The sequence below is a fragment of the Oncorhynchus clarkii genome, chromosome 19 (assembly GCF_045791955.1).
Source record: "Oncorhynchus clarkii lewisi isolate Uvic-CL-2024 chromosome 19, UVic_Ocla_1.0, whole genome shotgun sequence".
In the NCBI taxonomy this organism is placed as follows: domain Eukaryota; kingdom Metazoa; phylum Chordata; class Actinopteri; order Salmoniformes; family Salmonidae; genus Oncorhynchus; species Oncorhynchus clarkii.
In genome coordinates, this window is record NC_092165.1 from 10202458 (window position 1) to 10466458 (window position 264001).

General features: G+C 45.2%; 5 protein-coding genes across 11 annotated transcripts; 4 read left to right on the plus strand and 1 right to left on the minus strand.

The window, feature by feature from the left end:
- Positions 1-28717: 28717 nt before the first annotated feature.
- LOC139374706 (ATP-binding cassette sub-family E member 1-like) lies at positions 28718-37682 on the plus strand. Its single transcript, XM_071115804.1, has 19 exons — positions 28718-28890; positions 29759-29912; positions 30133-30218; positions 30339-30436; positions 30557-30674; positions 30925-31062; positions 31198-31267; positions 32880-32976; positions 33068-33157; positions 33439-33560; positions 34130-34203; positions 34463-34610; positions 34694-34753; positions 35145-35203; positions 35514-35624; positions 35901-36043; positions 36251-36373; positions 36753-36864; positions 37006-37682. The coding sequence occupies exons 2-19, from the start codon at positions 29810-29812 to the stop codon at positions 37051-37053; spliced, it is 1800 nt and encodes a 599-aa protein (XP_070971905.1). The 5' UTR covers positions 28718-28890; positions 29759-29809; the 3' UTR covers positions 37054-37682.
- Positions 37683-62566: 24884 nt separating this feature from the next.
- LOC139374707 (mothers against decapentaplegic homolog 1) lies at positions 62567-90235 on the plus strand. 5 transcript variants are annotated; one of them, XR_011627724.1, is made up of 8 exons: positions 62603-62694; positions 79623-80238; positions 82787-83092; positions 84186-84302; positions 86456-86677; positions 87334-87590; positions 87773-89101; positions 89847-90235. XR_011627724.1 is itself a non-coding variant. In XM_071115805.1 (7 exons), exons 2-7 carry the CDS (start codon positions 79839-79841, stop codon positions 87914-87916), a joined length of 1446 nt encoding a protein of 481 aa, XP_070971906.1. In that variant the 5' UTR covers positions 62567-62694; positions 79623-79838; the 3' UTR covers positions 87917-90235. The 5 variants fall into 5 exon arrangements, 3 of the variants coding, with proteins under 3 accessions (XP_070971906.1, XP_070971907.1, XP_070971908.1); XR_011627726.1 differs by having other exon boundaries at positions 82787-83068; XM_071115805.1 differs by having other exon boundaries at positions 62567-62694; positions 87773-90235.
- A 3255-nt stretch (positions 90236-93490) lies between these two features.
- On the plus strand, positions 93491-105307 carry LOC139374122 (methylmalonic aciduria type A homolog, mitochondrial-like). Its single transcript, XM_071115120.1, has 7 exons — positions 93491-93899; positions 94180-94629; positions 94902-95024; positions 97220-97390; positions 97668-97753; positions 101848-101997; positions 104688-105307. The coding sequence occupies exons 2-7, from the start codon at positions 94218-94220 to the stop codon at positions 104991-104993; spliced, it is 1248 nt and encodes a 415-aa protein (XP_070971221.1). The 5' UTR covers positions 93491-93899; positions 94180-94217; the 3' UTR covers positions 104994-105307.
- Positions 105308-121531: 16224 nt separating this feature from the next.
- LOC139374708 (zinc finger protein 827-like) lies at positions 121532-225264 on the minus strand. Of its 3 annotated transcripts, XM_071115810.1 has the most exons (15): positions 225018-225264; positions 190445-191770; positions 185420-185595; positions 184401-184920; positions 160983-161279; positions 147536-147781; positions 145517-145571; positions 145005-145105; positions 136777-136920; positions 132934-133108; positions 132262-132428; positions 129354-129563; positions 128294-128471; positions 125825-125875; positions 125216-125413 (listed from the first exon to the last, which is right to left on the minus strand). In XM_071115810.1, the coding sequence occupies exons 1-14, from the start codon at positions 225058-225060 to the stop codon at positions 125827-125829; spliced, it is 3687 nt and encodes a 1228-aa protein (XP_070971911.1). In that variant the 5' UTR covers positions 225061-225264; the 3' UTR covers positions 125216-125413; positions 125825-125826. The 3 variants fall into 3 exon arrangements, with proteins under 3 accessions (XP_070971910.1, XP_070971909.1, XP_070971911.1); XM_071115809.1 differs by lacking the exon at positions 125825-125875 and having other exon boundaries at positions 121532-125413; positions 184401-184911; XM_071115808.1 differs by lacking the exon at positions 125825-125875 and having other exon boundaries at positions 121532-125413.
- A 13543-nt stretch (positions 225265-238807) lies between these two features.
- Positions 238808-240756, plus strand: LOC139374123 (U6 snRNA-associated Sm-like protein LSm6). Its single transcript, XM_071115121.1, has 4 exons — positions 238808-238871; positions 239313-239414; positions 239881-239994; positions 240551-240756. The coding sequence occupies exons 2-4, from the start codon at positions 239321-239323 to the stop codon at positions 240583-240585; spliced, it is 243 nt and encodes an 80-aa protein (XP_070971222.1). The 5' UTR covers positions 238808-238871; positions 239313-239320; the 3' UTR covers positions 240586-240756.
- Positions 240757-264001: the final 23245 nt, after the last annotated feature.

Consider the following 264001-nt stretch of genomic DNA (forward strand, 5'->3'; position numbering starts at 1 on the left):
GGCCTAATATAGTGTATAAGAGGTCATACAAGAAGTTTTGAAGTGATTCCTATTTTATTGATGTAAAGAATATATGTTGGTCCGTGGTGGATAACGAGGAGCAAAGAGACGTGAAATTGCTTATTCTAGTTGCTAATAAGCATGCACCCATTAAGGAAATGGCTGTAAAACTGTTCAATCCCTGTGGATTGATAAGGAATTGAAAAATTGTATGGTTGAGAGGGATGAGGCAAATGGAATGGCAAATAAGTCTGGCTGCACAACCGATTGGCAAACTTATTGCAAATTGACAAATCAAGTGATTAAACTGAATCAAAAGAAGAAGAAACTACACTATGAAACCAACTCCAAGCTTTGGAGTGCCTTAAATGAAATTCTGGGGGGAAAAGTCAAACTCAGCTCCATCATTCATTGAAACAGATGGCTCATTCATCACAAAACCAACTGAACCACTTTAATGATTTTTTCATTGGCAAGATTAGAAATTTTAGGCATAACATGCCAGCAAAAGATGCTGACACAACACATCCAAGTATATCTGACCAAATTATGAAAGACAAGCATTGTCATTTTAAATTCCATAAAGTTATTGTGGAAGAGGTGAGTAAATGATTGTTGTCTATCAACAATGACAAGCCACCAGGGTCTGACAACTTGGATGGAAAATTACTGAGGATAAAAGCGGACAATATTGCCACTCCTATTTACCATATCTTAAATTGAAGCCTACTAGAAAGTTTGTGGCCTCAGGATTGGAGGGAAGCAAAAATAATTCCGCTGCCTAAGAATAGTACAGCCCCCTTTACTGGCTCAAATAGTCAACCAATCAGCCTGTTACCAACCCCTAGTAAACTTTTGGAAGAAATGGTGTTTGACCAGATACAATGCTATTTTACAGTAAACAAATTGACAACAAGGTGTCACGCCCTGGCCATAGAGAGGCTTTTTATTCTCTATTTTGGTTAGGCCAGGGTGTGACTAGGGTGGGCGTTCTATGTTCTTTTTTCTATGTTTTTGAATTTCTTTGTTTTTGGCTGTCCCAATCTCTGATTGAGAACCATACTTAGGCAGCCTGTTTTCCCATTATGGTTTGTGGGTAGTTGTTTTCTGTGTCTGTGTTTTCACCATACAGAACTGTTTCGATTTTCGTTGTTTCAAGTTTGTTATTTTGTGACCAGTTGTAATAAATGTAAAATGAACACTTACCACACTGCGTTTTGGTCCGATCTTTCATACTCCTCATCAGATGAAGAGGAGGAAAACCGTTATAGAACCACCCACCACCAACGGACCAAGCAGCGTGGTAACAAGGAGCAGAGGGTTCTGGACTCCTGGACTTGGGAGGAGATACTAGACGGTAAGGGACCCTGAGGTCAGGCTGGGGAATATCGCCGCCCCAAAGAAGAACTGGAGGCAGCGAAACCTGAGCGGCGGCGATATGAGGTAAGGCAGTGCAACAGGCACGAGACGCAGGTCAGTCAGGAGCGGCCAGAGCCGCCCGTCAGTCAGGAGCGGCCAGAGCCGCCCGTCAGTCAGGAGCTGCCAGATAATTTTTTGGGGGGGGCTGCGTCTCGTGCCTGTTGCGCTGCCTTACCTCATATCGCCGCCGCTCAGCTTTCGCTGCCTCCGGCGCCGTCAGAGTCGCCCTTCACTCCGGCGCCGTCAGAGTCGCCCTTCACTCCGGAGCCGCCAGAATCGCAGCCCCTCAGTCCAGAGGCTCCGCCTAAGTGTGACTAGGATGGGCGTTCTATGTTATTTTTTCTATGTTTTTGTAATAAATTTAAAATGGACACACCACGCTGCGTTTTGGTCCAATCTTTCATACTCCTCATCAGATGAAGAAGATCGTTACACAAGGATATTCAACAAGCACAGCACTTACACAAATGACTGATGATGATTGGCTGAGAGAAATTGATGATAAAAAGATTGTGGGGCTGTTTTGTTAGACTTCAGTGCGGCCTTTGACATTCTCGATCATTGTCTGCTGCTGCTAAATTGTGGATAAAGAGTTACCTGTCTAACAGAACACAGAGGGTGTTCTTTAATGGAAGCCTCTCCAACATAATCCAGGTAGGATCGGAATTCCCCAAGGCAGCTGTCTAGGCCCATTTACTTATTTCAATCTTTACTAATGAATTACCACTGGCTTTGAAGAAAGCCTATGTATGCGGATGACTCAACACTATACATGTCAGCTACTACAGCGACTGAAATGACTGCAACACTTACCAAAGAGTTGCAGTTAGATTTAGAGTGGGTTGCAAGGAATAAATTGGTCCTAAATATTTCGAAAATTAAAAGCATTGCATTTGGGACAAATCATTCACTAAACCCTAAAACTCAACTAAATCTTGTAATAAATAATGTGGAAATGAAGCAAGTTGAGGTGACTAAACTGCTTGGAGTTACCCTGGATTGTAAACTGTCATGGTCAGAACATGTTGATACAACAGTAGCTAAGATGGGGAGAAGTATTAAGTACCTTCTTGAGCACTGTCAACAAGGCAGGTCCTACAGGCTCTAGTTTTGTCGCACCAGGACTACTGTTCAGTCGTGTGGTCAGGTGCCACAAAAAGGGACTTAGGAAAATTGCAATTGGTTCAGAACAGGGCAGCACGGCTGGCCCTTGAATGTACACAGAGAGGTAATATTAACAATATGCATGTCAATCTCTCTTGGCTCATAAGTGGAGGAGAGATTGACTTCATCACTGCTTGTATTTATGAGGTATTGACATGTTGAATGCACCGAGCTGTCTGTTTGAACTACTGGTGCGCAGCTCGGACACCCATGCCAAGACATGCCACAAGAGGTCTCTTCACAGTCCCCGAGTCCAGAACAGACTATGGAAGGCGCACAGTACTAAATAGAGCCATGACTACATGGAACTCTATTCCACATCAAGTAACTCATGCAAGCAGTAAAATTTGATTTAAAAAAACAGATTAAAAAACACCTTATGGAACAGCGGGGACTGTGAAGAAACACGAACATAGGTGCATACACACACACACAATTGCATACGCACTATACACACACATACACATGGATTTTGTACTGTATATACAGTGCTTTGCCAAAGAATTTACCCCCTTGGCATTTTTCCTATTTTGTTGCCTTATAACCTGGAATTAAAATAGATTTTTGGGGGGTTTGTATCATTTGATTTACACAACATGCCTTCCACTTTGAAGATGCAAAATATATTTTTATTGTGAAATAAATGAAAAAAAACTGAAAACTTGAGCGTGCATTGCTATTCATCCCCCCCAAAGTAAATACTTTGTAGAGCCGCCTTTTGCAGAAATTACAGCTGCAAGTCTCTTGGGATATGTCTCTATAAGCTTGGCACATCTAGCCACTGGGATTTTTGCCCATTCTTAAAGGCAAAACTGCTCCAGCTCCTTCACGTTAGATGGGTTCCTGCTGGTGTAGAGCAATCTTGAAGTCATACCACAGGTTCTCAATTGGATTGAGGTCTGGGCTTTGACTAGGCCATTCCAAGACATTTCAATGTTTTCTCTTAAACCACTCGAGTGTTGCTTTAGCAGTATGCTTAGGGTCATTGTCCTGCTGGAAGGTGAACCTCCGTCCCAGTCTCAAATCTCTGGAAGACTGAAACAGATTTCCCTGAAGAATTTCCTGGTATTTAGCGCCACCCATTATTCCTTCGATTCTGACCAGTTTCTCAGTCCCTATCGATTAAAAATATCCCCACAGCATGATGCTGCCACTGGGGTGATGGTATTCTTGGGGTGATGAGAGGTGTTGGTTTGTGCCAGACATAGCATTTTCCTTGATAACCAAAAAGCTAAATTTTAGTCTCATCTGACCAGAGTACCTTCTTCCATACTGTATGTTTGTGGAGTCTCCCACATGCCTTTTGGCGAACACCAAATGTGTTTGCTTATTTCTTTCTTTAAGCAATGGCTTTTTTTCTGGTCACTCTTCCGTAAATCCCAGCTCAGTGGAGTGTATGGCTTAATGTGGTCCTATGGACACTTGCTTCGTGGTGCCCCTTGCTTAGTGGTGTTGCAGACTCTGGGGACTTTCAGAACAGGTGTATATATACTGAAATCATGGGACAGATCATGTGACACTTAGATTGCACACGGGTGGACTTTGCTACTTATGTGACTTCTGGAGGTAATTGGCTGCACCAGATCTTATTTAGGGGCTTCATAGCGAAGGTGGTGAATACATATGAACGCACCACTTTTCTTTTCTTTTTTTAACAAGGTTTTTTTTTTCATTTCACTTCATTGATTCATTTCATTTCACACTATTTTGTGTATGTCCATTACATAAAATTAAAATAAAACTATATTTAAATAACAGGTCGTAATGCAACAAAATAGGAAAAACGCCAAGGGGGGTGAATACTTTTGCAAGGCACTGTATGTGGTATTGGGGGTGTAGGGGCCTGAGGGCACACAGTCTGAAGGTATTATAATTTTTTTTTAACTGTATAAACTGCTTTAATTTTGCTGGACCCCAGGAAGAGTAGCTGCTGCCTTGGGATCCATAATAAATACCAATACAAATATATTTACCCACTGTGTCGCTCACGGTCATACGTGCAGTAAACCAGACCCTCAGCGCCACTTCTAACCAGCTAAAGTGCTGCTGAAGGCTGCTGGGCCTAATGACCTGGATGGGTCATGTCATGTGTTACAGTAAACAGCAATGAAGTCATTCCCCCTGTAGTACTCTATGTGGCCCACACACACAGACGCTCCTCTCCAGCCCTCCAGACACACACACGCACGCAGGCACGAACACACACACACACACGTCACACACGCATATGCACACACAAGTCACACACACAGACAAACACACACACGTCTCTCGGAGGTAGTCTGTATTTTCTCTGGGCTTACAGGAAAAGGCCACGTGGAGTTGTAGTCCTATAGAGTCATGCTGCCTCCAGGCCTACAGGACCCCAGAATAATGTGATGAACACCCAAGGCTGTATTGTTCATAAACACACATGGGAACGTTACATAGGCGGCTGCATCACAGACATCTCAGTGTGCAGCCAGTGGGGACCCATAGAAGAGGAACTACTTTGAAGTCTATTTGGATCATTGGCCATTTTGTATGAGAAGAGCAGCAGAGATCCCACCCTAATGCATCATGTGTACTCTCTGTCTGTAACAGTGATGTATAGAGACTAGTCTACTAGTACAATGAAGGAAGTGAATGTTTTATTTGACCTAGGAAAGAAGCTGTGCAAGTTGCCTCCTCCAACCAAAGATATGTGCAGGAGATTAGAACGGACAGAGTCGCTCCTTGCATCTCTAGAGTATGTCATTGACACTACAACACCAGTTGGATATGCTTTCTCTTTCTCTGTGTCTCCTAGGAAACGGGTGTGAAAAGCTGAAGCATGTGTATGAACTATATCACTGGTTGAAATGCCAAAGTTCTTCAGATTTAGTCAGAGAAAGCTTAGTGGTTGAGTTATGGTACCGCAGCAGATGTGTGCTGCGTGCATGTGTATGTGTGTGTTTAAACAGTACCAGTCAAAAGTTTGGACACACCTACTCATTCCAGGGTTTTTCTTTATTTGGACAATTTTCTACATTGTAGAATAATAGTGAAGACATCAAAACTATGAAATAACACATATGGAATCATGTAGTAACCAAAAAAGTGTTAAACAAATCAGAATACATTATAGCCAATCAGTTGTGTTGTTACAAGGTAGGGGTGGTATACAGAAGATAGCCCTATTTGGCAAAAGACCAAGTCCATATTTTGGCAAGAACAGCTCAAATAAGCAAAGAGAAATGACAGTCCATCATTACTTTAAGACATGAAGGACAGTCAATCCGGAAAACTTCAAGAACTTTGAAAGTTTCCTCAAGTGCACTCGCAAAAACCATCAAGCGCTATGATGAAACTGGCTCTCACAAGGACCGCCACAGGAAAGAAAGACCCAGAGTTACCTCTGCTGCAGAGAATAAGTTCATTAGAGTTGCCAGCCTCATAAATTGCAGCCCAAATAAAGTAACAGACACATCTCAACATCAACTGTTCAGAGGAGACTGCATGAATCATATGTGGGAAATCCTTCAAGACTGTTGGAAAAGCATTCCAGGTGAAGCTGGTTGAGAGAATGCCAAGAGTGTGCAAAGCTGTCATCAAGGCAAAGGGTGGCTACTTTGAAGAATAAAAAAGAATGACAAATATTTTATTTATTTGTTTAACACTTTTTTGGTTACTACATGATTCCATATGTGTTATTTCATAGTTTTGATGTCTTCACTATTATTTTACAATGTAGAAAAAAGTACAAATAAAGAAAAAACATACATTTTGACTGGTACTGTATGTCTGTCTGTGTGTGTTTATGTGCGCTGCCACCCAGCACACTGTTTGTCAATCCTTCGTCAAAAGCTCAGAGCAGCTGAACTTGTTCAACAGTCTCACATCGTTCTCATTCTCATGCCCATATGTACATACAATCCATCTCGCTCTCTCTCTCTCTCTCTACTTTCTCTCGTTCTCTATCTATCTATCTAAATATATATAGATCTTTCTCTCTCCTTCCTCTTTCCTGTCTCTCTCCTTCCTATTTCTTTCTCTTTTTCTCTCTCTTTCGCTCTCTAGCTCTCTCTGTCTCGCTCTGTCTCTCTCTCTTGCTTTCGTGTCGCTCTCTCTCTCTCGCACCTTCCTCTATCCACTTTCCCTCGCAGCAGTAATCACTAATGAATGTCATGGTGGTCCCTGAAGCGAGGCTGTCCGACCATGTGGAGATACTGCTAGGTGTTATCTGCTGGGTAGAATGGGATGGCGCATGGTGGCGGCTGTGTGTGTGTGTGTGTGTGTGTGTGATGGTGGATCACGTCAGTGTAAGTGAATTTAAACACAGCTGTCCATTATCTACATGGATACACAGACAGTGGTTGGTCCCCAAGGCCAGGGACAGAGACAGAGACTATCACCAGGCAGCACAGTTTTCTCCAAGGGAACTTGCTCTCAGTGGATCTATGTAGCTATAGTGATCTCAACATATCACTGCCATTTGTATCATAATATTATTGCCAAATGGAGTGGACAATAACATTTTCCTATTCTACTGTTTTCTATTCCATTGTTTTATATTATATTGTTTCATATTCTATTGTTTTATATTCTATTGTTTCATATTATATTGTTTAATATTCTATTGTTTCTTATTCTATTATTTTCTATTCTATTGTTTCCTAATATAGTATTTTCTATTCTATTGTTTCATATTCTATTGTTTCATATTCTATTGTTTCATATTCTATTGTTTCATATTATATTGTTTCATATTCTATTGTTTCATATTATATTGATTCATATGATATTGTTTTCTATTCTATTATTTTCTATTCTATTGTTTCATATTATATTGTTTCATATTATATTGATTCATATGATATTGTTTTCTATTCTATTATTTTCTATTCTATTGTTTCATATTCTATTGTTTCATATTATATTATTTTATATTCTATTGTTTCATATTATATTATTTTATATTCTATTGTTTCATATTCTATTATTTTATATTCTATTGTTTCATATTCTATTATTTTCTATTTTATTGTTTCCTATTTTATATATGTTTTATTCTATTGTTTCATATTCTATTCTATTATCATAAAAAATAAAAAAAATGCTCAACTTTGTCTTTCCGCCACTCCGATTATAATACTTGTTGACATCACCTTTCCTCTCTTCCAATAGTTTATTATTTTTAGGTGGGTGTATGTGATGTTTCACTTCCCTGTCTGAACGAGGCAACGATGCCAATATTGAAAGCAGCAGGTTTCTCTTATCAACTACACCAACAGGACTGTGTGTGTGTGTGTGTGTGTGTGTCCATTCACTAGTATGTGGGTGGTATAGGGCTCATATCTTTTCTCTGGGTGGTCATATTTGGAGAACATGAAGTCCAAAAAAGGAAAGTGCATTTGCTGGGCGATGTGAGTATTTTCGTCTGTATCTAAACTCTTGCAGGCTGCATAAATCTTCTTAATTCCTATTAACAATTTAATGAATCTTTCTCAGAATTTCTGTTTCTCAGAATGTCTATTTTGCTTTCATAGAAAAAGGAAGTAGAGGATTTTTGCAGGGTAATTTAGTGTTTAGTGTTGGGAATACCATCATGTCAAGAAAACAGCAGAGAAAGTAGAGAGGTCCTGAAAGAACCGAGTTACGGAGGGCAGCCAGGCGGGGGGTGAGGGTGGGAGGTATGAATGCTCTAGCTTCTTGACCTCTTAGCATTAGAAGTGTTGTAAGGTCAAACCCCAGTGATGACAAGCTGAGCTGGTATTTAAAGTGGTCTCGCAGCAGCCCCTCCATTCTCCCCATCCCGGGTGTCTGTGTCGTATTATGTGTGACTTATGTGTGTGTGTGTTTGGGGGAGTCCTGCTCCTTGTGCGGAGTAGGTGGGCAGGGGTTACCCTGTGGGGTTCTGGAGCCAGTAGGGCTTTCTTTCTCCATTGTTTAGAAGGCTGAGGAGCCGAAGGGTCGGTGGGCCAGCCAGTATTGATGCTGAAGGTATTGGTGGGCACAGCAGGGTCCACAGTGTGTGGAGGCTTATACCCCTGGAGGAACTGAGGTGACAGGGTGGGTGAGGTGAAAGTAATTACAGATGATATAAGGACCAAAAGAGAGTAAATTGATTAAAGAAAATGGGTGACCAGGAAGTAGACAGGGGTCTTTGTTTTCTCTTCAATTAAATCAAATGTCTTGGTGGTCCCTGTCTCTCTCTAATTTCTCTCTCTCTCTCTCTCTCTCTCTCTCTCTCTTTCTCTTTCCTTCTCAGTCCTGATCCGTGGGGGTGAGACTCTGTCATCATATCCCAGCAGGACAGGGAGTATGGAACAGGGAGTATGGCTGAGGTAGAGGTACTGGGTTTGGGTGGGTGAGGTGAGGTGGTGTGGAGTGGAGGTTGGCGAATGGTGTGTGATTTCTTGGAAGGTGGTCAGGTTTGGAGAGGTGATGTGATGATGATTGATTGCTGGACTACAAGCTCTCCTAAGAGGCAGATTGTGATCATGTGAGTTTATGCTACTGTACACTACAGATGTAGGATCTTAATTTGAGCCAGTAAGAAAATAATCCTGCAGCAACAGGAAATGTGAATTATTGTGTGGATTATAATGAATATATTTAACATTTTAAAGTGGAAATTACACACTTTAAAAGCCTTTTTAAACCGCGAATGCACTGCCAGTTTGCATTTCCTGTTATACAGGAAAACTCTCAGCAACAAGAGAGTGATCAAATTAAGATCCTACATCTGTAGAGAGACATGTTGAAAGGACACCAGCAGGCTCCAACATACAGGAATGGTGCTAGAGTGAATATATAGAGTAGTGTCAGTGCATACACAGTACATATGATGGGGGAAAACTGTACACAATGTATTCTTGGTTGTTTTATTGTAAGGCATTTGCATTTCAAGCATTTAAAACATGTTTACTTTGAATGCTGCATTCAGTGTGGTCTCCAGAATTTCTCTCTCAAAGGAATGTCCACCCAAAATATACATGAAAACTTTCCTGTAAAGCCAGTAAAACCGTACATGAGTTTCTAATATGTGTGAATTTATACGCATGTGGAAAAAATATGTATCCACCCGCCAACTAGTCCTGCGTCCCTCAACAAAACATTTTAAATCATGTCCCTCCCTCTCTCTGCCCCGTAAAACTATTCATATTGTATGCTCGCTCGCGTATGCCAAGCAAGAAACGGAACGAAAGAAGAGAGGGGGGGAAGAGAAAAGGGAACAACAGGTTGTCAGTGTGGCTCACAACAAAATAGCATTTCCCCCCTCCAGCATAGCCTCCACAGATGTTTCATTCAGCCTGATGGCAGCCAGGCAGGCCACTCTAAGAAGTGCTCCAGCCCCTGACGGAATTCAGCCCCATTGTGCCGCTTAAGGAGGGCAGCCCGGCCCGCTGTTTACTGCTAGTCCCCCCTCCTCTCCCTCGTACCCCCTCCCTCTGCCCCTCTGCGTGTTAGCAGGGGGAACAATTGGGGAGGGCCCTGCCTTAGAGCGGGGCGGTGCGGCGGGTCACAGAATGGGCTGTGAATCTGTGTGCCTCTGAATCCTCCGGGTGGGTGGTCCGGCCGGCTCTCTCCCCATCCCTCCTCCTCCCCTCCTCCTATGCTCCCCTCCCCAACACCTCCGAGGAGAGCGATTAGCTCATCCACTCGGCCCAGGCCAGCCCCACCAGCTACAGAGCTCCAGATCCCCAGCCACACAGCCTGGGCTTGTGATGTGACGATAAGTGGCCCGGGGACCTGGCCATGGTGGGGTCTCTATTCAGGCCTAGATTAGCAGTCCCCAGTCGGCCCCCGTGCAGGCCGGGCCCCAATAGTCTGCTGCTGGAGGGCCGCCGGTGGCTCTCTGAACCAGGCTGGAGACTGGGTGGCAGTTAACACTAATCCGGGCTGCTGCTTACCTCTGGCATGGGGAAATAAACAGTCATAAATTAACCTTCACCCCTATGCTTCTGACACACACACGCAGGGACATACACACACGCACAGACACGTGTGCACAGGCACGCATGCGTGCACACATTAATGCACGCATATGTGCACGCACACACACACACACATTCTCTGTCCCATGAGAATAGAATATCCATTCCTACTGTAGTAGAGGCCTAGAGAGAAAAGGGTTTCTCCAGTATAGAATTTCTAATTATTAGAAATTAGAAAAGAAATGTCTGCATTATTCTTTATCTAGAAGTATTAATCTTATTTCAGTCTTGAGTGTTCTTCATTTATATTTGTCAAAATGAAGCTAAAAAGAGAGCTTACACAATAAGCACAAACCTCACTCCACAAAGACCTCCCAAACACCACTACAATTTAAGAAAACCACATATGGTTTATTTCCATTTCAACTGTTTTTCTGCCTGTTGTTTTTACATAGAAATCTGCTAAACAGATCTTGACTCTCTGGGTTTGGAATTTCCCCTCAGTCTGATATATACTTTTAGATACAATATAGCAACTGAGTCATTTCAATGGACAATATAGAGACCCTTAGTTTGCAATGTCTCAACTAGAACACACAAGGGACATGGGATATTCAACAACAATTTGCAGTACTTAATAATAATTGAATAATAATTGAATAATAATAATAATAATAATTGAATGAATAATAATTGAACTTCACCACCATAAAGAGCGTACCTGTAATGTATAATTAATTTTTGCCAAACTTATAGGAAAGACTATTCATCCTATCCAGTACCAAGCTGGCTGGTTTCCTTAGTGAACGCTGACACCTAGAGAGAGGAAAGTAGTACTGCACTGTCCGTGACTTGCGCAAACATTGGCAGTTTAGAGTTGGGGTCCTACAGGAAGTAAACTGTCAATGCTCAGCCTCTAATAACATTCCTAGTTTCATCTAATATCATCATTACAAGGTTAGTCCAAAAAGTAATCAAGTACAGCTCTACTATTGTTTAGCTTGTAGCTCTACTGCTGACAGTGTCATGATGTCACACATAGACTTGAGAGCATTCGGTTCAGGGGACCCGTTGCCTAGCTCCCAGTACTGTGTGCTGGTGTGTTTATTGTGTAGCACTTTGCTCTAAACACCAGGGATACAAGGGAGTGGCTGTCACTCTCAATGTCAACGTGCCACATCTGGATGACTGAGGGCTAAATCATATTAGCTCAATACTGTAGGCTACACAGTTCTCTATGCTCAGTATAGATCCATAGATAGATCCACGGATGATACAATCGCCATCGTACTGCACACTGCCATATCCCATCTGGACAAGAGGAGGTGAAAAGCTTCAAGTTCCTCGGCGTACACATCACTGACAATCTGAAATGGTCAACCCACACAGACAGTGTGGTGAAGAAGGTGCAACAGAGCCTCTTCAACCTCTGGACAGCCTGGTACGGCAACTGCACCATCCGCAACCTCAGGGCTCTCCATTATTTGGTATTTTATTAGGATCCCCATTAGCTGTTGCAAAAGCAGCAGCTACTCTTCCTGGGGTCCACACAAAACATGAAACATGACATAACACAGAGCATTAATAGACAAGAACAGCTCAAGGGCAGAACTACATAAAACATTGTTATAAAGGCACACGTAGCCTACATATCATCACATAGACACAAACTATCTATGTCAAATAGGGGAGAGGCGTTGTCCTGTGAGGTGTTGCTTTATCTGTTTTTTGACACCAGGTTTGCTGTTTATTTGGCTCTATATAATACTGTTCGCTGTCTTGAATTTGGGGACTGTGAAAAGACCCCTGGTGGCATGTCTGACGGGGTAAGTGTGTGTGTCAGAGCTGTGTGTAAGTTGACTATGCAAAACAAGTTGGGATTTTCGACACATTAATGTTTGTTATAAAAAGAAGAAGTGATGCAGTCAGTCTCTCCTAAACTCTTAGCCAAGAGAGACTGGCCTGCATAGTATTTATATCAGCCCCTCTGATTACAATGAAGAGCAAGATGTGAGGCTCTGTTCTGGACCAGCTGCAATTTAACTAGGTCTTTCCTTGCAGCACTCGGCCACACGACAATAATCAAGATAACACAAAACTGGAGCCTGCAGAACTTGCTTTTAGGAGTGTGGTGTCAAAAAAGCAGATCTCTTTACTACAGACAGACCTCTCCCCATCTTTACAATTATTAAATCTATATGTTTTGACCATGACAGTTTACAATCTAAGGTAACGCCAAGAAATTTAGTCTCCTCAACTTGTTCAACAGCCACACCATTCATTATCATATTCAGCTGAGGTGTAGAACTGAGGGAATGATTTGTACCAAATACATTGCTCTTAGTTTTGGAGATGTTCAGGACCAGTTTATTACTGGCCACCCATTTCAAAACAGACTGTTTGTTAAGGGTTTCAGTGACTTCATTAGCTGTGTTTGCTGATGCGTATATGGTTGAATCATTAGCATATATGGACACACATGCTTTGTTAAATGCCAGTGGCAGGTCATTGGTAAAAATATAAATGCTATTTCACCACACTTTACATGTTTGATGTTAGAGAAGCTTCCATTGAAGAAAACCCTTTGAGTTCTAGTCGATAGATAGCTCTGAATCCACTACATGGAAAAAGCCATAACACATTCGTTTTTACAACAACAGGTTATGGTCAATAATATCAAAGGCTGCACTGAAATGTAACAGTACAGCTCCCATAATATTCTTATTATCAATTTTTTTCAACCAAACAACAGTCATTTGTGTCAGTGCAGTACATGTTGAGTGCCCTTCTCTATAAGCATGCTGAAAGTCTGTTCTTAATTTGTTTACAGAGAAATAGCATTGTATTTGGTCAAACACAATATTTTCCAACAGTTTGCTAAGTGCTGGCAGCAGGCTGATTGGTCTGCTGTTAGAACCAGAAAGGACACTTTACCACTCTTGGGTAGCGGAATTGCTTTGGCTTCCCTCCAGGCCTGAGGACAAACACTTTCCTCCAGGCTCAGATTAAAGATATGACAGATAGGAGTGGCTGTAGAGTCAGCTACCATCCTCGGTAGCTTTCCATCTAAGTTGTCAATGCCAGGAGGTTTGTCATTATTGATTTTACCACCTCTCCCACACTAACTTTTTATGCAAGAATACTGTTCGTTATTGGCATTTCCTGCCTAAGTTTGCCCACTTTGACAATGAAGTAATGATTAAAGTAATTGGCAACATCAAATGGTTTCGTGATAAATAAGCCATCTGATTCGATGAAAGATGGAGTTGAATTTGTCTTTCTGCCCATAATTTAATGTAAAGTACCCCAAAGTTTTTTTTCCATCATTCTTTATATATTTATTTATTTAACGAGTTCGACGAAGGGATATACTGCTTTCCCGGGAACAGGCCCAAATCCCCGTCATTTGCGTGAAGAAAAGACGGAGAAAAGGGGGGCGGAGGTTGGGCTGCCTCCTGAGAATTCATAGGCGAGCGGGTAAACTCTCACTACCATACGTTCTATTGGTCGACATGCAATCATTCGAAAATAAAATTGATGATCTACGATCAAGATTATCCGACCAACGGGACATTAAGAACTGTAATATCTTATGTTTCACCGAGTCGTGGTTGAGGCGACACGGATAATATAGAGCTGGCGGGATTTTCCATGCACTGGCAGAACAGAGAAGCTACGTCTGGTAAGACGAGGGGTGGGGGTGTGTGTCTATTTGCCAATAACAGCTGGTGAGCGATGTCTAATGTTAAAGAAGTCTCGAGGTATTGCTCACCTGAGGTAGAGTACCTTTTGATAAATTGTAGACCACACTATCTACCAAGAGAGTTCTCATCTATATTATTCATAGCCGTCTAATTACCACCACAGACCGATGCTGGCACTAAGACTGCACTCAACCAACTCTATAAGGCCATAAGCAAACAAGAAAATGGCCATCCAGAAGTGGCGCTCCTAGTGGCCGGGGACTATAATGCAGGCAAACTTAAATCAATTTTACCTAATTTCTACCAGCATGTCACATGTGTAACCAGAGGGAAAAAACTCTAGACTACCTTTATTCCACACCCAGAGATGCATACAAAGTTCTACCCCGCCCTTCAATTGGCAAATCTGATCATAATTCTATCCTCCTGATTCCTGCTTACAAGCAAAAACTAGAGCAGGAAGTACAAGTGACTCGCTCAATACGGATGTGGACAGATACAGCTACAGGACTGTTTTGCTAGCACAGACTGGAATATGTTCCAGGATTTTTCCAATGGCATTGAGGAGTATACAAATCAAATCAAATCAAATGTATTTATATAGCCCTTCGTACATCAGCTGATATCTCAAAGTGCTGTACAGAAACCCAGCCTAAAACCCCAAACAGCAAGCAATGCAGGTGTAGAATCACGGTGGCTAGGAAAAACTCCCTAGAAAGGCCAAAACCTAGGAAGAAACCTAGAGAGGAACCAGGCTGTGCCGGGTGGAGATTATAACAGAACATGGCCAAGATGTTCAAATGTTCATAAATGACCAGCATGGTCGAATAATAATAAGGCAGAACAGTTGAAACTGGAGCAGCAGCATGGTCAGGTGGAAATTGAAACTGGAGCAGCAGCACGGCCAAGTGGACTAGGGACAGCAAGGAGTCATCATGTCAGGTAGTCCTGGTGCATGGTCCTAGGGCTCAGGTCCTCCGAGAGAGAGAAAGAAAGAGAGAAGGAGAGAATTAGAGAATGCACACTTAGATTCACACAGGACACCGAATAGGACAGGAGAAGTACTCCAGATATAACAAACTGACCCTAGCCCCCGACACATAAACTACTGCAGCATAAATACTGGAGGCTGAGACCACCTCAGTCTTCGGCTTCATCAATAAGTGCATCGATGACGTCGTCCCCACAGTGACTGTACGTACATATCCCAACCAGACGCCATGGATTACAGGCAACATTCACATCGAGCTAAAGGCTAGAGCTGCGTCTTTCAAGGAGCGGACACTGATCTGGACTCCTTACAAGATATCCCGCTATGCTCTCAGACGAACCATCAAACAAGCAAAGCATCAATATAGGATTAAGATTGAATCCTACTGCACCGGCTCTGATGCTCGTCGGATCTGTCAGGGCTTGGAAACTATTACGGTCTACAAAGGGAAACCCAGATGTGAGCTGCCCAGTGACGCAAGCCTACCAGACGAGCTAAATGCCTTTTATGCTCGCTTCGAGGCAAGCAACACCGAGGCATGCACGAGAGCACCAGTTGTTCTGGACGACTGTGTGATAACGCTCTCAGTAGCCAATGTGAGCAAGACCTTTAAACAGGTCAACATTCCCAACGCCACAGGGCCAGACGGATTACCAGGACGTGTACTCAAAGCATGCGCGGACCAAATGGCAACTGGCTTCATTGACATTTTCACCTCTCCCTGACCGAGTCTGTAATGCCTACATGTTTCAAGCAGACCTCCATAGTCCCTGTGCCCAAGGAAGCGAAGGTAACCTGCCTAAATGATTACCGCCCCGTAGCACTCATGTCTGTAGCCATGAAGTGCTTTGAAAGGCTGGTCATGGCTCACATCAACAGCATCCTCCCGGGTACCCTAGACCCACTCCAATTCGCATACCGCCCCAACAGATCCACATATGACGCAATCTCAATCGCACTCCACACCGCCCTTTCCCACCTGGACAATAGGAATGTGAGAATGCTGTTCATTGACTACAGCTCAGCGTTCAACACCATAGTGCCCACGAAGCTCATCACTAAGCTAAGGACCCTGGGACTAAACACCTCCCTCTGCAACTGGAGCCTGGACTTCCTGACGGGCCTCCCCCAGGTGGTAAGGGTAGGCAACAACACATCTGCCACGCTGATCCTCAACACTGGGGCCCAGCAGGGGTGTGTACTTAGTCCTCTACTGTACTCCCTGTTCACCCACAACTGCGTGGCCAAACACAACTCCAACACCATCATTAAGTTTGCTGACGACACAACAGTGGAATGCCTGATCACCGACAACCATGAGACAGCCTATAGAGAGGAAGTCAGAGACCTGGCAGTGTGGTGCCAGGACAACAACCTCTCGCTCAATGTGAGCAAGACAAAGGAGATGATAGTGGATTACAGGAAAAGGTGGGCCGATCATGATCCAAACACATCAAGACAGTCGTGAAGAGGGCACGACAACACCTTTTCCCCCAAAGGAGACTGAAAAGATTTGCATGCATCCCCAGATCCTCAACATTTCTACAGCTGCACCATTGAGAGCATCCTGACCGGTTAAGTCACGTCCTGGTATGACAACTGCTCGGCATCTGATCGTAAGGCGCTATAGAGGGTAGAGGTTGACCGATTATTATTTTTAAATAATGCAAAAAGTGTTGGAGAAGTTAAAGTGCAATATGTGCCATGTAAAAAAGCTAACGTTTAAGTTCGTTTTAACACGAGTCTTTAATATTCCCAGGTAAGAAGTACTTATTATAGGACTATTTCTCTCTATACCATTTGTATTTCATATACTTTTGACTATTGGATGTTCTTATAGACACTATAGTATTGCTAGTGTAACAGTATAGTTTCCGTCCCTCTCCTCGCCCCTACCTGGGATCGAACCAGGAACACATCGACAACAGCCACACTCGAAGCAGCGTTACCCATCGCTCCACAAAAGCCGTGGCCCTTGCAGCGCAAGGGGAATAACTACTCCAAATCTAAAAGTGAGTGACGTTTGAAACGGTATTAGCGCACACCCAGCTAACTAGCTAGCCATTTCACATTGGTTACACCAGCCATTAGGCTGATAGGCTTGAAGTCATTAACAGCACTGTGCTTGTGAAGAGCTGGTGGCAAAACGCACGAAAGTGCTGTTTGAATGAATGTTTACGGGACTGCTGCTGCTCAGTCAGACTTCTCTATCAAATCAGACTTAATTATAACACAATAACACACAGAAATACAAGCCTTTGGTCCTTAATCACATCAGACCAACAAATATATTTAACAGCATCCACATAAGAGTCACAGTAAAATCTTTTGTATGATCTCTTTACACTATTTTAGGTCCAGCTTTCGGAACTTTGGCTTTCCTGGATATAGTCACTATATTGTGATCACTGCATCCAATGGGTACGGTTTTAGATTAACTAACTTCTTAGTAATGACTCGGGACGTCGGGTTTGATACGAAAGCTTATTTTAGTAAGAATACTTGTTTACGTTACATTTAACAACAATTGTTTTGGTACAGAGCAATGCAGGTAAGATGCTGTTGGAAAGTCAGCCACAATCAACTCGCACCTGCACATAATTGGCGCGTTATCACTCATTCCTCTCCCAAGGCATTCTGGGACTTGCAGTCAAAAAGCGTAATTCAACACAACCCAATACAATTACATATGCAAATAAATCTAAAGAAATATCTTTAGATACAGTTCAAAGAATAAACTTAAACATTAACTCTGTAACACATTAAAGTTACAACATCCTCCCCCCCCGATGAACAATTGTGTTCATCTAGATCTCTAGGCAGTATATCAACTGAATAGGTCTCCTCAACAAAGTCCCTGAAGCAGTACGAACTGAACATGATCTAACTAAGCCATCTCGGCCTGGAAACAGTTCCTCAATATTTCCTAGTTTCCAGGTTTGTCTGGGTGTGTTATCTTCTCCAATGAGTACAACGTCACCCGCCTTCAGTGGGGTGGGCTGTGGTGTGTCACAGCGGTGTGCTGACTTTAGATCCAGCAAGTAGTCTCTTCGCCAACTGTTCCAGAAACTGGTCACAAGTCTCTGCCTGTACTTCCATCTGCGTGTCATTTCCCGCTTGTGTAACGTTGGGTGCTGAGTGTCACTTGCTCCAGAATGCATCACCTTCTCATGTTGGTACTGTATCAGCATTTCTGAGTATCTGGACTTATTGGGCAGAACCCATGGGTGCTGCTCTCTGAATGTGAAGTTGGACTGTTGCAGTCTTCCTCCTACACTGAGCAGTTCGTGTTCGTCCAGGAAAGGTTTCAGTTCTCTGATTTTACAGTCATTGTTTAGGCTTTTTCCTGCCTTCAGTAGTTTGATCTCCTGTCCGAAACTCTGTTGTTGTGTTACCTTAATCCAGTACTTTTCTGCATCGAACAGTTCGTCAGCAGTCAGTTCACCTTGCATCTTTATGGTTGTACGAGCATTGGCTATGAATCTCTTTATCCAGGCGGTGACTCTGAACACTCTTTTCAGTTTGCTGTACCTTTCAAGCTCCAACACAGGTTCAGTGCTGTCTGTGCTGTTTGCTGCGAGTTGTACAGTAGCCTGGCAACTGGACTTGAGTTCTATATTCACCTCATCCGGAACCTTGTTATCATCAGTCTCTTCGGACTGATTGGGTGATGTCAGAATTCTGGGTCCATTCGACCATAGCTCGCTCTGTGTCAAGTTTCTAACAGTTTGTCCTCTTGTAGGGAGGTCAGCTGGATTCGTTTTCCCTTCAATATGTGACCATGACTCTGGATTGGTCAAGGACTGGATCTCCGTCACTCTGTTCGCAACAAACTGTTTCCATTTCTGAGCTGAGCTGCAAATCCAATGCAGCACGGTCATCGAGTCTGTCCACATGTTAATCTGTTTTTCTTCCATTTTCAGTGTGGTCATCAAGTTGTTTGCTAGTCTCGCTCCAATCACAGCTCCCATGAGCTCCAGGCGTGGCAGCGTCATTTTCTTAAGTGGGGCTACCCTGGACTTGGATGCGACTAGACTTGTTGTTTCCCTGTCTTGTGACTCACCTTGCAAGTAAGCTACTGCACTGTAAGCCCTTTCACTTGCATCACAGAACACGTGTAGTTTCAGGGTGTGGTTATTCTGTGGCCGCATGTCTGTTCTGTACCACCTTGGTATGGTGAGCTGGTGTAACTGGGGTAGTTCTGAACACCACTGTTGCCATTCTCGTGTCAGATCAGGTGGTAATTCTTCGTCCCAGCTGAGTCCCCTCTCCCACATTTCCTGGAACATGCACTTGATCCTGATGGTGAAGGGAGTTAAGAAACCAAGAGGGTCGAAGATACGTGCAGACGACTGCAGAACACTTCTCTTCGTGTTTTCCTTTTGCTTTAGAATGCTCAGTAGTGGCCTGAGGTCAAACACAAAGTCATCCGTTTCCGGCCTCCATACTAAACCTAAAACCTTCAGCGCTAATCCTTGTGTTTCTAGCGTCAATGTGTGGTCAGTTGTCGTACTCTCCTCCCATTTTGTTTTCAATTCAGGAGAATTTGTCATCCACTTGCAGAGGTCCATGCCTGCATTCGACAGCATTCGCTTTGCAGTTGTTGTCACAAGGTAAGCCTCTTCAACATTGCGTGAACTTGCAATGAAGTCATCTACGTAGAGTGACTCTCTCAGTATCTCTACAACTTCTGGTTGTTCTGTTTCATATTGTTTCAGGTGCTTCCTGATTGTAGCTGCCAGCAAAAATGGACTTGGGGAAGCTCCAAATACCACTCTTTTCATCCTCAGCACACGCAGCTCCTCTTCATTTTCTCCTCTTGGTGGGCCAGTGAGCCATAGAAATCTCACGGCGTCTCTATCTCTCTCTGCTAGGGATATCTGCAGGAAAGCTTTCTTGATGTCTGCCATGAATGCGATCTCATGTAGTCTGAACTTTATCAGAACGCTGAGCAGATCCGGATTCAGGTTCGGTCCTGTGAGTAGACAGTCATTGAGAGATGGACAGCCATCTTCATGGGACGAGGCATCAAACACCACTCTCAGTTTTGTTGTCACCTTATCTTCTCGGAGTACTGCATGGTGAGGTAAGTAGTATTTTACGTTGTCTGCACTTGATGCGTTGTCCTTGGGCACGTCCTCTGCCATATCTTGTTGTAAGTAGTCTTCTACTACTTCATTGTATCTGCTGTACAACGTCACATCCTTCTTCAGCCTTTTCTTCAGACATTCAAACCGTTTCTTGGCGATTCTATAGTTGTCTTGGAGTTCTGGCATTTCTCGTTTCCATGGCAACTCCACATGGTATCGCCCATCTTTGAAGGTGGTTGTTTCCTCAAACCTTTGTAGAGCCTCGGTTTCCTCTGGGTTCTGTGTTTTCTCTCTTAGAATACCCAGAGACTCAAGCTCCCAGAATGCATGCAATTGCTTGGAGACTAGTGTGTCTTCATCAAGTGGGATGAACATGCAAGTTGCCTCGGCGACACTTGACATGGACACGGGTCCCTGCACCGACCATCCAAAGGTGCTCTCTAAAGCAACTAGCGTCTCCGTCAGTCGCTCCACTCTGCCTGATACTATCTGCCAGTAGTAGTCTGCTCCTATCAGGACAGAGAGTTCAGGATCATTGTCATCTCCTGGAAAGTCTGCGAGCTGCAGTCCCCTTTTACTGAGCTCATACTGAATCCGTTCACCAGGAACCTTCATCACAGCTGTGCACACTTGTGGGGTTTCAATTGCCTCTATCTCTATTCTCTGCTGTTTGTCCCAGACATTCTCCAAGATGACTTTCACTGTGTTGCGTTGGGATGTTGCTGGGGCAGAGGAGCCAAACGTGTGAAGAGTGAGTGCCTCTTGTCTGATTACTGGTAGCTCCAAGCCCTTCACAAGGTTTTCATGTATGAAGCTTCTCTGACTGCCTCCATCTAGTAAGCAACGAGCTATCTTCCTGCCCGATGGGCCTTCTACCCATGCCTTTGCCGTTTGTAGCAACACAGTGTTCTGTCCATCTGGTTTCATCTTCACTGAATGGGGAATAACTGAGGAAACAACAGCATCTACAGAAACAGTAGGGGGTTGCACCTCCCTCCTCTTACTGGTACAAACCGCAATGTGATGTCTGCTTCCACATGTTGCACATGACACATCTTTGACTTTACAGAATTTTGCTATGTGTCTCTGTCCTAAACATACAAAGCATCTTCCCATGTTCTTTAGTTTCTCTTTGCGTGTAGCAATATTGTAGTCAGTGCAGTTTTCTGATTTGTGATCTGCACTGTCACAAAATAGACACGTTTGTTGTTCCTTCTGGCTGGTTGTATGCAGTGCTGCAGCAGAGGGCATGTTGGGTCTTTTTGTTTTCATTTCATTGGAGAAGCATGACTTGTTCCATAGTTTGCTCTCTTTCTGTTGGTTGTATGATCTTGTCATTTGTAGCGCTCTCTCCCTGCTCTGAACCTCTTTCTGTAGGAAACTGATAATCTCAGACACTTTCCATTCATCATCTACTCCCCTCTGACGACTATAGTCAAGAGCTATGTCCTCTGGAATCATCTGCAGTAAGATTGGGAATAGTAGGCTTCCATAGGTTTCTGACATTACACCCAGTGATTCCAGGCTCCTAATCTGAATTTCACATTCATCATATAGCTGCCTCAATGCATTTAGATCAGAGGATTTCTTCACAGGTGTGAGATTCAGCAGCTTTGACATATGAGCACTAATCACAAGATCTTTCCTTCCAAATCTGCTCTTGAGTAGAGTGATTGCATTATCATAGTTACTGTCTGTTAACATCAGTCCTGCTACTGCCTTTGCAGCTGGTCCAGTGAGATATGTTTTCAGATAGGTAAACTTCTCTTTTTTACACAGGGAATCATTGTTGTGAATAGCAGTCTCATATTGGCTCCAAAACTCCTGCCACATACTGACATCTCCATAGAATTTCTCAATAATCAACTTCGGTAGCCTTACTGATTGTCTCTGTGATATGTTTGAGTTAGCGTCACTCACCCGGGCTGGTAGTGGATTGACGTCCTGTTTCTTCGTTATCACTCTTTGTGCACGGCTCTTCAGCATGATAATGCGTTCTTTGTAATCCTCCGTGCATGCAATCTCTGCCTCCAATCCGTCCAATGGCGTTAACTGTTCAATTCCACGATCGAGCTCAAACAAACTGTCCTCCTTAGCGGATAGCAATTCCAACAATGTACTCAAGTGATCGGTATCCGGATTTGACTGGGATATTTCCACGTCAATCTGATTCAAAATCCGCGTTGTTGCGCCTCGAATGGTACCCCGCTTTCGTCTCATTCTTTCTGCTTCATGCCGACGTTCCTCCTCAGCCATTTCAGCCACTTCTTCGTCGCAGCTCATATCCCGGGTTTCGGCACCAAATTTTAGATTAACTAACTTCTTAGTAATGACTCGGGACGTCGGGTTTGATACGAAAGCTTATTTTAGTAAGAATACTTGTTTACGTTACATTTAACAACAATTGTTTTGGTACAGAGCAATGCAGGTAAGATGCTGTTGGAAAGTCAGCCACAATCAACTCGCACCTGCACATAATTGGCGCGTTATCACTCATTCCTCTCCCAAGGCATTCTGGGACTTGCAGTCAAAAAGCGTAATTCAACACAACCCAATACAATTACATATGCAAATAAATCTAAAGAAATATCTTTAGATACAGTTCAAAGAATAAACTTAAACATTAACTCTGTAACACATTAAAGTTACAACATACGGATACAGCATTAGAACAAAGTTTTACAGTATTAGTACGTGTCACGTTCTGACCTTAGTTTATTTTTATGTCTTTGTGTTAGGTTGGTCAGGGCGTGAGTTGTGGTGGGTAGTCTATGTTCTTTTTTCTATGTCATATTTCTATATCTTGTCCTGGTATGGTTCTCAATCAGGGACAGCTGTCTTATCGTGTCTCTGATTGAGAACCATACTTAGGTACCCTTTTCCCCCAACTGTTTTGTGGGAAGTTAAGTTGTCTTTGTTCAGGGCACATAGCCCAAAGCTTCATGGTTTGGTTTTTGTTCTTTGTTTTGTCGGCGTAATTTTTGAATAAAGAGAAAATGTACGCTTACCATGCTGCACCTTGGTCCAGTCCTTCCAACAGCCGTGACAGAACTTCCCACCACCAATGGACCAAGCTGCATGGTAAGGTGGACTCCTGGACATGGGAGGACGTTCTGGATGGCAAGAGAGTCTACACATGGGAGGAGATCCTGGCGGGAAGGGATCGCCTTCCATGGGAACAGGTGGAGGCAGCTAGGAGAGCAGAGGCAGCCAGAGAAAGGAACCAGCGGTATGTGGGAACACGGCTGGCAAGGAAGCCCGAGAGACATCCCCCCCAAAAAAGTCAGGCCCCGTGCGATGGGGTGATGCGCACGGTACCGAGGCTGAGTATTCACAGGCCGGTATGCTTGGTGCCAGCGTCCCCAATTTGCCGGGGGGAAGCTGGCATCCAGCCAGAACGGGTGGGGCCAGCTCTGCGACCGAGACCGCTAGTGTGCCTCCACGGCCCAGTGTATCCTGTGCCTCCTCCCCGCACTCGCCCTGAGGTGCGTGTCCCCAGCCCGGTGCCACCAGTGCCGGCACCACGCACCAGGCCTACAGTGCGCCTCGGCAGGCCAGAGCCGCCCGTCTGTCCTGAGCTGTCAGAGCCGCCCGTCTGTCCTGAGCGGCCAGAGCCGCTCGTCTGTCCTGAGCGGCCAGAGCCGCCCGTCTGTCCTGAGCGGCCAGAGCCGCCCATCTGTCCTGAGCTGCCAGAGCCGCCCGTCTGTCCTAAGCTGCCAGAGCCGCCCGTCTGTCCTGAGCTGCCAGAGCCGCCCGTCTGTCCTGAGCGGCCAGAGCCTGTCAGGTGCTACCAGAGCCCCCCGTCAGTCAGGAGCCGCCCTTCACTCCGGCGCTGCCGGAATCGCCCTTCACTCCGGTGCTGCCGGAATCTCCCGTCCATTCGGGGCCTGCTTTAGGGGTCCCCAGTCCGAGGTCGGCGGCGAGGGTCGCCGCACCAAGGGCACCACTTAAGTGGGCCAAGATAATGGTGGAGTGGGGTCCACGTCACGCTCCAGAGCCGCCACCGCGGACAGACGCCCACCCAGACCGTCCCCTATAGGTTCAGGTTTTGCGGCCGGAGTCTGCACCTTTGGGGGGAGGGTACTGTCACGTTCTGACCTTAGTTTCTTTTTATGTCTTTGTGTTAGGTTGGTCAGGGCGTGAGTTGTGGTGTGTAGTCTATGTTCTTTTTTCTATGTTATATTTCCATGTCTTGGCCTGGTATAGTTCTCAATCAGGGACAGCTGTCTTATCGTTGTCTCTGATTGAGAACCATACTTACAGTGGGGCAAAAAAGTATTTAGTCAGCCACCAATTGTGCAAGTTCTCCCACTTAAAAAGATGAGAGAGGCCTGTAATTTTCATCATAGGTACACTTCAACTATCACAGACAAAATGAGAAAAATAAATCACATTGTAGGATTTTTTATGCATTTATTTGCAAATTATGGTGGAAAATAAGTATTTGTGCAAATAGCCCAAAGCTTCACGGTTTGGTTTTTGTTCTTCGTTTTGTCTGCATCATTTTTGAATAAAGAGAAAATGTATGCTTACCATGCTGCACCTTGGTCTAGTCCTTCCAACAGCCGTGACAGTACACATGTGATACATGATGTTGTTCCTGTAGTGTTTGTAAACACCCTGGTAGGTTGATTAATAACCTGAACCAGATTACAGGCACTGGTTACAGTGAGAAGCTTCCTCTTGAGTGGACAGCTTGATGAAAACCTGTCAATATTCAGGTCCCCAAGAAAGTATATCTTTCTGTTTACATCACATACACTATCAAGCATTTCACACATATTATTTAGTTACTGACTGTTAGCACTTGGTGGCCTAAAGCAACACCCCAAAAGAAAAGTCTTTAGATGTGCCATGTGAACCTGCAACCACAACACTTCAATAACACTTGACATAAGATCTTCTCTAAGCACTACAGGGATATGGCTCTGAATATATACAGCAACACCTCCCCCATGAGCATTCCTGTCTCTTCTATAGATGTTATATCCTTGTATTGCAACTGCTGTATCATCAAATGAATTATCTGAGTCTCAGAAACGGCTAATATAATAATGTTATCTGATGTTAGCAAGTTATTGATTTCCTTAACCTTATTTCTAAGGCCACGTATATTAATATGGGCTATTTTCAGCCCTTTCCTGTGTAGCTTATTAGAGATAGACATAATATGGAAAAGAGCAAACAAAGCAAGAGGAAAGAATATACATTCAACGGTCCATTAATCAATTGGTGTGTGTGTGCTGTGTGTGTGCTGTGGGGTTGAAACTACGAACCCATAGGCTTGGCTCTCTCATCCCTTCCAGACTTCTGGGAGGGAGGGTGGACAATGAGCCTGTCATAGCAGATGTAAGCAATGTCCTCACGCGCTCTGGCATCTTTCATGACTGGGAAAAGTTATTTCCTCTTCTGATGCACAGCTTCAGGATAGTCCTCGTTGAGGAAGATACAGTATATGTTCCTCCCAAATTCTTGGCACTTTCCAGAACAGTTACCTTCTCCTTGAACCTCAGGAACTTGACCACTATTGGCCTGGGCCTGTCACTTACGCTGGTAGTGGGTTTTCCAGTCCTGTGGGCGCACTCCACTTCAATCTTCCTGTGGTCCATCTTCAATTTCTCAGAGATCATTTCCCTCACTTTGTCCTCAGACTCCGTCCAGGTCTCATGTGGAGATTCTGCAATTGCGTCCACAACCATGTTATTCCGCATTGATTGTCCCTTGAGATTTATCCGTCAATGTTTTCATGGATTCAAGGATTCACATACAGAACTGATGTCCTCTCTCGATGACTTACAGATTGCTGTCATCTTGCCGTTCTCCTGTTTCAACTCATCGAGCTGACCCTGGGAGAACTGCAAGCTGTTCTTCAGGTCCTGGACCTCTCTGGTCAGATCGTCCAGTCTTTTATTAGTTGAATAAGGCTGGTGCGGTCTTCCCAATGCATCACTGGAGGCACACTGTCTGCCCTCCAGGACCCGGTGTCAGGAAGGCCAAGAAGATCATCAATGACCTCAGCCACCCGAGCCACTGACTGTTAACCCCGCTATCATCCAGAAGGCGAGGTTAGTAAAGGTGCATCAAAACTAGGACGAAGAGACTGAAAAACATATTTTATCTCAAGGCCATTAGACTGTTATTTAACAGCCATCACTATCCGGCCTCCCCACAGTACCCTTCCCTGAACTTAGTCACTGTCACTAGCCGGCTACCACCCGGTAACTCAGTCCTGCACCTTAGAGGCTGCTGCCCTATGTACATAGACATGGTCACACTGGTCACTTATATGGGTACTGGGTATTTATATACCCATTTCATAGGTATATACTGTATTCTAGTCAAGGCCATCCTATTGAACTATTGCTTTACATATAGTATTCTCAGATTTACTAAATATTCTATCCACATACTGTCCAAAATGTATATTATTTCAGCCAAACCCGTTGCTGACAGGTGTATAAAATCAAGCTCACAGCCATGCAATCTCCATAGACACAAGTTGGCAGTAAAATGGCCTTACTGAAGAGCTCAGTGACTTTCACCATCATAGGATGCCACCTTTCCAACAAGTCAGTCAAATGTCTGCCTTGCTTTAGCTGCCCTGTTCAACTCTAAGTGCTGTTATTGTGAAGTGGAAATGTCTATGAGCAACACTGGCTCAGCCGCAAAGTGGTAGCCCACACAAGCTCACAGAACGGGACCGCCGAGTGCTGAAGAGCGTAGCGCGTCAAAATCATCTGTCCTCATTTGCAACACTCACTACAGAGTTCCAAACTTCCCCTGGAAGCAACGTCAGCACAATAACTGTTCATCTGGAGTTTCATGAAATGGATTTCCATGGCCGAGCAGCCGCACACAAGCCTAAGATCACCATGCCCAATGCCAAGCGTTGGCTGGAGTGGTTTAACATTCGCCACCATTGGACTCTGGAGAAGTGGAAACACGTCTCTAGAGTTATAAAAATATACGCTTCAACATCTGGCATTCCGACGGACAAATCTGTATTTGGCGGATGCCAGGAGAACGCTACCTGCCCCAATGCATAGTGCCAACTGTAAAGTTTGGTGGAGAAGGAATAATGGTCTGGGGCTCTTTTTCATGTTTTGGGCTAGGCCCCATTAGATCCAGTGAATGGAAATCTTAATGCTACATCATACAATGGCATTCTAGACCATGCTGTGCTTCCAACTTTGTGGTAACAGTTTGGATAAGGCCCTTTCCTGTTTCAGCATGACAATGCCCCTGTGCACGAAGCAAGGTTCATACAGAAATCGTTTGTCAAGATTTGCATGGAATAACTTGACTGGCCTGCACAGAGCCCTGACCTAAACCCCATCGAACAACTTTGGGATGAATTGGAATGCCTATTGCGAGCTAGGCCTAATTGCTCAACATCAGTGCCGACCTCACTAATGCTCTTGTGGTTGAATGGAGGCAAGTCCCCCGCAGAAATGTTCCAACATCTAGCAGCAGGTAGCCTAGTGGTTAGAGCATTGGGCCAGTAACCGAAAGATTGCTGAATTGAATCCCCGAACTGACAAGGTAAAAAATATGTTGTTCTGCCCCTGTTCCCCGGGTGCTGAAGACATGGATGTCTATTAAGGCAGCCCCCCGCACCTCTCTGATTCAGAGAGGTCTGGTTAAATGCGGAAGACACATTTCAGTTGAAAGAATTCAGTTGTACAACTGACTTGGTATCCACTTTCCTTCCCAGAAGAGTGAAGGCTGTTATAGCAGCAAAGAGGGGACCATCTCATTCCATGATTTTGGAATGAGATGTTTGACTAGCAGGTGTCCACATACTTTTGGTCATATACTCAGGATTCTGACATTGCTCATCCTAATATTTCAATATTTCTTAATTCCATTCATTTAGTTTTAGATGTGTGTAGTGTTGTGTATTTTTTAGATATTCTGCACTGTTGGAGCTAAGAACACAAACGTTTCACTAGACTCGCAATAACATCTGCTAAATATATGTATGTGACCAATTAAATTAAATTTGGTCTGATTTGAGTAGGCCTATGGTGGTTTAAGGATACTCACTTTGTCTCATTCTGCATTCTGATACAGTATGTGCCACGACATTGAAGACACCAGTTGCACTGCAGCCAGAGATGCCTTAAATGATGATTCATATTTCTAAACATCTTAGCATCAATGGGCCTATGTAGTTAAAATAACTTGTTTTCGATAAGTAACATATTTCCCTTTTATTAATTTGATGGCATGGTGAACCCATTGGCACACTTTTATTTATTAAATTAAGCCATTGTATTTTACAGAGGTAAAATTATACATCAGCTTGAGTTTACCTTGAAGGCCTCACAAATTCAATTAAACATTTCTGATCATACACTTCAATTTCTTTTTATGAATGTCTAATAGTTCTGCGTTGCCATCAACTCAAATAACCTATTCCCACTTTTTATTCTCGTAGATACCTACGTCACAGCGACGCATGGCTGGACGTCGCTAAACTTTACGCATGGGAGCGCCATTTTTCTCCCGGCGTTCTGTCCCTGTTGAGAACACGTTGTTTAATAAAACACCGTAGTAAAACGACACTTTAAAACCAAAAATATCATACCTGGAGGCCGAGAACACTCTTCTGGTGTTTCTGGGTGAGTTGGATTGATATATAAATTATATTAATGACAAACTTGTCAAATAACATTTTAATGGGCTGCTTGTCCAGCTGGCTAGCTAACAGACCTAGCTTAAACGTCAGCACTGTTCGTTAGCCAATTAGCTAGCTAACGTTAGCTTGCTAGCTAGTGTATCATAGCCGCATCTGTTTTCACATGACAGCTGTTCGTTCATTTGATAGTTTATAACTGACACTTAAATTACCACGTGTTTAATTATAGGTCACTGATACTAGTACGCTGGCTAGCTAGTTTGTATAGCCAACAGTGTCGCCTGCCAGCTGATTTGGATGAAGTGACCGTTAGGGTAACGTAGCTAGCTAGGGTAAACTAAGTGTTAGTTGACAAACTTGCTAATGTAGCTAGCTAAACCGTCAGTGGCATACGCACTGCTCAGCTAGTCTCTGTCTCTTTGCTAATCGCTATCATTGTTTCATATTTCAGTGTTACTCGTTATCTAGTTGTACCTACTAAGTTATAACGTTATCCATCTTGCTTTCTTGTCTCGAAGTGGGAGATGGATACGAGAGAGAAATAACTAGATACATTCTTCTTTCTTGCCTCACCCAGATTTGGGGCACACACTTAATGTGTTGTGAAATCTGTTGTGAATGTATTGTAATGTTTTTAAAATTGTATAACTGCCTTAATTTTGCTTGACCCCAGGATGAGTAGTTACTGCCTTGGCAGCAGCTAATGGAAATCCATAATAAATACAAATAGTAATTTACAGGCCATTTCTGTATTCATTCATCCAAACTGTTATTAATCTGACTCACTGTCTCTGCAGACGCTACAGGCCTAACCCTTGTCTGATCTAAACTCTCATATCTCTGTATCGCAGTACTCTGGGGAGGGATTCTGCGCCGCCAATAATTGACAAGAGGCAGGCAGAATGTCGGAGAAAAACACCAGAATCGCCATTGTGAATCATGACAAATGCAAGCCAAAGAAATGCAGGCAAGAGTGCAAGAAGAGCTGCCCTGTGGTTCGGATGGGTAAGACTTGTGTTGCATCCTTTCCTACTGTGCTGAACCTTGTACTTGAGAATCTAGGCCTATTATAATATCACTGACACATACACTATAACTAATTCCTCCGGTCTTGAGGCAGTAGCCTAAATGATAATACCTCAAGTTATGTACAGTTGAAATGGTCCATGTTGACGTTTTTCAAGACTCAATTGTCATTCGTCTTTGTAATCGTTTTGTCTTGCAGGCAAACTGTGCATAGAAGTCACAGCTCAGAGCAAAATTGTGTGGATTTCCGAATCGCTCTGTATCGGTTGTGGCATCTGTGTCAAGGTAAAATCGTAACAAAATGACTGACACGCTATTGATAGGAGATGTGGACGAGTAGTTTTTTCTTTATGCATTTTCCTTCAGTCCTGATTACTTAGCACTGACTTATTTTTTTTATTCCAGAAATGTCCATTTGGGGCCTTGTCTATTGTCAACTTGCCAAGCAACCTCGAGAAAGAGACAACTCACAGATACTGTGCCAACTCCTTCAAGTTGCATAGGTGGGTTACTTTTCAAGGTAAAGAGAGCTGTGTTTGTCTCATAGACCTGTAGGCCTAATCTCAATGAGTGTTTGTTTCTCTTGAATCCATGGACTGTACTTGTGCCATATTCCATTCCAGATTACCCATTCCCAGACCTGGAGAGGTTCTGGGACTTGTGGGCACCAACGGAATCGGGAAATCTACGGCGCTGAAAATTCTGGCTGGAAAACAGAAGCCTAACTTGGGGAAGTTCGATGTAAGTGTGTAACTATTAGTTTTATGACACAGCCTTGTAGAGAATGTAGCCAGATGTCTAATACATTATTATCTAGCTTTACAATGTTTAAAGGGTCACTTAAGTCCCTCTGCATAATTACGTCAGCAGAATGACCTTACAATGTCAGCTAAATGACTGAAATGCAACTAGTTACTAAAAGACTGTGCTGTGTTACCATCGCTCTTACCCCTAGTTTCAAAAGCTCAATTCTCTCCCGTTCCTCCACCAGGCTCCACCAGACTGGCAGGAGATCCTGACCTACTTCCGTGGCTCTGAGCTCCAGAACTACTTTACCAAGATCCTGGAGGATGACCTGAAAGCCATCGTCAAGCCCCAGTACGTTGACCAGATCCCCAAGACTGTCAAGGTCAGTCAAGCCTGTGGGTGTGGGTTCAGACCTGTAGAAATGAATGCGGGGATAGAATTGGTGCGTTCCAGATACACAGATCTGTACAGAATTGTTGTCTGACGGGCTAACAGTAGTGCTGTGTTCTGCCACTAGGGGACTGTGGGCTCTATTCTGAGCAGGAAAGACGACTCCAAGACTGAGACCATCGTCTGTGAGCAGCTTGGTAAGTTTAGATTGGTTTCTCACCTTGTCTTTTCTCTTCTTGTCTATAATTAGTGTATATGTAATCCCAACTCTTTCCATTTATGTTTTTTTTTTTAAATCCTTTTGAGAGGTCGACCGATTATGATTTTTCAACGCCAATACCGATTATTGGAGGACCAAAAAAAGCCGATCCCGATTACTCGTCCGTTTTTTAAAATTATATATATATATTTTTATTATTACATTTTTATTATTTTATTATTACATTACAGCATTACTGAATGAACACTATTTTAACATAATATAATACATCAATAAAATCAATTTAGTCTCAAATAAATAATGAACCCTGTTCAATTTGGTTTAAATAATGCAAAAATGTGTTGGAGAAGTAAAAGTGCAATATGTGCCATGTAAAAAAGCTAACGTTTAAGTTCCTTTTAACACAAGTCTTCAGTATTCCCAGGTAAGAAGTACTTATAGGACTCTTTCGCTCTATACCATTTGTATTTCATATACCTTTGACTATTGGATGTTTAGTATTGCCAGCCTAATCTCTGGAGTTGATAGGCTTGAAGTCATAAAAAGCGCAATGCTTGAAACACAGCGAAGAGCTGCTGGCAAATGCAGGAATGTGCTGTTTGAATGAATGCTTACGAGCCTTCTGCTGCCTACCACCGCTCAGTCAGACTGCTCTATCAAATCATTGACTTAATTATAATGTAATAACACACAGAAATACGAGCTTTAGGTCATTAATGTGGTCAAATCCGTAAACTATAATTTCAAAAACAAAATGTTTATTCTTTCAGTGAAATACGGAACCGTTAAGCATTTTATCTAACGGGTGGCATCCCTAAGTCTAAATATTGCTGTTACATTACACAACCTTCAATGTTATGTCATATTCATGTACAATTCTGGCAAATTAATTACGGTATTTGTTAGGAAGAAATGGTCTTCACACAGTTCGCAACGAGCCAGGCAGCCCAAACTGCTGCATATACCCTGACTCTGCTTGCACAGAACGCAAGAGAAGTGACACAATTTCCCTAGTTAAAAATAAATTCATGTTAGCAGGAAATGTTAACTAAATATGCAGGTTTAAAAAAATACACTGATTTTAAGAAAGGCGATTATGTTTAGGTACACATTGGTGCAACGACAGTGCTTTTTTCGCGAATGCGCTTGTTAAATCACCCATTGGGGAAATAGGCTGTAATTTATCATTGAATCAACAGGCACCATATCGATTATATGCAACGCAGGACAAACTAGATACACTAGTAATGTCATCAACCATGTGTAGTTAACTAGTGACTATATTAAGATTGATTGTTCTTTTTAATAAGATAACTTTAATGCTAGCTAGCAACTTACCGTGGCTCCTTGCTGCACTCGCGTAACAGGTAGTCGGCCTGCCACGCAGTCTCCTCGTGGAGTGCAATGTAATTGGCCATAATCGGTGTCCAAAAATGCCGATTACCGATTGTTATGAAAACTTGAAATCAGCCCTAATTAATCACCCATTCCGATTAATCGGTCGACCTCTACTTGACCCACTTCTACAGTCAAGTTGTCAGTAAAATATACAATTTGGCCAGCTGTTTATTTAATGTCTCCTGTCCCAGATCTGACTCATCTCAGGGAGAGGAATGTGGAGGACCTATCAGGAGGAGAGCTGCAGCGCTTTGCCATCGCTGTGGTCTGCATCCAGAGAGCAGACATGTAAGTCAACAGCACCAGCTTCAGCGGAAGCCATCCAAGACTGAATATGTTGTGGTTCTTAACACGGCTCTCTTTATGTGGTTCCTTCCAGCTTCATGTTTGACGAGCCGTCCAGTTACCTGGATGTTAAGCAACGTCTAAGAGCTGCCGTCACCATCCGCTCCCTCATCTCCCCAGACAGGTCTGTTACATTACATGATGCTCTCACTAGAGACCTGGGTCCTGTTCAAAAGGGCATACAGTAGCAAAGCGTTTTACAACGGAAAAAGAAAAAACATAGTTTCTCATTGGACAAATTCAGGCAGTACTGCTATATTCCTAGTAAACACCAACCTGGTTGTTCCGCCCTATTTCACTTGGTTTACTTTTGGTTTTATGCCTACTTGAACATTATCCACTGTTCTTCCATCAGCTTTTTCTTGTCTTGTAGACTCTTGACTCTTATTTTGTCCGCTCTCCCAGATACATCATAGTGGTGGAACACGACCTGAGTGTGCTGGACTACCTGTCTGACTTTATCTGCTGTCTGTACGGAGTGCCCAGCGCCTATGGAGTGGTCACTATGCCCTTTGGAGTTAGAGAAGGTAGGACCCTAAACACTTCATACTACACCATAAACACCACGCTGTCTGTACGGAGTGTCCAGTGCTTATGGAGCGGTCACTATGGCCTTTGGAGTCAGGGAAGGCGAGACTACCTCTACCACCTTCTTACTTCATTCACAATGACACCCTGGCTATTGGTATGTGTACTTTATTATTATTATTATTATTATTTGCATTCATATCAATGGATAAAGTATATCCTCAGTACATGGCAGGCTACAGTCTAGTCTGTGAAGACAAATGAAGATCTGTCTCAACTTGATCTCTGCTACAGTAAACCCCCACTCTGACCCCACTAGGGACTAACTCTAATGGGTCTGCTGCAGAGCCAACTGGTACAGACATTTCAAAGCCTTAAGGCCGTAGCCTAGCGCAGCACCCCATAGACCACCCCTCTGTCACTTACCCTCCAAATGGTAACACAGCTTTTCACAATCTGTCAGTGGAGCATATCACCACAACCAATGGATATCTTCCCAATGCACATCTGTCCTGTTCACTTGACTACTTCACCTCTAACCCCAGGCCTCCTCCGCTCCTTTCTCCAGGCATCAACATCTTCCTGGACGGCTATGTGCCCACGGAGAATCTGCGCTTCAGGGAGATATCGCTTGTGTTCAAGGTAATGTGATACAATTAAGCCTGATGATATGTGGCATATGGCCAATATACCACGGCAAAGGGCTGTTCTTATGCACGACGCAACGCAGTGCCACAAACCCCAGAGGTGCCTTATTTGGTATTATAAACTGGTTACCAACGTAGTTAGAGTAGTAAAAAGTATATATTTGTTGTCTTACTTGTGGAATGTGGTCTTTCAGCCAATCAGCATTCAGGGCTCGAACCGTCCAGTTCATAATAATGTAGTAATACAACACTAGGTGGCGGAGACGGCCAACGAGGAGGAGATCAAGAGGATGTGCCACTACCAGTACCCCCACATGAAGAAGAACATGGGGGACTTTGCCCTGGAGATCCTGGAAGGAGAGTTCACTGACTCTGAGATCATGGTCATGCTGGGAGAGAATGGTGAGGAGGCAGGGGAGGAGTGTGTGTGTGTCTTTCTCAACCAAGTTCCATATAATGTGTTATTTCTAAATCCTCTCTTTCAGGGACGGGCAAAACCACGTTCATCAGAATGCTGGCTGGCCGTCTGAAACCAGATGAAGGGGGTAAATAACATTTGACAAATTTTAGTTCCTCTTCACATCGTCTAATTGCTGGAACCATGTACTCTAATATACAAAACATTAGGAACACCTGCTCTTTCCATGACATAGACTGACCAGGTGAAAGCTATGATCCCTTATTGATGTCACTTGTTAAATCCACTTCAATCAGTGTAAATGAAGGGGAGGAGACGGGTTAATTAAGGATTTTTAAGCCTTGAGACAATTGAGACATGGATTGTGTATGTGTGCCGTTCAGAGGGTGAATGGGCAAGACAAAATATTTAAGTGGGACTGTTTTGAAGGCTAAAGGGGGTGGTGCAACACAATATTAGGTATTGTTTTGTACACTCTCGGTCCATTTTTTTCTAAACATTTTCTATTACTTCCAAAGGGGAAGTGCCTATCCTGAACGTCAGCTACAAACCCCAAAAGATCAGCCCCAAATTCAAAGTAGGTACCAACCAGTCACTGCCTTGACAACTACACACCTCTAACAGGCACCTGCCCCTCATCTCATGAGGACATCCTCATGTCCTCTGTCTGTAGGGTAGTGGTGCCTCTCAGCCCCTGACTAACTTCCTCATGTCCTCTGTCTCTGTAGGATAGTGGTGCCTCTCAGCCCCTGACTAACTTCCTCGTGTCCTCTGTCTCTGTAGGGTAGTGTGCCCCTCAGCCCCTGACTAACTTCCTCATGTCCTCTGTCTGTAGGGTAGTGTGCCCCTCAGCCCCTGACTAACTTCCTCATGTCCTCTGTCTGTAGGGTAGTGTGCGGGCTCTGCTCCATGAGAAGATCCGAGACGCCTACACTCACCCCCAGTTTGTGACTGACGTCATGAAGCCTATGCAGATTGAGAGCATCATCGACCAGGACGTAAGTTGTGCTTTCTGGGTTGTGTTCAGTTCTCATTTAATGTTTTTGCAACGGTGCGAAATGGGGCGTTACTACTATCTGAACTTGTCCATTTAAGAACAGAATAAAACATGTCTGATGCAAATCACTTTGCTACACGGTGCCCCAATGGACCATACAGACTGGACCAGAGAATGAAAGCAAGCATTTCTTATTGGACATGTCCAGGTACTCCCTGTTTCAGTCTGTTTTCCTCCGTTTGGTGTCTAATGAGCACCCCCCTGCTTGTATCTGTAGGTCCAGAACCTGTCTGGAGGAGAGTTGCAGAGGGTGGCCATGGCCCTGTGTCTGGGGAAACCAGCTGATGTCTACCTGATAGACGAGCCCTCCGCCTACCTGGACTCTGAGCAGCGTCTCGTGTGTGCCAAGGTCATCAAAAGGTAACCACACACACTCTGATCCTAGATCTGTGGTTAGGGTGGGGTGAACTTCTACCTCCAGCAAAGCGATCCACCTCGTGCTGTACATTGCTCACAGCAGTACCATTCACAAACCCTGAATATGTTGTTTGACAGGAAATACAGAAACCCTACAACCTCTCAAACCTTAATGGACGCCATTGATTTTGAAACATTCATTGTTTGTAGATTCATCCTCCACGCCAAGAAGACTGCGTTTGTGGTGGAGCATGACTTCATCATGGCCACCTACCTGGCTGACCGCGTCATTGTGTTTGACGGTATTCCCTCGCGAAGCACCGCTGCCAACACGTATGTTAACCCTCCCCATCCATTTGGCATGAGTCTCATCCACTGATTTACCCAGCAGCATGATGTCTGCTGTTCTTATCTGTGGTGGCTATTAATATCTGATGTTCTTATCTGTGGTGGATATTAATATCTGATGGTCTTATCTGTGGTGGCTATTGTTTTCTTCCTCTAACTTGATGGAACTCTTAGCTCCTTCAAACTGCTTATTGGGTGATTTTTAAGCAAACTGTCAAATCCTGACTGAAATTGATGTTCCAGTCTGACGAAGTGGTATTTTCATGACAAGACAGACTGAAATCATGCTAAGATATGGGTTGTTAGGAACCCATGTTTAGCTCTTAAACAACTAACACGGGCCCGTCATCTTTTGACCTCTCAGGCCACAGACCTTACTCGCAGGGATGAACAAGTTCCTATCACAGCTGGAGATAACGTTCAGGAGAGACCCCAACAACTTCCGACCAAGGATCAACAAGATGAATTCCATAAAGGTACAGGGAAATACTGTGTTTAAAACCTACATTTTTATTTACATCCCTTTTGTGCCTTTAGTAAACGTATTGACTTTCAGTAATTTCATTCAGCATCACTCCATTTTATTTCATTTGCTCTCTAATCTGTTGTTTATCTAGGATTGTGAACAGAAGAAGAGTGGGAACTACTTCTTCCTGGACGACTAAAGGACCAAACCCTCCCGCCATCAGAGAGACCTCCATGCCCATCCTCCTCAAGCCCTGACACCTGTATAGCTGCTCCAATACCCACACTAGCATTCCATGCTACATTGCTCCGTTCTAAGTGATGTTAGTGTAGGTATTTGGAACGTAGCCCTACCCTACTGGCCCCCCTTGGGCTGACGGCTTAGAGACCCAACCTGGGTGGACCACCAGAGTCATACGTGCGCGTGCACACACAGGGTGAGTTTGTTTTGCATTGCCTGGTGCACTGGGGTTTACATATTAGACCATTGGTTCTATAGTGAAATCTTCAACCACCCGTGTGCACAGGGCTATGCAAAACAAACTCGCCCACACACACCTTTGGGAGCCAAAGGAGTGTTTTATTAAAGAGTCATTCAATTCATGTAATTTTAAAATAGTATCTTATGAATAAACACCATTTCTTGAGTATGGTGGAGTTTTTTAAAAGTGAAATTGTGGGTTGTCCACAAGCGAGCAGCAGACTACTGCGGTTCTTTGGTTCTCCATCAGAAAATGCACATCTGAAGTAATACATTATCTATTTACTGGAATTAAAGGCAATGTACCTTCATATTCTGCAGTTCAACAATTAAAAGTGTCTCTATACAGTTCTTGTCAATGTGTTATAGTTAATGACAATTGTTATTCCACAATTCTATTTGTCCTCCAGACTAAGAATCAAGTTTATAGCATTTACAGAGCAATTGTTACGTTGCCATACAGCTTTAAAGGAAAAATCCACCCAAGAACACAATTCCTTTTATTTACAATGTTAAACAACACTGTTGGAATGTTTTTTTTTGTGAACAAGTATTTATTTTGTCATTACAAGGTTGGTAGCAACATGTGGAAATCTGTTGCAGCTCAAGTCAACTACAAAACATGCAACGCTCTATGAGCTGGCTGGCGAGCTAGGTAGCAAACTAGTAAACGTAGCTACATACAATAATACCAAAGTTAATATTAGCATGTGAAGTAGCTAGCTAGCTGTAAAATCGCCTAAACCAACTATCAATGTAGGAGTCTTGAAATCTCACCAGGGGCTCGCAGTGTGACATTCGCAACGACACGCTGGACTAAAGAGGCAGACAAATAGAGACCCTCTGTTAAATTACACATTTCTCGGTTTCTTGACACACCAAATGTGTTTGATGGATCGTGGGAAAAGAAGGAATAGCTTGGACTGTAGCCTAGAAAAGCCTGTCTTCCAATTGTGCGACTGCTGTCGGCAACCAATTTGAATAAACGCTTGGAGGCAAGGATGACAGCAGTGGTGTAGTATCCGTATCGCCGTAGATCACTTATTATTGATAGCTACATAACACATTGATGTGAATCACACTGCTGCTCTCATTTAGTGATTTTCGCCTTAGGGGTTGTGGATGACGGTTCAATAATCTAAATATTTTAACCCAATAATGGTTGATTTCAATACATTTAAGCTGCCTATCAATCATTGCTTTTAAAACCAGTGGACAGCCAATTAAACATGTGCTCTTGCAACAACTGCATAGTGCTCATCCAAGCCTATGGAATAAAAGGGGCTTTTATTGCTCAATGTAATTCATGCTGATAATTTAAAATATCCATTGTCCTAATGGACACATGCTTGAACTTGTACACCGTTGATAGACTTAAAGGGGCAATCTGTAGTGGCTACATCCATTTTGGGATTTATAAATTAGAATTATATATCCATTGATTTTTGAAGAATATAATTTATAAAGGCCTCATGAGCTTAGAACCCAACATATTAGCTTGTTTTATTCCAATGTTTATGAACGTTGTAAATGTAAACAAACATATAGCCTCATAACATGGTTAAAACCATTTTTATATCATGGATGGTCAGTCGTGAGGGCGATGCCATTTTCTACCACACGGTGGCGACAACTATTTATGAAGGCGTTTCTTGTTACTTTTCAATGTTGATTCTTGGTCTTATTAGACTACTACTGAACTTATTTTCAATGCATTATGTTGAAGCTGATTTTATAGAAGTGTTCATATTCATTGTGATACTTTTTTTGACTTAATATTTAAATAAATAACATGTATATATATATATATTTTTTAAATGGAACGTTTTGACAGAGGTAGGGGAGTTCTCATGTTTAACCCTTCACTGCCAGTGGGTAGGGGGGGCAGCTATTTCTCCAGTTACTTCCACACCTCTGGCCAGGCCAATTACACAGGCAAGTGTTGCGCTTTCCACATGATTTAGAGCTACCTCAACTCAGTGCATTCGAGCCAGTTTCACCTAGTCTTAGGAAGGAGGATGTGTCTGTGGATTTCCTGGCGGACATTGTTGATGCACTCGCCAGAGTTGTCAGGGGCCGTAGACCTTCTAGGAGGGAATGTGGCCATGAACCACTCGAGGCTCTGTGGATTCTGAAGACCTGGGAGAAGCTCACTCTGAAAATGGGTGTACTATATCGCGTTACCAAATGTTTGCTGTCAAAGAAGACGTACCAGTATGTAGTACCCACCTCAATGAGGGCGACAGTTTTGAAGGGTGTCCAAGATGAAGCCGGTCATCAGGGGCAACAGTGGACGTTGTACTTGACGAGACAGAGGTTCTTCTGGCATGGTCTGGAGTCGGATGTGAGAGAGTATGTCAAGACCTGCAAAAGGTGTGTGTTCAGTAAGACCCCCGAGCCAAAGGCCAGAGCTCCATTGGAGAAAATCATCACGACTGAGCCTTCAGCTGTGGAACAACATCTTATGTGTCTATGGTTTTCCTCGTCGTATCCACTCTGACCAAGGGGCCAATTGACTTTGAAAGTCAATTGATTTCTGAGTTGTTGAGTGCTTCAGGAGTCCAAAAGTCGCACACAACTCCCTACCATCCGATGGGGAACGGGGGAGTCGAAAGGTTCAATAGAACGCTGAGAAACATGACCAGGGCTTTACCTACAAGAGCGAAGCACAGGTGGCCCCAGAAGCGGAAGTCATTGATCTTTGCCTACAACTGTACAGTCCATGAAACCACGGGCCACACCCCTTTCCAGTTGATGTTTGGGAGAACCCCACGTCTGCCTGTCGACATGATGTTTGGTACTGTGCTGCAAGACTCAGGGGTTGTAGACTATGACGAGTACATCAAGTCCCTGACGAGAGACTTGAGGGAGGCCATGGAGACGGTACAGGTGTCAGCAACCAAACAGCTGAAGAGGCATGCGGGCCTCTACAACAGGAAGATCAGAGGAGCTCCAGTGGAGGTCGGTGATTCGGTGCTGCTGGCGAATAAGGGTGAACGTGGAAAGAGGAAGCTGGCGGATCGTTGGGAGAACATCCTCTAAATTGTTACGGAGAAGAATAGTGACATCCACATCTTCAAGATACAGAACATGTCGACTGGCCAGGAGAAAACGGTCCACCGTAATCTGATAATGCCTGTAAACTTCTTGCCTCTCCCTGACACAGCCTTGGAGACACCTAATACGGGAGGACTCATCCATGAACGATATACCAGAAATGGACATCGGTGAGAGGACTAGTGTGTGGGTATCAGAACAGACCTCGGAGCCCTCTGAAAAAGAGACCCCACGTGCTGGAAGTTGGGCCACTGGCGAGGGACCCTCAGAACTCACTGGTGGCACAAGCATGTCAGAGCTAACCTTTGGAGAAGAAATGTCCGAACCCTCTGAGGAAGAAAGGCATTCTGAAGATGCCGCTGGTGGCACAAGTTCCAGCAACAGTCGCAGAACCCTTGACCTTGACTACCCACCGACTGTGGACAGTGACCCACCAATGGTGGTTGTAGTTGAACAGGTTAAAAGTAGTGATAACTCTGCCAGGTCAGTTGCTGGTCGGGTTAGGAAACGCCCAGTGAGACTCAGAGACTATGCAGACACAGAGGGTTTTTCATACAGAATTCATTAGAATACCTGTGTGGGTGTAGGATTATAATCCAAGTCTCTTGTCCATTTTTATTTAATTTGTTTTACTTTCAAGGAGGTAATGAGTCAGAGAGAGGTCAAGTAGGCTAAGGTTTTTCTGTCTGAGGTTCTTATTGTCACTGAGTGTACTGAACGTGTAACAGGGATGTTTTCTCTCTCTCTTTTGATGACTTCTGTAACCGTAATAGCCTTGGTTTCATGCATGTTAACATTAGAAGCCACCTCCCTAAGTTTGTTTTATTCAATGCTTTAGCACACTCTGCCAACCCGGATAGTCTGCCGTGTTTGAATCCTTGCTTAGGAAGACCACCAAAAACTCTGAAATCTCCATCCTAACTACAACATTTTCAGACAAGATAGAACGGCCAAAGGGGGCGGTGTTGCAATCTACTGCAGAGTTCTGTCCTACTATCCAGGTCTGTACCCAAACAATTTGAACTTCTACTTTTAAAAATCCACCTCTCTAAAAACAAGTTTCTCACAGTTTCCTCCTGCTATAGACAACCCTCTGACCCCAGCTGTGCTCTGGACACCATATGTGAACTGATTGCCCCCCATCTATCTTCAGAGCTCTTGCTGCTAGGTGACCTAAACTGGAACATGTTTAACACCCCAGCCATCCTACAATCAACGCTTGATGCCCTCAATCTCACACAAATTATCAATGAACCTACCAGATACCACCCCAAAGCTGTAAACACGGGCACCCTCATAGATATCATCCTAACCAACTTGCCCTCTAAATACACCTCTGCTGTTTTCAACTAAGATCTCAGCGATCACTGCCTCATTGCCTGCATCCACAATGGGTCTGCGGTCAAACGACCTCCACTCATCACTGTCAAACGCTCCCTGAAACACTTCAGCGAGCAGGCCTTTCTAATCGACCTGGCCCGGGTATCCTGGAAGGATATTGACCTCCTCCCGTCAGTCTAGGATGCCTGGTTATTTATTTTTTAAATGCCTTCCTCACCATCTTAAATAAGCATGCCCCATTCAAGAAATGTAGAACCAGGAACAGATATAGCCCTTGGTTCTCTCCTGACCTGACTGCCCTTAACCAACACAAAAATATCCTGTGGTGTTCTGCATTAGCATCGAACAGCCCCCGTGATATGCAACTTTTCAGGGAAGTTAGAAACCAATATACACAGGCAGTTAGTAAAGCCAAGGCTAAAAAAGCCAAAGCAGAAATTTGCTTCCTGCAACACAAACTCAAAAAAGTTCTGGGACACTGTAAAGTCCATGGAGAATAAGAACCCCTCCTCCCAGCTGCCCACTGCACTGAGGATAGGAAACTCTGTCACCACCGATAAAGCTACTATAACTGAGAATTTCAATAAGCATTTTTCTACGGCTGGCCATGCTCTCCACCTGGCTACCCCTACCCCGGTCAACAGCACTGCACCCCCCACAGTAACTCACCCAAGCCTTCCCCATTTCTCCTCCCAAATCCAGTCAGCTGATGTTCTGAAAGAGATGCAAAATCTGGACCCCTACAAATCATCCGGGCTAGACAATCTGGACCCTTTCTTTCTAAAATGATCTGCAGAAATTGTTGCAACACCTATTACTAGCTTGTTCAACCTCTCTTTCGTGTCGTCTGAGATTCGCAAAGATTGGAAAGCAGCTGCGGTCATCCCCCTCTTCAAATGGGGGGATACTCTTGACCCAAACTGCTACAGACCTATCTATCCTACCCTGCCTTTCTAAGGTCTTCGAAAGACAAGTCAACAAACAGATTACCGACCATTTCCAATCCCACCGCACCTTCTCCACCATTGCAAACTGGTTTCAGAGCTGGTTATGGGTGCACCTCAGCCATGCTCAAAGTCCTAAATGATATCTTAACCAGCATCAATAAGAAACAATACTGTGCAGCCGTATTCATTGACCTGGCCAAGGCTTTAGATTCTGTCAATCATCACATCCTCATCGGCAGACTCAATAGCCTTGGTTTCTCAAATGATTGCCTCGCCTGGTTCACCAACTACTTCTCTGAAAGAGTTCAGTGTGTCAAATCGGAGGGCCTGTTGTCCGGGCCTCTGGCAGTCTCGATGGGGGTGCCACAGGGTTCAATTCTTGGGCCGACTCTCTTCTCTGTATACATCAATGATGTCGCTCTTGCTGCTGGTGAGTCTTTGATCCACCTCTACGCAGACGACACCCTTCTGTATACTTCTGGCCCTTCTTTGGACACTGTGTTAGCAACCCTCCAGATGAGCTTCAATTCCATACAACTCTCCTTCCGTGGCCTCCAACTGCTCTTAAATACAAGTAAATCTAAATGCATGCTCTTCAACCGATCGCTACCTGCCCACCCATCCAGCATCACTACTCTAGATGGTTCTGACTTAGAATATGTGGACAACTACAAATACCTAGGTGTCTGGTTAGACTGTAAACTCTCCTTCCAGACTCAGAGTTAAATCCAGAATTGGCTTCCTATTTCGCAAACAAAGTATCCTTCACTCATGTGCCAAACATACCCTCGTAAAACTGACCATCCTACTGATCCTTGACATACAGTGCCTTGCGAAAGTATTCGGCCCCCTTGAACTTTGCAACCTTTTGCCACATTTCAGGCTTCAAACATAAAGATATAAAACTGTATTTTTTTGTGAAGAATCAACAACAAGTGGGACACAATCATGAAGTGGAACGACATTTATTGGATATTTCAAACTTTTTTAACAAATCAAAAACTGAAAAATTGGGCGTGCAAAATTATTCAGCCCCTTTACTTTCAGTGCAGCAAACTCTCTCCAGAAGTTCAGTGAGGATCTCTGAATGATCCAATGTTGACCTAAATGACTAATGATGATAAATACAATCCACCTGTGTGTAATCAAGTCTCCGTATAAATGCACCTGCACTGTGATAGTCTCAGAGGTCCGTTAAAAGCGCAGAGAGCATCATGAAGAACAAGGAACACACCAGGCAGGTCCGAGATACTGTTGTGAAGAAGTTTAAAGCCGGATTTGGATACAAAAAGATTTCCCAAGCTTTAAACATCCCAAGTGCATCCACTGTGCAAGCGATAATATTGAAATGGAAGGAGTATCAGACCACTGCAAATCTACCAAGACCTGGCCGTCCCTCTAAACTTTCAGCTCATACAAGGAGAAGACTGATCAGAGATGCAGCCAAGAGGCCCATGATCACTCTGGATGAACTGCAGAGATCTACATCTGAGGTGGGAGACTCTGTCCATAGGACAACAATCAGTCGTATATTGCACAAATCTGGCCTTTATGGAAGAGTGGCAAGAAGAAAGCCATTTCTTAAAGATATCCATAAAAAGTGTCGTTTAAAGTTTGCCACAAGCCACCTGGGAGACACACCAATCACTCTGGTCAGGTGAAACCAAAATTGAACTTTTTGGCAACAATGCAAAACGTTATGTTTGGCGTAAAAGCAACACAGCCCATCACCCTGAACACACCACCCCCACTGTCAAACATGGTGGTGGCAGCATCATGGTTTGGGCCTGCTTTTCTTCAGCAGGGACAGGGAAGATGGTTAAAATTGATGGGATGATGGATGGAGCCAAATACAGGACCATTCTGGAAGAAAACCTGATGGAGTCTGCAAAAGACCTGAGACTGGGACGGAGATTTGTCTTCCAACAAGACAATGATCCAAAACATAAAGCAAAATCTACAATGGAATGGTTCAAAAATAAACATATCCAGGTGTTAGAATGGCCAAGTCAAAGTCCAGACCTGAATCCAATCGAGAATCTGTGGAAAGAACTGAAAACTGATGTTCACAAATGCTCTCCATCCAACCTCACTGAGCTCAAGCTGTTTTGCAAGGAGGAATGGGAAAAAATGTCAGTCTCTCGATGTGCAAAACTGATAGAGACATACCCCAAGCGACTTACAGCTGTAATCGCACCAAAAGGAGGCGCTTCAAAGTATTAACTTAAGGGGGCTGAATAATTTGCAAGCCCAATTTTTCAGTTTTTGATTTGTTAAAAAAGTTTGAAATATCCAATAAATGTCGTTCCACTTCATGATTGTGTCCCACTTGTTGTTGATTCTTCACAAAAAAATACAGTTTTATATCTTTATGTTTGAAGCCTGAAATGTGGCAAAAGGTCGCAAAGTTCAAGGGGGCCGAATACTTTCGCAAGGCACTGTATGTGATGTCATTTACAAAATAGCCTCCAATACCCTACTCAATAAATTGGATGCAGTCTATCACAGTGCCATCCGTTTTGTCACCAAAGCCCCATATACTACCCACCACTGCGACCTGTACGCTCTCGTTGGCTGGCCCTCGCTTCATACTCGTCGCCAAACCCACTGGCTCCAGGTAATCTACAAGAACCTTCTAGGTAAATCCCCCAAAGCCAATTACTCCTTTGGCCGCCTCTCCTTCCAGTTCTCTGCTGCCAATGACTGGAACGAACTACAAAAATCTCTGAAACTGGAAACACTTATCTCCCTCACTAGCTTTAAGCACCAGCTGTCAGAGCAGCTCACATATTACTGCACCTGTACATAGCCCATCTATTTATTTATTTATTTATTTATTTATTTAGCTCCTTTGCACCCCATTATTTATATCTCTACTTTGCACATTCTTCCACTGCAAATCTACCAGTGTTTTACTTGCTATATTGTATTTACTTTGCCACCATGGCCTTTTTTTTTGCCTTTACCTTCCTTATCTCACCTCATTTGCTCACATTGTATATAGACTTATTTTTCTACTGTATTATTGACTGTATGTTTGTTTTACTCCATGTGTAACTCTGTGTTGTTGTATGTGTCAAACTGCTTTGCTTTATCTTGGCCAGGTCGCAATTGTAAATGAGAACTTGTTCTCAACTTGCCTACCTGGTTAAATAAAGGTGAAATAAAATAAATAGATGTTTTCCTACGTGGTCTTTGAATTCACCTAATTATCTTTAGAGAATAGTCTTTGCACTTGAATGTTTGGTGACATATGTATTGCAAGATATTGCACACCTCATTTTGTTTCTTTATAGTATGCAAGTGTAATTCAGCAGGGGAGAATGTAACAGGGTTGGTTATGTTTCCACTTGCCTCTAAAGAAATGTGTATTTAATGTTCAAGCCTTCTTATTGGTTGGTTCAACTCTGATGACAATAAGGTGTGTTGTGATTGGCCCCGGTTGCAGATAGGGGGAGATCGCGAACATCAGGTCTTCCCAGTATGAAAATGTGATGCAAGGGGTAGGTCACGTTCTGAATACTGTTTTCTATTTTACAATGTGTACAAGTTTGCTGTACATTACTGATTTATACATGTGTGGGTATATGGTACCTGTTAGGGATTGAGGGGCTTTCTGGGATGTGCTTTGGCATATGATTGCCATAAATACACCGATGTAATGGTCACATAAGCCCACTGCTAACACAGTTGTCTTCATGCTACAGATTTTGCCATCGACAGCCATCAATATTGTTAAGCCCTGCACAACTAACGTGCTGTTTCCCATTTAACAACAGCATCATAAATAAATTATGTTCAAATGGGACCACTGGCTGATGTGATTTATTTGGAGAAAACACAACGCAAGGAGAGTACGATTTACATCTGTTACACTTGCATCCAAAGCTCTGTCTATTAATCTGAGAGTGGTTACATTTCTCCAGGCCCATCCCTCAGCCTTTTACCAAAACAGAGGCAGGGTGTCAATTTTGTTTCTTCTGAGTATTTGCCCTTTAAACAGCTGCATATTATCAAAGTGTCACAAACAAAAAGGTCAACAATAGGCCTATAGCAAATGCAGCATATGGCATTCATTTTTCACATGTAAATGGAACTTTTCAGTAGTGCTCAAAGCATGCCATTCCATGAGCTCAACTCAAATCAATGAGCCAAATCTGTCCTCCTTGACAACAAAATCATAAACAGACTAGGGTTGGCTAATAAGTCCGTAGTTCAGTTAAAACAATTTACCTAATCTATACTTCCATATTTCCGACTGGAATTCTGATAGACTTTGGTTTTTAATGTAAAGATATAATTTAATCATATTATATGTAGTAGAAAGCGATGGGTTAGAAGAAGCCTACACAACCAATCCCTTAAGTAACATTTTACATCCATATATGGCCAGCTATGTAAACTTTAACGTTGAACGACATCTATTGAAGGATAAATCAATTAGTAGCATTCAGTGTTGTCTTCTTCTAATGCCTCTTAAGGGGAAAGTAAACTAAAAGTAACAGAATGTAATCAGATTGTTACTAATCCAAAATGACGTTACTGATTACAATTTTCTTTGACAGATAACTAGTAACTAACGGATTACATTTAGAAAGTAACCTACCCAACCCTGGACATGTATGATATAGGTTTTCATGATCAAAACGTTGTATTCCTAATAACTTCCAGCATAGATAGAACATCGCTCAGAGATGGTTTTTAATTCATGTTCTGAATAATGGCCAAGTAATAATACCCTCCTGCTCTCCGGGGAAGTGCAACTCAATCCTGGGCCTGACATCACCGAGCCAGCGATACTCACCGGAGTGGATGGCCTCGCCCACTGATCGTCACCGCTGTGGAAGTGGGCGAGTGCTATGGTCCCATGGTTTCTCTCGACTCACCCGGCTCCAGGATAGATTTTGACTCTTCAAACATACCCAAGTCGCTATATGCGATCCCTGACTCTGCTTCTGGTACGCAAGCTGTTTTATTTTGTTCCCTGCATCCAGTGCAGGCGGGAGGGATTGTTAATTGCGCTACAGAACTGCCCCTAATCTAAACGAAACAAAACGGCCTAAACCCAGCCGTCAGAAAACACCGAACATTTAACTTTTTTCAATGTGTCAATCACTCTCGAGTCATCTGGGACCCACGAGCTAAGCCCAAGGGACAACTAGGGGGGCACTTGAACATTCGAATTGTCATTCCAAAAAGTGATCAAATTCAACATCTACTCACAGACTCCAACCTTGACTTCCTCTGCCTCTCAGAGACATGGCTCCATAAAAACTCTCCATAGGCTGCTTTGATTGTGCCTGGCTACAATGTTTTCAGGAGAGACAGGATTGAAGGAAGAGGAGGGGGTCTGATGATTTACATTAAAGAACATATCCGATGTAAACAAATTGAGTGGTCATGTGATAATGAACTAGAATGTATTGGCCTGAACGTTACACTGTCTCCCCAAATGTCTTTTACCCTGATTGGAATGTATAGGCCACCTTCCACCAAAAGTGTGTTTTTTGATCAGCTTAATAACATGCTTAGGGAACGGGATTTTGGGAAAGAGGTCATCTTAATGGGAGATTTTAACATTAATTATGAAGACAAGTGTTGTAGGAAAACCCTCAAACGGATCACTAATACCTTTGACCTTACACAGCTAGTTAAAGGGCCAACCAGGGTGACTTGTTGGTGTCAAACACAGATTGATCTGGTGTTCAGTAATAAACCAGAGAGAGTGACTAAATCATTCAATATGGTAACTGGGCTATCTGATCATAATCTGACACTTATAGCCAGAAAGCTGTCTAAGAGCAGGTTTAACCTCTCTACTGTTAGAAAGCCGGATCAACTAAGAATACCTAAGAGTGAATTAAACTATTTTGAAAACGCAATTAAGGGAATTAACTGGAATGATCCCTTGTCCTATACAGACGTGGAAGCTGATAGTCAGGTTTTTCTATCCACAATCCAGACTACAATAAATGGCTTCCTAAAGAAAATCAAATCCAAACCTGGCCAAAAGAGCACTCTTCCTTGGCTAAATGGAGAAATCTGGAAACTGATGAAAGAACGAGATTATGCTCTAAAAATAGCCCTAAGATCCAAATTAGAGCATGACAGACGTAGGTTTACCATGTTGAGAAATAAGGTGATGAAAGAAATCAGACAGGCCAAGGCAAACTTTTTTATTAACATAATTGGTGAAGCAAAGGGACATTCTAAACTGATCTGGGAGAATCAAAAAAAGTTAACAGGGAAAGACCATAGTAACACTGCAAAAAGACTAGAAATCATGGTGAATAACAATATAACACAGGGTGCAGTCGAAATAGCAATAGCCTTCAATTCCTACTTTATTGACTCTGTCAGGGTACTGACACAGAACCCCTCCACTGGTTTCTTGGGCTCAGTACTAGTCTTCATCATAAGGGAGGTTTCTGAGTCAAAGGTGAACAAGGTGATTAGCTCAATAAAAAACTCTAAAGCCAAAGACGTGTTTGGGCTGGACTCTACCTTTCTTAAAAACTACAGAGTCACTCATTGGCCCCATTACTAAGGTCACCAACACATCTATTGGTCTCGGGGTGTTTCCAAGGGTATGGAAGTCGGCCATAATAACGGCCATCTTTAAATCAGGCGACCCTGCTGACGTGAGTAACTACAGGCCCATCAGTATACCTGTGGTGTCAAAGGTTGTTGAAAAGTGCGTAGCAGAACAACTGATTGCCCACCCCAACAACATCCCCTTCACATTACACTCCATGCAGTTTGGCTTCAGAGCGAAACACTCCACAGAAACACCCAACTGCTTTCTTCTGGAAAATGTGAAGTCCAAGATGGACAGAGGGGGCGTTGATAGGGCTGTGTTTCTGGACCTAAGGAAAGCTTTTGATACTGTTAACCATGAGATTCTCATCACAAAATTGTCCAAGTTCAACTTTTCTAAAGATGCCTTGAGATGGATGAAATCATATCTTGGAGGCAGAACTCAGTGTGTCAGAGTGAGCAATGAGCTGTCACCCACTCTTAGCTATGATGTGGGCGTGCCCCAAGGCTTAATACTGGGCCTTCTGTCTGTTCTGGGTCTGAAGTTCAAATGTATGCAGATGATACAGTGATATACAGTGGGGCAAAAAAGTATTTAGTCAGCCACCAATTGTGCAAGTTCTCCCACTTAAAAAGATGAGAGAGGCCTGTAATTTTCATCATAGGTACACTTCAACTATGACAGATAAAATGAGAAAAAAAATCCAGAAAATCACATTGTAGGATTTTTTATGAATTTATTTGCAAATTATGGTGGAAAATAAGTATTTGGTCAATAACAAAAGTTTATCTCAATACTTTGTTCTATACCCTTTGTTGGCAATGACAGAGGTGAAACGTTTTCTGTAAGTCTTCACAAGGTTTTCATACACTGTTGCTGGTATTTTGGCCCATTCCTCCATGCAGATCACCTCTAGAGCAGTGATGTTTTGGGGCTGTTGCTGGGCAACACGGACTTTCAACTCCCTCCAAAGATTTTCTATGGGGTTGAAATCTGGAGACTGGCTAGGCCACTCCAGGACCTTGAAATGCTTCTTACGAAGCCACTCCTTCGTTGCCCGGGCAGTGTGTTTGGGATCATTGTCATGCTGAAAGACCCAGCCACGTTTCATCTTCAATGCCCTTGCTGATGGAAGGAGGTTTTCACTAAAAATCTCACGATACATGGCCCCATTCATTCTTTCCTTTACACGGATCAGTTGTCCTGGTCCCTTTGCAGAAAAACAGCCCCAAAGCATGATATTTCCACCCCCATGCTTCACAGTAGGTATGGTGTTCTTTGGATGCAACTCAGCATTCTTTGTCCTCCAAACACGACGAGTTGAGTTTTTACCAAAAAGTTATATTTTGGTTTCATCTGACCATATGACATTCTCCCAATCTTCTTCTGGATCATCCAAATGCTCTCCTAGCAAACTTCAGATGAGCCTGGACATGTATTGGCTTAAGCAGGGGGACACGTCTGGCACTGCAGGATTTGAGTCCTTGGCGGCGTAGTGTGTTACTGATGGTAGGCTTTGTTACTTTGGTCCCAGCTCTCTGCAGGTCATTCTGGGGTTCTGGGATTTTTGCTCACCGTTCTTGTGATCATTTTGACCCCACGGGGTGAGATCTTGCGTGGAGCCCCAGATCGAGGGAGATTATCAGTGGTCTTGTATGTCTTCCATTTCCTAATAATTGCTCCCACAGTTGATTTCTTCAAACCACGCTGCTTACCTATTGCAGATACAGTCTTCCCAGCCTGGTGCAGGTCTACAATTTTGTTTCTGGTGTCCTTTGACAGCTCTTTGGTCTTGGCCATAGTGGAGTTTGGAGTGTGACTGTTTGAGGTTGTGGACAGGTGTATTTTATACTGATAACAAGTTCAAACAGGTGCCATTAATACAGGTAACGAGTGGAGGACAGAGGAGCCTCTTAAAGAAGAAGTTACAGGTTTGTGAGAGCCAGAAATCTTGCTTGTTTGTAGGTGACCAAATACTTATTTTCCACCATAATTTGCAAATAAATTCATTAAAAATCCTACAATGTGATTTTCTGGATTTTTTTCCTTCATTTTGTCTGTCACAGTTGAAGTGTACCTATTATGAAAATTACAGGTCTCTCTCACCTTTTTAAGTGGGAGGCCTTGCACAATTGGTGGCTGACTAAATACTTTTTTGCCCCACTGTACGTGCATGCAAAGAGCAAACAACAAGCTGCATAAGAACTCACTATGGTAATGGTCCAAGTTACAAAGTGGCTCAGTGACTCGTGTTTGCATCTCAATGTGAATTTTTTTTTTGCATGTTCTTCACAAAGAGGGCAACAGATGCTACTGAGCCAGATGTCTATGTGTCAGGGGAGAAGCTCCAGGTGGTATCTGATTTTAAGTACCTTGGCATCAAACTTGATTCCAACCTCTCTTTTAAAAAGCATGTGAAAAAGGTAATTCAAATAACCAAATTCAACCTAGCTAATTTCCGATTTATACAAAATTGACTACAGAGGTAGCAAAACTGTACTTCAAATCTATGATACTCCCCCACTTAACATACTGCTTGACTAGTTGGGCCCAAGCTTGCTGTACAACATTAAAACGCATTCAGTCTGTCAACAAACAGGCTCTCAAAGTGCTTGATAGGAAGCCCAATAGCCATAATCACTGTTACATCCTCAGAAAGCATGAGCTCCTGAGTTGGGAAAATCTTGTGCAATACACCGACACGTCTTGTATTCAAGATCCTAAAAGGCCTGGCTCCCCCTCCGCTCAGTATTTTTGTTAAACAGAAAGCCCAAACATATGGCAGCAGATCCACAAGGTCTGCCATGAGAGGTGACTGTATAGTTCCCTTAAGGAAAAGCACCTTTAGTAAATCTGTTTTCTCATGTCTGGAATACACTGCCATCAGACACACATAACTGCACCACATATCACACTTTCACAAAATGCATGAAGACATGGCCAAAGGCCAATCAGATTTATGAACATAATCCCTAGCTGTGTATTACCTCTTTCCATGTTGTCTGTTGTCTGTAGCTTGTGAGGTGTGGAAACACTTTGTTGTTTTTATGAATTTTGTCTTGCTGCTTTTTGTTCTATGTTGCTCTGTCTGTATGCTACGTCTTGCTTGTTCCATGTTGCTCTGTCTGTATGCTACGTCTTGCTTGTTCCATGTTGCTCTGTCTGTATGCTACGTCTTGCTTGTTCCATGTTGCTCTGTCTGTATGCTATGTCTTGCTTGTCCTATGTTGCTCTGCGTGTGCTCACTGCTCAATGATTGTCTATATTGTAATTGTTTTTAATAACCTGCCCAGGGACTGCGGTTGAAAATTAGCCGGCTGGCTAAAACCGGCACATTTACTGAAACGTTGATTAATGTGCACTGTCCCTGTAAAAATAAAATAAACTCAAACTCAGATGCACAAAAACAATATTACAATCAAAATGGGTGAATCTTTCCTTTTAAAGGTGCAAATTACAGAATATCCAATCTAGAATTCTATATTGTACTGTTTAAAAGTCAACCATGCAATCAACCACTAGATGGGGCTAAATAGCCACTAACACTAAGAAATAGAGTTTTGCTTTGATGTTCATTATGTTCGACGTTAATGAAGATGACTGTCACAGCAGAGTGAGGGCTAGGGGATTCCTCCCTTTGAAAATGGGAGGAAACATTTGGAAACTCTGAGCTTGGTACATGACAAGGTGACACTGTCTGAATTGTTTGGCTTTTTTTCTATCCATTTATTTTCTATTTCTTTTGTTCTCAGCATGGTTGGGAAGGGCTCATCAGTCAGCAGATGCAGCCACTGTCATTTTCCAGAAGGTGACCCCCCCCCCCATATCACTGTCCTATGGGGACTAACCAACCGATCTCTCAGCCATCCTCTCCATTTTCCTCAGAGGACTCACAAAGTGAAGTATACAGTAGACAAGAGGTTATTGGAGATCTGTAGACAGCAGACCTGGGTTCAAATATTATTTGAAATCTTTCAAATACTTAATTGTTGATTTGGCCTGCCTGTGGTTCTAGATGGACTGGGTTTACAGCTGTGCGACTATTCTACTGGTTACATTACTCCAGGCAAACTCAATAACGCTCTAATAAAGAATTTTAAGTGATTTCAAATAGTATTTGAACCCAGGTCTGCCTGTCACTGTGCTGTCCTGAGAGGGTTGCTGTGGTAATTGGCCATGATCGATGGGACGGGTCTCCCCCTTAGGCCTAGGCTGCACACTGAAGGAGGTGGGAGAGAGGAGTGGATGCTAGGAGAGAGGGGGGGGGGGGGGTGGGTGGACATACTAGAGGAGAGAGATGGGGAGAAGATATGAGGGGGGAGATACTAGAGGAGAGAGAGGGTGGGAGAGAGGGGAAAGATACTAGAGGAGAGAGAGGGGAAAATAGAGGGAGCGAGGGGGGGGGGGATAGAGGAGGGAGGGAAGATATTAGAGGGAGCGAGAGAGGGGGAAGATAGAGGAGAGAAGATATTAGAGGGAGCGAGAGAGGGGGAAGATAGAGGAGGGAAGATATTAGAGGGAGAGAGGGGGGGTAAAGGAGGGAAGATATTAGAGGGAGCGAGAGAGGGGGAAGATAGAGGAGTGAAGATATTAGAGGGAGCGAGAGAGGGGGAAGATAGAGGAGGGAAGATATTAGAGGGAGCGAGGGGGGGATAGAGGAGGGAAGATATTAGAGGGAGAGAGGGGGAAGATAGAGGAGGGATGATATTAGAGGGAGAGAGGGGGGGATAGAGGAGGGAAGATATTAGAGGGGGAGAGAAATGGGGGGATAGAGGAAGGGAAGATAGATAGAGAGAGAAATGGGGAAAAGATTCTAGAGGAGAGAGAAGGGGGTGATATTACAGAGAAAAGGGGGAAGATACTAGAGGAGAGAAATGGGGAGGGGGAAGATAGAGGAAGAGTGAGAGAGGGGAAGATATTAGAGAGAGAAAGGGGGGAAGATACTAGAGAGGGGGGAGATACTGCAGGATGAGAGAGGGGGTGAATACCTAGACTATTGGAGGGGGTAGCGAGGAAGGAAAGAGTGGTGGTCTGTCTGCCCTGGAGGGAGTAAAATGATGCAACAACCCCTAATCAATAACGATTGGATTGGAGCAGTTAACTGAGCTTGTAACCACATTAACCCTGACCCTAACCCCACGACCACCTCCCTCTTAGTCCCTCCACCTGCCTCCCTCGGGTGCAGGGCAGTGAGGACACAGCTACATGCAGCCCAGGGGGGCTAAGGTGTGGTGCTACAGAGATCAATCCACCACTGGTCTGGAGGTGGGTGGCATGACATCATTCAGTCTGGGTAGGTGGGTGCAGCTCGCCTCTCTCTCTCTCCCCTAAAGGTCAACAAAGCAAGGGAGGGATGTCCCCAAGCTTCTGCTTCTTTAACAAGTGTTCAATTCAACAGCCCTGCTATACCCACACATAGTGACATTTAACAGCCCTGCTATACCCACACATAGTGACATTTAACAGCCCTGCTATACCCACACATAGTGACATTTAACAGCCCTGCTATACCCACACATAGTGACATTTAACAGCCCTGCTATACCCACACATAGTGACATTTAACAGCCCTGCTATACCCACACATAGTGACATTTAACAGCCCTGCTATACCCACACATAGTGACATTTAACAGCCCTGCTATACCCACACATAGTGACATTTAACAGCCCTGCTATATCCACACATAGTGACATTTTAACAGGCATTTCATGGTGGGTGAAACGTAATAATGTTAATTGAACCGTTCGGTTGTATGCCTCTTAATTGCGTGCTGCGCTTCAAAGTTCTGGAAATCAGCGGCCCTTTTTATTTGTTTGTCTTACCAGACCTGCTTTGAGATGGTGCAGTTATCACCTGATATTCTTTTCGACTGGACAGGGTGTCCTTACTCCAAGACCATCATTGTGTTGTAACAATAATACATTTTTCATTCATTGAGCTAAATCTGTATCACGATCCATTTGAATGAGTAACTTATATCTAATGACTTCCCCAGCTGCCCCTCTCCTTGTGTTACTCTGTACTCATTGACGGTCGACCCCAAACTTACCCTAATGATCTAATTCCAACCACTGCCTGAGTGATTCTTACATTTTTTAAATTCAGTCATCACCGCTTTGTTTGGGAACTGTGATCTATTTTTGCCTGCTGCTGTTACAGTACGTTCTGGTGTTTGGAGGCCAATCCAGGAAAAGAGGTGACGTCATGATGCTATCGTTTACAATGCTCTCTCTCAACTCCCAGATGTACACGTGTGTGTGTGTGTGTGTGTGTGTGTGTGTGTGTGTGTGTGTGTGTGTGTGTGTGTGTGTGTGTGTGTGTGTGTGTGTGTGCGTGCGTGCGTGTCTCGTGAGAGATGACCTCATCACTGCACTCCATTAAAACAACATCTATGTAATCTAGCAGATTTAGCGTGAATATTTGCCCCATTGTGACCCTTACTATGAAAGCAGATCCATATTTAGTATGGCATACAGTACTGTACTATATCAGTGTTGTGTTCTGTGTTTATATCAGAGATAGAATAGTGCTGGATGTACAGTATGAGATGATTAGCTTTAGGGTGTTCTGTCATCACAAGGCTATAGTTACATCATCCATTTCTTCCACTTCCTCTATTAAAGATCCATTAACTGGTTGAGGAGAACCTTGCACGGTACATCTTGTCACCCCTGACATCACCTCACAAGAATATTGTGTATAACCCTCCGTAAATTAAATCCATTACCCATTCCCCTTAATGGAGCTTCTGAATGAGCGTTGTGTGCTACCGCGTTGTGTCCTCTCCAAAGGCCTTGAAGAATGTTCTGTGGTCTTCTAATCACATCCGTAACACCAAACGTGGATGGGTCATGAGATGGATGCCTGAAAGTGAAGGTCTATCTGAGAATTCACCGGCATGTCTAATAAAATGCACATCTCACAGTTAGGAGAGGCCCAGTGTGTCACCTTCCCTTCTCTGTTGTAGCCCACAAACCCATCGCTTCAGGGTGGATCCTTGACTGACAGCCATGAGCTGCTGTCTGATGCTGACTATTCCATTCATCCACCAAGTGACCGTGGCAGCTGACGCTTCTCCCCAAAAGTTACCCCCCCCCCAACCCGCCAAACCCTGGGGACAGGGGCAGCCCAGACCACCCTCCATGGTGCCCTGCCTTGGGGGCCTCTTCTGGGGGGTAGTTGGGGTGGGGGTGGGGGGCGACCAGCCCCAACCGTGATTTTTAGACACAGCCGACAGTCTGCCATCTCAGTTTACATACGGCGGGTTCACAAATAGCACATTGTCCTCAGAGACAAACGGCAATCACCAGCGGACCTGTGATCAGATCAGAGGGGTGAGGAGTGGCGCGTGTGTGTGTGTGTGTGTGTGTGTGTGTGTGTGTGTGTGTGTGTGTGTGTGTGTGTGTGTGTGTGTGTGTGTGTGTGAGTGTGTGTGTGAGTGTGTGTGTGTGTGTGTGTGTGTGTGTGTGTGTGTGTGTGTGTGTGTGTGTGTGTGTGTGTGTGTGTGTGTGTGTGTGTGTGTGTGTGTGTGTGTGTGTGTGTCCTTACAGGCTGGGGTGTGAGTCATACTGGAGAAGTGACATAGTAGGGTACTACTGATGCATTCTGTTGTTGCATACCATGTGTGTGCACGTGTCAGTGCATAGCTGTGTGTGCATGAGTCTGCCTTGTTATTTTGCAATTTAGAGAGTCATGATGACAATAGCCAATGATATATACACAGCAATATGCTTGTTGTGGTCACTGACATGAGTGAGTGACACCTGAATGTTTCAGTATGCTACTGAGAAAGGCTTTAGGGCATTGTGCTGTGCAGTGACTGGATGGAGATAGTAATCCCTCAGCCCGTAGAGAGACCGTTTTAATATTACCACTCCCAACATTATTTCTAGAAGGACTAGTGGAAAGCTGCGTCAAGAGAGGCGCCCGTTTGAAATGCGAGCTGGTTGATACACTGCCTGCCAGAATGCCTGTCGTTACTGAAAAACCTACCAGGCCTGCCAAAGTCCTCCGGTGGGGAGGGGGGGGGGGGGGGGGAGCAACGTCCCCACTCGCACCGCCCGCCCGGTCTCTCTCACTCTCATCTAAACACATGTCTGTCATCGTTCGTCGTAGAGCATTCCGATGCCCGTGCCAATTCATGGACGTCTATGGAACGCTGTGCTGCAATCCAACCTTCCAGTTATGCTCTTCCTCATGCCGTTTAGCCTAGAGACAGGCTGAGTTCCAATGCTTTTAAATGGGCCAATGGCACGCTGTCCTCATGACCTCTGATCTCAAACAACTAAGTGAAATCAAAGTGGCTGACCACGTGCCCACAACATTATGTGTATGATATTAAATGCCCACAGTCACTAACCATTGGTTCCACCCCTTATTGGTTCCCACCTATCGCGTCTAATTTCAGTCATTTTATATCAGTGGTCACTAAGGAGTGGACGGACAGGTTTAAGATGAAAACAGGTGTACCAGGATCATAAGACTCACTATACCAGTGATGTCAATGACTCACGCTACTAACCATTGGTTCCCACCTTTGGTTACCCACCTATCATCTTATTTTAGATCAGTGGTCACTGGTCACTAAGGAGTGGACCGATAGGTTTAAGACTGAGTCGGGTGTAGTAGGTTATCTTAGGTCTGGGTCAGATATACATTTAACCTTTTTTTGTTGGTTAGAGTTGATCCTGGGAAGAGCTGATCCTGGATCTGTGCTTAGAAAGCAACGCTTTCCATTATTTAGTGTGTTTGTGTGTGTGTGCGTGCGTGCGTGCCTGTGTTTGTGTGGTAAAGAGAGATGGGAAGGTGACGACCTTTCCAATAGATCTTTTCTCTTCTCCGTCACTCCGAGGTATCCAGCTGTGTGATGACCTAACAATAGGACCTGTCATAGAACATCTCAGGAAAGAAAAAGACACACACACACACACACACACACACATCACTAGAAAGAGTGGTGGTGAGACAGCGTATGGAAGATAAGGGGGTTGACTCTATTTCCCAGTTCTTTCCGTAGTCCTGCTTTCATTAAATCTCTAATGACTTTTACTATGATATTACAGTTCAGATGCATTTTCCTTTTCTTGTGTTAACAGTTTCTGAAGAACAATATAAGGTACCCATTGACTATATGAGTAGACAAATGAGTTTCATCAAAATTAGGATGAGTCAAACATTCCATGCAAGGCCAGTGTCATACCGACCGCCATCTGCCATAATCTAGGAGTCTGTCATTCTATTCCACACCGATCTCAACAAACCATTTCTGTTTGGACCTTGCTTTGTGCACAGGGGCATTGTCATGCTGAAACAGTAAAGACCTTCTTCCAACTGTTGCCACAAAGTTGGAAGCACAGAATGCTGTAGCGTTAAGATTTCCCTTCACTGGAACTAAGGGGCCCAGTCTGAACCATGAAAAATAGCCCCATACCATTATTCCTCCACCAAACTTTACAGTTGGCACTATACTTTGGGCAGAAAGCATTCTCCTGGCATCTGCCAAACCCAGATTTGTCCGTCAGACTGCCAGATGGTGAAGCGTGATTCATCACTCCAGAGAACACGTTTCCACTGCTCCAGAGTCCAATGGCGGTGAGCTTACCACTCCAGCCGACTCATTGCGTGTGGTGATATTAGGCTTGTGTGCGGCTGCTCGGCCTGGAAAACCCATTTCATGAAGCTCCAGATGAAAAGTTATTGTGCTGAAGTTGCTTCCAGAGGCTGTTTGGAACTCAGTAGGGAGTGTTGCAACTGAGGATAGACAATTTTTACGTGCTATGTGCTTCAGCACTCGGTGGTCTCATTCTGTGAGCTTGTTTGGCCTACCACTTCGTGCTGAGTCTGTGTTGCTCCTAGATGTTTCCAATTCACAATAACAGCACTTAAATGTTGACCCGGGCAGCTCTAGCAGCGCAGACATTTGACAAACTGATTTGCTGGAAAGGTGGCATCCTATGATGGTGCCACGTTGAAAGTCACTGAGCTCTTCAGTAAGGCCATTCTACTGCCAGTGTTTGTCTATGGAGAGTGCATGGCTGTGTGCATGATTTTATACACCTGTCAGCAACGGGTGTGGCTGAAATAGACAGATCCACAATCTGAAGGGGTGTCCAAATACTTTTGTGTATATAAAGTGTATATCAGCAAATGCACACATTCTTTTGCAATCAAGTCATCAAAATAACTTGTAACGGTTCTGATTCAAATAGGTTTGATAAATTGATTACAATTATGCTTACACTGATAGTCTGTCTGGCACAGAACATGTGCATTGTTTTATCTCTGTGTTTATCAGATATGATGGTGCCATAATGCAAATATTTGCCTAAGGGTGGCTGCCAGCTTTGCAAACAAATTCATTTACAGTATTTGGACAGTGAGTTGTAGTCTGTAAAAGTATAGACAGAACAAGAAAGAGCAAACAGACACTGTTGCTGCTCTAAAACAGCAAAGTAATCACATTTGCAGACAATTTTATTCTAATTCAGGGCTCCTCCGAGAGTCTTTGTCTTTCCTCCTCAACTGCTCCCAACACGCTCGCGCATCGCACTGTTTTCCCAGATTTCACTTCACGTTCACGTGCAGCTTGCTCTCGCCTCACTCAGACATTCTGTCGCCAGCCCCGTGACGTAACCTGCGCTAGTAACTTCCAATTTCAGCGGTTTTCCTCCGCGGCTAGTAGTCCTGAGGAGAATCTAGTTCCACCGGCTTGTCTCTGGCTATTCCCTCCAATTTGCCAAATAGTCATGTCAGACTTGACCGGTAAAAATTCTACGAAATGTATCATCATTCATCTTAAAAGGAAGATATATTTGAGCCTATTTCTAATCGATTATGTCATGTTCACAGCGTGATTTAACCAGTTTTAGAAACTTCAGAGTGTTTTCTATCCACACATACTAATCATATGCATATACTATATTCCTGGCATGAGTAGCAGGACGCTGAAAAGTTGCGCGATTTTTAACAGAATGTTCGAAAAAGGAGGGGGTAGGATGAAGAGGTTAAAAGGAAGATATATTTGAGCCTATTTCTAATCGATTATGTCATGGCATAGGCCTATTATGTTCTATTCCAGTATGTTGTAGTCTATCATGTCATATTCTAGTGTATTCCATTCTTTGCTTCATTTTCTTACAGGCTTCCAGATGTAGGCTAGTCTATGGTGCACTATCCCACAATTGTAAACGATCAGTAATTATTATTAGCCTATGTATTCAGCCTATTTATCAATTCAGTCAATACATATAAAATGGGTTTATGTCTGCAGTCTAGTATCATCTCTCTCACACAAATCTGAGAGAGGAAATTAAACTTAATGTTCCTGTCGTCCAGCCTGCCTGCTGCCTGCCTGCTGCCTGCCTGATACCCTAACGTCTATTTTCATGCATTAGCATGCAGTATTAATGAGATGGTTTGATGAATCGTTGCAGCTTCGTTCTCTCTGACAGTGCAACAATCAAAATGAGGGTTGATACAAACTAAGCCGTCTTTCCCCACATTTAACACAGGCCCATTGTTGTTAAGTTGTAACACAGCTGTCATTCTCCACTTTACTTTAAAACACTGTCTTTAGGCCTAGCCCCTAGAGCAAGGTGTTCATTTGAGATGGTAGCCTATATGAGGACATGACAGAACATGCCCTTTGTGTTGACACTTGCCTTAGACACTTTAGTTCTCCCGGCTACATAAATAGTGCTTATCGCGCCACAATCAAAGAAGGGGAACCTAGAACAAGCTTAGCACAGATCAGTTCCATCAGATAACCACACCAGCGTTATCGCTCTTCCTCTCATATTTGCAAGAGATTACTGATCCAGTTCTGAGACAGAAGGTGTATTTTTAACTTGCGGTGAAAATAAGCTTATATTAGGTCTACAGTAAATTAGCATATTCTGGTTATTGAATATATACTGAACAAAAATATAAACGCACCATGTAAAGTGCTGATCCCATGTTTCATGAGCTGAAATAAAAGATCCCAGAAATGTTCCATATGCAGAAAAAGCTTATTTATCTTAAATTTTGTGCACAAATTTGATTACATCCCTGTTCGTGAGCATTTCTCATTTGCCAAGATAATTTGTCCACCTGACAGGTGTGGCATATGAATAGGTTGATTAAACAGCATGATCATTACACAGGTGTACCTTGTGCTGGGGAAAATAAAAGGCCACTCTAAAATGTGCAGTTTTGACACACAACACAATTCCACAAATGTCTCAAGTTTTGAGGGAGCGTGAAATTCGCATGCTGACTGCAGGAATGTCCACCAGAGCTGTTGGCAGAAAATTAAATGTTAATTTCTCTACCATAAGTCACCTCCAACGTCGTTTTAGAGAATTTGGCAGTACGTCCAACCGGCCTCACAACCGCAGACTACATTGTAACCACGCCAGCCCAGGACCTCCACATCCGGCCTCATCACCTGAGGGATCGTCTGAGACCGTATATATTTCTGTCTATAAAAAGCCCCCTTTTTGGGGGAAAAACTAATTCTGATTGCCTGGGCCTGGCCTATGCCCTTCCAGGCCCACCCATGGCTGCGCCCTGCCCAGTCATGTAAAATCCATAGATTAGGGCCTAATTTATTTATTTCAATTGACTGATATCCTTATATGAACTGTAACTCAGTAAAATCTTTGAAATTGTTGCATGTTGTGTTTATATTTTTCTTCAGTATAATATAAGAATGTATATGTATATATGCTTGACTACAAGTAACTTTGAATAAAAGTGTCTGCTAGATGGCCTATACTACTACATTATATAGTACACCAGAATAACCTATGTTTTTATGTCGGTTATATGCATTCATTTATAATTTATTCTATGCATTCCTTCGACATGAAATTATCACAATCTTTATTTACAGTGTGTGAATGTGTGTGGCCATTTAGTTAAATCAGCAATACATCAATGGCAATAAATGTATCTTTTGAATAAATGCAACTGTTCATCAAAAACAGCTGTGCCAATCCATCTGCAAGAATGTTTTGCTATCTAATCACAGTGAATCAAACCCTCAACAATGTTCACAGCTTCGTAAAATAAATATGCTAACTGTACTTCTTTTCTCATTCATGCAATTTGCACATAAAAGATGCAGCACATAACTATCTTTTAACGACAAACAGGAGTCCGATGAGTATATAGTCCTCTACAGGCAATCAACTTGGCGCTCCACTAGTCTCCACTGCCAAAATAGCAAAAGAGCTATTTAAAAAAACTCCACGAAAGAATACATTGTTTTATAGTTACATAATCCATTCCACAGTGCATGAAAATGTTAGATGTGTAAAAGTAGGTCTTGTTATTCATGGACCGCCCCAAACTGTATCCCGCGGCATGATACTGGCGCTCCGCGGAGGGTGCGACGGCCCTGCGACTCCCTGACGCCAGTGCGAGGAGACCAGAGACAGGCAGCTGTATAGTATGGGAGCGTTGAGAGCGAGCTTGATAGATGTTTATAAGGTACTGTAAACTTTATTTTTCACCCGTCAAAACACAAACAACCACGGGGGAATGAGTATGTTCGGTTGACTAGATCTATTGCTTATAAGAAAATAATATTTGCAACTTTTTAAAAGGGATAGAGACAGTGAAAGTGTATTTTGAGGCTTCAAACTTTTCTGTCTATCATATTTGGCAACAGAGATTGATTGGCAATTAACGTTAGTAGAATGTGGGATTCATTTCATATTTGTAACATTGTATTGTCGTGTATCCTACAGTTGGAACACGTACTTGTGAAAAAATATTAATAGTGTGCACAATGTGTGTATTTCAATGTGTCAGTCTGCTTTGATGGTTAACCTTTGTGATGCATTGTGTTGGTATGATGTTTGATATCAGTCTGTCCATCTGTATTTGTTGTGATTAAATCTAATATGCTACTGATGTAGGCCTCTTGTACTCAGAAATAGTATCAACATCAGATTTGTGATTTGTTTACTTTCCATCTGTACATGTCATGCAGATTATTTGATTTATGTTCATGCATCATGCATTTAGCAGCAAAACCAAGATGCAAAACCAAGATTTGCGATATTTAATTGGATATTAACAGTGATCTTCATCTCAACGTCAGTGTCCATTTGGAGGGAAGCTGTGTCTCATTGCTAAATGACTTGCTTTAAATAATCAATATAGGCTATCTATCTTTTCCATCGTGTGTTTGCGCGCGCGTGCACATGCATGTGTTAGTGTGCGTGCGTGCGTGCTGCGTGCATTGTGTGTGTGTGTGTGTTCCATGTCTCATGGATGCAGAGCGAGCCTGTGTGACTGTGAGACCCTGAGCAGCAGGGCCAGATCTCCTGACATCATTGAAGATGACATATCAGATTACTCAAAGGACTGGAATTTGTCCTTGTCCATGATTTAGTACAATTGTTGAATCCTGCAGCATTCTTGTCAAATTCAGGTTTGTGTTTTATTATAAATGAACAATTTGTTTCTGTTTTTTGTTGTTGTTGTTGTGAGGCACATGGTGGACTGACAGTTTGGCTTTAGTCACACTTTTAAATAGATATAACGATTGTGATGCAATGCCTGTGTTACATAGTTATAAAGATGTGATATTTCTGCAATGGTCTGATAACAGATAGCTGTTGGGTTCGCTAAAGACAGGACATGTGTACTGTATCTCTAAATCCTAGTGTTGATAGTGATATTGATCATTCATATGCAACATTATCTCAGAGAATGAGGTATTCTTCTGTGTAGTTAACACTGTAAAAATGAGTCCAGTCTTAGCTTAGACATTTAACCTAGATCTTATACAGAGGAAATGGCACATTTCTCAGTTCCTCTTCTGTTCATCTATAGGTGGACATCTCCTGTATTCAGTCTGGTACAGCACATGGTGGACTTGGAGAGACATTTCCCCCTTATAGGAATAAACAAGTTAACCACATTCCAGCCATAACATCATTCTCAGTTCAGACAGAGGCATCCTCAGAATAGCCCTTCTCTATATGTCCGACCCATCCCAGACCCCTCATGATGTGTTGGCCTGAGGTGTCCTCCCGACCATCCCAACCACCACAAACACAACACTTACCCCAAATGCCTGGGATGGTTGGGATTAGAGGTAGACTGATTATGATTTTTCAACGCCGATATTGATTATTGAAGGACCAAAAAAAGCCGATACCAATTAATCGGTCGATTTAAAAAATAATTACATTTGTAATAATGACAATTACAACAATACTGAATTAACATAATGAATATAATACATCAATAAAATCAATTTAGCCTCAAATAAAATGAAACATGTTCAATTTGGTTTAAATAATGCAAAAACAAAGTGTTGGAGAAGAAAGTAAAAGTGCAATATGTGCCATGTAAAAAAGCTAACGTTTAAATTCCTTGCTCAGAACATGAGAACATATGAAAGCTGGTGGTTCCTTTTAACAGGAGTCATCAATATTCCCAGGTAAGAAGTTTTAGGTTGTAGTTATTATAGGAATTATAGGACAAGTTCTCTCTATACTATTTGTATTTCATAAACCTTTGACTATTGGATGTTCTTATAGGCACTTTAGTATTGCCAGTGTAACAGTATAGCTTCCGTCCTTCTCCTCGCCCCTACCTGGGCTCGAACCAGGAACACATCGACAACAGCCACCCTCGAAGCAGCGTTATCCATCGCTCCACAAAAGCCGTGGCCCTTGAAGAGCCATTGGAACAACCACTCCAAGTCTCAGAGCGAGTGACGTTTGAAACGCTATTAGCGCACACCCCGCTAAATAGCTAGCCATTTCACATCGGCTACACCAGCCTAATCTCGGGAGTTGATAGGCTTGAAGTCATAAACAGCTCAATGCTTGAAGCACAGCGATGAGCTGCTGGCAAAACGCACAAAAGTGCTGTTTGAATGAATGCTTACGAGCCTGCTGGTGCCTACCACCGCTCAGTCAGATACTTAGATACTTGTATGCTCAGTCAGATTATATGCAACGCAGGTCACGCTAGATAATATCTAGTAATATCATCAGCCATGTGTAGTTAACTAGTGATTATGATTGATTGTTTTTTATAAGATAAGTTTAATGCTAGCTAGCAACTTACCTTGGCTAACTGCATTTGCGTAACAGGCAGTCTCCTTGTGGAGTGCAACGAGAGAGAGGCAGGTCGTTATTGCGTTGGACTAGTAAACTGTAAGGTTGCAAGATTGGATCCTTCGAGCTGACATGGTGAAAATCTGTCGTTCTGCCCCTGAAAGAGGCAGTTATACCCACCGTTTCTAGGCCGTCATTGAAAATAAGAATGTGTTCTTAACTGACTTGCCTAGTTAAATAAAGATTAAATAAAGGTGTAAAAAAAAAAATACATCGGCAAATCGGCGCCCAAAAATACAGATTTCCGATTGTTATGAAAACTTGAAATCGGCCCTAATTAATCGGCCATTCCGATTAATCGGCCGACCTCTATTGGGTACACATTGGAGCAAGACAGTCCTTTTTCACGAATACGCACCGCATCGATTATATGCACCGCAGGACACGCTCGATAAACTAGTAATATCATCAACCATGTGTAGTTAACTAGTGATTATGATTGATTGATTGTTTTTTATAAGATAAGTTTAATGTTAGCCAGCAACTTACCTTGGCTTCTTACTGCATTCGCGTAACAGGAAGTCTCCTCGTGGAGTGCAATGAGAGGCAGGTGGTTAGAGCGTTGGACTAGTTAACTGTAAAGCTTGTAAGATTGAATCCCCGAGCTGACAAGGTAAAAATCTGCCCCTGAACGAGGCAGTTAACCCACCGTTCCTAGGCCGTCATTGACAATAAAAATGTGTTCTTAACTGACTTGCCTAGTTAAATAAAGATTAAATAAAGGTGTAAAAAAGTAGAAGAAAAATCGGCCAAATCGGTGTCCAAAAATACAGATTTCCGATTGTTATGAAAACGTGAAATCGGCCCTAATTAATCGGCCAGTCCGATTAATCAGTCAACCTCTAGCTGGGATAGCTGATTGATAGCCCATGTGTTGGTTACAGTGGGTGAGTTATGTTTGTGGCTAACGTGAGGTGTGGTGGATGTGTGTGTGTGCTCACGTGTGCGTGTGTGATAACTGACCCTAGATTTGTGTAGACCTCCTGGGTCAATGCTGTGTCTAGTCACCAAGGGCAACACCTCTCTGTCTTCCTGTCTGTCTGTCTGGTTATTTCTGTCTACTGTAGAGGCTGGGGAGGAATGGTTGTTTGGGTGTTGTGGGTAGGCCTAGTTGGTGAGGGCTTGCTTGTCGAAACACATTCTCTCGGCTGCTTTTTGGAGATCATTCATCGATACTCATTCATTGAATTTTGATATCCAGTTTTGGTACTTGATGATTGTTATCTGTGTATTAATGAACACATTACACCTCCTCAATGGCGATGGGTCAGGCCACACAGAGTGAGAGGGAGGCAGCACAACTAAGCCGTATTGTCACTATTTGTGTTGGGCTGCTGAGCTGACAGTTAGAGGGAACACTCTTGTGTGAAGTGGAAGGTTTACGCCGAGAGGCTAGACAGTGTGTGTATTAACGAGAATTTGCATCCCCCTTCGCTCTCCTCCCTCGTTCCTCTCTCTCTCTCCTCACTCTTTCCCCCTCTCTCTCTCGCTCTTTCCTCCCTCGGCCTCTCTGTTCACTCTTTTTCTCTCTCTCAGACACACGTACACACGAACGTACACACTCACACACACACACACGCATGCACACACACCCTCCTCTCCCATCCCTCTCTCCGTTATCTCTCTCCATCTCTTTATCCCTCTCTCCTCTCCTCTTTACCTCTCTTCATCCCTCTCTCCTCTCCTCTTTATCTCTCTGCATCTCTTTATTCCTCTCTCCATCCACTCCTCCCTTCATAGCCAGCGACTCAATTGAGTGGGGGCTAATGGAGGCCCCGTCCAGGCCCTGCTGATAAATAATGTAACTTCTTTATAATGCCCCGTCTCTGGGGAGAGAGCAGAGAGCATCATTACTGGCTCCTCATCCTACAGCCCCGGCCCCTAAATTGATTAACAGCACTGACTGAAGCAGCTAGCGCTAAATGATCAATGGGGTTGGTAGGGATTGGTGGCTAGCAGCTAGCGCAGGCTTGGAACGGCACAGGTCAGGCTAACAGGCCTTGTCAATGACATGTGATCATGGGCTAACCTATTAGATCCCTCTGACTCCCATTAATTCTGCCTGGCTATGCTAACTACTCACCAAAGGGTTAGCGTTAGCGGCAGTTAGCGCACTAACCCAATACAGGCTGGATGAATGGCAGGCAAGGAAGGAAGATAGATAGATAGCTCTGCCTGGGCACTTTTATGTAGCTCTTGTGTAAACGGTGGCGTGTTTCAGCTTAAATGGGCAGAGGGCGGATAAGAGTGGGACCTGTCCGCTACAGATATTTGTGTGATGCTTCACTGGGCCCTACTTGTGTAAGGGAGAGGCGTAACTCTGCATCCCAAATGGCATTCAGGGGGAAAGAGGGGGAGAAAAGGTAACCTAATAACGACCAGCAGAGGGAGACAGGGTGAAGGGAAAGGACAGAAACAAGACACAACATGACAATACATGACAGTACCCCCCCACTCACCGAGCGCCTCCTGGCGCACTCGAGGAGGAAACCTGGCGGCAACGGAGGAAATCATCGATCAGCGCACGGTCCAGCACGTCCCGAGAGGGAACCCAACTCCTCTCCTCAGGACCGTACCCCTCCCAATCTACTAGGTACTGATGACCACGGCCCCGAGGACGCATGTCCAAAATCCTACGGACCCTGTAGATGGGTGCGCCCTCGACAAGGATGGGGGGGGGGGGGGGAAGACGAGCGGGGGCGCGAAGAACGGGCTTGACACAGGAGACATGGAAGACCGGGTGGACGCGACGAAGATATCGCGGAAGAAGAAGTCGAACTGCGACAGGATTGATGATCTGGGAAATACGGAACGGACCAATGAACCGCGGGGTCAACTTGCGAGAAGCGGTCTTAAGGGGAAGGTTCTGAGTGGAGAGCCAAACTCTCTGACCGCGACAATATCTAGGACTCTTAGTTCTATGCTTATTAGCAGCCCTCACAGTCTGCGCCCTATAACGGCAAAGTGCAGACCTGACCCTCTTCCAGGTGCGCTCGCAACGTTGGACAAAAGCCTGAGCGGAGGGAACGCTGGACTCGGCGAACTGAGATGAGAACAGCGGAGGCTGGTACCCGAGGCTACTCTGAAAAGGAGATAGCCCGGTCGCAGACGAAGGAAGCGAGTTGTGGGCATATTCTGCCCAGGGGAGCTGTTCTGACCAAGACGCAGGGTTGCGAAAAGAAAGACTGCGTAAGATGCGACCAATAGTCTGATTGGCCCGTTCTGCTTGACCGTTAGACTGGGGGTGAAAGCCGGAAGAGAGACTGACGGAAGCCCCAATCAAACGGCAAAACTCCCTCCAAAATTGAGACGTGAATTGCGGACCTCTGTCCGAAACGACGTCTGACGGAAGGCCATGAATTCTGAAAACATTCTCGATGATGATTTGTGCCGTCTCTTTAGCAGAAGGAAGCTTAGCAAGGGGAATAAAATGAGCCGCCTTAGAGAACCTGTCGACAACCGTAAGAATAACAGTCTTCCCCGCTGACGAAGGCAGTCCGGTGACAAAATCTAAGGCGATGTGAGACCACGGTCGAGAGGGAATGGGAAGCGGCCTGAGACGGCCGGCAGGAGGGGAGTTACCGGACTTAGTCTGCGCGCAGACCGAACAAGCAGCCACGAAGCGACGCGTGTCATGCTCCCGGGTGGGCCACCAAAAACGCTGGCGAATGGAAGCAAGCGTACCCCGAACGCCAGGGTGGCCGGCTAACTTGGCAGAGTGAGCCCACTGAAGAACGGCCAGACGAGTAGGAACGGGAACGAAAAGAAGGTTCCTGGGACAAGCGCGCGGCGACGGAGTTTGAGTGAGTGCTTGCTTTACCTGCCTCTCAATTCCCCAGACAGTCAACCCGACAACACGCCCCTCAGGGAGAATCCCCTCGGGGTCAGTGGAGGCTACTGAAGAACTGAAGAGACGAGATAAAGCATCAGGCTTGGTGTTCTTAGAGCCCGGACGATAAGAAATCACGAACTCGAAACGAGCGAAAAACAGCGCCCAGCGCGCCTGACGCGCATTAAGTCGTTTGGCAGAACGGATGTACTCAAGGTTCCTATGGTCAGTCCAAACGACAAAAGGAACGGTCGCCCCCTCCAACCACTGTCGCCATTCGCCTAGGGCTAAGCTATTCTCTATATATTACACAACCTATAGGGCCCATAGCACTATGTGCACTCTGTAGGGAATATGGTGCCATTTGGGACACACACTAAGTATGTGTTGGGTAAGAGAGGTTAGAGAAGGGGACTTCTGGGCTGGAAGATGTTTGGGAGGTTAATGTGATTTAGGGAAGAAAGAAAAGTGTAGGTCAGGCTTACCTTTAGGAGGGGGATCGGATATCAGATTATCACAGATCTACGGGGTCGCCTGTAGTAACCAACGACCAGTGATCAAATAATGACTTGTGGTAACCATTTATCAGATAGTGTGTGATCTAGCTTGGTAGTTTTGTGTCTGATGACTAATAAGGTGATACTGAAACCTTACCCATCACATTACTTTTGGTTTCTCATTTACATTTTTACCACTCCTGTTCTCAGAACATTCTGTATAAAGCTAATGTAGGTTTATCAGAGTAGCCTAAACCCTCCCCATTCTATACAGTCCAGAGTAGGGCACAACACCGGCCCCATTCTATACAGTCCAGAGTAGGGCACATCACCGGACCCATTCTATACAGTCCAGAGTAGGGCACAACACCGGCCCCATTCTATACAGTCTAGCATTCTATACAGTCCAGAGTAGGGCACAACAATTCTATACAGTCCAGGCCCCATTCTATACAGTCCAGAGTAGGGCACAACAACACCGGCCCCATTCTATACAGTCCAGAGTAGGGCACAACAACACCGGCCCCATTCTATACAGTCCAGAGTAGGGCACAACAACACCGGCCCCATTCTATACAGTCCAGAGTAGGGCACAACAACACCGGCCCCATTCTATACAGTCCAGAGTAGGGCACAACAACACCAGGCCCCATTCCCCACATTCTATACAGTCCAGAGTAGGGCACAACAACACTGCCCCATTCTATACAGTCCAGAGTAGGGCACAACACCGGCCCCATTCTATACAGTCCAGAGTAGGGCACAACAACACCGGCCCCATTCTATACAGTCCAGAGTAGGGCACAACAACACTGCCCCATTCTATACAGTCCAGAGTAGGGCACAACACCGGACCCATTCTATACAGTCCAGAGTAGGGCACAACACCGGCTCCATTCTATACAGTCCAGAGTAGGGCACAACAACACGGCCCCATTCTATACAGTCCAGAGTAGGGCACAACAACACCGGCCCCATTCTATACAGTCCAGAGTAGGGCACAACACCGGCCCCATTCTATACAGTCCAGAGTAGGGCACAACAACACGGCCCCATTCTATACAGTCCAGAGTAGGGCACAACACCGGCTCCATTCTATACAGTCCAGAGTAGGGCACAACAACACGGCCCCATTCTATACAGTCCAGAGTAGGGCACAACACCGGCCCCATTCTATACAGTCCAGAGTAGGGCACAACAACACACCCCCATTCTATACAGTCCAGAGTAGGGCACAACACCGGCCCAATTCTATACAGTCCAGAGTAGGGCACAACACCGGCCCCATTCTATACAGTCCAGAGTAGGGCACAACACCGGACCCATTCTATACAGTCTAGAGTAGGGCACAACACCGGCCCCATTCTATACAGTCCAGAGTAGGGCACAACACCGGACCCATTCTATACAGTCTAGAGTAGGGCACAACAACACCGGCCCCATTCTATACAGTCCAGGTTAGGGCACAACAACACGGCCCCATTCTATACAGTCCAGAGTATGGCACAACACCGGACCCATTCTATACAGTCCAGAGTAGGGCACAACACCGGCTCCATTCTATACAGTCCAGAGTAGGGCACAACAACACGGCCCCATTCTATACAGTCCAGAGTAGGGCACAACACCGGCCCCATTCTATACAGTCCAGAGTAGGGCACAACACCGGCCCCATTCTATTTTGACTGGTCCACAGACAACCCCATATGAGCATTGTCTGTTTCAAGCGTGAATACAATCCCATTTTGACCTTTTTCATACAGTAATGCTGATCAAACTCTGATCATATATCGGTCATACATTATAGATCCTCCTCAGGTTGGAGATTAGTAGATTCTAATGATGGTAATTGACAGAAGAAACGTCCTGCTTTTTTTTGGACTGAAACAGCTAAATAAATCGTACAGTTTTTAACTGTGAGCGAAAGTCACACCTATTCCCTTCAGCTCCTCAGGTTTGGAAATACCCAAGTAAGGTCTGGACTGGAGAAATCCAGAAGATCTAATCCAAGTGTATGATGTTGTTGACAGTAGGTGACTGTGTAGAGAGCCCTGTCTGTCCAGATGTTCCTGTTACAGTCTATCACTCTCTACTTTCCTGGAATCCTCCATTTGAATTGGATTACGAGTTGTTTTTTTGCAACTGGTCTGGAGTAGAGGTCGACCGATTATGATTTTTCAACGCCGATACCGATTATCGGAGGACAAAAAAAGCCGATACCGATTAATTTGGCCCGATTTAAAAAAACAAACATCTATTTGTAATAATGACAATTACAACAATACTGAATGAACACTTATTTTAACTTAATATAATACATCAATACACTAAATGTAGCCTCAAATAAATAATGAAACATGTTCAATTTGGTTTAAATAATGCAAAAACAAAGTGTTGGAGAAGAAAGTAAAAGTGCAATATGTGCCATGTAAAAAAGCTAACGTTTAAGTTCCTTGCTCAGAACATGAGAACATATGAACGTTGGTGGTTCCTTTTAACATGAGACTTCAATATTCCAAGGTAAGAGGTTTTAGGTTGTAGTTAATATAGAATATATATGACTATTTCTCTCTATACCATTTGTATTTCATATACCTTTGACTATTGGATGTTCTTATAGGCACTTTAGTATTGCCAGTGTAACAGTATAGCTTCCGTCCCTCTCCTCGCTCCTCTCTGGGCTTGAACCAGCAACACAACGACAACAGCACCCTCAAAGCATCGTTACCCATGCAGAGCAACGGAAACAACCACCCCAAGGCTCAGAGCGAGTGAAGTTTGAAGATAGCGCGCGCTAACTAGCTAGCCATTTCACTTCGGTTACACCAGCCTAATCTCGGGAGTTGATAGGCTTGAAGTCATAAACAGCACAATGCTTGATGCACAACGAAGAGCTGCTGGCAAAACGCAAAGAATGTGCAACGAGAGAGAGGCAGGTCGTTATTGCGTTGGACTAGTTAACTGTACATTTGCAAGATTGGATCCCCCGAGCTGACAAGGTGAAAATCTGTCATTCTGCCCCTGAACAAGGCAGTTAACCCACCGTTCCTAGGCCGTCATTGAAAATCAGAATGTGTTCTTAACTGACTTGCCTAGTTAAATACAGATTAAATAAAGGTAAAAAAAAAAAAAAAAGACAAATTGGTGCCCAGAAATACAGATTTCCGATTGTTATGAAAACTTGAAATCGGCCCTAATTAATCGGCCATTCCGATTAATCGGTCGACCTCTAGTCTGGAGCATGTGGTGTGATGGTCTGTCGACTAACTGACTGTCTGTCTGACTGTCTGTCTGAGTGACTGACTGACTGACTAACTGTCAGACTGACTAACTGTCAGACTGACTATCTGGCCGACTGTCATACAGACTATCTGACCGACTGTCAGACTGACTATCTGACCGACTGTCAGACTGACTATCTGACCGACTGTCAGACTGACTATCTGACCGACAGTCAGACTGACTATCTGACCGACTGTCTGACTATCTGACTGTCTGACTGACTGTCTGACTATCTGACCAACCGTCTGACTGACTGTCTGAGTGACTGACTGTCTGACCGACTGTCTGACTATCTGAGTGACTGACTGTCTGTCTGATTGTCTGACTGAATGTCTGACTGACTCTCTGTTTGACTGTCTGACTGACCCATCAAAGCAGGGTTGTGTTTGAGATTGACAGACAAGAGCTCTCTTTTGTATTGAGTTGTGTATCATTACTTTTTACTTTTTACTCTCCTTTTCCGTTCATGAAAAGGTGTCACGCCCTGACCTTAGAGAGCTTTTTATGTCTCTATTTTGGTTTGGTCATGGTGTGATTTGGGTGGGCATTCTATGTTCATTTTTCTATGTTTTGTATTTCTTTGTTCTTTATTTCTTTGTTTGCTGTCTATCGTTGTCTCTGATTGGGAACCATACTTAGGCAGCCTTTTCCCACCTGTGTTTTGTGGGTAGTTATTTTCTGTTTTGTGTTTCTGCACCTGACAGAACTGTTCGTTGTCGTTTTGCTCTTTGTTATTTTGTTTCATTGTTCAGTTTAAATAAAAATCATGAACACTTACCACGCTGCGCTTTGGTTCGATCCTTATTGCAACGACGACCGTTACAAAAGGGAATCTCATCCCAGAATGTCGGGAAAACCTGTAAGAGAGAGAATGGTTTATTTCAAATTCAGTAAGGCAACACAGTATCAATGGCAGCTAATGCTGAATTATTTGACACAATTTACAAAAGTAATAAATACACAATAAAATCTACAACTTAAAAATACATATTTTCTGGAAAAATGCTCTGGGTAACATACAGTACCAGTCAAAAGTTTGGACACACGTACTCATTCAAGGGTTTTTCTTTATTTTTAGTCCATATAATGGCAAGAACAGCTCAAATAAGCAAAGAGAAATGACAATCCATCAATACTTTAAGACATGAAGGTCAGTCAATCTGGAACATTTCTAGAAAGTTTGAAAGTTTCTTCAAGTGCGCTGTGATGAAACTGGCTTTCATGAGGACCACCACAGGAATGGAAGACCCAGAGTTACCGCTGCTGCAGAGGATAAGTTCAGAGAGAAGAGACCTGCTTGGGCCAAGAAACACGAGCAATGGACATTAGACCGTTGGAAATCTGTCCTTTGGTCTGATGAGTCCATGGTCTGATGAGTTTTTTTATATTTTTTATATTTGTTGGACCGCAGAGTGAAGGAAAAGTAGCCAACAGCATATGTGGGAACTCCTTCAAGACTGTTGCATTCCAGGTGAAACTGGTTGAGAGAATGCCAAGAGTGTGCAAAGCTGTCATCGAGGCAAAGCGTGGCTACTTTGAAGAATCTAAAATATAACACTTTTTTGGTTACTACATGATTCTATGTGTTATTTCATAGTTTTGATGTCATCACTGTTATTCTACAATGTAGAAAAGAAAAACCCTTGAATGAGTAGGTGTACAAACTTTTGACTGGTACTGTATATGTATACTGCACAGGAGGCTGGTGGCACATTAATTTGGGACAACGGGCTCGTGGTAATGGAGGGAGTGGAATTAGTGGAATGGTACTATGCGTTTGATTCCATTCCACCTGCGCCGTTCCAGCTATTATTATGAGCTGTCCTCCACTCAGCAGTCTCCACTGGTATACAGAATACATGTAAAGGTCATGTAAAGATCACATAACAACACTGAGACAACGTTTTTACCATCCCTTTCCCATCATAACCCTTCCCATCCCCTGTCCACCCATGGAGAGGTCGAGAGAGAGAGAGACATCTGTCCTCTCTTCTTCAGTCCTCTGAATGTTCTCCCTCTCCACCTGTGGAGAGACCTGCAGGCCTAAACTGGAAGTGATGTCGCTGCTATGCAGGCGGTGGTGATGACAGAGAGAAAGATCCCATAGCTACAGTTGAAGTCGGAACTTTACATACACTTAGGTTGGAGTCATTAAAGCTCGTTTTTCAACCACTCCACAAATTTCTTGTTAACAAACTATAGTTTTGGCAAGTCGGTTAGGACATCTACTTTGTGCATGACAATACTTTTTCCAACAATTGTTTACAGACAGATTATTTCACATATAATTCACTGTATCACATTTGCAGTGGGTCAGAAGTTTACACACACTAAGTTGACTGTGCCTTTAAACAGCTTGGAAAATGACAGAATAGGGTGCCATGGTTTTAGAAGCTTCTGATAGGCTAATATACATCATTTGAGTCAATTGGAAGTGTACCTGTGGATGTATTTCAAGGCCTACCTTCAAACTCAGTGCCTCTTTGCTTGACATCATGGGAAAATGAAAAGAAATCAGCCTCTGAATTTTTTTTGTAGACCTCACAAGTCTGGTTCATCCTTGGGAGCAATTTCTAAATGCCTGAAGGTACCACGTTCATCTGTACAAACAATACTACGCAAGTATAAACACCATGGGACCACGCAGCCGTCATACCGCTCAGGAAGGAGACGCGTTCTGTCTCCTAGAGATGAGCGTACTTTGGTGCGAAAAGTAAAAATTAATCCCAGAACAACAGTAAAGAACCATGTGAAGATGCTGGAGGAAGCAGGTAAAAAAGTATCTCTATCCACAGTAAAACGAGTTCTATATCGACATAACCTGAAATTCCGCTCAGCAAGGAAGAAGCCACTGCTCCAAAACCGCCATTAAAAAATCCAGGCTACGGTTTGCAACAGAACATGGGGACAAAGATCGTACCTTTTGGAGAAATGTTCTCTGGTCTGATGAAACAAAAATATAACTGTTTGGCCATAATGGCCATAGTTATGTTTGGAGGAAAAAGGGGAGGCTTGCAAGCCGAAGAACATCATCCCAACCGTGAAGCATGGGGATGGCAGCATCATGTTGTGGGGGTGCTTTGCTGCAGGTGGGACTGGTGCACTTCACAAAATAGATGGCATCATGAGTCAGGAAAATTATGTGGATATATTGAAGCAACATCTCAAGACATCAGTCGGGAAGTTAAAGCTTGGTCGCAAATGGGTCTTCCAAATGGACAATGTCCCCAAGCATACTTCTATGCTTGGGGTCATTGGGGTCACTTCTAAGTTGTGACATAATGGCTTAAGGACAACAAAGTCAAGGTATTGGAGTGGCCATCAGAAAGCCCTGACCTCAATCCTATAGACAATTTGTGGGATGAAATGAAAAAGCGTGTGCGAGCAAGGAGGTCTACAAACCTGACTCAGTTACACCTGCTCTGCCAGGAGGAATGGGCCAAAATTCACCCAACTTATTGTGGGAAGCTTGTGGAAGGCTACCTGAAACATTTGTCCCAAGTTAAACAATTTTAAGGCAATGCTACATAATACTAATTGAGTATATGTAAACTTCTAACCCACAGCACCTGTTCTCACAGAAACCATCACTGCCTGTTAGTCTGTAGTAGTAGTCTGTAGTACTAGCAGTAGTACTAGTAGTAGTAGTAGTAGTAGCAGTGATAATAGTAGTAGCAGTAGTAATAGTAGTAGAAGTAGTAGTAATGGTAGCAGTAGTAGTAGTAGTAGCAGTAGTAATAGTAGCAGCAGCAGTAGTAATAGTAGTAATGGTAATAGTAGTAACTAGCAGCAGTAGTGGTAATAGTAGTAGTTGTTATAGTAGTAGTAGTAGTAGTAATAGTAGCAGAGGCAGCAGTTGTAATAATAGTAGTAGTAATAGTAGCGGTAGTAATAGTAGCAGCAGTAGTAGTAGTAGTAGTAGCAGTAATAGTAGTAGCAGTAGTAATAGTAGTAGTAGTAATAGTAGTAGTAGTAATAGTAGCAGCAGCAGTAGTAATAGTAGTAGTAGCAGTTGTAATAGTAGTAGTAATAATAGTAGTAGCAGCAGTAGTGGTAATAGTAGTAGTAATTGTAGCATCAGTAGTATTAGTAGTAGTAGCAGTAGTAGTAGTAGTAGTAGCAGTAATAGTAGTAGCAGTAGTAATAGTAGTAGTAGTAATAGTTGCAGCAGCAGTAGTGGTAATAGTAGTAGTAATTGTAGCAGCAGTAGTAGTAATAGTAGTAATAGTAGTAGCGGTAATATTAGTAGTAATAGTAGCAGCAGCAGTAGTAATAGTAGCAGCAGCAGTAGTATTAGTTGTAATAGTAGTAGTAGTAGTAGTAGTAAAGCAGTAGCAATGGTAATAGTATAAATAGTAGCAGTAGTAGTTGTAGTAGAAGTAGTAGCAGTAGTGGTAGTAGCAGCAGTATTAGTAGCAGTAGTAGTAGTAGCAGCAGTTATCGTAGTAGTAGCAGTAGTAGTAGTAATAGTAGCAGTAGTAGTAGTAGCAGCAGTAATATTAGAGGTAGTAGTAGTAGTATTAGTAGTATTTGCAGTAATAATAGTAGTAGTAGTAGTAGTAATAGCAGTAGCAGTGGTATTAGTATTATTAGTAGCAGTAGTAGTTGTAGTAGTAGTAGCAGTAGTAGTAGCAGCAGTAGTAGCAGCAGCAGCAGTGGTAGGAGTAGTAGTAGTAGTAGTAGTAGTACTATTACTATTACTACTACTGCTACTATTACCACTACTGCTGCTACTACTACTACTACTACTACTACTGCTACTACTACTATTCCTACTGCTACTAATACTACTGCTACTATTACTACTACTGCTACTACTACTAATAGTAGTAGTAGTAGCAGTAGTAATAGTAGTAGCAATATTAATAGTAGTAGTGGTAATAATATTAGTAGTAGTATTAGTAATAGTAGCAGTAGGAATAGTAGTAGTAGCAGTAGTAGTAGTAGTAGCAGCAGTAGTGGCAATAGTAGCAGTAGTGGTAATAGTAGTAGTAGTATTAGTAATAGTAGCAGAAGTAGTAGTAATAGTAGCAGCAGCAGTAGTACTATTAGTAGTAGTAATAGCAGTAGCAGTGGTAATAGTATTAGTATTAATAGTAGCAGTAATAGTAGTAGTAGTAGAAGTAGCAGCAATAGTGGTAGTAGCAGCAGTATTAATAGCAGTAGTAGCAGTAGTAGTAGTAATTGTAGCAGTAATAATAGTTGCAGTAGTAGTAGTAGCAGCTGTAATCGTAGTATTAGCAGTAGTAGTAGTAATTGTAGCAGTAATACTAGTTGCAGTAGTAGTAGTAGCAGCCGTAATTGTAGTATTAGCAGTAGTAGTAATAGTAGCAGCAGCAGTGTAATAATAGTAGTAGTAATAGTAGCATCAGCAGCAGTAGTAGCAGTAGTAATAGTAGTAATATCAGTAGTAATAGTAGTAGCAGTATTAGCAGCAGTAATAATAGTAGCAGCAGCAGTAGTAGTAGTAGCAGTAGTTATAGTAGTAGTAGTAGCAGCAGTAGTAGTAGTAGTAGTAGTAGTAATAATAGTAGTGGTAGTAGTAATAGTAGCAGCAGCAGTAGTAATAGTAGCAGTACCTGACTCAGTGGGTGTAAAAATATGATACGTGTGTGTGCGTACTTGTGTACGTGTGTATTTTTGTTGTGGTGGATAGATACAGTATATAATGTTTACAATGAAATGGATGCACAATAAATCTGAGATTTATGTGGGTACCTGTGGGTAGGCTATACTATCCTCAACCAAAATGCTACTTGCTTCCACCACTGCTGAATTCCACAAAAGGAATATGAACTATTGAGTCCCTGGTCTCTTATTTCCCCTCCAGAAGGAGAGAGTGGGCTTGTTTCTCCTGGTGAATTGGTGTCAGGGGACCTCAGTGAATGGGGCACATTTGTCCTGATTTTCACCATGCATTTCCTCTTTTATTGGCCTGGATGTCGCTAGCTGATTCCTGCACTTAAAGCTGTTTGTTGCTGAGTGTTTTATAGAACATTCTTTTGATAATATAAAAACCCAGTGTAGTCAATAAAGTTCTGTTTCCTTTCAAGTGCGGCCAAATCCTACCTCAACAATTCTGCTTTGTTGGTCTAATTAAATTGATGTTTTATGTGTATTTTCTTATTCAACTAAATCATTTGGATAATGAATGTTATTGGATAATGCAGATAATTGTATGTAACTGCCCCAATTGATATGGCAGAGTTCTAGCATACTTCCCAGGATGCATGCCCAATACATGACTTCATTCTACTTAGTTTGCTGATATTGTGTTGATATTGAAACAGAGGTCTCTCTGAGTGACACTTGAGAGTGGTTATGTGATGGTAACAGGGCCGTGTGTACAGGAAGTTATCTGGAGAATGGCTGCTGACTGTAGTGGGACGGTGTTCATTGTGACCCCACTGCTGTCAATTCCCAGAAGTCATAACACAGTGACATCATTGGCCCTCTCTCCTCGCACGGCCAATGTTGTTCTGCCAATAGAGAGAATCACTCCGTTTCCTTTGGAGGGTCGCTAGTTGCTTTCCAGGCAAGATTAGTGGAAACACTGATATCTCTTCCTTCAACTGTCCACTTGAAGGGAATCTGTTGAACTGTTTGTCTATGTTAGAAGTGTTATGGATTTCGTTAGCATTGGTTTGATCTCCTCCATCTTCCTCCTAGGTGTCCTGTTCAGAAGTTCTGTCCTGAAGCTTTGAAGACTGAGGACTACCCAGCCATCTCAGTGGCACCTAAAAAAATACAACAGCAGCTTTTAACCTCCAACTTTTTCCCTCACCAAGTGGACTCTCTCTCCATTGTAAAACCCAACCCCGCACACTCACGTGTAGCGTCCCGAAAACGCCACGGTCGCAAGAGGCGACAGACACAAACGTCACCATGAACGTCACCTCCCTGTTCTCCTTCACCAGCCCGGCCGTCAAGCGCCTCCTCGGCTGGAAACAAGGAGACGAAGAGGAAAAATGGGCGGAGAAAGCCGTGGACGCGCTGGTGAAGAAACTGAAGAAGAAGAAGGGAGCAATGGAGGAGTTGGAGAGGGCTCTGAGCTGCCCGGGTCAGCCCAGTAACTGTGTCACCATCCCTCGCTCCCTAGATGGAAGACTCCAGGTGTCCCACAGGAAGGGCTTACCCCATGTTATCTACTGTAGGGTGTGGAGGTGGCCTGACCTGCAGTCTCATCATGAGCTCAAGGCTCTGGAGTGCTGTGAGTACCCGTTTGGCTCCAAGCAGAAGGATGTCTGCATCAACCCGTACCACTACAAGAGAGTGGATAGTCCAGGTGAGTGGGGGGGGGGGGGGGGTTATAGCATTAGAGTGTTTATGTTGTGGTGAAAAGTAAATGTAAAATTATCATCAAGGTTGATATGCTTTTTAATTAAGTTTTGTGTAAATATATCACAAGTTTATCCACTAGATCTTTCCAGCCCAATTCCCCATTTACTTCATGTTTGATTTATGACCCCTTTCGAAATGTGTTTTGATAGTTCCTACATTTCCTATGATCCTTCACATCACTCTTGAACATGAAACATTAATGGTGAACCATACACATAACCCCATAACATACCCACCCCAGCAGCCTGTTCCTCCCCTATCATCAGCCGTATGTTATCTCATCTCTGCTCGTGGCTTTCCCCTTCCCATGGTTTCTGCAGATGTTCTCCCCCCCCTTTCATATCCTCCCCGTGTCAGCCAGGTGTTCTAATCTGTCTGAACTGAAACTCCGGAGAAACAAAACACCACCACACACTATAGATATGCCTCAGAAAACTCAGCTTGTCTGTCTGCTAAGCAAAAGATGAGGCCCAGCTGACTAGACAGAAACAGCTGTCCACAGGGTGCTACAGGAAGGGGGGCGAGTGTGTGTCAGTGTGTGTGTGTGTGTGTGTGTGTGTGTGTGTGTGTGTGTGTGTAGCAGGAAATTCCAGCCGGGGGAGAATGAGGGCTTTGTTTTTGGCATGCTCTGTGCGGCTGGTCGGGCCGGGGAACACACACACACACCACACGTGTTGTTTCTCTGAGGAAGAAGGGGACAGGAAGCCACACACAATGGGAGGGAGGAGCGGATGCCCGCCTCACACACTTGTTTTAACAACTGGGCTGTAGCACCTGTCCGTCCACACCTCCCCCATCACACACACACACACACACACACACACACACACACACACACACACACACACACACACACACACACACACACACACACACACACACACACACACACACACACACACACACACACAGACAGACAGACAGACAGACAGACAGACAGAGCTAGTTCCAAAGCAGTAACACCAGGATAGAACAGATAACATGAAACGCCCTGACACTAGTTTTATATAGAACAATAGCCAGGGTTCGGACTCGACCTTGGGATTTGGTTATGCAATAATATTCAATAGGGGGAAAAAATTACGTTCAAACTAAATTTGTCAACAGAATATGCTGTAATTAGAATTTAAAACACAACTTTTGACCAGTAATCTTTCTCATTGTAGCATTTTATTGGGATAGCGGATACCTAGTCAGTTGCACAACTGAATGATTTCAACCGATATGTGTCTTTTGCATTTAACTCAATCAGAGAGGTGTGGGGGGCTGCCTTAATGGACATAATTGGCACCTGGGGAGCAGTTGTTGTTGGGATTTAACTAACTGCCTTACTCAAGGGCAGAACGGCAGATTTTTCACCTTGCCAGCTTGGAGCTTTGAACCAGCGACTTTTCAGATTACTAGCCCAACGCTCTTAACCGCTAGCCTATCTGCCTCCATTGACAAAACTCTTAGTTTCAGTATTATTTAATGATATATTTATTACCTATTTGTGGATATTGGTGGAACAGATCTCTAGTGGTTTATATCTGATCTCATACCTCTGAATGGTCTTCACATCACCATCCAGCCACAATCATATTTTTGTGATAGATTCTTCATAAATGGACTCACTCACCTCAGAGATGTTTTCTCTGAACAGGATGTCTGGTACAGAGGCCAAATACTGCTGGCTAAACCAACACGCTGCAAGCTGCAATTCCAAAAATGCAGGGGCATCTGCAAATGTGCACAGTGAATAGAGAGAGAGGGAGGAGGGAAAGAGAGAAAGAGAGAGGCATTTTATGATGCTATAATTAAAGTACTCTGTCCTTCCTGGCTCTGTGTGTGTGTGTGTGTGTGTGTGTGTGTGTGTGTGTGTGTGTGTGTGTGTGTGTGTGTGTGTGTGTGTGTGTGTGTGTGTGTGTGTGTGTGCGCGCGCTAACTGGACTCATGGGGCTTAGGGACACAAAGAGAGGGCTAACCCCCTACCCTCGCTACCCACAATACCCTTGCTAGCAGGGTCAGCCTTTGCATCATAGCAGGTATTCAACTAAAAAGGCTCTGAACATCTCAATGAAACTAAATGGGGAATAATAATAGGTCTGCTGAGAGTTGTAAAGACTAGAATATTTAATGATTGGAATATTGATTATAGAGCAGAGTGTATTTGGATGTGCCTTTCATTTGAAACGTGAACTGGCCTCACCTATCATGAATGTGTTATATAGTGTCTATCTATGCAATGGTGCAAGAGACCCGGCAGCCATTTTGTGCAGAATCGGGCCATAACTTACCATTCAAAGCAGTATAGAGATACAGAAACTGCTCCTGTAACTAACCTTGGGTCGTGTTCATTAGAGTACACAACAGAAAACATTTAACAGCAGAAAACAAAATGTATTTCTTATTGGGCAAGTCCAGGTTGTCCCTCCATGTTTCTGTCTGTTTTCTTCGGTTTCATGCCAACTGAACATGACCCTGATGTCCTCTCTCCTTCCCCTCTGTCTCAGTGCTGCCCCCGGTGTTGGTCCCGCGGAATAGCGAGTTCAATGCCAAACACAGCATGCTACCACGCTTCCGCAACCCTCTGCACCAGAACGAGCCCCACATGCCCCAGAACGCCACCTTCCCAGAGTCCTTCTCCCAGGCGAACACACAGATGAACTTCCCCCAGACACAGACACACTCCCCTGGGGGGAACAGCTACCCCGGCTCCCCTGGTAGTGGCAGCAGTGCAACCTTCCCCCACTCCCCCACCAGCTCTGACCCAGGCAGCCCATTTCAGATGCCAGGTGAGCCGCCAGGTCAGATGCCAGGTACAATTCACTAATAACTTTTATAACGGTTAGTGTGGTAACAATGTATTGAATTATGCCATCACCCTCTTGGGTATCTACACTGTGTACAAAACATTATGAACACCTTCCTAATATTGAATTGCAGACCCTTTCCCTCAGAACAGCCTCAACTGGCTTGGGCACGGACTCTACAAGGTGTCAAAAGCTTTCCACAGGGATGCTGGCCCATGTTGACTCCAATGCTTCCCACAGTTGTGTCAAGTTGGCTGAATGTCCTTTGGGTGGTGGGTCATTCTTGATACACACGGGAAACTGTTGAGCTTGAAAACCCAGCAGCGCTGCAGTTCTTGACACACTCAAACCGGTTTGACCTGGCACCTACTACTATACCCCGTTCAAAGGCACTTCAATCTTTTGTCTTACCCATTCACCCTCTGAATGGCACACATACACAATCCATGTCTCAATTGTCTCCAGGCTTAAACATCCCTTATTAACCCGTCTCCTCCCCTTCATCTACACTGATTGAAGAGAGATTTAACAAGTGACATCAATAAGGGATCATACATTCACCTGGATTCACCTGGTCAGTCTGTCATGGAAAGAGCAGGTGTTCATAATGTTTTGGACACTCAGTGTATATGTGTGTGTTTGGCAAATGGCTGATCCAATATAAACAATGGAATAGGCTAAACAGCAATAGACTTACTGCTGTTGATGACAGTAAGTAAAGGACATATGACAGGAATATTCAGGTAGCTGTACTGTGTAGGTCAGCGTTTCCCAAACTCGGTCCTCGGGACTCCAATGAGTGCACGTTTTAGTTTTTGCACTAACCCTACACAGCTGATTCAAATGATCAAAGCCTGTTGGCTATTTGAATCAGCTGTGTAGTGTTAGGGCAAAACCCAAAACGTACACCCCTTGGGGTCCCGAGGACTTTGGGAAACTCTGGTGTAGGTAAAGGTGTTTTTGTCAGCATGTTGGACTAAACCAAAGGCTCCAAAACAGATAAAGCTGGTAAGTCAATGTTCAGTATACAGTGACAGTTGGAAGACTTCTTTCTCTCTGGTTTAAACCCCTTCTCACCCCTCTCTCTGCCCTCCTCCAGAGACCCCCCCTCCAGCCTACTTGCCCCCAGAGGAGCGGATGACTCAGGACTGCCCTCAGCCCATGGACACCAACCTGATGGTCCCCGCGTTGCCCCTGGAGATCAGCAACAGGCCAGGTAATCACCCTCTTAGAGCTGTCAGCGCCCCACCAGCTCGTACTACAGGTGCAAGGGGTTTTCTGGGTACAAGTACACAACCATGACACACTCTGCTTTTTATTTGTCGTGGTGAATCAAACTCAGTTTTAATAGGCTATGTAGTTGAAAATAACACTTGAAAAGTAGTCGTGGTTGTTGGGGTTTGTGGTAGTGTTCATTAAAGTTCTCATGCATGCTGTGAAGCTAGTAAGAAAAACGGATGTAGGTGCTTTATCCCTCTGTTAAAATAAGGGGTGATTCATGTGATGACCTTCAAAATTGCACATCATGAGTTGGAAAAGATTAGCTAAAAAACAATTTCCTTCATATATTCAATTAAAAGAGAATTAAAGGGGAATTTTATATGATCATTAATGCAGGGTAAATGGAAAATAACATGAATGTGTATCCATGTTCAGAAAAGCAGAGGATCTCGCACCATTTTGAGGCATTAGGTTTTAGATTTTAGTATGATGAACACAAACGCGTCAGTCTATACATGCAACCCAGAGGAAAGATCAGAGAGTCTGCCAATTAAGTATGGTCTCAGAGCAGTTTTTACGAGGCCTTTAAAAGCTTCTGGCTGACATCATCTCTGCCGGTGGTAATTAACTGAAAGCTCGTTAAGAATTGGCCTCACTAATTACATCCAACTTTTATATCTGAAACACTTGTTTCAAAAAAAAATAAAAACTGGTTGAGAACCCTTGTTTGCTACCACCTACCTCAACTGTGGTTCAGTCAATCGTTAGTTGCTGTGGAGATCTGGCATTCCTACACATCACCCATCTGAACAGCCAGTCCATACGCAAAAGTCATGTATGCCACCAGTCATGCAGGCTGTTTACATGGCAAAAGATAACGTGTCAAAGGGGTTTGATTTTTGAAGTTGAAGCAATTTTGTAGTGTCTACAGTACACAGTCTGTGGATACTTTCAGCAGCCAAGGTATTGGGCAGAATTGTACAAACTGTTTACGCTCGCTAAAACCAGTATTGCAATCTCCTTACCAATCTCCCTATATAATTGTTACACATCCAGTCACAGTAGTATCCCCACCCACACAGATGGATATTGCAATGGGTGTGGAGAAATACTCCCTGGAAGTGGTGATTGGGGAATTTTCTATCCTTCCCCAAGCTGCATCCTGTGTAGTGTTCTAGGGGTCCGCGCCGTTTCCATTGTGGATCTAGGAAAAGCATAGACCAAATACACCTGATGGCCGCTACTCTCAGCAGAGGAAGTTAGGGAGGAGTATGCCGCTTGGATAAACTCTCCCTCCGTCCCTTAGAGAGAGGAGGCCAGCTGGCATAAAGCTCACCCAAGATACCGGGCAGAGAGAGACGGCACCAGGCGGGCACCGGCTTGGTCTATTGACTGACTGCTTGACTCAATAAATACCGATCCCAGACCAGACTAGACTGCCCGCAGTCAGTGGACAGTATTTGATCAAGACTGGCCCTGTCCAGACTGACCACAGTCAGTCTACTGGGGTTGGATGGATTTGTCAGCATTGATTTTCTGTTTCTGTTGTATGCAAACATGACCTATAGCTCTCTGTGTGAACTCAGACTTAACGTCACATACCACACATTTCATACACCTTTCCCACGTTTTGTCATCAACATACAAATCACAATTTTTTTCTCTAATTCTAGTAAAAGAAGAAGGAGATGAAAGATGAACATCTGCTATATCGGACTGCAGCTCAAAGTCAGACTAGACAGACAGACTTTAACAGAACAGAAGGCTTGATGCTCATGAGCCACTCCAGTCAATCTGCACGTGCGTGCGTGTGTGCTTAAATGTCTCACTGTGTGTGTGTGTGTGTGTGTGTGTGTGTGTGTGTGTGTGTGTGTGTGTGTGTGCCTGTGTGTGTGTGTGTGTGTGTGTGTGTGTGTGTGTGTGCCTGTGTGTGTGTGTGTGTGTGTGTGTGTGTGTGTGTGTGTGTGTGTGTGCCTGAGTGTGTGTGTTTGATCATACACACATCTCACCCTTTCTGTGTGTGTTTGACATCCTGTACAGATGTTCAGCCGGTGGCCTACGAGGACGACAAACACTGGTGCTTCATAGTGTACGACAAGCTGAACAACCTCCCTCTCATCCCTGTCTCCTCTCCTCCCGTTCTCCTAGATGTTCAGCCGGTGGCCTACGAGGAACCTAAACACTGGTGCTCTATAGTGTACTACGAGTTGAACAACCGGGTGGGCGAGGCGTTCCAGGCCAACTCTACCAGCGTCCTGGTCGACGGCTTCACCGACCCGTCCAACAACCGCAACCGTTTCTGCCTGGGCCTCCTCTCCAACGTCAACCGCAACTCAACCATAGAGAACACCCGGCGACACATTGGCAAAGGTAAAAATGGCCATGGATGGGAAAACTTATATGGCCTTATATTATCCCAAATATAAGGCCATGGGCACACTGTCCACAGGACTGGTTCAATTGTTAGTGTCAGTGTTTCTTTTTTTTATTTCACCTTTATTTAACCAGGTAGGCCAATTGAGAACAAGTTCTCATTTACAAAGGCGACCTGGCCAAGATAAAGCAACATAAACAAACGTACAGTCAATAACACAATAACACAAAGAAAAATCTATATACAGTGTGTGCAAATGGAGTAAGGAGGTAAGGCAATAAATAGACCATAGTAGCAAAGTAATTACAATTTAGCAAATTAACACTAGAGTGATACATGTGCAGATGATGATGTGCAAGTAGAAATACTGGTGTGCAAAAGAGCAAAAAGTAAATAAAACAATATGGGGATGAGGTAGGTAGATTGGATGGGCTATTTACAGATGGGCTATGTACAGCTGCAGCGATCGGTAAGCTGCTCAGATACAGTGTGTTATGGGCTGTGGCTAAATAGGAGTGGTGCTGTCCAATCAGCATTTTAATGGATCAATTAAGAATCCAAGCAAGTTGCCAAAGGCAAGAATATTCCATTCTAATCTACTGTACTCTACTCCATTCTAGTCCCATGTAACCCTCTCTTCCCCTCTCCCCAGGAGTCCACCTGTACTATGTGGGAGGTGAAGTGTATGCTGAATGTCTGAGTGACAGCAGCATCTTCGTCCAGAGTCGGAACTGTAACTACCACCATGGCTTCCACCCCACCACCGTCTGTAAGATCCCCAGCGGCTGCAGCCTCAAGATCTTTAACAACCAGGAGTTTGCTGAGCTGCTGGCCCAGTCCGTCAACCACGGGTTTGAGGCTGTCTACGAGCTGACCAAGATGTGCACCATCCGCATGAGCTTCGTCAAGGTAACCGTCATAGACATACATCCCATAATATAGAGAATATAATGTTAAATGGTTCAGAATGAATGATGGGGTCATGAGATGAAGACGAGGAAATTCAAAGAATAAAGGAAATGCGATTGAAAGAGCCATGATGATAATACCTGTCCCTAAAGAGAATATCGCTCTTCCTCTTGCTCTCCCAGGGCTGGGGTGCAGAGTACCACCGCCAGGACGTGACCAGCACCCCCTGCTGGATTGAGATCCACCTGCACGGTCCTCTGCAGTGGCTGGACAAGGTGCTAACCCAGATGGGCTCCCCCCACAACCCCATCTCCTCCGTGTCCTAGACAAAACTTTCCCCAGGCCCCAGGGCTGTCCAAACCCAGCATTTAGGTTCCAGTGGGATGGGTGGGTTTCAGGTTGGGGGTCAATTCTAATTGAAATCAGTCAATTCAGGAAGTAAACTGGAATTTTAAGAGAATCTAAATTAAAATTGGAAATTCAGTTTATTTACTGTATTGACTGAATTGAAATGGAATTGACCCCAACCCTGGTGGGTTTGTACTTGAGAGATTATGTCTGAAATTGGGCACATTGCAGACTGGGACGTGTGGGGGGGGGGGGGATAGAAGCATCTGGAAGATACTTGATCTTTGTGACCAACTGTAATAATTATCAATCAGACTCGAATCATTATAAACTAATCATCAATTTAGCATTACGCAAAGTATCCTCCTCATATGTGGCCCATATTCAGGAAGAGTCTGAACGAGGATCAGTTTGGCCTTTTAGATCAGAATGAATAAATGTATATGGACTGGGGGGACCTGAACATAGATCAGCACTCTAATACGTGAATATGGGTCCCTGATCTTGTTCTGGCAGTTTTTCGCTCTTTCTTTCCCCTTCCCCTGTTTTTTGGGTTAACATTGGAAACCCATAAAGCCAGTTTCATGTGTTGCTACAACGAAAAATGTGTACAGAATTGGAAGGATTGGAAGACAACCAATATGGATGAAAAAATGTAGAAATATGATGTTTCTTATGAACATATTTAGAACGTAGGAAGATACTGAGGTCAGTAAATACAAATGTCTCTCCAGAGTTTTTTTTAGGTTTTGGCAAATAAAAAGAGTTGAAGAAAAAGACCCCTACATAAAATCCCTTTAGATTATTTACAAACCCTGTCATGAGGAGAAATCAGGAGAGGGCATCCGTGGGAGCGGGGCGGGAGAGTGAGGTGGGCATTGTGGGATTGTGCTCACAGGACATAAGATTAAAAAATTGTACATAAATAAATATTTCTCTTGTGTTACACCCGTGTTACAACTGAACTTAATGACTTGAATCGTGTTTTAGGCATACTCAACATTAGATCAAAGTGCTGTGCAGTCAGTTTTGCAAACGCGTAGTTTGGTTTAGTGTAGCAAATCACCGTTTGGCTTGTTTAGGTAATGACTGAAGAATGACACGAGACAGAGACAGAGACAGAGACGGGCACAAGCGTATGATAGTTCAGTTTGACCCTAGCTGTGCATGGTACAGCAAAAAAAGAAAATAATCAATTGTAGAGTCACATAGAGCCCCACAGTGGAGGTGTCATAATACCCATAAAACCTAGTGGTCAAACAGGGAAATGGTTCCAATCATTTTTCCCATAGGGGATTTCAGAAACACTACAAATAAGGGCTATGTTTTGAAGCTTACCTTGGCGTGACATTTTTGATAACCATGTAAATCGCTCTTGGACAAGGTGACTTTTATCAGTATATTATGCTATTTACTCTCAGATTTGAAAATGCTAATTAACATCAAAGTAGACATCATGCAAAACTACAAATCCTTTCAAGCTCCTGCAGGTCATCACTAGCTGATACCTTTGCTAACAGGTATTGTCAATTTAGAACTTGCACAAGACAGTTAACAGAATTGTTCATTTAAAGAAATGTAACCAATTTATTCATTACTACATTTAGCTAACATTAGATAGTTAATCCAGAGATTCTTACCTTTGCCTCGATTCGGCAGGCTCGTCCAGATCATCATGGCATTTATAGTTCTTTATGATAGCCACATTAGCAGCTAATTAGCGTTTCATTTTTGGGGGCGAATATATTGCTACGTCACCTTGTCCTAGAGAGATTTACACGGTTGTCAAAATGTCAGGCCAAGGTAAGCCTTCATGAAACAAGCCCTCATTGAAATGTTTCTAAAATCCCCAATGGGAAAATGAATGGTGGAATAACGATTGGAACCATTTCTCTGTTTGACCGCTAGGGTTTATGGATATTATGACACGTAAAACAATGGCATCCTTCAGAACTTGTTGACCAAAAAAAAAAAATGTAGTTTCACTGGTGAGTAAGTTACTGATGGCCCTAATACATGATTTGATCATTTAAAAAAAAATGCAGACTGTTTTTGTCTTTCAATTATTTTTGGCTTAGAAAACCCCATCCGCTATTACAAGTTGTATTGATTTTTGTATTGTTTTGAATATGTTTTCTTGATGTTTCTTGTTATCTGCACTTTCACGGATTGTTGCCTCTTCTCTTTTAGTTTTTTTCTTTGCGCTGTTTTTGCTGAGTAGTACTCCCAGAAAGCACTTTTATTCCATGAATATCAAGTCTCTACTGGAAGATTCAATAAATAAAGTTGTTTCATTACCTGTGGCCTTATATTGTTTTCATTTCAATGTCCACGGATGTCAACACGTGTAATGTTGGTATCATAAGCTACATAACAGGAGTATGGAGTCGCGCAATCGCGGAGCCTCTAGAGGCACGCAGAGACCAAATTCAACTCCACCGCATCTCTACCCCTCTCAAATTTTATAGCAAATGCGGAGGGCTCTGTATAGCTCCGCATTGACATGATTGGTTAATGGTAGGTGGGGGCGAGAGGTCCTGTATAAACACAAACTCACTTCCTTGAAAACTTCCTTCACAACTGCTCTGCGCTGCTTGGTGAAGCCCAAGAATGCCCTGACTTCTGCAGAGGCTGTATCACCATAAATGCTGCATGGCCAATGCAGACGTCCTAATGGCCATGTAGCGCCTTTAAGCAAACAGAAGAATACACCATGATGATATTTAACCTCAAATAAAATAAATCACAAAATCATTCATATTTAGTCAAGAACGCATATTTTACAAGTATGATTCTTTGAAGGGTGAGTTCTCATATGAGGAGAATGAATGTGGATAGAAGAGTGGTGTGACCAGATATAGTGGAAGCTGATGGGAGGAGCGGGCTCAAATTGTACTGGCTGGAATGAAATGAATGGAACGGAATCAAACACATCAAACAGCTCCTCCCACCAGCCTCCTCGGATATAGACTGAGGCCGTGGTATTGGAAGAACACCTGTTGCAAGGCCCTTAGGTATAAAAACCTTCAGATCACCCTTGGGGAGTTGGGACATGAAATTGACACACACAATTGACACAGCCATAAGACTCCTGAACAGGTAATCAAATGGCTACCCAGACTGTTTGCATTGTGTGCCCCCCCCCAAACCCTCTTTTTACGCTGTTGCTACTCTCTGTTTATCATATATGCATAGTCACTTTAACTATACATTCATGTACATACTACCTCAAAAAAACCTAAATGACACCATTCTGTATACTTCTGGCCCTTCTTTGGACACTGTGTTAACTAACCCCCAGATGAGCTTCAATGCCATACAACACTCCTTTCGTGGCCTCCAACTGCTCTTAAATGCAAGTAAAACTAAATGCATGCTCTTCAACCAATCGCTGTCCGCACCTGCCCGCCCGTCCAGCATCACTACTCTGGACGGTTCTGACTTAGAATATGTGGACAACTACAAATACCTAGGTGTCTGGTTAGACTGTAAACTCTCCTTCCAGACTCACATTAAGCATCTCCAATCCAAAATGAAATCTAGAATCGGCTTCCTATTTCGCAACAAAGCATCCTTCACTCATGCTGCCAAACATACCCTCGTAAAACTGACCATCCTACCGACCCTCGACTTCGGCAATGTCATTTATAAAATAGCCTCCAACACTCTACTGAACAAATTGGATGCAGTCTATCACAGTGCCATCCATTTTGTCACCAAAGCCCCATATACCACCCACCACTGCGACCTGTACTCTCTCGTTGGCTGGCCATCGCTTCATACTCATCGCCAAACCCACTGGCTCCAGGTCATCTACAAGTCTCTGTTAGGTAAAGCCCTGCCTTATCTCAGCTCACTGGTCACCATAGCAGCACCCACTCGTAGCACGTGCTCCAGCAGGTATATCTCACTGGTCACCCCCAAAGCAAATTCCTCCTTTGGCCGCCTTTCCTTCCAGTTCTCTGCTGCCAATGACTGGAACGAACTGCAAAAATCACTGAAGCTGGAGACTCATATCTCCCTCACTAGCTTTAAACACCAGCTGTCAGAGCAGCTCACAGATCACTGCACCTGTACATAGCTCATCTGTAATATAGCCCATCCAACTACCTCATCCCCATACTGTATTTATTTATCTTGCTCCTTTGCACCCCAGTATCTCTACTTGCACATTCATCTTCTGCACATCTACCATTCCAGTGTTTAATTGCTGTATTGTAATTGTACTTTGCCACCATGGCCTATTTATTGCCTTAACTCCCTTATCTTACCTCATTTAACTCACTGTATATAGACTTTTGTTTTCTTTTTTTCTACTGTATTATTGACTGTATGTTTTGTTTATTCCATGTAACTCTGTGTTGTTGTATGTGTCGAACTGCTTTGCTTTATTCTTGGCCAGGTCGCAGTTTCAAATTGTTCTCAACTAGCCTATCTGGTTAAATAAAGGTGAAATATATATATATATTAATAGATTAAAATTGGACCGACCAACCAGTGCTCCCGCACATTGGCTAACTGGGCTATCTGCATTGTGTCCCGCCACCCACTGTAACGATTCTCGTTGGTGGAAGGAGAGGAGGACCAAAATGCAGTGTGGCAAGTGTTCAACATATTTTAATTGAAAAACTGAACACCACACAAAATAACAACGCCGCGAAAACGAAACAGTTCTGCCAGGTGAACAGACACTAAACATAAAGTGAACACCCACCACCAAAACGGGGGAAACAGGCTACCTAAGTATGATTCTCAATCAGAGACAACGAACGACACCTGCCTCTGATTGAGAACCATACTCGGCCAAACACATAGAAATATAAAAACATAGAAAAAAAAACATAGACTACCCACCCCAACTCAAGCCCTGACTAACCTAACACAAAGACATAAAAAAGGAACTAAGGTCAGAACGTGACAACCACCACCCACCACACCCTCTTTTACGCTACTGCTACTCTCTGTTCATCATATATGCATAGTCACTTTTACCATATGTACATTCTACCTCAATCAGCCTGAGTAACCAGTGTCTGTCTGTATGTAGCGTTGCTACTTTTATAGCTTCGCTACTACTGTATATAGCCTGTTTTTTTTACTGTTGTTTTATTTCTTTACTTACCTATTGTCCACTTAACACCTTTTTTGCGCTATTGGTTAGAGCCTGTAAGTAAGCATTTCACTGTAAGGTTTTATTCGGCGCGCATGACAAATAAACTTAGATGTTATTTGATTTTAATACATGTGTACCTGTGTGAAATAGTACATGAACTGTAGAAGCACCCACAAAAATATTACACCTCAAGACACTAACATGAAATTGTATGGCCACAATGGCTGAAAATGGAAAAATCTTGCAAAATACATGCAAAATTGTGCAAGAGTTATCCATCCCTAGATAAATGCCTTCTAAAATGATTCCCTTGAATTTCAATTTGAGTGAATTGTGAAGACAAGAGCTCAACCGCGACTAACTGCTACCACCGTGTGGCCTTGATTAGTACTACTTTTCTAGAAAGGGGTGGTGTTCAACGTCACAGGAAGTAGGAAGTGAACGAAGCAAAAAAAAAGAAAAATACCCACTGGGTTTCACTAGATAGCACAGCCACGAATTCAAAAGATTTATGAAAATAAACATGTGCTTTTTGGTTTTACTTTAAGGTTATGTCTAGGCATAAGGTTAGCAGTGTGGTTAAGGTTAGGGTCAATGTTAGGTTTAATATCACATTTTAAGAAGATAGAAATGGGCAGAGTTTCTGACTTTGTGACTGTGGTAGCTAGTGACGACGAAAACACTGGTAGGTCAACGTGTGGTTGCTTTGGAGTATCTAATGACAGAATTATCCTTATTTTCTTTATTCCAAAAATGAATACTCAGTTATGAAAGTGTATGGAGCAATATTAGAAGACAACAGCAAAGCTGGACGAAGCAGATGTATGTACAAATAGCTGGCTATCAAGGTGAGTTCTCCATTGTATGTACACGTTTTGTAACTGTTCAGCTATAGGCTACTTGTCAGTCAGTTACCGGTGTATGTACTGTATGTATGCATATGTCCATTCGTTTCTACTGGAAACATTTGCTCCTGAATGACACAACCTCAAACAGTCTAAATAGCCCAAAGTGAGTGTCATAGAGTAATCAGCATCAGTTTTGTTTTGGTTCTGTCTTGTTGAATTAACTGAAATGTGTCACAAACCTCTACTGAATGCCTGTTGTCTAACGTTACATCATTATCAGACTCTCTCCCCTAGAGAAGGGACCAGTGCCAGGCAATCATGGGACCCTCAGTACTCTTTCCGCTTCTCCACGGCTTGTCCTCCCCCTTACGAACTGTCACCCCAAAATTGGGCCGATGCCTCCTCCGCCAGCTACCCCCACCATCCTGCACTCGTACCCCTTGTACCCCCTCATTCCCTGGGCTTAACTCCCAAAACATCCGTGGTATGTGTGTGGAATCCACCCTCAGCCACATCAAGGAGCTGAGTCCACCAGAGCAAAGGCTGTTGAATAAGCTGTATGAAGGACTGATCTCAGGTCAGCGGGCCAGTCTGGCTGAGTCCATTACCCTGGTGGAGACCCAGCATCCCAGAAAGAAAGAGCTGGCCCAGGTCCTGCTGCAGAGAGTACTGGCCCACAGGAAGGAGCAGGAGAAACAGAACGGAGGGAAACCCCTGGCCTTCAGAGTGGGTTAGTATGTGGATTGTTATGTTCAACATTGTTGTGTCTATGCCCAGTACACAGAATGCACGCAGACCCAATAATATGTGAACAGTTGAACTAGTGGCTTGCAGAGTCCTTAGAGTTTGAACGCTTGAATTGGTGGCTGCAATGTGGGCTTTGTATTGAATATTTTTGTACTCCTACACTTGAGGTAGCTAAGTCTAAACTACCCAATGGGGAAGAGTGTGGGCTTGGTGTACGTGCATGTTTGTCCTCTGTGAGGTGACGTCTGTCTGTAGGTCTGTCTGGCCCACCCGGAGCTGGGAAGTCCACCTTCATTGAGGTGGTGGGGAAGATGCTCACAGGACAAGGACATAAAGTCTCTGTTCTGGCAGTTGACCCCTCATCATGCACTACAGGAGGTATGTTTCCACATCATTCTACATTTATTTAAATTTTTTTACTTCACCTTTATTTAACCAGGTAGGCTAGTTGAGAACACCTTTATTTAACCAGGTAGGCTAGTTGAGAACACCTTTATTTAACCAGGTAGGCTAGTTGAGAACACCTTTATTTAACCAGGTAGGCTAGTTGAGAACACCTTTATTTAACCAGGTAGGCTAGTTGAGAACACCTTTATTTAACCAGGTAGGCTAGTTGAGAACACCTTTATTTAACCAGGTAGGCAAGTTGAGAACACCTTTATTTAACCAGGTAGGCTAGTTGAGAACACCTTTATTTAACCAGGTAGGCTAGTTGAGAACACCTTTATTTAACCAGGTAGGCTAGTTGAGAACACCTTTATTTAACCAGGTAGGCTAGTTGAGAACACCTTTATTTAACCAGGTAGGCTAGTTGAGAACACCTTTATTTAACCAGGTAGGCTAGTTGAGAACACCTTTATTTAACCAGGTAGGCTAGTTGAGAACACCTTTATTTAACCAGGTAGGCTAGTTGAGAACACCTTTATTTAACCAGGTAGGCTAGTTGAGAACACCTTTATTTAACCAGGTAGGCTAGTTGAGAACACCTTTATTTGACCAGGTAGGCTAGTTGAGAACAAGTTCTCATTTACAACTGCGACCTGGCCAAGATAAAGCATAGCAGTGTGAACAGACAACAACACAGAGTTACACATGGAGTAAACAATAAACAAGTCAATAACACAGTAGAAAAAAAGAGAAAAAAAGGGTCTATATACATTGTGTGCATAAGGCATGAGGAGGTAGGCGAATAATTACAATTTAGCAGATTAACACTGTAGTGATAAATGATCAGATGGTCATGTGCAGGTAGAGATACTGGTGTGCAAAAGAGCAGAAAAGTAAATAAATAAAAACAGTATGGGGATGAGGTAGGTAAATTGGGTGGGCTATTTACCGATGGACTATGTACAGCTGCAGCGATCGGTTAGCTGCTCAGATAGCAGATGTTTAAAGTTGGTGAGGATAAAAGTCTCCAACTTCAGTGATTTTTGCAATTCGTTCCAGTCACAGGCAGCAGAGAACTGGAACGAAAGGCAGCCAAATGAGGTGTTGGCTTTAGGGATGATCAGTGAGATACACCTGCTGGAGCACGTGCTACGGGTGGGTGTTGCCATTGTGACCAGTGAACTGAGATAAGGCAGAGCTTTACCTAGCATGGACTTGTAGATGACCTGGAGCCAGTGGGTCTGGCGACGAATATGTAGCGAGGACCAGCCGACTAGAGCATACAGGTCGCAGTGGTGGGTGGTATAAGGTGCTTTAGTAACAAAACGGATGGCGCTGTGATAAACTGCATCCAGTTTGCTGAGTAGAGTATTGGAAGCTATTTTGTAGATGACATCGCCGAAGTCGAGGATCGGTAGGATAGTCAGTTTTACTAGGGTAAGTTTGGCGGCGTGAGTGAAGGAGGCTTTGTTGTGGAATAGAAAGCCAACTCTAGATTTGATTTTAGATTGGAGATGTTTGATATGAGTCTGGAAGAAGAGTTTACAGTCTAGCCAGACACCTAGTTACTTATAGATGTCCACATATTCTAGGTCGGAACCATCCAGGGTGGTGATGCTAGTCGGGTGTGGGGGTGCAGGCAGCGAACGGTTGAAAAGCATGCATTTGGTTTTACTAGCGTTTAAGAGCAGTTGGAGGCCATGGAAGGAGTGTTTCATTCCTGTGTTTGTGCGTGGTATTTCATCAGTGTTGTGGGGTATATGTATTGGTTTAAATGGGTCTGTTAGAATGCCTCGTCATGCCAGACAGACTCTTGCACCGTAACATGTGGGATTTTGTGAACATTAACAACCATTCCTCCTTGTTCAATGTTGTTAAACATAATTTCCTCACCACAGGAGGTTGGTGGCACCTTAATTGGGGAGGACGGGCTCGTGTTAATGACTGGAGCGTAATCAGTGGAATGGTATCAAACACATGGTTTCCAGGTGTTTGATGCCATTCCATTTGCTCTGTTCTGGACATTTTATTACGAGCCGTTCTCCCCTCAGCAGCCTCCTGTGTTCCTCACATTTATCTTCTTCAAGCTAGGCAAATGATTATTATTAAATATTGATAGCTATACTTATATACTACCACTTACACTTTATGTTGGTGTTACGCATAAATCCTCCCCCTCTCCCCAGGGTCTCTGATGGGTGACAAGACTCGTATGACTGAGCTCTCCAGAGACATGAGTGCTTTCATCAGACCCTCCCCCACCTCTGGAACACTGGGAGGAGTCACCCGGACCACCAATGAGGCCGTAGTACTGTGTGAGGGGGGTGGCTACGACATCGTCCTGGTAGAAACTGTAGGTGAGGAACTCAATGGTTGAGTCGACTGTTTTTAAAAGCCTCAGAAGGGACAAATCTTCACCTGAGATAGGCCAACCTGCACAGTTTTTATTGAACCAGATTTAATCTCACTGTGATTCATGCTTTGCATCTTCCACATTACGTGGTTTATAAAGTCTAAATGGCATGAAGGATAAAATTATGAAATTATATAACATAGCTCATAGTTTATTAATAAAATTCCTAAGGTATCTAGCTTTTCATAAATACTTGGTTTCATTGTGTGTTGTGTCCTCAGGCGTAGGCCAGTCAGAGTTTGCGGTGGCTGACATGGTGGACATGTTTGTGTTGCTGATCCCACCAGCAGGGGGCGATGAACTACAGGTCAGACCTCCATCACCATCACACTCCCCTGTTACAATGCCATTAAAGAACCTGTGAATATCTTGTGACATTGAATATCTTCTGATATTTACAGACATTTTTGATCATTTAAATGAAAATGATATCCATTGATTCTTGATGTATATAAATGTCTCATGCGTTTAGTTCAACTGGCTTTAAAGTACATCCCTGATTCCTCACTCCTTTCATATTTGGAAAAGAAACAAAATGGTTTCTTTCCACCCTGTTGTCTTCACTTATCCTGTCTCAGGATGCACTTAAGTATTCAAACAGGATCACAGTCCATCAATCAGCTTAGACGTATAGACATAAGATTTACATCCAATTTCTCCTCTGGAGATCAATAAAGTTGATTCAAAGCACATCATGTTGGTCACATACACATATTTAGTCATTTCTGTGGACACACCTACTCATTACATTTAAATTAAAAAAAATCCCTTTATTTTTACTATTTTCTACATTGTAGAATAATAGTGAAGACATCAAAACAAATGATATAACACATGGAATCATGTAGTAACCAACAAAGTGTTGTAGAATCTCAAATATATTTAGATTTCTTTAAAGTAGCCACCCTTTGCCTTGATGACAACTTTGCACACTTGGCATTCTCTCAACGAGCTTCACCTGGAATGCTTTTCTAACAGTCTTGAAGGAGTTCCCACATATGCTGAACACTTGTTGGCTGCTTTTCCTTCACTCTGCGGTCCAACTCATACCAAACCATCTCAATTGGGTTTACCCATTTCATACGCATCACAGGTGATTGTGGAGGCCAGGTCATCTGATGCAGCACTCCATCACTCTCCTTCTTGGTCAAATAGCCCGTACACAGATAGGAGGTGTGTTTGGGCCATTGTCCTGTTGCACAAACCAGGTGGGATGGCGTATCACTGCAGAATGCTGTGGTAGCCATGCTGGTTAAGTGTGCCTTGAATTCTAAATAAATCGCTCCGTGTCACCAGCAAAGCATCATCACACCACCTCCTCCATGCTTCACGGTGGAAACTATACATGTGGAAATCATCCCTTCACCTGCTCTGCGTCTCACAAAGACATGGCGGTTGGAACCAAAAATCTCAAATTTGAATTCATCAGGCCAAAGACAGATTTCCACCGGTCTATTGTCCATTGCTCGTGTTACTGTCTTTCAAGCAAGTCTCTTCTTCTTATTGGTGTCCTTTAGTAGTGGTTTCTTTGCAGCAATTCAACAATGAAGTTGATGTTGAGAAGCATTTATTTGGGCTGCAATTTATGAACTTATCCTCTGCAGCAGAGGTAATTCTGGGTCTTCCTTTCCTGTGGCGGTCCTCATGAGAGCCAGTTTCATCATAGCTCTTGATGGTTTTTGCGACTGAACTTGGAGAAACGTTCAAAGTTCTTGAAAGTTTCCAGATTGACTGGCCTTCATGTCTTAAAGTAATGGACTGTTGTTTCTCTTTGCTTATTTGAGCTGTTCTTGCCATAATATGGACTTGGCCCTATTTGGTTAAGACCATCTTCTGTATACCACCCCTGCCTTGTCACAACACAACTGATTGGCTCAAACGCATTAAGAAGGAAAGAAATTCCACAAATGTACTTTTAACAAGGCACACCTGTTAATTTAAATGCATTCCAGGTGACTACCTCATGAAGCTGGTTGAGAGAATGTCAAGAGTGTGCAGAGCTGTCATCAATGCAAAGGGTGCCTACGTTGAAGAATCTCATATACACTACCGTTCAAAAGTTTGGGGTCACTTAGAAATGTCCTTGTTTTTGAAAGAAAAGCTATTTTTTTCGTCTATTAAAATAACATCAAATTGATCCAAAATACAGTGTAGACATTGCTAATGTTGTAAATGACTATTTGTCACAATAATTTTCAATTCCAATGATAATAACTGACAATCAATAGCTCTGACCAATCCCTGAGATCTGTAAGACCATGGGTTTAATAATAATTAGTCAAAGACTCACATGCAAAAAGAAAGTACAGTTTATTCAGAGAACGTTCTGAAGTCCATTATACAAAGACATCCATTTTATAGCTGTGCACATACTTCCACACAAACAGTAGGTATCCTACGCACATACTTCCACACAAACAGTAGGTATCCTACGCACATACTTCCACACAAACAGTAGGTATCCTACGCACATACTTCCACACAAACAGTAGGTATCCTACGCACATACTTCCACACAAACAGTAGGTATCCTACGCACATACTTCCACACAAACAGTAGGTATCCTAATCACATACTTCCACACAAACAGTAGGTATCCTACGCACATACTTCCACACAAACAGTAGGTATCCTAATCACATACTTCCACACAAACAGTAGGTATCCTAATCACATACTTCCACACAAACAGTAGGTATCCTACGCACATACTTCCACACAAACAGTAGGTATCCTACGCACATACTTCCACACAAACAGTAGGTATCCTGCGCACATACTTCCACACAAACAGTAGGTATCCTACGCACATACTTCCACACAAACAGTAGGTATCCTACGCACATACTTCCACACAAACAGTAGGTATCCTAAGCACATACTTCTACACAAACGGCAGGGTAGCCTAGTGGGGCGGCAGGGTAGCCTAGTGGTTAGAGCATTGGACTAGTAACCGAAAGGTTGCAAGTTCAAATCCCCGAGCTGACAAGGTACAAAATCTGTCGTTCTGCCCCTGAACAGGCAGTTAACCCACTGTTCCAAGGCCGTCATTGAAAATAAGAATTTGCCTAGTTACATAAAGGTAAAAAAACAAAAAAACAGTAGGTGAGTTTTATCTCTATAGTTCTCACCACTGTGTATCACTGCCCAGCCGACAGGTCCATTCCCCTGAGATTAGGGAAACCTTGAGAAATACTCCCTATGGTTCCTCAGAGGCCTAGCCAGGTCGGGTGAAACACAGTTTAACTGTTCTTCTGTATTTTCTTAGGCACCCACATATAAGTTCAAATCCTAAGCTACGCCTTGTTTTTCCATTCATTGTTTAACCTAATTCCGATAATAACCTAAAACTACACACATCATCAGATTATAATTTTATGATTCTAATCAATTTCATACAGTTATAAGGTATCAGAGTGGAATTATTTTATCATTATCTTTCAACATATACAATATTTTAGCACTATTGTAGCTGGAAATGTCAGATTTTTTATGTAATATCTACATAGGCATACAGGGGCCCATTATCAGCAACCATCACTCCTGTGTTCCAATGGCACGTTGTGTTAGCTAATCCACGTTTATAATTTTAAAAGGCTAATTGATCATTAGAAAATCATTTTGCAATCACGTTAGCACAGCTGAAAACTGTTGTTTTGATTAAAGAAGTATTAAAACTCACCTTTAGACTAGTTGAGTATCTGGAGCATCAGCATTTGTGGGTTCGATTACAGGCTCAAAATGGCCAGAAACAACTTTCATCTGAAACTCGTCAGTCCAGTCTAGATCTCGTACAAAGCTGTGTACTACTCCCTTCACAGAACAGCGCAAACTGGCTTTAACCAGAATAGAAAGAGTGGGAGGCCCCGGTGCACAACTGAGCAAGAGGACAAGTACATTCGTGTCTAGTTTGAGAAACAGACACCTCACAAGTCCTCAACTGGCAGCTTAATTAAATAGTACCCGCAAAACACCAGTCTCAACGTCAACAGTGAAGAGGCGACTGTGGGATGTTGGCCTTCTAGGCAGAGTTCCTCTGTCCAGTGTCTGTTCTTTTGCCCATCTTAATCTTTCTTGTTATTGGCCAGTCTGAGTTATGGCTTTTTCTTTGCAACTCTGCCTAGAAGGCCAGCATCCTGGAGTCGCCTCTTCACTGTTGATGTTGAGACGGGTGTTTTTCGGGTACTATTTAATGAAGCTGCTAGTTGAGGACTTGTGAGGCGTATGAAATGGGTAAAACAGTATGTAAACATTATTAAAGTGACCAGTGTTCCATGACTATGTACATAGGGCAAGCAGCCTCTAAGGTGCAGGGTTGAATAACCGGGTGGTAGCCGTCTAGGGACATTTTGTAAAGTTCAGGGCACAGTACTCAATCTGTGTGTGTTCTCCATTGCCAGGGCATTAAGCGAGGCATCATAGAGAAGGCAGACCTGGTGGTGGTCACTAAAGCAGACGGAGACCTGTTAGTACCAGCCAGGAGAATCCAGGCAGAGTATACCAGCGCTCTGAAACTGCTCAGGAAGAAATCAAAGTCCTGGAACCCTAAGGTGGGTTGTATTGGGTTGAATGTTTTTTTGTCTGAGTGGTAGTGCGAAGGGGTTAAACCTATATATAAATGTGCTTCAAATAGCTGCTCAGGAAGAAGTCCAAGACCTGGAACGTGGTTAGTGTTGGGTTATGTGAGTTTGTGCTCATACTTTCATATGCACAGAATTAAGGAGTAAAAAGCAAAACATGAAAAAAATCATATTGCCTCAAACTCCAGGTAACTGCAGGTTGGAACCTGATATTCTTCTCCGTATCCTCTATTGGAGAGCTGTGTTATATTTCCCCTGAAAATCCTTTTTTGCCGCCCTCAACTCTCCATACGCACACATCACCAGAGCCGACAGGCCGTCCCACTGCACAGCGAGGTCAGCTGACCTGGGGGAGGGGGATAATGTGATGTCATCATCAGGGCACTCTAGTCTGTCGCAGTGTTCCCGGGGTGGGGAGGGGGTGCTCTCTGCATGTCTCCCCGCCCTGGGCCGAGCGTTGTCTCTTTGTCTCAGACCGCCCGCGCCCGGCCCAATGCAGCATCTGCTCACCTGGCACCCTGCCAAAGTCCCCTACCGCCACCCACCCACCCACCCTTCTCCCTCCCTCCCTCCCTCCCTCCCTCCCTCCCTCCCTCCCTCCCTCCCTCCATCCCCCTCTTCTTCCCCACTCTGAATAGAGAGCTGCTGTGTCATGTATTTTCCTGATTAGCAGCCCACCCACTCAGATGAAAGACTCCCAGACCTGTCTCGCTCTCTGTCTCTCTCTCTCTCTCTTTCTTGCACTCTCTCTGTTTTTCTGTCTCTATTTCTCTCCACCCCTCTCTCTTCATCTCCATCTATCTCATCTCTCTCTGTTTTGCTGTCTCCATTTGTCTCTCTCTCTCTTCATCTCCATCTATCTCATCTCTCTCTGTTTTGCTGTCTCCATTTGTCTCTCTCTCTCTTCATCTCCATCTATCTCATCTCTCTCTGTTTTGCTCCATTTGTCTCTCTCGCTCTCTGGCCCTGTTCCTCTTTCCACTAGTACCAGAGGCAGCAACACTGACTTCAGGACAGGAGATATCCACCACAGGGATTTTAATGGGTCTCCACATGATTCCTCCTCTGCCATATCTCAATATTAGGTTCAGGGGAGGGTACTTTGGAAGGCTCCCTTCTAGCAGATTAATCATTTTGACTGTAGCTTTGTAAGACATTTCTACAGTATTTCCCCATGTCAGAAACACATTTCTATTGGCACACTTGAATTGTGAATAGACCAATTTATAAATGACTAGATAGAATACAGCTTGATAGTGTGTTGTACCATTGAGATATGACTTCACACAGTTCTCTTTTTGTAGTGCCGTCACTCTCATTCAAGCACTGGTCAATAATGAGTTGTTTAGCCCTTAAATCAAGGTACAAATCTGTCGTTCTGCCCCTGAACAGGCAGTTAACCCACTGTTCCTAGGCCGTCATTGAAAATAAGAATTTGTTCTTAACTGACTTGCCCAGTTAAATAAAGGTTTTAAAAAAAATACACTTGTGTTGTCTGAACAGGCCTGAGGTGAATATGGGGAATACAGACACCCCACTGGGTGTGTGATATCTGTGGTGTGTCGCTGTGCCTGCATGGGGATTGATTGCCAACTACATGGGGGTCCACACGTGTGTGTTCACATACAGTACCAGTCAAAAGTTTGGACACACCTACTCATTCCAGTGTTTTTCTTTATTTGTACTATTTTCTACATTGTAGAATAATAGTGGAGACATCAAAACTATGAAATAACACACATTGAATCATGTAGTAATCAAAAAAGTGTTAAACAAATCAAAATATATTTTAGATTTGAGATTCTTCAAAGTAGCCGCCCTTTGCCTTGATGACAGCTGTGCAAACGCTTGGCATTCTCTCAACCAGCTTCACGAGGTAGTCGCCTGGAATGCATTTCAATTTACATGTGTGCCTTGTTAAAAGTTAATTTGTGGGATTTCTTTCCTTCTTAATGCGTTTGAGCCAGTCAGTTGTGTTGTGACAAGGTAGGGTGGTATACAGAAGATAGCCCTATTTGGTAAAAGACCAAGTCCATATTATGTCAAGAACAGCTCAGATAAGGAAAGATAAATGACAGTCCATCATTACTTCAGGACACGAAGGTCAGTCAATCCGGAAAATGTCTAGAACTTTGAAAGTTTCTTCAAGTGCAGTCGCAAACACCATCAAGCGCTATGATGAAACTAGCTCTCGTGAGGACAGTCACAGGAACGGAAGACCCAGAGTTACCTCTGCTGCAGAGGATAAGTTCATTAAAGTTAACTGCACCTCAGATTGCAGCCCAAATAAATGCTTCACATATTTCAAGTAAGACATCTCAACACCAACTGTTCAGAGGACACTAAGTGAATCAGGACTTCACGGTCGAATTGTTGCAAAGAAACCACTACTAAAGGACACCAATAATAAGAAGAGACTTGCTTGGGCCAAGAAACATGAGCAATGGACATTAGACCTGTGGAAATCTGTCTTTTGGTCTGATGAGTCCAAATTTGAGATGTTTGGTTCCAACCGCTGAGTCTTTGTGAGACTTAGAGTAGTTGGATTTTCCATTGAAATACATTTTAGGTCCCCACAGGGATAGTAGAACATAGTGTGTGTATGTGTGCTCACTGGTCCTTAACCGTGTGTGTGTGGTTCTCCCCCCCCCCCCCACCAGGTAGTGCGTGTGTCATCCCAGACAGGCGAGGGTGTAGCAGAGCTGTGGGGTAAGATGGAGGCCTTCCGCTCAGCCACCCTGTCCAGCGGGGACTTCCAGGACAGACGTAGGGCCCAGCACAAGGTGTGGATGTGGAGCCTGATCCAGGAGAATGTCCTGAGGCACTTCCAGGAACACCCTGCCGTCAGGGGGGAGCTACCCCAGCTAGAGGACAGGGTCACCAGGGGAGCTATATCACCGGGCCTGGCGGCTGATCTGTTACTGAAGGCCTTCACCTCTTCTTCATCATCCTCCTCCTCACAGTGACCTAGCTGAAGTGGAGATCTAATACCAACAGCATTATCCATATACTGTAATATTGATTACTCTTCTCGCCTTGTCTCTCAGGTCACTGCTCTGTAAGGATGATTGATTGTTGATGAGAGAAGGGAAGGAATTCTAGGTCTTGGTCCCCCTCCCAATCCCACACACACAACACACTGCCTTCAAATTTAAACACTGACCTACTTACTCATACAAGAGACTTGACATTGCCGTTTATTGGTTTATACTTGAAGAGTATCAATGGATGCAGTTTTATAGATTTGATCATAATCAATGAGTTGAATAAATTATGAAATTAATTAGATAGTTGTGGGCGTTTTCTGTTGCTTTGTGTGGAGACGTAGCTACTGATCCAGGGCTAGGAAGCTTTGTGTGGGAACGTAGCTGCTGAACCAGGCCTAGGAAGCTTTGTGTGGGGACGTAGCTACTGAACCAGGGCTAGGAAGCTTTGTGTGGGGACATAGCTACTGAACCAGGGCTAGGAAGCTTTGTGTGGGGACATAGCTACTGAGCCAAGGAAGCTTGACAACTTTTAATACAAGCGTCATATCATTCCCGTTGTCCTGGTAAAGTTTTGCATTTAATCCAGACAAAATTACCACATTTTTGCAATAATGCCTCTTGACCACCAGATGTCCCCCTAACTTTACATCTAAACTCATCTAAACCATTATCATGATGACTGGCCTGAGAGCCAGCCTCCACCGCTCCTCCCCTCAGGATGTGCTGGGTGACAGGTCACAGAGAGGCTGCTAGGACACCAGATCCTTCTTCCCTGGAGCTCTGAGGACACCATGGTAATCCTTCACATCCATCCCCCATGCCAGTCAGAGCCGGGCTTCAAGCAGATACTAGGCTACCTACCTACCGCTGGGCAGAGGAATGATCAAAGAGACAGTAGTATTATCATAAAGCGTCCATTACACCAGCCCAGGGCACAGTAGGCATCAACCTCTGTAAATAAAAAAAATAAAAAAAAACAGTGGGAATTGCCCTCGTACAGCGCCAGTGTAAAGTTTGTAAAGGACAGTCTGTACATAGTGGGGAGAAAACTGCTTCTATGCTGCAGTCCAAAGCCACAAACCTATGTTTGTTGTTAGGAAAGAATCCCTAGATTCTTAGTCAAATCCGTCCCAGTCCCCCCCGATTATTCCATCCACTTCCATCTTTCCTTGATCGTTTACATCTGTCTGTTCCGGAGAAGTGAGCCCCAGCCTCCAGAGTCTCTCTGCTCGCAGGTTGGCGGTCGTTTCCTCCTGTCTGCGCCTGGAGGAAGACTGCCCCCTGAATGCAGATGGATTCATTAGGCTTGAGTAACACCCTTCCCCTTCATCACGCTGTCTCTCTCTCACACACACACACACACTGTACTGCTCTAGGGAACAGTCAGTCCTAGCTTAATCTCTGGACATACACACACACACACACACAGCGTACACTAGGCTTCAGTGTAAACACCCTGATGCGGTTTCTCAGTGGAAAGATTAACTCAAATGCTGTCGTATCATGTTCAACATTCAGCCATTTTAGCCCAAACACAGACCAGCCCACATGTGTTTACCATTTAGAGACATTTCTTTAATGTAAGCACAGGACATGGACACGGTCTTTGATGGGGTCGGAGTGGGATTTTCCATTTCTCAAGACTTGGATTGATGCTTTCTGTGTCCGTCAGAGCGGCGGTCCATCCCCACATTTTCATCCAACACACAAGTGTCTCTTTATTTGAAATTGTGTTTAATTGCAGTCCAAACCCAGCTCCACTTGACAACGTCTGCAAATGATGACTAATTACATAATGTACTCATTATGAATGGTTAGTAGTATAGAGCGTTGTCGTAGCGACATGACAGTCACATTCCTATGAGTGTTGTTTCTATAAATAAAGACAACCAAGTCTTATTGTTAGAAATGCAGTCTGTTGCTGGTGTTGGTGGTGTACAGAACCATGTCTTAGAATGATGAATGGTTAGTATAAAGCCTTGTCGTGTGAATCACCAGACAGAGACCTAAGGCTCTATTCAATCCGTATTGGGGGAAATTCATCACTAAGGCCCAATTTGAAATTGAAAGGTAATGTTCCCAAGTTGGCGGAGTTGGTAAACGCTACATATGTCGGCTCAATCCTAAATTACCTTTCCATTTCTCTCTGGAAATCTGTAATGCTTCAGTGGTAAGGATTGAGAATAGCCCCTAGGTGGTGGTGGTTTTGTTGTGGGTTCTGCTGGTGTTGTATTTGGGCATGTTGTCTGCTCTGATCAGAGAGAGTGGGATGTGTGACACTGAATGAAATGTCACCTGGGCCCTCCCACCACGCTAACGCTGGGCTCTTTTTCTGTGTAGTGTGTGTGTGTGTGTGTGTGTGTGTGTGTGTGTAGTGTGGCCGCTGGTCATGGTCTGCCGATCCACAAAGCCTCTCCCTCCCTGCTGTGTTGGCTCTCTTCGTCTCCCCACAGTCCCCCCTGCTCACACACACATACACACACACACCATCCCCACCTCCCTCTTTCATACACACAAACCCTCCACACACACATACCTCCCTCACACACACTGCCCTCCTCCTTCCATGACACACACACACTCTTACCGCCCGGGTCGCACCGACTCGGCTGGCTGCTCTGCCGTCTCTCTCACGTGACAGATGAGTGTGTGTGAAGCATTTCATTCAGGCTCACGGCTCAGTTTCAAGACTGCTGCAAAACGATCTAAGCACCCACAGTCACTAGTAGGGATGGAGTGGACTGGAGAGAGCAGAGAGGATGGGGGGAGGTGAGATTTGTGCTTTTTGTTGTTTGTGTGCTCACCCTCTAAGCAGCCCACCTCATAACACCATAGCATCTCTCTCTCTGCTCTAGCAGTAGAACCCTAGTGGCTGTGGGACATGTGATATTATAAGGAGTGTAGGATGGAACGTAGGGTTAATCTATCTATAGGGTGTCTTCATACAGACGATGAGGCACTGATTGGCTAGTTTTTATTGCGTCTCACTACCAGTTTCAGTGGGGTCTAGTCATTCTACAGAACCTAGTAGGCAGATCATGGTGGAAGTGGGGTCTAGTCATTCTATTAAACCTAGTAGGCAGATCATGGTGGAAGTGGGGTCTAGTCATTCTACAGAATCTTGTAGGCAGATCATGGTGGTAGTGGGGTCTAGTCATTCTACAGAACATAGTAGGTAGATCATGGCAGTAGAGTGGGGTCTAGTCATTCTACTGAACCTAGTAGGCAGATCATGGTGGTAGAGTGGGGTCTAGTCATTCTACTGAACCTAGTAGGCAGATCATGGCAGTAGAGTGGGGTCTAGTCATTCTACTGAACCTAGTAGGCAGATCATGGTGGTAGTGGGGTCTAGTAATTTTACTGAACCTAGTAGGCAGATGATGGTGGTAGAGTGGGGTCTAGTCATTCTACAGAACCTAGTAGGCAGATCATGGCAGTAGAGTGGGGTCTAGTCATTCTACTGAACCTAGTAGGCAGATCATGGTGGTAGAGTGGGGTCTAGTCATTCTACTGAACCTAGTAGGCAGATCATGGTGGTAGAGTGGGGTCTAGTCATTCTACTGAACCTAGTAGGCAGATCATGGCAGTAGAGTGGGGTCTAGTCATTCTACTGAACCTAGTAGGCAGATCATGGTGGTAGAGTGGGGTCTAGTCATTCTACTGAACTTAGTAGGCAGATCATGGCAGTAGAGTGGGGTCTAGTCATTCTATTAAACCTAGTAGGCAGATCATGGTGGTAGTGGGATCTAGTCATTCTATTAAACCTAGTAGGCAGACCATGGTGGTACAGTGCCTTGCGAAAGTATTCGGCCCCCTTGAACTTTGCGACCTTTTGCCACATTTCAGGCTTCAAACATAAAGATATAAAACTGTATTTTTTTGTGAAGAATCAACAACAAGTGGGACACAATCATGAAGTGGAACGACATTTATTGGATATTTCAAACTTTTTTAACAAATCAAAAACTGAAAAATTGGGCGTGCAAAATTATTCAGCCCCTTTACTTTCAGTGCAGCAAACTCTCTCCAGAAGTTCAGTGAGGATCTCTGAATGATCCAATGTTGACCTAAATGACTAATGATGATAAATACAATCCACCTGTGTGTAATCAAGTCTCCGTATAAATGCACCTGCACTGTGATAGTCTCAGAGGTCCGTTAAAAGCGAAGAGAGCATCATGAAGAACAAGGAACACACCAGGCAGGTCCGAGATACTGTTGTGAAGAAGTTTAAAGCCGGATTTGGATACAAAAAGATTTCCCAAGCTTTAAACATCCCAAGGAGCACTGTGCAAGCGATAATATTGAAATGATAGGAGTATCAGACCACTGCAAATCTACCAAGACCTGGCCGTCCCTCTAAACTTTCAGCTCATACAAGGAGAAGACTGATCAGAGATGCAGCCAAGAGGCCCATGATCACTCTGGATGAACTGCAGAGATCTACAGCTGAGGTGGGAGACTCTGTCCATAGGACAACAATCAGTCGTATATTGCACAAATCTGGCCTTTATGGAAGAGTGGCAAGAAGAAAGCCATTTCTTAAAGATATCCATAAAAAGTGTTGTTTAAAGTTTGCCACAAGCCACCTGGGAGACACACCAAACATGTGGAAGAAGGTGCTCTGGTCAGATGAAACCAAAATTGAACTTTTTGGCAACAATGCAAAACGTTATGTTTGGCGTAAAAGCAACACAGCTGAACACACCATCCCCACTGTCAAACATGGTGGTGGCAGCATCATGGTTTGGGCCTGCTTTTCTTCAGCAGGGACAGGGAAGATGGTTAAAATTGATGGGAAGATGGATGGAGCCAAATACAGGACCATTCTGGAAGAAAACCTGATGGAGTCTGCAAAAGACCTGAGACTGGGACGAAGATTTGTCTTCCAACAAGACAATGATCCAAAACATAAAGCAAAATCTACAATGGAATGGTTCAAAAATAAACATATCCAGGTGTTAGAATGGCCAAGTCAAAGTCCAGACCTGAATCCAATCGAGAATCTGTGGAAAGAACTGAAAACTGCTGTTCACAAATGCTCTCCATCCAACCTCACTGAGCTCGAGCTGTTTTGCAAGGAGGAATGGGAAAAAATGTCAGTCTCTCGATGTGCAAAACTGATAGAGACATACCCCAAGCGACTTACAGCTGTAATCGCAGCAAAAGGTGGCGCTACAAAGTATTAACTTAAGGGGGCTGAATAATTTTGCACGCCCAATTTTTCAGTTTTGATTTGTGAAAAAAGTTTGAAATATCCAATAAATGTCGTTCCACTTCATGATTGTGTCCCACTTGTTGTTGATTCTTCACAAAAAAATACAGTTTTATATCTTTATGTTTGAAGCCTGAAATGTGGCAAAAGGTCGCAAAGTTCAAGGGGGCCGAATACTTTCGCAAGGCACTGTACATAGTATGACAGGGCCTCTCAGGTGGTCAGCTAGTGTGAGTCTGCCCCTTTATTAAAGCACCTGAGGAAAACTCATTCTCATCCACACACTAATGTTCTCTTCCTCTCTTTCACACACAGACCTGTGTTTGCTGTGTGTAATTTTCTCGCCTGCCTGCTGCCTATGGGCCTGTGGACGATGATCTACATATGGAGAGGGGGAGAGAGAGAAGGAGCCTTCCTTGGCGCCCAGTAATTGGACTTTAGAAGCCGATTGGGGGAACTTGGTTGACCTTTGGTAATGGATTTGAGTGAATAATTATTTGTAGTTATGGTTGGAAGATGATATCGGCGGGAGCGGGAGAGAAGGATGAATCCCAGTGTGTTAGTCACCACTGCTGTAAAAGAGGGAGATGGAGAGAGAGACGGTGCTGCCAGCACTCAATTAATGAAATCCATCTGCTTAGGCTCCCCGCGCGCACTGCCTGATAAAAAAAAAAAAAACGCCCTGGCTGGTCTGGTCAGGAAAAAGGGTTCTCTCACGGTGCCCCTTCCCAGCCCAAACTACAACCTACCGACCCATCACCCACCTGCATTGCGTTGTTAAAATCTTAAAATCCTCCCCCACTCCAGACTCCAGGTAAAATACATTATAGGAAGGGTCCATTTTTTTTTTAAGCCAGCGGTGGTGGTGCTTAGCGTTTGCGCGTGCATGTTAGCTTATTTTAGCACAGCCAGCAGCCGCCATGATAATAGAACCTAATGAAAGCGATTCTCAAGATGGCAGCCAGCGCCAGTCCGTGCCACCTCAGGACACAGAAGGCAATCACTCTTAATCCACAGTCTAATTGGCCTGGCTGTGCCTCCTCTGGGCCTAAGTGAATTCAGCTGTTCGATTACTGCGGGCCAATAATCTGGAATGTCTGGAATAACATCTGACTGACTGAGACGTCTTGTATAAACAAAAGGATGTCCGACGAGACCTGGAGGACAAAGTGCATCTTTCAAAAGGTGGCTGGATGTCTTGGACCCGGTCTCCTCCCTCTGGTGTGTGTGTCTGTTAGTACTCAGTGTTCTCTGGCAGAGACAGAGACATCAACCCAGGCAGAGAGGTCCAAGCTTGGCAACGCTCTGCCTCCCCTCTCTTCTCTCTCCCCCTCCCCGCTCTGCCTCTCCCCTCCCCCTCTCTGCCTCAGCTCTCTGCCTTGAGAGGCTGTGTCCTAGATCAGAGAAATGTAGGGTGAAAATTAAGCTACTCCCCCTTATTATCTCTGGCTGTACTCTCTCACTAGCCCTCATCCCCCTCTCCTCTATACCCTTCTCTCTCTCTCCCCTCTCTCTATCTCTACTCATTCCTCACTCCCCCTCTCTCTTCCCATCTCTCACTCCTGGCCCTTCTCTCTCCTCTCAATTCAATTCAAGGGGCTTTATTGACATGGGAAACATATGTCAACATTGCCAAAGCAAGTGAAGTAGATAATATACTAAAGTGAATATCCCCTGTTCTCTCTCTCTCTCTCTCTCCTGGTCCTGCTGCCCTCTTGCCAGTCTCTATTATCAGTGTCTTTCCAGTGGTCTCTCCAGGCTGGGCAACCAGTGGTCTCTCCAGGCTGGGCAACCAGTGGTCTCTCCAGGCTGGGCAACCAGTGGTCTCTCCAGGCTGGGAAACCAGTGGTCTCTCCAGGCTGGGAAACCAGTGGCCTCTCCAGGCTGGGAAACCAGTGGTCTCTCCAGGCTGGGCAACCAGTGGTCTCTCCAGGCTGGGAAACCAGTGGTCTCTCCAGGCTGGGAAACCAGTGGTCTCTCCAGGCTGTGCAACCAGTGGTCTCTCCAGACTGGGCAACCAGTGGTCTCTCCAGGCTGGGCAACCAGTGGTCTCTCCAGGCTGGGCAACCAGTGGTCTCTCCAGGCTGGGCAACCAGTGGTCTCTCCAGGCTGGGCAACCAGTGGTCTCTCCAGGCTGGGCAACCAGTGGTCTCTCCAGGCTGGGCAACTAGTGGTCTCTCCAGGCTGGGCAACCAGTTGTCTCTCCAGGCGGTGCTCCAGACAGACTATGTTTTGAGAGGCAGTGCTGGACTACACTCCTTCACTCCTCCTTGGCTGCATACGGAGGTCAACCTGTCACACCTGTCCACAGCTACACACACACTCTCTCTCTCTGCTGTGTAGGGAAAACTACCAGACAGCTCCCTGCACGCCACAATCCCAGACTCATGTGGAGAGGCAGAAGATGAATGGTATAATCTTGTATTTTATTCCACTGTGCTTTGAGCCCAGTGTCTTTTATGATGGAGGAATTAATGCTACAGCACTTAAAGCCTTGGCAACCAGTAAAAAGTGTTCTAGTCCGCGTCCCAAATGGCACCCTATTCCCTACATAGTGTACTACCTTTGACCAGGGGCTCTGGATCAAAAGTAGTGCACTATATAGGGAATATGGTGCCATTTGGGATGCAATCTAGTTTTTACTTTCTGGAGCGGAGGAGGTTTATATTGGATAGTTGCTATTAACTACCGATAGACTGCACTCTGCCTTGCCCTCTCCTTGGCCATATGTTAATGACCACTCAGTGCTTCTGCCCTGGGGTAACCCTGCCCACTGCTGGACTGGGTCATCCAAGCACCAGACCCTCCAAATGACTAGGCTACCACTCAAACCTGGTTAAAATAACTGCACACTCTTGTTTGCCTGGATTTTTTATTAACATAATCTGAAAATTGGGCTGTATGAAATGATAAACAAATATTTGTATTCCTAAAAATGCACCTTTTTAATATGCAATATAAAGGGGTGTGTTTTGATTTTGTTCACTAATGGCCGGTAATGGATACAGCCCATTCTCCACCCTGCCCTAAGCCTACCAGGGTCATATTCATCAGGGTATACCGTATCAAAACGTTTTACAACAGAAAATAGGAACTAGTGCTTCCTATTGGACATGGTTCAACTGGTCCATCCCTGTTTCAGTCCATTTTTGTTCCGTTTGATGCCTAATGAACACGACCCTGTTCTGCCTACTGAGGTAACAAGATGGCAGCTGAGCTCTGCTCCCTGGTAGTTGATCACTGGCCGTTTTACTGCCCTGGCATGTTCCTGGCTCCTCTCTCTGCTCCGGGGGCAAAGCGGACACGGCCCACAGTAAAAGGCCTGTGAGGTGGGCAGGAAGCTGTGGCCGTGGCTGGCGAAGCTGGCTTCATCACGTCACGTTGACATCTCAGGGAGCCGTGCCAGGGCATTGGGCACCGCCGTGACTCATTGTTCCCGCCACTTCCCTCTCTCCCCGGACAAGTTGCGTGGGAGTAGGTAGAGCGGGCGACGGGGCGAGTTAGCGCCTGGTGGCAGATGGGCAGGGTAACCGGTGCCAGCCACACTGGACCACTGGTCTGGCAACTGGACACAGACTGACTGGACAGCCGGACGTGGCGTTTTTCTGGCACGAGGATATGGGCCAGGTGTCTCGCTCCAGCAGCAAGCTGTGTGTGTGTGTGTGTGTGTCAGAGAGAAGGAGAGGAATGTGCTAGTATGCATCATTTAACATGACCACCTAAATGAATCCATGCTAGCAGTGTGTGTGTTTATGAGAGAGGGAGAGAAATTGCCCCATTTTATAATGCAAACCAAAGCCAACTTTACTGTACAGGCCGGACATTAATCTTAGGAAAACAAAATAAATCAAGATTGGTTTAGAAAAGAGCTGTCAGTCTAATTGTTGTGATAACCATTCCTGTGGTACTCTCAGGGCGTCTGTTGGAAGTCAGTGCCATGGAATGCATGCTCATCGACATCCAAACATGCTATGGCCCTGAGAACTGACTGAGAGAGCGCTCTGTGTGGTGGAGGAAGGTCTCCCTATAGGATAACCTTTTCAGATCGTATATTCCCTACTTGTATTATTCTGCCTCGATTTCATGGTGGACTGCAGTGAGAAACTAATGAGATTAGAGTTTTGAAGTCCAGCCATTCCTGCTATTGACCTTAGTGGTGTAACTTGCTCTATTCTGTTTCCAATAGAAGTCATTATCGTTGTTTCTCTCAATTAGCCTAAATCACACCCAACAGCAGAATGCAGTCTTCTTACTGAAATGAAAGAGCATGGCTGGCATTTGCAGATTACAGAAATCCCTCTTAAAAATCTGTATTTATCTGTTATACGACAGGGGAGATATTGAGAATGGAAAGAGCTCAGTTTGAAAAAACGAATTTGCCCTTCAGCTTGTGTGCCTCTCCACCAATGAGGGTTAAATTACTATCTGGGCACCTTGGCTACCATTGCTGTGCTGCTCCTGAGTCGCTACCTACAGCCGGACTGGCTGAACTCAAGACTGCAGAGTAAGCTTTTGTTTAGTTGTTAGTTGTACTGTGCCAGTGCCGCCTCTGCCGATCTGTCTGTTTTGGTAAAGAAACTGATGTGTTATCTGACATTGGTACATTGTATTTTCAGAACAAATGCTGGTATAATCATGTTCTGTTACTGTAGTCATGGTGACGTGTGTGTGTGTGAGTCTAATTGAGAATCTTATTAACCAAGATATGTAAACCTTTGAGGCAAAGACAGTACAGTATGGAGATGGGCAGAAACTGCTTCTCCAATAGAAGTCCCAGATATGAAGTTGTTTTTGATGGAAATTAACACGTCAGTTTGTCACTTTCACAAGGTTGGAGTAATAACATGCTTGATTACAGCAGAGGTAATAACTGACCAATGCAGGGTTGATGCTTCAGGCTTTCCCAAACTTGGTCCTGGGGTCCCCCCTGGGTGCATGTTTTGGTTTTTGCCCTGGCACTACACAGATGATTCAAATGATCAAAGCTTGATGAGTTGGGTATTTGAATCAGCTGTGTGGTTCTAGGGCAAAAACCAATACGTGCACCCAGGGGGGGGGGGGGGCCCAGGACCAAGTTTGGGAAACCCTGGACTAGGGGAGGGTTGAGGAGGAGGGATGACACCTGACTAGGGGAGGGTTGAGGAGGAGGGATGACACCTGACTAGGGGAGGGTTGACACCTGACTAGGGGAGGGTTGAGGAGGAGGGATGACACCTGACTAGGGGAGGGTTGAGGAGGAGGGATGACACCTGACTAGGGGAGGGTTGAGGAGGAGGGATGACACCTGACTAGGGGAGGGTTGAGGAGGAGGGATGACACCTGACTGGGGGAGGGTTAATGCTTGACTTGTGCAGGGTTGATACTTGACTAGAGTAGGTCTGAGGAGGAATGAGGAAGTTTCTAATATGTATTCCGTACAGTAAGCTTGTATTCAGGTTGACGTTTCCAACTGGGCACAGACGTCAATTCAACGTTGATTCACCCAGTGTTATTGTCCTGAGTCTTGCCTGGAGGCAGAACTTAAATGTCCAAAATTGGGTTTATTGTAAAAAAAATACATGAAAAGTATTTTTTTGTCTTAATTTAAGATTAGGGTTAGCAGTGTGGTTAAGGTTAGGTTTATATTGTGGCTGTGCCAGCTAGTGACCACTTTGCATAACTGCCTCCAGAACAATGCTAACTTGCCTTGTAAGCTACTGTGTAATGATCCGGATGGTGGACATGAAATACTAATTGATGATATCTCCACACTCCACAGCAGTCTTATATGATATATAAGTTGTTTATTCCAAGATGGAAAGGCAAGATGTCTGACTTGCCCAAAAATGTGTTTTATGTTTTATCGTGTAGTAGTAGCCACGTACAACGACTAGACCAGACATCTGGATGGATGCGATCCAAGTTAATTTGTTTGACCCGCTCTCCTCTTAAATGAGAATTGATGGTAGGATTCCCAATGTCTTGATTGGAAGACAAACGAGTAGGGGGCGGTCCCGTAATTGATTGAAGACCACAATTGGATTAGGCTAATTGAAATGCATTGTAGAAATCGTTAGATGCTCAAGTACATGGAATCATTTAAAACACTACTAACCAGGCAGTGATCAGGTCTCAACACAAATAGGAAGGATTCTATTAAAGATGGTGGTTTCTGTTTCTAAACATGTCTGTTCAACGCAGTAGTGGTACGTGGGTAAAATCACCGGGGAAGCCAATCCAGAAGAAAAAGTCACATTACAACCTGTGTGTTGTGATAATTGTGTTGTTTGCTTCAACTTCAACATTTCAACATCATCTAATCACCTCTGCTTAGTCTAATACAATGAGAACTAAAAGATACCAAAAACTATTTAGTCCAATCAACGTAAGCTAAATAAAATGCTTGGTGTGCCAAGACCATTCACAGTTGAGCTCACTCAGTTTAGCTCAATGCTGATTGGAAAGACTGGCTTCCCTTGGCATCCATGAATACACCCCACTGGTTCAATGTCACGTTGGATATTGTGGTGGATTTGAAAACGAGAATGATACCCTTATGTTTCTCTGTGTGGTTTCCTCAGTAAACAACCACTGTACCTGGTTTTTACTGTATTTCCAAACCAAGAATAAAGTACAACTGTCTCCAGATCAGTTTTTCACCTGGCCAGCTGGAGCAGAGCGTTGGGGGTGAGACCGGGGTCAGTGTTACACTTCATTACTTCACCAGGGGAATGAGGAGCAGGATTAGCTTGTCTCTGACCTTGGATCTGCTCTTAAAAAGCCAGACACACAGAAACCTGCCAGCCTCAGATCTCTACGGACCTGAATCATTGAAATCAGTGCTGGTCTTGTAATAGACAGACATGGTGAGGAATATAAATATAAAGCAGTAATACATGTAGAGATAGAATAGAGTAGAGTGGCATAATTAGAAGAGATACATTTTAGATTGCATTTTATGGCAACTGATTGATGCTGGAAATTACCACATTTTAAAAGACTGCACATACTATCATGTTCTAAATGTCAACAAAACCAAAACAGAAGATGATGCCAGTATCACTGAGCGTGATGTCCAATAGGAAAATGAAAAGACCTATTCATGCAATTGTGTTATGACCGAAGAGCTCATATCCATAGAAACCAAGTAACCTATGGCTGGTCAGTGTCCCGTAGTGCCATGGTAACAGTCTAGCCCTGACAAGTCGTGAGATTTACTGGGTCTCCATTTCAGATGACTCTTCCCAGCTAAGGGGTATGACCCCTGTTTCACCAAGTTACAGTATATCCCTCCCCCTTATATACAGTACAGTAAACATACCTTCCTTGTCCAATCAAAATCACCCAGCTTATGTTTGGGGTTGTGTAGTGAGGCAGTGTGTGTGTGGCTATACGATCCATCCCCCTATAATGTTCCGGGTCGGCCCAAAGTCTGGATACGCCAGAGCCCGGTGGCTTCTTGGTAATCGCTCTTCCTCTATGGCGATGGTACCTCCTGTGGAGCTTCCTGAATCAGATTGTCGCAGACCCCCCCGCCTCTGCCGAGCGATGTCTCACCCCTGCGATTAGGAGCTCACACCGCATGGGGTGGTTGGCTAGTGATGGTGACGTCTGGCCCTGGTTGGTGGGATTGGCTGCAGAAGGACAAGCAAGTAAATGCATGTCCTCTCTGTTGCCTATTCTGGACGGGCAAATGAGTGATACACCACAGGAGACTGCAGGGCTCCCACATAGAACCCTGTTCTCTATAAAGTGCACTACTTTAGACCAGGATCCATAGAGCTCTGGTCGAAAGTAGTGCACTTGGAAACCGAGCCCAGGCTACAGATCGTCCCCCTATCCCTTTTTTATTTGGCTAGATCCCAGCTCTTGATTGGATAAGAGGTGTTTTTCTCACCTGAGGTGGAAGCTGTCCAGACGTAATAGAACGATGCGATTATCAACGAATGGATAAGGTTGTAGCACTTTGGATTGAACTCGATCTGAAATTACATGAACTTTATAAAATAAGTTTGGTCTGAAAACTAGTCATTTCTGAAAAGTTGCATTAGTGCTGGTATACCCCATGCTAAATCAATTCCACAGTTAGTTTCCCCCTTATTGTTCTCTGCACCAACGATCCTCTCTGTTGCAGGCCTTCTCTTTGTCTCTCTGGCTACGTACGAAATGGCACCCATATCTCCTTTATAGTACACACTACTTTTCACCAAAGCACTATGGACCCTGGTCAAAAGCAGTGCACTATTATAGGGAATAGGGTGCCATTTTGGACTCTTTTTTTTGCCCCCCCCAGTTTGTTTTCTCTATGGAGGGGAGAGAGGATCTGTCTTTACTTAGCTCTGCCTCAGCTCCTCCTCCTTCACATGCTAAGACCTCAAACCCACCATGGACAGACGGGTGAAGAGAGGGATCCTGGGAAGTATTGATGCTTCAGGGAAGACATGAGAGTAGAGGGAGGAGAGAAAGGGGGAATAAGAGGGAGGTGGAGAGAGATGGAGGGAGAGCGAGGTGGAGAGAGAGAAAAGGAGGGTAGGGGAGGCGTGAGAGAAGAGGGTAGGGGAGGAAGTGAGCAAGGAGTGGAGAGAGAGAGAAAGGTAGAGGGGTACAGTGAGAAAGAAAAAGAGTAGATGGAGAGAATCACCATACTAGAGAAAGAGAGGGAGACGTGGAAAGACAGAGGGAGGCAGTCCGCTGGGTGGCAGCTCCCTCCTGCCGACACACACTTCTGTCTAAGCAGCTTTTCTCTCAGGGCGGGGTCAGCCCAGGTCACAGTGGGATTGCACTTTTGGCAAACAAGAGGGAGCTCTTCTCGCTCTCCCTCTCTGTCTCTTTCCCTCTCTTTCTCTCTCCCTCGGCCTGCAAATCCGCGCCGCTGCGACTCCCCCGTGACTCGAACCAGCTGTAATAAAGCCAAGGCAGCCTGAACCTACAAACAAAAAGCTAACACGCTATCGATCGGTGCCGGCCAACTTTCACGAGGTGGTGTCGAAAGGTCTTCGCTGTGCAGACAGCTTGAGCCCAGGGGTGGAGGGATATTATTATAAATATATATACACCTTTTTTGTGAGGGAGAAATTCTCAATTTTGGACAATAGCATTGTATAGTAATTAAGGTGTTATAGGCATGAGCTAAATATGAATGGAAGTCAATCTTTAGACGTCTATATACCCTCAAATCAATACATGTCCTGCCGTGTGTGTGTGTAGGAGTGTGTCTCCACTAGTGTGTATGTACCCACGCGAGTGTCTCCATCTCCACTTCCTAATCAACACTTCCACTCATAGGGAGGTCAGCTGAGCAGGCCTCTAGTGACCCTGGCACTGCTTTGAACTTAATTAAGCAGCTTTAAAACACACTGGAGAGGAGACTCATTAATACCACGGTATGGCAAACGGCCAGACCAGATCTAGACGCCAACATCTGAACTTCATAGAGAAGAGAGAGGAGTTTCAGACTTGAACACGGGTGAACTCTGTAAAGGTTAAGATCCAGGGCAGTGAGGTGACCATTTGGTCTAGCATCACCGAAGCTCCATACTTTACTCTGAGCAACACTGAAATCCTGTGGATGAGGTACTGTATGTACAGATCATTGGCTAATATGAACAGATAACATTACTGCATAATACACACTGACTTTCAACTGAAATGGTGCATATCATATAAACAGCCATATGCAACCGTCAATACTTAAGGGGGGGGGGGGGGGGAGATCTCTCGCACCCCTTCAAAGTATTGGCTGTTTATACAATATGCACTATTTCAGTTTGAATTAGACATGTCTTTAATTGTTTATTTCCCTTTTGTTTATTATCTACTTTATATAAACATATGTTTCCCATGCCAATAAAGCCATTGAATTGAGGGGGGAAGAGAAAGGGGGGAGAGGGGGGGAAGGAGAGAAGGGTGGTAGACAGAGGGAGAGAGTGTGTGTGTTTGGGATACTGACTGTAGGCCTGTTAAAGGAGAACTTTAGACCAAGGTGTTCTATAGCTCGGGGCCTAACGGTGATAAATGAGTCCCTTAATTTCTGCAAACACTTTATCTCTGCTTCATCTGTTTTCATTAGGCTGGCCCCAACCTCTGGCTGGGTGAGAACGTGCTGCTGCTGTCTGCTGCCTCCATTACAGCACTGTGGACACGACCCAAATTGCACCCTATTCCCTATGTAGCGCACTACTTTTGACCAGGGCCCCAAGACAGGTTGGTTGTTTAGCAACAAAACCGAGGCGTGCGCAACTATGGGGCAAAACGGACGGTGTTGCCTTAGATTGTTGACAACATGTAAACTATACCTAGTCTCTAATGTTTATTGAAATCATAAATAATAAATACATTTTCACAATGAGCACTTGTTTCTCAAATACATTGTTACTGTTGTTGGTTAGCTAGCTAGCTAATTTTAGCCATATTAGCATAGACGTGACATGAGTCAAAACAAGACATGGTATCAAGAACAAACTAGCTGAAATGAGCCACTTGCGATTCACTACATGGCAGCTTGTTGTTACTGTTGCTAGCTATCTGGCCATCCAGAATCATAACAACTCACGGCCTTCTGCCCCATTGAAGCGCATGCACTGTTTTCGTCGTTGTCAGTTAACCCTGTCGGGTCCTGGTCAAAAGTAGTTCACTTTATAGGGAACAGGGGTCAAAAGTAGTGCACTATATAGGAAATAGACATCGAAAATGACATTATAGAGTCGAAAGAAAAAACAGACCTGAGGTGGAACATCTGTTGTAAGCTTTACTTTCAAATCCTGTTACATTTAGATCTGGCAACTTTTGAACATAAAATAATGCCAAAACAAAGAAAAAACGAATACAAAAACCAAAAAAGTACAAATGATCTATTTACCAGTTATTGTCACAAACAACCCTGTACAGCCTTAACAATGAACTAATCAGAAAGCTTTATACAGCACATACCAATTTTTACTGAGTGCCAAAAAGATGAACGAAAACACACAAAAAAGAAGATAGTTGTCTTGTCGAGTCATAAAATAGAGAGATGTCATGCATACGCCGAAGTGCTCAGAAAGGTAGTCACCCGACATAACATTATTTAAAAAAAATCACCTTTAGGCAAAAAATTATAAGCAAACGTTAAGTGCTTAAAAATACTGGGTTTGGAAAGGACAGAGAAGCGATCCCTGTCGGCCTTTTCTTCTCCTTAGACACACCAACCAGACCAAGGGGCCGTTTTATAAGAAGAAACATCTGCAGCCATTCTTGATTACATAATGATTATGCGGTAGCTATATATATATATATATATATATATATATATATATATATATATATATATATATATATATATATATATATATATATAAAAAAAAAGGCATACAGTCAGTCGTAAAAAGACGGGCACATTCTTTTTTGTTCCTCTTATTTTTTGTTTTTAGATTTGGACCCTGAAAATCAGTTTGACTCATTCTCAGTGGTCTCAGGCGGTTCCCTTCCACCAAGTGGCACTAGAGTATTACATATTAGAGGATAGATAAGGAGCTGGAGCTGACCTAGGAGTGTGTGTGTGGCAGGGGTGGGGGCTCCTTGTACTTCTATAATGTAGCAGCGACCAGCGGACAGCATGCTGAACATTGCTATGTTGTCAAAGGGAACTAAAAGAAAGCCAACCACGGGAGAGAGATTTAACTGTTACACCCCTCCGTTACCAGGAAGTGACGGATTTAATCCTAGCATCACAACCTCGTTTTTAAGTTTCATTTGGTCTTAACAATGCATTGTTCTCTCAATTTTTGTTGTTGTCATTACAAAGAAATAAAAAATATATAAAAAATTTAAAAAAACAAGAAAATGAAAAGTACAATAAACAAGCAAAACAATTAAGGTAAAAAAAAAAATCCCTTTACAAATAAGAAACCATTTTGGCTTAAAGACCACTTGGGAATGCGAGCAAGGTCAATTAAATGGGTAATGCTTTTGCATAAAAGAAACCAACATGCCTTTATTATGCTGCCTGGTCTCATGTACACTCTCCATGTTGAGCATCTCTGTCTGTACAGATAAATACATTTTTCATGTTCAAAAAGTGCAGCACTGTGCAAAATTGGCTTTGACAATTTAGCCTGGGCCCTTTGGGTCTCCCAGCGTAGTATAGTTCAACCTCGACTGCCTAATTCATGCAATTTGTGTTCATCTGCGCTCTGCAATTTTACAGAGGTAAAAACCCTCCGCACTAAACCACAAAATGTCTACACAACAAAAATCAGGAAATCACGGTTTTGATTCAGATCGTTCACAGCAAACATCTTAAAAAGGTAATAAGTCTGTTTCCGGTGATATCCTATCGGACCGACAGCTCAAACGTTTACACTATAACAATATGAACTAGCTAAGTGCTTTTGGTTTTGAAATGGGACTAAGCTAAGTGCAATTACAACTGAGAGATGGAGCGAAGGGGGAATAGAAAGCAGTACCATGTCTTCTCACTGAGATAGAAGCTACACCACCAAAACCAAAAATATGGCTGCTTCCTCGTCAACAACATTGGACCTATCGGAGCCTTCATCAAAATGGCTTCATAATAGCGATGCACGTTAGTAGAAAACGCTCATCGTCCTACGTTTAAAAGGCTCAGTAAAAAAGAGAAAGAGAGAGGGGAAAAAAAAAAACGAATGAACAACCTAAAAAGACACAGAAGGCCACCGACCTATAAAAACCAACCCCTTGCTTTCTGTCATATAGGCAACGGTACAGTCCCTGCCTGCAACTACACCGCACATCTGTATCACGTTCGCATCACGTACATCAGCAAAGAAAAATACATTCATTCAAGTCATTTTGGAACAGTTTCTTTCTGTTTCTTCTTTTACACTAAATTACAAAAGAGCTCCAAAAAGCACCATTGAATCGGCCTGTGGTGCCCGGAGCCGCTGGGGGTTTAACACCCCGTTAGCTGGTCACCTCCACAAAACAGTTCTCTCTTACAGCTTATCTAACGTAATGGTGCGCCAGTCCATACATAGTTCTACACATGATGCTGGACCGAACAACACCTGGGTCGTATTCATTAGGGCGCAACGTAGCATAACGACAAGTTCTGGTGATTCAGTCCTTTTTCTTCCGTTTGGTGCCTAATGAATAGGACCCTGGTCTCAGGGGTTACAGGTGTCCCTCGTGGAACCTTTGGTGTGGGCTGGTGGGGTAAAACCAATCTGGTCCCAGATCTGTTTGTGGTGTCTTGCCAATTCCTACGGTCATTGTCACGACAGCACAAACAGACCTGGGACTAGGCTACGGTTACACAAGGGCTAAGTTGGGGAAAGCAAAGACTATAGCATGAGGCTATAACGTGTGTTACATTGATTTGAAAACCGTTTGAATTGGCAAAGGGCCTTGAGTAGAGAATGTCACTTGTTCTGTCCACCCCACCGCACAACTTCAAACAACGCACAAGATGTCACCGGTGTGTATGGGTTGCCAAGACGACCGCCACCTGAGACAAAGGTGAGTTCAAGTCGACGTTTGATGCATATGGTTTCACCATTACACAAAACCAAACAGATAAAGTCAAAGCTTAGTTGTGGGGGAGATTGACGGCTACAAAACTACGTACAGAACACCTTTGTTAAATAATTCATTAAGTGCGTGGTTTGAGGCGTTGCTTTGGAAACGAGACTTTTGAGAAAAAGCGTTCCGTTTCATTGGTTCTTGTTCGCGGCGCATCACAATTTAACAACCTGGGGATCGGTTCATCATACCCTATTAAATGACGTGCATCAAAGCTAGCGGAAACAAAGAGGCAGGCATGCTATTCTGATGCGTAGTAGCCAAAAGACAAAAACGCACTTGTTTTGTTTCTTCTTCTTTTTCAACTTTTCTAACAAAAACAAAACACGGATCCGTTTTACAGGTAATGCAGTTGGGTCCTGGTCATTCAAAAGTCCAAAAAACAAACATTAGAAAATAAAAAGTAGAGATAGAGAGTAATAATTCAATCGATATAACAGATAAGAAAAGCAGCTTTTGATATAAATGCATTTTTTAGCACATACAGCCTTTTCTCTGATAAATTTTTTTTTTTTTTTCATTGTCTACAATAACTACTTGTCTGTCTCTGTCCAGCTTATTCAGCTGGCTTGATTGGAAAGTTTTCCCCATCGCAGTGGATAACGATCATTCACACCACTGTCCAGGGAGAGAGGGATGGAGAGAAAGGGGAACGAGAGGGAGGGGGGAGAGATAGGGATGAGAAGGAGGAGAGGAGAACAGTCACACAGTCTTGGCTCTCTCCGTCAGTCCCAGTCCTAGGTAAGCCAGGAAGGAGTGTTTGAGTGAGGTGGGCGAGGGAGGAGAGGGGGAGGCGGCGGTGGAGGAGAGGAAAAGGGGGGCGGAGGAGGGCGGCCTCTGGAGTCTGGAGAGGGGCGAGTGGAATGTGGAGCGGTGGCGGTGGGTGAACAGGGTTGTGAGGGGGATCAGGTGCGCCCGCTCGCAGTTTCCCAACTGCTCGTAGACATGACGTGGGGAGGGGAAGAAGAGGGAGGGGCCTCCGCCATTGGTTGTGGTCGCTGTCAGGTAACGCTGGGCTGGGGGCGGGAGCTCCTGTTGACGGTGGTGTTGTTTCCCTGTGATGAGTGACAGGGCGACAGATTGCAGGGCCTGGGAGGCAGAGAGAATCATGAGGGGGCTGCTGCTACCGCTCTCCCCGCTACTCCCATCCCCACCTCCACCTACCCCCAGGAGGAAGGGCTCCCCGCCCCGCAGAGACCCCACCAGAGAGCCCCCTAGCTGGGCCTGGAACTCCTCCTCGCCGGCCTCCTCCCCTTCCCCTCCACCCTGGTGCTTCTTGAGGTGGCGGCTGAAGATGAAGGGGTGGGTGGTGGTGAAGGGGCACTCCGTGCAGCCGAAGGTCTGGCGCGGGGCGTGCTTCAGCTTCTTGTGCAGGTTCAGGTTGTCCTTGCGCTTGCAGCTGTAGCTGCAGCGGTCGCAGTGGAAGGGCCGCTCGCCCGTGTGCACACGCACGTGCTCGATCAGCTTGTTGGCCGTCTTGGACAGGTAGCCGCACTGCTCACACTTGTAGTGGTTGCCGAGGCGATGCTCGCGCATGTGCCTCTCCAGCGCGGGCTGGTCGCACCACACCGACTGGCAGATGCGACACTTGTACTCCATCTTGTAATGGGTCTTCAGGTGGCACTCCATGGCCACCGGTCGATTGGTGGAATAAATGCAGACGGGGCACCTGGGAAACAGGAAGGAGGAAGTGGAAGGGGGCAGGACATGGGAAATACACACACAATAGCGAGGGGAGGTTTAACGAAGAGAGGACTTAAATACACGATGACCAAAACACACACCTTAAGACTTCAACACAAGGGAGGATGAAGAGGGGGAAGGTGAAGGAGGAAAGGTGTGTGTGATGTGTCCTGAATATTTGACCCTAAAGGAATGATTGGTGTGTGTGTGTGTGTGTGTGTTGTTGAAATTTTAAAGTGTGTAGGGTGGGCTGGGGTTGAAAGTGTGATTGGAGTGGGTTGGTGGTAGGTGGGTGGGGCATGTAGAACTGGGCAGAGACAGGTTGTGGAAAGAGAACAGGATTGGACGGAATTAGGAATGGAAGGATAACTGAAATAAATGGAAATGTGGCACTTACATTTAAATAGCACCATTCATCTGCTCTGGGCCCCAAAGCGCTTCACAAACCCTGCAGAACAGAATCACCTCAGAATACAACCAGCCACGTGGTGAAGAGCCTACACACACCTTCTCTCTCCCATACACTCCTGGACATACACTCCTGAATGAACACTTCTGAGTACACTAAGGATGCACTGGTAATGGGAGGCCCTTCTCTGTCCTAGACACGCCTCACGCCACACTCAGAGTGCACAGTCTTCAGTACACTCTCCTCTTCGGTACACACTACAGCCTTGTCTCTCTCTCTTATAAAAAGTTTTTTTTCTCCATTGTCTACAACTCGTCTGTCTTTTGTCCAGCTTATTAAGCTTGATTTGAAAGTGTTCTCCATTGCAGTGGATAACCACCACTTCGTCACCCCACCGTCCACTGCTGAGCACACACTACTTAGTACACAACCCTGCCTGGACACACTACTCTAGAGTCTAGACTAGAGATACCCTCTTGAACTGGACTGAGGGGGCAGCTGTGTTTGGGCAACCTGCTTTTAATTCTGACCTCTCAAACCTTCCCCGCACAGCTCATGTGGACTGTCTGTCTGGTTTTAAAGTCAGGATAGAGGATGGATTTCTAACAAACATTAAAACACTCTACTATAATGACTGAACTAATTGCATCCTTGAACATTTGAAATGTGAAATAAATACATGCCCATGTACCTAAAATGGACTAATACTGTTAGCAGTGTTGATGGTGTGTGTGTGTTCCTGTACTGACCAATGAACGTGGAGAGAATCGGTGGTGGCGTATTGAGACCTTAACCGTGCCTCTACTCCTTGTAACAAGACGAGACACTAACAGATACCTCAGTAAACTACGACCCTGACTCTCTCACTCCAAACACCAAACCAACTACTGATCTAATGCTACCGATGGCTAGACAATGGACAGTATCTGGTGAATAGTGGTGACAGCTTGACATTAAACATGGTCAAGTGACCGTGTCCGCCGATCAGTTAATGGCTGGATGAGTTCAATGGCGTCTGATTGATATCGATGGCTCTACACGTGCATTGACTGACTGCGTATCATGGCAAACAACTTCGACAAATAGATACAAACAAAAAAAAAAACACACAAAAATGACAGTGACTGTTGTGTGTTAACAAACAATCTGTTCCTCAGATTTCCTGTTTAGTGATTGCATGTGAATGCATGTACTACTTTCATTCCAGATGGTTTCAAATGCAATCTGGGAAAATATAACATCTGGTATAAAATATGCATCTGTGTTTCCAGGCTTTAAAAGCACAGCGCTAGGCTAATGTCATTAGCATGTTGTTGCGTGTGTGTTGGAGGAGCTTCATGGCTAGGCTAATGTCATTAGCATGTTGTTGCGTGTGTGTTGGAGGAGCTTCATGGCTAGGCTAATGTCATTAGCATGTTGTTGCGTGTGTGTTGGAGGAGCTTCATGGCTAGGCTAATTGCATTAGCATGTTGTTGCGTGTGTGTTGGAGGAGCTTCATGGCTAGGCTAATGTCATTAGCATGTTGTTGCGTGTGTGTTGGAGGAGCTTCATGGCTAGGCTAATGTCATTAGCATGTTGTTGCGTGTGTGTTGGAGGAGCTTCATGGCTAGGCTAATGTCATTAGCATGTTGTTGCGTGTGTGTTGGAGGAGCTTCATGGCTAGGCTAATGTCATTAGCATGTTGTTGCGTGTGTGTTGGAGGAGCTTCATGGCTAGGCTAATGTCATTAGCATGTTGTTGCGTGTGTGTTGGAGGAGCTTCATGGCTAGGCTAATGTCATTAGCATGTTGTTGCGTGTGTGTTGGAGGAGCTTCATGGCTAGGCTAATGTCATTAGCATGTTGTTGCGTGTGTGTTGGAGGAGCTTCATGGCTAGGCTAATGTCATTAGCATGTTGTTGCGTGTGTGTTGAAGGAGCTTCATGTACTGGCAGCGTTGATTTAACATGAACAGACGGGCTAAATGGCTATGTATGGTTTACTGTGTGTGTGTGTGTGTGTGTACATCACACAGTACAACAGAGGCTCCTATAGGGGTATAGGAGTATTGGGTCAGAGGGGGACAGTGTTTGGTATCAAGGGCTGTGAGTGTAACACGGTTTATATATACTCTGTGAATGTCTTAATAGCTTCAGTGAGCTAGATGTCCTATGCACGTAAATGTGTATGTTGGACAGTGTCTGTGTGTTGACGTCATCTAGTTTGAAAGTGTGGCTGAATGCATGCACACATTTACAGTTCAGACTGCGTGTGTATTATGTTTATGCATGTGGTCTTACACGCATGTTTTCGACTTAATGTGCATACTTAATGTGCATACTTAATGTGCATGCTATAGTCAGTCGGTCAGTGGGTTACCGTCTGCCTGTGCGTCTGTACATGTGTGAGGGAGGAGTCGGGGTAGGGTAGGGTGGGAGGGTGGTGGAGTAGGAACCTCTGTCTGTACTTGCTTTCCTTACTTGAGCCCTCCGGTGGGGACGGTGTGGCACTTCTTGTGCTCCAGCAGCTGCTCGGGCGTCTTCAGGAACTTGTGGCACACGTCGCACTCGAACATGCGCGTGATCAGGTGGATCTGGAGGTGGCGCTCGTACATGGTCCGCGTCTTGCACACAAAGTTGCAGAAGACGCACTCGAAGCCTGGTGGGGGAGAGAGGGAGTTAGCATGACTGCAGTGCTCCTCGTCCTCTTAATTAAACATCACCCCCGTGATATCCTTGTGTGTGGCTCAAATTATTGCTCGTATTTTAACGCACATATTCTGGACACATCACACACACCTTTACGTCACTGCATAATTTACGTGAAAAAAGTCTGTGCTTTTGCATGCTAGCTGTTCGAGGAGACATTCAGTCATTGCGCTAGCGCTAGTTAGAAATAGCGTGCAAAACTACATCTAACTTCCTGCATACTGGACGCAGAGACGTAAACATGGTATCCATGAGTTCATCTGACTCTGGGGAAGTAGATAAAGGGGTGGGCTCACACTCTCTCTTTAAAGGCCCAGTGCAGTCAAAATTCTGTTTTCTGTGTTTAATATCATATTGTACAACAGCTGATGAAACTAACACTGTAAAAGTGTGAAAAAATGTGATCAGTGTTATTTCCTGATAGCTGCTGGTTGAAAATACAACATACACAGGACCATCTAACCAGCAGGTTAGCATGAGCGGGAGTTTCAGATTTTCATTGTGACATCACCAGGCGGTAAATGAGTTAATAGACCAATAACAAAGAGAGTTCCAAACCTCTCTGCCAATAACAGCTAGTTTTCCCCTCTCCACTCAGACCCCTCCCAGACAGTCCTAGCAAAAATCTTGCTTGAGAAGTAGTTTTTTGCACATTTATAATGGAATCTAACACTGTAATGGAATCTAACACTAACTTATTGTTACCCAGAAATGATTTGATATTGAGATAAAAACAGCTGCATTGGGCCTTTAAGGATACAGAATTGTAAGTAGATTAAATTAACTGTAGTTCTACATAATGTTCCAGCCTATACATCCCAGAACTCCTTGCCTTTCTCAGACTTCTCTTCAGTTCCTGATCCCGAGTGGCTGCTGGAGCTGGATTGGCTGCCTGCAGAGGAGGGAGGGGCCAGCAAGTTCTTGAGCTCCTCATTGGCATGGTTAAGTTCTCCACCCTCTGAGCTGTTCAGCGAATCGCTGAGGGCCGACAGGGAGGAGGAGGTGCTCTTCGTCTCACTGAAGGGGCTCCGCGAGTTCAGACCTATGAAGAAGAGGGGTCAAGAGTCAATCATCATCATCATCATCAGCATTGTCATTATCGTGATAATCATCATCATCATCGAATTCAGAAAATGGACCATTGTAATTACATTTCACTTTACTTCCTGAATGATTAAGTAATACACCCCAATTCTGTCACTACCAGCACTGCCACCGTCATCATAAGTGCTTTCTCAACATTAGACAGGGTACCTCAACCCAATAAAAGGAGGAAAAGCACTAAACTACAGTCAAAACCACACACACACACACACTCTCTCTCTCTCTCTCTGAATACAAAATGAAAATCACACACACTGCAGGCAGGCAGACTCAGCTTCAGGGCCATGTCCTCTGACTGGAGCCCTGCTGCCAGTCCAATCAACAGCCAGTATGCTTTTATTGATCTCTTTTTTTTCCTCTCTCTGTTTGACTGCACTTCTCTGGGATAGAGAGAGAGAGTATGAGTGAGAGAGAGAGAAAGAGAAGAGGGGAGGAGGAGGGTCACGGCTAAGGGAGCTAAGATGGCGGGAGCAACTCAGGGCACAGCTCAACAAAGGGCATTCAGTCAGGGAGAAGGAGAGGGAGGGAGGGAGGTGAAGGAGTATAGGGCTGCTGGCTGCCATGGATTGTGAAATGGCCGACGCCAGCTACCTCACACACATTTGTATGTGCGCGCACACACACACACACAAACAATCGCACTGAGGCATTCACACAGACGCATTCAAAGACACATATTGTGCATGGCCTACACACTTTTATCCTTGAGAATGAGAGGTATAGAAATGCAGGTATAGAATGCAGGTATAGAAACGCAGAAAGCAGAGAGTGAAATACCATTGTATCCATCTCTCTCAACGCCGAAGACCTCTAGAGGTAGATTAAAAACAAAACGAGTCTCACCACTCCACTATCTAAGGGAGCTATAGAGTACATTATGCTCTAAACATTCAAAGAGTACTTGTCCCTTGTGGGAAACCACATCATTTATCATCCCTGTTGGCATATTCCTTGTTAGCACTTTTTACAAGGTCCAAGATGCTATTGAAGCATGTGTTTAGTCAAACGCACTTCACTTTTTATGAGGGTGGAAAACGTTGTAAACCTGTGTTACACTCCCCTACGGATTGGACAGTGAAGCGAAAACTTTAAAAAGGTGGCTCTATACTCCACCATTTTGGATTTTAATATGTTTAATATGATGCGACAGTACAGAATGTCACCTTATATTTGAGGGTATTTTCACAGTTCAGAAATGAAAGCACCTAATGCATAAATATCTGGGAGAATCTGGGAGATTGAATGGATCTCTGCCCTGTTCCTACTGTACCACCACACACACAGTATCTCTGTCCTGTTCCTACTATACCACCACACAGTATCCTGTTTCTAGCCCTAGCAGCAGCTCCCTGCTGTGGGGCCACCAGTCTGACCCCTTGCCCATGTGGCTGACACACATCTTAGCGGGGGCCAACTTCAGGCGTAACACTTGCTGAGTTCAGCCGTTTCCATGTCTGTTTGGAGCTTGGCTGTGGGAGATGTGGTGTCCAAACACTATCAGTTGACAAAAAACACCCAGCAGTCTTTTCTACAGCCCCAATGTGGTGTGTTTTCAGCAGCCATGTTTGCTAGTGGGTGGAGGCTAGCCTAAATGCCAAGCTTCGATATGGACTCACCACTCTGTGTCTGTGTGAGAAAGGGTAAGAATGTGTGTGTGTGTGTGTGAACCCTGGCCTGCCTCTGACGGACCAGAGGGCCTATTGATTTTTCCCCTCAGGCACGATAAGGGGCAGCCATCGTAGATAAACAAGGTCGCTCTCCGGCCTCCGTGAGGACCCCTCAGCTGTCTGCAACACTACCGGACAATCCCACACACACACACACTGCCACGGAAGGGCAAGGCGGGCAACCGCGTCGGACGATAAACCGGACAAAGCCGCTACGGACCAAAAAAATACATTGACAGGCTGGGTTTTGGACCAGTGGCTGTAAAAAGTCCAGGGAAGGTCGAGGGAGGGAAAATAATCTACATGTTTTGTTATTCAAAGTGGAAGTTGTTTCTGTTTGGAGAGTTTACAGAGTTAGAGTCTCCTCTCTCTCCCGGGAAGGGACTCGTTTTATGAAGCTTTACTTTATTGTCACATCAGTTCAGTGTGTTGAGACTGAACATGTTGGTTCCCTCTACTATAAACGGCTGTGAACTAAACTAGCTGTTTCTACTCTGAACAGTCAGCAGTAGCACCTCAATCTGCAACACTCCCCCAACAGCTCCCTACCAACAACATGTCACAGCTGATCTGAGAATCATTCTGAAAGGTTGGTCTCGTCTGACAGCTTTAAAACATTGTTTGGCTACGATCCGAGGTGCAGACTTCTCCAGTCCTCCTCATGGATGTAAAAGGTATAGACTGGGTGTAAGAAAATGTATAAACCCCCTCTTTCTAGCCTATCCTTACATCAAAACAGCACTTTAAAACCCATGAGTCCGAGCGAGCAGATAGAGACACGCTTCAGGAAGGGAATCAATACAATTTGGATCAATTCGATGGCAGCAAAACCAAGTTCAGCTGGAAAATAAATGCCATCAAGTTGGTTGTACAAGCGGACTTCGTCCTATTGCTGCCCCCAGGGACAAGAGGTGGACCAAAGCCATCTCTCCATACAATACATGCCTGAGCAGAAGACAGATGATCTACCTGTGTGTCCGTGACTGACGTGGGACTTCATGTCACTCTCCTCCACACAGACGTAGTCACAGGCGCTGCAGCACAGAGCGAACATCCACTGCTCCTTGTCCACGTGGAGAGACATGTGGCTGACGAACTGGGCGTTCAGCCCCGTCTGGAAACCACACGCATGGCAGCTAGATGGACAGGAAGAGGGAGGGGTTAAACACGGATCTCAGAACAGGTCACAGCTAGAGGGGAAAGGAGCGAGGTATTGAACATAGACCAAATGCTGATCTCAGACCCGGTTATAGAGGCGAGAAGACATCATTAATTCCTAAGCAAACCCTAAAGGCTGACCTCAGACCAGTAAAGAAATAGGTCAGTCATGTACAGTCCATGGTTTACATTACTGATGCTGACCCCAATTTATGGGATCAGTAAATTGCATGTGTCAGTCTTTATACGGATAGATCTTCTGTGCACACACACACACACACAGACACACACAATATCTTTGACGCCTCCTATGGATGAACACGTACTCGCCAAAAACTATAGGGACAGACCTTTATTATGGGTCTGTGTACATTAGTACAGGGACAGTTCTTGTGACTACCGCTCTGAGAACAGGTGCGTCGACCAGACTCTAGTAGATTCAATGTTTCTTTGGAGTGTTTCTTTCATTCAGCGTAGCAGCACCTGTAGTAATAGGGGAAGGTCTTCCCGTCTCGTCCCTCAGCGGTGGTGACGGCGCTGACCATCTGCTCTGCGTCGGTGCTGACCAGCTTGACAGAGTGGATGGTCAGGTGCTGGTTGAGGTTGGCTCTGCACTTGGCTGCATAAGGACACAGGTGACACGTATACTTCCGCTCCTCTGGAAGGACAGACAGACACAAGGTCAGAGAGAGAGAGAGAGACAGAGAGAGGGAGAGAGAGAGAGAAAGGGAGACAGAGAGAGAGCGAGAGAGCGAGAGAGCGAGAGAGAGACAGAGAGAGACAGAGAGAGACAGAGAGAGAGAAAGAGAGACAGAGAGGGAGAAAGAGAGAGACAGAGAGGGAGAAAGAGAGAGAGGGAGAGGGAGAAAGAGAGAGAGACAGAGAGAGAGCGAGAGAGAGCGAGAAAGAGAGCGAGACAGAGAGAGCGAGAGAGAGGGAGAAAGAGAGAGAGAGGGAGAAAGAGAGAGAGAGGGCGAGAGAGAGAGGGCGAGAGAGCGAGAGAGAGAGATGGATCTACAGAGACACATGGGGACACACATTCGTACACACACGTACGCCATATACAAAAACGCATGCAGGCACACGTACGTACGCAAACAACATGCGTCCTCATCACGTATACACAAATACAATGAGTACGCCCCCCTGCATGAGAATGTCTGCTTAGTGGACTACACAAACAAAACACACACACAAATCCTATTACGTCAGCTACTAAATAACGCACACACACACACGCACACTTTGCCCGAGGTCATGAAGCCAGGGAACCTTTGTGGCCCGGGTAAACCAAAAACAACCATCATGATGACATATGCCCCCATTTCTGCTCTCTGTGGTGTGCCCAAGCTGTTCTCAGCCAAACAACCCACTCACAGGGGGAGTGTGTGTGTCAGAGTGTGTGTGCATGTTTTGTATTAGTGTGTGTGGACCATGCGCTTTCATGCATAAGAATATGTAGGTTTTTACATAAATGCGGGTGCATTAAAAAGACCAATTTAAATAAAATTAAAATTGAGAATGCATTATCTTTTACAGCAATGACCCTTAGACTTGTGGTAATGCCAGGGGAGTGGAGATCTCTGTTCTGAACCACTGAGAGTCAGGACCTCTGTTTGGATCTCTCATCCAATGGATCGCTTAGACGGTAGAGTGTGTGCTGTGTTCACATGTATTTACATGTATTTATACACTGAGTGTACAAACATTATGAACACCTGCTCTTTCCATGACATAGACTGACCAGGTGAATCCAGGTGAACACCATGATCCCTTATTGATGTCACTTGTTAAATCTACTTTAATCAGTGTAGAATGTAGATGAAGGGGAGGAGACGGGTTAAAGAAGGATTTTTAAGCCTTGAGACAATCGAGACATGGATTGTGTATGTGACATTCAGAGGGTGAATGGGCAAGACAAAATATTAAAGTGCCTTTGAACGGGGTATAGTAGTAGGTGCCAGGCGCACCGGTTTTCTTCAAGAACTGCAATGCTGCTGGGTTTTTCACACTCAACAGTTTCCCGTGTGTATCAATAATGGTCCACCACCCAAAGGACATCCAGCCAACTTGACACAACTGTGAGAAGCATTGGGGTCAACATGGGCCAGCATCCATGTGGAACAATTTCGACACCTTGTAGAGTCCATATCACTGACAAATTGAGTCTGTTCTGAGGGCAACAATATTAAGGTGTCCTTAATGTTCTGTCCACTCAGTGTATGTATTTCTGTGTATTAATATGTATGTATATGTAGTCATGTGTGTATATATATATATATATATATATATATATATGTAAATGTATTAATATCCATAAAAGCATGTACAGACACAGTAGTATGTGGTTTTGCATCAGATACGGTATGGTCCCAATGTTGTTACACTCTGCATGTACACCTACTGTAACTGTGTGTATGACTACATCCACTCAGTGTGTGTCTGTGTGTGTGTGTGTGTGTGTGTGTGTATGTATGTATACATATATACACACACACACACACACAGTGGGTCAAAAAAGTATTTAGTCAGCCACCAATTGTGCAAGTTCTCCCACTTAAAAAAGATGAGAGAGGCCTGTAATTTTCATCATAGGTACACTTCAACTATGACAGACAAAATGAGAAAAAAAATCCAGAAAATCACATTGTAGGATTTTTAATGAATTTATTTGCAAATTATGCTGGAAAATAAGTATTTGGTCAATAACAAAAGTTTATCTCAATACTTTGTTATATACCCTTTGATGGCAATGACAGAGGTCAAACGTTTTCTGTAAGTCTTCACAAGGTTTTCCCACACTGTTGCTGGTATTTTGGCCCATTTCTCCATGCAGATCTCCTCTAGAGCAGTGATGTTTTGGGGCTGTTGCTGAGCAACACGGACTTTCAACTCCCTCCAAAGATTTTCTATGGGGTTGCGATCTGGAGACTGGCTAGGCCACTCCAGGACCTTGAAATGCTTCTTACGAAGCCCCATTCATTCTTTCCTTTACACGGATCAGTCGTCCTGGTCCCTTTGCAGAAAAACAGCCCCAAAGCATGATGTTTCCACCCCCATGATTCACAGTAGGTATGGTGTTCTTTGGATGCAACTCAGCATTCTTTGTCCTCCAAACACGACGAGTTGAGTTTTTACCAAAAAGTTATATTTTGGTTTAATCTGACCATATGACATTCTCCCAATCTTCTTCTGGATCATCCAAATGCTCTCTAGCAAACTTCAGACGGGCCTGGACATGTAATGGCTTAAGCAGGGGGACACGTCTGGCACTGCAGGATTTAAGTCCCTGGCGGCGTAGTGTGTTACTGATGGTAGGCTTTGTTACTTTGGTCCCAGCTCTATGCAGGTCATTCACTAGGTCCCCCCGTGTGGTTCTGGGATTTTTGCTCACCGTTCTTGTGATCATTTTGACCCCACGGGGTGAGATCTTGCGTGGAGCCCCAGATCGAGGGAGATTATCAGTGGTCTTGTATGTCTTCCATTTCCTAATAATTGCTCCCACAGTTGATTTCTTCAAACCAAGCTGCTTACCTATTGCAGATTCAGTCTTCCCAGCCTGGTGCAGGTCTACAATTTTGTTTCTGGTGTCCTTTGACCGCTCTTTGGTCTTGTCCATAGTGGAGTTTGGAGTGTGACTGTTTGAGGTTGTGGACAGGTGTCTTTTATACTGATAACAAGTTCAAACAGTTGCTATTAATTCCAGTAACGAGTGGAGGACAGAGGAGCCTAAGAAGAAGAAGTTACAGGTCTGTGAGAGCCAGAAATCTTGCTTGTTTGTAGGTGACCAAATACTTATTTTCCACCATAATTTGAAAATAAATTCATTAAAAATCCTACAATGTGATTTTCTGGATTTTTTTTCTAATTTTGTCTGTCAGTTTACAGGCCTCTCATCCTTTTAAGTGGGAGAACTTGCACAATTGGTGGCTGACTAAATACTTTTTTGCCCCACTGTATGTATGTATGTATGTATGTATGTATGTATGTATATAAATAAATAAACAAACAAACAAACAAATATGTGTGTGCGCATCCGATATTACACATGTTTGTGTGTCCATTGTGTCCAGTCTGTGTACTGGGATGCAAAGCAGCCTTCTGGCTTGGTAATTAGGCGGGCAGTTTTCCCACTGAGACTAATCATGGTGGTAATCTCTTTAAAGGAGAAGGTAATCCAGTCTAGTAAACCTTATTTACTTTTTACAGGGTATTACACACACAGTCACACACACGCCAAGGGAACGTTGACAAGACATGTCACAACACACACACAGGGAACTGTACGTAGAGATGGAAAAGGAGTGTGTGTGTTAGTGGACTCACCTGTGTGCAGAGACAGGTGTCTGGACAGGGTCTGCTGTCTGCCAAACACCTTGCCACAGACAGGACAGGGGTAGAGCTGCTGACTATTCAGTATCCCCTGGGATATCCCGTTCCCCCCCGGCTCTCCAGTGTCCTTCTCTGGGTCTGGAAACACACAGGCAGAGTACCGTCACCATCACAGTTCACCATATTTGACTCACAACCTTCTCATAACCTGCACCGGGAGGCGACCTGAAAGTTCATATTGTAGGAAAGCATTCAGTAACTGAAATGGCATGGAGTCCAACCTTGTTTCATATTACTTCAACTCCACTCCAACCCCCAGCCTCGTTTCATATTATTCCAACTCTCAGCATTGTTTCATATTAATCCAACTTCACTCCAACCCTCAACGGTGTTCCATATTACTCCAACCCTCAACCTCGCTCCATATTACTCCAACCCTCAACCTCGTTCCAAATTACTCCAACCCTCAACCTCGTTCCAAATTACTCCAACCCTCAACCTTGTTCCAAATTACTCCAACCCTCAACCTCGTTCCAAATTACTCCAACACTCAACCTCGTTCCAAATGACTCCAACCCGCAACCTTGCTCCATATTACTCCAACCCTCAACCTCGCTCCATATTACTCCAACCCTCAACCTCGTTCCAAATTACTCCAACCCTCAACCTCGTTCCAAATTACTCCAACCCTCAACCTTGTTCCAAATTACTCCAACCCTCAACCTCGTTCCAAATTACTCCAACACTCAACCTCGTTCCAAATGACTCCAACCCGCAACCTTGCTCCATATTACTCCAACCCGCAACCTTGCTCCATATTACTCCAACCCTCAAACGTGTTCCAAATTACTCCAACCCTCAACCTTGTTCCATATTACTCCAACCCTCAACCTCGTTCCAAATTACTCCAACCCTCAACCTCGTTCCAAATTACTCCAACCCTCAACCTCGTTCCAAATTACTCCAACCCCCAACCTCGTTCCAAATTACTCCAACCCCCAACCTCGTTCCAAATTACTCCAACCCTCAACCTCGCTCCAAATTACTCCAACCCTCAACCGTGTTCCATATTACTCCAATTCCACTCCAACCCTCAACCTCGTTCCAAATTACTCCAACCCTCAACCTCGTTCCAAATTACTCCAACCCTCAACCTCGTTCCAAATTACTCCAACCCTCAACCTCGCTCCAAATTACTCCAACCCTCAACCGTGTTCCATATTACTCCAATTCCACTCCAACCCTCAACCTCGTTCCAAATTACTCCAACCCTCAACCTCGTTCCAAATTACTCCAACCCTCAACCTCGTTCCAAATTACTCCAACCCTCAACCTCGTTCCAAATTACTCCAACCTTCAACCTTGTTCCATATTACTCCAATTCCACTCCAACCCTCAACCTTGCTCCATATTACTCCAATTCCACTCCAACCCTCAACCTCGTTCCAAATTACTCCAACCCTCAACCTCGTTCCAAATTACCCCAACCCTCAACCTCGTTCCATATTACTCCAATTCCACTCCAACCCTCAACCTTGCTCCATATTACTCCAATTCCACTCCAACCCTCAACCTCGTTCCAAATTACTCCAACCCTCAACCTCGTTCCAAATTACCCCAACCCTCAGCCTTGTTCCATATTACTCCAATTCCACTCCAACCCTCAACCGTATTCCATATTACTCCAATTCCACTCCAACCCTCAACCTTGTTCCATATTACTCCAATTCCACTCCAACCCTCAACCTTGTTCCATATTACTCCAATTCCACTCCAACCCTCAACCGTATTCCATATTACTCCAATTCCACTCCAACCCTCAACCTCGTTCCAAATTACTCCAACCCTCAACCTCGTTCCAAATTACCCCAACCCTCAGCCTTGTTCCATATTACTCCAATTCCACTCCAACCCTCAACCGTATTCCATATTACTCCAATTCCACTCCAACCCTCAACCTTGTTCCATATTACTCCAATTCCACTCCAACCCTCAACCTTGTTCCATATTACTCCAATTCCACTCCAACCCTCAACCGTATTCCATATTACTCCAATTCCACTCCAACCCTCAACCTCGTTCCAAATTACTACAACCCTCAACCTCGTTCCAAATTACTCCAACCCTCAACCTCGTGCCAAATTACTCCAACCCTCAACCTTGTTCCATATTACTCCAATTCCACACCAACCCTCAACCGTGTTCCATATTACTCCAACCCTCAACCTCGCTCCAAATTACTCCAACCCTCAACCTCGCTCCAAATTGCTCCAACCCACAACCGTGTTCCATATTACTCCAATTCCACTCCAACCCTCAACCTCTTTCCAAATTACTCCAACCCTCAACCTCGTTCCAAATTACTCCAACCCTAAACCTCGTTCCAAATTACTCCAACCCTCAACCTCGTTCCAAATTACTTCAACCCTCAACCTCGTTCCAAATGACTCCAACCCTCAACCTCGTTCCAAATGACTCCAACCCTCAACCTCGCTCCAAATTACTCCAACCCTCAACCTCGTTCCAAATTACTCCAATTCCACTCCAACCCTCAACCTCTTTCCAAATTACTTCAACCATCAACCTTGTTCCAAATGACTCCAACCCTCAACCTCGTTCCAAATGACTCCAACCCTCAACCTCGTTCCAAATGACTCCAACCCCCAACCTCGTTCCAAATTACTCCAACCCTCAACCTCGTTCCAAATTACTCCAATTCCACTCCAACCCTCAACCGTGTTCCATATTACTCCAATTCCACTCCAACCCTCAACCTCGTTCCAAATGACTCCAACCATCAACCTTGTTCCAAATGACTCCAACCCTCAACCTCGTTCCAAATGACTCCAACCCTCAACCTCGTTCCAAATGACTCCAACCCTCAACCTCGTTCCAAATGACTCCAACCCTCAACCTCGTTCCAAATTACTCCAACCCTCAACCTCGTTCCAAATTACTCCAACCCTCAACCTCGTTCCATATTACTCCAACCCTCACCTCGTTCCATATTACTCCAACCCTCAACCTCGTTCCAAATTACTCCAACCCTCAACCTCGTTCCAAATTACTCCAACCCTCAACCTCGTTCCAAATTACTCCAACCCTCAACCTCGCTCCAAATTACTCCAACCCTCAACCGTGTTCCATATTACTCCAATTCCACTCCAACCCTCAACCTCGTTCCAAATTACTCCAACCCTCAACCTCGTTCCAAATTACTCCAACCCTCAACCTCGTTCCAAATTACTCCAACCCTCAACCTCGTTCCAAATTACTCCAACCTTCAACCTTGTTCCATATTACTCCAATTCCACTCCAACCCTCAACCTCGTTCCAAATTACTCCAACCCTCAACCTCGTTCCAAATTACCCCAACCCTCAACCTCGTTCCATATTACTCCAATTCCACTCCAACCCTCAACCTTGCTCCATATTACTCCAATTCCACTCCAACCCTCAACCTCGTTCCAAATTACTCCAACCCTCAACCTCGTTCCAAATTACCCCAACCCTCAACCTTGTTCCATATTACTCCAATTCCACTCCAACCCTCAACCGTATTCCATATTACTCCAATTCCACTCCAACCCTCAACCTTGTTCCATATTACTCCAATTCCACTCCAACCCTCAACCTTGTTCCATATTACTCCAATTCCACTCCAACCCTCAACCGTATTCCATATTACTCCAATTCCACTCCAACCCTCAACCTCGTTCCAAATTACTACAACCCTCAACCTCGTTCCAAATTACTCCAACCCTCAACCTCGTGCCAAATTACTCCAACCCTCAACCTTGTTCCATATTACTCCAATTCCACACCAACCCTCAACCGTGTTCCATATTACTCCAACCCTCAACCTCGCTCCAAATTACTCCAACCCTCAACCTCGCTCCAAATTGCTCCAACCCACAACCGTGTTCCATATTACTCCAATTCCACTCCAACCCTCAACCTCTTTCCAAATTACTCCAACCCTCAACCTCGTTCCAAATTACTCCAACCCTAAACCTCGTTCCAAATTACTCCAACCCTCAACCTCGTTCCAAATTACTTCAACCCTCAACCTCGTTCCAAATGACTCCAACCCTCAACCTCGTTCCAAATGACTCCAACCCTCAACCTCGCTCCAAATTACTCCAACCCTCAACCTCGTTCCAAATTACTCCAATTCCACTCCAACCCTCAACCTCGTTCCAAATGACTCCAACCCTCAACCTCGTTCCAAATGACTCCAACCCCCAACCTCGTTCCAAATTACTCCAACCCTCAACCTCGTTCCAAATTACTCCAATTCCACTCCAACCCTCAACCGTGTTCCATATTACTCCAATTCCACTCCAACCCTCAACCTCGTTCCAAATGACTCCAACCATCAACCTTGTTCCAAATGACTCCAACCCTCAACCTCGTTCCAAATGACTCCAACCCTCAACCTCGTTCCAAATGACTCCAACCCTCAACCTCGTTCCAAATTACTCCAACCCTCAACCTCGTTCCAAATTACTCCAACCCTCAACCTCGTTCCATATTACTCCAACCCTCACCTCGTTCCATATTACTCCAACCCTCAACCTCGTTCCATATTACTCCAACCCTCAACCTCGTTCCATATTACTCCAATTCCACTCCAACCCTCAACCTTGTTCCTTATTACTCCAACCCTCAACCTTGTTCCAAATTACTCCAACCCTCAACCTTGTTCCAAATTACTCCAACCCTCAACTTTGCTCCATATTACTCCAACCCCCCCATCTTTCTCATACCAACACTATAGCCTTCTCAAGTTCTCATCATCTCCATGATAATCAGACTATACCACACTGTGCCCCTTCATATTCTCTCTCTCTCTGTGTCCATCACCCATCAGTCCTAAGCCCTCTAGTGTGTGGTTGTCCATGCTAATCAGACTATATAGTAATACACAACCACCCAGGGATACAGCAGGGATGGAGAGAGTGAGAGAGTGAGAAAGCATAATAGAGAGAGAGAAGAGGAGCGAGAGAGAGAAGAGGAGAGAGAGAAGAGAGAAGGAGAGAGGCACAGAGGTGTGGGGAAAGCGTGAGAGGAAGAGAAAGTGAGAGAAAAGGGAGAACATGACAAGAAGAGATATAGAATTAACCTTCTGATGAAGGCACAGCTCTCAATTAGGATTCCATGCCACTCCTCCTCTCTCTTTATCCCCCTCTCCTCCATGGGGTAAATAAATAAATAAATGGACAGGGAGGGCTTCCGTCATTGATACAATGCAGCTAGTCTCAAATGGACGCCTGGCACCACACTACCTAGGATCATATTGTTCTCAGTGACAGGGTAAGGGGAGAGGGGACTGACTATACCGTACTCCACACAGGATGGTCTTTCACAGGGACATTTAATAGGGAACACAGGAAATCAGCCCTTTAAGTCCACTATTTACCTGGAGTTAGCTTATAAATAATAGTCAAATGGTAAGTACAGAAATGACTGTACCCACAGTAAACAAGGGGGGCGGGGCTTAACAAAGGGTCAAAGGTGTTGCATTCTTTTGAAGTAGAGAATCAAAAAAATAACCATTGTTATTGTCATCTAGCATGAATCTACTGTTAAACCACAGAAAAAATATCTTCTTGACTGTTTTCAGTCTGACTGTAGGTACAGGTATCTTGACGTTAACTGTGCGGAAGACAAAAAAAAAAAAGGCTAGTTATTGGAGTCACCGTCCGTCACTAAATTAATTTGTTTTAACGAAGGCTGTCATAAGAGATGCAAGCTGGTGGTTTGATGGGGGGGGGGGGGGGGTGCTAGGAGGCTCCATTCTCTGGTATTTTGGGGGAGATTTAATGGTGGAGGCATTAAAGAATAGATGTACTGGCCTTGGAGAAAGACAGAGGGGGAGATGGAGAAGTCTCAAGGTCGTCTAGCTAGAGTTGTATGCTGCTGACAGGTCTGGACTTCTCTCTCTCTCTCTGAAAAAAGAGAAGGAGAGAGACCAGAGGGAGGGATACTAAAAGACAATTCCATCTTTATCTGTCTGGACATGTGCTGGTTGGAATAGAGCAGAGAGCCTACTGTGTCTGTAGCTACCTGAAGTGAAGTGTGGGAATCTCTCAGTGAATGAGCACTACACACCATTATAAAACCCCCACATCAATGCACACCCTCATCCACACAAAACTAAACTAAACACAAGCCTGTGCCCTGATGGTATTCTACAATATTTCAGTCAAGTGGCTATACAGTAATAACACAACTAGTAATATATTCCTTAGTTGTAATCCTTCTTGAGTCACTCCTCATAAGGGCCTCTGGACCTGCCGTACTCTGTGACTCACAACCTGACATACCAGTGGGAGTGTGTGGGTGGGTGGGTGTGTGTATATATATGTATGTGTCCCTGCATGTGAGTTGGCAGAGTAGAGGGGAGGGTGTGGGGGTATGTATATGTATGTGTCCCTGCATGTGAGTTGGCAGAGTAGAGGGGAGGGTGTGGGGGTGTGTGTGTATGACTTATTAGTACACTTTTCAGTATGACCCACATGAGGACTTGCCCCCTTGAATCAGTGGCTGCAGAGTGGTGATGCTCTGAGCTCTATCAAAGATTCACCAAAACCCTTGTCTGTTAAGTCTCACCGACAGGTTTCACCATGGTGATGCCCCCCGCACGCCGGTCTTGGCTTCTCCCTTACTGTTCCTCCTACCAACTCCGTTTGTGTGGCTTAGTACTGAATGGGCACAGAGATCCTTAAGGGGCTTGTATCTCATCTCCTCAGACCACATAATCACATTAGCTGTCCTGAGGGGTTGAGAGGCTGGGCGAGGCAGGGTCGGGTGGGGTCATCCAGCCACCCATGGACAGGGTCTAGGGGCCATCCTGGGGCCACAGTGGCCAAGCAACCCCAGCCAAAGCTCTGATAATCGGGCAATTAGAGGACCGGCGTGGGCCTTGAAGTGGTTAATGGTTTAATTAGTGTTATTAGAGCTGGAGAACGAGGGAGAGGGGAGGGAGGGACGGACGCACGGCCTCCGAAAGGCTGGCTGGAGCTTGACCCGGGGCAGGGGGAGAGGAAGGACAGCCGCCACCATCACGACACACACACACACACTTGCTGTAAACAGCCACAATTACTGCCACACAGAGATGGTCACATTTTGAATGTGGAAATGTATGGGCAAAGTGGTACAATGCACCAGTCATTATGAAATCAAACCATGCAACTGTTTGAATTGTCATAAAGTGGTGTTTCAGTAATACAGGGGATTCTCAGAGTAACTGTCTGGATAATGAGTGGTGCTGGGGTGATACTGGGAAACTGGGTTAATGGGAGCACTGGGGAGGGTCACTACCCGTAGCACAGAACACAGCTGTGTGACTGACTGCACCCCTAGGAGAGACAGAGGGAGAGAGAGGGACAAAGATGGAGAGATGAGAGGGAGGGGATAGAGGGAGCAGGAAAAGAGAAAAGTGCAATCCAAAATCAGAGAAAAGATGGTTGAAGGAGACAAGAGAAAGAACTGGGCATCGGGAAGAGACAGGGAGAGGGAGAGAGAAAATGTGAGCGATAAAAGACAGAGAAAGAGCAGAGGGTGCACGTTGCACCCTGGGAAGGGAGACCGTCGGTTGGGCGAATTAACTATCAGGACACCCTTGACACGTAGAAGCCAATCAGATTTTAATTAACTGGTAGATGGAGATGGAGGGAGAGACGGGTGAGGCTGGCACAGGCTAATTACCCTCTGTATCTCAGCCTGCCTGCCACAGGCACCATAGGGACAGCCACAGAGCATCCCCATTCCAGGGCCAGGGGAGGGGAGAGAAGGGCTGTCCAGGGCAGGGAGCCCCAAGGCTGGGTAGATGTGTGAGTGAGACGGGAGGTGGAAGCTCTGGAGGTGGAGGAATGGAGGAAGAGGGGTGGAGGAAGAGAAGGTTGGCCAGAGTTGAGGCCTCATGGCTGGGTAGATGTGTGAGAGAGCGAGGAAAGGCCTGGGGAGGTGGAGATGTGGCTGAGGGGGGTGGGAGGTTACTGTAATCAGCTGTGAGGGCCAACATTCTGACTGCATGTCTACATTATGAGTGTCTGTCTGGAGTGTGTGTGTGTGTGTGTGTGTGTGTGTGTGTGTGTGTGTGTGTGTGTGTGTGTCTTTCTGAGTGTGTGGCTCACTATAGTAGTCTGCCCACTGAATTTCATCTGTCTGTCTATCTGTCTGACAGTAATGATATGTGTGTGTGTGTCTCTCACCGTGGAGGGCTGTCCTAGCAGAGGAGCTGGCCTCTGCGGGGGAGGAGGACTTGGAGCGCTGGCTGAAGGGGGATTGTCTGAAACGCTCGTCCAGGAAGGGGCTAGGAGTGGACACACAACCACAGTCAGAGCAGTATCATGCTATAACAGCTCCATAACTAAAACAAATGCTTACGCTAAAATATGATAGCAATATGCAATTTTTTTTAAATAAAGTTGCAGAGCTCCAGGCCTCCCAATCTCAATGCTAAACCATAAGCCATATACCAAAACAGACTAACTGTAGAAATAGCAGCTAAGCGGAAAAGAAGCCACTATGTTCATCATGTCGAATGGTCACTGGTTTGAATACCCGAGCCAACAAGGTGAAAATCTGTCGAGGCACTTAACCTCGACAGATTTTGCTCCAAGGGGTGCCATACTCCTATGGCTGACACTGTAAAACAACACCTTTCACTGCACCTATCCAGTGTATGTGACAAAACAACATATTTTTGTTGTTGTTGTCTTACCTGCTTATGCCCACCATGTTGCTGTCTTTGTGGTCGTTGGCTTTGCTGACTTTTTCTGCGACACACAAAAAACATCACAACATCAAAGAGGGTCATTAACAACAATGACAAATCATGATGGAACCACGAAGCGGTTATTCAGGACATACTGATTATTCAACGTGACATTTCCCTAACCATTTTGCTGAAAAAACAATCCCAGATTGTAGGGTATAGTAACATTGTGGTCAAAGTAACCTGCTGTATAAAAACCCAGGGAAGTTGCATGGTTGTCCTGTTGCCTTGGTATATACTGTTTTAAGTGGTCAAAGTCAAAGAGATCATATTCAATTACTAGAGGGGCTATGTCATAAACCCTCAAAGTTCCAGAATGGTATAAAAATGGCAGCCATTGTGGCCAGGGAGAAATCCAAACCAGTCTAATTGGAATTAATGGTAGTAAAGGCATAGGTGACACATTTCCTGATTTCACTTATGCGGAAAAATAAAAGTAAGGCATGTGATTATTTTTTTTTAACCTAAAATAATCTCAAATAATGATAAAGTTTGTACAGGTTTTAGACTGTATAAATAGCCTATGAAATATATGTAAACGGACCATAAATGTCTCTCAGTTTGTTTTCTTGGAAAGCTGTGAGTGTTTATTATACGATACAATATCAAAGCTTGCTGCATTTACAACTTGTCTAAATCCTATCAACTGATTTCAGCCAGTGGCCGTGGATTGACTGCATTGTTGGCATATTGGTTTGAAAAATTAGGATTTTAAAATAATTATTGGAATCATTCCACTTAAACTAGCTAACAAACATACTGTGCAGACAATCTTCAAAATGATTGTTTTACACAATATCACATCACGCCACACTGGTTGACCAACTCCCTGACCAAAATGGCTGACCTTTTATGCTGTCATAAGAACTTTCATGTCCATTCTAGTATTCAAATTCCTAATTCTATGGTCAGAGTAATAAAACCCAGGGAAGGTGTATGGTTGTCCCTTGGCTTCAGCAGCCTACTAGTGATGACCTCATTATAGCAGCCTCTTGCTCCCTGGGTGGCACTGCTCTAGTAGCTGCCCCCCCAACCCCTCCTCGCCCCCCACTCCCCAACCCCTCCTCGCCCCCCACTCCCTAACCCCTCCTCGCCCCCCACTCCCTAACACCCCTCTCCGTCAAACGGTTCGCCAAGGACAGAGGTCTCTCCGCGTTGCCATGGTGATGCCACACGGGAGAAATGTAGGGGGGGGGGGTAGTTGAGAAAGGGGCAGGGGGGCTAGTGTGTGCAGCCAAGTGTGCTTGAGCCGACATGTTTGAAAAGGAGTCGAGGAAGAAAGAGAGAAGGAGGGATAGAGAAGGAGAAGAGGAGGGAGGGACGTGGGGGAAGACAGGCACTTTGTAGACACTGCTCCCCATGGGGGCTTGTGTGTGTCTGCGTGCGTATCTGTGTGTGTGTGTCTGCATGCGTATGTGTGTGTGTGTGTGTGTGTGTGTGTGTACTTGCATCCCTCTCGCTGGAGAGATTTTTTTTGCCACAATTTCCGAGGTGCTACTGTATAAGGCATTTAGGCGTAGCAATCAGAGCTGGAGGGATAGAGCTGGGGGGCATGGCCTGGGTCTCCTGTACCCCCCCCCACAACCCCTGAAGTGTATGCAGGCTCCACTTCAGTGCTCTGCCATCAGGCAATACAAACAGCTGCAATACAAACAGCCGCCTCAATGTCATGGTCACAGCCAAGCAGGGAAGAAGTGTGTATAAAACCTACAGAGCACATTACAGGTAATATATAGTGACCCCTAACCGCAGAGCCTCCAGAGGATGGAAGAGAAACATATAGGTTTTATGGCTAAGTATCACACCACATTTCAAGGTTGACACTGAGCACTGAGGTACCAGAGAGAGGTGTGTGTGAATGTAGTCAGGGAGGTGTGTGAGGGTACGTGTGTGTGTACATGTGTGTATGTTTGAGAGATTGTGTGTGTCGTATGTGTGTTGTGTATCATAGAGAACATTGCGCACCTGAGAGTTGGAAGAGGAGCTCGGAGGCCATTTTCACCGATATGTCCTGAGAGAAGAGGTCTTGCTTCTGGGGGCGGGACAACGCCTCAGGGAGGCTGACCATTGGCTCGCTCTTCTCACACGGCCCTAAAGTGCTCAAGGACAGCAGGTGAGAAGAGGGCGGGGCTGGGCCGCTGGCCGGGTCCACCTCCATAGGCTCCGCCTTCACCATCACCTTCTGGTAGTGGGCGGCGTCCTTGTTGCTTTCTGGGGTAGGGGATTGGACGAGAGGGACAGTGAGTGACAGGGTTGAATCTATGAGTTCCTGTGACAACTCCTATCTACACTGAGTACACCAAACATTAGGAACACCTTCCTAAAATTGAGTTGCACCCCCCTTTCCCCTTAAAACAGCCTCAATTCATCAGGACATGGTGTCAAAAGCGTTCCACAGGGATGCTGACTCCAATGCTTCCCACCGTTGAGTTAAGTTGGCTGGATGTCCTTTGGGTGGGGGACCATTCCTGATAAACACGGGAATAAGGGATCATGGCTTTAACCTGGGTAGTGAGGGAAGTAATTTGCCTTATAGTTTGAGAAAAGCCAGTTCTGTTTTATCCAAAAGGTTATAATATATTTATACCGTATACAACTCCACTGGCTTTCCTCAAAGCTGACTAGTAAGTGGATTTGATTCCCGGTAATGTCCTAATCTCTGCATTTTACAGATGATGCATGGATGTGTCTCATTCACAAAATATAGATAGCTAAGTTAATTTATCATACAAACCCTACATAGACTTCATATTACCTCATGGATGTTCAAAGAGAAATAACCTTAAAAAAACCTTGTTAATGCCTTTAACATACCCTGAGGATATTCTGTACATTTAATCAGACAAGATCTCTCATTCCATTCGTACTTCAATCTCCATCCATCAGGAGCACTCTAACCTCCGGACTGTCCTCACTTAACCTCCTCAAAATAATATGAGTCTGAATCCAAATGAAAATGGTTGGAATTCCCAAAATGTTTAATAAAGCCTGGACCATAACATCCATCCAACCCCTAAAGCGCTCCGTTCCTGAGTGGATATTGTCTAGTTATGTGATTATGTAGGGTTAGGATGCATCACCAGATCACACACTGGCTCAGGGAGCTAGGCAGCCGGCACAGGTTCACTGGTGTGTGTGTGTGTATGTTATATATACAGTTGAAGTCGTAAGTTTACATACACCTTAGCCAAATACATTTAAACTCAGTTTTTCACAATTCCTGACATTTAATTCTAGTAAAAATGCCCTGTCTTAGGTCAGTTAGGATCACCACTTTATTTTAAGAATATGACATGTCAGAATAATAGTAGAGAGAATGATTTATTTCAGATTTGATTTCTTTCATCACATTCCCAGTGGGTCAGAAGTTTACATACACTCAATTAGTATTTGGTAGCATTGCCTTTAAATTGTTGAACTTGGGTCAAATGTTTCAGGTAGCCTTCCACAAGCATCCCATAATAAGTGTTGGCCCATTCCTCGTGACAGAACTGGTGTAACTGAGTCAGGTTTGTCGGCCTCCTTGCTCGCACACGCTTTTTCAGGTCTGCCCACAAATTGTCTATAGGATTGAGGTCAGGGCTTTCTGATGGCCACTCCAATACCTTGACTTTGTTGTCCTTAAGCCATTTTGCCACAACTTTGGAAGTATGCTTGGGATCATTGTCCATTTGGAAGACCCATTTGCGACCAACCTTTTTCTTCCTGACAAACTATAGTTTGTTAACAAGACATTTGTGTTGTGGTTGAAAAACGGGATAGCGTATGGTGTGTGTGTGGCTCAGTGGAGCACACAAAACAGAAAATATGCTACCACCATTAAATATGAAACAGTACAACAGTAACCTCATTCCAGCCCTATGGGCATTTTAAAGGGGGGACGGGGGGACGGGTGTTACGATGTTGTGAACTCAAACGCCTCCTTGAAAACCCTTTGTTCAGCTGCCGTCAAACACAATAACACTTCTGATTCAACAGCGATCCTTGTCTTTTCATATCTAGATTCTTGTAAATCAGGGCATCTCTTAGTAGATTTGAAAAATCAGGGTTGAAATAAAAACAACAACATTGGTTAGAGAATCCCTAATGGAGGAAAAACCTTCCCGTAACCTCCCCATCGCTCTGGTTATCAGACAGTTCAAGAGGTTAGCCAAATAGCAGACGCTAAAAATAGTCCCGGTGGCCGGCAGTACACGGCATCAGGATCTCTGAGGTAACAGATTTTGACTGTCTCGTCCAGGTTGTGTGTGTCTGTGTGTGTGTGTGTGTAAGTGTGTGTGTGTGTGGTGAGGAGCAACAGGGAGCTCCAGCCATGCTGACACGGATGCTCATGGTGATTATGGATATATGAAATTGGGCCAGTAGCGAGAGGTGGGAGGGGGAGGTCAGGAGTACAGGAGAGAGATGGGAGAGAGATAGATGGAAGGGGGAGAGAGAAAGAGTGAGAGGGTATGCTGAGGTCAGCAGTGTAGGAGAAAGAGAGCGATAGACGGAGAGAGGCAGGGAAGGGTGAGGAGGCAGCGAGGCAGTAGTAACCCAGTGATGACCCTGCCCTCTCTGTGACCTCTCCTCTCCTGGATGGCTGAGCCTGGGAGGGGTGAGGCTAGTCACCGTTGTCTGAACCCAACCTACAGTGTGTGTGTGTGTGTGGTGAGGTACAAGCCTGAGTGGTGTGTTTACATTCGGATTTGAAAGTATGTGCGAGTAAGCCAGTGTGTGTGCATCAAATCACATTTTATTTGCCACATGCTTCGTAAACAACAGGTGTGGACCAACAGTGAAATGCTTACCCAGGTGCATGCTAGAGCACCACTGTGTGTGTGTGTGTGTGTGTGTGCGGTCAGCCCAGTGTGCCTGTGTGTTTACATGATGTATGTGTGTGCGTCCATCTGAGTGCGTTCTCTTTCCGGACCCAGGTTTCGGGGGCGGTGGTAGCCTAGCCGACCCCATGTCACCCCCCCCCCCCGTCTGGAGACACAACTGACAACCATCGGCCGACTAATCCCTTAATCAGGTGCCCAAAGCCTGGCAAGAGCAGAGCGGTCGTGGAGGGGGGGGGGGGGGTAGAGAGCACTGCGAGGCCGGGGTCAACCAAGGGACAGGCAGTCTCACGCATGCTCCCGTCTGTGGTTCACCACCCCTGCCATCAGGGGCTGAGCGGACTGCTGAGCGCCACACACACACACACACACCGAGAGAGAGAGCTGGGATAAGCACACTTGCGTCACAGCTGAGATTCATTGAGCGGTCAGACGGTTACACACACAAACATTTTGCCCACACACACACACACGCTCGCTCAGAAAGTAGATAGACGCACTCTCACAGTGAAAACACATCAAAGTAGGGGGGTCTAAGTGGTCTTTTTTTGTGTGAAATTGCATGGCCTTCACTTACCTATCTAGCACAATAAAACACACACACTACACACGCCACTGTATGTCCAGGGCTATGACATTATGTTCTGGTGCCATAAAAATATGAATCCTGTTCCTAAGTGTGTGTGTATCATCCCCTCTAGTGTAGGAGCAGTGGAACACAACACCAGTTCACCTCTAACAGCAAGTAGAGGGGTTGTGACCTGATAACTCCCACTACCTCTGTACTGTCGTGTAGAATCTCTCACTTGCACAGCTCTGACTGATCATATACGGTGGTTGTATGGTACCATACACTGTCATGATCTCAATGTACACAGGCAGGCTATGTATGGTCTAATGCAGGGCTCTCCAACCCTGTTCCTGGAGAGATACCTTCCTGTAGGTTAACTCCAACCCTGTTCCTGGAGAGCTACCCTCCTGTAGATTAACTCCAACCTTGTTCCTGGAGAGCCACCCTCCTGTAGGTTATTTCCAACCCTGTTCCTGGAGAGCTACCGTCCTGTAGGTTTTCCCTCCAACCTTGTTCCTGGAGAGATACCCTCCTGTAGGTTACCTCCAACCCTGTTCCTGGAGAGATACCCTCCTGTAGGTTAACTCCAACCCTGTTCCTGGAGGGCTATCGACCTGTAGGTTTTCCCTCCAACCCCAGTTGTAACGAACCTGATTGAGTTTATCAACCAGATATTTATTAGAATCAGGAGCGGTAGATTAGGGTTGGAGTGAAAACCAACAGGACGGTAGCTCTCCAGGAACAGGTTTGGAAAACCCTGGTCTAATGTCGATATCACGTTTACTTGACTTTGTCACATACCTTATCCGATCAATGTATGACAGGTAGGCTATACATAGTCCAATGTATATTATGTTGACATTGTGTGGATTGTGTTTAGGCTACATGCTAATATATTCTGTATCTTTAGAGACAGCCATACGCTATCTAGTATACTGTAATAGTCTCTCTATATCAGGTTATATTAACACACTGTACATATCATATTTTAGCGGACAAATACATGTCTGCTTTTACTTGACAATGCATTATTCATTTTTGAGACAGAGTGAAAATGACTGCGCTGCTGTTTCGCTGTTCACCTTTGACCTTCGTTGTCTGCTCCAATCAGAACGTACAGCCAGTCTGACTGTGTGCGTGTACATAGGTGAGGAGAGGACTAGCAGTAAAGCCCTACAGCGAACAGCCAGACAGCCACACCATTACCGATTCAACACATGTAAAGCTACCGTATCATACCGCGAGGTATACCTTTGATGCATCGACAGAGGGGGAATACAGAGATGAGCTGGGAGAGACACATGGATGCCGTCAGGGAGGAAGAGAGGAAAGGATAAAAAATTTAGAAAAGGAGAGTGCCAGGGAGAGGAACACCCTGAGGGTGAGAGAGAAGAAAGAAAGATGAGTGAGCGAGAGAAGGAGACGGATAAGGGGAGGAGTCATAAAATGACACCCTCCCTCCTCATCCCCTCGCTCTCCCTCTCTGGTCGACCTGCTCAGAAAGGGGTGAAGAGTTCAGCTGCTTCAAAGGGATGCAGTGGTGGAAGACAACATGTCAGCTGGGGAGCGAAACAGCAGCAGCAGAGAGAGACTGATCTTAGACCAGTTACCTCTTATTCAGCCAGGAGCGGGAGGGGTGATACTGCTGCTACATCTGTTCTCAGATCGGCTGGTACTGTAGCGTTCAATAATTCAGTACAATGATGATGCAACACTTGCACTGAGACTAACGGAGAGTGGTGTGTTTGTTAGAGAGAGAGGGAGGGTGGGGGGGGGGGGGGGGGGGGTGGTTCAAAGACCCAATAGTCCCCTAAGGGGAAGAGTGCCTAAAGATATCAGTGCCACTGTAAGACTAGATCTACCAGGGAGGGAGGAAATGAAGGAGAAAGGGAGGGAGGGGGGCACAGAGAGGGCACGGCCAGGGCACTGAGGCAGAGTGGAACAGGCTTAGCATCAGGATACAGCAGTGCAGTGGTGATGAAATGAAACGGCAGGGTCATGTCCTCCCACCCACCACTTGGGCTACATTACCATGTATTCCTGCACTTCATAAATCCAATCAATTATTGTTATGCAGTACGTGTGGACAATTGATTGTCAGTGTACGGCTTAAACTATACTGAACAAAAATATAAATGGAACATGCAACAATTTCAACGATTTTTACTGAGTTACAGTTCATTGAAGGAAATCAGTCCACTGAAATAAATTCATTAGGTCCTAATCGATGGATTTCACATGACTGGGCAGGGGCACAGCCATGGGTCGGCCTGGAAGGGCATAGGCCCACCCACTTGGGAGCCAGGCTCACTGACTGGGGAGCCAGGCAAAGCCTATCAGAATTAGTTTTTCCCCACAAAAGGGTTTTATTACAGACAGAAACACTTCTCAGTTGCACCAGCTGTCCGGGTGGCTGGTCGCACCTGTGTAATGATCATAATGTTTAATCAGCTTCTTGATATGCCACCTGTCAGGTGGATGGATTATCTTGGCAAAGGAGAAATACTCACTAACAGGGATGTAAACCAATTTGTGCACAACTTTTGAGAGAAATAAGCTTTTTCTGCGTATGGAACATTTCTGGAATGTTTTATTTTAGCGCATGAAACCAACATTATACATGTTGGGTTTATATTTTTGTTCAGTATGTACACACACACACACACACGAAGTCGGAAGTTTACATACACTTAGGTTGGAGTCATTAAAACTCGTTTTTCAACCTCTCCACAAATTTCTTCTTAACAAACTATAGTTTTGGCATGTCGGTTAGGACATCTACAGTCGTGGCCAAAAGTTTTGAGAATGATACAAATTTTAATTTTCACAAAATCTGCTGCCTCAGTGTCTTTAGATATTTTTGTCAGATGTTACTATGGAATACTGAAGTATAATTACAAGTATTTCATAAGTGTCAAAGGCCTTTATTGACAATCACATGAAGTTGATGCAAAGAATCAATATTTGCAGTGTTGACCCTTCTTTTTCAAGACTTCTGCAATCTGCCATGGCATGCTTTCAATTAACTTCTGGGCCACATCCTGACTGATGACAGCCCATTCTTGCATAATCAATGCTTGGAGTTTGTCAGAATTTGTGGGTTTTTGTTTGTCCACCCCCCTCTTGAGGATTGACCACAAGTGCTCAATGGGATTAACGTCTGGGGAGTTTCCTGGCCATGGACCCAAAATATCAATGTTTTGTTCCCCGAGCCACTTAGTTATCACTTTTTCCTTATGGCAAGGTGCTCCATCATGCTGGAAAAGGCATTGTTTGTCACCAAACTGTTCCTGGATCGGTTGGGAGAAGTTGCTCTCGGAGGATGTGTTGGTACCATTCTTTATTCATGGCTGTGTTCTTAGGCAAAATGGTGAGTGAGCCCACTCCCTTGGCTGAGAAGCAACCCCACACATGAATGGTCTCCGGATGCTTTACTGTTGGCATGACACAGGACTGATGGTAGCACTCACCTTGTCTTCTCCGGACAAGCTTTTTTCCAGATGCCCCAAACAATCGGAAAGGGGATTCACCAGAGAAAATGACTTTACCCCAGTCCTCAGCAGTCCAATCCCTGTACCTTTTGGAGAATATCAGTCTGTCCCTGATGTTTTTCCTGGAGACAAGTGGCTTCTTTGCTGCCCTTCTTGACAACAGGCCATCCTCCAAAAGTCTTTGCTTCACTGTGCGTGCAGATGCACTCACACCTGCCTGCTGCCATTCCTGAGCAAGCTCTGTACTGGTGATGCCCCGATCCCGCAGCTGAATCAACTTTAGGAGACGGTCCTGTCACTTCCTGAACTTTCTTGGGCTCCCTGAAGCCTTCTTCACAACAATTGCACCACTCTCCTTGAAGGTCTTGATGATCCGATAAATGGCTGATTTAGGTGCAATCTTACTGGCAGCAATATAGTTGCCCGTGAAGCCCTTTTTGTGCAAAGCAATGATGACGGCACGTATTTCCTTGCATGTAACCATGGTTGACAGAGGAAGAAAAATGATTCCAAGCACCACCCTCCTTTTGAAGCTTCCAGTCTGTTATTCGAACTCAATCAGCATGACAGAGTGATCTCCACCCTTGTCCTCGTCAACACTCACACCCGTGTTAACGAGAAAATCACTGACATGATGTCAGCTGGTCCTTTTATGGCAGGGCTGAAATGCAGTGGAAGTGTTTTTTGGGGATTCAGTTCATTTGCATGGCAAAGACGAACTTTGCAATTAACTGCAATTCATCTGATCATAACATTCTGGAGTATATGCAAATTGCCATCATACAAACTGAGGCAGCAGACTTTGTGAAAATTTATATTTGTGTCATTCTCGAAACTTTTGGCCACGACTGTACTTTGTGCTTGACACAAGTCATTTTTCCAACAATTGTTTAGACAGATTATTTCACTTATAATTCACTGTATCACAATTCCAGTGTGTCAGAAGTTTACATAAACTAAGTTGACTGTGCCTTTAAAACCTCTTTGGGCTAGGGGGCAGTATTTTCACGTCCGGATGAAAGGTGTGCTCAAAGTAAACTGCCTGCTACTCAGGCCCGGAAGCTAGGATATGCATATTATTAGTAGATTTTGATAGAAAATACTCTGAAGTTACTAAAACTGTTTGAATAATGTCTGAGTATAACAGAACTGATTTGGCAGGCAAAACCCCGAGCACAATCCATTCAGGGAAAACATTTTTTGAGCTCAATCTGTTTTCCATTAGTTTTCTAATTTTTTAATAGAAATATGCTTGCAGTTCCTATGGATTCCACTAGTCAACAGTCCTTAGAAATTGGTTGATTATTTTCCTTTGAGAAATGAAGAAGTAGCCCTGTTATTTCCATGTGTCACTCCAGGTGCACTCTTGGTGCGCGCGACCTGGAACGTGCTTCACTTTGTTTTCGTCCGGTATTGAGCACAGTATTTCCAGTCTTAAATTTTATCAATTATTTACGTTTTAGGATACATAAATTTGGATTAGGAACGTTGTTTGAAATGTTTGGACCAAGTTATTAGATACTTTGTAGGCATGTTGGGCGAGTTGGAACCGGTGTTATTCTGAATCAAACGTGCCAAATAAATTGACATTTTGGGGATATAAAGAAGCAATTTCTCGAACAAAAATACAATTTGTGACGTTTATGGGACATTTTGCCAACAGAAGAAGATCTTCAAAGGTATGGCATGAATTATATCGTTATTTCTGACTTTTGTGTAGCACCTGCCTGGTTGAAATCTGATTTTCATGTGTTGGTATGCTGGGCGCTGTCCTCAGATAATTGCATGGTCTGCTTTCGCCGTAAATCCTTTTTGAAATCTGAAACTGCGGCTGGATTAACAAGAAGTGAATATTTAAACCGATGTATAACACTTGTATGCTTTATGAATTCTTATTATGAGTATTTCTGTTTTTGAATTTGGCGCGCTGCAATTTCACTGGGTGCTGTCAACTCGATCCCGCTAAAGGGATTGGTTCGCAAAGGGATCCATAAGAAGTTAGACAGCTTGGAAAATTCCCAAAAATTATGTAATGGCTTTAGAAGCTTCTGATAGGCTAATTGACCTCATTTGAGTCAATTGGAGGTGTACCTGTGGATGTATTTCAAGGCCTACCTTCAAACTCCTAGACTCTTTGCTTGACATCATGGGAAAATCAAAGGAAATCAGCCAAGACCTCAGAAAAAAAATTGTAGACCTCCACTAGTTCATCCTTGGGATCAAGGTACCACGTTCATCTGTACAAACAATAGCACGCAAGTATAAACACAAATGGGACCACGCAGCCGTCATACCGCTCAGGAAGGAGACACGTTCTGTCTCCTAGAGATTAATGTACTTTGGTGCGAAAAGTGCAAATCAATCCCAGAACAACAGCAAAGGACCTTGTGAAGATGCTGGAGGAAACGGGTACAAAAGTATCTATATCCACAGTAAAACGAGTCCTATATCGACATAACCTGAAAGGCTGCTCAGCAAGGAAGAAGCCACCGCTCCAAAACCGCCACAAAAATGGCAGACTACGGTTTGCAACTGCACATGGGGACAAAGATTGTACTTTTTGGACAAATGTCCTCTGGTCTGATGAAACAAAAATAGAACTGTTTGGTCATAATGACCATCGTTATGTTTGGAGGAAAAAGGGGAAGGAAGAACACCATCCCAACCATGAAGCACTGGGGTGGCAGCATCATGTTGTGAGGGTGCTTTGCTGCAGGAGGGACTGATGCACTTCACAAAATAGATGGCATCATGAGGAACGAAAATTATGTGGATATATTGAAGCAACATCTCAAGACATCAGTCAGGAAGAAAAAGGTTGGTCGCAAATGGGTCTTCCAAATGGACAACGACCCCAAGCATACTTCCAAAGTTGTGGCAAAATGGCTTAAGGACAACAAAGTCAAGGTATTGGAATGGCCATCACAAGGCCCTGAAGTCAATCCTATAGAAAATTTGTGGGCAGAACTGAAAAAGCGTGTGCGAGCAAGGAGGTCTACAAACCTGACTCAGTTACACCAGTTCTGTCAGGAGGAATGGGCCAAAATTCACCCAACTTATTGTGGGAAGCTTGTGGAAGGCTACCCGACACGTTTTGACCCATGTTCAACAATTTAAAGGCAATGCTACCAAATACTAATTGAGTGTATTTAAACTTCTAACCCACTGGGAATGTGATGAAAGAAATAAAAGCTGAAATTAATCACTCTCTCTACTATTATTCTGACATTTCACATTCTTAAAATAAAGTGGTGATCCTAACTGACCTAAAACAGGGAATTTAGGATTAAATGTCAGGAATTGTGAAAAACTGAGTTTAAATGTATTTGGCTAAGGTGTATGTGAACATCCGACTTCAATTGTGTGTGTGTGTGTGTGAGATATATATCACACACACACAAGCTATAGAATCATGTAGTAACCAAAAAAGTGTTAAACAAATCTAAATATATTTTATATTTGAAATTCTTCAAAGTAGCCACCCTTTGCCTTGATGACAGCTTTGCACACTCTTGGCATTCTCTCATCAACTTAACCTGGAATGCCTATCCCAGTGAACGTTACGCCCCTGTTTTTTCCTATTCTGGTCTGTATATGTGTGTGAGAGTGTATCCTCTAGTCCAATCTCTTTGTCAAGCCGTCATCAGGTTCTACTACAGCCCACATCACTTTCACCACACGACCCCAACTGGGACGCCATGTTAGGCACACTTGTCTTAATTAGCAAGGGCGCTGAGGGTGACGAAAGACGAAACGGAGGGTGGTATATTGGGTCGGAAATAGGCTCACTGCTAGGAGACAGGTGTGACTTCACACCCATGGTGGGGGGTGGGGGGTAGATGGAACCAGGGACAGTGGGTGGCAGAGACATCATCACCCACACTTTGCCAGCCTGCCTGCCTGGGACAAAGGGTATCACTCAAGGCACTGTACCCCCCCCCCATACCCCCCCTCCTCCCAGTCCCCTGATGTCCTTCTGTACCCTCTATACCAGTACCCATCTGCTAACAGGCACTAGCAGCCGTTAGCCAGCAGCGCAGGGGACTGTTTAGCCCTACTGTAATTAGCCCCTAGACGCTAACCGTGCTAACAGCATGTTTTAAAACAGATGCGGGGGGTGGAGACAGGGCGCTACCGCCACCACCGTCATTTGATAAGGAGAGAGAGAAATAGCGAAAAAGAGCAAAAGAGAGAGAAACAGAAGTGACCTAGTTAAAGCAGTGATGCAACACAGAGTACACAATGGCCAGTTTTGATGCCAGTCCTCCTTGCTCTCCTGATGGTTGCCTTGGTCTACTGAAAAGGAGCTAGTCCGGTCATTTAATTACATCTAGCCTATTCCATATTAGTGGGTTTAAGGAGGAGCCTCTCTGGTTACAATTCATTTAACCAGTCTATTGTAAGATCTCCAGTTTTTTTTTCAATCTGTGCTCAACCGCACCCATGTGACATTCTTTCAGCCAACAGCGTGCCTCCCTGCGCTGGAGTCGGCAAGGGGTCAGAGGTGACGGAGTAGACGTCCTTGAAACCTCGTGGCCGTGTGACGCAGATGACTCATACGGAGTTTACCTTACCCTTGGCCTCCCCCTCCTCCTCACCCGTTCCTCTCTCTAACCTCAAGGCCGTCTGACTGAGGGGCCAGACTCACTGTCACAGCCATCACACCAGACAACCTTCTCTCCTACTCCCTCAGACAACCCCGCTGCTGTTGTCATGGCAATGGACAACTGCATTACTCTCTCTACTAAGCTCCAGGGGGGTGAGCACAATGAAAGATATTTGAAGCATTTAAAGCTAGAATCCTTAATTTGTCTCAGCGCATGCTGCTAAATTACAAAGGCTAACAAGCTAACTGGCCAATGTTAAACTACACTGACAGGCTAACGGCTTGCGCTCTGAATGCTAGCGGATGCTAAAGGAGGATGTGGTGGTGTGGTGAGCATGTCGGCCCAGAGGTGGGGAATGATGGTGAGGAAAAAAGAACAAAGGACAAGCAGCAGTAGTGGAGGAATCACTCAGAGACTTCCCACCTCCTCTCTGTTCAACTCTCTCTCTCACACTCACCATCTCTGTTGCGCACACACACACAAACACACGTAATGTATAGTGTGTGTGTGTGTGGTGTATAGTGTAATGTAGTGTATAGTGTAGCAGCGCTCCCAGGCAGTGACTATGACTCACTGTAGACACAGGGCGACCCAGAGAGAACAGAACAATGGCAGCTGGTGTGTGAGGGTACAGGATGAGATGAGGGGCCATGAAGCTGAGAGATCACTGTACTGTTATCAACTGCTGTGTTACACTACACACCCCGCAGCAAACACACACACACACACACACACACACGGTAACACCCACCCACCACCAACACCTACAGCACACACAACCTACAAGCTACACACAGACACACACTTGACCACACTTTCAGCTGAAAATGAAATAAGCAGATAGGCTACACTTTCGTGATAACACACTGTAATTACGCAGCGAATAACATGAAACATGCTAAATCTAGCACACGGTTCAGGACAGGGTGTTCTTTTCAGTCCTTTCATCCTTTCACTATCTCTGTCTCATATAGTCGAGGGTGAGAGGGGCCTCTCGTATGACATAACCTGTACTGCAGCAGAAATAACAGAGAACATGCTAAAACTAGAAGACGGTTTAGGACAGGGTGTTCTTTCTTCCCTCCGTCATCTCCGTTTTCATAGAGAGGGGCAAGGGTGAGAGGGGGGCCAGGTTTGAGGTTCAGTGTAGCGCACCGTTGGAGATGGACCCAGCATCCATCGATTGGTTTGTTTCGGACGGGGGACCGCAGGACGGGAAAAGGATATTGACTGAACATGAAAAATAATTTACCCTTTTGCCCATCTTCCACCCAAAAACTTGGGAGGAGGAGGAGGGAAAGAGAGAGAACAGAAACCGGGAGAGAGGCAAAAAAAAAAAAAATAGAAGGAAGTGGAGAGGAATACGCATGAGGGAGAGAAAGAGAACAGAGGTGTTGAGAGAGGACTGACCTGGATATTACCATGGGAGGACACAAAGGCTTTGGCGCCAAAATAGAGAGCTTTGAGTCTCAGTGTAAGAGATAAACATTTCACAGTACAATGGTTTTACCCATGTCATTACATGGCAGGGACCTGGGTCACCTTTGACCTCTCTACTGATTCATTCCTATTGGCTGATTTAAGGCACTAACTGTAACCATGTTGACCCAGTCACTACCCTTTCACTGCAATCTCCAGATCAACATGGGTGAATTATATACTCAGATGTGTGAGATCACTGAGTAGAGTTTTAAAATACTTGCACGCCTTGTCAGTACATAGGTCAAGTTAAGGTTTGTGGAGCTCATTTGAATTCAATCTCTACTTGCACTATCCTATATAGAGAAACATCAACTATGTTCTAATAATTTTTTATGATAAAATTGGCTGTGAATGTGTATTGTGCTGTCAAAAAACATCACTTCTAACCCGGAACACACACACACCAAATACCCCCCCCCAACCCACAGCCCATTACCTTACCTGATAGCTTCATCAGCAGCTCCGACGCCACCTTGAAGTTGATGTCCTGGCTGAGGAGACTGTTCTTGTTTCCCATGGGGCTTCCCTCCCGTCCCTTTAGTGTCCCCCTGTGGCCCCCACTGTCTGCTGTAACCTCTGCTGGCCCTGTGGCCCCCAGTGCCGCGCCCTGCTCCTGGTAGAAGGAGGAGTAGCTGGGCTGGCTCCGGGGGCTCCTCCGCACCTCTTCTTCCTCTGCCCGGGGTTCCTGCTTCAAATGGAAGGACTGTGGAGCCTTCAGGGCTTCCTTCTGGTTGGCCGCTATACAGAGAGAGAGGGGGGGAGAGGTTTAGAGAGACAGGGGGAGGGTTAGAGAGAGGGGGGGGGGGGTTAGAGGATAGCGAGAAGGTTGGAGAGGAGGAAAAGGTGAGGAGAGGGGGAAGAGGACAAATGAAAGAGGAGAGAAAGGAAGAGGTGGGAGAGAAAAGGGAGAGAGAGTAGAGACAGATTGGTGAGAGAGGTGAGGGTCAAGAGGAATGAGAGGGACGACAAGGACAGAGAGAGGGTAGACAGAGAGGGTTGAGGAGGGTTGTGTGTGAGAGATCCTCAACTATTTGTGAAACGATACAGTGTGGACTTTGGCAGAAGAGCAGGGTTCAACAGGGGTTTTCTCCATGTGACAGTTGATCACATAAACCCAACAATAACATAACGCTGGTCACATGGCACAACACGTGGCCGTGTGTCTGCATTCTACTGTCTTCTGTGTTCTTAGTGTGTACCTCAAACCACACACACACACACAAAGTCACACAGGAACATAGTCACACACACACTGACCATTAACATGTGAGAGAGAGGGAGTCGATCAGATTGAGGATGAGAGTAGGTTTTGTAAGCGGTCTGTTATTTAGAGAGAGAACTAAAAGTCCCTGGTCTGGACCATCAGTGAATCCTAGGATCCTGGAGCACAGTGGGCCAGCACAGATGGTAGGACCTAATGACTGACTCTCTCACTCTATCCAGGTCTGCAGGGCATCTCTAACCAAATCCACTCCTCCTCTTCTCTTTCTCTCCATCTTTATCACACACACACACACACACACACACACACACACACACACAAAAGGCGTTGAGTTAGGCTTGTTAATACACAGATAATAATGAAACTAAATATTATCTGCAGAGTGTAGATACACTTAGGTGTGTGTGAAATATATATATATATATATATATATATATGTGTGTTTGTAGGGAAACTGGGTCACATCTAATCCCGCCTTAGATGAATAATTAATAATTAGACATGGAGCAACTTCTGATCGCCGCCAAGAAACCACAGAGACCACGGTGCCTCAACGCTTTGTGGTGAAGGTTCTCTTACTCTCTGTCTCTCACTGCTCTCTCTCTCACACACACTTGGGTCTGTTATCACTCTTGGGTCGACGGCTGTCCCGTTTCTTCAGGCCCCACTAGAGATCCGCTCCCCTGCTCACCCCCCCTCACCTGCTCCTCACTCACCCCATCTCACCCTCTCCCGTCACACCTAACATCTCTGGACGACACAGGCCTGCCACGGGGCCACCCCTCCTGCCCGTGTCATAAATCTGCGGCAGCTCCGGCCATCTGATTAATGATGATGCACGCCGGAGGGACAGAGAGCTCAGGTAAGGGAGGACAGAAGCCATACTGGCAGAACCTCCCAGTGGGTGGACCTAAACTGCCCATGCTGTGCCACTGGGCTGTGCTGGTGGAGGCTGGTAGGGGGGGCATGAGGCCTAGTGGGAGGCCTTCGAATGGGGGACAGTGACTTTCACGTCAAGGGGTTAGGGGTCGCGGCAGCACCACCAGCTGGAAATGTCACACAGTCAGATGTCAGCGGGCAGGCTCGATGGTGGAGTGTGTGTGAGTGTGTGTGTGTGTCGGATGTCAGTGGGCAGGCTAAGTATAACCTGGTCAGCACCTGGAAGGACGTCCTCTAATTAGGAGTGTGTTCAGGCCGTGTTGGATCACACAGGGACAGCACGCTTCACTGTGGCCCTGGCAAGGCCTACACACACACACACAAACTCTATTACAGACGACTTGCGCGCGCACACACCCCTCCAACGGTACTCCACCGGAACAAAAACAACCCTCAAGACGCAGTGGACACGGTGCTTACAAACACGAAGTCACTCCACTACAATGACCTTTTTGGGCCCTATAAATAGCATCGTATTTAAACTCTCCCAATCTGAGTTACGGAAATCACTCAATTATTTAGTACCCTAATGTGACGTTTTTTTATTTCTCCAGTCGGGAACTCAAGTAACACAAAAAACACACAAGTGTACCATATCTATTCCACTTACAAGATGCTTTTCCCCTGCAGGAATCTAACCAATGACGCTGACATTGCTAGAGCCACGCTCTTACCAACTGAGCCACACAGGACTGCTGCTGCTACTACTACTGATGCTGCTACTACTGATGCTGCTACTATTGATGCTGCTACTACTGATGCTGCAACTACTGATGCTGATGCTACTGCTGCTACTACTGATGCTGATACTGCTGCTACTGATGCTGCTACTATGACTGATGCTGCTGCTACTACTACGACTGCTGCTGCTAGACTGTGACTGCTGCTGCTACAACTGTGACTGCTGCTGCTACAACTGTGACTGCTGCTGCTACAACTGCGACTGCTGCTGCTGCTACAACTACTACTACTATTACCACTACTGATGCTGCTACAACTACTACTGATGCTGATGCTGCTACTACTACTACTACCACTACTGATGCTGCTACTACTACTATTACCACTACTGATGCTGCTACTACTACTATTACCACTGCTGCCTCTACTACGACCACTGCTGCCTCTACTACGACCACTGCTGCCTCTACTACGACCACTGCTGCCTCTACTACGACCACTGCTGCCTCTACTACGACCACTGCTGCCTCTACTACGACCACTGCTGCCTCTACTACGACCACTGCTGCCTCTACTACGACCACTGCTGCCGCTACTACGACCACTGCTGCCGCTACTACGACCACTGCTGCCGCTACTACGACTACTGCTGCCGCTACGATAACTGCTGTCACTACAATGACTACTACTGCTGCCACTACTACGACTACTGCTGCCTCTACTACGACTACTGCTGCCTCTACTACGACTACTGCTGCCTCTACTACGACTACTGCTGCCTCTACTACGACTACTGCTGCCGCTACTACGACTACTGCTGCCGCTACTACGACTACTGCTGCCGCTACTACGACTACTGCTGCCGCTACTACGACTACTGCTGCCGCTACTACAATGACTACTACTGCTGCCACTACGACAACTGCCGCTACTACGACTACTGCCGCTACGACTACTGCTGCCGCTACTACGACTGCTGCCACTACAACGACTGCTGCTACTACGACTGCTGCTACTACTACAACTGCTGCTACTACTGTTGCTGCTACTACTACTGCCACTACGACTGCTGCTGCCACTATGACTACTGCTGCTACGACTATGACTACTGCTGCTGCTACTACGACTACTGCTGCTGCTACAACAACTACTACTGCTGCTACTACAACTACTACAACTGCTGCAACTACTAGTACTACAACTGCTGCAACTACTACAACAACTGCTGCAACTACTACTACAACTACTACTACAACTACAACTACTGCTGCTACTACTACTAGTACTACAACTGCTGCAACTACTAGTACTACAACTGCTGCAACTACTACTACAACTACTACTACTACAACTGCTGCAACTACTACAACAACTGCTGCAACTACTACTACAACTACTACTACAACTACTGCTGCTACTACTACTAGTACTACAACTGCTGCAACTACTAGTACTACAACTGCTGCAACTACTACAACAACTGCTGCAACTACTACTACAACTACTACTACAACTACTACTACAACTACTGCTGCTACTACTACAACTGCTGCTGCAACTACTACTACAACTGCTGCAGCAACTACTACTACAACTGCTGCTGCTATTATTACTACAACTGCTGCTGCTATTATTACTACTGCTGCTGCAACTACTACTACTACTGCTGCTGCAACTACTACTACAACTGCTGCTGCAACTACTACTACAACTGCTGCAACTACTACTACTACTGCTGCTGCAACTACTACTACTACTGCTGCAACTACTACAACAACTGCTGCAACTACTACTACAACTACTGCTGCTACTACTACAACTGCTGCAGCAACTACTACTACAACTGCTGCTGCAACTACTACTACAACTGCTGCTGCAACTACTACTACTACTGCAACTACTACTACAACTGCTGCTGCAACTACTACTACAACTGCTGCTGCAACTACTACTGCTGCTGCAACTACTACTACAACTGCTGCTGCAACTACTACTACAACTGCTGCTGCAACTACTACTGCTGCTGCAACTACTACTACAACTGCTGCTGCAACTACTACTACTACTGCTGCTGCAACTACTACTACTACTGCTGCTGCAACTACTACTACAACTGCTGCTGCAACTACTACAACTGCTGCAACTACTACTACAACTGCAGCAACTACTACTACAACTGCTGCTGCAACTACTACTACAACTGCTGCTGCAACTACTACTACAACTGCTGCTGCAACTACTACTACTACTGCTGCTGCAACTACTACTACAACTGCTGCTGCAACTACTACTACAACTGCTGCTGCAACTACTACTGCTGCTGCAACTACTACTACAACTGCTGCTGCAACTACTACTACAACTGCTGCTGCAACTACTACTGCTGCTGCAACTACTACTACAACTGCTGCTGCAACTACTACTACTACTGCTGCTGCTGCAACTACTACTACTACTGCTGCTGCAACTACTACTACAACTGCTGCTGCAACTACTACAACTGCTGCAACTACTACTACAACTGCTGCAACTACTACTACAACTGCTGCTGCTACTACTACAACTGCTGCAGCAACTACTACTACAACTACTGCTGCAACTACTACTACTACTGCTGCTGCAACTACTACTACAACTGCTGCAACTACTACTACAACTGCTGCAACTACTACTACAACTGCTGCAGCTACTACTACTACAACTGCTGCTACAACTACTACTACTGCTGCAGCAACTACTACTACAACTGCTGCTGCAACTACTACTGCTACTGTTGCTGCAACTACTACTACTACAACTGCTGCAACTACTACTACTACTGCAACTACTACTACTACAACTGCTGTTGCAACTACTACTACAACTGCTGCAACTACTACTACAACTGCTGCTGCAACTACTACTGCTGCTGCAACTACTACTACAACTGCTGCTGCAACTACTACTACTACTGCTGCTGCAACTACTACTACTACTGCTGCTGCAACTACTACTACAACTGCTGCTGCAACTACTACAACTGCTGCAACTACTACTACAACTGCAGCAACTACTACTACAACTGCTGCTGCAACTACTACTACAACTGCTGCTGCAACTACTACTACAACTGCTGCTGCAACTACTACTACTACTGCTGCTGCAACTACTACTACAACTGCTGCTGCAACTACTACTACAACTGCTGCTGCAACTACTACTGCTGCTGCAACTACTACTACAACTGCTGCTGCAACTACTACTACAACTGCTGCTGCAACTACTACTGCTGCTGCAACTACTACTACAACTGCTGCTGCAACTACTACTACTACTGCTGCTGCTGCAACTACTACTACTACTGCTGCTGCAACTACTACTACAACTGCTGCTGCAACTACTACAACTGCTGCAACTACTACTACAACTGCTGCAACTACTACTACAACTGCTGCTGCTACTACTACAACTGCTGCAGCAACTACTACTACAACTACTGCTGCAACTACTACTACTACTGCTGCTGCAACTACTACTACAACTGCTGCAACTACTACTACAACTGCTGCAACTACTACTACAACTGCTGCAGCTACTACTACTACAACTGCTGCTACAACTACTACTACTGCTGCAGCAACTACTACTACAACTGCTGCTGCAACTACTACTGCTACTGTTGCTGCAACTACTACTACTACAACTGCTGCAACTACTACTACTACTGCAACTACTACTACTACAACTGCTGTTGCAACTACTACTACAACTGCTGCAACTACTACTACAACTGCTGCAACTACTACTACAACTGCTGCAGCAACTACTACTACAACTGCTGCAACTACTACTACAACTACTACAACTGCTGCTGCAACTACTACTGCAACTACTACTACTACAACTGCTGCAACTACTACTACAACTGCTGCAACTACTACTACTACTACTGCTGCTGCTACTACTACTACAACTGCTGCTGCAACTACTACTACAACTGCTGCAACTACTACTACAACTGCTGCAACTACTACTACAACTGCTGCAGCAACTACTACTACAACTGCTGCAACTACTACTACAACTGCTGCAACTACTACTACAACTGCTGCAACTACTACTACAACTGCTGCTGCAACTACTACTGCTACTGCTGCTGCAACTACTACTACTACAACTGCTGCAACTACTACTACAACTGCTGCAACTACTACTACAACTGCTGCAACTACTACTACAACTGCTGCAACTACTACTACAACTGCTGCAACTACTACTACAACTGCTGCTGCAACTACTACTGCTACTGCTGCTGCAACTACTACTACTACAACTGCTGCAACTACTACTACAACTGCTGCAACTACTACTACTACTACAACTGCTGCTGCTACTACAACTACTACTACAACTGCTGCAACTACTACTGCTGCTGCAACTACTACTACTACAACTGCTGCTGCTACTACTACTACTACAACTGCTACAACTGCTGCTACGACTGCTGCTACTACTACGACTGCTGCAGCTACTACTGCTACGACTGCTGCTACGACGACTGCTGCTGCTACAACTGCTACAACTACTACTACTACAACTGCTGCAACTACTACTACAACTGCTGCAACTACTACTACTACTACAACTGCTGCTGCTACTACAACTACTACTACAACTGCTGCAACTACTACTGCTGCTGCAACTACTACTACTACAACTGCTGCTGCTACTACTACTACTACAACTGCTACAACTGCTGCTACGACTGCTGCTACTACTACGACTGCTGCAGCTACTACTGCTACGACTGCTGCTACGACGACTGCTGCTGCTACAACTGCTGCTACTACTGCTGCTGCTGCTACGACTGCTGCTACTACTACGAGGGCTGCTACTACTACGACTGCTGCTGCTATTATTACTACGACTGCTACTACTACTACGACTGCTGCTGCTATTATTACAACGACTGCAGCTATTACTACTGTTACTGCTTCTACTACTACTACGACTGCTGCTACTACGACTGCTGCTACTACGACTGCTGCTACTACTACTACTGCTGCTGCTACTACTACTACTACTACTACTGCTGCTGCTGCTACTGCTACTACTACTGCTACTACTATGACTGCTGTTGCTATTATTACTACGACTGCTGCTATTACTACTGTTACTGCTTCTACTGCTACGACTGCTGCTACAACTACTGCTACTATGACTACTGCTACGGCTGCTGCTACTACTACTACTACTACTACGACTGCTGCTACTATTACTACGACTGCTGCTGCTACTATTACTACGACTGCTGCTATTACTACTGTTACTGCTACTAATACTACTACTACTACTACTACTACTACTACTACTACTACTACTACGACTGCTGCTACTATTACTACTACTGCTACTACTACTACTACTGCTACTACTACGACTGCTGCTGCTATTATTACTACGACTGCTGCTATTACTACTGTTATTGCTTCTACTGCTACGACTGCTGCTACTATGACTACTGCTACTATGACTACTGCTACGGCTGCTGCTACTACTACTACTACTACTACGACTGCTGCTACTATTACTACGACTGCTGCTGCTACTATTACTACGACTGCTGCTATTACTACTGTTACTGCTACTAATACTACTACTAATACTACTAATACTACTACTACTACTACTACTACTACTACTGCTGCTACTACGACTGCTGCTGCTACTACTACTGCTACTACTGCTGCTACTACTACGACGACTACTACTACTACTACTGCTGCTGCTGCTGCTACTACGACGACTACTACTACGACTGATGCTACTACTACTGCTGCTGGTACTGCTGCTGCTACTACGACGACTACTACTACGACTGATGCTACTACTACTGCTGCTGGTACTACTACTACTACTACTACTGATGCTACTACTACTACTACTGCTGCTGCTGCTACTACTACTACTACTACTACTACGACTGCTGCTACTACTACTACTACTACGACTGCTGCTACTACGACTGCTGCTACTACTACTACTACTGTTGCTGCTACTGCTACTACTACTACTGTTGCTGCTACTGCTACTACTACTGCTGCTGCTACTACTACTACTACTACTACTACTGCTGCTGCTGCTGCTACTGCTACTACTACTGCTACTACTATGACTGCTGTTGCTATTATTACTACGACTGCTGCTATTACTACTGTTATTGCTTCTACTGCTACGACTGCTGCTACAACTACTGCTACTATGACTACTGCTACGGCTGCTGCTACTACTACTACTACTACTACGACTGCTGCTACTATTACTACGACTGCTGCTGCTACTATTACTACGACTGCTGCTATTACTACTGTTACTGCTACTAATACTACTACTACTACTAATACTACTACTACTACTACGACTGCTGCTACTATTACTACTACTGCTACTACTACTACTACTGCTACTACTACGACTGCTGCTGCTATTATTACTACGACTGCTGCTATTACTACTGTTATTGCTTCTACTGCTACGACTGCTGCTACTATGACTACTGCTACTATGACTACTGCTACGGCTGCTGCTACTACTACTACTACTACTACTACTACTACTACGACTGCTGCTACTATTACTACGACTGCTGCTGCTACTATTACTACGACTGCTGCTATTACTACTGTTACTGCTACTAATACTACTACTAATACTACTAATACTACTACTACTACTGCTACTACTACGACGACTACTACTACTACTACTGCTGCTGCTGCTACTACGACGACTACTACTACGACTGATGCTACTACTACTGCTGCTGGTACTGCTGCTGCTACTACGACGACTACTACTACGACTGATGCTACTACTACTGCTGCTGGTACTACTACTACTACTACTGATGCTACTACTACTACTGCTGCTACTACTACTGCTGCTGCTGCTACTACTACTACTACTACTACTACTACGACTGCTGCTACTACTACTACTACGACTGCTGCTACTACTACTACTACTGTTGCTGCTACTGCTACTACTACTACTGTTGCTGCTACTGCTACTACTACTACTGCTGCTGCTGCTACTACTACTGCTGCTACTGCTACTACTGCTGCTGCTGCTCCTACTACTACTACTGTTGCTGCTGCTACTACGACTGCTGCTGCTACTACTACTACTACTACTACTGCTGCTACTACTACTACTACTACTACTGCTACTACTACTACTACTACTACTACTACAACTGCTACAACTGCTACTACTGCTACTACTACTACTGCTACTACTGCTACTGCTACTGTTGCCGCTCCTACGACTACTGCTGCCTCTACTACGACTACTGCTGCCTCTACTACGACTACTGCTGCCTCTACTACGACTACTGCTGCCTCTACTACGACTACTGCTGCCTCTACTACGACTACTGCTGCCTCTACTACGACTACTGCTGCCTCTCGCTACAATGACTACTACTGCCGCTACAATGACTACTACTGCTGCCACTACTACGACTACTGCTACTACAATGACTACTACTGCTGCCACTACGACAACTGCTGCTACTACGACTACTGCCGCTACGACTACCGCTGCCGCTACTACGACTGCTGCCACTACGACGACTGCTGCTACTACGACTGCTGCTACTACTACAACTGCTGCTACTACTGTTGCTGCTACTACTACTGCCACTACGACTGCTGCTGCCACTATGACTACTGCTGCTACGACTATGACTACTGCTGCTGCTACTACGACTACTGCTGCTGCTACAACAACTACTACTGCTGCTACTACAACTACTACAACTGCTGCAACTACTAGTACTACAACTGCTGCAACTACTACTACAACTGCTGCTGCAACTACTACTACTACTGCTGCTGCAACTACTACTACTGCTGCAACTACTACTGCAACTACTACTGCTGCTGCAACTACTACTGCTGCTGCAACTACTACTGCTGCTGCAACTACTACTGCAACTACTACTGCTGCTGCAACTACTACTGCTACTACTACTGCTGCTGCAACTACTACTGCTACTACTACAACTGCTGCAACTACTACTACAACTGCTGCAACTACTACTACTACTACAACTGCTGCTGCTACTACAACTACTACTACAACTGCTGCAACTACTACTGCTGCTGCAACTACTACTACTACTACAACTGCTGCTGCTACTACTACTACAACTGCTACAACTGCTGCTACGACTGCTGCTACTACTACGACTGCTGCTACTACTACGACGGCTGCTACTACTACGACTGCTGCTGCTATTATTACTACGACTGCTACTACTACTACGACTGCTGCTGCTATTATTACAACGACTGCAGCTATTACTACTGTTACTGCTTCTACTACTACTACGACTGCTGCTACGACTGCTGCTACTACGACTGCTGCTACTACTACTACTGCTACTACTACTACTGCTGCTGCTACTACTACTACTACTACTACTGCTGCTGCTACTACTACTGCTGCTGCTGCTGCTACTACTACTACTACGACTGCTGTTGCTATTATTACTACGACTGCTGCTATTACTACTGTTATTGCTTCTACTGCTACGACTGCTGCTACTACTACTGCTACTATGACTACTGCTACGGCTGCTGCTACTACTACTACGACTGCTGCTACTATTACTATGACTGCTGCTGCTACTATTACTACGACTGCTGCTGCTACTATTACTACTACTGCTGCTGCTACTGCTACTACTACTACTACTACGACTGCTGCTGCTATTATTACTACGACTGCTGCTATTACTACTGTTATTGCTTCTACTGCTACGACTGCTGCTACTACTACTGCTACTATGACTACTGCTACGGCTGCTGCTACTACTACGACTGCTGCTGCTACTATTACTACGACTGCTGCTATTACTACTGTTACTGTTACTGCTACTACTACTACTACTACTACTACTACTACTACTACTACTACTACTACTGCGACTGCTGCTGCTACTACGACTACTGCGACTGCTGCTGCTACTACTACTACGACTGCTGCTACTACGACTGCTGCTACTACTACTACTACTGTTGCTGCTACTGCTACTACTACTACTGTTGCTGCTACTGCTACTACTACTACTGCTGCTGCTGCTACTACTACTGCTGCTACTGCTACTACTGCTGCTGCTGCTCCTACTACTACTACTGTTGCTGCTGCTACTACGACTGCTGCTGCTACTACTACTACTACTACTACTACTGCTGCTACTACTACTACTACTACTACTGCTACTACTACTACTACTACTACTACAACTGCTACTACTGCTACTACTACTACTGCTACTACTGCTACTACTACTACTGCTACTGTTGCCGCTCCTACGACTACTGCTGCCTCTACTACGACTACTGCTGCCTCTACTACGACTACTGCTGCCTCTACTACGACTACTACTGCCTCTACTACGACTACTGCTGCCTCTACTACGACTACTGCTGCCTCTACTACGACTACTGCTGCCTCTACTACGACTACTGCTGCCTCTACTACGACTACTGCTGCCTCTCGCTACAATGACTACTACTGCCGCTACAATGACTACTACTGCTGCCACTACTACGACTACTGCTACTACAATGACTACTACTGCTGCCACTACGACAACTGCTGCTACTACGACTACTGCCGCTACGACTACCGCTGCCGCTACTACGACTGCTGCCACTACGACGACTGCTGCTACTACGACTGCTGCTACTACTACAACTGCTGCTACTACTGTTGCTGCTACTACTACTGCCACTACGACTGCTGCTGCCACTATGACTACTGCTGCTACGACTATGACTACTGCTGCTGCTACTACGACTACTGCTGCTGCTACAACAACTACTACTGCTGCTACTACAACTACTACAACTACTGCAACTACTAGTACTACAACTGCTGCAACTACTACTACAACTGCTGCTGCAACTACTACTACTACTGCTGCTGCAACTACTACTACTGCTGCAACTACTACTGCAACTACTACTGCTGCTGCAACTACTACTGCTGCTGCAACTACTACTGCAACTACTACTGCTGCTGCAACTACTACTGCTACTACTACTGCTGCTGCAACTACTACTGCTACTACTACAACTGCTGCAACTACTACTACAACTGCTGCAACTACTACTACTACTACAACTGCTGCTGCTACTACAACTACTACTACAACTGCTGCAACTACTACTGCTGCTGCAACTACTACTACTACTACAACTGCTGCTGCTACTACTACTACAACTGCTACAACTGCTGCTACGACTGCTGCTACTACTACGACTGCTGCTACTACTACGACGGCTGCTACTACTACGACTGCTGCTGCTATTATTACTACGACTGCTACTACTACTACGACTGCTGCTGCTATTATTACAACGACTGCAGCTATTACTACTGTTACTGCTTCTACTACTACTACGACTGCTGCTACGACTGCTGCTACTACGACTGCTGCTACTACTACTACTACTACTACTGCTGCTGCTGCTACTACTACTACTACTACTGCTGCTGCTACTACTACTGCTGCTGCTGCTGCTACTACTACTACTACGACTGCTGTTGCTATTATTACTACGACTGCTGCTATTACTACTGTTATTGCTTCTACTGCTACGACTGCTGCTACTACTACTGCTACTATGACTACTGCTACGGCTGCTGCTACTACTACTACGACTGCTGCTACTATTACTATGACTGCTGCTGCTACTATTACTACGACTGCTGCTGCTACTATTACTACTACTGCTGCTGCTACTGCTACTACTACTACTACTACTGCTACTACTACGACTGCTGCTGCTATTATTACTACGACTGCTGCTATTACTACTGTTATTGCTTCTACTGCTACGACTGCTGCTACTACTACTGCTACTATGACTACTGCTACGGCTGCTGCTACTACTACTACTACGACTGCTGCTGCTACTATTACTACGACTGCTGCTATTACTACTGTTACTGCTACTACTACTACTACTACTACTACTACGACTACTGCGACTGCTGCTGCTACTACGACTGCTGCTGCTACTACTACTGCTACTACTGCTGCTACTACGACGACTACTACTACGACTGATGCTACTACTACTGCTGCTGCTGCTACTACTACTACGACTGCTGCTGCTACTACGACGACTACTACTACTACGACTGATGCTACTACTACTGCTGCTGGTACTACTACTACTACTACTACAACTACTACTACTACTACTAAGATGACTACTACTACGACTACTACTACTGATGCTACTACTACTACTGCTGCTACTACTACTGCTGCTGCTACTACTACGACTACTACTACTGATGCTACTACTACTACTGCTGCTACTACTACTGCTGCTGCTACTACTACTACGACTGCTGCTTCTGCTACTACTACGACTGCTGCTACTACGACTGCTGCTACTACTACTACTACTGTTGCTGCTACTGCTACTGTTGCTGCTACTACTACTACTGTTGCTGCTACTGCTACTACTACTACTACTACTACTACTACTACTACTACTACTACTACTACTACTACTACTACTACTACTACTACTACTGCTGCTGCTGCTACTACTACTGCTGCTACTGCTACTACTGCTGCTACTGCTACTGTTGCTGCTCCTACTACTACTACTACTGTTGCTGCTACTACTACAACTGCTGCTGCTACTACTACTACTGTTGCTGCTACTACTACTGCTACTACTGCTACTACTACTACTACTACTACTGCTACTGTTGCCGCTCCTACGACTACTGCTGCCTCTCCTACGACTACTGCTGCCTCTACTACGACTACTGCTGCCTCTACTACGACTACTGCTGCCTCTACTACGACTACTGCTGCCTCTACTACGACTACTGCTGCCTCTACTACGACTACTGCTGCCTCTACTACGACTACTGCTGCCTCTACTACGACTACTGCTGCCTCTACTACGACTACTGCTGCCTCTCGCTACAATGACTACTACTGCCGTTACTACGACTACTGCTACTACAATGACTACTACTGCTGCCACTACGACAACTGCTGCTACTACGACTACTGCCGCTACGACTACTGCTGCCGCTACTATGACTGCTGCTACTACGACGACTGCTGCTACTACTACGACTGCTGCTACTACTACAACTGCTGCTACTACTACAACTGCTGCTACTACTGTTGCTGCTACTACTACTGCCACTACGACTGCTGCTGCCACTATGACTACTGCTGCTGCTACAACAACTACTACTGCTGCTACTACAACTGCTGCAACTACTACTGCAACTGCTGCAACTACTACTACAACTACTGCAACTACTACTACTACAACTACTGCTGCTACTACTACAACTGCTGCAACTACTACTACTGCAACTACTACTACTGCTGCTACTACTACAACTGCTGCAGCAACTACTACTACAACTGCTGCTGCAACTACTACTACAACTGCTGCTGCAACTACTACTACTACTGCTGCTGCAACTACTACTACTGCTGCTGCTGCAACTACAACTACTACTGCTGCTGCAACTACTACTACTACTGCTGCTGCAACTACTACTACTACTACTGCTGCTGCAACTACTACTGCTGCTGCAACTACTACTACTACTGCAACTACTACTGCTGCAACTGCTACTGCTGCTGCTACTACTACAACTGCTGCAACTACTACTACAACTACTGCTGCTACTACTACTACAACTGCTGCTGCTATTATTACTACGACTGCTACTACTACTACGACTGCTGCTGCTATTATTACAACGACTGCAGCTATTACTACCGTTACTGCTTCTACTACTACTACGACTGCTGCTACGACTGCTGCTACTACGACTACTACTACTACTGCTGCTGCTGCTGCTGCTGCTACTACTACTACTACGACTGCTGTTGCTATTATTACTACGACTGCTGCTATTACTACTGTTATTGCTTCTACTGCTACGACTGCTGCTACTACTACTGCTACTATGACTACTGCTACGGCTGCTGCTACTACTACTACTACGACTGCTGCTACTATTACTACGACTGCTGCTGCTACTATTACTACTACTGCTGCTGCTACTATTACTACGACTGCTGCTATTACTACTGTTACTGCTGCTACTACTACTACTACTACTACTACTACTACTACTACTACTACGACTGCTGCTGCTACTACGACTGCTGCTGCTGCTACTACTACTACTGCTACTACTGCTGCTACTACGACGACTACTACTACGACTGATGCTACTACTACTGCTGCTGCTGCTACTACGACTGCTGCTGCTACTACGACGACTACTACTACTACGACTGATGCTACTACTACTGCTGCTGGTACTACTACTACTACTACTACTACTACTACTAAGATGACTACTACTACGACTACTACTACTGATGCTACTACTACTACTGCTGCTACTACTACTGCTGCTGCTACTACTACTACTAAGATGACTACTACTACGACTACTACTACTGATGCTACTACTACTACTGCTGCTACTACTACTGCTGCTGCTACTACTACTACTACGACTGCTGCTTCTGCTAATACTACGACTGCTGCTACTACGACTGCTGCTACTACTACTACTACTGTTGCTGCTACTGCTACTACTACTGTTGCTGCTACTGCTACGACTACTACTACTGCTGCTGCTACTACTGCTGCTACTGCTACTACTGCTGCTGCTCCTACTACTACTACTGTTGCTGCTACTACTACAACTGCTGCTACTACTACTACTACTACTGCTGCTGCTGCTACTACTACTGCTACTACTGTTGCTGCTACTACTACTGCTACTACTACTACTGTTGCCGCTCCTACGACTACTGCTGCCTCTACTACGACTACTGCTGCCTCTACTACGACTGCTGCTGCCTCTACTACGACTGCTGCTGCCTCTACTACGACTGCTGCTGCCTCTACTACGACTGCTGCTGCCTCTACTACGACTACTGCTGCCTCTACTACGACTACTGCTGCCTCTACTACGACTACTGCTGCCTCTACTACGACTACTGCTGCCTCTACTACGACTACTGCTGCCTCTACTACGACTACTGCTGCCTCTACTACGACTACTGCTGCCTCTACTACGACTACTGCTGCCTCTACTACGACTACTGCTGCCTCTACTACGACTACTGCTGCCTCTACTACGACTACTGCTGCCTCTACTACGACTACTGCTGCCTCTACTACGACTACTGCTACTACAATGACTACTACTGCTGCCACTACGACAACTGCTGCTACTACGACTACTGCCGCTACGACTACTGCTGCCGCTACTATGACTGCTGCTACTACGACGACTGCTGCTACTACGACTGCTGCTACTACTACAACTGCTGCTACTACTACAACTGCTGCTACTACTGTTGCTGCTACTACTACTACTGCCACTACGACTGCTGCTGCCACTATGACTACTGCTGCTGCTACAACAACTACTACTGCTGCAACTACTACTGCAACTACTACTACAACTACTGCAACTACTAGTACTACTACTACTACTGCTATTACTACAACTGCTGCAACTACTACTACTGCAACTACTACTACAACTGCTGCAGCAACTACTACTACAACTGCTGCTGCAACTACTACTACTACAACTGCTGCTGCAACTACTACTGCTGCTGCAACTACTACTGCTGCTGCAACTACTACTACAACTGCTGCTGCAACTACTACTACTACTGCTGCTGCAACTACTACTACTACTGCTGCTGCAACTACTACTACTACTGCAACTACTACTGCTGCAACTGCTACTGCTGCTGCTACTACTACAACTGCTGCAACTACTACTACTGCTGCAACTACTACTACAACTACTGCTGCTACTACTACAACTGCTGCAACTACTACTACAACTACTGCTGCTGCAAGTAATACTACTACTGCTGCTGCAACTACTACTACTACTGCAACTACTACTGCTGCAACTGCTACTGCTGCTGCAACTACTACTACTGCTGCAACTACTACTACAACTACTGCTGCTACTACTACTACAACTGCTGAAACTACTACTACTACTACTTCTGCAACTACTACTGCTGCAACTACTACTACTACAACTGCTGCTGCTACTACAACTACTACTACTACTACTGCAACTACTACTGCTACAACTGCTGCTACTACTACTACTACTACTACAACTGCTGCGACTGCTGCTGCAACTACTACTGCTGCTGCAACTACTACTACTACTACAACAACTGCTGCTGCTACTACTACAACTGCTACAACTGCTGCAGCTACTACTGCTACGACTGCTGCTACGACGACTGCTGCTGCTACAACTGCTGCTACTACTGCTGCTTCTACTACTACGACGGCTGCTACTACTACGACTGCTATTATTACTACGACTGCTACTACTACTACGACTGCTGCTGCTATTATTACAACGACTGCAGCTATTACTACTGTTACTGCTTCTACTACTACGACTGCTGCTGCTACTACTACTACTACTACGACTGCTGCTACTACTACGACTGCTGCTACTACTACTACTACTACTACTACTACTACTACTACTACTACTACTACTACTACTACTACTACTACTACTACTACTACGACTGCTGCTGCTACGACGACTACTACTACTACTGCTGCTACTGCTACTACTACTGCTGCTGCTACTACGACTGCTGCTGCTGCTATTATTACTACGACTGCTGCTATTACTACTGTTATTGCTTCTACTGCTACTACTACTGCTACTATGACTACTGCTACGGCTGCTGCTGCTACTACTACTACTACTACTACTACTACTACGACTGCTGCTACTATTACTACGACTGCTGCTGCTACTATTACTACGACTGCTGCTGCTATTATTACTACGACTGCTGCTGCTATTATTACTACTACTGCTGCTGCTATTATTACTACTACTACTACTACTACTACTACTACTACTACTACTACTACTACTACTACTACTAGCTGCTACTACAACTACTACTGCTGCTGCTATTATTACTACTACTGCTGCTGCTATTATTACTACTACTACTACTACTACTACTGCTGCTACTACAACTACTACTGCTGCTACTACAACTACTACTGCTGCTACTACTACTGCTGCTACTACAACTACTACTGCTGCTACTACAACTACTACTGCTGCTACTACTGCTGCTACTACAACTACTACTGCTGCTACTACAACTACTACTGCTGCTACTACTACTACTGCTGCTACTACTACTACTACTACTACTGCTGCTACTACTACTGTTGCTACTACAACTACTACTACTGCTACTACAACTACTACTGCTGCTACTACAACTACTACTGCTGCTACTACAACTACTACTGCTGCTACTACAACTACTACTGCTGCTACTACAACTACTACTGCTGCTACTACAACTACTACTGCTGCTACTACAACTACTACTGCTGCTACTACAACTACTACTGCTGCTACTACAACTACTACTGCTGCTACTACAACTACTACTGCTGCTACCACCACTACTACTGCTGCTACCACCACCAATCACCATAGTTTAAGCTGTTATTCATGGTGATGTGCTGTGCCTGGGTTTATTTCACCCAAAGAAAATGACATTAGTCGAATTACAGTACTTTCCCTCTGCACATGCGTTAGCACGTCAACTTCCCCACTCTGTAGCACGTCAACATCCCCCCGAATGCTGTCGTGTTTAGGTCAGAGTTGAGGAAATAACCAACAGCCATCTCTGGGTGACTGGGTGATGTGATGAGTAGCTTTCTGCCTGGCCTGGTCTGAGTGAATGGAGATGTAACCCATCTCTGCTGCCAGTGTAGCAGGCGGGGGCACCTTCGTCAGTGGCAGCCTCCTGTGTGTAGTAAAGGTTCCCTCCTGTCCTGAGTGAATGAATATGTATCCCATCTCTGCCGCCAGTGTAGCAGGTCTGTGGCAGCCCTGTGTCGTGAGTAGCAGTTTTACTGTCTCTGGCTGAGAGGTGACTATCCATCTCTGCCTGCCTTCAATGTAGCGGTTCAGTGGCAGCTTCCCCATCGTGTGTAGTAGTAGTACACTAGGGTTCATCCCGTCTCTGTCTGTCTGTGGCCCAGGGGTGATGGTGCTATCAGCCTGTCTCTGTTATCACGCCCTGTTGACATGCCATCAGCCAGTCAGCCGGACACTGCTCGCCCTCTCTCTTTTTTTCCTCTCTTTTTCACGCTCCACCTCAGACTCTGGCTTTCTTGTTCTTTTGTTCCTTTTTCTACTCCTGCTGTTTATTTTTCGCTCTCCCTTTCCTCTCCCTCCACCTCTCCCTCTCCCCCTTGCCTCCACCTCTCCCTCTCCCCCTTGCCTCCACCTCTCCCCCTTGCCCCTCTCTTTACTATTGTCGCTCTCCTCTCCAGCCACACTTCCTTCCTCTCGCCTCATCCGTCTCTCTGCCAGACACTTGTCCAATGCTCCTCACCTCTCGCTCCGCGGCCGGGCCTGCCATCAAATAACTTCATTAGCTTTCCACCTCTGTCACGCTGGCCTGCTCCCCCTCTAACAACTGGCTCCTGTTTTCTCCAGGAGGAGAGGAGAATGAGGTGGCTGCTGGGCTAGTGTCTGCACACACACTCACACACACAAACAATGGGCAGGCAGGTGGAGTGGAGCAACAATAGCTGACCGCGTGTGTACTGAGCTGGATAAAGTAGTGTAGATACTGAGGGCTGACAGCAGAGAGGATGGACCAGAGGTCACATATGAGAAGTGTGTCGTGGTCGAGAGGAAAATACATTATTGAGAAGAGGTTGTAACATGTGTTTGCCCACCCCGACAGGTGTTTTCAGATGAATCTTAAACAATATTTGAATGAGAGAATAGGTGACTGGATAACTTACAGTATATTATGTAGACATATTGGTTGGGTATAAAACGTGTCAACTCACAAGCACACTCGCACACAGACAAACACACACTACATCACTAAGACACTCCAATTGCATCAAACACTGCATCCAACGTCTTCGCTCTTTTTCTCTCTTTTTCGCTCTCTTTCACTCTCTCGCTCTCTCCTCTGAGATAAATAAGACACCAACGACACTTCCTCCCACAAGCCCCTGCTTCAGCGGCATGCCAATTATTCACACGGGGTCACGCTCGATGGCCACCTCCAAACGGGGTCGCAGCGGGGACCGCCATTATTACCCGTCTGAGGGGTCCTGCGAGTAGCATCCTAACCAGGGCACCATCCACGCATTTCAAAGTACCTCCGCGGACTTTCATCTTTCCCCTCTCAAATCAGAATGTGGAGGGTCACACTGGGTAGGCTGTCGGTTGTGTCAGAGTTGCCGTGCGGGGGAGAAATCAAAGGGGATTGGTCAGAACACCCAGAGGAGAATCAGGGCAGCCTAAAAAAGAGATGCCTGGGGAGTCAGCTCCTACTCGCTCTCTTTTCCTCTCTCCTTTGCCGTCTGTCACTTTATTTAGCAATTTTTTTATCAGTTCAATTCAAGGGGCTTTATTGGCATGAGAAACATATGTTAACATTGCCAAAGAAAGTGAAGTAGATAATATACAAAAGTGAAATAAACAAAAATGAACCGCAAACAATTCAAATGTCATATTATGTCTATATACTGTCTATATACAGTGTTGTAACGATGTGGAAATAGTAGAAGTACTAAAGGGAATGTAAATAAACATAAATATGGGTTGTATTTACTGGTTGCCCTTTTCTTGTGGCAACAGGTCACAGATCTCGTTGCTGTGATGGCACACTGTGGTATTCCACACAATAGATATGAGAGTTTATCCAAATTTGATTTGTTTTCAAATTCTTTGTGGATCTGTGTAATCGGAGGGAAATATGTGTCTCTAATATGGTCATTTGGCAGAAGGTTGGCAGGAAGTTAGGAAGTGCAGCTCAGTTTCCACCTCAGTTTGTGGGCAGAGTGCACACAGCCTGTCTTCTCTTGAGAGCCAGGTCTGCCTACGGGGGCCTTTCTCAATAGCAAGGCTATGATCTCTCCCTCTCTGTCTTTTTATCCCCCCCCCCCTTTTCTTCTCTCCATCCTCCACCCCTCTCCCTCTCTGTCTTACAGCCCTTCTCTCCATCCTCCACCCCTCTGTCTACAGCCCTTCTCTCCATCCTCCACCCCTCTCCCTCTCTGTCTACAGCCCTTCTCTCCATCCTCCACCCCTCTCCCTCTGTCTTACAGCCCTTCTCTCCATCCAACACCCCTCTCCCTCACAGCCCTTCTCTCCAACCAACACCCCTCTCCCTCACAGCCCTTCTCTCCATCCAACACCCCTCTCTTACAGCCCTTCTGTCCATTCTACACCTCTCCCTCTCTTACAGCCCTTCTCTCCATCCAACACCCCTCTCCCTCACAGCCCTTCTCTCCATCCTCCACCGCTCTCCCTCTCTTACAGCCCTTCTCTCCCTCTTACAGCCCTTCTCTCAATCCAACACCCCTCTCCCTCACAGACCTTCTCTCCATCCTCCACGGCTCTCCCTCTCTCACAGCCCTTCTCTCCCTCTTACAGCCCTTCTCTCAATCCAACACCCCTCTCTCTTACAGCCATTCTCTCCATCCTACACCTCTCTCTCTTACAGCCCTTCTCTCCATCCTCCAACACATCTCTCTCCATCCTCTACCCCTCTCTCTCTCCATCCTCTACCCCTCTCTCCATCCTCTAACCCCTCTCACAGCCTCTCTCCATCCTCCACCCCTCTCTCTCTTTTACAGCCCTTGTGGGATTGAGACAGGCACTGTGACAGCAGTGGTAAATCAGGAGATGAGCTGCCGCATGTACACACTCAATCGCTCTTGGCAGGGAGGTCAAAAGAAAGAGTCCCGAGGTTCCCCTGAGAAGAAGCTTTCCCCCCCTCCCTTTTTCCTCCTCTCTACCCTCCCCGTCTGCTGTACAGCCCAGCAAAGAGTGCAAAAGATCTGAGTAAAGCTTTGGGCCAAACCCCCCCTTCTCTTTTTTACAAACCGCGCTCAGAGATGATCATGAAAGCCCTCGGTAATCAAAAGGACCAGTATTCTATTTAAACATCATCGTTATCTCTAACATCACTCAAGTCCACTACTATCCGCTCTTTAAAAACAAAAGGGCTGTCCTCCCATCTTTCAAATTACCTCCGGTACTGCATGAATGACGCCGCCCTTGAACTAAGATGTCCGCCGCCTGTCCGCCACTCTACACTGGGCTGACATTGTGAGAGAAGAAGCCATCTTGGCTCCATCTCCTCTGGGACTTTCCTGGCTTGATTGCGAAGTCTGGGAGTGAAGTGAGACTGGCACCAGGGGGGCACTGGCGCGGAGCCGAACTGGAGGGGGAGGGGTTAACTAAGCCTGTCCAGTCCCTCCGCGGCGCACATCGCACAGCGCATCCTAGCCAGGGTCACGGAGCAGAAGTTAAGGGCGCTAATCATTTCAAATTATGAATTCTTCTTAATTTATGAATTATGCATACATTTTTAATTAATCTAATGTTCCGAGGGTTTTCTACCCCCCTCCTCCCCCATCCCTTTTCCCTCACCTTCTTCAGCATCCCTCGTTCAGGAGATCTCAATCTAATTAGCTGGCATTAGGAGTTAGAGTGGCAGCCTCAACCCCGACATTGGCACCCAACCCCGGGCACACCTTCCCCCATCAATCTTCAGCCATTGTCTCAAAGTAACTGATCCTTTGCCATCGTCACAACACGGTGGAATGCATCTCAACAAACCTGATATAATACCTAGCGTTATTCTGGCTAACGATAGCGTGTTTGTTGTTGATGAGTTTATTGGAGAGGCAAAGCGGAGTGTTGGGGTTATTGGATTGATGAGTTGGCGTTCATTGACATTCATGACGAAACCCCAAGAAATATGCTAAGACAGTCAAAATGATGGCCATCTGAAATAGCCATCAAAAGTTGCCCACCAGTCTAACACCTGGCCGTTAGTGAGTGTTGTTATTGACGGGAGTTGCTGTCATGATTACCTGAGAGCTTCATGAGCAGGTCGGTGGCTGTCTTGGTGGTGATGTCCGGGCTGAAGAGGGACGCTGCCGTTGGACCTCCACCAGGACTGGACCGCACCCCCACCCCCAAGCCGACTCCCACCCCCAAGCCGACTCCCCCCATAGAGAGGTCCAGGGAGTTGCCACTGCTACCAGGCCGCTCCCGCTCCCTGCAAAGGGTAAAGGGCGACAGCACCGACAGCTCCCTCTCCTGGGGCTCTTCTTTTATATAGACGTGGTGGTTGGAGACTCCAGGGGAGCTCTGGTTCCCTGCGTCCGACTGGAGGGGGGATTCCCCGGGGTTGAAATCGCCCAGGAGTGACCCCTCGCCCTCCGTGTCCGTGGTGGCCTCTTCCTTGACCTTGACTCCGTCGGAGGCGGACCCAGAGCGGGGGAAGTGCTGGTGGCAGCGCATGTGGAGCTTGAGGCTGAAGTGGCGCGAGGAGGTGAAAGGGCAAAGTTCGCACTGGAACGTCTCGCCCCGGTCCTGATGCTGGTGGACCTGGGATACAGGGATAGGATGAGTGGTGGGGGTACCTCCGCATTGTCATGGCAACAACAGTCAAAGCAATGACGCTCATTTGAGGACAAGACACTGAACATTTTCCTACGCTACAATGGAGCAATGCATCACCGTGTTGTCCATTCAACATGTGTCAATGTTTCGGGCTAATTGAATCTGTCCCTATGCAAATAAATCATTGAAATAAAATCAGTAAAATAGATTAAATAAGAGCGTAAAACAGTAAGGATTCCCTCAACACCTGGAGCTTCTCGCTCTTGTTAAAACCCCCTCTAGCTTTGGTCTACTAACTACAGTATCATTTGAGGCACGTTACCCCGATACACTAGAGGTGACTGACTAGAGCGTGCACCTCCCTTCCTTTGAGCAATTAGTAGCATTAGCACCACTTCCACAATTACGACCTCAGGGGATGGCTAACACGATGAGGTTACAGGTCAAAGGTCAAAGGAGGCATCACAGGCTCCCATCATCTCACCTTCATGTGGGACTTGAGATTGTCTTTGCGGGCACAGCGGAAGGGGCACAGGGGACACTGGTGACTCTTCAGGCCGGTGTGGATCACCATGTGTCTCTTCCAGTAGCTCTTCCTCTTGATGACCAGGCCACACACCGGACACTGGAACGGCTTCCCTCCGTCCTCCCCCGGGGAACCTGGGAGAGGAGAGGAAAAAGAGGGGATGAGACATTTATTTATTTCACCTTTATTTAACCAGGGAGTTCCAGTGAGGTCAGAATAATTATTTACCAAGGGATACCTGGCTGAGAACGGCAGCTCAGTAAAAATGCAAGTAATTTAGTGCATACAGTCCCCTGAACAAATACTTAAGCAATGCATCATTCATTCCTTCCTCGTTTGCTTGATGTCAGTGCACCTATCCGATCTATAAGTGACTGGTAAGGTGTAAGTAAGGTTTCCACTTTATAGCTTTCCCCAATCCAGCCCATGTCAGATCTGTGATTACTTCAAGGAAGAAAAGAAGGAAGCTAGGAAGGTGAGGGATACATTTCTGAAGTATTGGAACAGGTCCATTTCTCGAGCTGGGAATTGCTTGGGACTTCACCAAACGATATTATCACGATACAAAGGTGCCGATACGATATGCATTACGATTCTCACCATTCTATATGTATTGCGATTCCATATACTGCAGTTTTACTGCGATTTGATGTTCCAAACATATTGCTCACCATATGTCTGCTGCAGAGAGACAAGAGAGAGAGCCATGAGAACACGAGTCTTGATCAGTCATGGTAATAAAAGTGCTGAAAACATCTTGGCTCCCTATTTAAAAAGAAGATGGAGAACAAGCTATAGGATCAAAAATACGTTAGCGCAGGTACAGTCGACTAGCGCTAGCTAACACTACCTGGATTTTTTAAAAACAAATCCATACAATATCGTCCAAAAATGCAAATGCATGCGAAATGCAACTATCGATCCCCCCCAATCACTAGTCCATTTCTTCCTTTCCAGAGAGGAGTTACGGACTATGGGGCCTCTCTACGGTTACTGACTTTGTCACTATTCCCACACCTCTACTAGGTGAGACACAACCGCTAGACACCTCAAGCTGAGAACGCTCAACAAAGCTCTGCGAACAAAAGAAGTCAAACTCAAGGATGTTTTATTATCTCGATTATTGTTGTTGGCTTCATTTCCGGCCTCTATTACGCCATTTAATTGTGCTTATAAGGACCCGGCATGATTGCATTACAAATTCACCACGGGCCTGTCATCGATGGCTTCATAAGTATTCTCCTCCTGTTCCTTGGAAAACATCTGGTAATCAGTGTTTGGTGAAATTACCGCGCTCAGCCATTCATTGACCCCGGGTGTAAAACCTCGAGACTGCCTATTTGCAACAATAAACCGCCATCTGCGGCCCAAACGTCTGGAGCGAGGGAGAGAAGAGAGGGGGAGGAGAGAGAGGGGGAGGAGGAGAGAGAGGAGAGAAGATAACCGTGGACTCCTTGCTCATTGGAGGATGTAGGGGAAGAGATGGAGGAGAAAGACAAAAGATGGAACAGCGTTTAACTGGTCAGTACGTCAGATAGCAGATTCTCTCTCTCTCCAGGGCAATCAAGATCAATTATCAAGAAATGTCTAAACTATGTAGAATTACACGGATTTATGTAACACTAAATATAGGATAAATGTGTAACAATTTCATACCAGACCAGTCAACTGCAATAAAACTAAACAAAACAATCAATAACCAAGGACATGTTTTTTCTGTCTGGCCACCAGACAAGTAACTGCATTTGTACAGCATTCCACCGCGACCTTGACGGCTGCAGGTTACCGCCGACAACCCTTTTTAACATGCAGATCACAGAATATTGCATTGACTGCCTCTCTCCCTCTCATCCGTCTCAAGTCAATTTGATCCAGCCATTTTAGATTTTGTTTAAGGGTTACGACACAATCCTTCAAAAGTGCCCATCCATCTACCCTGGAACACACTCCACTGTTCTCCCTAAAGGCTGCTCATTTTGAGAGAGGAGAGAGTTGTGTGTATGTGTGTGTGTGTATTGTATTTTGTATTTATTAAGGAGCCCCGTTAACTACTCTTCTTGGGGTCCAGCAACATTAAGGCAGTTATATACAATTATAAATATTACATGACATTACATTTCACAACCCATTAGGTGTGTCCTCGGGCCACTACTCTACTACCACATATCTACAACACAAAATCCATGTATACATGTGTGCAGAGTGCGTGAGTTAGCATGTGTATGCATGTGTCTGTGCGTGTGTCTCTTCGTAGTCCCTGCTGTTCTATAAGGTTTCATTGTATCGATTTTTAAAATCTGATTCTACAGCTTGTGTCAGTTACCTGATGTGGAATAGAGTTCCATGTAGTCATGGCTCTGTGTAGTACTGTGCGCCTCCCATAGTCTGTTCTGGACCTGCCTCGTGTAAACTGATGGGATTGTGTTTGGCTGGGAGTCTGCTGAATGCTGATCTGAGGACAGAGGAGAAGGCCCTGACTGGAGACTCCTCTGGCTCCAACCTCCACCAGTCTGTACAGAGGTGACTGGTAAAGGGAGGTTGATGGAGCCAGAAGTGTCTGCAGAACAGACACGGATATGGACACTCGGTTTCTACTGTACACACCGCAGAGCCAAGCGCAATTGGTTTGGGTTGGACATCCTGCCAGGCCCACAGACCTTTTCCCAGACTCAGGCCAGACGGGGAGGGGGATTCTCTCTCTATCAAAAGTGGGACGAGCGAGCAAAAAAAAATCAAATACATGAATAAAATAAATACAAACCTAGAAACCTCGCCAAGAGATTTTAGCCGTTTTATAATGAGAGTCACAGGGACCAGGGACCAGGGTACCCTACAAATTATACAACGGGTGGGTCAAATCTTGAATGCTGATTGGTTATTCCACAAGTTACTACCAGCTAAATCTATGACGTTAAAACGCGCAATCCACTGTCTCATCAGCCCAGGCAGAGAAGTTATAAACTTGATCTCCACTACAAAAAGCATTATTTCTTCACATTTCTTCTAGACTAACATCTAGTTTTCAACAGCAGACATTTTTATAACCCTTACAGTCTCTCCGACACTTGCAACATTGTTTCAATATTCAAATTCGATCTCCAACTGTCCCATATTAAATGAACGTGTAGGGGTCGGGAGTCGGAACGAGAGAGAGGCAGGCAACGTTTCTCAGCCAGTCTAAATCACTAATGAGCTGGCATCATTTTTATGGACGTATATAAAGAAAAGTCAATTGAAAAAGGGTAAAACGAAACTAAGTGAGGCTAGTATGCTAGTCTTTCCAGCTTCAGTTCTTGTTATTGTTATTGTGTTAGCTGTGTTGTTGGCTAGCTCCTCTGAACAACAGTGTCCAGATGAGTGAGCACATTTCCTATGCCAGGCGAAATCGTGCCTCATTAGCTCATTGTTACGGATGCATCCAAATAAATAAATGTCACTAGAAAACAGCTTAAACAAATGCAGCCACTGTTGGGCTTTCTGCACCGTTTGACGTGACTGTAAAGTTAGCCGTTGTTGGCTAGCTAGCAAGCAAGGGATAAGAATGTTGCCAGCCAGAACATCTAGAACGAACGACTGGGTCGCGTCTCTGACAACAGAACGAACGACCAGCCGGTTTGGGTAGCAACTCTAGATTTGTTTCGGGACTATATCTTGTGGAAGGATGAAATAGTATGAATAAATTCATCAAAATAAAGTTAAATGAAAATATGTCAATCATTATTTGAATATGTTGGTAACCCGTTGTATAAAAGTGATAATGCCCTGAAAAGCCGGTGTTTGGAGGATATATTGACACGGTTTGCCGGCCCGAGACAAACCCGTGCCAATATATCCTACAAACACCGGCTTTTCAGGCATCATCACTTAACTACATTGGTTCCCGTGTTAAATAGCCCCATTGAAAGCAGTGAAGGCATAGTTCTGCTATTGTTCATGATTGATGTGCTAGTTGAAATATATATCATTCCACTAAAGTAATCAGACCTTCTTACTATATTGAACTGTTTCAGCTTCTATTCAGCTTGAAATCTTCATTTAACACCTTCCAATACTATAAAAAATACATTTTTGGACAGCTGAAGCAAGCACACACACATTTTCTTCAGGAAATGTTCCTATTCTAGTTTAGTCATTTATCTCAGTTTAGAAGAGTTAACTGCAAGCTGACTACTGGCTAGCTTCCAAAATCAACTTATTAAAGTATCTACAAAACAAGTTTTATAGTCGCGATTCACCGATATTGAACCGAATCCCTACCACTACAATTGTGAAGCGAATAAATTGCAATTTGTAAAAAATAAGTTTAAAATAATAATTTCTTATGAATAAAAAATATATATATATAAAAAATAATGTATGTGAAGTGGGGCATCCGTAGTACAGTAAATCAAATGTGTATGTCCTTAAAGTGTAATATAAAGGGATTCAACATAGTAGAACATTTGCTTAGAGACCAGCTTTAATTCCATATAATAAGCAGAAGCTTGGAGAATATCTGTAAACGGCAGTTTCCAAACAAGTTGAAAAGCTGAAGAGGATTGAATAATCCGAGGACAGTTCAGGATGTGCAAGGTGAAATGAACTAGTACCGACAAACAACCGTGAAAAATGCAAGGTGAAATGAATCTGCTATTGTTGTTGTGTTCAACCTGGGAAGGTCTTCCACAACGGTTCATTGTTGTAGAAAACCTTGCTAGAGAAACAACACCTTCTGGGATTGATGGATAGCGGCACTTTGTTTGTCACAAGGTTTATACAAAAGGTCCAGGGTTCTTAACAACGTTCCAATGTTCCGAACCTTGTCACGACGACAAAAACGTAGCTGACATAATATCTTGATAAACTCACTATTACATTTACCAAACTGCAAAACAAAACAGAATGTAGCGTACTACTGTAAATCCAAAAACTCACCACAAGGCTTATAGACAACAAATTCCACCTCTGGAAGAAATTGTGTAGGGTGAGGGTGGATTAGCCTACCTGCTTGGCTGCTGGGTTTGGCCCTTCCCTTAGGGGTGGAGGGCAGCAGCAGGTCCATGGTGCTCAAGGGCCCTGTGGGGGTCCCTGCCTTCTGGTTCCTGTCCAGCAGGGGCTTGATGTCCTCCTGGATGTCCCCTCCTCCTGCTGGGGCCTCCATCTTATCAGCAAGGAGGTTCCCTGCCGCCCGGGCTGCCACCTCCTTGAGGAGCGCAGCCGAGGAAGTCATAGAGACCAGGGAGAGGAAGGAGGAGCCAGTGGAGGGTTGGTGTTGGTGGTCTGATGAGGAGGTGGAGGTGGTCTGGGAGCGCTCGCTCACCTTCTTGGACAGGGCAGCTAGCGTGGAGCTGGCCGACTGAGGGCTAAAGGGGGAGGTGAAGGCATCGAAGCGTACCGAGTCATCTGTTCCTCCCCGGCTCCCTCCTCCCAGGGTGGGTACGGTAGAGCAGGAGGATGATGAAGAGGAAGTAGACGAGGCCACTACGGTGGCGTTCTTGTCCTGTAAAACCGCGTTGGCTGCCGCTTTCAGCTTCTGGATGGCCGAGTCCGGTGATAGGCTGGACCCGCCGCAACTCGCCGGGGGCCACTTCCCGTCACCGGCCACTCCCACCCACACGAAGCCAGCGCCATTGCTCGGGGTGACCACCGAGGTGAAGGGGTCGCAGGGCTCCTGCTTGATGGAGGTGGTCGACATGGCAACAGAGGTGGGCGAGGCCGAGGCGGAGCCTCCACTGTTGTTGTTGTTGTTATTGGCCGCCAGTTTTCGGGCGAGGGCACTTAGCTGCTGAGCATGATGGGAGGAGGGGGAGAGGGTCAGGGCTGGAGCTAAGCCTATAGGGGGCGACTCTCCTCCCCCTCCTCTCACTCTCCCCAGAAGTTCCCCATCCAGCTTCAACGACCCAGCCTCTAGGAGGCGACGCAGGTTACTACTCAGGGGTTTCCCCAGGGCCTCGGAGGCAGCCTCTCCATAGAGCGAGGATACCACGGAGGAAAGGGTATCTTGGGCAGAGAACACCCCTCCGTCCACCCCTAGGCTCAGGAGCTCAAAAGAGGCCCGGTGGTGGTGGTGGCTGTGGACAGGCGTAGGGCAGCCCCCCAGGGAGCTCTCGGTTGAGGTGTCGGGGTGTTCTGGAGGTCGGTCTGGGGAGGGGGTGGGGGAGGAGCCCCCGTGGAAGAACAGCTCATGGTCGTCATGGATGTCGCCGCTGTACGACGACTCAGAGCGCGTGTCGGAGGCGTTCCCGTACCAGCCACCGCCGCCAATGCCGCCGTCGTCCTCCACGGGACAGCAGACCCCGTCGGGCCCACCCTCCTCGACGCTGTCCACATCTACAGGAGAGAATAAGAAGAGACGTTTGGTGAGAGGAAAAGAGAGGAGGAAGGGATCATCATGGTCAGAGCTGAGGACAAACCAGGGTCACATTCATTGGATCATAAACGGGGAGGTGCTACCTGAAATTATCCAATATGAAAACACTTGTTTTAGTTTTTTCTGTTGCACAATGTTTTACTACAGTGTTCCCTAATGAACCTTACCCAGGAAAGGACTGGATTTTGTCATTAAAGATAAACTCCAGGATCTTAAGCACAAGAAATCTGTAACATATAGTAGGATTACTTATTTTTTTACAAAATTGCGGGACGTAACATACAAATTATCAAATGATGACGTAGTACACAATTTGATGACAGAGTACACAGAAAAAACGGGGAACACTTTAGGCACTTGAGAACCAATTTCAAAACTACTGGCAAAAATTATACAAAAATTTGAGAGCGCATCCTTAAATTACAAACTAGGAGGCATTGACTTGAACAGCCTTGACGTTGTAAATCAACACGTCAGCAGTCACCTGTCCCCTGGATTACAAAGTGAGCCAGACTACTACACTATACACTCATTCTGATGCCTCCTTATCACAAGTGAGCACTCTCAATTCTATTTACCAACTAAGTACAAAGGGAACAGCCTATTCAAAATAGCAAATAGACTTCGGCGCTCTCAGCAAGGGGTAACTCACTGCCTTGGCAATGACTGAAGAAAACCATAATAACACCGAAAAACCAAGGAGCTTTAATGCAACACAATCCACCAGCTTTCCCCAAGCCTCTCTCTCAGCACTGAGAACCACCAGCAACGGTGGATAAAATCATTTGAATGATTTTTCAATCCTTTATTTTCAACATTTATTTTTTTTCCCAGGGTCAATTTTTTTTCTTCCCAAGGAGTTTAGTAACGGGGTTACCATGACGACAGGACCTTCCGGGAGGCTAGACAGCAAAGATTAGGGTAATGGAGGTTACAGAGCCTGTTTAATATTCATGAGGATGCAGATACCACCAGGGAGCCAATAAGGATAGGGTTAAGGTCACCCAGGGTCATTAATATACACTTGGTGTATCAATATTCATAAGCAAAACATTACAGCTTGCCAGACAAGGGCAAACAAAAGAAAGTGAGTATTCCTGAAACATATTAACCCCTTTCCATAAGAAGATGTCAGAAAGCACCAAGCCTGGGCTAAGAAAATGTCAAAACTTTACTGTACTGGGAGGAGGGGGGGGAACAGTAGAGGCTTCAACAAAAAATAAACCCATTGAGCATCAACTGAAGAAAATAGAGCGAGAATAACAAAAAAAAGGTCAAGAGAAGCCATGACACTCATACACTGAGACACAATCTCTCCTCTCCACACACACACACACACACACACACACGTCATTTGAGCTCTCGTCTCTCGCTCACACACATCAAGGCTAGTCTTCACCTTGGCGACCCCGTCTAAGAACACTGGTGGGTTGCTTCTCTGTTTACAGGCAGAGGGGAAAGCGGTTGCCTCAGCAACCCCACCCGCAGGGGTCATTAGAGTCAGCTCACATCTGGTCTGGTCGTCACAGACTATGGGCCAGAGAGGTGACCGCAACCGTGGCCCGACCGCTCTGACCAAGCGTACATGCACCGCTACAAATCTACCCACCACGCATGGACGCTAGTACACACTCCATCTCACACACACAGGAGTCAGGACACACACACACCGTGGCAGAGGCCAGGGCAGGGAAAAAAAGAGACTGAACACTTACAGGAGTCAGGACACTACACCTTACAACCAGAGACCTGACCTCTCTTTTTTTACACAGTTTATGTTGCGTGTGTGTGCACCCTTTGCGTGTGTTTCTATGCACTGTGTGTGTCTTCCTTCACATTTCCTAAGACGACATTAAGCGAGGAGGGGGAGAGAGAGAGAAAGGGAGCAAGCGCGTGAGAGAGAATGTCAGCAGGTCTAAGACCTACTGTTTTTCAATGGCTGCCGTTCACTCCCACTGAAAGCTTTTAGTCACCTGAGCCGGGCCAGAGGGGCGAAGTATGTGAGGCATGACCCGCGTCCATGTGACATGCTACAGAAAGAAAGCAGCCAGGCCCTAATGGCTGTAATGTCGTTAGTGGGAAATGGCTAGATTGCTGACCTGAGGTCTCAGGAGTACAAAGTAGAAGGTTGAGGGGGGGTGAATTTGAACTATCCCCCCCTTTCCCTCCCTCTATCGACCTCTCCTTCTCCCACCATCTCTCTTGGCCTTTGCTGCCCTCCCCATCTCTTTCGCTAACTCTCCCCCTGCCTTTCTCTCTCTCCTACCTGGGTTTAGTGTTGAGGTCCAGAGACTCCTCCACGCAACACTACACCTCAAGACGCTAGGCTAGCCGTAACGCTACAATGCCGCCTCTGCCGCACCCCGCCGCCACGGTTGTGTGTGACACAGGCAGGACCACCGTGTGTGTGTGAGAGTATATTGCACACAGGCAGGGCCACCCCATGGGTGGGCTGACATTTCACAAGGTCATATCTCTGACCCAGGCTACGAGGGGAGGGGGGCTTTGTCTGGGGCTCAGCGTGCACGCACGCACACACACACTAGACTGTCCACACACACTGTACTAGTCCACTATTACACATTACTGTACAGCCGAGGATATGATTAAAAACAACCTAAACCCCTCTTTCCCCTCCCACAGCCCAGTCTCTACAGTACAGTGGTGGTGGTGATGATGATGATATAGTCTCTACAGTACAGTGGTGGTGGTAATGATGATATAGTCTCTACAGTACAGTGGTGGTGGTGGTGATGATGATATAGTCTCTACAGTACAGTGGTGGTGGTGATGATGATATAATCTCTACAGTACAGTGGTGGTGGTGGTGGTGGTGATACAGTCTCTACAGTACAGTGGTAGTGATGATATAGTCTACAGTACAGTGGTGGTGGTGAGGATGATATAGTCTCTACAGTACAGTGGTGGTGGTGATGATGATATAGTCTCTACAGTACAGTGGTGGTGGTGATGATGATATAGTCTCTACAGTACAGTGGTGGTGGTGATGATGATATAGTCTCTACAGTACAGTGGTGGTGGTGATGATGATATAGTCTACAGTACAGTGGTGGTGGTGATGATGATATAGTCTCTACAGTACAGTGGTGGTGGTGGTGATACAGTCTACAGTACAGTGGTGGTGGTGGTGGTGGTGGTGATGATACAGTCTACAGTACAGTGGTGGTGGTGGTGGTGGTGGTGATACAGTCTACAGTACAGTGGTGGTGGTGGTGGTGGTGATGATACAGTCTACAGTACAGTGGTGGTGGTGGTGGTGGTGATGATACAGTCTACAGTACAGTGGTGGTGGTGATGATACAGTCTACAGTACAGTGGTGGTGGTGGTGATACAGTCTACAGTACAGTGGTGGTGGTGGTGGTGGTGATGATACAGTCTACAGTACAGTGGTGGTGGTGGTGGTGATGATACAGTCTACAGTACAGTGGTGGTGGTGGTGGTGATACAGTCTCTACAGTACAGTGGTGGTGGTGGTGATACAGTCTCTACAGTACAGTGGTGGTGGTGGTGATACAGTCTACAGTACAGTGGTGGTGATACAGTCTACAGTACAGTGGTGGTGATACAGTCTCTACAGTACAGTGGTGGTGGTGGTGATACAGTCTCTACAGTACAGTGGTGGTGGTGGTGATACAGTCTCTACTAGAGGTCGACCGATTAATCGGAATGGCCGATTAATTAGGGCCGATTTCAAGTTTTCATAACAATCGGAAATCTGTGTTTTTGGGCGCCGTTTTTTTTTCGTGACCTTTATTTAATCTGTATTTAACTAGGCAAGTCAGTTAAGAACACATTCTTATTTTCAATGACTGCCTAGGAACGGTGGGTTAACTGCCTCGTTCAAGGGCAGCTCAAGGGCAGCTCAGCTCACCTTGTCAGCTCAGGGGATCCAATCTTGCAACCTTACATTTAACTAGTCCAAAGCAATAACGACCTGCCTCTCGACAAGGAGACTGACTGCCTGTTACGCGAATGCAGTAAGCCAAGGTAAGTTGCTAGCTAGCATTAAACGTATCTAATAAAAAACAAGCAATCATAATCACTATTTAACTACACATGGTTGATGATATTACTAGTTTATCTAGCGTGTCCTGCGTTGCATATAATCTGACTGAGCATACAAGCATACAAGTATCTGACTGAGCAGTGGTAAGCAGCAGCAGGCTCGTAAGCATTCATTCAAACTGCACTTTTGTGCATTTTGCCAGCAGCTCTTCGTTGTGCGTCAAGCATTGCGTGCGCTGTTTATGACTTCAAGCCTATCAAGTCCCGAGATGAGGCTGGTATAACCGAATTGAAATGGCTAGCTAGTTAGCGTGCGCTAATAGCGTTTCAAACGTTACACTGGCAATACTAAAGTGCCTATAAGAACATCCAATAGTCAAAGTTTAACGAAATACCAATGGTATAGAGGGAAATTAGTCCTATAATTCCTATAACTACAACCTAAAACTTCTTACCTGGGAATATTGAAGACTCTTACATGGCACATATTGCACTTTTACTTTCTTCTCCAACACTTTGTTTTTGCATTATTTAAACCAAATTGAACATGTTTCCTTATTTACTTGAGGCTAAATTGATTTTATTGATGTATTATATTAAAGTTAAAATAAATGTTCATTCAGTATTGTTGTAATTGTCATTATTACAAATAAATAAATGAATACAAATCGGCATCTACTTTTTTGGTCCTCCAATAAATCGGTATCGGCGTTGAAAAATCATAATCGGTCGACCTCTAGTCTCTACAGTACAGTGGTGGTGGTGGTGGTGATACAGTCTCTACAGTACAGTGGTGGTGGTGGTGGTGGTGGTGATACAGTCTCTACAGTACAGTGGTGGTGGTGGTGGTGATACAGTCTCTACAGTACAGTGGTGGTGGTGGTGATACAGTCTCTACAGTACAGTGGTGGTGATACAGTCTCTACAGTACAGTGGTGGTGGTGGTGATACAGTCTCTACAGTACAGTGGTGGTGATACAGTCTCTACAGTACAGTGGTGGTGATACAGTCTCTACAGTACAGTGGTGGTGGTGGTGATACAGTCTCTACAGTACAGTGGTGGTGGTGGTGATACAGTCTCTACAGTACAGTGGTGGTGATACAGTCTCTACAGTACAGTGGTGGTGGTGGTGATACAGTCTCTACAGTACAGTGGTGGTGGTGGTGATACAGTCTCTACAGTACAATGGTAATGGGGGGAGGGGGGTGTACCCAGTTTTCATACTTGAGTAAAAGTAAAGATAACTTAACAGAAATTTACTCAAGTAAAAGTCACAGAGTAAAATTCTACTTCAGTAAAAGTCGAAAAGTATTTGGTTTAAAATATAAAGTATCAAAAGTAAACATTACTAAAATATAGTTAAATACCCAAAGTAAAAATATACATCACTTAAAATTCCTTATCTTAAGCAAACCAGGCGGCACTATTTTCTTGTTTTTTTATTTTATTTACGGATAGCCAGAGGCACACTCCAACATTTGACATAATTTACAAAACGAAGCATTTGTGTTTAGTGAGTCTGCCAGATCAGAGGCAGTGGGGATGACCAGGAATGTTCTGTTGATAAGTGTGCGAATTGGAGCAATTTCCTGTTGTGCTAAGCATTCAAAATGTAACGAGTACTTTTGGGTGTCAAGGAAAATTTATGGAGAGTAAGAACAACATTTTCTTTAGGAATGTAGTGAAGCAAAATTCATCAAAAATATAAATAGTAAAGATACCTAAAAGAAACTACTTAAAAAGTACTTTAAAGTATTTTTACTTAAGTACTTTAAACCACTGTGCAGTACAGTGGTGGTGGTGGGGGGCACAGTCTCTACAGTACAGTGGTGGTGGTGGGGGGCACAGTCTCTACAGTACAGTGGTGGTGGTGGGGGGCACAGTCTCTACAGTACAGTGGTGGTGGTGGGGGACACAGTCTCTACAGTACAGTGGTGGTGGTGGGGGGCACAGTCTCTACAGTACAGTGGTGGTGGTGGGGGACACAGTCTCTACAGTACAGTGGTGGTGGTGGGGGGCACAGTCTCTACAGTACAGTGGTGGTGGTGGGGGACACAGTCTCTACAGTACAGTGGTGGTGGTGGGGGACACAGTCTCTACAGTACAGTGGTGGTGGTGGGGGACACAGTCCACAGTACAGTGGTGGTGTGGGGGGGGGCAGTCTCTACAGTACGGTGGTGGTGGGGGCACAGTCTCTACAGTACGGTGGTGGTGGGGGGCACAGTCTCTACAGTACGGTGGTGGTGGTACAGTGGTGTTGGGGGGGAATACAGTCCACAGTACAGTGGTGGCGGGGGGGGACACAGTCCACAGTAGTGGTGGGGGGGATACAGTCTCTACAGTACAGTGGTGGCGGGGGGGGACACAGTCCATAGTAGTGGTGGGGGGGATACAGTCTCTACAGTACAGTGGTGGTGGTGGGGGACACAGTCTCTACAGTACAGTGGTGGTGGTGGGGGACACAGTCTCTACAGTACAGTGGTGGTGTGGGGGGGGGGGCAGTCTCTACAGTACGGTGGTGGTGGGGGCACAGTCTCTACAGTACGGTGGTGGTGGGGGGCACAGTCTCTACAGTACGGTGGTGGTGGTACAGTGGTGTTGGGGGGGAATACAGTCCACAGTACAGTGGTGGCGGGGGGGGGGACACAGTCCACAGTAGTGGTGGGGGGGATACAGTCTCTACAGTACAGTGGTGGTGGGGGGGATACAGTCTCTACAGTACAGTGGTTTTGGGGGGACACACAGTCTCTACAGTACAGTGAGCCAGGGAGAGAGAAACAGGAAATGCCCCCATCCACATCCACAGGGCTTTAGTGGAGCAGGTCGACAGCTTCATGTTCCTTTGGAGTTATCATGGTCCACATTCAAAAACACAGTTGTGTAGACGTCACGACAACGCCTGGTTCTCCTCCTGGTTCCCCTCAAGAGCCTGAAAAGATTTGGCATGGGCCCACAGATCCTCAAAAAGTTATACAGCTGCACCAAAGAGAGCATCTTGACTGGTTGCATTACTGCTTGCTATGGCAACTGCTTGGCATCCGACCGCAAGGCGCTGCAGAGGGTAGTGTTTACAGCCCAGTACATCACTGGGGCTAAGCTTCCTGCCATCCAGGACCTATATAGCAGGCAGTGAGGAAGGCTCTAAAAAGTTGTATAAAGCCAAGTTATCGTTACTCATTGTGTATTTACTCCTCGTGTTATTATCACTTCTTTTCCCTCTCTGCATTGTTGGGAAGGGCCCGTAAGTGCACATTTCATTGTTAGTCTACACCTGTTGTTTACAAAGCATGTGAAATAAAATTTTATTTGACACACACACACACACGCGCGCGCGCACAAACACCCTACAGTCCAACAACTTGGGGAAGCTAAAGCATAAAATGCCCCTGACTGAATGAGGATGATGGGGCTGCTATGAGGCAGCGAGGAGAAGCAGAGAGAGAGACAGAGAAAGAGGCAAAGAGAGAGAGAGCGAGGCAAAGAGAGAGAGAGCGAGAGGCGGAGAGAGAGAGAGAGCGAGAGGCGGAGAGAGAGAGAGAGCGAGAGGCAGAGAGAGAGAGCGAGAGGCAGAGAGAGAGAGCGAGAGGCAGAGAGAGAGAGAGCGAGAGGCAGAGAGAGAGAGAGAGCGAGAGGCAGAGAGAGAGAGAGAGCGAGAGGCAGAGAGAGAGAGAGAGCGAGAGGCAGAGAGAGAGAGAGAGAGCGAGAGGCAGAGAGAGAGAGAGAGAGCGAGAGGCAGAGAGAGAGAGAGAGCGAGAGGCAGAGAGAGAGAGAGAGCGAGAGGCAGAGAGAGAGAGCGAGCGAGAGGCAGAGAGAGAGAGCGAGCGAGAGGCAGAGAGAGAGAGCGAGCGAGAGGCAGAGAGAGAGAGCGAGCGAGAGGCAGAGAGAGAGAGCGAGCGAGAGGCAGAGAGAGAGAGCGAGCGAGAGGCAGAGAGAGAGAGCGAGCGAGAGGCAGAGAGAGAGAGCGAGCGAGAGGCAGAGAGAGAGAGCGAGCGAGAGGCAGAGAGAGAGAGCGAGCGAGAGGCAGAGAGAGAGAGCGAGCGAGAGGCAGAGAGAGAGAGCGAGCGAGAGGCAGAGAGAGAGAGCGAGCGAGAGGCAGAGAGAGAGCGAGCGAGAGGCAGAGAGAGAGCGAGCGAGAGGCAGAGAGAGAGCGAGCGAGGCAGAGAGAGAGCGAGCGAGAGGCAGAGAGAGAGCGAGCGAGGCAGAGAGAGAGCGAGCGAGGCAGAGAGAGAGCGAGGCAGAGAGAGAGCGAGGCAGAGAGAGAGCGAGCGAGAGGCAGAGAGAGAGCGAGCGAGAGGCAGAGAGAGAGCGAGCGAGAGGCAGAGAGAGAGCGAGGCAGAGAGAGAGCGAGGCAGAGAGAGAGCGAGGCAGAGAGAGAGCGAGGCAGAGAGAGAGCGAGAGCGAGGCAGAGAGAGAGCGAGAGCGAGGCAGAGAGAGAGAGAGCGAGCGAGAGGCAGAGAGAGAGAGAGCGAGCGAGAGGCAGAGAGAGAGAGAGCGAGCGAGAGGCAGAGAGAGAGAGAGCGAGCGAGAGGCAGAGAGAGAGAGAGCGAGCGAGAGGCAGAGAGAGAGAGCGAGCGAGAGGCAGAGAGAGAGAGAGAGCGAGCGAGAGGCAGAGAGAGAGAGAGAGCGAGCGAGAGGCAGAGAGAGAGAGAGAGCGAGCGAGAGGCAGAGAGAGAGAGAGAGCGAGCGAGAGGCAGAGAGAGAGAGAGAGCGAGCGAGAGGCAGAGAGAGAGAGAGAGCGAGCGAGAGGCAGAGAGAGAGAGAGCGCGAGCGAGAGGCAGAGAGAGAGAGAGCGAGAGGCAGAGAGAGAGAGAGAGCGAGCGAGAGGCAGAGAGAGAGAGAGAGCGAGCGAGAGGCAGAGAGAGAGAGAGAGCGAGCGAGAGGCAGAGAGAGAGAGAGAGAGCGAGCGAGAGGCAGAGAGAGAGAGAGAGAGCGAGCGAGAGGCAGAGAGAGAGAGAGAGCGAGCGAGAGGCAGAGAGAGAGAGAGAGCGAGCGAGAGGCAGAGAGAGAGAGAGAGCGAGCGAGAGGCAGAGAGAGAGAGAGAGCGAGCGAGAGGCAGAGAGAGAGCGAGCGAGAGGCAGAGAGAGAGAGAGAGCGAGCGAGAGCCAGAGAGAGAGCGAGCGAGAGGCAGAGAGAGAGCGAGCGAGAGGCAGAGAGAGAGCGAGCGAGAGGCAGAGAGAGAGCGAGCGAGGCAGAGAGAGAGCGAGCGAGGCAGAGAGAGAGCGAGCGAGAGGCAGAGAGAGAGCGAGCGAGAGGCAGAGAGAGAGCGAGCGAGAGGCAGAGAGAGAGCGAGCGAGGCAGAGAGAGAGCGAGCGAGGCAGAGAGAGCGAGGCAGAGAGAGAGCGAGGCAGAGAGAGAGCGAGCGAGAGGCAGAGAGAGAGCGAGCGAGAGGCAGAGAGAGAGCGAGGCAGAGAGAGAGCGAGGCAGAGAGAGAGCGAGGCAGAGAGAGAGCGAGGCAGAGAGAGAGCGAGGCAGAGAGAGAGCGAGAGCGAGGCAGAGAGAGGCAGAGAGCGAGGCAGAGAGAGAGCGAGGCAGAGAGAGAGCGAGGCAGAGAGAGAGCGAGGCAGAGAGAGGCAGAGAGCGAGGCAGAGAGAGAGCGAGGCAGAGAGAGAGCGAGCGAGCGGCAGAGAGAGAGAGAGAGCGAGCGAGAGGCAGAGAGAGAGCGAGCGAGAGGCAGAGAGAGAGAGAGAGCGAGCGAGAGGCAGAGAGAGAGAGAGAGCGAGCGAGAGGCAGAGAGAGAGAGAGAGAGCGAGCGAGAGGCAGAGAGAGAGAGAGAGAGCGAGCGAGAGGCAGAGAGAGAGAGAGAGAGCGAGCGAGAGGCAGAGAGAGAGAGAGAGAGCGAGCGAGAGGCAGAGAGAGAGAGAGAGAGCGAGCGAGAGGCAGAGAGAGAGAGAGAGAGAGCGAGAGGCAGAGAGAGAGAGAGAGCGAGCGAGAGGCAGAGAGAGAGAGAGAGCGAGCGAGAGGCAGAGAGAGAGCGAGCGAGAGGCAGAGAGAGAGAGAGAGCGAGCGAGAGGCAGAGAGAGAGCGAGCGAGAGGCAGAGAGAGAGCGAGCGAGAGGCAGAGAGAGAGCGAGCGAGGCAGAGAGAGAGCGAGCGAGAGGCAGAGAGAGAGCGAGCGAGAGGCAGAGAGAGAGCGAGCGAGAGGCAGAGAGAGAGCGAGCGAGGCAGAGAGAGAGCGAGCGAGGCAGAGAGAGAGCGAGGCAGAGAGAGAGCGAGGCAGAGAGAGAGCGAGCGAGAGGCAGAGAGAGAGCGAGCGAGAGGCAGAGAGAGAGCGAGGCAGAGAGAGAGCGAGGCAGAGAGAGAGCGAGGCAGAGAGAGAGCGAGGCAGAGAGAGAGCGAGAGCGAGGCAGAGAGAGAGCGAGGCAGAGAGAGAGCGAGGCAGAGAGAGAGCGAGCGAGCGAGAGGCAGAGAGAGAGAGCGAGCGAGAGGCAGAGAGAGAGAGCGAGCGAGAGGCAGAGAGAGAGAGCGAGCGAGAGGCAGAGAGAGAGAGCGAGCGAGAGGCAGAGAGAGAGAGCGAGCGAGAGGCAGAGAGAGAGAGCGAGGCAGAGAGAGAGCGAGCGAGAGGCAGAGAGAGAGCGAGCGAGGCAGAGAGAGAGCGAGGCAGAGAGAGAGCGAGGCAGAGAGAGAGCGAGGCAGAGAGAGAGCGAGGCAGAGCGAGAGCGAGGCAGAGAGAGAGCGAGAGCGAGGCAGAGAGAGAGCGAGAGCGAGGCAGAGAGAGAGCGAGGCAGAGAGCGAGCGAGAGGCAGAGAGAGAGAGAGCGAGCTAGAGGCAGAGAGAGAGAGAGCGAGCGAGAGGCAGAGAGAGAGAGAGAGCGAGCGAGAGGCAGAGAGAGAGAGAGAGCGAGCGAGAGGCAGAGAGAGAGAGAGAGAGAGCGAGCGAGAGGCAGAGAGAGAGAGAGAGAGAGCGAGCGAGAGGCAGAGAGAGAGAGAGAGAGAGCGAGCGAGAGGCAGAGAGAGAGAGAGAGAGAGAGCGAGCGAGAGGCAGAGAGAGAGAGAGAGAGAGAGCGAGCGAGAGGCAGAGAGAGAGAGAGAGAGAGAGCGAGCGAGAGGCAGAGAGAGAGAGAGAGAGCGAGCGAGAGGCAGAGAGAGAGAGAGAGAGCGAGCGAGAGGCAGAGAGAGAGAGAGAGCGAGCGAGAGGCAGAGAGAGAGAGAGAGCGAGCGAGAGGCAGAGAGAGAGAGAGAGCGAGCGAGAGGCAGAGAGAGAGAGAGAGCGAGAGAGAGCGAGGCAGAGCGAGAGCGAGGCAGAGAGAGAGCGAGAGCGAGGCAGAGAGAGAGCGAGGCAGAGAGAGAGCGAGGCAGAGAGCGAGCGAGAGGCAGAGAGAGAGAGAGCGAGCTAGAGGCAGAGAGAGAGAGAGCGAGCGAGAGGCAGAGAGAGAGAGAGAGCGAGCGAGAGGCAGAGAGAGAGAGAGAGCGAGCGAGAGGCAGAGAGAGAGAGAGAGCGAGCGAGAGGCAGAGAGAGAGAGAGAGAGAGCGAGCGAGAGGCAGAGAGAGAGAGAGAGAGAGCGAGCGAGAGGCAGAGAGAGAGAGAGAGAGAGAGCGAGCGAGAGGCAGAGAGAGAGAGAGAGAGAGAGCGAGCGAGAGGCAGAGAGAGAGAGAGAGAGCGAGCGAGAGGCAGAGAGAGAGAGAGAGCGAGCGAGAGGCAGAGAGAGAGAGAGAGCGAGCGAGAGGCAGAGAGAGAGAGAGAGCGAGCGAGAGGCAGAGAGAGAGAGAGAGCGAGCGAGAGGCAGAGAGAGAGAGAGAGCGAGCGAGAGGCAGAGAGAGAGAGAGAGCGAGCGAGAGGCAGAGAGAGAGAGAGAGCGAGCGAGAGGCAGAGAGAGAGAGAGAGCGAGCGAGAGGCAGAGAGAGAGAGAGAGCGAGCGAGAGGCAGAGAGAGAGAGAGAGCGAGCGAGAGGCAGAGAGAGAGAGAGAGCGAGCGAGAGGCAGAGAGAGAGCGAGCGAGAGGCAGAGAGAGAGCGAGCGAGAGGCAGAGAGAGAGCGAGCGAGAGGCAGAGAGAGAGCGAGCGAGAGGCAGAGAGAGAGCGAGCGAGCGAGGCAGAGAGAGAGCGAGCGAGGCAGAGAGAGAGCGAGCGAGGCAGAGAGAGAGCGAGCGAGGCAGAGAGAGAGCGAGGCAGAGAGAGAGCGAGCGAGGCAGAGAGAGAGCGAGCGAGAGGCAGAGAGAGAGCGAGGCAGAGAGAGAGCGAGGCAGAGAGAGAGCGAGGCAGAGAGAGAGCGAGGCAGAGAGAGAGCGAGGCAGAGAGAGAGCGAGGCAGAGAGAGAGCGAGGCAGAGAGAGAGCGAGGCAGAGAGAGAGCGAGGCAGAGAGAGAGCGAGAGCGAGGCAGAGAGAGGCAGAGAGCGAGGCAGAGAGAGAGCGAGGCAGAGAGAGAGCGAGGCAGAGAGAGAGCGAGGCAGAGAGAGAGCGAGGCAGAGAGAGAGCGAGGCAGAGAGAGAGCGAGGCAGAGAGAGAGCGAGGCAGAGAGAGAGAGAGCGAGCGAGAGGCAGAGAGAGAGAGCGAGCGAGAGGCAGAGAGAGAGAGCGAGCGAGAGGCAGAGAGAGAGAGCGAGCGAGAGGCAGAGAGAGAGAGCGAGCGAGAGGCAGAGAGAGAGAGCGAGCGAGAGGCAGAGAGAGAGAGAGAGAGAGCGAGAGGCAGAGAGAGAGAGAGAGCGAGCGAGAGGCAGAGAGAGAGCGAGCGAGAGGCAGAGAGAGAGCGAGCGAGAGGCAGAGAGAGAGCGAGCGAGAGGCAGAGAGAGAGCGAGCGAGAGGCAGAGAGAGAGCGAGGCAGAGAGAGAGCGAGGCAGAGAGAGAGCGAGGCAGAGAGAGAGCGAGGTAGAGAGAGAGCGAGGCAGAGAGAGAGCGAGAGCGAGGCAGAGAGAGAGCGAGCGAGAGGCAGAGAGAGAGAGAGAGCGAGCGAGAGGCAGAGAGAGAGAGAGAGCGAGCGAGAGGCAGAGAGAGAGAGGGAGAGAGCGAGCGAGAGGCAGAGAGAGAGAGAGAGAGAGCGAGCGAGAGGCAGAGAGAGAGAGAGAGAGAGCGAGCGAGAGGCAGAGAGAGAGAGAGAGAGAGCGAGCGAGAGGCAGAGAGAGAGAGAGAGAGAGCGAGCGAGAGGCAGAGAGAGAGAGAGAGAGAGCGAGCGAGAGGCAGAGAGAGAGAGAGAGAGAGCGAGCGAGAGGCAGAGAGAGAGAGAGAGCGAGCGAGAGGCAGAGAGCGAGCGAGAGGCAGAGAGCGAGCGAGAGGCAGAGAGCGAGCGAGAGGCAGAGAGCGAGCGAGAGGCAGAGAGCGAGCGAGAGGCAGAGAGCGAGCGAGAGGCAGAGAGCGAGCGAGAGGCAGAGCGCGAGCGAGAGGCAGAGAGCGAGCGAGAGGCAGAGCGCGAGCGAGAGGCAGAGAGCGAGCGAGAGGCAGAGCGCGAGCGAGAGGCAGAGAGCGAGCGAGCGAGAGGCAGAGAGCGAGCGAGCGAGAGGCAGAGAGCGAGCGAGCGAGAGGCAGAGAGCGAGCGAGCGAGAGGCAGAGAGAGAGCGAGCGAGAGGCAGAGAGAGAGCGAGCGAGAGGCAGAGAGAGAGCGAGCGAGAGGCAGAGAGAGAGCGAGCGAGAGGCAGAGAGAGAGCGAGCGAGAGGCAGAGAGAGAGCGAGCGAGAGGCAGAGAGAGCGAGCGAGAGGCAGAGAGAGAGCGAGCGAGAGGCAGAGAGAGAGCGAGCGGCAGAGAGAGAGCGAGCGGCAGAGAGAGACGGGCAGCGAGAGAGAGAGACGGGCAGCGCGCGAGAGACGGGCAGCGCGCGAGAGACGGGCAGCGCGCGAGAGACGGGCAGCGCGCGAGAGACGGGCAGCGCGCGAGAGACGGGCAGCGCGCGAGAGACGGGCAGCGCGCGAGAGACGGGCAGCGCGCGAGAGACGGGCAGCGCGCGAGAGACGGGCAGCGCGCGAGAGACGGGCAACGAGAGAGAGAGACACGGGCAACGAGAGAGAGAGACACGGGCAACGAGAGAGAGAGAGAGAGAGACGGGCAGCAAGAGAGAGAGAGAGAGAGAGAGAGAGAGAGAGAGAGAGAGAGAGAGAGAGAGACGGGTAGCGAGAGAGCGAGAGCGAGAGAGAGAGAGAGAGAGACGGGTAGCGAGAGAGAGAGAGAGACGGGTAGCGAGAGAGAGAGGCAGCGAGAGAGAGAGCGGGGCAGAGAGAGAGAGAGGAAGGCAGAGAGAGAGAGAGGAAGGCAGAGAGAGAGAGAGGAAGGCAGAGAGAGAGAGGAAGGCAGAGAGAGAGAGAGGAAGGCAGAGAGAGAGAGAGAGGGGAAGGCAGAGAGAGAGAGAGAGAGGAAGGCAGAGTTAGTTAGAAGCAGAGAGCATCTGTCTGTTTGCCGTGCTCAGTGTGAAAGAGAACCATTTAGCGGTGTAATGGCGGGGATGACTTGCATGTTGAGACAAACAGCTGCAGGGTACTCAGCAGTCCGGGTCTGTTAGCACTCACTACACACACACAACCGGGTGATTTAGTGCTGTGTGTGTGTGTGTGTTTGTGTGTGTGTGCATTCTTCCCAGGACAGAGGTGTAATAGCGACATATCAGGGAGAGAGAGTGAACTGACTGCTGCGACAGTCTGCGCTACTGGGTTAGCTAACAGAACACAGCTTCCTGGTTCAAGTTGAAAGCTGATGATGTAACTGCCAACTAAGAGGAACATTGCTTCATGTGATTGTGTAGTGGGTTTATTGACCAGGAAGTGGTCAAGCTATCTATTTTGAGAGGTTTCGAGGAAGAAGAATATACAAGTCAAAGAGAGGGAGAAGAGAGACACAATCATCACATCTTATTCCTCATCTTATTGTATACAAGACGAGACAACCCCATGCCAAATGTCTCCGTGTTTGAACATGATGGCGGGTTATATTTTGGCTGACGAGGTTGTTCCGGACTGTCTGGGGAGCGGTGTTACTGTGCTGGGCCCAGGCAGTCACTGCAGCCAGACAGACAGTGGAGTCAACCAGATTTCAGCCAGCCTCATCAGACACAATGATCCCTGTGCTGGAGGGGGGCGCTGGGGGAGGGGGTCCCGTAGGTCACCAGACCACATGACTTGCATGAGGTTTCGCCTAGCTACCAACAGACACACTGCAACAATTCTGTGACTTAGCCAGGCATACAATATGGTCCCACTGACCTCCAGGCCCAGGCTAGGGTGGAAGGAGGGAGGAAGACCATTAGCCGATTAAGTCTGGAGTAGAAGCATCAATACTGCCACTATGATGCCAAGAAGCTTTGAGAGGCCTGGAGAGAGAGGCAGAGAGAGACATAAGTAAAAGATGAAGAGGGTGGGTTCAAGACCACAGTCAAGTCCACCACTCAGACTGGCTATTTAAATCCAGCACAGCTACAGCACAGTTACGGAACTCACCACACAGCCAGCACAGCTTGAGCCACATCGGGGCTATCCCAGCATGCTCTCCTGTGACTAGGAGTGGCTGGCTGCTGTTGGCCTGGGTTAGGGGTTGTATACTGTACGAGGAGGGAAGAGTGGAGAGGTGTAATACGAGGGAGGAGGCGGAGGGTAGAAAGAGAAGGAGCCGTGGCGGTAATTAAGTGTCCATGTTGAGCCCTAGCGGGGGTTGCCTTGTCCGCGGGCTATGCTAATGAGCATACCCTGCAGTCAGGGCTTCTGCCTTATTAGCGTGCGCACCGGACAATATGGTGGGAGAGACCCTAGCAGCTAGCCCTGTCCACCAGCAGGCTCATGTCGCTGTAAACCACTAGCAGTCAGCCAGCCCCCCCCCCCCCCCGGAGAGGAAGGTAATTCCATTCTCTGGGACTTTCTCTCCATCTTCCTCTTCTCTTCAGTCTCACCCTCACTCTCAGTTTGTCCTGTTGGAAAAAGACTGAGCATGCGTGCGTGTGTGAAAAAAAACAGACTCTCTAAATATAACCAGCTGGTTGTGCCTGAACCGGCGGTCGTAAATTCAAACCCCCTTCGCAGGACTTTATACGGGACATCAATATGTGCACATTTTCCACTCTTTTCTTTTGGGGAAAAGGGTGAAATAATTGTCAGAGTGCATCTATCACGATACATCCCACGTTACAAAAGGCACCATGTTACTGACTGACTAGTCAGCTGTTTGTCATAAATCCTCTCAGTCCCACATGGCACCCTATTCCCTGTACAGTGCACTGCCTTTATAGTGCACTACATTTGACCAGAGCCCAAGGGGACTGTGAGTGAGAGACTGGTCTGAGATCAGTGATTGAAAGAGATAAAGACAGAGATATTCAGCTCTCAGTGCGGCTCACTGATCCAGGCTCAGAGGGACGGCAATGCGTGGGCAAACTCAAGAGGGTTCATGCCCTTTGGAGTTCTAGGAGCACCACATGGCATTTACCAGTATAAAAATACAGCAGTTAACTAGAACTGTGCTTTTAACAGCCCGAGTTAGAAAGAAGCCCATACTCTAAATCTCCACCTATAGTAGGCTTATGTCCACACACAACTCTGTATATAAACCACAAACACACCCATCACCTTTTATCCCATGTCAGAGCCAAAATGACTACTCCAGTTTCCAGTCTCTGACATAGATAACATGGGGGAAGTGGAAACTGGAAAACCCATCATTCATGGTGGCTCAGGAGTTAGCCTAGACCAGGGTTTCCCCAAACTCGTTCCCGGGGCCGCCGCTAGGTGCACGTTTTGGTTGAGAGGTTGGGAAACCCTGGTCTAGATCACATTCTCAGCATGGACTGGGATCCGGGGTAGTTGTTAGCCTAGGTTATATACAGCAACTAGATTCAGCCACGGGTCTATTGTTGTCAAAAAATAGTTACAACAATTTGTACACCGCTAATTGACCACAACTAATCCCAAAAAGAGATTGTATTTGAAAATAACAATAATTTCATACCTTTATTACAGACACAATCATTTATATATATATTCTATTTGTGGAAATACTTGGGAACAGATTTACTAAATTTACATTTTTGCTGAATTCCTGATGATTTTACAGTCCTTTTCATTTATTTTTGTTATTATTTTTTTTTACTTTGAGGGGACCCAAAAAAGTCTTTTACGGGCTGGTTTTGTCCCGTGGGCCGCATGTTGCCAACCCCTGCTATACAGTAATGTCTGTGGTTCGGTTCTGTCCGTCGTATTGAAATGTAGCGCAGCATATAACCATCTGTGTACTGTTGGCCTTGGCCCCGGCAGTTTGTGGGTACTTCGGGCCTCGTGCCAGAGGTGAAAGAGGAAGGAGAAGTGTTCTTGGAAGAGAATGAGTCGACTCGAGGCCCCCAGACCTTTGAAATTCCTCAGCGCAGATGGAGCGCCCTTTGCACCCGCGTTTATTTTTCCCGTCTATTTTTTTTTTTAATGGAACAGAAACAACACATGCCCAAAATTTTAGATGTGGCATCAAAGCTCCTCACAAAGCACAACAAAAAAACACCAAGGAGAAGCACACACTTTCACTACAGAAATAGGCTACTCAGTTCTCACAATTGCAATAAACAATTGCAAGGTATTTCTTAATTTACCATTCAGCCCGGGACCTAAAATGAACACCCGCCGCCTACCAAATGCGGGTAAGATGTCTATTTCACCAGCCACGTTGGCGGGTGGTCAGGGCTCCACAGTGCAGGATTTTACTCACATTTGTGAATACAAATAGTAAATGTATGATCACATTTATAGTCAAATGAATGCTGCAGTAGCTGTTTTCAACGTTTTTCTGACGTTTTGTTTCATAGTAAATGAATATGGCACAAAGTCAAAGAACTACACTATGTAGCTTATTCCTGCCCTTAAAAAGGACAGGTGAAATGTGATATTTAGGTTAATATAACAACTTCTTACTAGTTATACATTTACTGTTTTAGAAACATTACAAAGCATCCTCATCGATTCTTTTGTGTTTTGTTGGTGTCGTTTTAGCGTGTGTGTGTGTGTGTGTGCGTGTGTGTGTGTGTGTGGGGGGGGGGGGGGGGGGGGGGTGTTTTGGCTGGTAAAAAATGTGAGTGGCTGGTGGACCAAAAAGTACATTTTATACCCTGATTCAGCCTAAACATTACCCTGGTGAACCATAAAAAGTAGCAGTAGTACAACAGTGAAAGCTATAAGACAAGGATACATTATGACACTTAATAACACATTTACATTATTTTCATAATATTGAAAGAGGTCACAAGGACAGTTGATAGGATAAAGTTGTCATAGAAACTACAACCAGTGGATAGCATTGAAGAGAAGTCAGGGCTGTGTTTCCCAAAAGCATCATAGCACTAAGAAACTAAAATGGACAAAATATGATCTTAGTGCCACGATGCTTTAGGGAAACCCAGCCCAGGTAGGCTACATTGACTAGCCTATACTTTTACTACCACTTGCATACTTGGTAGATAGCCCATTTTGATATAGGCCAGTCCTGGGTTACTTCTCTCAGGTGAAAACAACAGTTTCAGTGTACCTCAGTCCCAAAGTTGCTTCAGATTTGGCAACCGCCACAAAGCAAAGGCCTATTTCTCAGAGGTTGGCGGACAACTAGCTTTTAGATGTAAATCGATGGGAATAATTGTGTCTCATTACAGTTGTCACAGTGCTACGAATAATGTCCATAATACACTGACATTCCTCACTATGTCACCAATCATAGGTACTAGTATGTATGTAGGCTACGTATGTAGATTATTGGAGTACAGTTAGAGCCGTGGCAGTCATGACATTTTGTCAGACGGTTAGGCTGTCGGTCTCGCGGTAACTGACCGTTAATAATTACCATAAACACATGTAGTATCTCCAGGCCTCCAGCTTACAAGCCGCTGATGAGTGCCTTGGGAACATCCTTTAAAAAGGTCTAATAAATCAATTTAACATACACCATCACAGTAAATCTATTATTTATTTAAGGCAGGTTTAAAGAAACATTATGATATGAAGAAAATGTATTTCAGAAGAACAGAATATGAGTCGGCCTCCTGTATGTTATCTGGCTACGCACCATGCCATAGACTGTAGGCTACTTCAGTTAGCAGGCAATATACGCTTACTATAAAATCATATCATCTAAAATAATAAGAATATAATTCAACTTAGCTGAATAAAATAGAAAGGATATTTTTCCCCATTCTGGAGCGAGTGCGCATATGAAGTGGCTATAAAGTGACCATTTGAAACAGGTCTTATACACTAGATTTACAGTTATTTGTCAACTTTAGTTGTGAATGAGACAAACATTAGAATGTCTTAGAAATCAGAACATATATGGGCTGCATGATGTGACTATAGACTATTGATGATTTGAAAAAAAGTATCAAAAAAAGCTTGTGCTCTGTTCCTTGCCTCAGGTTGCACACGCTGTTCTCTCATCAATTGATCATATTTTCACCCATCAAACTATTCTCAATTTAATCTCGTCTTTACTAATATGTAAAATGTGTTTTGATTTAGAATGGTCCATTATCAAATGGGCAGGAACGGGGGCAGTCGATATGCACCCGAATAGCGAATGGGAGCCGCTTCCCGCAGTTCGTTTTTCCAATCATGCCGGGGAGGCTTCTCCGGTTTCATAGCACAGCTGAGAAATACATATAGTAGCAGCTGGGATCCTCCTCTTTTTAGTGGCAGCTATCAAAACTGTGCTTTCACACGGGACCACATATAGAAACGTCTGGGCTTAGAACACTACTTATTTATTTGTATTTCTTCATTTAGATTTTTTCTGGATTATGTGTGTATTTTTTAAAATTATAATTATTATAGCTAGGTATTACTGCACTATTGGAGCTAGAAACAAGCATTTCGCTGCACCTGCGATAACATCTGCAAATCTGTGTACGTGACCAATAAACTTTGGATTATTTCACGCCACTCATCAACTACTGTTTAAGAAGCAAGCAGCCTCTCTCTGCGCGACAGATCATATACAGGCATGTGCATAAACTAGCAGGCCATTAGGACCTGATGGAGGGACAATAGAGTCCTGAGTACCATACCATTAGGACCTGATGGAGGGACAATAGAGTCCTGAGTACCAGACCATAAGGACCTGATTGGAGGGACAATAGAGCCCTGAGTACCAGACCATTAGGACCTGATGGAGGGACAATAGAGTCCTGAGTACCATACCATTAGGACCTGATGGAGGGACAATAGAGTCCTGAGTACCAGACCATAAGGACCTGATTGGAGGGACAATAGAGCCCTGAGTACCAGACCATTAGGCCCTGATGGAGGAGGGACAATAGAGCTCTGAGTAGCAGGCCAGGCACAACTCCAACACCATCCTTAAGTTTGCCGATGACACAACAGTGGTAGGCCTGATCACTGACGACGACGAGACAGCCTATAGGGAAGAGGTCAACAACCTGGCCGTGAGGTGCCAAGTAAACAACCTCTCAGTCAATGTGATCAAGACAAAGCAGATGATTGTGGTGACCTATTCCCCCTCAGGAGACGAAAAGATTTGGCATGGGTCCTCAGATCCTCAAAACGTTCTACAGCTGCACCATCGAGAGCATCTTGACTGGTATGGCAACTGCTCGGCCTCTGACCGCAAGGCACTACAAAAGGGTAGTGCGTACGGCCCAGTACGTCACTGGGGCCAAGCTTCCTGCCATCCAGGACCTCTATACCAGGCGGTGTCAGAGGAAGGCCCTAAAAATTGTCAAAGACTCCAGTCACCCCAGTCATAGACTGTTCTCTCTGCTACTGCACGGCAAGCGGTACCAGAGCGTCAAGTCTAGGTCCAAGAGGCTTCTAAACAGCTTCTACCCCCAAGCCATAAGACTCCTGAACATCTAATTAAATGGCTACCCAGACTATTTTCATTGCTCCCCCTCCCCCCTTTTACACTGCTGCTACTCTCCGTTTTATCTATGCATAGTCACTTAAATAACTCTACCTACATGTACATATTACCTCCATTACCTCGACACCGATGACCCCGCACATTGACTCTGTACCGGTACCCCCTGTATATAGCCTCGCTATATATTGTTATTTTACTGCTGCTCTTTAATTATTTGTTAGTTTTATTTCTTATTTTTTTAGGTATTCTTCTTAAAACTGCATTGTTGGTTAAAGGCTTGTTAGAAAGCATTTCACTATTGTAGTCGGCGCATGTGACAAATACAATTTGATTTGATTAGCAACCTAATGATCGTTAGTGAGTTGGGTACTAGCAACGCACGACCAGAGTGCATAAGAGGAGATTCTCGTGACTCAACGGTTATGTGGAATTTGACTGCGGTTATGACTCATGACTGCCGGTGTGGCGTTAATACGGTCACCGTAACAACCCTAAGTACAGTTCACTCACTGTGCCAAAAATACAGTAAACCCTAAATTTAGGCTACAGTACGATATTGCTGTAGAGTTCCTATGTACAGTATGTGAACACTTCATTACAATCAAATGTAGGACTATAAATAGTTACTAAAGGGGAACCTTGCCAGCATCCATCCCATAAATTTGGTATCATGACTTTGAGGGTAATTTGTCAAGACTTTCCTGTAGTAGATGTGTGCCACGACACAACACTGTTCCAGAACAGAACAGATACAGCCTTGTTAATGGTGAAACAACAGGAGGACTGATGTCAAGAACTAAGAGGTGGCTGTTACTAGCTACAACAGCCACAAAGTCAAAATTGGCTATATAATTTCATGAAAACAAACATGACCTTTTTGATCTGAATTTAAAGTTAGGGCTAGGCGTAAGGTTAGCAGTGTGGTTAAGGTTAGGTTTAAAATCGTATTTTAAGAAGATAAATTGTAGAAATAGGCAGGGTTTAGCCATAATTAGACTTTGTGGCTGTAGTAGCTAGTGACGACCCCAAGAGGTGGGCTTACTCTAAGTAGCAATGACGCTAACATAGCTAGCACCACTAGTACGTCACATTCTGGCACACACACTGAGGGGCAGGCTGCCCACTTAGACACAGAGAGGAGTGAGAGAGCAGAGCGCAGTGTGTGTATGGGCCATACGGTATGAGACAGGGGGGGCACAATGGGGAGGGGGCGGTCCTCCAGCCAGCCAGCGTAAATCACACTGAGCCCACTGGCACAAGAACACGGTCGACCGGTCCCACTACAGCAGCCAGTCACCCCCAGAGAGAGAGAGAGAGAGAGAGAGAGAGAGAGAGGGAAAGAGAGAGATGGTGGGTGGTTGTGAGAAAGTGTGTGAGAAAGAGAAAGTGTGTGTGTTACTGACTGTGGGTGTAAGAGACAATGTGAGAGAGAGGCACTATGTGTGTATAAGAGAGAGACTGTGTGTATGAGAGAGCGACTGAGCATGGAGTGGAGAGTTGAGCGATAGAGAGCTGGGGGGGGGGGGGCGGCGAATGAATCGAAAAAAATATGGCTTTTTCCATGGTGGTATTGGGTTGACAGCAGTTTGGCAGATGCGCCTGAGGCAGTGCCTGCTTGGATTCTAGCCTGTCACTCAGGACAGGGACACTAATCAGGATTGGTCCTGGTCCCTTCTTCCTCTTCCCTAGGAATAGCGGAGGGGGGGGGGGGGGCAGAGCCAGTTTGCGTCCATTAGAAAAAGGGAGAGAAAAAAAAAAGAGGGAAGAATCGCAGTGGCACAGCAGGAGAGGCTAACCTTCATTTGCATGCAGGTCCAGGGGAGGAAGAGGTGGGGGGGAGCTGTTTCTGTTTCCAATCTCCATGTTAAAACGCCTGGCCAGGGCAGCCAGTGGGAATGAAGAGGCATTGTTCGCCCGCCGCTGCTCCCCGTCACACCTAGGCTACATCTCAAATGACACCCTGTTCCCTACATGGTGCACTTCTTTTGGCCAGGGCCTGTAGGCTATGAAGGGAATTGGATGCCATTTGGAACACAGACCCATCGCGCCTTTTCTCGCTTTCAAGGTATAAAAGACATGTCCTGCGTGGCAGATAATGTCGATCTCAAATCCTGACCTGAAATCTATACAGACCAGACATTGATGTACGTCTGTTGTTTGTCTTGTGTGCACTGCATCCATATCCATCCAGCCTTTTCTGGTTCCGTCCACATCTGTCATAACCAGGTTGTGACCTGAAAGCTGCAGCATTCAAAGTCTTGTCGCTGTCTTTCACCCGTGAGAGAGGCCGTTCTCTGCGGCATAACGATCGCTATGACAACCATCACTTAAGCCCTCTGGGTACAGTGGGTTGGAGCGGCCTTGTTTCTGAAGACCTCATCACTGACTGGGAGGGTCATCAAGGTCAATCCACTGGCTCTCACAAGAGATGCTACATGAGAACAACAAAATGTACTTCCGCCAAAAAAGGATGATGCGGTTCCTGGCCAAAGGACCAGAAGGAGAGGAAAAAGAAGAGGGAGGGATTGCTGGGATGCTTCCTTTGGCCCAGAGTTGACGAACACAAAGTCTGGCTGTGCGTGCCAAATTAGGTTTTAAGCATTCTTTTTTTCAGGGAGGATTTGTCGCTAATCTAGAAAACCTTCTGGTAGGAAGTGTCAATAGATCTGGTGCTGACCACTCCCCGTAGAGTGCAGGGATTAATGACCTAGGCTGTCCCCCAAATGGCACCCTATTCCCTATATAGTGCACTACCTCGGACGAGGACCCATGTAGGGAATAGGGTGGCATTTGCAGATGCAGCCCTAGCAATCTGAACCAACAACTGACTGACTTGTCTATTGAGAACACACTGGTAATTCAGGAACGGAAAGAGGCAATCACATACAGATCAGTCCAACTAAACCCTATTCATTATCAACTCACCAAAAGTTTTTAGAAGCTATCCTGATTTCCAGATTTTTTGGGGGCTTGTGTCTCCATTTTGTTGATGACGAGATATCTGGCTAATTAGCATGTCTGAGCCGTCATGATGAGTGATACTAGTCTAGTACTAGATGTCCAATAATGCACCCATCTCGTTACCGCGATGAGGACGAATCAGACGGCAAAATGCCCTCGTTCAGACAACAATGGGACAACGCTAAAGAACCTGAGCCTCTCTACCTCAAGGTCACAGCGGTTCACTCAGAAGACGTGGTGAAGTCATCATCTGCATTGTGCCAAATGGAAGGGCATTCTCCGCACGTGGCAGCCACAGAATCATCAGCGCCAGGTACTCACCTGCGTTTCAGCGTCGTAAATAACCTCCACTCGCCCCACACGCCACTGACAATGGCTTTCACAGAGATGACTTCACGTCAATTAATTTAACTTATCTGGTCTGGAGTGGTGCTTTGTTGTAACACAGCCAAACACTTCCACTCTCTCTGGATGTGATATATTGTTTCCCTTGAGAGCCTTACATACCGTGTGGTTCCACTACTCTGCATCTGCCTGGCCTGACTGCCTCGGTCCTGCCTCGTTCGTTCCTGGCACTTTGAATCTCCCCGCGGCAATGAAACGGCCCCAATCAAGGCACCAAAACCCCCCACAAAGCAGACAGACACAGCTGTTAGCCTGGCTAGTTAAATGCATTAGTGTGGCAGACTCGCTGCTCAACCCAACTGTACAGTACAGTGTTGTGGAAGGAGGTAGTGACTAGGCTTGGGCATTATACCATACATACTAGTGGTCGACCGAATATGATTTTTCACCGCCGATACCGATTATTGGAAGACCAAAAAAGCAGATACCGATTAAATCGGCCGATTTGTATTTATTTATAATAATGACAATTACAACAATATTGAATGAACACTTATTTTAACTTAATATAATACATCAATAAAATCAATTTAACCTCAAATAAATAATGAAACATGTTCAATTTGGTTTAAATAATGCAAAAAACAAAGTGTGGGGGAAGAAAGTAAAAGTGCAATATGTAAGATATATGTAAGAAAGCTAACGCAAGTTCCTTGCTCAGAACATGAGAACATATGAAAGCTGGTGGTTCCTTAACATGAGACTTCAATATTCCCAGGTAAGAAGTTTAAGGTTGTAGTTATTATAGGAATTATAGGACTATTTCCCTCTATACCATTTGTATTTCATTAACCTTTGACTATTGGATGTTCTTATAGGCACTTTAGTATTGCCAGTGTAACAGTATAGCTTCCGTCCCTCTCCTCGCTCCTCCCTGGGCTCGAACGAGGAACACAACGACAACAGACACCCTCGAAGCAGCGTTACCCATGCAGAGCAAAGGGAACAACCACTCCAAGTCTCAGAGCGAGTGACGTTTGAAACTCTATTAGCGCGCGCCCCGCTAACTAGTTAGCCATTTCACCTGGTTATACCAGCCTCATCTCGGGAGTTGATAGGCTTGAAGTCATAAACAGCGCAATGCTTGACGCACAATGAAGAGCTGCTGCAAAACGCACGAAAGTGCTGTTTGAATGAATGCTTACGAGCCTGCTGCTGCCTACCACCGCTCAGTCAGATTATATGCAACGCAGGACACGCTAGATATAGTAATATCATCAACCATGTGTAGTTAAATAGTGATTATGATTGATTGATTGATTGTTTTTTATAAGATAAGTTTAATGCTAGCTAGCAACTTACTATGGCTTACTGCATTCGCGTAACAGGCAGTCTCCTTGTGGAGTGCAATGAGAGGCAGGTGGTTATAGCGTTGAACTAGTTAACTGCAAGGTTGCATGATTGGATCCCCCGAGCAGACAAGGTGAAAATCTGTCGTTCTGCCCCAGAACAAGGCAGTTAACCCACCGTTCCTAGGCCGTCATTGAAAATAAGAACGTGTTAACCAACTTGCCTAGTTAAATAAAGATTAAATAAAAGTGTAAATCGGTGTCCAAAAATACAGATTTCCGATTGTTATGAAATCTTGAAAAATCGGCCATTCCGATTAATCGGTCGACCTCTAATACATACTATATCCCGGGTATTTGGAAAAAGCCACGGGATGGTTTTTCAATACCGTCAAGTTTAAAAATAAATGTGAATATTTGTAGCTACTTTTTAAGTTAATACCTGCGGTCAAATACGTTAGGAGTGCAATACATTAGGAGAAAAGGCAGAGTGTTCTTAATTTCACCTGTCACATTATTTTACATTATGAAGCTTACCATAGTTCCCCAGAACAGTTCAGCCTGTCATGTGTTTGTAAATAGCACAATGGGAGAAAGTGGGAGCCAGTGAGTCCATAGCGTTTGATATCTATCGGCGAGTCTCTGGTCGTGTCTATGCTTGACACTTACATGCGACTTCTGCTATCAGAATACGAAGATTGCATTGGGTCTAGATGCACAAAAGTGGCTTTGTGGTGTGATTGTGTTCAGATCTGACTACTTCAGGAGGTGGTCAGGGCTACAGTGTGTGGATTCCTCCTCGGTCTGGACACAGTCAGGCTACCGAAAGCGCATACAGCGGGCAACGTCATCAGAACTTCTTCCACAAGTCTCCAGAAAACTTGTGTTTTGGGACCAAGAGGGACCTTTTCATTATAAATGTAGGAGGAAATGTGTGGAACGTGTTTGCTGGACTCAAGTGCTAGCCAGCTAATCTCCAGAAAAACTTTTTTGTTTGGCTAGAGTTATGCTAACCCGTTTGCAATCTCTTTAGCGTTGCTTGCTGGCTAGCTACAGAGGTTAGCTGGCTAGTTAGCTACGGTAGTAAGCTACTGCCATCAGTTGTTGCGATATCATATTTAGCCTATTCCACCATTTGTAGAATGCATACTGGAATTTGAATATAGCACAGGAAAAGAGAATCCGGACACACTGTGGACACATTTAAATGTAGGTGTAGACGCATGACGTGTTCGGAATTCCATGATCAGAACTCTATGATCAGAATACTAAAGCTGCACGAACTGTCAAGTCTAGACACGGCCTCTGTTGTGTGGCGCACATGAGGTGAGGAAGTTACGCTTGTATGCAATTCACTACCAAATGTTTACCATCAGATACCTTATAACGGCTTTCTGCCGTGTTGGAGAAGTCAAAGATTTCTTGGTGAGTTCTGTTCAGCTGCTATTTTTTCCCTGTGCTTCCTAGTAGCGTTTTTTTCTCCTCCCCTCTGCTTTGTGTACACATGCTGCTCTTCCTTCAAATAAGCATGCATGACAACTTTTTCATTTGCACAATTTCTCTTGTTCAGTTTCACTTGTACCCACTCAACGAAAATGACATTTGGTAGCGTGCTTGTATAACTTCATGAGCTGGATTTGCCAGTCTTTGCAATTAGTTTGTCCATTTTCGCTTCTTAGCATTCAGCTAAAAGCGTCTATGGGACTTTGATATTACTTGTACTAATTCTGTGAGCATTCTGGTAATAGATGCGCAACGGGCATTCTTGCGTTTTTAGCGCCCCCTTGTGTGCTATGCCGTGATACCGTAAATCCCAGTGTGATGGTATGAAAATCTGGATACTGCCTAAGCCTAGTACTGACTTCCAGACCAGAGAGGACAGAGTTTGCCTGGCTGCTGCTGCCAAAGGCTAACAAGAGCCTGGCAAGTGTGGGGGCCTCCTGGCCTCTCTTCCACCCACACAGGAAGTGAGGTCATGACATTAGCACTCCGCCGTGCTAGAGTGCTCTCCGCCAGGGCGGCAAGATCAGCGTGTTGGACGAGAGCCATTTTAAGCCCCCCTAACAACAACATACATCAAGACAGTAGAGCTACATAAAATTACCATGTATTTCAAATCTATGCCAACCTAAGCAAAAACCCTCCTCTGATTTCACGCACCAGTTAGACGCGTACCACATGCTCCGAAATATCCCCACGCCTACAGCTATGGCTTTCTTCTCAGAGACAATTGAGGAGACCTCTCTAATTCTCTGCGATGTCATTTACATCTCTCTTTTAAGAGTGAAATGAGCCTCGATAATAAATCACATCCCTGTTCAGAAGCAGAGGCAGCAGTCTGGCACGACTGGCCGACTAGAGCTTCCTGCTCCCCAGACCTCCCTCCTCTCTCTCGTTCTCTATATCTCTACATCCCCCACGCCTGTTAAAGGCCTGTCCTGCAGGGCCCTAGATGCACTTTGTGTGGTACAACAGAGAAACCGCCCAGAGCTCTTAGCAGCTTCCCCACCACCACCAGTACTCTCCCACTCTCTTCCCCTCTGTCTTTCCCAGCTGCACCAGCGAGCTGTTCGCAGTTCCTTATGAACTGCGGCCAACTGAGAGCCTGTGCTACTCCTGTGAGATTGGTATTACTCAGTGCCGGGGCTACGTCCTAGCCAAAGGGCTGCTCTCCGAAGCTGTACATCTCCCTGTTGTGGCTTGTCAACATGGAGAAAATCGTTACCAAGGCTAAGGCACTTCCATTCCACACAGAGGAGTAGGGGGAGGTTTGATTGAGACCAGGTAGGTACTGTGTGAAACAGATTGCTGGTAACTTTGTGATATATTTTTAGGCCTCCTAGTGGACAAGGTGGACCTTTCATTTGTTCTGTTAAATTAGGCCAATGTAAAATAAAGAGGGCACGCTGAAGATGTCGTTCGAGAGAGACCAGATAAAGTGTCATGGCCGACAATCAGGCGTGGAAGTCATCCCTGGATCTTTGTCAAGAAACCGCTCTAATTAAGCCTAACTGAAAAAGTATTATGGGGGAAGGCAATAGACATCCCTAAATAATTACTTTAGGAGATTTGCATATTATGCTTCCCTGAGTCCCTTTTGAAAATAAATCCTATCTTAAATTACCTGCTTAGCACCTCTAGTGAGTTTGACACTTGATGAAAAGTGTCCAAAACAGAGTTAATTACTCACAAGTAGCCCCCTGAAGTTATTGTGAAGCGAGTTGCTTATCAGACATGTTTTTGTAATTACTCAGGGCATTGGAAATTAAACGAAGTGTCACCTCATTGACAACCTTGATTCAAAAGAGCATTCTGGATAAATTGGAGGGATTCTCAGTGGATGCTAGGCTTTGGCGATATACCGTACACCGGGATATTTTTAAATACCGCTGAATGATTTTCAATACCTCAAAAAATATATGTTTTTTTTTGTTTAATGTTTGAGGGATGCATGCTACGCCACTGTTTAAGTTAAATACGCACTGAACAAAAATATTAACGCGTAATGTTTTGGTCCCATGTTCATGAGCTGAAATAAAAATCATAGAAAAGTTCCATGTGCACAAAAAGCTTTTCTCTCTCAAATGTTGTACACACATTTTTTTACATCCCTGTTAGTGAGAATTTCTCCTTTCCCAAGATAATCCATGCACCTGACATATCAAAAATCTGGTTAAACAACATGATCATCACACAGCTTGTGCTGGGGACAATAAAATACAACTTTACAATGTGCAGTCTTGTCATACAACACAATGCCACGGATGTCTCACATTTTGTGGGAGCGTGCAATTGGAATGCTGACTGCAGGAATGTCCACCAGAGCTGTTGCTAGAGATTTTAATGTTAATTTGCTCTACCATAAACTGCCTATATATTTTGACTCGGTAACGGTTGGTACAGAAACGGTATGACAGTATGAAAATCTGCATACCGCCCAACCATAGTGGGTGCCCATTGGAATCCTGACAATACCTGCAGGCCTTGGTATTGCCAGCCAGCCTACCTGTTTGATGCAGAAAGCAACAACACATTTTAAATGTGTATTGATCAAACCCCAGAAGCTTCTCTGGAACCAGGCCCATTATAAAGTTAACTTACCCCAACAACTTTCATTTAAGATCAACCGCTGTAGCGGCCTCCCAATTACTATCCATTCAATTCTCCATCAAGTCACGGAGAGACTGAATGGGGCCAGTTTTAGTCCTACCCACTGAATCTGAATGGTGTTGAACGCGGTGGGTCTCAAACTCCCCTCTATGTAAGTGTATGCTGAAGGAGGCATCCCACCACCTTCCCCCTGCCCTTTAATTCATTTCTAAGTGAAAGCCTGTGTATCATTATTCGCTTCAGCTCCAGTCGGCAGACACCGCGGCCCATGAGAGCCCGCGCCCCGTCAAGTTGAGGGGTGGTGGGGGGGTGGAAAGTGGCGGAGGGGGATTCTTGGCAGAAATTCCCCACAAATTTGATGCCAAGAGCAAAATGGAAACCTCCCCTCATTTTCCTTTCCCCTTAATCCAATGTTTTCAAGCCCCGGCCCCACCAAGGTCATTATAATCATAGAAAGTGGAAGGGCGCCAGTGACCCGCCATTACAGTAAGGTACAGAACCACCCAGCCATTGGCTGGTGGTGAGGAGGAAAGGAGAAGAGCACTCAGTCGGTCAGGTAGAGGCAGGGGCTAAAATCCCTCCATTTCAAATGCAGATAACCTGAGGAACCAGCAGAGGAGGCAGGGACAGGGAGAGGAGAAAATGTCTCCCTCTCTCGCTCTCCCAGTGCCCCTGACCTTTTGCCCTTCATGATCGGGTATCTCTCTCTCTCATTTATTTTTAGCTTACAATTCGTATCCATATCTTGAGTTTAAGCCTACTTCAACATTTATTCAGGAGATAGGCCCTATAGCCTAAAGCTAATTCAGAATGATTGCGAAATTATCAAGAGTAGAGAGAGGTTTTAGAAGTAATATTTGGTGACATAACACAACCAATGACCAATGACCTAGAAACCTCTGGGCCTGAAAGAATGCTGCTTGCGTTGACAATATTGCAAAACCGACCTCCAGCATAATCTACACGTTAAAAAAAGGTACTACTTTTACATGTAAAAATCTCTATGCTTTATCCAAGTGATAATTTTACAGTCAATATTTACAGTAAGTAATCGGCCAATAGAATTCAACATAGATAATCATGGGCGTACCAAAATCATAAAGAGTGGCCGTTTTCATTGTGGCGCCAAAGGTCATGTTTACTTGTCTGAGTGAGGGCGCTGCACTGTACTGTGACCTCCATGGCCAGCTTGTGAGTATGTGTGTGTACCCTCTCTCACATGCCATGTATGCTAATATACACAGCATGACGCTTGGCCTGCACAGAGCACAAAGCAGAGTACACAACCCCAAATATCTAGACCTGCATGTGTCTGGGCTAAGATAAAGCACCTTTAGTAGTTTAAAGGCAATGTGTAATCGTGCTCTTTTCACCAGAGGGCATCGGTACAGATGCAGACATCTGAACTTCAATATTGTGCTTGTTCCTGGCACGTGACCAATCGGTGTAGGTGTTGTTAGCTGAACAATGAAAACAAACAGACAGTCGGCCAATGAGGTGAAGTGGCACTGTCTTCCAGTCAGTGTGGGAGGAAAACCTATACAGAATAAATAAACGTTGTCCTGTATCAGTTGTGATTGAATGGGGGGAGAAGTAAAAAATTGGCCACAACTTCTGAAAAGAAAAAGCTCTCTTTGTTATTATATGAAATCCTGTAATTGACGCATACAATAGGCTTAATCACACATTATGTAACATGTCTATAACATTACTTAATCCAGGGGTGTCAAACTCATTCCATGGAAGGCCTAGTGTCTGCTGGTTTTTGGTTTTTCCTTTCAGTGAAGACCTAGACAACCAGGTGAGGGGAGTTCCTTACTAATCAGTGACCTAAATTCCTTAATCAAGTACAAGGGAGGAGCGAAAACCCGCAGACACTCGGCCCGCCATGAAATGAGTTTTACATGTGACCTAACCCATATAATACAATTAAATAGTTGGAGCCCCAGGGTACTGTATGGTGCGTCAGTTAGTGGAGGTGAGCGGAAGGAGCTACAGTAGGACAGGTTCATTGTAATGGCTGGAATGGAATCAAACAGAGGGAAACCACATTGACCATTCTATTTATTCCATTGCAGCCGATTACAATGAGCCCGTCCACCTATATCTCCTCCCACCAGCCTCCACTGATGTCATGCTCTGTAGCGTATAATGATCTGCTCCGTCCACTCCAGCGGCGTTTCTAGGTACGTACATTCGCCATCAGTAACATGTGAGTGAGAGCTTACTGTTCAAATATCACTCTCTCACCCAGCCAACCGACGCAATTTCCCAAGTTCAACTCTGGGTTAAACACCTGAGCGCTGTATCAGTGGATGAGGAGAGAACGGTCTTATTTTGGGGATGTTTTGTGACTGGATATGTGGATGTTTGTAGTAGCCTAAATACTCACATGTGGAAAGATTGGACACAAATAGTTCACACTATGGCACTACAAACGCTAATTTGATATTTACTGCACTGTTTTCACATTTTGTAAACTTCATACAACAAAGTTTACAAATCCCCTTTTGATCACAGCTAGTAATAGCCTGAACAGTTGCATTGTTTGACATTTAAGAAAGACTACACTGTGTCATTATGGTACATTCATTAAGTCATCATTGATTTATGAGATTAATTACATTTGCATACCAATATAACTCATTAAGCCATGTTCTTACGCAGGTCCTCAGGACATTGCACTACAGCAGGGGAAATTGCCACACTAAGCCAATTCCTATGTGATAATTTTATCCACACATTCTACCTAGAAGTCATCATCTAGCGGTCGAAGTGTGTCACTGCAGCTTTTCATTATTGGACTGATAAAAGCACAATCTTAACATCCAAGCTACACAGGGTCAAATGAACAATGTATATACCAAAATCGTACATTCGGAGTAACGACATAACGAGAAATGGGGAAAGTGCCATTTCGCGTCTCTAGCCCGCGTTATTGATCATAGTCTGTCTGCAATGAATGGCTGCAAAGGGAAGGGAAAAAAACTGAACTTCAGGTGACCGACCATGGCTTTGACATAGCCTGCATGCAGACATGAACCTCGCTGAACTGGGCGGAAGAAAATGCCTCTGCTTCAAAAAAAATATCTCCAGACTTTCAAGAGCTCGACGTAAAAACAGAGCGAGCGCCTACCGAGGGAACCAATACGCCCGTTTTGAGTGGTGAGAGAGAAAGTTAGACGTTTATATTAACCGAAATGTGAAGTTAGCTACCAAGCGTTGCTAGATAGCGCTATTACTAGGAACACTGAGGTACGGTTAGCCCCGAGTCTGGCTTGTCTGATCCGACTGACCCTTCATTTTATTGCGGCCAGATTCTCAGATCCTCCCCTTTCTCCCCCGAAAGAGACTCGCTCGCACCGACAGATAAACGAAAACGCTCAGACATTATACCATATACAACCGATACACAAGCTATCTGACCGCAACCTTTAGGGGAAAGGGGACCTTTATCGATTATACTCGATTAAAGCCACGTACAGCTCATGCACTCGTTGGCTAGCTAACGTTACTCATCGCCAACAACATGGCTGCCTTGCTCAGACCTAAAAAAAGGAGAAATAACCTACGCCGTGTCTTTGTCTGTTTCACCTCTTTAACCCTAAACTACTGCGCAAAACACACGAAGACCCATTAAAATTGCACAAAACCAGCAAACGACTTACGTGAAGGCAGGCGTTTAGGTTGCTCCTGCTTCCTCCTTGGCATTTTCCCCCCTTTTGTCACATTCTCCTCCTTGTTTTAGGGATAAGAAGAAAAAAGGTTTTTTCCCATTGAGATTGTAGGCGAGAGTGATGGCAGGGACTGTATACCTGTCTTGTCCTCGCGGTTTAAAGTGTATTGTTGGGTATAGGACCACAGGAGGAGGAGGGTTCTGTGCTGTTGTTGTTGCCGTGTCTTGACTATGGCTGCTCTCTGTGTAAGTGTGTCTCCGAGCCCCTAACTAACACTAATGCCGGGATCAAAGGGCAGCAACAGTAGAGCAGACACACACACGCTCTAGAGGAGCTCGCCCGCGATAGCAGCGTAGAAACGGACAAGGTGCCCCCAAGCTTATTAATATTGCGGAGTGCAAAACCCCTACATATTTTTTTAAATGTATTTGATAACTTCTATAAATAATAAATAAGGCAAATATACTGAAATACAGTATCAGTACAGTATTTTTTATATTGATTGTATTTACTTTTTTATTTATATTACACATACATTATAAATATATTTTCAAAATGTGAAATGTACATTTCGTGAATTGATTAAATTATGGATTGAATAGTAATTCAGAAGCCCAATGGAAATCCCCAGTTTCCCCAAATAAACAATTATGATTAATTTGCATGAAACATACATTTGAAATGAACCCTTTCACTTTCACACTTGCATAACCCCCATATTCATTAGGCTACAGATGCACACATTTCATTTCTTGCTATTGTTTTTATTTTTTTCAATGCCGTATGTCACATGAACTGTAAGTAACTGCTGCTATAACTTCCCCTGGTCTCAACAATAGTGTAACTCTCCTCTGTGGGGGACAAAAAGTAGAAAACAACACTTGATTGCATTCCCACGTAGTTCACCCCCAACTTATCCCTCTGTAAATCATCTAAATTACTACATGTTTTACCCTTCACTTGTTGCATTTCCACGTTGGGTCATGTCATATACATTTAATAACAACGTTAAAAATGGAAATCTCCATTCCTCTCCCTCGCGGTTGGGTTGAGTTTTTCACAGCGCAGCCTGTCCCGTCTCTCTTCCTGCTGCTGGGCTCCTGCAGGCTGTGTTCACTTGGCCCGGCACATTCTTTCACACCTCTCAGTGTGTGAGGAGAGCTGAGTCTTCATCCCTCCATCCTGCCATCCCTCCATCCCTTGCCACCTCCTCCCTCTGAGAGAATAGTCCTAAATGGCACCCTATTCCCTATAGAGTGCACTACTTTTGACCAGAGCCAATAGGGCTCATATGGCTCTGGTCAAAAAATAGTGCACTCTATAGGGAAACAGCGTGCCATTTGAGATGCAGATTATGAGAGGCGCAGGAGGCTCGTTACCGTGGCAATTAGCAGAAGCCCAAATTAGCCCTCCTGGCTGGACTGCCTGTATCATGTCCACAGGTGACACGGCCACTTTGCATTTTTCTAATTAGGAAAGAGCATAACATTATTAAAATGTCTATTATCTATCATAAAGGTCCAGAGAGAAGCTGGACAAGTCCTAGTCAAGTAACAGTAATCAGTAGACATATGTAGAGAACACATGCAAGTCATATGACCACATTAGAACTACAAGAAAGAGGCCTAAGGAATGAGTATATTCTATTGTGAATTTTTATTTTGTAAAAATCTTTTTTATTGTCAAATACACCGGATAAGTGCAGTGAAATGTGTTGTTTTACAGGGTCAGCCTTGGTTGTACAGTCACACCTGAAGCAAATTAGGGTTAAGTGCCTTGCTCAAGGGCACATCGGCAGATTTCTCACCTTTTCACCTCGGGTATTCAAACCAGCGACCTTTCCGTTACTAGCTCAAACGCTCCAACTGCTAGGCTACCTGCCGCCCTATCTGCCATGCAGTGTATGTATAGGCCGAACGTCACATATGGAAACGTGTGTTATTGTATAATGGTTCTGTTGAGGAAATCCAAGGTTAGTGAGAATTCACAGTACATAGTGCATGTGCATGGCAGTAGGTTGAACTCTGGTGTACCTCCAGCCTCTCCACTCCTGTGTTGTGTTGAAAGGGACTAAACCATAGGGTGTCTGACACCAGTACAGGCGCAGGCATGTGTGAATATGTGTGTGTGTGTGTGTGTGGACAGCTGGGGTGTGTGCTTCACCTGCACCAGCAACTGAGCACTCATAACAGAGGACCAGGTGTTGACTGCCCACCCTTCCTTCCACCCACGACCAGCATGGTCACAGCATAGTTGGAAGCGAGGGGTTAAATGTTCACTGTTGCTTTCATCCTATTCATTCTCTATATTTACATACTGTACAGTCAGTCTGAAGCCAGATCGTTTCTTTTCCTGCTGTTGAGAATATACTGTATGTAATTACATATTAAAACATCAAAACATACTTTATATGTACACCATAAAACATGAAGTATACTTTAGTAGCCTTTAGCCTATATCTTATCGAGCAATCTGTTAGACATCTGTGAAAGTTGTGATGACAAAGTTTACAGATGATACTCCTGATGAACAAGTGAAACTAAGCCTTCTTTGACAATGACATATTCATCCAGATCATTTGACGCAATAAACTATGTCAACTCATGGAGAGAGAAAGAGAGATACGGAGAGGAAGAGAGAGAGTGTGGCGGGCCGCAGTCCTGTTTTTGTTCTCTGAGTCTAGGTTGGTCACCATGGCGAGGTCACAGTCTGTTCTCTGACCCCAACAATGCCAGGCCGCTGAGGTAATGCTGGCAACTTGACAATCCGCTGATAGTAGCCATGGCAACGCCAGCATGACCTCACTCAGGGTTGCACCCAAAGGTCAAAGCTCTGACATCGTGCTCTATCAACGGTTCCGCAATCTATGTCAAATTTCCAAGTTAGAAAAACAACAGAGTAGGGAAAGTGAATCAATCAAAAGTGGATTTCAAACGTTATTAGTGTAAGTGTTATTCACAATCACTTTTCTAATTACTTGGGAATCTATTGATGTGCACAAAACACATTTGCCACACCTAGGCCGCAGTCAGTACTGCCCATGAATTTACATACATAAATATTAAATAGTTCCTAAACTCAATACAACTCGACCAGGGAAGCCTCATCACACCTGTCACAGCTAATATCCTTCCTCCTATACAATAATATATCATAATATATAATATAAGTAGCACAGTTTGTAGGAAATAAAATCCCCTTAGCTAATTATATTTCCTTTAGCTTTACTGATAACTGCCGGTGTTCCGCTGCTTTTAAAAACAGCTAATTTTGTCAGTTGGCATTAATACGACTTATTAAAATGCTTCCCTGCAGCGGCGTGGCAGTTAGCGAAATGGAAATTTCAGGTGCTTCAGCGGAGGATGGGGGAGGTGGATGAAGAGGAGTTTCTGGCTCAGGGTGCATGAGCCTGGCTTCTCCACTTTCTGCTCTCTCTCCATCTCTATTCGTACTGTCCCATGTGGCCTAGTCTAGGTTAGCTATAGCGCTAGGCTAACACTAGCTGGATGTAGCCTAGCCTTGGGGTAAACCGCAACATCTGGCCCCTGTTCAGCCGTGACTGTCGCAGGCTGATAAATCCTCACAAGGTGGCTGGTGCCAGGGTTTTCCGGTATATGCCACCTGTCCCCCCGACACACACCAACTACACACACAGACACACACCCCTTACACCAAACCGGCCACTAGGGGCAACAATGAGCACTGTTACCTTCACATAGGTTTTGGTTTTGCTAGGGCGTTGCGGACAGGGATGGAGGATGGGCGTAAGCATCCAAAGGAAGGCATGTTCAAATCCAACAATAGAAAGTTGTTTTTGAATTTTTTGTTTTAAGCCTATCCCAAACCTTAACCCTTACCATAACCATTTGGAGTTAGTGCCTAAACTTACATTTGTTTGAACAACTTCCACATTTTTGGTTTGAGAAACATGGATGAACGTCTAATTCTGGCATGAGACTGTGAGAGCTGGTAGCTCACACACCCCTCCCCTTCTGCTCACCCCAACTACTACTCCATACACCTCAACTACTCCATACACCCCAACTACACCATACACTCCAACTACCCCATACACCCCAACTGCTCCATACACCCCAACTGCTCCATACACCCCAACTACCCCATACACCCCAACTGCTCCATACACCCCAACTACCCCATACACCCCAACTGCTCCATACACCCCAACTGCTCCAAACACCCCAACTGCTCCATACACCCCCAACTGCTCCATACACCCCCAACTGCTCCATACACCCCCAACTGCTCCATACACCCCAACTACTTCATACACCACAACTACTCCATACACCCCAACTGCTCCATACACCCCAACTACCCCATACACCCCAACTGCTCCATACACCCCAACTGCTCCATACACCCCAACTGCTCCATACACCCCCAACTGCTCCATACACCCCCAACTGCTCCATACACCCCCAACTGCTCCATACACCCCCAACTGCTCCATACACCCCAACTACTTCATACACCACAACTACTCCACACATCCCAACTACTCCATACACCATACAGTCCAACTACTCCATACACCCCAACTACTCCATACACCGCTCCCCTCCTGCTCACCCCAACTACCCCACACACACACACACACACACACACACGTTTGTTTTACTATACTTGTGGGGACAAAACAAATTATTCCCATTCAAAATCCTATTTTCCCTAACCCTAACCTTAACCCCAAAACCCTAAACCTAACCTCTAACCCTAATTGCAACCCTAACCGTAATTGTAACCCTAAACCTAACACCCCAACCTAAAAAAAATCCCCACTTTTTCCTTGTTTTACTATCCTTGTGAGGACTTCTGGTCCCCACAAGGATAGTAAAACCAAATCACACACACACATTGTCCTTCAAACACACACAGACACACACACATGCTGCCCTCTTGCTCCCTCCTGTCCCCCCCTTCCCTTCACCTGGCCTGACGCTGGACACACACACACACAGACACACACACCCTTCGCTAGCTGGCCTGACAGTTTGACAGAAGCAGGTGGCCTCGCTCCCTCTCTTGCCCTCTGGCCTTCCGAGCTCTCACCCCCGGTGGGGACGTTTGGGCGTAGAGAGGGGCCGTTGTCGCCTCGCCTTGTCCTCCCCTGACCAAATATCACTGGAGAGAGGACATGACTTAGGACACATCCCAAATGGCAACTAATTTCTTTACACAATGCACTACATTTGACCAGAACACTATGGGCCCTGGTGAAAAGTAGTGCTCTATATAGGGAATAGGGTGCCATTTGGGACAGAGCCTTACATAACACCCCACCCACCGTGCTTTGGTTCAGTCTAATACTGTAGCTTCACTCACTCCTACAAAACACACACACAGGCACACTTTCTCTCTCTCTGCGACTGTGTGACAGAGGCAGGTGGCCTATTTCCTGCCCTATGACCTTCAACACTTCCCCTGTAGTAGGGAGACAGTCACCATACTGCAGACACACACACACACAGAGGAGGAGTCTAGGTTGCCCCTGGTGAACTGGGGGAGAGGTCTTGCTAAGGCCCCAAGGGGCAGGGTGGGGGGGAGGGCAAGTGTGGGTCCTTCAACTCAGAGAGTTATTTTAGCCTCTGGGGCAGTCCTGACTAGTTGAAGGGTCATCCCTAGAAGGTTACTCAACATGTATACTGTACTGTACTGTATATGGCCTACTACGGTAACACCCGTGGGATGATTTTAATTTCGGTTCAATTCATTGTGTGTGTATATCCTTGTATGATATCCTGTATCTTTGTATAACGTTACAATGTTGGATGCAGTGTGTGTGTGTGTGTGTGTATCATAAAACGTGCTACACTGGTGTTTATTTGTATGCCGTTGTTTGAGTGTATGATATGTGTCTCGTTGTGTGTGTGTTTGTGTGTGTGTGTGTGTATACCTACTGTATGTCAGGGGAAGAGAGGCCCCTGATTACTGCCAGTTCATTGTGTAAATGAGGCGCGCTGAACATGTTCTGATAACTCTAATGTGTTCCCAGTCCCAGCTTGATTTTATTGCCATGCTCCTAATAGGATATTGCCACTATCGCAATTTGGATTAACTTCCGTGCCGCTGCTGTTGAACTGACTGACTGTGTGTATGTGTGTGTGCTCCATAAAAAAAAATATTCTGAATAAAAATATATTTAGGAAAATCATGTGACCTGTGTGAAACTGGAGACCTGTGAATTAGAAACGTAAGTGTAACCAGCGACTGTATATTAAATATAAATAGCAGTGCAAGGAAAATGAATGCGAATTAGCTGGATCGTGGTGTGAAAGCACTCTAACTCGTATTTACATTTGACTATTTTCATGTTGACCTTCCACTGGCAAAGATAAATAACACACACACGGGTAACAAAACACTGGTAGTGGAGGCGAGATGTGCCACCAACATGTTTTTGTCTGTGAGGAGCGTGATCACTCTCACTCACAGGGAGTCTGCGTTTGTTCTCTCTGTGGTTCCTTTGTCTCAGCCCACCTACACTCCTCCCAGGCTCCTCCCACCTCCCCAGCCAGTCGTCCAATGGCGTTGTCTTCAGGTGTTGACCTTATCGGGTGGAGGTCAAAGTCAGGTCAGGGATCTGTTGCTAGGCTACCATCAGATAACTAGCGGGGGTTGGCACTTGGCAGCCGCTTGCTGCCTAGGTAGCTGCTCTCTGTCATTCACTGCTTGTCATGTAATCTCATTCATTTGCAGACAATTGCCTGGACGTCAGAAAGGCTATCTGCTCCATGCTGTTGTAATGAAAACACATTCAAATATTAAAAGCGGCCAAGCTAGAGCCCCATTACCAGCCAGCTCTACTTGGCATTGGCACATATCCGTTATTATACGATCATGCCAATTGTCATGTGGTAACGTGAACCGTTTAAATAGGTAGTGTTGGTGACTGCCTTCGTCAAAATGACAGTATGGTGGCTGGCTGTCAGGGCTAGGTAAATTACACTGTAAAAGGCATAGGCTGCATCCAAAATGGCACCCTTTTCCCTATATGGTGCACTACCTTTGACCAAAAGCAGTGCACTATATAATGATTAGGGTGCCATTTCAGAGGCAGACAAAGTGAAGGATTATGGGAAAGTAATGTTGTGAAATGGACGAGGAGGGATCGGCGTCTTTTGATTAGCTTTATTTGATTAAATACTGCCACATAAATTAGATATTAATCTGGTATATTGCATTCAAAAGGAAGACCTGAGGCGTGTGTGTGTGTGTGTGTGTGTGTGTGTGTGTGTGTGTGTGTGCATTCTTATACAAGTGTGGTTGCGTGCTCATACAGTACAGGCAGTGGTGGTAAAAGCACTGAATTGTCATACTTGAGTAAAAGTAAAGATACCTTAATAGAAAATGAATCAAGTAAAAGTGAAAGTCACCCAGTAAAATACTACTTGAGTAAAAGTCTAAAAGTATTTGGTTTTAAATATACTTAAGTATCAAAAGTAAATGGAATTGATCAAATGTAATTAAGTATCAAAATTAAAAATATAAACCATTTAAAATGGCTTATATTAAGCAAAATAGCCGGCACTATTGTTTATTTTTTTAACACTGATTGAAGTGGATTTAACAAGTGACATCAATAAGGGATCATAGCTTTCACCTGGATTCACCTGGTCAGTCTATGTCATGGAAAGAGCAGGTGTTCCTAAAGTTTTTTACACTCAGTGTGTGTGTGTGTGTGTGTGCTTGGCAAATGACCGATCCATTCATGACTCATTCTGAGAAACAAGTGGTTGTGCGCTCACCCCCCTACCTTTTAAATAGAGTGAACAAAAACCAAGTGTGGCAAAGTATTCTATTTAGAGAGAGTGCTGTTGCATCTTCACACAAACACCATATTCTCTCCCACTCAGCAGCTCCAGCCACCTGGCCATTTATATATGTGAAGACTAGAAGAATTCTTAACTCTCATTCTGATGAACGACATCATAAATCCGGTCTCATTTTCAAATCCATTCTCACACGGCGGTCCTGAGCAGAAGACCAGCTGACACTGTGTCGTATGTCTCTTCTCCCAGGTTCCTCTCTGGGTGACACGGACTCTGTCGGTGTCACGCCGGCTGAGCCGGGTGGAGGTTAACCGCCAGGTCGGTAGGATTGGGTCATCAGAGGGGTTTGTGTGGACACTAGAACCCCCCCCAACCCCCATAACGGTGAAGCATTGGCTCTCGTGGTGGGGTTCTAGAGTCCTAGCTCTTCTGTGAGATTGGCACGTTCTGAAAAGAACGTCTCGGTGTCTTGGGCACTTGCCAGCTGACAGCTGAGATTTATCGGAGCACGCTGGCCCGCCGCGAGGACTTCTCTTGTAACATGGTACTCCTGTGAAAGGGATAAAGAAATTAGTGTTAAACATTTCCCCCCACACCGTCGAGATATTTCGTTACAGTCTCTCTTCTTTTTTTTGGTCGATATGGCGACTTGGGAATCAAACCAGAACCGCCACAGTACCACATAGTCAGTGCTCCTGTTTTAATTCCGTGCATATTCATGAGGGTGAGTGGAGAATGTTGCTGTACTGTTTGTTGAGTCACAGGTCCTCTGTGGCAGGAAGCACTCCTGGTCAAATGGCAACCGAGAGAGAGAAAGAGTAAGAAAAAGAGAGTGGGAGAGAGATAAGATGGAGAAAGAGAGGAGGATGAGAGCGAAAAAGAGAGGAGGATGAGAGAGAGTGAGGGGGGAGGAGAAAGAGAGAGCTATAGAAAGAAAGAAAGAGAGGAGGGGGCGAGACAGAGAGACAAGTGCGAGAGAGAGAGAGAGAGCAAAAGAGAGAGAGATGTGTGGGATTTGAAAGGAACAGCTCCTGGCTGACTGTCTTGGATATTTATTCCTTTCTAAAGCAATGAGGTGTTTGGAGAAAAAGGCCATACTGTCGGTGCAGGGAGCTGTTAACTTTGGTTCCTCTATCTGACTACACTGTGTTGATCCCATGAACTATACAGTAAACCAACCGCAAATACATACTCTGATATGTACAGAGCCTCTTTTGATCCCGAAATGCCACTCTTAGGTAAATTCAGAATCAGTAACGAGCGTGTTTGCATCGCATGTCGTCACCACATCGAGAGGAAAACAAAACACAGTGTACAACCTCTATCAATTGTCCATTCATTCACAGAGCATTGGGCGACTCCACCATCTTCATGTCACCTGCCAACATCTAGAGGTAACTCAGCCAGGGTGATGAACAGAGAGATAGGCAATGAAACACAAGGTGTGACAGTATGGCGATATGTTACGGGATGCAGCTAGGCAGAGGGGCTCATAATGAAAGCAGGACGAGAAGGCTTTGTTCCAAATGTCACGATGCATATTTATGGCCTGCCGATGGAGGGGCTCCTTGTATAAGCACCATCAATCCATTCACCATCCCTCCGTCTAGCGATGGTCTGACAAAAGCACAACCACTCTCTGTCTTCAACACTTCGGCTGCATGGCTGGCGACTAGCTCACATTCTAGTCAAATGGGCAACCTGATCATGTGATGATAGGGAGTTTTTCCTAGCCACTGTGCTTCTACATCTGCATTGCTTGCTCTTTGTGGTTTTAGGCCGGGTTTCTGTGTACTTTGGGACATCTGCTGATGGAAATAGGGTTTTATAAATGAATTTGATTGATTGATACTGTAAATCTCATACTGTCGTTTTCAATATGAGATCTTAAATATATTGTGGATTATTACATAATTGTTGCTTGATTGTTACCTTATTAAAAAAAAATGTAAAATAGGGGAACCCTTGGTGTCAATTATTGTCCTTGGAAGCTTAGTATTATTACTAAAAGATAAGGCAGCACCATCGTTCTTTATCATAGTGATTGGCTTTGTGTTGTAGTAACACTCGATTTGGTACAGAACTACAGCACCAGCTTTCATTCATTTCCCACCACTTCAGAAGATGCCACAAATGGAGAGATCAACGTCATAGCCAGAGTAAAATAAGAAACATGGGAGGGCGTCAGACTGAATCAGACACTCGGAGTAAAGCTCCAGCAAGCACTCTCCCACTAAGACGGGGATCCCAAGGGATCCAGCCCCGTGTTGGCTGGCCCGCTCCTGGGCTGCTATGCAGTGGAGGGTGGGGGAAGACTGACTGTCTGGCTGTCTGTGGTCCCACTGCTCCTGAGGGAGATAACATGCCTCCAGGGCTAGGCTGATTTGAGCCGGTCCAAGCACTAACCCTTGGGGGATACCAACCAGGCAGGCTGGGTTCTGTTAGCCTCTATTTCAGTCAGCTGTACGGCTGTCGGCGGGTGGAGCTTGGTGGCTGTGGAAAAAGAGAAGAGGCTTTCATCTCTCTCTCTCTCTCTCTCTCTCAGAACGTCTCAGTGGATTTCCTCCCAAATTACAGGGAGTGACTACACTCCACCTCCCCCGCCTCGCACCGTGCCCGGCTCACCGGAGGGCCTTGGGGGCCAGCACACCGCTGTCAACGCTCAACGCTGACTCATTAAGAGGAAGTCAGTCAGATGTATCATTGGACTGGAAATAATAAGGAGGAATAAACCTCAAAAGCATTGAAGTATGCATATTATGCACATTGTGTTTCTGCAGGTAAATCTAGTATTGTATATCTGGCAGGGGCTTGTAAATGCATTCTAGGAATACTTTAATATTTTATCCACCTGTTTACACTTGGCAATGTATTTCTATATCAAAAGTGCTGCATCTGAACTGAAGCAGTGACCTGTCCACCACAGTAGCCTTGGTGGATGACAGTTATTGTTATATCTCCTAGTGTGGAGCGACAGGCAAACCTTGGATAAATTCATAAGAGCACCACCAGTGAATGGAACTGGCCTTCATAACATCACACCATCCCAGCACCAGACTAAAGACATCCAGGTATCTGGGAATATAGTGAAGGTGGCAGCTGTGGTTTCCATGGTTCTTTTCTGATCAAGGAGGACCGTTGCCCATCACTTCCAAGCGATTACCTCTATACAGTAAGGGATTAGTATTGGGATAGAACAAGACCACGCCAGCAGGCAATCTGTTTTTCAGTTGAAAACTCCCTCGAGGTTTTCCATTATCCCCGTCCATATCCAGCCTGACCTGGAGAGAAAACCTGGCCTCGGAGGGTCAACTCAGTCTAGACGCTCTGCACCCAACCCCCCTCCTTTCCTCCGCCCTCCATCCATCCTGCCTGCGGACACTAGAGGGATGGAAGGATGGAGGGCCGCCCCCACCTCCTCTCACCTTCAACCTCTCCCTACTTCCCCTCTCTCTCTCCATCCCTCCAACCCCTAAGCAACAACAGCATCTCTCACCACCATAATCTTTCCATTTCGTGGCCCTTCCTCTAGGGGTTAGGGGTCTCTAGGTTGAGAGGGAGGGATTTGTCTGAGAATCGACTGTTGCTCTCGCTGGCTGTCCATTTTAGCCGACCTCTGTTGTTATAGATACTAGGCTGGTCAGACAGAGCAAAGAGAAGCCACATCTGGCCACAGCACATAGTTATTATATTAGAGGTTGCCATTTTCAACTTTCAATATCCCCCCGTAATGGTCAGTGTAATCGGTTAAGCTTCTGATACACCATGTGGAGGGAGCTTGGGTCACGGCAAGTCACTGTAATGAATGTGAATCTGTCTTGGCTTCTTCCTTTCGGCAGATAGCATTCCCTTCTGTATGAATTCTGCACAGAGTTGGAATGAATACATAGCTAAAATATATATATAAAGCTTGGATGCCTTTTATGATGATACCTCTCTGACATGTCATTCTAAGGGTATGATTTTCCGCACAAAGGCAGAGGGGCGTACACGGTCAGGTTGGGTTCACACCGGAGGTGATATTAGAAAATCCCCCACCAAGATACAATGATGATGGAGAAGACGACGTGACCCGTGTGTTTCTACATGGCCGTTGACCATGTATTTAAATTCAGTATGACTTTACAAGCTGAATTCATGGCTCCAAGCCATTATAGTTAAGAATGTGTGCCAATACAATGAGAGGGAAACAACAGTACATTTAAGTTTTACGTTCAAAACAACTTACAGTAGTGAATGCATACATTTACATACTGGTCCCCTGTGGGAATCAAACCCACAACCCTGGCATTGCAAGCGCCATGCTCTATCAACTGAGCCACACGGGAGCCATGACATAACATTCATAACTATAAATTCAATTCAAATTAAAGGTGCTCTCTACTATACTGTAGAATTTGTCCAAAGACATAGGACGTCATTGTCTTTGGTGCCTACCAAAGGGATATCAGATGTATTTTTCCCTGGTAAAATCCTATTTACACACTAGCGCCCGATTCCCGAAGACGGCAACAGGGGGAAGAAAGAAACCAGCTAATTGAATATTCATTAACCTGTGCCTAGGTGTATACAAGACTCTTAACTACTCTTGTTTATGATTTAAGGACTTGTAGCACTGACCTCAGTTTAACACAGCAGCAGATACCAAATTAACCTCTAGCCTCCGCAGGGCTAGCCATGCCCCGCTAACAAGAAACCTGTCTAGACCAAGCTACATGTACTTTATGATTCCTCCTCTCACTGCTTCATTCTTCTCTCTTCCTCCCTCCCTCCAAACACACACAGCCCATGCTCTCTCCTCTGCCTTTCTCCCAATACACACATACACACACACACACACACACACACACACACACACACACACACACACACACACACACACACACACACACACACACACACACACACACACAGCCCATGCTCTCTCCTCTGCCTTTCTCCCAATACACATACACACACACACACACACACACACACACACACACACACACACACACACACACACACACACACACACACACACACACACACACACACACACACACACACAGTCCATGCTCTCTCCTCATCTGTACATTTTTCTCTGCCTCTCTCCCAATACACACACACACACACACACACACACACACACACACACACACACACACACACACACACACACACACACACACACACACACACACAGCCCAACGCTCTCTCCTCCTCCTCCTTTCCCCACCATATACCCCCATCCTTCTTCTTCTTCTCCCAAACTCATTTCTCATATACCTCCAAACCTGTGTTGTTTTTGGGTCACAACCCAGCATCTCTGGGTTATCAGATGACATACTTTATCTTGGTGAGTGATAATGTACCTTATACAGGAAAAAAACACAGGGATCTGAAAACATTATCAACAGAATGGGAATCCTCCACTTCCAATAGAGCAATTCTGAGTGTATTGCACCATCCTATGATGAGCATGATTCTATTGGTGATGGTGAGATAAAATGGATGTGTATGAATCAAATAGTGGTTAGTGGTTGCAGCTAATATGCTCATGCATTTTTAATGAAGTGGTTATAAGTGGCAATGAAAGCATAATGCCCTGCATGTCAGTCGGTCATTATCACGGGGAATAGTATTACAAGGTAATGCAATGCAAATACAGGTATTTCGACTATATATAATGTATCTACATAATAGTGCTGTCTCCATTAAGTGGTTCAAATGACAGTAAAAAAAAAACTTTAAGCCTGTATTTCGAAATAATTTATTGCTGATATGCAGATTAGACAGAAGACCTAGTAGACTGTTTAATGCATGCAAATTAATAAAAGCTTTCACATTATCTCACTCATACATATAATAAAATATCCACCTATTCATTTAATTGTTTTCTGAGAGTTTTCAAAAAATATTTTAAATATACCCTGAAGTAGTAGTGAGAAATCCAAAACGCTGTTTTGAAGATAGATGTTTGTCCATTATTGGATACCGTACACCAGAGCCGAAAGTAGCTGATTGGCCAAAACACAACAGAAATTATTCTAGCTACGAACGTGAAGTACAGGTGGGTAGCTAGATTGCTAACAAGCTAATGCTAATTCGGTAGATGCCTAACATAACTAAGTAACGATTCGATACGTAATTTTATTTTCAGTACCGTGAAATCTTATGCTACTAGCGTATGCATTTTTGTCTATGAAGACTGATTCAATGTGGCTTTTCAGCAGGCTAACTAATAGCTAGGCCTGTTAGCCACATTAGCCCAGCTAGCGCAGTCATTTCTGTGTTTTGCTGATAAGCTAACTAGCTAGCTACCCGTTCATTAGCAAGCTAGTTAGCCTCCTACATTGGCAAGTATGCATTTCTCATAATGTGCATCCTGCTAATACAGCTATTTAGCATCTTCTCCATGTTAGTAGGATACAGATCTGATGCAACGTTTCCTATGTATTTTGAATCATACAAAATTATACATAGTTATTGTTCCTCTATGTTCCTCTTCCAGACAGAATCATGAGTCTCAGAAAGCAGACCCCCAGTGACTTTCTGAAGCAGATCATTGGCAGACCAGTTGTGGTCAAGCTCAACTCTGGAGTGGATTACAGAGGTAACACTGCACCTTTTATAAGTCATCACCTAGTTGGCCAGTATGCGATATTTCTAGACTGCCTGTTAACCAAGAACTGAATTTTATTTGTGACATGTGCCAAATACAATTGGTGTAGACTTTACCGTGAAACTTTTGCTTAGGAGCCCTTCCCAACAATGCAGAATTAAATAATACAAGAATAACACTATGCAGAGAGTACCAGAACAATGTGCAGAGGTTTGAGGTATTTGAGGTAGATATGTACATGAAGGCAGTAAAGTGACTAGGCATCAGGATCGATATTAAGAGTCAAGTAAATAAGAGTAGCAGCAAATGTAAAAGTTTGTTTGTGTTACAGTACTATTGGTGCTATCCTTACTCCACACAGAATGCATTTGACTTCTATGCCTGATCTGATGTTTAAAGATTGCCCATAGACTGTGCCTGTCTGTGCCATTGACATTAGTTTGTGCCTTTTCTATAGGTGTCCTAGCCTGTCTGGATGGCTATATGAACATTGCAGTGGAGCAGACAGAGGAGTATGTCAATGGCCAGCTGAAGAACAAGTATGGTGATGCCTTCCTGAGAGGAAACAATGGTAAGAGCTCCAGAACCAGACACTGGTGGCACTTGTGTAGAAGTCAACATGATATTGAATAGCTATGGAGACTGGTATATTACTCCTTCCCATTTATTTGAGTAATTACTTATTTTTGATGATTGCCCATTTCACGTGCTAGTCGGAACTATGAAACTGAAATTTCCGACTTGCTAACTGGTTGAACGCGGCATGTGTATAACTTCAACCAGTTAACAGGTCGGAAATGTCAGTTTCCTAGTTCCGACTAGCACGTGAACACGGCAGATATGACTCGTAATTAACTGAGACTTTCCGATATATGACGTTGCCACAGACAGCAGGATGTACCGTAGATATTGTAAGATGAGCACGATACAAGACCTTGCACTCACAAAAAATCTGAGTATCTTCATGGGTGGTGACAACAGCAGAGAAGTTTAGCCTCGCGCTTCACCCTGTTAGTAGTTACGAAAGTCAGCGTGATATCTGGCATAATATTATCTGGTTTTGTATCTACATGCCATTTTCAGTTTTCACCTTGTCTGTACTAATTATTTCCTATTTCCTTCCTTAGTGTTATACATCAGCACCCAGAAGAGGAAGATGTGATGCAGAGGATTTGTCCCTTTTTTAAATAATTTGTATTATCCCGGACGTTGTTCCAGTTGATTATGTTATATGAGAACATTGTTTTTCCTATTGTTTAATGTCTCTGAGCTGAAGAGTGTTTAGTTTTTTGTAAAAAGGAGAACAATCCAATAAATGTTTTTGGAAGTTTAATTTTGTTCCTAGAGTCTGTTTTTCTCCACCTAAATTTAGAGCAAAAGCTTGCCTTTCTTTTGTCTAATGATGACCCTAACATAATTGTAAAAGATTATGCACATATATTGAAGTATCAGTATATAGTACATCTGTATACTCCCCTACTTGAGTTTTGAAGTATTTTCATTTTATATTGAAGGAATATAGACTTTCCTTCTTTGGTTCCTTACTGACCTGTGGAGGCTGTTTGTACATGAGCAGTGATTCTTCTAGATAATATTCTCCAGGCAGTCCTATATGATGACAAGCTTAAAGCCATACTGATGGAGTGTATTTCAGCTTCAATCTCGTAAATCACTGTGTCCTCTTGAGCCCTGCCAGCTTCCAATAACATAGAGACCATAAAGCACTGGGCATACGATACGGCAAGGCATTCATTCACAATATAACTTATGTCTCATTCTCCTTCAATGTTATGAGACAGATTATACAGGATACACTGACCTGAAGGGCTGCATTCATCACTATCAGTCTATACGGTATACGATAAGTCTTAATCCTGATTGGTTTAATGTGTGGGTGGAGTCTGAGCATAGCCAATTGACTTCTGGCATTTTCTCAATTACCAATCAAAACCAGCCAAAATGGAGAAACAAAACAGTGATGCCTGTCTACAAGTGGTCCCTCCTGAAGGCTATGTCAGATTCTATTAACATGTAAACAGATGTGTCATAGTAGCTGCCCGTTTGCCTCTGGTAGTGGATAGATGGTTAATGGGAGGTGTGATTACTGAATGTGATACAGCCTGTTGGTGTTCTGTCTAGTGTGGCAGGTGATTGGATTTCTCACGACCCGCACACAAAGTATCTATTTTTCAGCACACTCACTCACACACATGTTTCTTTACTCCTCAAACACATGAACCCCTCATAACTACAAGATGGATAGATGCTTTTGTTCTCAATGAGTTGTCTCTTTATCCTCCCCTCAGTTGATTCCTGCTGCCTACCTCCTGAAACACCATGCATAACGTGTGCAAAGATGTGGATGTTTAACCCATTTAGGTCATCTGTACTAGTAATTTAGCCAATGTGTTCAAGCCAAACATGACGTTAGTTCATTATGCTGAGAAGAACGTAATGAACATATGATTCATTAGGATTCAACTGCTTGTGGTGGTTTGGGGGGAGGGAGAAATTGCAGGGCCTTGTTTTCCACCCTATACATGCGCACTCTGGCCTCTGCTAGGAGACAAAAGGCTGCCAAGGTCAGGTCTGACTTCAGGATGAAGGACACATTATTGATCAAACTCCCTCCGCCGAGCCGCGAGTGAGAGGGGAGAGACGGGGGCTCGCTGCAGAGCACACAGACACACACACACTGATACAGACACACACACACTCTCTTTCACGCACACACACATTGACACAGACACGCGTAGAATCATTATGGCAGCTAGCAAGGTTAGCGCAGGCAAATATTTACCTAGTGGAATCATAACGGAGCTGCTGGCTGTGCGGCCTCGCAGGAAGCCCAATTAATCCTGTTCACAGTAATGACCTGGTGGCAGACCTCACGCTATTGTACTGCTATTGGCCCGGACTGTTCAGACACACACTCCCGAGTATGCTGCCCTAACCCAGTGTGTGTATGTGTTTAGCAGTGTGTGTGTGTATGTGTCTAGCAGTGTGTGTGTATGTGTTAGTAGTGTGTGTATATGTGTTAGTAGTGTGTGTGTATGTGTTAGTAGTGTGTGTGTATGTGTCTAGCAGTGTGTGTGTATGTGTTAGTAGTGTGTGTGTATGTGTTAGTAGTGTATGTGTTAGTAGTGTGTGTATGTGTTAGTAGTGTGTGTGTATGTGTTAGTAGTGTGTGTGTATGTGTTAGTAGTGTGTGTGTATGTGTTAGTAGTGTGTGTGTATGTGTCTAGCAGTGTGTGTGTATGTGTTAGTAGTGTGTGTGTATGTGTTAGTAGTGTGTGTGTATGTGTTAGTAGTGTGTGTGTATGTGTTAGTAGTGTGTGTGTATGTGTTAGTAGTGTGTGTGTATGTGTCTAGCAGTGTGTGTGTATGTGTTAGCAGTGTGTGTATATGTGTCTAGCAGTGTGTGTGTATGTGTTAGTAGTGTGTGTGTATGTGTTAGTAGTGTGTGTGTATGTGTCTAGCAGTGTGTGTGTATGTGTTAGTAGTGTGTGTGTATGTGTTTAGCAGTGTGTGTGTATGTGTTAGCAGTGTGTGCGTATGTGTCTAACAGTGTGCGTGTATGTGTTAGTAGTGTGTGTGTGTGTCTAGCAGTGTGTGTGTATGTGTTAGTAGTGTGTGTGTATGTGTCTAGCAGTGTGTGTGTATGTGTCTAGCAGTGTGTGTTTGGGAGTATATATGTACATGTATTGGTTTCAGGCAGTCTACTTTTGCAACTGCACATTTCCCTTTGTAACCCCTAGAATAAAGAGTTGAATGATAATGTCAGTCCTCTCTCAGTGTGGGTCTGCATTGGGGTTTTGTATCAAACACACCTATTCTCTCCACCTTGCCTATCAAAGGGTGCTGCAGTGGTGAACACACACTCTCTGTCTCTCTGTCACACTCTCTCTCTGTCTATCTGTCACTCTCTCTGTCACACACTCTCACTCTCTCTCTCGCTGTCATTCTCCCCCTATCTGCCACACTCTTTCTCTGTCCCTCTCTCTCTGTCAATCTCTCTCTGTCACTCTCTCTATCACAATAACCTTGTTACTGAGGACTCAAAGTCTTACAGCACCACCAGCTGCCAAAGCCTATAACTACATGAGAGAGAGAGAGAAAGAGACAGGGCGATAGCATGACCCCTGACTGATCACACTGCAGCACTGTCTATCGTCAGGATCAAATAGACGAGGACAACCATAGAAACCCAGAAGGATAACCTGGTATCGCTTTGTTCAGGTTATGCTGCCTGGATACCTGTCCTCAAATTGGGCAAGGAGGTGTTAGTGACTTTTCACATTTCATGTGTTGTTTTTGTTTGCAACATTTCTGGATGTCTGAATTGGAGGTCTGTTTTGTTTTGTTGATGTCGTAATAATGTGTGTGTGTGTGTATGTGTGTGTGTGTATATATAAAAAAACAACCCTAAGGCATGGGAAAGTGATCTGGGCTTTGTCCTGTGTGAACTTGACTTGTCTTTAACCACTATACCCCCCCCCCCCCTCTCTGTCTTAACCCCTAACTGCCTGCCTGTCATGTGTAAATGACCACCTCCCACACGGGGCCTCTCTCTTGTCTCCAGTTCCACTCCAGGGTCAGGGGTCAGAGGTTAATGGTTACACTGGAACAAACACCTCAGATCGAGTTTCCAAGTTCAGGGAAAATGCAGTCATTTAGTTAGTGTTGGTCAACCATACTTGCTGAAGGCCATGCTCTTCCCAACATGCTGTTTCTTTATAAAATCAAATAGTTCAAGTAGATGTTTGACACATTACGGTGGTTTAGAATGCAATAGTGTGTTAGCAATACACATGGATTTTTTTCACAACACAATGTTAAACCTTTATGTTAAATGTTAAATATTTATTACATGAGAAAGTCCACTCCAAAAGCAGACACCAAACTCAAGTACTTCAGAACACCAAGCTCAAATTCCAGTAGTGTTTTGATTCTGATTGAGTCGGAGGCCGAGACCCTGGACCCGCCATCCCAAACCTCTTAATTTAGCCCGGCAGCTAGCATAGCCATACACACAGTCAACCTTGGTCAGGAATGTGACCTCTGACCTTCTTATCTGAAAGGAGCTATTCCTAGCCCCGGGGCACGGGTGCTGTGATTTATCCTGGCTCCAAATGGCAACAGTGTGAAGCTGGTCTGAGCAGGGTGAGGAGGGTGAGGAGAGAAGGTACCCTTCAGAAGAAGGCCATGGGGCCATGGGGCATATACCCACAATGCACTACACTGACATACATGCTCCCACTGTTGTTAACCCTAAAGGGCCTACAGTGCACAGACCACTGTTAGTCCATATATGGTAGTAATCAAATTGTGTTGTGCTATGAGCCAAACGGTAAACAAAGCCTATGTCTTGAGTTGTGACCCACCATCTGGGAAACACATATGTAGCCCACTGCCCTGCTGGTGAGAGTCAGACACCATGTGTAGGGTTAGAGTCAGACACCATGTGTAGGGTTAGGGTTAGAGTCAGACACCATGTGTAGGGTTAGGGTTAGAGTCAGACACCATGTGTAGGGTTAGGGTTAGAGTCAGACACCATGTGTAGGGTTAGAGCCAGACACCATGTGTAGGGTTAGGGTTAGAGTCAGACACCATGTGTAGGGTTAGGGTTAGAGTCAGACACCATGTGTAGGGTTAGGGTTAGAGTCAGACACCATGTGTAGGGTTAGAGTCAGACACCATGTGTAGGGTTAGGGTTAGAGTCAAATACCATGTGTAGGGTTAGAGTCAGATACCATGTGTAGGGTTAGGGTTAGAGTCAGACACCATGTGTAGGGTTAGGGTTAGAGTCAGACACCATGTGTAGGGTTAGGGTTAGAGTCAGACACCATGTGTAGGGTTAGGGTTAGAGTCAGACACCATGTGTAGGGTTAGAGTCAGACACCATGTGTAGGGTTAGGGTTAGAGTCAGACACCATGTATAGGGTTAGAGTCAGACACCATGTGTAGGGTTAGAGTCAGACACCATGTGTAGGGTTAGGGTTAGAGGCCGACACCATGTGTAGGGTTGGAGTCAGACACCATGTATAGGGTTAGAGTCAGACACCATGTGTAGGGTTAGGGTTAGAGGCCGACACCATGTGTAGGGTTAGGGTTAGAGTCAGACACCATGTGTAGGGTTAGGGTTAGTGTCAGACACCATGTGTAGGGTTAGGGTTAGAGTCAGACACCATGTGTAGGGTTAGGGTTAGAGTCAGACACCATGTGTAGGGTTAGGGTTAGTGTCAGACACCATGTGTAGGGTTAGGGTTAGAGTCAGACACCATGTGTAGGGTTAGGGTTAGTGTCAGACACCATGTGTAGGCTACTGTGTGTGTGTGAACCTCTCATATGTGTGCTTAGACGTCATTAGTCTGTCCTAACGAGCTTGAGTTAACGAGCTGCACCATGCCCTGCCCACGGAACTGGGACACGCGATGGTGGGGGGTCGGTTAAGGCGTCGCACCACTGCACCTGGCCGGCCCACTTCCTACTGCTCCGAGCACCACCCTGCGCAGCACCATTTAACGTCCCCCCAAACCCTCTAAAGTGGCATTCACACCTGCACTGCTAATACATTTAAAGGGAAGGTCTTAACAGTACATCTGCGTAACAGTGGCATTTGTACTCTTTGTAGTTATATCAGTGGAGGCTGCTGAGGGGAGGACGGCTCATAAAAATGGCCGTAACTGAGCAAATGGAACGGCATCAAACACATGGAAACCATGGAAACCACGTGTTTGATGTATTTGATACCATTCCATCAATTCCTCTCCAGTCAATGACACGAGCCCATCCTCCTCAATTAAGGTGCACCAGCCTCCTGTGATTTCCATCATATCCTATTTGCATTGATCATTCTAGTGTCATATTACAACAATGTCTATCCTGTCTTGTCCTGTCCTGCACTGTCCTGTTGCCCACCTGTCTCCCTAGCTGTGCGTTCTGAGATTTCCATGAAACCCAAACTAACCCCACTTAACGGTACATCTGAGTAACAGTGCCGTGGTAGCCTTGTCAAACAGTACGCAGGTTATGTCTTCCTCTCCTTTCTCCTCTTTCCATTTCGGGATACAACAGTACAATACATCCTGTTCTGTCCACCACCAGTCTCTCCCGGTTGCATTTGGAGATTTGCAATTTGCATGAAACACAAACTAACCCTGCTCTCAGGCAATTAGCCTCCATTACAACACGCTTCCGAGTGCCAATTTGTCCGCCGCCGAAGGTAATGCAGAGTGTCGCTGGCAAGCGCCCAACATGGTAATGGAATTGTTTGATGGACGCTAGAGTCTTTTGTTGTTCTTTCCCTACTCGAAGTAAACGGCTGTAGTGTGTGTAGTGTGTGTAATGTGTGTGTGTAGTGTGTGTGGTGTGTGTGTAGTGTGTGTAGTGTAGTGTGTGTGAGTGTGTCAGCTGTGTGGTGTCACTAGGTGAGCTGTCGAGGAAGAGGAGTTCGGGGGACATTGGCTGTGCGATCAGGAATCATTGGATGACCCTTGACCTCTGCTGGAGGGAGAGGCAAGATGGAAGGTTAACACTCACTCTCAGTATCTGAGCATTCTTTCTTTTACTTTCTCTATCAAAGTGTTCTTTTCAGGGTCTAATTTTGGAACCCAGCATAGTCTTAGATCATTGTGAAACGACTCCCCTTCAGCGATCTGACTGCTTTCATGTTGAATAGTGGTAGTTTAATGCAACTGCACAGAACACGGAAGGTTTCATTTCAAGGCCATGAGCAATTTAGATTAACACCCTCCTCCTCATTTGAATATAGGATGAATGACTTTCTATATGACATATTTCTGTTTGATAAACAGTATAATGCCCCATCGGGTTACTTACAAATGGGATTGTTTGGAGACGTTATGATGCAATGCCTTAGAGAGCCTGTGTTTGTGTGTGCGAGCGTGAGAGAGAAAGAGAAGAGAGAGAAAGAGAAAGAGAAAGAAAGAGAGAGAGAGAGAGAGAGAGAGAGAGAGAGAGAGAGAGAGAGAGAGAGAGAGATAGTGTATGTCTGGGTGGGCGGACGGGCAGGTTAGAGTATGTGTGTGTGTGTTTGCGTGTGTGTGTGCCAGTGTGTGACACTGAGAGAAGCTCATCGGCCTGACTCAGTGCACTCTGCGCAGCTCAGAGAGAAGCTGTGATATTGCTCAAGGGTAAACCCAGACAGAAGAGTTATGACTTCAGCCCATCTCCGGCCATCAGGGAGGTCAAGCGTGCCACAAACACACACATACACACGCGCGTTTTGCTCTCTGGACTCGTGCCAGTGCCAGGGCACTGTCATAAACACAATTAAAGGCTCTCAGACCTGGGCCGACGCTGGGTCCCTCATCCCTCCACTCTCTCCCTGTGTCACTGCCTATTACAGGGACAGCAAGGCAGGATGTGTGTGTGTGTGTGTGTGTGTGTGTGTGTGTGTGTGTGTGTGTGTGTGTGTGTGTGTGTGTGTGTGTGTGTGTGTGTGTGTGTGTGTGTGTGTGTGTGTGTGTGTGTGTGTACCAGGCAGGGAGGCAGAGGCACCTATCAGATAAAGATATGATTCCAATAAACCAAAACAAGAGGTTGTTAAATTCAATGTGACTCCCACCCAGGTTGGGCCACTTATGTTGTTTTTACTGGTGTGTCACTTTGAGAGCTTTAACGAGCGTCAGAGGAGCGGAGAAGGGGTTGCTGGGTCCTTCTATCACCTAGGCCCAGTTCCAAATGGCACCCTAGCCCCTACATAGTGCACAAATTTTGACCAAACCCCTTGGGCCCCGGTCAAAAGCCCTGGTCAGAAGTAGTGCACTATAAATGGTATAGGGTGCCATTTGGGATGCAGGCGAGTCGGACTGGAGGACAAGGACCTGCCAGGGACGGACCAATAGGGAAGGGAGACACCAGTTTTACAGGAAACACACACAGGTAACACCCCCAGCCCAGGACGCTTGATAGACTTTTATAAACTGTCTGCCACTCTAGAAGTGAAGGGCCTGAGACGTTTAGGTATCATACATTACAAGCTATTATATCTCTGCTGTCAAATCTATGCTGAAGTCACCTTAACGTCTTACCTTAATTGAAGTGACTACTGCGAGGCTGAATACGTTAATGTAAGAGGCCTCACTCTATTGCTAGCTTGCAAGTTTGACATCAAGTTAAAGCTGTCATGTGAGGTTATGTACGTCCACACGTCCCATTACTTGGCTGATTCAAAGTCCTTCACCTCTTGATTGCTGTGTTGTTGACTGGCCACTCTGTTCAAAACTAAGGCCCTTCTGCCATCTTGTGGTGAATGTTGGTACTACCACCAGTTACTATTGGCGTCACTGGCGTGCCTGCTGGGCTACACGGACCCTCTTGTTCCATTTTAATTGACCTGGATCTGTTCCTTTCCTCTGCTGTAAAGAAAGAGGTGCCTGGAGACTGAGAATCCTGTCAGCTCGGCCCGCAGCAATTCCCACAGCCCAAAACTGGACCCCTTACTTCCAAGATCCACTGTTGGAAGCAGGGGAATTAATCATTTACAAGACCTGGGTGCTGCAATGCCTCACAATGAATAATTAACAAAAATATGCATTTCAGATAGATAATAGAGTTAGGATTTTGTATATATTTCAATGTACTGTAAATTCCTTAAAGATAACACTTTTGCATATACAGTGGGGCAAAAAAGTATTTAGTCAGCCACCAATTGTACAAGTACTCCCACTTAAAAAGATGAGAGAGGCCTGTAATTTTCATCATAGATACACTTCAACTATGACAGACAAAATGAGAAAAAAAATCCTGAAAATCACATTGTAGGATTTTTAATGAATTTATTTGCAAATTATGGTGGAAAATAAGTATTTGGTCAATAACAAAAGTGTATCTCAATACTTTGTTGAAAAACCCTTTGTGGGCAATGACAGAGGTCAAACGTTTTCTGTAAGTCTTCACAAGGTTTTCCCACACTGTTGCTGGTATTTTGGCCCATTCCTCCATGCAGATCTCCTCTAGAGCAGTGATGTTTCGGGGCTGTTGCTGGGCAACACGGACTTTCAACTCCCTCCAAAGATTTTCTATGGGGTTGAGATCTGGAGACTGGCTAGGCCACTCCAAGACCTTGAAATACTTCTTACGAAGCCACTCCTTCGTTGCCCGGGCGGTGTGTTTGGGATCATTGTCATGCTGAAAGACCCAGCCACGTTTCATCTTCAATGCCCTTGCTGATGGAAGGAGGTTTTCACTCAAAATCTCACGATACATGGCCCCATTCATTCTTTCCTTTACACGGATCAGTCGTCCCGGTCCCTTTGCAGAAAAACAGCCCCAAAGCATGATGTTTCCACCCCCATGCTTCACAGTAGGTATGGTGTTCTTTGGATGCAACTCAGCATTCTTTGTCCTCCAAACACGACGAGTTGAGTTTTTACCAAAAAGTTATATTTTGGTTTAATCTGACCATATGACATTCTCCCAATCTTCTTCTGGATCATCCAAATGCTCTCTAGCAAACTTCAGATGGGCCTGGACATGTACTGGCTTAAGCAGGGGGACACGTCTGGCACTGCAGGATTTGAGTCCCTGGCGGCGTAGTGTGTTACTGATGGTAGGCTTTGTTACTTTGGCCCCAGCTCTCTGCAGGTCATTCACTAGGTCCCCCCGTGTGGTTCTGGGATTTTTGCTCACCGTTCTTGTGATCATTTTGACCCCACGGGGTGAGATCTTGCGTGGAGCCCCAGATCGAGGGAGATTATCAGTGGTCTTGTATGTCTTCCATTTCCTAATAATTGCTCCCACAGTTGATTTCTTCAAACCAAGCTGCTTACCTACTGCAGATTCAGTCTTCCCAGCCTGGTGCAGGTCTACAATTTTGTTTCTGGTGTCCTTTGACAGCTCTTTGGTCTTGGCCATAGTGGAGTTTGGAGTGTGACTGTTTGAGGTTGTGGACAGGTGTCTTTTATACTGATAACAAGTTCAAACAGGTGCCATTTATACAGGTAACGAGTGGAGGACAGAGGAGCCTCTTAAAGAAGAAGTTACAGGTCTGTGAGAGCCAGAAATCTTGCTTGTTTGTAGGTGACCAAATACTTATTTTCCACCATAATTTGCAAATAAATTCATTAAAAATCCTACAATGTGATTTTCTGGATTTTCTTTCTCATTTTGTCTGTCATAGTTGAAGTGTACCTATGATGAAAATTACAGGCATCTTACATTACATCTTTTTAAGTGGGAGTACTTGCACAATTGGTGGCTGACTAAATACTTTTTTGCCCCACTGTATTTGCGCTGGCTTGTACACGCTTTATGTGTAAAGACTCATTTTTGAACAAAGAAATGGTAAAATATACATTTTAATATTTCACACTGCATATTTCACAGTAGTTAAACATAGAGAATGAGCGATATCTTTTTGTGAAAACTAGAAACTAGAACAAATGGGAGACATGCTCATTTGAGCACGACACAAAAAGGAAAGGCAACTACCATCTGATATATATATATATATATATATATATTAATGATGTCTGTCTAGGCCTTGGGATTTGCATGTGAACGAGTTCTGTTCACATTGTTATTAACGCAACGCAATCAATATTCTAAATCATTTAACAGAGACCTTTCAATCATAACATCTTGGTTTATGGATTCATTTTCAAAACACAGCCAGACATCAAAACATTGTATTTAATAAATCATACCGCTGACTTTAGTCCAACAGAAAAAACAGTGTATTTCTATCGAAGTAGATCATTCATAAAAATCGACAAACATATTTCCTCAATACATTGACTATGGGTTTAATACTGAGAGAGCGTTCTCATTACATACCTGAACAACCTCACCTGTAGATACCTACAACAACAGACAACTCTTCCACACTATCCACATCTGCATACTATTTAAAACGAAGTCATGTATTGGGCATATTCTAAATGATATGCTAATGTTTACATCAGAACATTCCACTTGGTTCTTCTGGTTCTTCCTCTAGTCTATAGCTTGTCCATGTATAGCTATGAATCACACGTTATAATGAACAGTGGTGGAAAAAGTACCCAGTTGTCATACTTGAGTAAAAGTAAAGATACCTTAATAGAAAATTACTCAAGTAAAAGTCACCCAGTAAAATACTACTTGAGTAAAAGTCTAAAAGTATTTGGTTTTAAAAATACTTACGTATCAAAAGTAAATGGAATTGCTAAAATGTACTTAAGAATCAAAAGTAAAAGTAGAAGTATAAACCATTTCAAATTCCTTATATTAAGCAAACCAGACGGCACAATTGAATTTTTATATTTATTTACAGATAGCCAGGGGCGCACTCCAGCACTCAGACATAATTTACAAACGAAGCATTTGTGTTTAGTGAGTCCGCCAGATCAGAGGCAGTAGAGATGACCTGGGATGTTCTCTTGATAAGTGTGTGAATTGGACAATTTTCCTGTCAAAATGTAACGGGTACTTTTGGGTGTCAGGGAAAATGTATGTAGTAAAAAGTACCTAATTTTCTTTGGGAATGTAGTGAAGTAAAAGTAAAAGTTGGCAAAAATATAAATAGTAAAGTAAAGTACAGATACCCCAAAAAACTACTGAAGTAGTACTTTAAAGTATTTTTACTTAAGCACTTTACACCACTGATAATGAATCACAACTTGTCCAAGTATAGAAACAGTATGAATCACAAGATCCTGTAATGAATCCCAACTTGTCCAAGTATAGAAACAGTATGAATCACAAGATCCTGTAATGAATCACAAGATCCTGTAATGAATCACAACTTGTCCAAGTATAGAAACAGTATGAATCACAAGTTCCTATAGTGAATCACAACTTGTCCAAGTATATAAACAGTATGAATCACAAGTTCCTATAGTGAATCCCAACTTGTCCAAGTATAGAAACAGTATGAATCACAAGTTCCTATAGTGAATCACAACTTGTCCAAGTATAGAAACAGTATGAATCACAAGTTCCTATAGTGAATCACAACTTGTCCAAGTATATAAACAGTATGAATCACAAGATCATGTAATGAATCACAACTTGTCCAAGTATAGAAACAGTATGAATCACAAGTTCCTATAGTGAATCCCAACTTGTCCAAGTATAGAAACAGTATGAATCACAAGATCCTGTAATGAATCACAACTTGTCCATGTATAGAAACAGTATGAATCACAAGTTCCTATAGTGAATCACAACTTGTCCAAGTATAGAAACAGTATGAATCCCAACTTATCCATGTATGGTTATGAATCACACCTTCCTATACTGTAATAAATCACAACATCTACCTGCATACTGTAGTTATTAATCACAAGCGACCAGCCTATTGTTAGTACACATGGTGACTCATCAAATGGTTCACAAACTTCACATTAAAACCCCTGGTGATAATTGTACAGCCTCCAGCCCCTCTGGGAGGGTGATGGAATATGTTGTGAAAAAAACACCCCATTTTCAAAACTCAACCCCCATGATGACTGAGTCAGAGGGAATCCTATTTTAGGTGGCGAGGAGGTGGCAGGGGGAGGAGGAGGAGGAGGAGGGGTAGAGGTGTGAGAGAGAAAGTGTGTGTATTTGTGTCCTAATTAAGCGTGGCTGGCTTCTTGGACCGGGGGGAGGCGGAACCAAAACCTCACAGCCGTTAAATCAGGACAATGCTTTTTGTGTCACTGGATTTAGCATAACCTTCCATTCCTCCCCCTCTTCTCCCCCGTCCTCCCCCCTTCCTCCCATTCTCTCACAGCTGCCATATAGTTTTAGGCTCCTAAAATAAATGATGCCTCCCTGGGTGCATGGCCAAGGCCAGGCGAGTTGGCAGGGCCTGCCCAGCCTCCTTAGAGTCCTGGGGTTGTGTCATGTTCAGTCACTTACATGCCCTCTAGTGGTGCTGTGTGGTACTGGTCTCTCCACCAAGCAACACATCAGCGTTGATGCTTTATTCTGCTGAGGTTTACGCTGTGTGAACAGGTCAGTGCATGAGAAAGAAATGTTGTCTCTCAGTGTCATCCTTAATATGCATGGAGATCATTATCATCATAGTCATATTTAACCATTATCATCGTATTATCATCCCATTATCACCGCATACACATATACATTATCGTCACATTATCATGACATATGCATACCCATTATCGTCACATTATCGTCACATTATCATGGCATACCCATACCCATTATCATCACATTATCATCACATTATTGTGACCTGCGCATTCCCATTATTATCACATTATCATCACATACACATAGCCATTATTATCACATTATCATCACATACACATAGCCATTATCATCACATTATCATCACATACACATAGCCATTATTATCACATTATCATCACATACACATAGCCATTATTATCACGTTTCTGAGTATATCTGCAGTTAGAACGTTGACAATCCCGGTCAGAAAAGCCTGTGAGTTTGGTTGACTGTAATGTACACACTGTACACTTCCAGTAAGTTCCACCCAGACGTAAAAAAAACAGTGTTAACCTTCCCATCTGCCCCCCTCTTCCTACCCTCCTCCTGCCCTCATCCTCCTGCTCTCCTCCTCTTGCCCTCCTCTAGTCTACCAGTCCTGGCTGTTTGGCTCCTGTCCAGGGCCCAGTAGAGTAAACACACTGTGAGTCCATGCTGCCTGGGAGGCCTCTCTCTCTCTGTCTAAACATGGCTGGCCACTCTGAAACTGAGACAGGTCAGAGGGGGGGAGGAGGGGGAGGAATACCCCCCCCCCCCCCCCCCCCTTAACCCCAACTCCTACATACCCTACCCATCCATCCTCAGGCCCAGGATGGGGTGAGTGTGGTGGTTGAAGCCCCAGGAGAGACCTGTGCTGGGGTTGGAAAGTCCCACCAGAGTGGCCTGGAGCTGGGGACACCCCACACGACAGCCCCAGGCATGGCCCTGGGCAGGGCCTCCTAAGGAGAACACAGCCGCCAGAGGGGCCACCTGGGTGGGTTGTAGGAGACGGGGTTGGGGGTGGACTGCTCTGGTGGAGTGTTCTAACAACAGTGCATATAAGAGACATACACATGTAAACATGCAATGCACACATAGTCGAAAATGCCGAAATATGCCTTTGAACACATTGAACTTTGAACACTTTGAACACACACATGCAGTACATACACGTATGAAAAAGTCTGTCCACATGCGACTACACAGAAACACACTACACACACACTCAATAACAAGTTCTCTCCAGTGGTTCAGGGCTGCCTGTAGCAGATCAGGTGGCTGGGAGGCAAAGTGGTTCAGTACTATTCATTTGACATACTCTAGGAGGCCCTATACATCTTTAATCCATTTCATTAGTTTCCCTGTCTCTTCCTTAACTGGTCCAGCCGCCTCCGACAGAATTCATCAAATAAAATATATGCATTGCATCTCTTAGGACTGACTATTCAGACACAATACACCTAATACATATTGAGCAGAATAAATATTGTTTTCAAAGACAGAATCCTCTGAACTGCAATAACTGCCTCTAAGTGCCTCATGTGTCTGTGGATTTTTTATTGACTGAAGTGGAAAATATCATAAATAATTGGAGATTGTAGTTTGATGTATTTAGAATTAAATACATATAGTTGGTTGTCTGGTATTAAAAGCTTCAGGGGTCTTTTTTTGTTGTCAAATCGGATACTTTAAATGATTGCCTAGACCTACAACTAACATAATAATATAAATAGATATTTAGAATTGGCATTGATACTGTATACATTTTTTCCTGCTGTTCTGAGTTAAGCAGAACTTCCCAAAGAGGATGGGAGAGAAGTCAGTGATTATTGGTGGCATGTGCCGCTTTTAGCAGTTCTCTACCTATCCACTAGGGGTCAGGCATACACAGTACATTCAGCATCTAACACGCTCTAACACCTGCTACTGGTGCAGGGAGAGTGAGGTCTACAAACCCAAAGCTTAATCAATTGGATCTGGTGCTATGAGGACATTGTATCAGCAACATCTTCCCATCTAATTTCTTTGTAATCATTTTCACTGGCCTATCAAACCAATGGGCTATATTTAACAATAAGGCACGAGGGGGTGTGGTATATGGCAAACATACCAGTGGTGGAAAAAGTAGCCAATTTTCATACTTGAGTAAAAGTAAAGATACCTTAAAAGAAAATTACTCAAGAAAAAGTGAAAGTCACCCAGTAAAATACTACTTGAGTAAAAGTCTAAAAGTATTTGGTTTTAAACGTACTTAAGTATCAAAAATAAAAGTATAAATAATTTAAAATCTTATATTAAGCAAACCAAACAACACGATTTTCTTGTTTTTTAAATTTACGGATAGCCAGGGGCACAGTTCAACACTCAGACATCATTTACAAATGAAGCATGTGTGTTTAGTGAGTCTGTCAGATCAGAGGCAGTAGAGATGACCAGGGATGTTCTCTTGATAAGTGCATGAATTAGACAATTTTCCTGTCCTGCTTAGCATTCAAAATGTAACAAGTACTTTTGGGTGTCAGGGAAAATGTAAGGAGTAAAAAGTACATTATTGTCTTTAGGAATGTGGTGGAGTAAAAGTAAAAGTTGTCAAAAATGTAAATAGTAAAGTATAGATACCCCAAAAAATGACTTAAGTAATAGTTAAAAGTATTTTTAATGAAGTACTTTGCACCACTGCAATATACCACGGCTATGGGCTGTTTCTAAGTACAACGCTACGCGGAGTACCTGGATACAGCCCTTAACTGTGCTATATTGGCCATATACCACAAACACTCAAGGTGCCTTATTGCGATTATAAACTGGCTGCCAATGTAATTAGAACAGTGAAAATAAATGTTTTGTTATACCCGTGGTATACGGTCTGGTATACCACGGCTTTCAGTCAATCAGCATTCAGGGCTCGAACCACCCGGTTTATAATTATAAATATATTTGAAATGATTTAAAATATAAACTGGTAAATTACTTCATAAGGGAAATCAAAACAACGTATTCAGAAAACAACTTTGTAGTAGATATGGTAGAGACAGTCTGAATAATATCCCGTTTACAATTACCCGAAAAAAGGGGAATCTAGGTTATGAGAAACCCGGATAAGATGCTTGCAATATGCTGATCTTAGACGGGATCCTGTGGCATATAAACATCTTATCCCGTTTACTGTTGTTTTTCACGGTCTGCGCAGGTTCAGTTTCGCATGTCATGCATGGGTGTTGTGTGATGATGATGTTTCCATCTGATTGTCAAACAAAACACTTGAAAAAGTAGCCTACCTATCGATCCACCATAATAATTCCATAATAATTTGTTTTGCTAATACTCCGCACTGGAGAACCCTATTGCCTTCTGGCTACTGTCACCCCTACATTTCTGCTTATAATTTACTCGGTAGGCCATGTTATAATTTCCCACATTTGGTAGGCCATTTGTTTGTCAACTAGTTAGACACATGCAGCTTCTCTTCTGTCATAACTTGTTGCCCCAGAAGACTAAATAAAGTAGTGCTAACCAGAATAATGTCTTACATTAATAGAATGAATGCATTAGTAATCTACTATGTAACACCAGTAAAGTAGTCTGTTTCGGGGAGAAAACGCAATAACTCAAAAACAGTGGTAAGATCGGTCCTGTGCAAAATGTCCAAATGTCATCAGTTTGACCCAATTTGAAGGAAATGAAAAACTGAGAAAACAATCAAACACGTTTCTGATAAGACTTCAGTTCGTCTTGGGTGCATACTTTATGTGGTTGAAATATTCTCTGCTTGCATAACAGTGTCAAAGATAACACATTACAAGTGCATTTGCATTTTCTCAAGATGCTGAAAGAAAGAAATCATATTTCTCCACTCCTGTTCTCGTGACAAAATGTACACTTGTTGTTTTGTTTTACTGCTAGAAATGTATAATTCTGCAGTAGTTAATACTATACTACCCCATGTGAGAGGTTATTGGTCCACAGTCAGTCTCCATAGTTCAGATACGATTCCACTTAACCCACAATAACTTAAATGAGGAATATTCTGTTTATTCATGGAGCGCGGTATCAAAGGTGCATGTAAACAGCTTATCCCGAGATATCCATCTGTTATTTTACCAGGTCAGTTGACTGAGAACACGTTCTCGTTTGCAGCAACGACCTGGGGAATAGTTACAGTGGATGAATGAGCCAATTGAAAACTGGGGATTATTAAGTGACCGTGATGGTTTGAGGGCCAGATTGGGAATTTAGCCAGGACACCGGGGTTGACACCCATACTCTTACGATAAGTGCCATGGGATCTTTAATGACCTCAGAGAGTCAGGACACCCGTTTAACGTCCCATCCGAAAGACAGCACCCTACACAGGGCAGGGGCATTGGGATATGTTTTTTAGACCTGAGGAAAGAGTGCCTCCTACTGGCCCTCCAACACCACTTCCAGCAGCATCTGGTCTCCCATCCAGGAAATGACCAGGACCAACCCTGCAAGAAGCAAGCCAGCAGTGGTATGCAGGGTGGTATGCTGCTGGCAAATAAGACCTTAAGCGGGATATGAGCTACTATCCAGAAGACATGTTCACATGTAAACGTGGTCATTTACATCTAAATACCAACTATCTTTAAATTATATCATAATCCATTGCTAACCCATGCATCATTTCACTTGAGTGATTTAATGCATAAAAGTCAACTACAATGACTAGTTTTGCAGTAAGCTAAGCCCTTAGGTAGGCTCCTCTCTCAGAGGTGCACTCAGAGGGCGATACAGAAACAGCCTCTGGCTTCATAAGACACAGCAGCTGCATATTACAGCGTACAACACACCCTCGGCTTCTCCCAACACCGCAACGGTTAACACTACACAGACTATACATCAAGCAAGCTATACATCAAGATCGATCTCGCTCAAATGCACCGCCCGTGCATCACACGCCTGATTAAAGGCCATTCTTCAACCTTTTAGATTCAGTAGAAGTGAGTGAACGATTTCAAGTGCTGCCGAATGCACCTGGAAGAACACAGAGGCACGTGTCAACAGGAAATCGAGAGAAACAGAGAAAGAGAGAGAGAAAATAAGAGGAAAAGTAAGGGATGAATCAAGAGAAGGAAAGTGGGGAAAAGGATGAGAAAGAGAGAACGAGAAAGAAAGAGGGGAAAGGATGAGAAAGAGAGAAAGAAAAAGAAAGAGGGGAAAGGATGAGAAAGAGAGAAGGAGAAAGAAAGAGGGGGAAAGGATGAGAAAGAGAGAAGGAGAAAGAAAGAGGGGGAAAGGATGAGAAAGAGAGAAAGAGAGAGGGAGAAAGGATGAGAAAGAGAGAAAGAGAAAGAAAGAGGGGGAAAGGATGAGAAAGAGAAAGAAAGAGGGGAAAAGGATGGGAAAGAGAGAAAGAGAAAGAAAGAGGGGGAAAGGATGAGAAAGAGAGAACGAGAAAGAAAGAGGGGAAAGGATGAGAAAGAGAGAATGAGAAAGAAAGAAAGAAAGAAAGAAAGAGGGGGAAAGGATGAGAAAGAGAGAAAGAAAAAGAAAGAGGGGGAAAGGATGAGAAAGAGAGAAGGAGAAAGAAAGAGGGGGAAAGGATGAGAAAGAGAGAAGGAGAAAGAAAGAGGGGGAAAGGATGAGAAAGAGAGAAAGAGAGAGGGAGAAAGGATGAGAAAGAGAGAAAGAGAAAGAAAGAGGGGGAAAGGATGAGAAAGAGAAAGAAAGAGGGGGAAAGGATGAGAAAGAGAGAACGAGAAAGAAAGAGGGGAAAGGATGAGAAAGAGAGAAAGAGAAAGAAAGAGGGGGAAAGGATGAGAAAGAGAGGAGGAGAAAGAAAGAGGGGGAAAGGATGAGAAAGAGAGAAGGAGAAAGAAAGAGGGGAAAGGATGAGAAAGAGAGAAAGAGAAAAAAAGAGGGGGAAAGGATGAGAAAGAGAGAAAGAGAAAGAAAGAGGGGGAAAGGATGAGAAAGAGAGGATGAGAAAGAAAGAAAGAAAGAAAGAGGGGGAAAGGATGAGAAAGAGAGAAAGAAAAAGAAAGAGGGGGAAAGGATGAGAAAGAGAGAAGGAGAAAGAAAGAGGGGGAAAGGATGAGAAAGAGAGAAGGAGAAAGAAAGAGGGGGAAAGGATGAGAAAGAGAGAAAGAGAGAGGGGGAAAGGATGAGAAAGAGAGAAAGAAAAAGAAAGAGGGGGAAAGGATGAGAAAGAGAGAAGGAGAAAGAAAGAGGGGGAAAGGATGAGAAAGAGAGAAGGAGAAAGAAAGAGGGGGAAAGGATGAGAAAGAGAGAAAGAGAGAGGGAGAAAGGATGAGAAAGAGAGAAAGAGAAAGAAAGAGGGGGAAAGGATGAGAAAGAGAAAGAAAGAGGGGGAAAGGATGAGAAAGAGAGAACGAGAAAGAAAGAGGGGAAAGGATGAGAAAGAGAGAAAGAGAAAGAAAGAGGGGGAAAGGATGAGAAAGAGAGGAGGAGAAAGAAAGAGGGGGAAAGGATGAGAAAGAGAGGAGGAGAAAGAAAGAAAGAAAGAGAGGGAAAGGATGAGAAAGAGAGAAAGAAAAAGAAAGAGGGGGAAAGGATGAGAAAGAGAGAAGGAGAAAGAAAGAGGGGAAAGGATGAGAAAGAGAGAACGAGAAAGAAAGAAAGAAAGAAAGAGGGGGAAAGGATGAGAAAGAGAGAAAGAAAAAGAAAGAGGGGGAAAGGATGAGAAAGAGAGAAGGAGAAAGAAAGAGGGGGAAAGGATGAGAAAGAGAGAAGGAGAAAGAAAGAGGGGGAAAGGATGAGAAAGAGAGAAAGAGAGAGGGAGAAAGGATGAGAAAGAGAGAAAGAGAAAGAAAGAGGGGGAAAGGATGAGAAAGAGAGAAGGAGAAAGAAAGAGGGGAAAGGATGAGAAAGAGAGAACGAGAAAGAAAGAAAGAAAGAGGGGGAAAGGATGAGAAAGAGAGAAAGAGAAAAAAAGAGGGGGAAAGGATGAGAAAGAGAGAAAGAGAAAGAAAGAGGGGGAAAGGATGAGAAAGAGAGGAGGAGAAAGAAAGAGGGGGAAAGGATGAGAAAGAGAGAAAGAGTGAGGGGGAAAGGATGAGAAAGAGAGAAAGAGAAAGAAAGAGGGGGAAAGGATGAGAAAGAGAGAAGGAGAAAGAAAGAGGGGGAAAGGATGAGAAAGAGAGAACGAGAAAGAAAGAGGGGGAAAGGGTGAGAAAGAGAGAAAGAGAAAGAAAGAGGGGAAAGGATGAGAAAGAGAGAAGGAGAGAGAAAGAGGGGGAAAGGATGAGGAAGAGAGAAAGAGAAAGAAAGAGGGGAAAGGATGAGAAAGAGAGAAGGAGAGAGAAAGAGGGGAAAAGGATGAGGAAGAGAGAACGAGAGAGAAAGGAGGACAGAGAACTGCAGTAAACAATACACCCACTCCTAAAACTAGAACAGGACTAAGAGGATCTCTGGCATTTCTCCAACGGGGAATATTATCTCTCTCTATCCACCTCAGTCTTTCTAAATGAAGAGAAGGAGAAACTTTATTACACTGTATGTAAGGAAGTGTGAGCAACGACTGTTCCATTTCTATGTTCTGCTCTGCTTGCAGTGTAGGGACAAGTGTACTTGCAATCTCATGTGTGCTTTCTTTATTAATAAACAATATATACTGTGCACTGAAAAAAAAACACAGACACTCTAGGAATCTGCAGTCTAAACAAATATTGGTTTCACAAATAAAGGATTTGCCTTCGGAAAGGTTTCAAGAACGGGCCTCTGTTCACTTCCACAGGGTGTTTAACACGGTGTGTGATGCTCTCTCACACACCAACACACCTGCACGGTGTACACACCACTTGCCATTTTGAGTTACACTATGACAATGCCCAAACTCTACTGCATGTGAGTGTGAGTGTGTGTTTGTGTGTCTTTAGGGTTAGAACAGAGTGCTAATGCATACCACATAGGGAGTGACCTCAACACAGCACTGTCTTTAACAACCTGTCAGGGGCCAAGACATTGTTCTCTCAGAACATTTAAAACCAGGGACAGGATCCCTCCAGGTAGCAACAACACACACACACACACACACACACACACACACACACACACACACACACACACACACACACACACACACACACACACACACACACACACACACACACACACACACACACACACACACACATTTCAAATTCTCATATACACCGAAGCGGCTAATAGGTGTTGGTGTTTTTGGTTAATGGAACCTGAACTAAAGAGAGTTTCTCTGCTAAGGTATATGGGGCCCTCTGGGCAAGAACACATTAACCTATTTGGACGATGTGAATTCTAGATGGTGTTATTAGCAGGAAGGAGTTAGCTCTCTCTGTCTGCAGCTCTCCCTGGGAGTCAGTAGAGTGGGGAAACTAGCCCCTGTTCTTTTGTTTCACTCAGTGAGATGTCTCACACTGGAGTGGACTGGGAGAGAAGAAAGAAAGAAAGAAAGAAAGAGAGGGATGGAGGGAGACAGAGAGCGAGGGGGGGAGGGAGACAGAGAGCGAGGGGGGAGGGAGACAGAGAGCAAGAAAGGAAGGAAGGTAGGAAGACAGAGAGCGAGAAAGGAAGGAAGGAAGGAAGGAAGGAAGGAAGGAAGGAAGGAAGGAAGGAAGGAAGGAAGGAAGGAAGGAAGGAAGGAAGGAAGGAAGGAAGGAAGGAAGGAAGGAAGGAAGGAAGGAAGGAAGGAAGGAAGGAAGGAAGGAGTAGGAAGACCTGAGACCTGACATTTCATCTCCCAGGTGTAAATGATCCCATATGAGTGTTAACTACAGGAGTTAACAAGGTGTTTCATAGCTGGGTTATTGGCTACAGAGAGAATCACACCAGCTACTGTATACAGTCATATGGGTTTGTGTGAGAAAGAGCGCAGTACGTTTTGCCACATTCAGTACGTTTTGCCACATTCAGTACGTTTTGCCACATTCAGTACGTTTTGCCACATTCAGTACGTTTTGCCACATTCAGTACGTTTTGCCACATTCAGTACGTTTTTCCACATTCAGTACGTTTTGCCACATTCAGTACGTTTTGCCACATTCAGTACGTTTTGCCGCATTCAGTACGTTTTGCCACATTCAGTACGTTTTGCCACATTCAGTACGTTTTGCCACATTCAGTACGTTTTGCCACATTCAGTCGAGGGACTGACTTAACTGTATATCATGTGGACCAGTGGAGGCTGCTGAGGGGAGGACGGCTCATAATAATGGATGGAATGGAGTCAATGGAATGGTATCAAAAACACGGTTGTCATACGTTTGTTACCATTCCATTCCCCTCCATTCCCATTATTATTATGAGCCGTCCTCCCCTCAGCAGCCTCCACTGATGTGCACATGTACTCTTAGAAGCACTGCGAGAAAGACTCCGCATGATAGCTGTAGACTTGACTTGAAGCTACAGTCATTTCTACATGGAGGAGAGCAGAGCCGTTTATCTTGTGCCATCCTCCAATCTAGCCCAATTAGCCAATTAAGGCTAATTACATCTAGCTTTGGCACATGGCGTGAGCGTTTTATAATCCCCCATTCATAATCATATCTGTCTCTCCACATGGTGCTCATGATCAGCCAGTTAGCAGAGGCCCTAACTGGGTCCAACATCCAGACCACCCCAATGCAAGCTAACCTGTTCCCCCCAGGTAGACCCTCCCACAGCTGGGTTAAAGTTTGAGCTGATCCTCCACCTGGCTGTCCCTCCAGACCTGGGCATTATTTGTCTATGATATCTTCTTCCATCTCCCCCCACCGTACAGCCTCAACTGTTCCCAGTATGACACGCATCTATGGGGTGTTAACGGGGTAACAAAGCCTACTGAACCTTAATGTCCTCTCTCTTCCGGACACATCACTCTCCAGTCTACCTCTCCACACACATTGTACTTACGACATTATCCTTTTCCCTTTCAACCTCCCGTTTCCTTCTACCGTGTGAGGGAATTCTTTTACTTCTTACATTATTAAAACTTCAGAAATTATTTATCTAATATTTATTTATTATTTAGATTTATACAAGGTTGTCCACGGGGACCAGGTCTAATTTTCAGCCTCCTATTTTGTAAACAGACAGCTGGGGAAGTGACAGTTCCTCTGATTTAAAGAGACAGCCCCTGCTTATGGAGAGTGATGCGTACCTCCAATTGAAATGGAACGGGATACATTTTTAATATATGTTTTCCGTGCGGCCTTTGCCAGCACTCTTTCTCTCTCTCTTCTGGATTCTCTCCGTCTCTCTTCTCCTCTGTCAAACGGACAATGGGAGAGACGTGTGAGTTTTGAAGTAGAGAAAAAGGAATGAAACGACTAAGAGAAAAACCCATCCGTGTTGCCAACACTTCAGACCTGGAGTAAGACAAGTACAGGCTTAGAAATGGTTTATTCAGCGTGTTTTTACTGAGGGGCATCGGTACCTTTCAAACTCTCAGTGATCAGATAGTTTGAGAAACGTACAGTTCAAGGCACATTTGTCTTACGTGCTTTCTGAGTCAGAACCTATATTATTTTTTATATGAGGGCTTTATCACCGAACTAAATAAAAGCTTTTAGTTGTCCCCGTGGCTTTACCTGTTCAGCTTGTTTCCACACGGGGAAACATCCCCTTTCAATAACAGTTTCATTTGTATTGGTGTCGTGCAACGTTCCTTTCAACAGCTTCTCTTGATTAGTGAG

What these genes read in the sequence shown, in the direction of transcription:
- LOC139374707 (XM_071115805.1), top strand. Translation starts at nt 79,839, where the DNA reads ATGAACGTCACCTCCCTGTTCTCCTTCACCAGCCCGGCCGTCAAGCGC. An exon ending in GGAGATCAGCAACAGGCCAG is followed by an intron (nt 84,303 to 86,455) that starts GTAATCACCCTC and finishes CCGTTCTCCTAG; the next exon opens with ATGTTCAGCCGGTGGCCTAC. An exon ending in TCCGCATGAGCTTCGTCAAG is followed by an intron (nt 87,591 to 87,772) that starts GTAACCGTCATA and finishes TTGCTCTCCCAG; the next exon opens with GGCTGGGGTGCAGAGTACCA.
- LOC139374706 (XM_071115804.1), top strand. Translation starts at nt 29,810, where the DNA reads ATGTCGGAGAAAAACACCAGAATCGCCATTGTGAATCATGACAAATGC. An exon ending in TCCCTCATCTCCCCAGACAG is followed by an intron (nt 33,158 to 33,438) that starts GTCTGTTACATT and finishes CCGCTCTCCCAG; the next exon opens with ATACATCATAGTGGTGGAAC. An exon ending in GCCCTTTGGAGTTAGAGAAG is followed by an intron (nt 33,561 to 34,129) that starts GTAGGACCCTAA and finishes TCCTTTCTCCAG; the next exon opens with GCATCAACATCTTCCTGGAC.
- LOC139374122 (XM_071115120.1), top strand. Translation starts at nt 94,218, where the DNA reads ATGGGACCCTCAGTACTCTTTCCGCTTCTCCACGGCTTGTCCTCCCCC. An exon ending in CAGGGGGCGATGAACTACAG is followed by an intron (nt 97,754 to 101,847) that starts GTCAGACCTCCA and finishes CTCCATTGCCAG; the next exon opens with GGCATTAAGCGAGGCATCAT. An exon ending in CAAAGTCCTGGAACCCTAAG is followed by an intron (nt 101,998 to 104,687) that starts GTGGGTTGTATT and finishes CCCCCCCACCAG; the next exon opens with GTAGTGCGTGTGTCATCCCA.
- LOC139374123 (XM_071115121.1), top strand. Translation starts at nt 239,321, where the DNA reads ATGAGTCTCAGAAAGCAGACCCCCAGTGACTTTCTGAAGCAGATCATT. An exon ending in CTCTGGAGTGGATTACAGAG is followed by an intron (nt 239,415 to 239,880) that starts GTAACACTGCAC and finishes CCTTTTCTATAG; the next exon opens with GTGTCCTAGCCTGTCTGGAT. An exon ending in CTTCCTGAGAGGAAACAATG is followed by an intron (nt 239,995 to 240,550) that starts GTAAGAGCTCCA and finishes TTCCTTCCTTAG; the next exon opens with TGTTATACATCAGCACCCAG.
- LOC139374708 (XM_071115808.1), bottom strand. Translation starts at nt 225,060, where the DNA reads ATGCCAAGGAGGAAGCAGGAGCAACCTAAACGCCTGCCTTCAC. An exon ending in CGTCAGTCACGGACACACAG is followed by an intron (nt 129,564 to 132,261) that starts GTAGATCATCTG and finishes TCTTCTTCATAG; the next exon opens with GTCTGAACTCGCGGAGCCCC. An exon ending in GTCCCCACCGGAGGGCTCAA is followed by an intron (nt 125,414 to 128,293) that starts GTAAGGAAAGCA and finishes CCTGTTTCCCAG; the next exon opens with GTGCCCCGTCTGCATTTATT.